Source organism: Chanodichthys erythropterus, chromosome 14, assembly GCF_024489055.1.
Source record: "Chanodichthys erythropterus isolate Z2021 chromosome 14, ASM2448905v1, whole genome shotgun sequence".
NCBI lineage: Eukaryota > Metazoa > Chordata > Actinopteri > Cypriniformes > Xenocyprididae > Chanodichthys > Chanodichthys erythropterus.
The window spans coordinates 45567269-45831408 of NC_090234.1; the positions used below are offsets into that span (position 1 = coordinate 45567269).

At 37.3% G+C, this 264140-nt stretch overlaps 3 protein-coding genes across 7 annotated transcripts; 1 reads left to right on the plus strand and 2 right to left on the minus strand.

Annotated features, from left to right (window-relative positions):
* The first annotated feature begins 3804 nt into the window (after window positions 1-3804).
* On the plus strand, window positions 3805-114185 carry fmnl2a (formin-like 2a). Of its 4 annotated transcripts, none has more exons than XM_067410733.1 (27): window positions 3805-4184; window positions 46617-46700; window positions 49206-49286; window positions 54504-54580; window positions 62566-62649; window positions 63514-63669; window positions 76443-76551; window positions 77063-77139; window positions 78701-78794; window positions 79460-79534; window positions 81277-81387; window positions 81501-81650; window positions 83111-83212; window positions 84222-84555; window positions 86233-86403; window positions 94834-94958; window positions 95862-96070; window positions 96234-96468; window positions 98748-98816; window positions 98895-98975; window positions 99214-99343; window positions 99471-99634; window positions 99863-99964; window positions 100083-100181; window positions 101104-101227; window positions 104286-104387; window positions 109689-109826. In XM_067410733.1, the coding sequence occupies exons 1-26, from the start codon at window positions 4071-4073 to the stop codon at window positions 104360-104362; spliced, it is 3234 nt and encodes a 1077-aa protein (XP_067266834.1). In that variant the 5' UTR covers window positions 3805-4070; the 3' UTR covers window positions 104363-104387; window positions 109689-109826. The 4 variants fall into 4 exon arrangements, with proteins under 4 accessions (XP_067266834.1, XP_067266833.1, XP_067266832.1 ...); XM_067410732.1 differs by lacking the exon at window positions 104286-104387 and adding an exon at window positions 107155-107248; XM_067410731.1 differs by lacking the exon at window positions 104286-104387 and having other exon boundaries at window positions 109689-114185.
* Window positions 114186-115289: 1104 nt separating this feature from the next.
* prpf40a (PRP40 pre-mRNA processing factor 40 homolog A) lies at window positions 115290-142892 on the minus strand. 2 transcript variants are annotated; one of them, XM_067409652.1, is made up of 26 exons: window positions 142804-142892; window positions 141656-141796; window positions 135791-135874; window positions 133269-133296; window positions 133166-133188; window positions 132968-133009; window positions 131897-132007; window positions 131213-131333; window positions 131074-131098; window positions 129127-129342; window positions 128149-128254; window positions 127461-127525; window positions 127187-127351; window positions 126380-126488; window positions 125455-125605; window positions 125195-125328; window positions 123537-123651; window positions 123067-123158; window positions 122865-122981; window positions 121385-121522; window positions 121149-121244; window positions 120382-120468; window positions 118620-118713; window positions 118439-118500; window positions 115957-116094; window positions 115290-115868 (listed from the first exon to the last, which is right to left on the minus strand). In XM_067409652.1, the coding sequence occupies exons 1-26, from the start codon at window positions 142804-142806 to the stop codon at window positions 115779-115781; spliced, it is 2553 nt and encodes an 850-aa protein (XP_067265753.1). In that variant the 5' UTR covers window positions 142807-142892; the 3' UTR covers window positions 115290-115778. The 2 variants fall into 2 exon arrangements, with proteins under 2 accessions (XP_067265753.1, XP_067265754.1); XM_067409653.1 differs by lacking the exon at window positions 142804-142892 and adding an exon at window positions 141908-141994.
* A 93116-nt stretch (window positions 142893-236008) lies between these two features.
* rprma (reprimo, TP53 dependent G2 arrest mediator candidate a) lies at window positions 236009-236794 on the minus strand. Its single transcript, XM_067410482.1, has one exon. It carries the CDS (start codon window positions 236591-236593, stop codon window positions 236282-236284), a length of 312 nt encoding a protein of 103 aa, XP_067266583.1. The 5' UTR covers window positions 236594-236794; the 3' UTR covers window positions 236009-236281.
* Between the last annotated feature and the right edge of the window lie 27346 nt (window positions 236795-264140).

Genomic DNA, 264140 nt, shown 5'->3' on the forward strand with positions numbered 1-264140 from the left:
AAAATATTTGACACGTAATTTGACTGTTTAGTTTGTCTAAAGTCCGGCGAGGTTTATGACCATACTGCATCCTGCCACCTGGGGGTGATCGAGACGCTTTGGCTTCACTTTTCAGGACTCGTGAGGCACGCACGCTTGATTATTTCCCGGAGGTTCAAGATTTAGCGTGCTCCATGTCAACCTTTCTCGCTCGTTGTGTGCGATACGCTCGTAAAAATAGCCAGAGAAACTATTCTCTATTTACAGATATGAGGAGACAGACATGTATAGGCGAGTGACGTACGCAGTTTCTCTCAAAAGTCATCCCCACAGGTCTAAAATATAAATACGTACAATAGGCTAAGCATAGTGAATCAGAGTAATACATTTTGCAAGAAGGATACTAGTTTTGTTCACTTTTCACAAAATATGCTACACAAGGAAAATATAAAATGTACAATAAGTAAAATGAAATAAAGTAAAAAAATCAACTGGTCTTTTTGGTTACATAAGAAATAGACCCTGACATGTAAAATAAGATTTATTTGTTTAGGAGAATTTCATATTACTTAATAGGATTGGAAACATCCTGAATTGTAGTTAGTGGCATTAAGTTGTTTAATCTCTGTCTCAAATCTCGTTTCTCGTTGTCTAGTGGAAAACAAGTAAAAACTGGCAACTGAATACTCTCTTCACTAGATGGCGCTGTGGTGTCACAACAATAAATTCAAGGTCTTTTACACTTTCCCCATTTGTCATCTCAAGATAATCTGTTTTGACATACAACAATTCTGCATTACATAAAACATTACATTTGCACTTTTTATAAGACTAAATGAGAATTTGTTAAAACATTTATCACATGTCTTGGATTAAAGATCTAATTATGGCCTTGATCAACCAAAGTGGATTTGGTAGGCTATAATGTGTACTTGCTAATAACATTGTAAGTGTTTGAAAAAACAAGTTGGACTTTTAACCCAACAAGTTAGCTATAACTTTCTTCTGTAAAAATTCCAGTATGATGGTGACACCAGTATTGGGAACAACAAAAATAAATGAATTAATTAATGTTTTTTTTTTACTAAAAGTTTACTAATTGACAAACCATGTATAAACCCATTATCGAGTGGACCTGTAACTAACACAACATATGAGCACAAATGAGTTCAACTTTGTCTGGGTCATAGTAAAATCATGATTTAAAACGTGTGGCATCACTCTGCCGCTCAGCACAATGTCGTCTCTGTGCCCTGTCCCTGTATGATACGGAGTTTAAGAACATTGCTTCCTTCATCTGGCTCACAGACAAATTTAGCTACATCTGTCCCGCAACAGAGATTTTATTCTTCCTCCTTTATTTTTGGCATTTTATAAGTCCTTGTAGTGCACTTGGGCTTCTGAGGGTCTCTCTCAGCGTCTTAGGTTTCAGCAGCTGTGGACTGCCTATGTCTCTTTTCTCTTTTGTATGAAGTCTAGTCTATCCTGCCGCAGTTGGAGTTCACAAGTATTCATTAACACTCATGTGTCTTAAAGTGCATAAAGTATTTAACCCTTATAAGGTCTTTGGGGTCTTTTTTCAGACCCCAAACGACGTTTGCTAAAATAATAATAATAATTTTAAAAAATGTTCTCTTTGTCCAAATGACAAGACACTTTGTGCAGTTTTTAACACTTTCTAGATCTACAAATAAAAAAAAGAAATTGAACTGATATCTTGTTTTTATGTTACTGTTGAAAAAAAAAAAAAAAAAAAAAGTCACACTCAGGGTCTTTGGGGTCTCCAGAGACCCCAGGCAACAAAATGTAATTTTGTAACAAAATAATTGTAAATAATAATCATATCTTTTAAATCTATATAAATAAATAATTTTGTTGAGTGGGTTTTTATACAAAAACAGCTTTTATGTAAAATTCACTTTATAAAAGACCCACATTTCTAACTTTCATTCATGGGGATAACATAGATAATTTGACATGGTTTAGTGTAAGATTTGTGTCCGTCTTTTGGAAAATGCAGTTAAAAAAAAAAAAAAAAAAAAAACTTTTACCAGTAGATGGCTGCAGAGCTCCACTATTTGCTATGTGCTATTTGACTGACTAAAAGACATCTTTTCACAAGGTTTTTTTTTTTTTTTTTTTTTTTTTTTTTTGTTGGATTTATATTTAAATATTATGAAATCACAATTATGACAATAAAACTACTTTTTGACAAAGCTAAGCATTTTTTTTTCTTTTTTTTGTAATGAAAAACAAAATGTTTTTCAAAAATATTGATTTTGAGGATGAATTCTGTCCATTTTTTAAGTGGGGTCTCATCATTATGTAACAATATTGAAAAACTGATTTTTTTTTTTTTTTCATTACAAAAAATACTAAACTTCAACAAAAAGTAGCTTTAATTGTTATAATTGTGATTTCATAATATTTAGATATGAATTCAATTAAAAAAAAAAAAAAAAAACTTGTGAAAAGATGTCTTTTAGTCAGTCAAATAGCACATAGCAAATAGTGGAGCTCTGCAGCCATCTACTGGTAAAAGTTTTTTTTTTTTTTTTTTTTTTTAACTGCATTTTCCAAAAGACGGACACAAATCTTACACTAAACCATGTCAAATTATCCATGCTATCCCCATGAATAAAATTTAGAAATGTGGGTCTTTTATAAAGTGAAGTTTACATAAGCTGTTTGTATAAAAACCTATTTTTTAAACCTAAAAAAAAATATATATTTTTTTAATTTATTTATATAAATTTAAAAAAAAACCTGATAAATCTTCCAAAAACTGCACATATGAGGAGTAAAAACATTAATAAACAGACTAAAATTACATTGGGTTAATGTATAAATGTGGCTGATGATGGAGATTTCCCAGCATTTAACCTTACAGTACCAGTATGACACACAGTGCCATCATTGTTGAGATGGAGATGACTGTAATGATGAAAGGATTGTAAAGACTGTTGTAAAGTAGTGGCAAATGATGTATCTGTCTATGAGTGCTAGTGTTGACAGATGTGTGCTTAAATGTACAGACTTTCTCTTCTGAGACAGATCAACATCCAGTATTTAGCATTACTGTACAAAATAAAGGAGCAATTTACAAGATATGAAAACATAACTATGAAAAATATAGTCACAGTTGCCTTTGTTTTGTTTACACAACAAATATGTTTGGGGGGGTCAAGATCTCTGACATAGCAGTAACTACTCTCAACAAAAAAATATTTCCAATACACTGTAAACAAATAATTGTTGGGTTAGCTTAAAAAAGTAAGTTACATGGTTGCCTTAAAATTTTGAGTTCATTGAAATAAAAAAAAATTGACAATGAAGGTGATTGGTTTAATCTGATTTTACAATATAACAAAATGTGATGAATCATGAAAATATTTTTTTTTTTTTTACAGTGTGGCTCAAAACGTAAAAACAGAGAATCAAAGTTAAAAGTGACAAAGAATATGCCGTTATAAAATAAAATAAGATGTGTGAGTTTTAATTATTTATGTAACTTTTCAATAATCCCCCCTGAGACTTTCTTTTCAGTCTTGTTTGTTATTGTTCGCTGAGAAAAAAAAAAAAAAGTAAAGCGAGCAAAATGTTTTTATTGAATTGTATTCATTTAATCTGTGTATGTTTTAAAGGGAAAATAAACTGTTAATCTAAAGGACTGTTGACAATGTTTTTGGGACTATCAGCGTATCTGGCTTTCAGTCAACCAGCCACGCCTACCAAAGGACGTCATGTTTTATTCATGAGCACAGCCTTCGTCTTAGTAGGGTTCGCGTGCGGGGAGGAGTTGAAGCGACTGCGCCTGTAGTTGTCCTGTAGTTGTTGCGTTTCAGAGACTGAATCATGAAGAACACAAGATCTCACTGGGAGTGGTGCGGACATTGTGCAATATGCGAATAGGACACGTTATTTGCGTTTTTGTTGCCTGTGTGAAGTTATAATGCAGCTGCTCACAGACCCTGCTGCTGACCTCCATGAAGTGTTCAAGCTCAGATAAAGTCGGACAGACAGTGAAAACGGATACTGGACACATACAGGACAAACCCGCAGAATAAGAGTGTGATTGTACTGGAGGAGAGATGGGGAACGCAGGGAGTATGAACCAACACACTGACCCCAGAGGACACCACATGCCCCTCAAACTGCCCATGCCCGAGCCGGTGGAGCTGGAGGAGAGATTTGCGCTCGTTCTGGTCTGTAATAATTATTTTAATGATTATCAGCCGAACAACCAGAAAAAATAAATGTGCACTTTAAGTTTTTAATTTCCTTATTTCTATTCTATTCTATTCTATTCTATTCTATTCTATTCTATTCTATTCTATTCTATTCTATTCTAAACTTGGTAGTAGTTATTCTTTATGTACTTTCAAATGTATATGGATCCGTTTTAAGAGATGAATACGTTGCCGTTTTACTTTTGCTGCGATTCTGTTCTGTTCTATTCTATTCAACTCGGTAGTAATTGTTCTTTTATTTATCTACTTTCAAGTGTATATGAATCTATTTTGTAGACATATAAGCGATGCTTTGCTGTTTTACTGTTGCTGCGATTCTATTCTATAGACTTGGGATGCTTTGTCGTTTTACTTCTGCTGCTATTCTATTCTATTCTATTAACTTGATAGCAGTTGTTTTTATTTATTTACAAATCAAAAGTATATGGATTCGTTTTGTAGACATATAGAGATGTTTTCTTTGCCATTGTACTGTTTGCTGTTATTCTATTCTATTCTATTCTATTCTATTCTATTCTATTCTATTCTATTCTAAACTTGGTAGTAGTTTTATTATTTATTTACTTTAAAAATGTATCTGTTTTGTAGACAAGGATTGCTTACTTTGCTGTTTTAGCTTTGCTTCTATTCTATTCTATTCTAATCTATTCTATTAACTTGGGAGTAGTTGTTTATTTATTTACAATCAAAAGTATATGGATCTGTTTTGTGGACACATAGACATGTTTACTTTGTGATGTTTGCTGTTATTCTATTCTATTCCAAAGTTAGTAGTAGTTGTTCTTTATCTACTTTAAATGTATATGGATCTATTTTGTAGACATATAAGAGATGCTTTGCCGTTTTACTGTTGTTGCGATTCTATTCTATTCTATAGACATGAAATGCTTACTTTGTCATTATACTTGTGCTGCAATTCTATTCTATTCTATACTAAACTTTGTAGTAGTTGTTCTTTTATTTATTTATTTTCAAAAGTCTGTTTTGTAGACATAAGAGGTGTGTACTTTGCCATTTTACTTTCGATTCTATTCTGTTCTATTCTATTCTATTAGATTCTATTATATTATATTCTATTAACTTGGTTGTAGTTGCTTATTTATTTATAATCAAAAAATATATGGATCTGTTTTGTAGACATATAGAGATGTTTAATTTGTACTGTTTGCTGTTATTCTATTTTATTCTAACTTTATAGTAGTTTTTTTTTTTTTTTTTTTTTTTTTTTTTTTGTTGTTGAAGTTTATTATTTATACAGTGACTGGGCATGGACAGTTCCATGGTAGAGTGATGGTATCAGATAGTACAATAGTACTTGAATTTAATGATCATATTTACATGTCAAAGTATTATTTTCTGGCACTTCAAATTCCATGCCACTACAATCATACAATTTCCAAAAAGCTGTGGTACTTTTTGTTTGTGTGGGGATGTTTGAGATTCATGTGTGTCTGTCTGGGTTACTTTGAAAGATGTTCAGCAACCTATTGTAAATAACTTCATCTGGGATGATAGAGCAAAAGCTACTGTGTTTATTATTATTTCAGTTTAATGTCATTTCCTTTATAAATGTGTTAAAATGGCCGTGTCATTGGGGCTGAAAGTGCTGCTGAGGGACTCATTGAGTAAAATCTTTTTTTAAAGATATTTTGCCCTGAGAGGTCGTTGTCTCTCTTCTGTCTTGGGAAAGTTTGTGTATCACACACTTCATCCACTGCTTTTCAGAGAATCAGACACCCATATGTCTAATGCAAATTAGCTTGTTATTTAATATTAAGTATTAAATGGCTATTGTCAAGACAGATTACACCTTCATGTGATCATTTGTGTAAACTCTCTTTGTCCAGAACTGCTGTTTCCAAACATACTCACCTATTTCTGTTTAGCTTAATGCTGACTTAAACATGGCATAGGAAATGATGTCATGAAGTTGGAATCTACAGTCCTTTGACTGAAGAATGCAAGGAATGTATTAGATTAGTATTCAGCTACCTGAAGTGTGCTGTGCAGAGTTCTGGCCGTCTGCTAGGCCCGGTTTTATGGGGACATATAAATGTAGGTCAGAGCTAATGCTTCACTAAACACTAGACAAACCCTTTCAATTAACGCACTCTCACACTCACTATTCAGAGAGCTGCAGGTTTCTTCAAGGAAAGCAGCTAGTGGCAGAATGGGGGAGCTCGGTCAGTTTCTAAGAAAACTGAGTTGGTTTGGTCTTTTTCTTTCACAGAGCCTCAGGCTGTGGTTATTTTACCAATTGAGGAAGCCAAACGAGTATTTTCCATTCAGTATCCTTAAGGAGAAAACTCTCTCTTGGTCTCTATTCGACCACCTTCTCTCTTCGAGTCGGTAACTTGCTGTCTTTTTTTGTGTGGTCGTTTAATAGTAGTCACAGTGTTCTTGTTGTGGTAATTGCTTCAAGTCACAGGCAGATGAATCCTGGTCTGTCGTGGCTGACGTCACTGTCTGGTTAGAGCAGATTGGAAACTCTTATTCCTAATCTTTGGGTTTTAAGATCACCTGCCTCTCATGGTCTTGATACATATCACACAGAGCAAATGCCACTGTTTTGACTAGCTATCAGGATCTGTCTCTTATGCACTGTAAAAAAAAAATCCCAGTAAAATATACGGTAAAAAAAAACGGCAGCTGTGGTTGCCAGAACTTTACCATAAAAAATACAGTAGCAACGTAAAAATAAAATCTGTTAAATTTACGGTAAAATAACGTATTTCTTTAACTGATATAATGTTAATTTACCAACCTAATGTACTAATGTACTAATATCTGTTTTGTACCTTTATAATACACTAACAGTCACCAAACACAGTGGTGATAAGAGTCACATGATGAATCAAAGTTCATCACAAGCAGATTTTCCACAAGCTGAGAAGAACAACACTAACATACAGAAGGTGCACACAGTGTCATTCACACACACACTAAACACCATCATGGTAACATGCATGAAATTTTAAAAATGCAATAAACATTAATTCAACAACATTAGATGTAATATAAAACCCTAATGTACATAACTGATTAGAAAAAAAAAAAGAGAAAAACTAAGAAGAAACAGAGTTATTTTAACGAAAAATTATAAAATGTGAAGTGTCACGCAGGGAATTGTGGGAATGTCAATTTACGGTTTTTCACAGTAAATTTTACAATGAATTGTTATTTTTCACTTCCAAAACCTGTGAATTTAACGGTATTTTACCATAAAATTACATTAAATGTACTGTTAGATCTATTACAGTTATTAGTACGGAATATAGTATATAGTACGGAAACTTTCTGTAAACCAATTGACAGTTTTTCACCGCAGCATTTTTACAGTCTTTTACTGTTAAAATCACGGTCATTTTTTACAGTGTGAATAATAACCATGGTTTTTTTGTGTGTGGATCTACAGTGGTAACAGAACAATACAAAGTTATAGTACTACACTGTTAAAAATAAATTTCATTTTATAGGTAATGGTCTGTATTTTTTTTTTTTTTTTTTACAGAATATTCCCGTTTTGACATTATCTGTTGTTTTACAGATATTTGCTGTAATTTAAGTGCCCTATAATACACCAGGCGCAATGCAATGCAAGGTGCAGCGCAAGTGTGTTTGCAAGTTTGCGTCCGGCGCCGTTCGCGTTTTCCCGTTCAGCGCCACGTCCTTAAATTTGTAAATGCATTTGCGTCAGTTAGTGCATCAGTTCAGGCGCATTGCCACCGCATTGCTATTTTAAGGAGCTGAAAATAGACTGCACCATAGACCAACTCAAACCTGGTCTAAAGTCTAAAGTCAATGGCGCAATATTTTTTTGTTAGAGCGCGTTGGTAGAAACTGCACCTCTGGGCGCGTCCACAGTGCGCGTTGACTTTGCTTATTACACAGAGGGATGCGCATCACACAAACATGCCAAATATTAAAAACAAAAGGATTACAGTGTAAAAGAATATTATTGTGTAGGCTACATAAATATAAAAATGTAATGATGAATAGTCATTGTGTGTATTAGAATTAGGCTACCTATTTTCAATTTTGTCATGATCACTAGTGAGAGTGCCCTAGTCAGCCACTAGAGGGCACTCCATTCCGGACTCTTGTTTTCACCCCTTGGACTACATTACCCATACTCACTCCTGGACTCATTATCCCACTCATTGCACTCAGCTGTTTTGTGTTTCATCATTAGTGTTTGTCTATTTATACCTGGTTTGTTTCTGCTCTGGTCATGGTGTCTTCATTCATGTTTCCTGAGTCTCTGTTTTGGTTTGCTTTATGTTTTGTTCCTGTTATTATTTTGTTTGGACTGCCTCCCTGGATTTTGGGCTATTGACTGGTTTTTGGATTATGTTTCTGGATTTCCCTAATAAATACCTGCAATTGGACCTACCCTGTTTGTCTTTGTGTGTGCCGTGACAAATTTAGCCTATTACTACTTATAATGATGAACGAAATTGAACAATCGTGCCAATACACATACATATATATTAACTGACTCATCGCGCGGAGCTATTTGAAAGCCTGCTTTTGCAAGCCCGCTTTAACTTCGCGCATGAGCAGATCGGTTTCTTCGCTTGAAAAGCATTCAGCTTTTCCGCCAACAAATTCCGCCATGTAAATAGCAATCCGCCATGGTGCGAGCGCATCGGAATGGTAGATGACACTCTGATTGGTTTATTGAACGTTACGCCCATTACTCATTAAGAGAATAGGGACAACCCATTTCAAAAATGCGCCCCGGCTTTGGACACGCCCTGAGTGCGCCGTACGCTTTACACTTTGCGTTAAGATCGTTAAAATAGGGCCCTAAATTTCCACTATTCAATTTACAGAAGTTGGATACAAGCATATTCATCTTTTCCCACATACTTTACACTCACGTAGGGTTTTAACTGTTCCTAAAAGTTCCTAAAAGTTAATTTCTTTCTCCAACATAGCTATTTACTTATAGATCTTTTTGTCAGTAGTAAAATTACACAGAATTTTTGCGCTATTGGTTTATGGGCACTTTTTTATAAGAATGTAGGTAAAATGTATGCAGGAATACAACAAATATTTAACCTGTACATTGTCTAGTTGCCACTTTGAATAAACCTGCAGAGTTCATTTGAAGTTATGAAGAATTAAAAGGGCATGTCATGTTTTTTATGCTTGACTGATTGTAAAACAGCCTTTTGAAAAACCCTCATGTACAGTCAAACTATCAGCAATAGAGCACACGGCTCTCTGTGAAAAGTGTCCTGTCAGAGACTGCGGCGGGCGCACATAGGGATGATGTCTTTTTTTCTTGGCTGAGGCATTAGGAACACTTTAGCACTGTAATCGCAGCTTTGAGTGGTATTTACTGCTATTAAAGCCCTAGTGCGTGGCAACCCACAGACCCTTCCAGTACTTGCCTTACTGACTGAGAAAGATCCTTTTAACGATCAACTTCTGCTTGAGTTCATCCACAGGTCATTCTGAGAGGAAAATATGATGATTAATATATAGAAGAAGAAGGTCTGATTTTTTAATTCTGGGGGCTACAAGCCAGGTATTGTTATCTCCACTGGGTTCAAGTTGATCAATTACAACAAATACAACTCTGAATTATAAATATTTGTGCAGTAACTGCATATTGGTAGAGTATAACTTAGTGCACACAGACTAACACCTAGAATACAATTGGATATTTATATGATCTAGCTCTGCAGTAAACCAAGAGGGAAAATATGTATACATTAACCTACTGTTTAGCAAGCTGAACTGTGTAATTTCTGTGGTCTGTAATGAGATATGAAGTGCATGTAAGTGCATGCTAGTTTGGGCAGTACAGGTGATATTTCTTAAACTGCTTTTATGATGCTTCTTACAAGCTCTCAGATTTCATAAGTAGCTGTTTGCTCTGTTCTTAGCTTGCTTTATGGTGATGGAAAGATGTTTCGGGTCCAACTGGGTCAGAATGATTTTCAGCTCATAATGTTTTGTGGTGTTGGCACTTTTTTATTCCAGTAGTTAGTTCCTGACAGGGATTCGGTGTAAGGTTCTTTTAGGTCAAACTTTGATCTTGGCTGAAAAATGTTAACTGTCCAATTCATGAGGTTTGCACTTTTTAAAACTTGTCTAATTCTGTATAAATCACAGATTTCAACCCAAAATCGTGTGCTAGAAATAGACATTAAATAAACACCAGAATTGAATATACAAAATGTTAAAATTAAAATTAAGCCAAACATCAGAATGATTGAAATGGTACAAAGTTATGCAGTTGCAGATTTAGCCTTATTATTAAAAAAAAAAAATAGGGTCTATTTTTATAGTTGTCTATTTTATAATTGTTGTTTATTAAAGGTCCCGTTTTTCATGTTTTTTTTGAAGCTTTGATTGTGTTTATAGTGTGCAATATAACATGTGTTCATGTTTCGCGTGTAAAAAAACAGTATTTTTCACATAATTTACTTATCTGTATACCGCTGTTTCCACTGTCAAACGGGCTGATGACTTCCTTGTTCTATGAAGTCCCTCCTTCAGAAATACGTAACGAGATCTGATTGTGCCAGCGGTTCCTGTGTTGTGATTCGACAGCATCTTAGCGCTCCTTGCCCGGAAAAGTCACGCCTCTTACCATAACGTGGAGATGCACACGCTCAGTGTTATTGTAAACATGTCTTTAATTTTACCCTATCAATTTGAGCCGGAATCAGACCTGGTGATTGGACTGCGGGATGAAAATAACAGCGTTTCGACGACATGGCGACAAACACACTCTACAAACGCAACTCTTGTGTATTCCTGTGGGCGGAGGTTAGTCAAAAAACTGTTTTAGTGACGTCATTAAAGAAGGAAGTAGAGGGATGTAGTCCAAACTGGCCGTTCGATGTAGGCGACTTCTGTTAAATAAAATATCTCGCTTGGCATTGAACTTTGAGCTTTAAAATTTTACAGATTTTATTTATACTCTAACAACAAGATTACACACTAACTAAAGTTTGAAACATGGGATCACGAAGAACGGGACCGTTAAAAGAAAATGTGTTACGGTACACCAAGTGAGCCACTTTCATGGAAAGTGCCACAATACTTGTAATATTACTCATCTACTACACACTCTCAGAAAAACAAAAAAACAAAAAGTACAGAAGCTGTCACTGGGACAGTAGCTTTTCAAATGTTCTAATATGTACTTTTGGTACCAATATATACATTTGATGTTCTAATATGCGCTCTTTAGGCACTTTTTGAAAGGGTACCGCCCCACTGACAGCTTTTGACAGCAGAGATCTTTATCCTTGTTTTCGGAAACCCAAGCTGTGTCCGAAATCGCCCCCTATACCCTCATTCACAATTTCCTACATTAGTCCACTAATATATTTCACTTGAGGGAGTAAATGAAAGCGAGTGAGCAAATTTGGACACTGAGTGCGTCGGAAGGACTGTCGCTTTTGCATAGTTTGTTCCTGCTGTTTAATAATTATTTGAAATGGCAGCTCCAGTAGTAATGAATAGACTTATCTTGAACTCTGTCATGGAAACTATGTATAAGGGCTTAGGGGGTGATTTTGGACACAGTGAAAGTGACATATGAAGGCCAAGTATGGTAACCAATACTCGTAATTTGTCCTTTGCATATAACCCATCCAATTAGTGCATACACATTAGGAGTAGTGAGTAGTGAACTGTAGACACACGCACCCGGAGCAGTGGGCAGCCTTTTTCTTTTTTCTTTTTTTTACTGTGGCACCCGGGGAGCAATTGGGGGTTAAGTGCCTTGCTCAAGGGCACATCAGTATTGAGACTCGAACCCACAACCTTTGGGTTACCAGTCTGACTCTAACCATTAGGCCATGATTTCAACAAGGTTATATTAACTTTTTGATTTTCAAGTGATCATGAAGACATTGATTTGCTGGTTCAGGTGTGTTTGAGTTAAACTCTGCAGGACATTGGGTCTCCAGTAGCAGGGTTAAAGACTTTTGTATTACAGTGAAGGCAGGGTCTAACTAATGTCCACTAAGAAAACCTCCTTATTCTTGTTCATGATGCAATACTGTTCTGAAATCATATATCACGAGAACTCTATATGTGACCTTGGCCATGAAATTGAGACTGTTTGGCTTTTGTTTTGTTCTGAAGGTTGTGTTTTATGTGTGTGTGATGTTTTTGATGTTGAAATATTTTCTCAATGCCAGTTTATCATGTGCAGAAACAACTATAAGTAAATCATTCACAGGTCTAGTGGAGAAAAATGACACTCTTCACATTTAAAGGGCCCAGTGTTATTGATTGGGATATTCCCTTACTAAACTCACAACATTAGGTCAGTCAAACTTGCTGTGCACATTACACTGGGATATGAAAAATATGAAACATTGTAAAATTCACTTTTTAACCACTCAAATAATCTAATTTCCAGTCACAGTGATTTATTAAAGGTGCCCTAGATTCAAAGATTGAATTTACCTCGGCATAGTTGAATAACAAGAGTTCAGTACATGGAAATGACATACAGTGAGTCTCAAAATCTCAACATAACACAGACTGTTACGTAACAGTTGGGATCATTAATATGTACGCCCCCAATATTTGCATATGCCAGCCCATTTTCAAGGCATTACACAAGGGCAGCCAGTATTAACGTCTGGATGTGCACAGCTGAATCATCAGACTAGATAAGCAAGCAAGAACAATAGCGAAAAATGGCAGATGGAGCAATAATAAATGACATGATCCATGATATCATGATATTTTTAGTGATATTTGTAAATTGTCTTTCTAAATGTTTCGTTAGCATGTTGCTAATGTACTGTTAAATGTGGTTAAAGTTACCATCGTTTCTTTCTGTATTCATGTTATTATACGTTATACGTTATTTTCATTTTTTAAACACTTGCAGTCTGTATAATTCATAAACACAACTTCATTCTTTATAAATCTCTCCAACAGTGTGTAATGTTAGCTTTAGCCACGGAGCACTAGCAAACTAATTCAGAATCAAATGTAAACATCCAAATAAATACCATACCTACACAATTAGACATGCTGCATGACGAACACTTTGTAAAGATCCATTTTGAGGGTTATATTAGCTGTGTGAACTTTGTCTATGGTGTTTAAGGCAAGCGCGAGCTCTTGGGGCGTGGAGCACGAGATTTAAAGGGGCCGCGTACCCTGAATCAGCACATTTATAATGATAGGCAGTTAAAAAAAATAATTAAAAAAAATTATGGGGTATTTTGAGCTGAAGTTTCCCAGACACATTCAGGGGACACTTAAGACTTATATTACATCTTTTGAAAACATGTTCTTCGGCACCTTTAACAGATATTCAGTTGCTTGTTGAATCCTTGGTATCAGTTTCAAACTTTATCCCAAGGTCTTTTTTCTTTGAGAATAGTTTGGGAATAATTAAGCTTGCTTCTGGCTGGGATCCAGCTGGTATGTCTCTATTTGAATGTTAAACCTAGTCACAGCCATGTTTGCGATTAAGTAACAGCTCCCAGACTAAAATGCACAGCCGGGCATTAGTTTGGTTTCCATAGCAGTCACACACGGCTGTTCACCATTTCTGCATGGTAAAGAACGATGATGGGGTTCACTATGGCTTTAAAGAGGAATGTGTCTCACAAGACAAATTTATTGCTTGTAAAAATACAGCTAGGTTTGCCATGAGTAATTAATCTGTGAAAAAACAGGATTGTTCCAAAACACAAAACTGACCTTGATGGAACTAAGTCATTTTTCTTTAAAGGAGGCAAAATTCAAGATTAAAAAGAGAAGATAAAAATAATTTGACAATCACTTTCACCCATTAAAAATGACCTCATGAGCTTAACTAAACCCATGCACAGATGGCTCTGTTTATAAGTGAATTGTGGTGTTTGTCCACCTCATCTTACACACACTTTGTGCAATGTGTCCCTAAATACACCATTGCAAATTCAGACATTAGATTTTCTATCAGCTGGAAAAATCTAGACCACCAAGCCCCCTAATATGAGTCACGTGTTGGCTTACTGTGTAACGTTTCTCATTGGGCTGTGGAAGGTGACTTATATCTGTAAAAATGCAGTAGTTTTTCCACGAATCCCTCAATGGAAATGCTGTGTTAACAAACTCTCTCTCTGAAAGGATTCTGGTTGAGCGAATGGGATTTTATGACTAATTTTCACAGATCACAATGTCAAAAAGCCATGTTTTAATCAGTGGGTTAATATTTGTTCTTCTTTATTATGCCTTGAGTTAGGGCTGGACGATTAATCGAAAAGTAACCGAAATTCAGAAACTCTAACCGACGCAATTTTGCCATGTTGCTTATTTTGTTTTTTTTTAATCCTGTTAAAGGAACACTACACTTTTTTTGAAAATAGGCTAATTTTCCAATTCCCCTATAGTTAAACAGTTGAGTTTTACTGTTTTCGAATCCATTCAGCCGATCTCTGGGTCTGGCGGTATCACTTTTAGCATAGCTTAGCATAGTTCATTGAATATGATTAGACCGTTAGCATCTCGCTCAAAAATGACCAAAGAGTTTAGAAAATTTCCGTAATCGAGGTAAAATGTTCAATTAATCGAGGTTTTGATTTTAGGCCATAATCGTCCAGCCCTACCTTGAGTGTTATTTGAGCCTGTTTTTTGTGTTGTGTGTGAATATTACGGGGTTAAACCTTCAAATCAAATGATTGCTTAACAATACTATTAGCCAGACCAGGGTCTGCAAACCCCTGGGGGTTCATGAGGGAACTACAGGGGGTTTATGAGTTAATGAAATCAAATGAACACAAATGTAACATTAAAATAAATAAATGGGGCTGCACAAATAATCTGATTAAGATTTAGTTAAATTAAGTATATAGTTCATCGTGCTGCGTGTTTTGGAGTGACGCACGGCACTGCTTTCATGGTAATAGGTGTTTTCAGCATCTCAGAGTGGCTTGATTAACACTTCATCTCTGCATGTGCTGTGAGTTTAACATGCATTTGGGAACACAATGTGCACTAGGTTCACTTTATTTATACATTTGCATAATTTCCAACATTTTTGTGGACAGAAGTTTACAAGTGAAAGTGAAGAATTTTAGTCAAAATATTAGTCCTATAGTATTTACTATTATTATAGGGCTGCAACAACTAATCGATAAAATTGATAATGAAAATCGTTGAGAACGAATGTTATTATTGATTAGTTGCGTCTGCCCACCGTGCACGGAAAATGTCCTCCAGTCGCGTCAAATTACACCACTGAATAATGCATTTCTATGGACAAAATGCATTTAAAAATAGAGGAGGAAACAGAGTGAGCTGCTGTGGGAAAGGTACGTGATCCAAACTGCCCAAAACATGAGAATTCTTTATTTTAAGCTTCAAGCTAATGCATTAGCATAATGTTTGACATGGCCTGCCCTGTCAGGCTCTTAATTTGACAGATACGTGTGCTGTTTAATGTGTGATATGTTTCCTCAGCGCAAAAGTTTCATTTTACGGTTATATCCTTATCTGTAAGTGTTATAAATTCTATTTCCATTTTGCACGAAGGCTCGTCCTGACAGTCTGCTTTAACTTTACTGAATGAGTGCCGGCGCGCACATGCGCGTCAAACAAACGGGACGCATTAGAGAGGGAGACAATTAATATTCAGCAAACAAATATTCATTTTGATGAAATATCTGTTGATTGACGTTTAATTTAGTTTTAAAAGTCAACATGTAATTCGAGTATTTTATGAGAGTGGTAGCTGTAAAGGGATATTAGACATTTCTTACATTTACAGGATAAAGAAATGATAGTAACAGCTTACTGTGTCTGTGAATATGTTTGTTCCTGCAGAACATACTCTTATCAGTTAATACTGAGTTTGTGTTTTTCTTTAATGTAATATAATCTTTATTATTATCTTCATTTTTAATGTAGGGATTTAAACTGTCCTTTTGCATTATAGCTTTTTTGCATTTTTCATTTGGCATGTTTGTTTGAAGGACAGCTTTGGGCAGGATGAAGAATAGTGTGTTTCATCAATAAAATAAAATAAAAAGAAAATTGGTCCTTTTATCCAATTACAGTAATCAAAGAAGTAATCGGCCAACTAATCGATTATCAAAATAATCTTATATAATCTTATAAACCGATATATTTATGTCATTAATTTTATATAATTAGAGTCAAATCAATAATAATAATAACACCAGTTAAAAAACATTTATTAAAAAAGATTAAACATTGTATCTGATTACTTGCATATTATGTGTCCATTAAGAGAACTGTCAGAGAACTGTGAATGTGTCGCTAAATTATTGAAATATTAACTTAAAGTCGGGATGAAATCAATATTGACCCTATTTACTTTGTTAGTGCACATCTTGTGACGAACAATTCATCCGTGCAAGTTGATTTACAAAAAAAAAAAAAAAAATGCCCTCTATTTTTCTCATTCAATATTGCGTTTCTCTTGGAAAATGAGGCCCAATACTGAAGTAAAGTAGGTTGCAACTTCCAGTTCACTGAGAATTTAAAGTTTCCATGGGTACTTTAAGTAAATATTTTACGTCTAAGGGATTAGAAAATAAATAAATAAATAAATTAGTAACCCATGAGCCAGAGTTAAAAAGACTAGTTTTACAGTGTTTAATTCACCAAGAGAATAATTTTTTTTCCCAGAAAAAAAAGACTTAGTAGATTTCTCATTTATATTTCATAATAAGTATACTTTGTCTTAGCTGTTGCTCTAAGGACAAATAAAAATAGACACAAATGAGACACTTGTAGTTGATATACACTGTGTGCAGAATTATTTGGCAAGTTGATTTTCTGATCATATTTTTTTTTCCAAGCACATTTTACCAATTCCAATCCACATCAATCTTAATAACTACTATTAATATTGTTTTTAATCATTTATAAGTGATATATAATTGTTCATGAAGGCTGGAAATGAAAAATGCCTTATATTCAGGTGTGCAGAATTATTAGGCAGGTTTTCTTTTACAGATAATATGAGCCAAAAAAGAGATTTTACTCAGACTGAAAAGTCAAAAATTATTAAATACTCATGAGAAGGACGCAATACTAATGTAATACTAGAAATTGCAAAGTTAAAGCATGACCATTGGACAGTGAAATGCTCATTGGGTCAGCGGGGTCATACAAAAACAGCTGGAGAAGAAAAGACACGTTAACTGCAAAATAATTAAGAATTAAGGTGAAGAATTAAGTGTGAAACCATCAGGAACCCTTTAGTCTCCAGCGCCACCATTTCCCAGTACTGAAACCTACCTGGAGTCTTCAGAAGTGTGAGGTGTCAGGATCTCAGAGACTTAGGTTAGGTGAAGAATCCTAAAAAGCGACCTGCTCTTAATAAGAATCACAAGCTGAAGTGTTATAAAATACATGAAGACTGGGTTTTTATAGGCCTTATAGACAGACAGCTTGAGAGTGACTCCTGAAGGACCAGCACCACATCCTCTTGTACCACTGCTTGAAGAATTTATCTTCCAGAATCTGGCAGTAAGGTGTGGGAGTTCACTTTTAGTCCATCTCTTATCCTGAAATGTCCATCTTGCAGAGATGGACTAAATGGACTAAATCCTTCAAGCAGTGGTACAAGAGGATGTGGTGCTGGTCCTTCAGGAGTCACTCTCAAGCTGTCTGTCTATAAGGCCTATAAAAACCCAGTCTTCATGTATTTTATAACACTTCAGCTTGTGATTCTTATTAAGAGCAGGTCGCTTTTTAGGATTCTTCACCTAACCTAAGTCTCTGAGATCCTGACACCTCACACTTCTGAAGACTCCAGGTAGGTTTCAGTACTGGGAAATGGTGGCGCTGGAGACTAAAGGGTTCCTGATGGTTTCACACTTAATTCTTCACCTTAATTCTTAATTATTTTGCAGTTAACGTGTCTTTTCTTCTCCAGCTGTTTTTGTATGACCCCGCTGACCCAATGAGCATTTCACTGTCCAATGGTCATGCTTTAACTTTGCAATTTCTAGTATTACATTAGTATTGCGTCCTTCTCATGAGTATTTAATAATTTTTGACTTTTCAGTCTGAGTTAAATCTCTTTTTTGGCTCATTTTATCTGTAAAAGAAAACCTGCCTAATAATTCTGCACACCTGAATATAGGGCATTTTTCATTTCCAGCTTTCATGAACAATTATATATCACTTATAAATGATTAAAAACAATATTAATAGTAGTTATTAAGATTGATGTGGATTGGAATTGGTAAAATGTGCTTGGAAAAAAAATATGATCAGAAAATCAACTTGCCTAATAATTCTGCACACAGTGTACAGTAAAGCTATTTTTACACCTGGTTAAATTGCATATACTTTTAGGTTACTTTCAGAACTGTGGAATGTTTGCATCATCAACATAAGTACCACTGTGAGTACCAGTTGTGGGATCATTACATTAAATGCACAGAATGACTGGATGTTTTGTAAGAGATGCAAAGAATGCTTTCCTGAAGGCAATTTATTTTCTGTGTTGTTGTAGTTGAAGTTGTGGTGTGACTCTGCTTTTCTAATTAAATTAGAATGGGTTTTTAAATTTGTTTGATTATTTTGATTAAAGATAGATTAGTGGTATAGATTATTTGGGTTATAGATGATTAAAAATGTAATTATGGTTATATTTATCATCCTTAGTGTGAACGGGCCTGTACTTCCACACATTAGGACTCATACTTCATACCAAGTGGACTCACAGCAGTTCACTGGTGCTCTCCTGGGTTCAGAAAATTACTTTCACATTTTTTATTTATTTATTTAATTTTAATTAAACAATGAGAAATGGGCTCTTTTCTACACCAGATACGCCCTAAGAGATTAGAGCTTCAGAATTCATGTAGATAGCTAACAAAATTTGCTCTTGAAACTATTAGATGAGAAATGTTTGTGCTCATATTATGATAGTTTGCTCTTTTTTTCTGACTACAGACTTCAGCAAATCTGAGCACAGATTTGAAAGCTCTTGAGAAACTCATGTGAGGTCTTTTTCTCCATTTGCACTCAAATGAATCTCATTCACTAGGAGAAACAATTGAGGCATTAAAAGAGATCTAGTTTGCGATTGTCTTCTTTTCCAGAGTACATGTTGTAGTGATTTTCGTATCATGGTTACCACAGTTGCCTCATTCAACTGTGATTGTGATTGATGCAAAAAGGAGCCTCATTTGATCTCTCAGTTTGATTGTCTTGATGTTTAATCATCTGAAGAGAAGGGAAGGCCGTTCTTTCGAGCGGTGTGCGGGCCACACAGAGTGAGCCGAGTCTTGAGCCCGGTATTAAAGGATCAGTCAGCGTTCTTTTGTTAGCCAGATGCTGTGAATTAAACACTGAGGCTGTTTTTTCCTGTAAAGAGGGGCGATTTCCCCCCATACAGGCTTTACAGAGTCCCCTCAGAGAATTTAGCTCTGGTTAAAAATAGAGAATGATCCTAATGAACACAGAAACTTCACAGTTTAAGCTGTGTTCACTGAGAAAGTAAGATATATCTCTATGTTTGCATGAGTAACAAATAAGGATGTACATATAAGCACATACAGTAGCTTAAAGTCTTGACTTTAAAAAAAGCAATATTGAACATTGCCACTTTGCCATTTTCCGCTACATATCAGTTTAATAATGCAATACATGCTATTGCTATTTAGTAGTTTTTGCACTTGTAGCAGTAATGAAGATAACATACAAAAATATCAAACTGTTGTTTTGACAAACAGAAATTTTAATGAATCAGTTATAACTAATAAAACACACTGACCTGACCATTGTTTAACCTTGTCCTGAAGACACACTTTGACATTTCAGTTAAAATCTACCTTCAGTACTGTACATAATTGTATTGTTCTCTTGCTATCCAACAGCTTCCCAATTTTCCAGCTTTCTTATTATATTGTCATTTTAGTTTGGAGGACAAAATTCATAAACATTCTTAATCATATAGTTTTTGTGACAACTAACATTCTGTAATTCTTTAATGTGTCTACTGTATTTTTTTTAAATGTCAATTGTTCATTGGAAGAGTAAGGCCATTATTTGTTAAACATGCTGGTGAGCAACAATGGAGACAGGGAACTTATGTACGTAAAACGTCAGGAGTGACCGCTGGTGCCAGACAATATGTAGAAAACAGTAGATGTAATCAGCAACATTAGCGTTACATCACAGTGAGCTCATAACTATGTCATAATAGTGTGATATCTGTTTTAACGGGGCCTGTTGTGCTTCTGACAACAACATTTACAGTGTTTGCAAAGCAGAGCTGTATTGATATTCTGGTTTGTTAAAGTTTGCTGCAAGTCCAACTTAAGTCCAATCAATTCAGTCTACTTTTGGAATATTATTTCAATCTTAGATTTGTTGCATGTAACTTATGGTTAAAGTTTGAAAATCTTCCACTTACTGAACAGAGTGATGACATTACTGTATAGTGAGTATAAATTGCATTTGATCTTGTCTTCTTTTTGTGTATTTAACCATTCATATTTATACAGTCAACAGAAAACAAGATGCATACTGGGAGTCAAACATGATGCAGCATTTCACAAAGCAAAGAGCAAAACTGTGTAGTTCTTAACAGCTTAATTAACAATCTTATAATGATTCAGTCATTGAAATTTTGAATAGAACCAGTTAATTTAGATGCTTCCACATGAAACTCATTTTAGGATACTTGATAAAATACACTACTGTTTATTTATTTATTTATTTTTTAATAATATTTTTTATTCAGCAGTGACAAATTAAATTGATCATAAGACTTTCACAAGCTTACAAAATATTTCTCTTTCAAATAAATTCCATTCTTTTGAACTTTCTGTTCATCAAAGAATTCTGAAAAAATGGTCTCCACAATGAAAAATGGTTTCCACAAAACTATTAAGCAGAGAATATATGAGTAAGAATAATTGTCTGAGCATCAAATCAGCATATTAGAATGATTTCTGAAGGATCATGTGACATTGAAGACTGGAGAAATGATGCTGAAAATTCAGATTAATAAATTACATTGTAAAATATATTAAAATAGAAAACTAAACTGTAATATTTTTAAATTTATTAATATATTTCGTTGTATCAAATAAATGCAGCCTTGGTAAGCACTAGGGACTTCTTTAAAAAAAAAAAAAAAAATCATAAAAAATCTTTCCGACCCAAAACGTATGAATGGTAGTGCATTTTTAGTATAATCTTACCTACACATGAACACTTTTATATTAAAAAATATTTTTCTCTCTCTGCAGGTCTGAAAGATGTAAAATCAATATGTTTCTAGTGTTATCTGCTGTATAAGCAAAGTCATGTTTGTCTTCGTTGTGCGTGTGATCAGTATCGTGGTCCATCTGACTCCTAATGAATCTAAATGAACAATAGCTGCTCACCCTACAGCAGACGCTTGAAAACAGCTGTGATTCTGTGCAGCAGCCAGACAAACACGCACACACACTCTTTATTCACTCTCAGAGCAGAGCCTGGCACGAGCCTACAGTACCTTCCACTCCTCTCTTCTGTCTGTCCATCCATCCATCCATCCATGGTCCCACAGGGTCGTTTAGGGTCTTTGAGGTCTTTGTGGCAGGCTGTTGTCTGAGCTAATTAGCCGTAGCAGTGAAGAATATAAACTCTAGCTGGAGGGGAGAGAGGAAGGCCAGCGATCTGTGTGGAGTCTGACACTAGTGCTACAAGGCTGTTTAGGGGGTGCTGATTTTGCATGCTGGAAAAACGTGCCTGTGGCAACATTTCTGCAAAATGATATTACGCTGCTTCTTGCATGTTTCATGACACTTTCAAAGTGAAATGTCCATTAAGTGGCATTAGGTTTTATCCGAAACAGATGAATGTGAATCTGGCAAAGTTTTATTAAGTTGGTTGTTGTACGTATCACAGAAGTTTGAAAATGAAATGTTTGTTGAGTGGTGCTAAAATGTTATCGCATTTGAAAATAACCTACCACTCTACACTAAATTCTACACTAAACATAACCAGTAGTGTTTTACATGAGCAAATGTGAGATAAACACACATTTTTTAAAGAAAACATTCCATTTTAGTTTGCTTGTACAAGTCTTTGTGCTCTTTTATTGTGACTTGTGTTTAGGTTCTGCTAGTGTCACAGAAACGACATACTATACCTTTAAACGTATCAGTTTAGGACACAGATCTAAATCAGACACCATTGCGTCAATTTAAATGTATGTCAGAAGTATTTTTTTGAACTAATAATAAAAAAATAAGTACAACATAATAAGTAATAGCAGCCTATTATAAATAAAAAATAAAATTTAATTATAATAAATATAAGTAGACTATAATAAATAAAAATATCAGTATTCTTTAAAAAATAAGTTGAAATTGTGCAAACTGATGACTTTTAACAAATGCACAGACTATCAATTAACATCCTTTTAACCCTTAAATGCATACCTCGGGTCTTTAGTGACCCAGGACGTCATTCACTACCCTCCTCCTCGTTCATTTTTTAAAGTTAGACATCAACCTTCTTGGTATTCCACAATTAATTCATTATAAAGAATATAACAAGAAAAAAAATCTTAAAATTATAAAAGAATGCCTATTTTTGTATACATTTTTTGCAAAAATTGTATAGGGTCACGAACGACCCGAGGTGTGTATAAGTGTATGTATATTTTATCTGCACAACAATAATTGAATCTTAGATGACGGAATAAGTGCAATTCACCTTTATTCCACGAGGTGGCAATGTCTGATACACAATGTTGAAGTACCGACTCATTTAGACAGAAAACGAAATAATAAGAAAAAACATGAAATGGCTCAGCGATTTACTGCAGAGCAAGTACTGAACACAATCAAATATGACTGTAACTGTTGCAGGATGAATCTAGTGAAGCTGTTAGCGATCGAATTATTGATTTTGAAGATGTTGAAAATTATATAGTTTTGAGAATATGCGAATGGGCTCATATTCGTGACCTCAAACATAAAACTAGCCCATTATTTGCTGAATTTACTGGCAAATGAGCTCTGACGAGGACAGTGGTGATGGCATAAAACATCTGCTCAAACTGAGCCCTTTCAAGCTCCAAAAGGTAACAAAATATGCTTTATTTTATTCTTCTGTAATTCTTACTCTAATATAAGAGGAGTTATATACTATTGCGACAGGTAGAGATCCTTCCATGTTAGATATATATCCGGGTCGATAAAGACCCAAATATGTAAGAATGATTGGCGAAAAAGTCAAGCATTTAAGGGTTAAAGTAGGACTGTCTTAATGTCACGATCCCTGCGTTTTGTAGGACTTTTATGTTGAAGTGTAATCTTGGTTTTCTTTGTTTCAATCTTCACTTCCTGTGTTTTAGTTTCTGTTTTGCCTTGTACCTTGTGTGTCGTTATAGTTACCCTCATTAGTTACCATGACATCATATCATCAACACCTGTCCCTTATCAGGCCATTGTTAATATGTCTATTTAAACCTTTACACTTCAGTTGTTGGTCGTTGCTCTTGTGTGTGTGTTCTTGTCGTTGCTCTCGCCTGCTGTCTGTGGATTACTCCTGTTTATGGATTACCTTTTTTGTTATTAAATGTTGGTGCTTGCATTTGGATTCTCACTCTGTCTCATGCCTGCGCATTCGTAACACTTAAAGTGTCTTAAGTTTTTATAAAACAATTCTCTATGGAGAAAATGAAATGCTATGAAAATAGTTTTAGTTATGTTTTTTCCCCCCATTTTGTTAAGTCTAGTTAGTTTTGTATCAAATACAATGTGATTTTCGGTGATCGAGATTCGCTCACAGCTTATCCTGCCATGAAAACTCCCATAGGCCAGCAAACCAATGAGAATGCGCGACAATTATGATGTTACATAACAAAAGCGCGAAGGCGCAAAAGCTGCAGTAGATTAGCTTACCCATAAGTCTGCGTAACTGGCAGATTTAAAGAAAATTACCGTGGTTTGGCAAATAAATAAATTATGGACAGTTACATACGCATTTCCAATCATGTAGGCTTTATGGTACACCTCAAACAAGGGATTTAATAGTAATTTAAATTGTTAATATTAGTTGCTGAGTCTACAAATGGCTTGGGTATGCAGAGCATTCACAGCTTATATGGACTGCACGCCACTGATATATATATATATATATATATATATATATATATATATATATATATATATACATATATATGTGCGTTACCAGATTATATATGTGCGTTACCAGAGACATTAAAAAAAAAAATAAAAAAAACTAAATTAACCTTGAGATTTGAAGGACTACAATGACACGAACAATTCTCAATTTCTGATAGAAATGCAAAATGGTCCCATTTATTTTTGATCACAGTGCATACACATACAAACTTTTATACTAAAGTGCGCACATTTGTAGAAATACATGTTTACCTTAGATATCATTAGACAGAATATAAGCAGGGAAGCAGTAATTTCATAATTACTGAGGTCAGAAAAAGTAGTTTGCTAGGGGGGTACTGGGGCAGCTCCCCCGAAAAAAATTTAGATTTCTTTGGTGTACATTATGTGCATTTTAAGACGTTTTAAGGCCAACAAATTGGATAACAATAGCTTTAACCATGTCAGCAAATACACGTAGGCCTATGCACAGTTTTGAGGCAGCTTTAATCGCATGTGTGGTAATTTCATGACTTAACTTACAACAGAACAACGACGGTCATTGCTCGTAGTTTCTATTGCACTTTATTTAAGCTATAATAAAGAAATTATGCAGCTCGCGCCGGCGCATTTGCGCATGCAATTCTTGAGTGCACGCCACGAGCACAGTGTAACGGCTGATTGGACAGTCGTGTAAATTTAAAGTTTTGCTTGGCGATGTTTTTAAAAAAGATTTTTATTTTTGGTATTTTATATGCTCTGTTGGTGGTTTGTGGAGTAGCATCACCCGGGGGGGGGGGGGGGGGTTATTTTTTTATTATTTATAAAAATAATTCAGCAGAAACAGGGATACATAGACCACACCCTGATTATAATAATAATAATAAGAATTGATATTATAATTAATAGGATTTGAATATATTGCTCTGGGTTCTAGTGTGAATGGATTTGGAAAGTGGGCACAGATTCAATGGCAGCTAACCAAAATAAGATCTGAGTTCAATTTCCAACATCAGCATAAATTAAAGTTCTTTTGCAGTCGGGTCACTCTTTAGTCGTAAGAGCTCAAATGTGAACTTATGATTTGGTTGCCGCTTTGATTAAAGTGACAAGACAAGTAAATTAATTTAGTAGACTTTTGCCCTAAAGGTAGACATCAACATTTATCTCTTGTCCATTAAGTTCCATTAAGTGAACTATTACTGCCCTGACATGGTATATGCTTGAGAAAACAAACAAACAAACAAACATTTGTACACCTGCCACATTGAAAAAATGGTGACCTACAAATGTCAACATCAAGTCAAACATATTTAACAACATCTACAGAGCAATGTTCTGTTTCTGCTGCCCACTGCAGACAGTTTCTTGTTTTGGTGGATCAGTTAAAGTGTGTCCTGTGATTTCTAATAGTAATAATAGTAGCACTGCTTCAGCAGGAGCGTTGATTCCAGTCAACTTCTGATAAAAACACACTCTCTGATATCAAGCAGGAAACTCAAAAGACCCTCATAAAAGCTAAGGGTCCAATTCACTTTGTTTTACAGCCGTTTTATAGCCTCGAAAGACCTGCGCGATCAGTAGATGTGACGAGTATCTGTGTACTGATTAACTCAGAGTGCCACACATTGTTGATTGGCTCTTTTGTCTCATGCATTGTGTCACAGACTCCACAGCATCAGTCTGTGTGGCTGTATTGAGCATGAAGAGATGATGTCAGAGGCCGGTCTGGCGTCTTCATCAGCGAACAGTGACTGCTGAGACTGGATGCTGGGCTCTTTGCCCTCATCATTGTCATGCAGTGCATTATGGGAGCTCTCAGGATCACGGCCGCAGCCAAGGGGACAGCTGCGAGAAACTCCAGCGTGGCCTGAGCTCTGTGCACAGATGGTGTGGAAGTGTGTGTGGGTGTTTTTTTTGGCCAAGCGATGTGTTTATGAATCCAGATGTTATTCTGACTGTACAAAAGCATCAGAGTACTTAATTACTCAAAGAGAGAGATGAAGAAAAGAGAAAGTACTAGGAGTGGGAGAAAAAAAAAACGCTACAGCATAGTATCGCAATACATTGCTTGGGGATATTGTATCGATACATGAGTATTGATCTTTTCAGGACCTGCATTTTGGGTAGGGATTGTGAGTATTGTGCATTATTTTGCAGGAAATCATAATAATAATTTGAAACCTTTCTATCAGACTTCACAATCAGCGCTACTACATCTCTCTTTCTCTCTTGGATGTGCGCAGTGAGCTGCAAACAATACTCAGCATATCACAAAATGTTTAAAATTGCAATAATATTGTACCCTGGCTTAATAATATAATGGCTCAAATATAAATTAGCCCAAGCTTTACTCACCCTCAAGCCATCCTAGGTGTATATTACTTTCTTCTTTCTGATGAACACAATCGGAGTTATAAATATCCTGACGCATCCGAGCTTTATAATGGCAGTGGGATGTGTACTCCACATGGCTCCAGGGGGTTAATAAAGGCCTTCTGAAGTGAAACGATGCGTTTGTGTGAAAAAATATCAATATTTAACAACTTATGAAGTAAAATATCTTGCTTTCAGCAGACCGCCGAACTATGGAAGGCGTAGGACGTAGCGTAAGCTTTTTGAACTGCAAGAGGCATTGAGCTCTCTCCCTAAATTGAATAAAGAAGTCGGTCTGGCGGAAGCTAGATATTTTACTTCATAATATGGATATTTTTTTTACACAAAATGCATCGCTTCGCTTCAGAAGGACTTTATTAACCCCTTGGAGCCATGTGGAGTACGTTTATGATGGATATATGTGGATGGAAGCAGTTTCTTCAGCTTCATACTCGTTGATCCCTCTCACTGCCACTTATTTATTAATATATCTCTGATTGTGTTCATCAGAAAGAAGAAAGTCATGTACACATAGGATGGCTTGAGGGTGAGTAAAGCTTGGGGTGGTTTTCATTTGAAAGTGAACTAATCCTTTAAGAATCGTGGTAATATCATTTCATGGGGCCTCTGGTGATTGCCATCCCTTGAGAAATGACTGTTGAATAACTGGATTGTATAGACACGGCCTGACAAATGCAAGTTCCTGTCATTTGATCTTAGGGAGGGTTTTGTTTTGTTTCAGTAGTCAGACTTTTGGTGTCCTTGTGCTAACAAGTCAAGATTCAACAGAAAGAAACGAGGTTTATTTAAGTTCAACTCTCTGTTCTCTTTTTCTATTTGCATATAGCCAACATTGCAGGTAATTCTGGGCAAAAACCACACAGGAGGAGACTGACTGACATTTAAAGCAACACACAGTAGTTGCTTTTATAGCCTACATGACATTTAGGAGTGATTAAATCTTAAATTATTAAATATAACTTATTTGAACATATTTTGTTTTAAAACAAAGTGAAATATACTTGTATACACTTTAAAGGATGCTAATGAATACTACATATTTAAAGATCTGCTTAAGTCCCAGTGACGGGTATGTTTTTAGGGGTGGACTTTCATGCTTACTTTTTTCTAATAATCGTACGTTTGGTATGATTGAAATCATATGAATTAATACAAAATCACCTTGTAATATAGTTAAGTTTCCCCATGAAATCACTGACTCACTTTGAGACACGCAGCACATTTATGTATTTAATTAAATTGTATGATTTGCAAAATGATAATTGCAATTAATTGCGATTTCATTTCCATTTTGCTTTATCATGCAGCCCTATTACAAATGTTTACAAGAATTTTGGGGCCTGAAAAATGGGCTGTGGACCTCATTTAAGCCAGCTCTTGTCATTTCTGTCCACAATATTGATGAGGCTGTACATGAACAGTCCATGCTCATGAGGCTGAGACTAGTAAGAAGATGCTGGAATAAGATTTTACTCTCTCTCTCTCTCTCTCTCTCTTTTGTTTTTTTGTTCTTCGTCTGCTTTAAAGGTTTGGCTTCCTAGACTCTTAAGATGTAATGACCCATATCTGCAGAGAGTCATTTCACTTTTTTATTATTGTGGTCTGCTCACATCTGTCGTCTTGCTTAAGTGAGTTTAGCCCATGGCCGTTTCCACCCCATGTTGTGACCCAGCAGGGGATTTCAGCCGTTTCGGTGATGGACTCACTGTAATGCATGTAGGTGAACTTGCTGTCGTGACTGTTTGTACTTAATCTTCATTGATGCTCAGACACTTAGCTTTTTGGACCCAACCCAAAAGACTTGTTTTCCCTAGTCCAAGTGTTTCTCCAACGTTAGTTAATTCTGTAGGTATCATGAACAACAATTAATAATACAGCATTTATAAATCTACACTAACATTGAAAAGTTTATTTAATTTTATTTTTAAAGATATTAATGCTTTTATTCAGCATTTTATTCTTCTGAACTTTCTATTCATCAAAGAATGACAGGAAAAAAAAAGTATTAAAAAAAAATATATTATATATATTATATATATTAGGGCTGTCAAATGATTAAAATTTTTAATCAAATTAATCAGAATTTTCAGTGGATTAATCAGGATTAATCACTATTTGCAATTACACCTGAATCCTAACCATTTTTTTTTTTTTCTGAAATTCATACCAAAAGATAAATAACAGGACACAGATACTTAATTTTCATATTATGTCCGTTTATTAACACAGCCAAATAATGGTGGTTTAAATCAAGCTGAAACATACTACACACCATAATATTTGTCTTTGTAATGTCCCATCGCTTCCTTGGCATTCCTCTTAACCAGGATGGTCCTCTTAACCAGAAAGCTTTTTTTGTTAGTTTCTTGATAACAGACCGCTGCTAACGTCGCCATGAAAAACAGAGCGTTGCCATGAACACACAGGATTCTAACCGTAGAGACAGAGCGCACTATTTTCTTTAGCGGAAGCAATACAATCGTTTTTAAATCAAACTCCTTTTAAAATCATAAATTTGTGTCAAATTATTGATTGGTTTGGTATAATGTAATATATAATAATATATATAATAATATATATATATAATAATATATATATATATATATATATATATATATATATAATAATATATATATATATATATATAATAATATATATATATATATATATATATATATATATATATATATATATATATAATATATATATAATTATTATATATTACATTATATTATTATTATTATTATTAAGCAGCACAACTTGAGTAGTTTCCTGAGTAGCAAATCAGCATATTCAAATGATTTCTGAAGGATGTCATCACCGGAATTAATTACGTTTTAAAATATATTAAAATAGGTGTGTGAGGATGACTTCCACCGAAATTACCTGGAACAATTTGGTCCCAGGCACTTTTTTCCTCCAGACCTGTTGCTGTCTGCATTTCCATCGTGGTCTAAAGTACCGTGAAGATTAGGCAAATTAGTGACATAGAACTGCACGTGGTTTTCCAGTTACCGCTACATTTTGTCCTCTGCATATAAGATTAATAAAGCCTGAAAGTCGTCCATCTGTCATATTTTTATTTTTTTTTATTTGAATAGAAACAACTCTTACTGCACATACCGCAACAGACTTTTAAAAATGGTGGTTGAAATAAAATGCTGAGTGGAGTCAGCCAATCAAAATGCTGCGTGAACTCAACCAATCAGAGGTGTGATTCCCAAACAACAATGTTACTTGCTGCTGAACTACCATAGTACGATGCATCGTTGAACAAATCAACTAGCTAGTCAAGACTGTTTCCCGAAACCGTACTGTCACAAACTTATCATTCAACCACGTTGGTGAATGATGTCATGCAGGTGGTGGAGTAATAACTTCTTTAAATGAATCTGTTTGAGATCGAATTAATGCTAGAATTTCTGCTTTAAATAATGGACATGGCATTAGAGGACTAATTTTCATTTTCCTCAGTTATTTTGATTTATTTCCAGATTAAATCATATGCTTGTTCTGACGTACTAGAGCACATACGCACATGCGCACTCTTCAAAAACGGTGGTTTAAATCTCTTGACAAACTAAAATATATAAATGACATTTTTATATATTCGAAATAAAAGATATTTATTGTACTTAATGTCAGCTTGCCTATTTTGCTCAAGATAACGATTTATCAAGTTCACATGTCATAAAAACAGGAAACTATGCTTCTAACCACAGCTCCAGAGCTGTCGTTCCAACAACACAAGTTTGCGATGCAGTTTGCGAATGTTCGTTTGAACTATGGTTTCGGGAAACACCAAATCGTTGAACTATGTAAGTAACGACAGAACTTGCGATGTTAGTTGGCTAACGATTCTTTTGGGAAACGCACCCCAGCATGTTCAGCGCCCAAGTCCCACCCCCGAAAGTTAATGACCTTTGAAATAGTACCACCTCGTGAGCAGGGACTTTCTGACATTTTTGAAAAACATAAAACTTAAGTGTTTCTTAATACTTAAATTAAAATTAAATTATCATTGGTTAATATTTAAAAAAAAAAATAATATTAAATAAAATAAATAAATAAATTAACAGTGAAAAATAGCATACTTTTACATTTTACTAAAGTTAACAAAGTAAACCCTGTATAGTAAATTGTAATTATATGATATATCAGCTATGATACATTGCTTGCTGTTATTTTGGCTGTTCCAGGATCTCTCCTCATGTGCGTCTAAGATCATCTTATAAAGCTTCCTACATGTGTAATAGTTCAGTTGGTTATGACGTGTCATGTGACCGGGTTCTGAACGTGTAATAGCAGTGTGACTCAGCCCTGTGTGTGACGGTCAGATCTCAACTCTATTGGCCGGTTTCAGAGCACTGACATATGGACAGCATGTGACAGCATTGAAAACATCACAGCTGGTGGAAAGCCTTAGTGTGTTTATAAGAATAAAGGTGGAGGATCTTTGTAATACCATCTTCAATACACACAAACCTCAGGGCCAGTTGACTGTCTTGACTGATATTTGTTTCAGCAAACACAAAGACGTGTTTAATGTTTGAGGTTGGCCAGCTGAATGTGATGTGATGTGACAGACTCACCAACTGCTTATTATGTTGACTTGAGGAAGCCGACATGCTGAACTGTTGTGATCTGGCAGAGTTCTGGCAATTTTGAGCTCTGAAATTTCGTGGTTACATTTCTATAGTTTTGTTGTGCTCTTACAATCAGAAACAACCCAAACATTGTCACAATTAGCTCAACGGTGACAAAAATCTATACTTGTTTATAGCCTAACCAAAAGACAGTTGATGTCGCACATTCTGCCATAGGCATTACTCAAGATTGAGGTCATATGGTTCAATATGACAAACAATCGTAAAGGAAAGCACAAATACAGCCGACTCGGGCCAGAAGCACTAGTCATTAAAGGAATAGTTCACCCCAAAATAAAAATACTGTCATCACTTGGTCACCCTCAAGTTGTTCTAAACCTGTATGAATGTCTTTCTTCTGTTGAACACAAAAAAATATATTTTAAAGAATGGTGCTAATCAAACAGTTGAGGGTACACTCTAAAAAATGCTGGGTTGTTTCAACCCAAATTTGGGTCAGATATGGACAAACCCAACCGTTGGGTTAAAAAATGCATTTAAAAATTTAACCCAATGGTTGGGTTTGTCCATTTTTGATCCAAACTTGGGTTGAAACAACCTAGCATTTTTTAGAGTGTAGCCACTGACATCCATAGTAGGAAAAACATACTATGGAAGTCAGTGGCTACCGTCAACTGTCTGGTTACTGACATTCTTTAAAATATCTTTTTTTGTGTGTTCAGAAAAAATATGCGTGTTCAGCAAAAATATGTGTGTTCAGCAGAAGAGAGAAATACATACAGGTATAGAACAACTAACTCATGACATAATTTTCATTTTGGGGTGGGTTTTATAAGACTTAAATCAGTTTATGTTTTGCACAGCTGTGTTGTTATTGAAGAGTTTGTTGATTTGTAGTGTTTATATGTGTGGTTGCTGTTAGTAATTGTGATGCTTTATCTTTTCATATTAGTGTGGTGAGACTGAAGGGACACACACCCTTTTACAACTCACTGCGCCCACATTATATACTTTATTTCTTTTTTTCTTTCTTTCTTTCTTTCTTTCTTTCTTTCTTTCTTTCTTTCTTTCTTTCTTTCTTTCTTTCTTTCTTTCTTTCTTTCTTTCTTTCTGTTTCGAGAAATGTGTCTGGAGCAAATATTTGACGTGCTTGTGTGAGAGAAAGATGTTTCTTGATCTTTTTTTCTCCCTCTCTCTCTGATGAACCACTCGTTTCCATCCAGGATAAACCTGGCCTAGACATTCACAACCATAAAAACCACATTATGCGATCTTATAACTCTTTATACTAGAAATGCAGCACAGTGAATTTGTGCTGAAACAGACTTTTTAAATGAGGCACAGAAACATAAATGCATTTAGGAATCACAATTACAAGACACTGTCTGCAATTTAGCAATTGAAATGCTGATTCTATAGCCAACAGTGGTTGTTTGCAAAATTTGTGGTGGTTCTGATTCCAATCATGTTCCATGTCCTTTTTTTTGTGTGGGCACATGGCATAAGTTGTTGATTCCCTTGTCATGTGGATTTGTCAGTTTGGTGTGTTGTGTTTTTATTTTTTGCACATTGCTTTGAGAGCACATGGATCCTGTTATGTTTGCTTGTGCCATGTGCTCGCCTGTCTTTTCCCCACCCCTTTGTTGCCTTTTCCCATGTAAAGACAACAACCAATAAAACACAGACCTGCAGCACACTCATTATACAGACCAATGAATAGACAAACAACAGAGATGGGGGCACCTAGATGTATTTTAAAAGCATACTCCTATGACAGCTAACGCACAAAAATCTTATCATTAGAGACTACTAAGAACTATCATGAACAAATCAATTTCGTTTTGATAAATTATTTTTTAGAAATCTCAACAAATCAACATTATATCTTTGCAGAGCTATTGGTCTATATGAAAAATGAAAAGTAACATGTAAAAGGTCTAATTACATTTATGATCACTACAATCGCTGAACAAATCGCACATCAGTTTAACACAGAAAAAAAAAAAAAGGTGTACATCACTGTTTTCGATCTGTGTATCAAGTCAAGTAAAGTCACCTTTATTTATATAGCGCTTTCTACAATGCAGATTGTGTCAAAGCAGCTTTGCAGTGATAACAGGAAAATAATTTTGGCTGCACAGCAGCTTTTAAAGAAATTGGTGTCATTGTCCAGCTTAAGTTCAGTATTGATTCATTCCATTGTAAAAAAAAAAAAAAAAAACAAAAAACATTAGTTATTCATTTAGTTCATTTATCTATACAGCAGCTCTAGATAAAACAGTGATGTCATCATCCAGTTCAGTTCAGTTTGCATACAATGGTGTCAATGCAGGCAGATCAAAAAAATTGTTGAATGAATAAGAATAATTCCTTATCCTTGTCATCGCGTTCATGATCATGCGTTACATTGTGTCAGTGTCCTTATTTGCACAAATATCTTTTATTTGAAGAAGACATGATGAAATGTGTGAGGATAAACAGTGCTGGTTCATGTTTATAACATTAGAGTATATGAAATATGTCCATAAAAACTTGAAACATGCTTGCTCCAGTCCAGATAGGAACTGTGAGTTGCATTGTTAAACACATTGTGGCGTTCCATGCAGAATCCGAGAGTTATATGACTCGTCCATAGGCGGCAATATAATTAACACATTCAAGGTCCAGAAATGTACTAAAGGCAGTGGTTCAACCTTAATTTTATGAAGCGACGAGAATACGTTTTGTGCGCAAAAACAAAAGGAAAATAATGACTTTATTCAACAATCTCTTCTCTTCCCTGTCATTCTCCTTATGCAGTAAGCACAGTAAAGGTTTCCGTGTTTTAAATCCGAATGCCGTGAAGGAATAGCGCTGAAACGGTCTTTTGTGACATTTGAATTCAGTGTAATGCGATCTCATGCATAATGCAGATCAGTGATTGGATTAAAAGAGAATTGATTCTTATGAATAAAGCAGAGAAAATCTCAGAAACTGTTGACGTAGACGCATACTCTCCAGCCACGGCAGCCAATCACCACTCCGAAATTAATACATACACTCCGAAAACTGAAAAAAAAAGAAGAAAAATAATAACCACTTTTCCCTTAATGATAAACACGAGTGCTATCATTATTTTCATTGATGTACAAGGGTTAACATATGTGTTAACATCTCAAAAATGTGTTTTAGGGTTTCATGACAGTTTATTAAAGATTTTTTTTTTCAAAAACTTGATTGCTGTTCTGCACCTGGGTTCTGTCACTAAAATAAATTTTCCAGTTATTAATCATAACTACTTGCCATATAAATAAATGGAAATTAAATATTGATTTGAAGGCCATTTTTATGTGAACTATAGTGATACGAGTGATATAAAAGACATTAAATTAGCACAGGTTTGAAAGAAAAAAGTTAATTATAGAGTTTGACTGCAGAATGAGCAATCAGAATCAAATATTTCAGAGAGACGTGTGATAATTTATAATCTGGAAAGAGAATAAGAGAGAGAGAAACAAATAGGCTGCTCACTACCACAGTCATGTTTAGTTTTGGGGGAAAAAGAGAATAAATCAGCTTAACTGTACAGTATTTAAAGGATTACACTCTGATAACCCATCACAGATCGGCCACTGTTTTAACATGAATCTTGTGTAATCTTCTTAGGGTAGTAGACACTGAGCACAAGATTCTCAAAATGGATAATAATAAGGACCGACAGGTTTTATCTGATTTTGTTCATTATTTGTACAGTAATCAGTCAAGGTTTTGGCTTTGTCACTTTTTAATTTGCAGTAGCATATTACTGAATTACTCCCACTATTTCTTTTCTGACTCATTATTGAGGGATAGTTCAACCTAAAATAAATATTGTCATCATTTATTCTCTATCATCATGTCGTTCCTAAACCTTATGACTTTATTTCTTCTGTGGAACAAAAAAGAATTTATTTTGAGAATTTATTTTGGTTACTTTTTTTTATTTTACAGTGCCGTAGTTCCATTGTAATTACTCAAATAAGTACTGAGTACTATTGCGCTATATACTATATACACTATATACTTTTGCGCTTATTTTTGTTGGCAAATGAGAATGATTTGCGTGCATCATCATGGTTTCACCGCGGGGTTTGCAGATGATGTTCACGTCGCGTAATTACATTACTTAATAAGGTTCCTATGGCAATAGGGGGAAAAATAATGGCGCTTTACTTGTGTGAAGTAAACGCAACATTTTTCAACTTGCTGCTAAGATATACAGTACAGTCCAAAAGTTTGGAACCACTAAGATTTTTAATGTTTTTAAAAGAAGTTTCGTCTGCTCACCAAGGCTACATTTATTTAATTAAAAATACAGTAAAAAACAGTAATATTGTGAAATATTATTACAATTTAAAATAACTGTTTTCTATTTGAATATATTTCACAAAGTAATTTATTCCTGTGATGCAAAGCTGAATTTTCAGCATCATTACTCCAGTCTTCAGTGTCACATGATCCTTCAGAAATCATTCTAATATGCTGATCTGCTGCTCAAGAAACATTTAATGCGTACAATTGTACAAAATATTTGTGTACAATATTTTTTTTCAGGATTATTTGATGAATAGAAAGTTCAAAAGAACAGTGTTTATCTGAAATCTAATCTTTTGTAACATTATAAATGTCTTTACTGCCACTTTTGATTGATTTAATGCATCCTTGCTGAACAAAAGTATTCATTTCTTTAATTTCTTTAAAAAAAAATAAAAATAAAAATTCTTACTGACCCCAAACTTTTGAACGGTAGTGTATAATGCTACAGAAGCTTTGTATTTCAGATAAATGCTGTTCTTTTGAACTTTCTATTCATCAAGGAATCCTGAAAAAAAAGTACACAACTGTTTTCAACATTGAAAATAATCATAAATGTTTCTTGAGCAGCTGATCAGCATATTAGAATGATTTCTGAAGCATCATGTGACACTGAAGACTGGAGTAATGATGCTGAACATTCAGCTTTGATCACAGGAATAAATTACTTTGTCAAATATATTTAAATAGTACACAGTTATTTTAAATTGTAATAATATTTCACAATATTACTGTTTTTTACTGTATTTTTAATTAAATAAATGTAGCCTTGGTGAGCAGACGAAACTTCTTTTAAAAACATTAAAAATCTTAGTGGTTCCAAACTTTTGGACTGTACTGTATGTGACTTTTTTGCAACGAAAATGCAGGGATTATGAAATCATGCTAGCCCCGCATATTTTGCTTGCTGAAATCGGCAATTTATGCGGCGGAAGTGAGGTTCACAATGGTTTGTTTTTCAAAGTGTATTCTTTTGTGTTCCGCAGAAGAAAAAAAGTCATTCAGGTTTGGAAGGACATGAGGGTGTAAATAATGATGGAATTTTAAAAACTGTTCATTTGTAAGTATCAAGCCTGTTAAGAATGATATATAAACCTTAAACCTGTAAAGAATGATATATGAAAAATAGAAGAATTTTTTTTTTGGTTGCACTGTCGCCTCACAGCAAGGTTGTCTCCGGTTTGTTGTCAGTTGTTTCTGTGTGGAGTTTGCATGCTTTCCCTGTGTCTGCGTGGGTTTCCACAATCCAAAAACATGGTGAATTGGGGATTGGGGATGCTAAATTGTCCGTAGGTGTGAATGCGTGTGTGCGTCCCAAGCCATAATGGGGAGGGTTGGGGAAAGACCTGGCAACTTACTCCGAAAAAGTCATTGCCAAAAAAAATCATGGACATTCTGGACAAAAAAATTCATGGACATTCTCTCGCATATGGCAAGAGATGGCCATAGAATCACCAAGACTCGGATACGACTGAAATAGTAATAGATAGATCATATTTGATACATCAGGCTTTTATGGTATAGTATGGTCATATAGTAGATCATTTATCATATAGTATGATATAGTGATGGTATGGAGCTCATACCCGAGGAGGAAAAAATACCTTGATTTTATTGTCAAAGTAAGCAATTAACTTTAAGTTTTGATCATGTTGATTCCTTAGTCTTTTGTGCATCAAACACAGTATGATTCAGCTTTATAGTGCTAAAAATGCAAAATTTCCATTTTCAAGATGGTAACTACACCCCTCACATACAATGTGATCACGAGGTCATGTTATGAGTATGTTTGCAAATAATAATTGCATAAGATAGTGTGCAGTATTCAGTAGTAAGCTAGATGTCCATTGTCTGTGTTTGGGGTGCAGTGGACATTGGGGGTCTGAGATTACACTACTAATCCGCTAGCAGACGGAGGACACCTGCATAGACCCGCAGAATCATCCGGATTACGGAAACATGTTGCGCTAATTAGGGGATGACACTCACCACCTGGTTAAATCTGTGAGGAGCCATTTGGTGGGGGACAGACAGAAAGACAAAGAGGGAGAAGACAGACAAAGAGAGAATTTCCTGAGTGATGTATCGGCTGTTTGCAATCGCTGACTTCCCTGCTGACAGATTCTGAGTTCGCTCTTCCTACAGATGTTACTGATACATACAGTAACAATTGTTGACTAGTTTGTGTCTTTGCAGTAGACTCAAACATTCAAAATCTTGATGAGAAACAATCAAGTGTTTATGCAGGAATGAGCAGCTCTTTGCTGTGAGCCATTAATCTGTATGGAGGGATATCATTTATTTAAGCCTGTAAAGAGCTGAAGCTGTTTCGTACCAGACGGCAACTTTCTGTGACACATTCTTGATGCACCGACCAATTTCTTCCAAAAAATAAGGACAAAACAGTTTAAAAATGAGCATTTTTTTATAATATCACAATATAATATCAATGACTTTTAATTGTCCCATTTAGTCATTAATTGTTAATTCATTTTAGTTTAGATTTGCCACTAATTGCCTTAAAACTAAAAGTTTTTTAAAGTTTTGATGTCAAAAACCTTGCATATTTACAAAACATTCCCAACTAGTTTGTCCTCTGAAGCTTGCATTGCATGTAGTCTTATATATGTGGTGATATTTCTTACTGTCAGAAACATTGTTTCTGTCACTTTTAATCTGCAGCCCAGACTCGTGGGGTATTTGGTCCAATGGAAGAGACAGTCTGGACGCCACTAGACACAGGAAAAAATGAGAAGGAGTGATCACATGCCTTACTGAGAGGAAACAGCAGAGATATTTGAGTCTGTGTGAGAGAACTGCTCTCTTCCCCTTTACAATGCTGTGATGAGAATCTCTTCAAACCCAGTTGATGGTTGACAAATCCACTGTGAATCTAATACAAGAAAGGAAATTTTAAACTACTGTTTAGATGTAATGACACACACACACACACACACACACACACACACACACACACACACACACACACACACACACACACACACACACACACACTTTAGTACTCTGAAATGAAAATTCTGTTATTTATTACTCACCCTCATGTCGTTCTACACCCGTAAGACCTTCGTTCATCTTCAGAACACAAACTAAGACATTTTTGATGAAATCCGACTACAATGGTTCAACCTTAATGTTATGAAGCAACAAGAATACTTTTTTGTGCGCAAAAACAAAACAAAAATAATGACTTTATTCAACAATTTTTCCTCTTCCATGTCAGTCTGTTACACAGCTGGCGCAGTGAACGCAGTTCAGCACTATGTCAGAACGCCGGCTCAGTATTGGCCGACACTGAACACATGAGCACCACGACGTATGCGTGTGATGCTGACGCAGGAGCCGGCCAATAATGAGTCAGCGTTCTGACATATAACACGGAAGCTCTGCATTGCGTTCACTGCCCTCATCCTATGTAAGGTCTGGTGATTGTGACACTTTGTTTCTGGATGAGTAAAATCATGATTTGTTAGTGTACTATACATAGACCAGAGATCAGGTGTAAACTGGGACTAAGAATAGCAGTAATTCTTAGTTAGAAAACTTCATGTTCAGGCTTATTTATCCTTTTTGTCTCTCCTATTATGACTCATATAATGACATGCTAGAGAGTCAGTCCCCTTTCTTCAGGAAAATCACACATGGTTTATTCTAGCAAGTCAAATCCTAGAATATGACAGGTACTTCATCTCATTTAATTTTCTTCCCTTTTTATTTGTAACCTGATAGGTACAAACCAAAATATATAATCATTCATGACAAATCAAGACATATGACAGCTAAAAAAACCGGTAAAAAACACATATCAGCTGGATTTTGTTGTGGTGTAGATCAGCAACCATAAACAACGAAACTAAACACCCCTGAATAACATGTTCTTCCTTAGCTTGCTCGGGAAAAAAATTCTACCTACTTCAAAACATAAGTTCTGTTGCTGTTTTAAATGATTAAGTATAATATAATTGGCTGTAAAAGTCATTTCAACGTTTTCCAGTTAAATTATATTAAATTGACTTAAAGAAGTTGAGTCGCATATAACTTAAACCATGAAGTTGAAATCGGTTAAATTATTTTGATATGAGTTTGGAAAAACAGATGTGGCCATGACTTTTTTTTTTTTTACAGTGTATTTGGGACTTTTTGCATTTCTTTATGCCAGTCATGCCCACTGATAACCGCACAGATATCTATCATAGTATAAACTGCATAGCAAAGTGACACATTGTCTACTGCTGAATGGTGCATTACTTCAATTGAACATTTTTCGTTCTGCTCATGTCTTTTAGAGCAACTCTTACACACCATCAAGAGAACCATGAAGCGATGATGATGATATCACCCTCTTTTATTCATGCTCATGCTCTGGTAGTTTTGAGAGAGCTGTGTTTAGTGGTGTTTGGGTCAGGGCGGGGTGGATGTGTAGGTGCTTATTTGGATTTTCAAGCGGTCAGGATGTTTAAGATCAACCCAGAGAAGCCATTCAAACACAGGTGATCAAAGTACTGCCTGAACCCCACTGCAGGGTCAAACTGACCATTACTGGGTGAAGACGTCAGTGTCCTAACCAAGCAGTCGTTCCTGGAAATTTCTTTCTCAAATGAGTGAATTTTCCATCTTAGAGACATATTCTTTGGTGGCAAAGCATTATAAAGTCTGGTCCACATTGCAACATATTCTGTTCAAGGCTGTCATGTAATATAACCAACTGTATTTATCTTGTTTAGGGGCAGATAATTTCAAAATCATCGATACTCAGATGATAGACTATTCAGCAAAATTTGTAGTTCTAGTTCTACTAGTAATGGTGCACCAGTAAATCCTGACGATCGTACAGACAAAAGTTTAAAAAAAAAAAAAACCTTCTAAAAGGAACTTCTAAAAGGAATTGGTGGTTTGAGCCCAGCTCTTGTTTTAGTGTGTAATATGCATCAGACGGTCAGTGAGCGGTCTGTGGGCGGTCTGTCTGAGACTACCTCTGCCTGGCTTTACTTGTCTAATTATCCATCTGCAGACCTTAGAGGCTTCTACATTTGGAAATATAATTAACCATATCACATATAACAAGAAATCTAGCCTGTCTGGATATGTTGTTTCACCAAGAATCTTACACTGTGTGTCTCTAAAACATTAAAGATAGATCAAGGTGTTACTCTTGTTTGGGTTGGGTTGGGTTGGGTTGGTTGTTTTGTATCTAAAACTTGAACTTGGCATGAACTGGCATGACTGATCAGCTCTGAGCACACATGCATTTATTCAGCATATGGCTTTGCCTATCAAATATTGGTCTGTAGATCCTTATTTCATTTGTCAGACATCTGGCCTTGCAGATTAGATTTAGGTTTCTCTGTTGTCATGGCAATATCACATTACACAGCCTTCATCATCATGTCTGTCCACAAGCACAGAACCAGAAACTTTGTTTTGCTGTTCAGATAGAGATAAGTGGAAGATCTCTTCCATTTAAATGCAGAATAACAGCACTTGTTTCTGAACCGAGTAAAAATACAAATGTAAAAAATTATTTAGTTAAGTACATTGCATATATCCCCTTGTGAGAAATAAGTGTGCTTTATTGTATTGAATGTGCACTTAGTGTACTGTAAATCTTAAAATGTATGTTTTTAAAATACCAAATCTTCCTTAGCAACTGTTTCCATCCACTGTATTATCAGAAAAGCTTTTGCTCTAAAAAATAAATAAATAAATAAATAAAAAAGCTCAATATTTGTATGTGGCATGTATGACGCTGTTAGCTTTCCAATATACTAATGCCAAACTCGATTGCAATCAATCGTGAGTTAAATTGTTCACTGTAAAGTGCAGTTTATTTAAAAGTGTTTGGAAATACGATTGCCTTATTTTTAGCAAAGCAAACTTGTAGCCTAGGAAAGAAAATGGGTTAGGGTTAAGTAAGTAATCACCTAAGAGTAAAAAAATCAAACTCTTCCTGAGTAAATTAAGTAACAAATATCAAGTTTAATATATCAATTTCAGTTAATATACTCTAGATTTTTTACTAATGTTACGTAATGAATATGGTAGTCTTACTATGAAATAAGTAAGATAACCAAATTAATTAATTTTAATTAGCATGGTTGTATTCTTACTGCAAACATACTATTATTCTTAATATGGGATTCATTTTCCATTTTAAGCCATGGAGACTTGTGCAATCAGTTTACAGTTTTTTTTTTTTTTTTGTTTTTTTTTTAAGTAAACTGAACTTGTTTTAGTACAACTAGTACAGAAGGTAGTCAACATAAGTGTGAAACTGCTGCACAAGAGTATTTCAAATCAGTCACTTTTATTTTGTTTCAGTTAGGATGCTGCCAAGCAGTTCAATTTACATTTTAGAAAAGATAATATATTAACTTCATATTAACTTCATATTAACTCTTTCATCACCAGTGTTTTTATAAAAAAAAAAGTTCCCAGCCACTGCCAACATTTGATGGCCCCAGCATGATCATTTTCACAAAATGTTCATGTTGTATGAATATCTGAACATGCAATATATTGAAAGAAAGAACAGAAAAAAATGATTCTAGCTTCATGCATTCATTTTTATCAACACTTGAATGTGATGAAGCTTCATAGAAAAGCAACATTTTGAACAAAAACCTGAGAAAATTTCATGAACAGATGCAGTAGATCGAGTCCATCAACACCCCCAAAGCTTTACAGTCCTATACCTCATCCTAGGTTGACATTTCATTCAGTAACATTAGGCAATTTTGATTTATGTGCTGTTTAATTTTTGATGATCACGTTATTTTACACGTGCATAAGCAATGCTTCTATCGCTTGTTTTTGCTTCTTTTTCGCCTGTTTTGATCCAGAGATTCTGTGCTCTTTTGTGGCTGAACCATTGGAGAAAGTGTAATGGCTACCTTGGATCACGTGTGCCTTGGTAACCAATCACATTACAGCCTTGACCTCACTGAATTTTGAGTTGTGCAACAGATGATCACATACCATAGAAATTAATTAGAAGTGCCATAAACTGAATCATACCTGTTGCTCAATTGTCCATAACTTCTCTTATACAACGTTTTGTTTTTGTTTTTTAGTGTAAACTCTAAAAATAGATCAATCCAAAATTAAAGTTTAACAGCAAACATGTTAGCCGATGGGCTTACAATTCATTAAACGATAAGCTATTTCCTCACAAAAGCAGTTAATTCAGTGTAGTGAAGCCTCTCCTCCATTGACATCCATTAAAAAAATGGCCTCTTGTCTCCTTCCCTGCGTACTGCAGCGATAGCAGACGTTACGCTTTTTTTGGCTAAGGTTGAATGCTTGCCTTCAAGTAACTTTGTTCAAAAGAGGCGTAATAGTGCCCCTACCATATAACAGTGAAAACTTGGATTTCCGGAAAATTCCGTCAATGGCGGGGAAGCGATGTGTCATAAATGATGGAAAATTTCATCAATGGCGGGAAAAGAGTTAAAGAAGTACTGTTGAGAAAAATGTTCAAAATCATTATGACGGATTGCCTTTGTGTCTATAGATCACATTTTAAGTGTTGGGTTTCCCTCTGGCCAACAGCTGCTGTGATGAGGCTAGAAAACACAACATAGCCGTCTGCTTTAAAGAGGCTCCCTGTGTGCGCAGAACTGCTCTGGAAATCTACAGAGAAAAACAACTAGAGCAGCCCAGGGCTATACTCACAGATAAATAGTATGGCTCCTGTACCATAGGTTTTTCCAAATTAAGATGCAATTTAACTCTCTGGATTTGTTTTCCCATCAGCACACAGTTGGAGAGGGAATCATCTGTTTGTGTTTGGGCGGGTGGTGTACAGTTCGCTCTGAAGGGTGGGGTATGGATGGGGCTCTGGTGACTGCAGTGTTTTGGGGGAGTTCCATGCAGCAGATGTGTGAAAGTAGGGCAGATGTAAAGGACAGCTCTTGTGTAAGAGGTGGAGGTCTGATCTCAGCACATGCTTGCAGTTTGAGCACACACATGTGCAGATGGGCTGTATGTTTGAGAATAAACATCTCCACACAGACACGGACAACATGGAAACGCAGTCCAGCACAAAGTTATACGCTATTGAAAAAAACAAAGCTAACAGCTCCTTGGTAAAATTATTTTGGATGATCTTAGATATGATTATGGGCAACACCCACTTTTTAAAAGGCCTTGGTTCTGGAACTATATACCCCTTTCATTTTCATAGAGAGAAAATAACCCTTCATAAAACAGTAATAAACCATCTACTAAACCAAACTTATTATTTTTGAGGCAGATGAACTTAAAGGGATAGTTCACCCAAAAATAAAAATTTGACGTTTATCTGCTTACCCCCAGGGCATCCAAGATGTAGGTGACATTTTTTCTTCAGTCGATCACAAATGATGATTTTTAACTGCAACCGCTGCCTTCTGTCATTCAAATAATGGCGGTTGATGGGAACTTCATCTATAAGAGTGAATAAACCTTGCTTAGACAAATCCAAATGAAACCCTGCCGCTCGTGACGACACATTAATGTCCTAAGACACGAAACAATCGGTTTGTGAGAGAAACCGAACAGTATTTATATCATTTTTTACCTCTAATACACCACTATGTCCAACTCCGTTCATGACTCCTTTAGTGATGTCTGATCGCACTCTGACAACGGCAGTGATGTCTGACACTCATTGAAGTATATGCGCGAGACATGCTTTACTTTTCGGTTTCTCACACAAACCGATTGTTTCGTGTCTTAGGACATTAATGTGTCGTCACGAGCCGCAAGGTTTCATTTGGATTTGTCTAAGCAAGGTTTATTCACTCTTATAGATGAAGTTCCCATCAACCACCATTATTTGAAGGACAGAGGGCAGCGGTTGCAGTTAAAAATCATAATTTGTGATCGACTGAAGAAAAAATGTCACCTACATCTTGGATGCACTGGGGGTAAGCAGATAAACATCAAATTTTCATTTTTGGGTGAACTATCCCTTTAAGCTTGTGGAGGCGAGTTTAAGCAGACTAAATGATTGAAAAAGTCCTGCATACTATATGTTGTTCACATTAAGATCAATAACATGCATTTAGAAAATAGATGTGAAAAATAGGGTGAACTTTCATTTCATGCCAACTTTAACATTGAGTGAACTTCTCGTCTCATTGACGTGGCTGAATCAGGAATTCTAGTATAACATTTAATACATTTTATATACAATTGTCTCTATGTGTTTAAGCAGTATATGAAGTTTGTTGAAAATCATTCAAACATATACAAATATATAAGCAGTTATTGGATTGGGTGGTCACTGTTGAGCTCTGTTAACTTGATCCTCATTTATTTTTTGGTAACTCTCTGATTGTTTTATATCTGTTCAGGATTATGGGTAGTGTAGTTCTTCACCAGGAATTTGGTAATTAAACATGAAATGATATTAACAAAACAATATCGAATCACTGTGACTTGTGGCTTCGGAAGCATATATCATTGATTAACAAGTCTGTCTTGAAAATTTTATACATTATCTCTAAAATCTTAATCATTCTAATTTCCAAATACTAAACCACAGCCAGATCCATGATCCAAGTTTTTGGACATTTAAAATTTACACTCAGTTACAATCAGATTTTTGTGTGTTTGTGGTTCTTAACTGCTATTTTCTTCTTATTTTTAAACTTGCTGTTGCACATATACTATACACTGTGAATTCTGAAACGTTTTTTTGCTGTAATTTTTTTAATGTGTGCTCTGGTTTACACAAATGTATGAATTATATGGACTCATTTGGTTATTTGGTGTCCTTTTGGAGTCTGCAAGTGTACATTTTTGGAAAGTTTGCTGCCTAAATTTAACTTGAAAAAAGCTTAAAAATACAGTTTTGTGAGAATCACAATTCAATCTGATGGTTTGCTTTGTTGGAAATAGGCAATGATAGCAAAATGGACATGTTAAACAAGAAAAATGGTGTATGCTTAATTTCATGATAAGTGTGTGATTAATCACGATTAAAATTTTTTTTTTTGACAGCTCTAATATATATATATATATATATATCATTTAAAAAAAATTAAATGCCAAAACGTGCAACGTATAATACATATAATACCACAGTATTGTACTCATATAATCTAGCCGCAGCTGAAACAGCCTCTGCCATCCATTCCACTTCCATATGTGCACATCTCTTACTTTCCTTCATGACATATTATAATTATCAAGCCTCCCAAGGAGAACTTTCTTCGTTGCAATAATTTTCTCATTGAGAACCTCCAGCCCTTGTCCAGTGAAGCTTCTTCATTTATTTTCTTTTCCTCCATGTCACATTAACCAAATGTATTCCAGTTTCCAATGTTATTAAACTAACTCATCTCACAGCCTTTACGTTTGAATGAGGGGAGGCTTGATACTTGTCACTTACTGTCAGTACTGAATTTGTTGTAGTACAGTTTTTTTTTTTACTTTATCATTCACTACATTTTATTCTATGAATATTCTTAACTTTTTTCTTAAAAAGACTTAAAAACCAGCCACTGATCACTTTTTCTTTCTGCACTACTGGCACTATTTCTTCAGTTGAGTAGCTCTCGCTGTCTGTTGAGGAAGAAGATGCTGGCGCAGACATATAGCCCCATGTGACTCCTCTTCTGCTGAACCAGCGCATATTACACGTTCATTTTTTTTTTTTTTTCTAATACAGACACACAGCTGTGGAAGTGAGTTTGTTATGAATGGGGTGAATTTATTTCTAAGGGGTCAGATAAACACATATTCTTCAACCCATTTTTAAAACTACTGCGTGAAAAGAACTCTTGTGTTGTGTCTGTGAGATGTGCATTGCTATAAAACATGTCTTAATCATTATTATTTTTTTTTTATCTTTTTTTTTTTTCTAGTAAAAATATATAAACACTCTTGTTTGTCTGATAGCAGTGGAAGTTACATGACTTCAACTAACTTTACTCATTCTGTGTGTCTTTATGCAGAACTCAATGAACTTGCCTCCAGACAAAGCAAGATTACTACGGCAGTACGACAACGAGAAGAAATGGGAACTCATTTGTGACCAGGTAATACAGCACATGCTTTCTTACTCTTACCTCCTCCATTCTCCCAGTCAATCTAATGAAAGTCATTAGGGTCCAAAACAACAGACAATTATTTCAAAATATCTTCTTTTGTGCACATAGAAGAAAAAAAAGGTTATACATATTTGGAACAACATGAGTAAATGATGACAGAATTTTAATTGATGGACTTTAACATGGTGCCAGACTCTGGTGATGTTGTTTACCATGGAATTCCACTGGTCCCAGTCATGTATTTTAGATTTTACCATGCATTTAAGTGAGACAAGTGTGGGCAATCTGTGCTACAGTGAGTCATTGTTTGTTCATCAGGTGACCTTGTGTCACTGCAGACATAACATATGGTATTTATCTTGTCCTCATGAAGACAACACAATTTGTCTGGTTGTTGTTGTTGTGCTTTTTTCATACTCATTGTTAATACTCATCCCATCCAACAATTGACAATAATAGTGAACTCTACAGGCCATCATGTGAACCCACTGACAATCTTTTATATCAGAGGACACTGCCTTGTTGAGATCAAATGAGCTGTCATGTTAACCAATTTACAGCTACTACAAACAGTAGCAATACATTTCACATTTAAAAAACCCCAAAAAACTTCATTCTGTATGATTAAAATCTGTTTTCCTAATGCGGACCAAAACAATTCCCAACAAGGACAAGGATTTCAGATGTTGCCATCTTTGTGGGGACATTCTGTCCCCATAATAACACAGGGTATACCTGAACCACACACATATTGGCCACATGTTAAATGTCAATTGCTGAATTTAGAACCGCGTACTAGTATACTACTCATACTACTTTTACCATGTCTTTCTATGGCAGAAATAGAAAGAGTAGGATGCTAGTAAGTGGTTCCGAACTCAGCAAATGTGATATCTGTGGCTGATGTGTTGTGTGTGTGCGGGAGCCTTGTGTTGTTTTGAGCAGAACTAGATCTCTTCCTCTTTCCTGTTATGCGCTGCTGTTGATTGGCTGTTGCCAAGGACAACATCCAAATGAGTGAGAGAACCGTATACACATTTGATTTAGAGTATAATAAAATTATTAGTATGACTAAGTTTTATACATTGATGATTAAGGTTATGCTTTATTTCGATTTTAACTATTAGTTACTTTGCAACTGCATGTCAACTAACTCTCATTGATTCTTATTGAAAATCTCTCCCACAAATTGTTTTTAACTGAATACTTTGTTTAGCCAGCTTGTTCATTGCAAAATTAGCAATTAGATTAAACCACTCAAGTCAGATGGATTACTTTTATGATGGACTTTTTGAATTGAGGGAGACTAAATGATGACAAATATTTCATTTTTGGGTGAACTATCCCTTTAACAAACCATCAACATTATCAACATAAAATTGTTCAGTCAACTTTGTTAAAGGGACAGAAACTATGTATACATGTGAATTACTTTCGATCTTCACATCCCCAAAATGTTGTCCCAAATAGCTTAAAGGTTCACCCAACAAATGAAAATGATCCCAATATTTACTCACCCTCAAGCCATCCTGGGTGTATTTGACAATCAGAGTTATATTAAAAAATATCCTGGCTCTTCCGAGCTTTATAATGGTAATGAAAGGCACTCCTGGTTTTGAAGTCCCAAAAAATAGTGCACCCATCCATCATAAAAGTAATCCAGTAAAGGCCTTCTGAAGTGAAGCGATGGGTTTTTGTAAGAAAAATATCCATATTTTATATGTGTATATCCATATCTAGCTTCCAGCAGACGGCCTACGCAAATCAACTTATGCCAAAAGCGAAATCTTTGACCTGACGCATGACACACAGATGAACACGGAAGCGCAGAGGATAGAGCGAAACAAAACACAGATCATGAATTAGAAGTCTAAAATGAGAATTTTTAAAGACAAATATCGGAGGATTTCGATATAAGATAAGAGCCCTATTTGTCTGAACTGCGAGAGGCATCTAAGCTTAAGCTACTCCTATATCCTACGTCATACATGACGTCAGAAGTTACTCTTTTGACACAAGTCGACTTGTGACTAGATATTTTAGTTTATAAAGATTTAAATATAGATATTTTTCTTGCAAAAATCCATCGCTTCATTTTAGAAGGTTTTTATTAACTCCCTGGAGTTGTATGGATGACTTTTATGATGGACGGATACTCTTTTTTGGACTTTAAAATCAGTAGTGCCATTCACTACAATTATAAAGCTTGGAAGAGCAAGTATGTTTTTTTTAATATAACTCCGATTGTGTTCATCTGAAAGAAGATAGTCATATATACCCAGTATGGCTTGAGGGTGAGTAAATCATGGGATTATTTTTGGGTGAACTAACCCTTTAAGCTAATTGGGACAACAGTTTGGTGAAGATTGAAAGTAATTCACATGTATTAGTTTCTGTGACTTAAAAAGGATAAACCCACTCCATATTCCTCATACAACTACAGTACTAAAATCAGTAAAACCATGAACACATCTCTTTATCTCTCTTTTCCAGGAACGATTCCAGGTGAAGAATCCTCCTCACACATACATCCACAAGTTACAGAGTTATCTCGACCCGGCCGTGACCAGAAAGGTGAGTTCTGGTCTTATTCCCACAGTGTGATGACCTCAGACACAACAAAGCTCCTGATAACTCAGTTATCTTAGCTACAGTGCTGCCCTTATAGATACTCTACAATAGTAACAGCAGGCATTCTACTTCCTGCTGGGGTAAAACTTACTTCTTGCTTGGACAAACTTGATTCCTGTGATAGGATCAAATGTTACACCTTGCTTTACAGCGGATTTCTGGTGCAGGGAAAGTGTCTAGCCTTAAAAGGGTCATAACATGAGAAATCAGAACTTCCTCTTTTTTTGAAAGTAAGTTGTTCTGAACTTTTTAAAACTTTCTGATGTCAGACAGATGTATGAACACATGATGGCCCAAATTGCATGTCAACAACACTTATCTATCATTTAAAAATGTGGCCAAGTGACAGTAAGGTAGTAAGGAGCAAACAGGATACGCCTAAACATCAGACCAACTAAAGATTAGAGTGGTGCACAACCTAGACCTCTCATAACCAGCCTTCTGACTTGTGCAATAAAGACTGGTCAAGATTGCAGTTTATTCTAGCCAAGAACTGCCCACTTAGTCAAGAAGTCTGTCTCACCAACATGTACTGTAAAGTGACCAACCACAATGTGTTTGTTTATTCGTATACCAAATAGAACATTCTGATGTATTCAAATAATGGTTACTTCAAATACAGATTTGAACTTGAATCTCATATCTCATATAAAATCCAATGATTATTTCTTGATCAGAAATGCTCATAATATAAACCTGGTTCTTTTAGAGCATGACTTTCGACTTACCAGTCTTGAATGAAATATGCATCAGATGGTAACCTTGCCATCAGAATCTGAGATCAGCCATATCTTGCACATTGATTGGCTGTGTGTAGCACCTTCTGCTCTGCATATCCTTCTGAAGAATCGTAGCATAAGAAATGAGCGCAAAAGAGCTTTCAGTCTGAGCCATTTAAATCAAGTGGACAAAAAAAAATCTATGAGTCAATGGAGATTTTTAAGAGAGTTGCAACAAACATTGACATTGGCATTGACATTAACAGTCACCCTTAGGCTACCTAAGTGTTTATTCAAAGCATTTTGCAGTATTTTCTGGCAAAACACAGCAATCAAGAAGCGGATGCTATAGTCCCCTTTTTAGTTAATAAACACTGTGACATTTTTTGTAGGCGGAGCTTAGGTGGAGGCAGACCGTTTTCTTATGTAACAATTATTTCTTATGTAATGATCAGTGCTTGACATTAATACCCGCCAACCCGCCAAATGCGGGTAGATTTCAGCTGTGGCGGGTAAGACAGCCACTCCCACTAGCCACTTTAGTGGGTTGAATATAATTTCAGCCTACAGCCTAATCAAAGGTAGCCAAGCTCGTCGTACCACAAAATTACAATCCAATCATAATGTGTTATTGATTAACTTGCAGTTAGTGCAGAATCGCGCTGAATGACACACAACACAATGGAACACAGTCTTTCTCTCTCTGTTGCACACGCGATCAGTTCTCCTTGTGCCTAAATAGTCAATTTCACGGACACAGGTGTCAAAATGTCCATCGTGTGGAGTATCTCACATGAATACAGTTGGCTATGGCTTAAGTGGACTTAAACAGGTGGGTAATAGCTGGATATGTATCAGTATATTACGTCCATGCATTCAGCTGCCCAAATAAATACCTGTCTGTCATTAATGTTAATTACTAAGTGAAGTGAAGTGAAGTGACATGTGGCCAAGTATGGTGACCCATACTTGGAATTTGTGCTCTACATTTAACCCATCCAAGTGCACACACACAGCAGTGAACACACACACCGGGAGCAGTGGGCAGCCATTGCTGCGGCGCCCGGGGAGCAGTTGGGGGTACGTTGCCTTGCTCAAGGGTCTCACCTCAGTCGTGGTATTGAGGGTGGAGGGAGCGCTGGATATTCACTCCCCTCACCGACAATCCCTGCCTGACCTGAGACTCAAACCCATGACCTTTGGGTTACAAGTCCGACTCTCCATCCATTAGGCCACGACTGCCCCTTAATCAAACAACAAAAGATGTGTAATGTAGGCCTATACATGTTAAATAAACATGTAAAACATGTAAAAAAAAAAATAATAATAAAAAAAAAGATTATTTTTTATTTATTTATTTTTTGTAATTTGCTAATTTGCTTCTTTGTTCTTTTATATAGCCCAACAAAAATAATTTTCTCATATTAAAATGTCTCATATTAGTTTATGCTCAAATTGCCCACCCCTTGCCCACCTGTACATACCAGCTGATATACAATGTTATCTTGATTTGGGTGGTCACTCTCCATTTGAAAGTTTGAAAGGGTTTTCAATCTTATAAGTCAAGTAAAATGACTCAAAGTCAAGTAATTTAAACATGCCAAAGTCAACTTTAATCATATAAAATGTAATTTCCCAACAGCAAAATTGTGGCCAGTGAAAATGCTGATGGCTAGTAACTTTGAAAAACCACTAGTCACAGTGGTTCATGAGCAAAAAAAGTTAATGTCAAGCCCTGGTAATGATGATCCTTTGAAACCCTTGAAACCAAAATGATATCATGATATTATATTAATGATATTACCCCTCATAAAAAGTTTATAAAAACTATGCTATACTAAAAAAAAAAAAAAGAAGCAATGAGACAAGAGGAGATGAGAGTGACCAGGAGGGATAATAGACCGGAAATGAATTGAAGACAGATGTGATTAAATATTAAAGGTCAGATATTATTGTGTATGTCTTTCTTGTGGTGTGGACTCTGAAGGTGTTCTTGTGCTGATCTCATGGGCGTTTCACACCGACGGCTGACATCATGTCCCTGAGCTCAGAGAAAGTACAAAAAAAAAAAATTGGGATGGGATGGGGGATCATTTGAACATGTGTTGAAAGAGAAAAGGAGGACGAAAGGCTTGAGACACACATAAAAAGTAATAGACAGAGGGAAATGGATAGAAAGTCCCAGTGAACGTAGATGATTAATACAATGAAAGCGAAAAAGAGAGATGGAGAGTTATGGTTGTACGTTCTGGGTATGGTTCTTTTCTGCAGACTTGAACAATTGTTACTTTGTGTGCGCCGAGAGCTTTACATACGGTGCATTCCACACGCGGCTCTCAGCCAATCGGATCTCAGCAGGAAGAGGGTCATTCCAGAGGGTCCTGAAGAATGTCTGTGCCATTGATTCCAATCCAGGATGACCTCTCTGGAGAACTGCTTTCTTTTTCCCGTTCTCTCTCTCTCTATCTCTCTCTCTCACTCTTGCCGCAGCTGGGAATGCTTAAAGTCGAGGTGGGAGCGTGAGCTCTGCACACACACTGAAAACACACTGCACTCCACATGTGCCAAACACACCCACGCTGGGAACAACAGAGCACACACTCCCCTCTTTTTCTCTATACTCACTATTTCTGTTGTTTTTATGCGTCTGTCTCTTTGACTTTGTCAATCTCTGTCCTAATTTGCAGAATATCCATTCAAAATATTATTAAAGATTAGGATTAATGTGTACCAAATCATAGTATAGTACTGTAGTAAGCCAAAAGTGGCTAAGTTTTCTCATTTTTCAAGTGGATTTTTGAAGTGTGATAGTTTGTGGTGGTTGACTGTGAAATGGCATTTGCTTCCCATTTTATTTCTGACATATACCCACATAAAAAAGGATATCTGGTGAGAAATAAATGTTGGACAGGACTTCATTTTATCCACAAGGAATTGATTGGATGATGAAAATGTGTCTCTATCACAGTTTAAATGGAAAGGTTAAGAAAATAAGAGAGATTGGAAATATAAGTGACAACATGTCATTTCAAGTTAGTCTTGCATTGCTTCAGAGATGTCAATAATATGAAACATTTCATCAAATTCTCCTAAAACCAATTATTTAAGCTATAACCTCATTCATTTTATAGCCCTAAACTCTTTCAACAATTGCTTTATTAGCATCTATTTTTATTTTTTTTTTTATTTAAAATTGTATTTTATTATTATTATTTAAATCTACTTTATATATATATTTGGGTATATGTAACACAGATACAGACATATTCTTTGTAACATCCACCCAACTCTTGGCACCATAAAAAAAAATAAAATAAAGAAAGAAATTAAGGATTGAAAGCACAGTAAATCCCAAATTATTTCAAGGTAATGGGTTTATTTGGTTGTTTTCTCCACTTAGTCTCATAATAGGGTTGAGTCCAAACCGTGGGCCCACTTTTGTTCTCTGTAGCCATGGTTACAGTGGCTTTGTGGCCAACCCAATCACGTGTCAGGTGAAATGCATGTGAAAATGCCATCCAATGAGAGAGACACACTGCTTTTACCAGCTGAATGAGATAAGCTGCCAAATCTTAACTCAAAACTGCTGCTGCAGTTCTGAAATGCTAATTAGACGGCAGCCACGCTGATCAGTGGCAGGCCAGGCATTAATAATCAATCTGGTTCATTGATGTCAGACACTGAAATGATTGCATCAAAGGGTGTTAGAGAGGGAATGACAGTGAAAAAGAGGAAAGGATGGAGACAGCAACAGATAGAAGGAGAGAGACATGTAATAAGACACCTAATTTGCATTCTTATACTATATAGAAGTAGGCTATGTATTTAGCAGCTGACATCGTTGATCTCTCTATCTTTTTTTTTTTTTTTTAACCTCTCTTTTCCAGACAAATTCCAGACATCACAATAAACATTCAGGTCTTTCAAAGTAGACTAAATTACACATTGACCAACAAAAGGTGTTTAGTTTTATCTTAAGTGAAATTTATGCTGTCATATTATAGCTAATTTAACTTTTATTTATAGAGAAATTAAGTTCTAAAATGCCAAACATTATTATATTGATTAAGTAATATTTTGGCTTATGTCTAAAGAAAACATATTGATTAAGAATATCGATTAAGGTCTTTATAATATATTCTTACTTTGTGTGAATGTTTTTGTCTTTCGGAAAATTATTATTATTAAATCAAAATATAAGATTTGAACCAAACCATTAATACCATTTGAAAAGAAAATAATGATTTTAAGTTTTTCCAGTGTATCATTTTTTTAAGTGTAGAGGAGGCATGTGTGACTTGTTCTTCATTTGCTATTTATTTAATCCCATTGTTGTCTAGAAGAAACAAGTGCGAAATTTACGAGATTCTTTCTTGTTGTTATTAAGCCTAATAGATGAAGGCTGCAATAAACACTGTTTTTGTTGTTCTGTCTTCTGCAGAAGTTCAGGAGGAGAGTGCAGGAGTCGACGCAGGTCCTGCGGGAGCTGGAAATCTCATTACGGACCAATCACATCGGGTGAGTTCATCTGTGTGCATGTGTGTTCATTAAATACTGCTCACGCTGGAGCTGTGATCACTGTTCTGAGTAACACAGACACACTCCTGAAGGAAAACTGTAGCAAAGCCCTCATGTAAGATGAATCGAAACTGAAATAAAGGTCTTTTGTCTGAAGCAGCACATGCACCAGCCAAATATTCCTGACTGAACTTGTCATATTTCTGTCCAGGGGAATTTTGCGAGATTGCCAACCGATAAGTTTTGTGGAAATCTCTACACAACCTAATCAGGACTATTCTTACAAGTACTCTGAAAATGTTTAGAATGTAATACTTGAGTAATACTTACTGAATACTACACTGCGTACAGCATACCCTCACTGGCCACTTTATTACGTACATATGTTCAACTGCTTGTTGACGTAAATATTTAATCAGCCAATCACAGCGCAGCAACTTAATGCATTTAGGCATGTAGACATGAAGTGTGTTCAACTTGAAGCAGCACTGTGCCGACCGATAGGTGTATGACGTCAAAGAAACGTGAGAGTGATTCAAAAGCATAAGGAGCCATCTGCTCCCTAATCTCTCTAGTGGTACTTTGGTGTCATACACTGATCAGCCTGCACAGTGCAGGTTCATGTAAGACACATCTGATGTCAAGAAGATATGTTAAGTTCAAACTGGGCATCAGAATGAAGAATAAATGTGATTTAAGTGACTTTGAACATGGTTGTTGGTGCCAGACGGGCTTGTCTGAGTATTTCAGGTTTGCTGTTAATGCCAGAGGTCAGATGAGATCTTTTAGAAAAGAAAGCAGGACATTGGGACTCCTTTTTTAAATAACACAGAGCTCATGTGTAACACTGTGGAAAAAAACAGCAAGACATGGTGCAATGGTTAAAGATGCTATAGGTTCATAAATCCTAGATAATAATAAGCTGCAAAACTATTTGTGCTACCAACCAGTCTGATTATTATAATAAATTTTTTAAAAATGTGATAAATATTACTGTCCTGTAGAGTTTAGCTCCAACCCTAATTAAACACACCTGAACCAGCTAATCAAACTCTTCAGAATCATTAAAAAAAAAAAAAAAAAAAAATTCACAGGCCAGGTGAGCTAAAGAAGGCTGGAGATGAACTTTGCAGAACAGTGGGTCCCCAGGAGCAGGGTTGAAGTCCTAGATAGTAGATCAATGCTTCTCAAAGACATCCTGGAGGAATGTTGTCACTACACATTTTGGATGTCTCCCTCATATCATATGACAAACATGGGAATCCTCTATCCGAAAACCTAGGCAGCTGACTTGTTGCCTCGCTGCCTTATCAGGCAATGACTTGTAAGGCAGCATTTGTGCATGAAGGTACGTCACAAAACTGATTTCTAGCTCAACTGTCACACAATAGAAAGCACAGGATTGTGGAATATCAAAGGCAGTGAAGGATACATCTATGCTGCCTTTAAAAATCGATCAGATGAAGGTATCTCAGGAAACAGGATGTGAAGCTAACATTGGATTTGGACGTGCCTTGATGCCTTCCTACCTTGAAATGTGTCCTATTAAGGCAGCATTTTCCAGTTTTCAGATGCAGTCCTGAAATAGATCATCAGCTCTTTAGTAGAGGCTGTGAATGAATGATGAGAGAGACATAATAGTTTTGAGAACCACTGTAGTAGATCATCCAGGTATTCTATGCATAACAAAAATCAGCATACTGCAGAAATACAACGTGAATGCTGTTTGACTAGGAACATAACCAAATTAATTTAAGCTCAAGAAGAGAAACTTGATACAATAAAATAGGCCTGCAAGATCAATCAAAATAAAACTAGAATCACTATATGGCACTATAGTACGATTATCAAATTGCAAAGACTGCGATTTAAAGGCAGGAACGTTCCATGACATGAGGGTGAGTAATCATTCGTTAATCTTCGGGATGCAAATTAAGATATTTTTGTTGAAATCTGATAGCTCAGTGAGGCCTGCATAGCCAGCAATGACATTTCCTCTCTCAAGATCCATTAATGTACTAAAAACATATTTAAATCAGTTCATGTGAGTACAGTGGTTCAATATTAATATTATAAAGCAACAAGAATATTTTTGGTGCGCCAAAAAAACAAAATAACGACTTATATAGTGATGGCTGATTTCAAAACACTGCGTCATGAAGCTTCTGACCGTTATGAATCTTTTGTGTCTAATCATGATTCGGATCGCGTGTCAAACCACCAAACTGCTGAAATCACGCAACTTTGGCGCTCCGAAGCGCTGATTCGACACAAAAGATTCATAACGCTCCGAAGCTTCATGTGTAATGAATCTGGACACAACATGGGATCCAAGTGCAAGCTTTATTAAGCAATGTTCGTGGTCAAACAGGCAAGGGTCAAACAGTGGCAAACAGAATTGTGGTCGTGGAACAGGCAGTAGATCAGGGCAGGCAGATATCAAACACAAGTCCAAGACAGAGCAAATAATCCAAAGGGCAGGCAGCAGAGAACCGTACACGGGAAACAGACAGGATCAGTAACAGGCAGACAAACAGAATGATCAACGCTCAGAAATGCAAACTGTAGTAATACAAGACCTCGCAAAGTGTGTGAGGATGTGAGTGGCTTAAATAATCCAGATAATGCACTGCACTTACTACTAAGTGGTGGAGTGAGTGCAGGTGATTGGCAGGGAGGATTATGGGAAATGGAGTCCGGGAATGACTGGAACTGTAACATCATGAAGCAGTGTTTTGAAATCGGCCATCACCATATAAGTCGTTATTTTGTTTTTTTGGCACACCAAAAATTGAACCATGATTTCAACAAAAATGTCTTAATTTGTGTTCTGAAGATGAACTAGGGTCTTACGGGTGTGGAACGACATGAGGGTGAGTAATTAATAACATTATTTTCATTTTTGGGTGAACTAACCCTTTAATTAAATAAATGTATTTGCTCCATGTTACATGCGACCACCTCATGATCTGTCAGAGTTTTCAGCGTCTGAGAGCGGCTCGGTTCACAGTAAATGCAAGTTTAGGTCGCTGTAACATGCATTTGTGGGCATAGCATGCGCCAACCATCTTCCCCTAATTTCAAAGAGAAGTGCTTATCAACAAAAAGAGAAGCTTAATGGCTCTCTGCTGTATTTCGTCAAAAAAGTTTTATGGTTCAGCATTTGAAAATGTAGAAATTAACCCCTAAACAGACAAGGGTGGAAAATGATCAGCAAAAAAATCATTTAATGTCACTTTTTATATCATCTGGACTTACGTAAAACATAAAGGAATTTTTGATATATTTGATATATTGGATTTTATGAGTTGTCTTTCCCAGGATACGTTGCCCTATTAAGGTTTAAACCTATATTCCTATAATATGCAAAATATACTGCATGTATGACATGTCTAAGTATCCTAAAATTGACATTTTTGACTAGACTTTGGTTAGATTTGTCAGGAATGTATGTCAGGGGATACAGACTATTCAAAATGTGGTAAATAACAGCATGAACAACATATAACTTTTTTGCATATAACATATAACATATAACAAATAACATATAACATATAACATATATGCAGCATATTAAGACAATGTTCACAATTAATATTAGCATTTGTATTGTTTTTTTACTGAAGAAAAGTTTGATTGATATGTTACTACTTTCTGCACAGAGATTCTGAGATTTTGTGAGACCTGAAAATCACACACCCTGTTGCATGCTGGGAACTAGGATTTACAGGAAGTGGAAAGGCTGACGGAACTCAGGGAGGTCAGGAAAATGTCACAACAGGAAAATGGGAAGATGTGATATTCCAGTATCAAAGAACACACACTCTTCCCTTGTCATCCCCCTGTTATTATAGTTTCATTATTTCAAGGGCAGTCCAGACCAGACAAACATACTGCCAGAAAGCCAGAGCAGATAAACATACTGTATAGAGATTTAGCTACCATATGGTACTGAACTAGATTACATAAATGATCTAGCTAATCTAGATGAGATAAGGCAGTATTGTCTGCTCACAGAGGGTTCGACAAACACAAAACAGTACAGTACCACAACTCTTGTCGCTAGAGTTTCAGATCTTTTCCTTTTTTTACAATGTTTCCACCATTTGTACTGTACATTATGGTAAAGCTATATTTTAAGGGATAATGTACAGTCAGCTCTATTGAAAAAAAGAACAGAGTGCAATATTTGACTTGCAATGCCATACAAAAATCCAGCATTGCTTTTTACTAGCATAAGGTATGTTTTACACGCTGGGACCAGCATGGGATACTGTTTGCTGGTTTGCTAGTCCCACGTATGGAATGCTGGTTTGCTGGGAAGCAGGTGTGCTTGGTTGACCAGCAGATGTTGTCATTTGAGTGCTGGTATCATCCCAGCAAGACCACAACAACAACAACAACAACAAAAAAACATACGTGTTACATATTATATTTCTTAATGTGTGCTCATGGTTAGATAAATGCCAGGACAAATTTCAAATTACTTTAGTAAAGTATTTATTAAAGAAAAACACTTGTTGCAGGTTACATGTTTACTTGTACACAGCAATCTATAGAGAGTAAAAGTAACACTGAAGCAAATGAAATGAAGTAGATTCACTCTACAATTAATGATTGACCATTAGTGACAAACACCTGCAGTTATCAAGCAGAAACACTGAAGAAAAGAGGAACAACAAGAACTGAAAATAAGGAAGAGGCAAGCAGGAACACAACAACTACAACTGACTTAGAGCCACACAGCCTTTGATGACATCAACTTCAAATAAAATCAGTCATATCTCATCAGAGGATGCTTAACTTCAAAAACAGCATTACCAATGATAACTAATTACAAACCAGTTTGTCTTTATTTCTTTCAAATGCTACATGTACAAAAGTTGTTGAAGTCTGTGTGATGTCGCCATTATGGTGATCAGTGTTCCCTTTAGTTGGGCACTTGGCCCTTGACATTGGTTAAATTAATTCTTTCAGCAATTGTTGAAAGTGCATGCTCTCACTATTGTCTACAATGTTTCATACTTTTGACTAAAATTACTTTTACTATGTGCACTTTTTGGAATCATTGAATGACAGCTGGATTTTGACTTATGCGAGTTCCTAAATTAGCATGAAAATCTTTAAAAACAGCAATATTCAACAACAATTTTGAACTTCCATTATTAAGTTGTTTCACTTATTTCATTATTAAAGGTGCTCTAAGTGATGTCACGCGATTTTAGGCCAAAACATTTTTTGTCACGTACAGCAAACATCTCCTCACTATCTGCTAGCTGCCTGTCCCCTGAACACACTGTAAAAAAACGCGGTCTCTGTAGTCGCCACAAACTCCGAAAACAGCAATAAAAACAAACTGGTGCAGTCTGGACCACAAAACATAATAAACATGCTCCAGCCAATAACCAACAAGAATGATTTTAAATGCGCGTTCATGACTGTTTCAGGAAGCACGGAGGGGAGGGGGAGGAATTGGAGGAGGAGGAGGAGGGAGGGTCTAGCTAGCCTCTGTTTTGTTTGACAACACTTCAATGTCAACAGGAAGTTACTCCGCCCAGGATCACTTAGAGCACCTTTAAGTGTACCATTGAAAGAGCTCTTCTCATAACCCCTGTCATTGAACAAACTGCTTAAAATGATGTTGTCATTGTTTTTTTTGTTTTTTTTGGAATGTACACAAACTTTTTCAAACTGATTTTAACTGATTTGTGTACAGATCTTTTGAAATAGGAGACAAATCCTTTATATCTTTTGAAAAGTTTTACCAGTTTGATTTTTTTCTTTATTGAAAACTGCAGATGACAATGATTAATAATATAATCATAGTTAAAACAATTCAATTCAAGTATTCAATTCTACTTTCAAAAGAGGGAGCAAAATAAATTACAAAGTTATCATTATATATTACAATAAATCATGTTTTAATTTTTTAATTGTTTTTCTTTAGACAATTAATGTGTTAAATATAGAAATGTGCAAGCAAAAACAATGCTTGTCCCCAAATTATGTTTTATTAACTTAGTTCAGGAGGAACAAGTCAAATAAGATACCCAATCATTATGTCATCTCAACCAGCTGTCAACAATCTGCAATCAACGTATCTACCCAATCGGCATGAGTTCAGGCCTGTATATAATCACAGTCAAAACTCACCCAAGGATCCTCGACAGTTTCCAGAATCCCTCCACCACCCCGTCTCCTCACACTCTCTGGGTTACTTCATATAATCTTAAAAAGGGGGGGGGTGTATTCTGTGTTCAGGCCGACAGCACGCCAAATACGTTTACCAATTTATTTACCTGACTTATTTGTAAGTGTGAACTCGTGAAAACACTGATTGCATACAACTGGCCTACTCACACTCAGCAAGACCATGCTGGTGAATCAGATTCGCTTGAGAACAGCATGACTGTGCTGGTTCGCCAGCTAGACACTATCCAGCAGTATACAAGCACTAACCAGCACTGTAACTAGCATGGAATTCATTCATACGGGTTTATGTTGGATTTTTCAGCAGGGCAGGGTTGAAAACCACTACTGTATGGTTCAAGCCTCCATTGTAGAGAGTTGTATCGCATGTTGCATGACCTGTTTAATCTTTGAAGGTCTAAATGCAGTGAATTTTGCAGTTCTGTAACTGAAGCTGCATGTCTTTTTCCATGTATCGCGTCAGCCATGGTCCCACATCAGCTAAATATCCTCTGGCTCCATCTGCTTCAGTAGCCAGTAAACTATAGGTTGAGCTGGAAAAAGTCTGACAGATCACTTACAGATGACATTTAAACTGCCCTTATTATGCTATGCCTATTACCATATCAGAATTTCAGCTCCAGAGTCTTCCTCAGCACTTGTACACAGAGTGATATGAACAGTAACAATGTCGTCGGTTTTACCGTATCAATTTCAGCGCGAGTCCTCACTCTTTGGAAGTGCGTGCAATCTGGATTTGCTCTTGCAGTGAAGTAAACAGCATCTTCTCAGCATGTCGACATCACAAACCAAACTCTTCCAGTCTCAGCTACAAAGTTTGAAGGCGGGTCAAAGTAGACTTTATTTGTGGCCAGCCAGTGAAACCATAGTCTGGCATTATGCAAATGTGTTATAAACCTATGTAGGTTCATCCAGCAAGTATAAGACTGGAATTACTGATGAGTGAAGACTCATTTCATGCAGTTCAGAATTAGTTCTTTCTTTTGGGAAAAAACAAACAAACAAACAACCAGTTAACAATAACTCCATTTATTGTGGACTTTGATCTTTGAAACTTTGCAGACCTTTTACACTCACAAACTGCTATATAACACACTTCATGAAAGGTAACATCCAGATAAGCACAATAGGGGCACTTTAACAATATGATCTTATGGGCTAGTTTCAAATTCTAAGTTGCCTCACACTGATCCTATAACTACATTAACAAATACGGTATGAGTCAAACTGCTTAATAGAAAATGAAAAGAAATAGAGACATAACTCATTTTTCTTTCAGAATTCTATAATCACAACTGTGAGGTTTTCAGGTTCTGGCCTATTTTTCACTGCTAAGAAAAGGTGAAAACCAGCTTTTGATCATTTCTAGGATCCTTGCGGTCTTTGTCAGTGTGTATGTGTGCGGCATTCAGGGATGTCTCTGCAATGTCTTTGAAGTATCTCTCATTGCTGTTGCTCTGAGGGAGAAATCCTTCTACATGAAACCTTTGCTTTCAATCTCTGAACTGAGTTGAAGCTGCTTTTTTAAGCTACTGAGACGCCGTTCCATGATACATATTTCATGATGTCTGTCTCTGTATGAAAGTGCAGTTTCTGAACACTGGAACACACTGCTCTATAGAGTTTCTTGGATTGTCCACTGCATGATTAAATATATTATAGTATAACAAATAGTGCTGTATGATAACGAATAGTGATATAAAGATATCGTCACATTAACATAGTACTGCAACAGTATTTTTTGTAATGCTCTCTCTCTCTCTTTCTCTGTTTAGGTGGGTGCGGGAGTTTCTGAATGAGGAGAATAAGGGTTTGGATGTGTTGGTGGAGTATCTTTCGTTTGCACAGTATGCTGTCACGTAAGTCACCCGTGATTGTACCGAACATGAACACAATGAGCACAATGGCTCCTTTCACTCAGACCGCTGCTGTGTCTGTGTGTGGCTCTGACTGCATGCCTTACTGCTGCTCTGAGTGGACCTGTGTGTGTGTGTGTGTGTGTGTGTCTGTGTGTCTGTGTGTTAGAGAGTGTATGCAGCCTGTTCACTGAGATCAGATCAAGTCACAAGATCCCATTTACAACAAATAGCACTCTACAACCTGATAAGAAATTATGTTTTAGTGTGTGTTTTTGGGGGAGAAAAAAACCCCTAAACTTTTATAACATCCTGACACCCCAATACAACACACTAGATACATTAGCTTTCAAAAGTTCGGTAAGATTTTTTTATGTTTTTTTTTTTTTTTTTTTTTAAGAAGTCTCTTATGTTTACCAAAGAAGTCTCATCATTTAAAATAACTGTTTCTATTTGAATATATTTTAAAATGCAATATATTCCTGTGAATTTTCAACATCATTACTCCAGTCTTCAGTGTCACATGATCATTCAGAAATCATTCTATGCTGATTTATAGATTTAAGATTTTTTTGTAACAATGTAAAAATATTTATTTGATCAATTTAATGCATCCTTAATGAATTAAGATAATAATTTCTTCATAATAATAATAATAATAATAATAATCACTGACCCTAAACTTTTGAATGGTAGTTTAACTTATTATTATTATTATTTTATATATATATATTTAAAAAAAGGATTAAAAAAGAATGCACATATAAGCAAAAGCCCCAAGGCCACAAATAAATATATATGGTGAATATATACTCTATTTATTTGAATAATATGATGTAATATTTTCTCTTTTTGTGTGTTTTATAGGTATGATGGTGACAGTTTTGAGAACAACACTGATAACTCGGTGGATAAATCTAAACCCTGGAGTCGATCGATTGAAGATCTCCATGGAGGAAATAGCCTCTCATCAGCTGTCACAGGCAACAATTTCTCTAGAACCAGCAGACATTCAACGTTAAGGTGTGAACATGCATGAACACAAACATTGTTTGTTGTTATTACAGCATAATCATAGCAAATGAATCATACAAGACCCTGATAGTATTGCATCTAATATTTCTGAACTGATATGGTGTATCCAACTGCAGAGTGTGTACAGACTTCATGTGATTTCTGAAAGGCTCTTTTGTATAGTCATGAGGACTGTAAGACTTTAAATGGCTTAGGAAACTGTGCACCATGACAGAACCAAGAGTAGAACACAACTGACATGTGTCTGTCTGTCTGGCCTCTGACTCACAGCACTGGTTTAGATATTTTTATTCTGATGAGGAACGGGATAACTGACACATCAGCATCATATGAGAAATATAGGAACTTCCCTGTCTGTTATTTACCAGCCTGATGACGGGACCGAAGTATTTACACTGAGCCTGAGGGGATCTGTTTGAATGGGTTCAATATGCTAAGCTCCCTGTCATTTGAATTGGATTAAGGTCTAACCCTTATGCAGTAGCTAGAGAATTCCCGATTCTAATTCTGGAATTCTGCTCAGTTGTTGTTGTTTTCTTTTCCTGGGTCACATGTTAAAAGCTTGCAACCTTTCAGTGGAGTTTCTGCTTACATATGTAGATGCATGTGTATTCAACAATGAATAAGACAAAGCAAAAGTTGACCCTGACACCAAAGTCTCACCCTCGATGAGCAACTTTTAATTAGGGAAATAAGGGTACTGAATGAAATAAAAGAATTTTATTAAGTAGCAAGAAAGTTTTATGTTTTATTTTTAAAGAGGTCATGAATTGAGAAATTATTTTTTTTCTTTTGACATAAAAGAGGCTTTTCTACTATAAAAAAAAATATCCTATAAATTTCAGAACTCAATACGTCCGGTTTTTATTGAAACCAAGCTCCCAAAATGACTCATTTCGGATTTTGTCTCAGTATGACATCATAGTGCAACGAAAGGCTGCATTTGCAGAAACATATTTTTATAAATAAAGATGATTAATTACCATGCTGTTGCAGACTGGAGTATCCTTGGTAGGACTGGACGATTATTCAAAAAGTAATCGGAACCGAAATTCAGAACTTCTAACCGACGTAATTTTGCCATGTCGGTTATTTCGGTTTTTAATCCTATTAATACTTCCCCTTTAAATACATGCTATTGCGTGCGTAGCCACATGACTCTGCCCCGTCCAGTCGGTGGCATAAAAGCAACACAGAGGTGAACGCCGGTTCAACACATAGTGATGGCGCGCAAGCGGTGAGCCTTGCTTCTGCACTAAATTTGTCAGTTGTATTTGTTTTAAGGTTTGCCAGTTTGGACATTCAAGCAATTTTAGAAGATTGGATGTATACTATTTCGAGCTACCATGCTTGCGCAGCCGCACTCTGGCACGAACACTCATACAAACAGTAGCTGTGCAAAAAGTGAAGATCGCGCGCACAGAGAGGAATGCAGAAACTAGTTGTCAGCGCTGTCCTGTGTAGCTTAGAAACTCAAAACTTGTTATAGCATAAATGTTTCTACTTTTGAAGGAACTATGTACAACCCACAGATTCACAGTTAATAGAGAGATTGACACGCGCAATCACTCGTACTGGTACTGTACTAATTTATCTTTATATGATTTACAACGAGCAGAAATCTGTAAGAAATGTTACGAACCATAGATAAAATAACTGCTGATAGTGAGCTGTTATGTCAGATCACTCTTTCAATAGGAAAAAAATATCCCACCTTTAATAGTCAGTCATATTTACATTAGGGGAGAGCGGGGTAAGTTGTCACTCTTTTCACACTGTCTAACATTTCCTGAGCACCATATATCACAACGGTATAAATGTCATACCAAATGAAAGAAGGAAGTCTTGGGCACATATGTTGTATTCATTACATTTTCATATCTTATGTAATTACGGAGTTGTAGATTGTTGAATAGAGAATGTGCACTTGTGACAATTTGCCCCGTTGGCAGGTAAGTTGTCACACTAGATTATCTAAAAATAAGAACACAACTACTTAATTGTTATTATTCCAGAACTGGGAATATAAACAATCATGCCTAGAGAATTTGGAAAAACAATTATTTCAATCCAAACAATACACATTTCAATCAAAACACATTAAGGGTCCTATTTTAACGATCTAAATGCAAATTGTAAAGCGCAGGGCGCAGGTGCACTCAGGGCGTGTCCAAATCCATTCTATTCTCTTAATGAGTAATGGGCGTAACGTTCAATCAGAGTGTCATCTCCCATTCCCTTTAAGAGTGAGATGCGCGAGCGCCATGGCGGATTGCTATTTACATGGCGGAATTTATTGGCGGAAAAGCTGAACGCTTTTCAAGCGAAGAAACGGATCTGCTCGTGCGCGAAGTTAAAGTGGGCTTGTAAATGCAGGCTTTCAAATAGCTCCGCGCGATGAGTCAGTTAATATATATGTGTGTGTATTGGCACGATTGTTCAATTAATTAGCCAATTTCGTCATTATAAGTAGTAATAGGCTGAATTGAAAATAGGTAGCCTAATTCTAATACACGCAATGACTATTCATCATTACATTTTTATATTTATGTAGCCTACACAATAATATTCTTTTACACTGTAATCCTTTTGTTTTTAATATTTGGCATGTTTGTGTGATGCGTATCCCTGTGTGTAATAAGCAAAGTCAACGCGCACTGTGGACGCGCCCAGAGGTGCAGTTTCTACCAACGCGCTCTAACAAAAAAATATTGCGCCATTGACTTTAGACTTTAGACCAGGTTTGAGTTGGTCTATGGCGCAGTCTATTTTCAGCTCCTTAAAATAGCAATGCGCCGGCAATGCGCCTGAACACACCTCTTTTTTAGACCAGAACGCCCAGGGGCGCACTAACTGGCGCAAATGCATTTACTCATTTAAGGACGTGGCGCTAAATGGGAAAACGCGAATGGCGCTGGACACAAACTTGCAAACACACTTGTGCTGCACCTTGCGTCACATTACACCGGGTGTATTATAGGGCCCTAAGTGGCAAGACCACTTTACTTTGAACTTTAAACTCAAACATAGATCCATGATAACCGAATGGAATACTGCAGATAACTCGCTTAACATGTTTAATCTCTGAACATAACTGACTTAACATGCTGAACCTCTTTTTTGAGCATATTCTATGTGTTTATTTGTACTGGGGCAAGTTGTTACATGTGACGACTTGCCCCAAAGTCACTGAGACAACTTGCCCCAAACTCACATGTGTGCTAATGTTGGCCAAATCTCAAGGTTCGCTCAACATAGCATGTCAGCTAAAGTATCAAAAGACATGTTATTGTCTCCTCTATGTTGTGCAAAATAATATTTTTTATTAAGTTGTATTGCATAAAATTAAGAGTGCAAATTTTTTTACTTTTTAAGTCAAAAAATAAGAAAATTGTGCTAACCTCAGATTAATCAACTTCCTGGTCACATGTGGTCAAGATCGCTCTATGGAAGAAGTAGTCACACAAAGTGGCTATTTGATTTTTTAAGATAGAGCCTCTAGTTTTGGAGTTATGAAGAGTCTGACAACTTACCCATGTGACAACTTACCCTGCTCTCCCCTACAAACCTTGTCAGTGAACTATGAGGGCAAAAAAAAAAAAGAAACACAATTAATTCATTAATTCAAAAAATAGTTCATTAATCGGAATCGAGGTAAAATGTTCAGTTAATCGAGGTTTGATTTTTGGCCATAATCGTCCAGCCCTAATCCTTGGTATTTAAGGTAGAGACCTGCGCGGACAGATTTTTCAGTCCCGCTCCCACTATCGCCCGCAACATTCGCAAATTTCAGCACTGCATAAAAACTCTGCCATTTTGAGCGGTGAGAGGATTCTAACATAAACACCTCTGACTGGCCATTGCATCTCAGAAATCAACAGATATCTCTGTGATTGGTTACATTGCTCACCACTGCAAACATGTGTTATAAATAGAATCTCACATATGCTTGCGACTATAAATTATCTTACAGCCTGCACGTGCCCATCAAATGTTGTCCCGCGCCGCACTCTGTTGCGTTGGGTCCCATGGGAGTGCAGGTCTTAAATATGAGGTGTAGGTTTGTTGTCTTCTGATTTGGGATGAGGCTTTGGCTCAAACATATATGGCTGTATTTCAATAGTTGCCATTTTTCAGCATTGGAAGTTTTGAAAAAAAAAAAAAAAAAAAAAAAAAATTACTATGCAAAACTGTTTATAACTGTTAAAAATCTTGCTTACATTATAAATTAACCTCACAGAAAATTATATTAGAAATGCAGTTCATGACCCCTTTAAATCTAACTATAATAATTCTGATAATAAGAACAATATAGAGGAATGACTTGTTGAAAATCACTTTCAGAATTATTATTATTATTTTTTTTTTTTTTTCAGCTGATGAATGATAAAAACATAGAAAGCCAATCAGAATCCACCTGACTTTAAAGAGCGGCAGACAATATAGCTGTATATACAGTGGTGGTCAGAATTATTGGCACCCTTGGTAAATATGATCAAAGATGACTAAAAAAAATCTGCATTATTTATCCTTTTAATCTTTAATTCATAAAATTAGCAAAAATCTAACCTTTCATTGCAGAAAAAGAAAAAAAAAAAAAGTGGGGGGAAAAATCACATTATGAAATAAATGTTTTTCTCCAAAACACGTTGGCCACAATTATTGGCACCCCTAGAATTTTTATGAGTAAAATATCTCTAAAGTACATTCATTCATTTACATTTTTTAGCACACCAGGGTGATAATGTACATGAAATTGTCCAGCCATGACTTATATACATGAGTATAAACATGAGGAAACACAAAGACCAAATTCCCTTAATCATTCATGATTGTTGAGCTTCACAAAATAGAAAGTGTCTGCAAGAAAATAGCTAAAGCATTGAAAATCCCCATTTCCACCATCAGGGCAATAATTAAGAAGTCAAAAGACTAGCCAAAGACTCTCCAAGGATCACAGCTGGAGAATTGCAGAGATTAGTTGAGTCTTGAGTCTTGATCAAACAACACCTACATCCCCACAAGATGTTTGGGAGGGTTTCAAGAAAAATCCTCTGCTCTCACCCAGAAACAGTCTCCAGCATACTCAGTTGTCAGACAAGACTGGAACTTCACATGGGACCGGCTTCTATGGTCAGATGAAACTAAAAAAAGAGCTTTTTGGCAGCAAACCCACCAGATGGGTTTGGTGCACACATGGATAACAAGTGCCCCATGCCCAGAGTTAAATATACTGCTGGATCTTGATTGTTGTGGGCCTATTTTTCTGCTGGAGGTCCTGGACATCTTGTTCAGATACATGGTATCATGGATTCTATCAAATACCTACAGATAAAAAATCAAAACCAGACCACTTCTGCTAGAAATCCAATAGTGGGCCGTGGTTGGATCTTCCATCAGGACAATGATCAAAAAACAAACATCAAAACCAGCACAAAAATGTGTCACCGAGCACAAAATGAAGCTTCTGCCATGACCATCCCAGTCCCCTGACCTGAACCCTATAGAAAATGAGTGGAGTGAACTGAAGAGAAGAAGCACCAACATGGAGCTGGAATCTGAAGGATCTGGAGAGATTCTGTATGAAGGAATGGTCTCTGATCTCTTGACAGGTGTTCTCCAAACTCATCAGGCATTATAGGTGAAGACTCAGAGCTGTTATCTTGGCAAAAGGAGGTTGCAAAAAGTATTGAATAAAAGGGTGCCAATAATTGTGATTTGGAGAAAAACATTTATTTCATAATGTGACACCCCCCCCCACCCCACTTTCAATTATTATCCTTCAATGAAAGATTAGATTTTTGCTAATTTTATGAATTAAAGATCAAAAGGATAAACAATGCAGATTTATTTTTATAGTCATTGTCGATCATATTTATTAAGGGTGTCGACCACCACTGTAGCTTATAATAAACAGAACATTATTGCCCTTTCATGTAGACACCAATATAGTTATACTTTATGAACAGAATATTTTATTCTTTATAAAGGCCCATTCACACAAAGAAAGATGACTACAACAATAACTATAAAAAATATATGTTATTAATTTCTTTAGGTGTATATACATCCTGTGTTCTTCTTGCTGGAATGATGAACTGTGTCACAGGTTTTGTGAAATGAATCTGTGTAATTAATACAGTTGTCACTCTGTCTGCAGTTTGCTGATGTGCGCTCCCATCTGCAACACAAGGCACGTTCTTTTCGTCCTTCAGACAGAGTCTCCTTTCCTCTCCCCTTCACTTTTTCTCATGTGCTGTATTATGGAAGTTACCGTAGATTAGCAGAATGAGTTCAGTTGCTAAGTAACTAGCGGTGTACCTGCGGCCTCAGATGTAACTTGCCCTCATATCTTCTGTAAGGCATAATCTCTGATTTCATCTGTTATTTTAAGATGTTTATTCAGATCAGGCTGCTCTGCAATGGATATATGGATTCACTTTGTTGTTTCTCACCACTGTAAACTCTGCAGCCAGTGGTGTGAATTTGTGTTCCATAGTTCAGAGGTTCTGCCCACATGTAGTAGTTTTGTTCCAGTGCTTTCCTTCTGCTTCTAGTATTTTGTAGGGTTAAATTGTTTTCTCAAATAATTCTCAAATTTCCATGCCCTCCTGAAGAACACAGACTCATCTGCAATGCCCAAAGTGCTCACAGAAACAAGGGTACGTCTACTGCATTTACTGTTTAGGTTTAGCTCAAAGTTCTAGATTTTTATAGAATTCTGTAGACATGAAAAAATAGTATAGCACTAGATTATTGAGTGTGATACCTACTGTTTATAATATTACTTCAGCGTAAAACTTTCTATGAAGCCTGTATTTGAATCCATTGCCAGGCATAATGCCATAAAAATAATACAGTATGTTGTATCCTATCATGGATAATTGTAACAACAGTAATAGTACATAACACTATTTGTGGTTATAAATTTTAAGATTTATAGCACAATGAACACCATGTAACAGAATATATACTTAAATTATAATGGATTATATTTCAATAGTTATAGTGTATTATAAGTCTCAATATACAATCAAACCAAAATGTATTCAGACACCTTGAACTTTTCATTCATTAATTCAGTTTATTCACTATAGTGACAAGTTCTCAGAGTTAAACTGTGTCAGAAAAAAATAATCGTAATTATGTCAGATAACACTTAAGCAAAACATGTTCAGGTCAAAGTGTCTGAATATTTTTTGTTTCCAAGTTTTTAGCAATTTTACTGGTGGTCTACTGTATGAAGAATTTTTGGGTATAATATGTCACAGTTTACTTTATTTTGCTATCCTCACTTACATAAATTAACTATAGTGTCCTGCACCCACTAGTAAAAATATACCAAAAATGTCTGAATAATGTTTGGTTTGACTGTATAAATAAAATATATTTAAAATCTTTTTACATCATGTGAGTGTTTGGGAGTGGTTGTTCATATTTGAGTGTGGCTAATGTTAATTTCCAGTGTGAGCAGGTTTAAGCTCACTGGTAACCACTGAAACATTGCAATATGATTTTGTTGATATTACATATACAGCATATGTGTCATATAACCCATTCACAATATCTTATGGCTGTTTAAAAGTAGACTTTATGTAGAGCTGACAAAGACTACTTATAAATACAGTATAACACTTTTAAAGCCTTTTGGAAGTTTAAAGAAGACTGTCTTCAGTCCACTGTTAAGATGTAGTTGGATATTAATGTCAAGATATGAGACATATAATGCAACTATGGGAACCTTAATCCATTGTAATTTAATTGGATATAACATGGTGTTCATTATCATTATACTCTTAAACATTATAACCACAAATAGGTAAGTTGTATAATGTATTATAACAGTTATTATGATTATCATGAGATAAGGATATATTTTATAAGGCATTATGCATACATTATAATGCTTTATAAATACAGTATTGATAGAAAAGGTTACCCAAGTGAAGGTTTTTTCAACAATATCTGTGGCATAACGTCAAGTAAAACATTATAAAGCTTTTGAATGTTTTCAAGAAGAAGACCACTCTTAAGGTATGGTAGGATATTATGTACAGTAGATGTTAATGTCAAGATATGAGACATATAACTAAAAAATATTCAGTCCTTGAATGATCAGTCCTTTAATACAAGCACTGTTCTCTTGTAAAACACGTAGCTTGGAGGACCAACTTTTGCAACTTCACAAAAAGCGTGTTTAAGCATGTGTGCTTGTGAAATCAACTGACAGATACGAGTCTCATCGCTCAATTTATAATAATAAAGGAAAACTCTTTTGTAGTGATGCACTTCCAATGAAAGTCTTTGTGGCAAAGATAGTCAACCGGGAAATGCATTAAAGGATTAGTTCGTTCTAAAATGAAAATCACCCCAAGCTTTACTCACTCTCAAGCCACCCTAGGTGTATATGACTTTCTTCTTTCTGATAAACACAATCGGAGTTACATATTCTGGCACGTCCAAGCTTTATAATGGCAGTGAACAGGACCAGCGAGTATGAAGCTGAAGAAAGCGCGCACATCCATCATAAACGTACTCCACACGGCTCCGGGGGTTAATAAAGGCCTTCTGAAGTGAAGCATTGTGTTTGTGTAAGAAAAATGTCCATGTTTAACACGTTATAAAGTAAAATATCTAGCTTCCGCCAGAACACCTTCCGAATTCAAAGTACAAAAAACAACTTTTCCGTAAGTTGAATACAGAAGGTGTTTTGAACTGCAAGAGTTTTACACTTTCTTCGTATGGAAGGATAGATATTTTACTTATAACTTTTAAAATATCGATATTTTGCTTACACAAATGCATCGCTTCGCTTCAGAAGGTCTTTAGTAATCCCCCGGAGCCCTGTGGAGTACTTTTATGATGGATGGATGCATTTTCTTCAGTTTCATACTCGTTGGTCCCGTTCACTGCCATATATATGCATGAGGATATTTATTAATATAACTCTGATTGTGTTCATCGGATCAGTCCTTTAATAGAAGTGCTGTTCTTTTGTAATAAAACACATAGCTTGAAGCATCAACTTTTGCAATTTTACAAAGAACGTGTTTAAGCGTGTGTGCTTGTGAAATCACCTGACAGATATGAATCAGGAATATTGTGTTCCAGATGAGCACAGTCATACATCCGGATATATGACAAAGACATTACACACATGTGCTTTTCAGTACTCTCTGCGAGAGCTTCTAGGTCCTTGTGATGTTCTGGAGGAAAGAGCTCAGAAGAAAGTAGTCTCACACTCTCACTCAAGTCACAGTTGAAGACAGACCACATCACAGTGAATCACAGTGTTCTCCTGTGATTCAGTGCAGACTAGGGGTGTGTAATATCAATAATAATGTATTCTCTGGGATTATGTTGACAATAATAACTGCGTAATTTTTGATTCTAAGTGTGTTCTTATGTTGTACCTTGACTGGTTTAGGCCTGTTGTGGACAGCTGACTCCTAAAGCTTTTCATATTCTTCATATGCTGTGCAGTGGTTAGTTCACAGCAGTGACAGAAATTAACCTTTTCCTTAAGGGGTGACATTTTCAACCTAAAAATTATTTGCTGGGGCAAAAGGGCAATTTTAACTAACCTTATTTAATAACTAACCTTATTTAATGTATCTTTTATGTCAAATACTCACATTTAATCAGTAAATTTAATTAGAATAATAACACATTATACACTGGGTTAAATAAGGACAAACCCAAGGATTGGGTTGTTTTCACCCAGCCATTTTTTTCAGCCAATTTCAGATTTATTTTTTAGCCAGCAATATAGTAATATAGTAAAAGGCATGTTTTTGCTCACCCCCAAATAGGGGCAAATTTGTGGGGTATTTTAAGCTGAAACTTGACCAGACCAGAGACTTATATTACATCTTGTGAAAGAGGGCATAATAGGTGTCCTTTAACCCAACCTGCTGGGTTTGTCCATATTTAACCCAACTTGGGTTGTTTTTAACCCAGCATTTTTTTTTTGAGTGTAAGCTTCTACCAATCAACAAAAACCTTTCTTTTTTTTTTTTTTTTTTTTTGTACTGCAGAAGTGACACAGAAGCTGCATCCAAACATTTTTGTTTTTTAATTAAATGATACTTTAAATATGAAACTTAAACCACCAGGAGGTGGTGGGAAGTCACTCGCTGTGTCCAAAATCGAATACTTCCCTACTATATAGTACGTGAAAAACAGTACGGCAAAAGAGTAGTATGTCCAAATACATAGTATTCAAAAAACAGTAGGAGAAAAGTCCCCAAAAGTGCGCATTTGATGGACACTTTACTATCCCATGAGGCCAGAGGATTTAAGAATACCCAACCCTTACCCTAACTGAAACAAAACGCCACCGCAGCACACCAGTTCTGTTACTATTTTCGTTGGAGAAATAGAGCAAAACAGACAATATTGTTTCTAATATCTAACTTACAATATTAACTTCTTGTTTATTAAACTGCTGTATAAAATCACATTTGCAATCGTGCTGATATTCATGAAAAATGAGCATGCTTGCTCATGTGATATTCCATAACTATATCATATAGGAATTAGTTTTGCGTAGCCAGACCTTTAGACTGACTGCAGAAGGTCTGGACCTAGGACCGCCCGAGAGGACATTTACACTGGCATACACATATTACATACACTGGCATGTAACGCAACAAAGTTCACAAGTTCAACCAAGTCACACTTCATTTTGTTCCGTGTCATGTTTAGGGGCGTGAAAATGTAAAGTCGATGTCCCTGCAGTATCAGACGTGGATCTTTACATTATTAATTCAAGAACATTGTGCAAGTTTACTGCAACAATGGAGCTGTGAAATTCACATACTTTTCAAAATCCAGCATTTAGTTGATCCTGATAAGCGCTTGTAAACACGCCACAGCATTTGTTTCCAGGCGGACCCTTAAAGAATGCGACACGCGTCTCCCGGACATCCTGTAGAATTCAACCAACCAGATAACGACTTAGAAACTCCTGAAGTGTTTCCAGCTAAGTGTTCCTTATGCATCAGACGTCTGAGGCTAAGACTATATAGAAATATACTGTAAAAGTGTGCACTGTCAAGGCGTGTTTTTGTTTGTTTGGGGTTTTTTTGTGCAAATTTAATGACATTCAATACGTTTTTCATTATAAAAACAGCAGTTATGATATTATCGTAGACAATACATATCGCACACCGCTAGGCCAGGCATGAGTGTGTTCATGTTCCAGTGTGTGATACTGAATGAGTTCTCAGCATTGAACACAAACCATTGCCCCAGGCACTGCTGCTGACATATTGCATTATGCGTTTGCTGTGTGTGTGTGTTTTCAGAAAATCACGCCCAGCTCGTCTTGTGACAGTCCTCAAAAAGAACTGTGTGCCCATTGTGTTAGTTTGTGTCTGTAAACCTCCTCTAGTCTATTTGTGTGCCTATTTAGATTGCTATGTTTGCATGATTTTGTCCAAGTATATTTGAATGTCCTTATTTATCAGTAATTGTTAGTAAAATGTATATGTGTATATTTTATACCTGTTTGTGTGTGTGTTCTTTGTGTGCATCTGTTGCTTTGCATCTCTGTTCTCACACATAAAAGCCTTTGGCTTGGGCCTGATGGCTGGCATGCATGTCAATGACACTGCCGTTGTGTTGTGGAGGTGATATGTGTGCACAGAGCGCTTTAACTGCTCTAAAACAATGTAACTCCTCACACATCACACACAGCAGTCTTCAATCACACAGATGCTGCTGACAGACCTAAACACAGCACTATTATCATTTAAAGATGCTCCCACAAACTGCAAGTGTTTTCTTGACCGTTTCAGTATGAGAATACTTGCTCTGGTCCTGCTGTTTAGTATTGATTTGATTCAGTCATGTGACTGTAGATCAGGATATGATGCTAGATTATCTGATCAAATGTAGTTATTCCTCTTAATGAAGAGTTATAATAGCTACACTACATTTTTTTTTTTTAATGAATACTTTTATTTAGAAAGGTTGCAATAATTTGATCAAAAGTGACAGACATTTGAAGAGTTAGTTCACCCAAAAATGAAAATTCTGTCAACTCACCCTCATGTCGTTCCACACCCATAAGACCTTTATTCATCTTCAGAACACAAATTAAGATATTTTTGATAAAATCAGATGGCTCAGTGAGGTCTCCATTGCCAGCAAGATCATTTCCTTTTTCACTGCCCAGAAAGGTACTAAAGACATATTTAAAACAGTTCATGTGACTACAGTGGTTCAACCTTAATGTTATGAAGTGGCGAGAATACTTTCTGTGTGCCAAAAAAACAAAATAACAATTTTATTCAACAATATTTAGTGATGGGTGATTTCAAAACACTCATGAAGCTTTACAAATCTTTTGTTTCGAATCAGTGGTTCAGAGCGTGTAGCAAACTGCCAAAGTCACGTGAACTATTGAAATTTTGAAACACTTATGACATAAGGAAGCCACCGAACCACTGATTCGAAACAAAAGATTCGTAAAGCTTCGAAGCTTCATGAAGCAGATTTTGATTGTTACAAAACTGTACCTGAACTTTATTTCTTCTGTAGAAAACAAAAGAAGATGTTTCATAGAATGTCCAAGCTGCTCTTTTCAGTGTAATAAAAGTGAATGTGGACAGCTCTTTCTGTGTTTCACAGAAGAATGAGAGTCCAAATGGGTTTGGAACAACATGAGGGTGACAAAATGATGACAGAGTTTTCATATGTTGGATAAACTATTGATTTCATTGGATACTAAACTTCACTTGTTGTTTTGCTCCCAGGTCTAATACGTTATCCAGCCGGAAGACTTTGAAGAATTCCAGATTAGTTTGTAAGAAAGACGATGTTCACGTGTGCATCATGTGCCTACGAGCCATCATGAACTACCAGGTAAAACACACAAACATTTGAATCTATATTAGTGAGGACCTCTCATAGACCTTTTTTAGTTTTTATGTGATTCCACGATGCAAAATCAACCAAATGTTAATTTTTTTTGTGATCCAATTAGCTGTGTGTGATAAATGTTGTATAAAAAATGCAAATTTTCCACAAAATTCTGGAAATTGCTGCCACAAAATCAGTCATTTTGATAGCAAAAAACTCACAAAAAATGTCATAAAATCCTGGTGGGATTGATTTTCATACTAAGTAAATGTTATATCCGTAACACTCACACAAACCTGTTGACATTATTATATTTAAAGAAAAACAAGATCACAAACAGTGAGGTTTCACTTTAGTAGTGAAGACATTTTGGGCCTCACATATACAGATAACCCGTACACACACATTAATTCATGAAAAGCTGTTTGGTGTTTATCATGTTTTATGTTCAGATAATAAATCTTGAAGTTCCTGCTATGTTTACTAATTAGTCCTCTTTCTGTCTCTCTCTCAGTATGGCTTCAACATGGTCATGTCTCACCCTCATGCTGTGAATGAAATTGCACTAAGTCTGAACAATAAGAATCCCAGGTAACCCATTGAGATGGAGTAAATGTGTGTGTGTGTGTGTGTGTGTGTGTGTGTGTGTGTGTGTGTGTGTGTGTGTGTGTGTGTGTGTGTGTGTGTGTGTGTCTGTGAAAGAACTTTTCACACTTTCCCAGAATCCACCGCTTTAATTCATGTGGGTTGTGACTCCTCTTTCAGAGTCATAAATACTGGCAGCTATAACAACAGACTCTTTAATCTGTGTGTGTGTGTGTGTGTGTGTGTGTGTGTGTGTGTGTGCGTGTGTGTGTGTGTGTGTGTGTGTGTGTGTGCGTGTGTGTGTGTGTGGAGGGGTTCTTTACTCCATCGGTGTACATTACATAAATAGGAGAAATTATTCTTTTGTTGAATTTTTTTTTACACTATACTGTTCAAAAATTATTATTATTTTTTTTTTTTACATTTTTTGAAAGAAGGCTGCATTTATTAGATCAAAAATAAAGTAAAACGGTAATATTTTGGAATATTATTACAAGGTAATATTACTGTTTTCTATGTGAATATATTTAAAATTATAGTTTATTCCTGTGATGCAAAGCTGAATTTTCAGCAGCATTACTCCAGTCTTCAGTGTCACATGATCTTTCAGAAATTATTCTAATATGCTGATTTGCTGTTTAAAGAAACATTTATTATTATAAATTTTGAAAACAGTTGTGCTGCTTAATATTTTTGTTAAAACCATGATACTTTTTTTTTAGGAAAAACATTTCAAAAACATTTTCTTTCAAAAAAACATACAAACTTTTGAATGGTAGTGCAGATCGTCTACATCATCTTTCACATTGTCATTCCAAATCCGAATATTTGTGTAACCGATTGGAATCTGATCTAAAATTATTGACTATCCACATTGTGCATCGCAACTGTTCAGATCCGATTTGTGTGTCCATGCCGCTCTTTCATTTTCAGGACTATTTGTATTGGTTTCTATGGCAATGGCATTGCATTGGTAAGCATACGCCAAAAACAACCGCAACATGGAGGGTTTTGCAATACAGATGTCTTATTTAAAACATGACAATGTGTAGCCACGTGCTGGACTACTGCGTCTTATGCAGCAGCAGAAATGTAGGAGGCTGGTATGAGCGGCTTCATTTCGCGCTGTCGTCTCTGCATGTTTCAAAACATTTCTCAGTTATATTGTCATTTTCTGCTCATCCGGCACTTTGCAGCAACACAACCTTGTTTCAACAGCAACTTTCAGCTTGTTTCCTATAACAACAGCTGACGTTTATGTTTTATGTGGCGTGAGAAGTCACATAAACCACGCAAAATCCAATCAGAGCAGTCAGACTGAAACAGATTTCCAGAAATGTGATTTGAATAGGATTTCAAACCACATACTGTATGAATGTAGCTCGAAACGGATTTGCAAAAATAGCATTTTATGTAATTTTTGGCGTTCAAACTTACTAAGTATGATTCCAATCGGATATGCACAAAAATCAGATTTGGACTGACAGTCTGAACAAGGCTTAAGAGATACACTGCAGTAATGACAGAAATGTTTGAATACGTGTGATATTGCTCTCTGCTGGTGCAGGACTAAAGCTCTGGTGCTGGAGCTGTTGGCTGCCGTGTGTCTGGTTCGAGGAGGTCATGAGATCATTCTCTCTGCCTTTGATCACTTTAAAGAGGTACATAAACACAAAAACATGACTCAACACTGCTTCAGATAATAGAGTTGAATAGAAACACAGATTAAAAGGTAATTTGGGTTCCAGAAGTCACCCAGTCAAGTCACCTTTATTTACATAGCGCTTTATTTAATACAGATTGTTTCAAAGGAGCTTTACAGTGATAACAGAACAATTATTCAATGATTCAAACAGAGTTCATTTCGGCTGTACAGCAGCTCTAAAAGAAAATAGTGTCATTGTTCAGCTGAAGTCAGTTCAGTGTTGATTCATTTCAGTTGTAAAGATAACAAATTATTAAATTAGTTCAGTATGTCTATAAAAAGCAAACAGTGACGTCATCGTTCAGTTCTCATCCAATGCAATCAAATCAATAATATTGTTGAATATTAAGTATTATTTTAGTTGATATGAGACACATGATTGTATCTAGTTGAGTTTTAGTGCTGTTTTAGGCTGACAGTCCTGTACAGTAAATAGGTTTACGCAGACACTCACTAAACACATTGTTATTGATTAGTTAATTTAGATCAAGCTAATATTATTTCCTAAGGGAATGATTTGGGAAATAAATTAAACTACTGGATCAAGGTGTTTTTGAAACTCATTTTCAGTTTCTCTGGACATTATTTTACTGCCTGAGCTCTTTCTTTATTTCTTTGCAGGTGTGTTCAGAAGATCAACGGTTTGAGAAACTCATGGAGCATTTCAAGAATGAAGATAATAACATTGACTTCATGGTATGTGTTAGAACAACATCCAAATATACACATATTCATGGTTATTAATCCTATAAAATACCCTTTACCACTGATAGACAGTATTCAACTGTGGGATATAGTTTTAAAAACAGATAGATTATTGCAGATATATGCTTATATCCTATATAGAGCTTCATTAATCTGCATTAAAGAACATGGCATCATAATAGTACAGTCATTTTAGCTGCACATGTGAATAGGAAAAAAACAACTTTATGTTGGAAGCCTTGAAAGTGAAAGGCTTGATTTAGGGGTAAATTTGATTAATTACATTTTTAACATGGGAAATGTGTTGAATGGTGATGGGAGCACTACTACTACTCAAATAGGCCAACATATAAGATTTTAAGGGATAATGATAATTTAAGTATGCCTGACTGGACATTTTCACACATATTACAGCTACTTATTAAATAAATGCACATTTTGTATTGATTTGAGTTTAAAGGAACAATCCACTTTTTTTTTTGAAAATAGGATCATTTTCCAACTCCCCTAGAGTTAAACAGTTGAGTTTTACCGTTTTTGAATCCATGCAGCCGATCTCCGGTTCTGGCGGTACCACTTTTAGCATAGCTTAGCATAGTTCATTGAATCTGATTAGACCGTTAGCATCGCGCAGCAGTGCAATGATATTACGCAGCGTCTCTCACAAACGTCTCCATGGTTGCAAGGCACGTTCCCTGTGCAAGCAGGGGCTCACGGGCGCTGCGTAATATCATTGCACTGCTGCAGCCATGGAACGGCAGCAAAGTTCCTTGATTATTACGCCTGAATGAGAGTATAGTTCCTAGCCATATCAGCCTAGAAAATCGCAACTTTTCATTTAGTACACGATTTAACTACAGAAGAGTCAAGTTTTAAATAGGAAAAATATCAAAACTCTTTGGTCATTTTTAAGCGCGATGCTAACGGTCTAATCAGATTCAATGAACTATGCTAAGCTATGCTAAAAGTGGTACCGCCAGAACCGGAGATCGGCTGAATGGATTTGAAAACGGTAAAACTCAACTGTTTAACTCTAGGGGAGTTGGAAAATGAGCCTATTTTCAAAAAAAGTGGAGTGTTCCTTTAAATGAGTTTAGTATGTAGAGCTTAGAGTGCTGAGTGATATATATGAGAGACATGAAATACAGCTAAGTCTGTTTTTAGCACTCATTATATAAAAACATTTGAATTCAGCGATTGACAAGTCAGAATTATATATTTCAGAGAACTGTGTAGTCAAGTCAAATTTATTTATATAGCACTTTTCACAATTCACACACATATTTTCAAAGTTACTGTTATAATATCTAAATATCTTCATGGCTTATAGTCGCATTTAGCAGATTAGAGATGGGCGATAATATAGTTTACATTTTGTGATGATACAAGCAATCAAAATGTTGAGATTTTCTATTGTATATACAGTATAGCTTTGCATGAATGTACTGTATTTATGCAAATAAAGTAGGATAAACTTCTATATTCAACTTTATATAAAGAGTACATTTTGCAACGATAAAAAACAATCAAGCAGTTAAGATTTTATATGTGTAATAAGCATGTAATAAGCCAACATACTAAATAAACAAACGTGAAGGTTATATAGAGCTTTGTGAACGATGGATGTTAAAATAAAATTTTATTTGGTTAAAGCCCAGTTTTCCCAGTAATTCACTTTCAGTTTTTTCAATTTTAGTGGGTTTAAAGTATGTATGGTGTTTATTGTCTTGCAGGTTGCCTGTATGCAGTTCATTAACATTGTGGTTCATTCTGTGGAAGACATGAATTTTAGAGTGCACTTACAGTACGACTTCACAAAGCTGGGCTTGGATGAATATCTGGACGTAAGCAAACCTGCTGAAATGATTCTTTTGATGTTAATGTTCAGTATCAGTAACTGTTGAGTGAGCTGCAAGAGGATCCCTCACTCCCTCTCTCTCTTTGTCTCTCTGAGTAGAAACTGAAGCACACAGAGAGCGATAAACTGCATGTGCAGATTCAAGCGTACCTGGATAATGTGTTTGATGTTGGGGCTCTGTTGGAGGATGCAGAGACCAAGAACGCAGCGCTGGAGAGAGTGGAGGAACTAGAGGAGAACATGTCTCATGTTAGTAATGTTTTTACATCACAACACAATATGATCTTTATCTTTTTTGTCATTTATTGCCAATATTTGCGCACTAGCCTCAGTTAATATTATGAAATCTGCAGCATGAATGACAGCAAGCGTTATATGTGGATAACAACATCTCTGACACAATGAATTAGCAGTTTAATATGATTAAGCATTTTCGCAAGTGTGCGGTGGATCATTTTTTTGGGGGGGTTATAAGCAGTATTAGAGTTCAACAGAAAGTCTTTAATGATAATGAAACATGATAGGACCCCATCATACATGTGGCTTGACCTTTGACCATTTTTGACATTTGGCCCATCTGGTCAAAGGATTACTTCCTGACCTGAGGTTATTTCCTCATTAGTGTGGCATTGATTTTTATAGTGTGCTGCATAAGTGAATATATTCTTAAAAGAGTAGACAAGCATTCATGAATACTTTATTCTTATACTTTACTAAATAAATGACAAAGGTAGAATAACAGCAAAAATACAAAAAAAAACGAGTGCTGTCAAAAGATTAATCACGATTAATCGCATCCAAATTAAAAGTTTGTTTACATAATATATGTGTACACTGTGTATATTTATATTATGTATAAGTACTCAGACATATATGTATATATTTAAGAATATATATATATATATATAGTAATTATATAGTAAATAATTTATATTATATATAAATATTATATATATATTATATATATATATATATATATATATATATATATATATATATATATATATATATATATATATATATATATATATATATGTATGTATGTATTTGTTAAAGATAATATGCATGCATGTGTTTGTATTTATATACATAATAAATATACACCACAGTACACACATATATTATGTAAACACAAACTTTTAATTTGGATGCGATTAATTGTGATTAATCGTTTGACAGCAAAAAAACAAAACAACAACAACAACAACAACAACAACAACAACAACAAAAACTTAAGTACAGTAAATAATACTTCAGGGAATATTAAAAGAAATAAACCATGGCAGCAAACTATCAATTAGATTGACAAAACTTCAATTTAAATTATTTTAAAGCTTTGGCCATATTACTCCAACAGGTAACAGTATGTATTCTAGCTTCATTAATCCTTGCAGTTCTACATTCTAAACAAACTACAGTATATTATGAAATGAAAGAATCTTTTAGGGTCCATGTCAGGTGTATGAATACTAAAGTGATAATTAATGTGAATCTGAAGTTAAATATTTATGCAACACTGCCTGAGCTCATGAAGTTTTTAGTGTTCTGTTTAAAGCACAATGTCTCAGCAATTTGGAAAACTCAAATACTCAAATATCTTGTAAGCTTTCTGTCATGGCTTATTTATGTCTTCAGTTGTCTTAGTAACTTTATGTTCTGTAGCTGGAGTCTTATTTCTTGTTGATTCTTGTTTGTGTTTTTTTTTTTAGCTGACAGAGAAGTTACAGGACACAGAGAATGAGGCGATGGCGAAAATCGTTGAGCTGGAGAAACAACTCATGCTAAGAAATAAAGAGCTGGAGTCTATTCGGGTAAAAGATGAAGCCTTGCATCACTTCCTCTTCAGTTTCTCTTACAATTTGCGTAACAATAATTAAGTAAATGTAATAAAGGTTATGATAATAATAGTAAATACCAATAGATTTGAAAAAGAATCATTGGTAGCACTTTATTCTACAGTAAATTTCCACATGTACATACTATGTATAATTAAAGTGCAATAACTGGGTAATAACTAACTTTATTAAATTAGCCTAACTAACCTTATCAATGTTCATGAAAAAAAAATGTTCATGTTGACTTGAAAAATAAATTAAATCCTCTGTTTTCATTATTTTAGTATTAAGAAAAAAAATCAGTTGCATATGCTTTAGACTTCTTATATTTACTTCAAGTACCCCTGAGATTGGTTAGTTAATGTAATATTTCAAAAAAATTAACGACACATTCACAGTTTTTTTTTTTTTTTTTTTTTTTTATGTCGCATGATATGCAAGAAAACAGATAAAATATTTATTTATTTATTTTATTTTCTGTTTTATTTTAATTATTTTTATTTAATTTTATTTATTTTTTATCAGGCTGATCAGACTGCGAGACTGTCAAAAAATTAAATTGCGATTATTTTGTCAAATTACGTTTTAACTCTAATTATACAAAATGGATGACAGAAGTGCTGTTTCAATTGTACTGTAAATTACAATCGTACTATAAAATAAGAAATCAATATGTGATATTGTAATAAAAAACAAGTTATAAAAACACTAGATTACACCACGCTTTACTCTGAAACACAGCGCAACAAACTTTACACATAATTAAATCACAGCATTTGATAATCGCACTAAGCTATATTAGGATTTCAATTTTATTCTGATTAATTGTACAGCTCCATTTATTTATTTTAAGGTTACACTTTATTTATTTAATTAGCTTTTCATCAACTCACAAAAACCCTGCTTGGGAATCCCTGCTTTATAGTATAAAAATGCTTTTTACATTATGTTTGTGCTAATTTTGATCCCTGATTTGTGGTCATAGGAGGTGTATAAAGACGCCAGCTCTCAGGTGCACACCCTACGACGGATGGTGAAGGAGAAGGACGAGGCCATTCAGAGGCAGTGCAACCTGGAGAAGAAGATCCACGAGCTGGAGAAACAGGGAACCATCAAGATCCAGAAAAAAGGGGATGGGGACATAGCCATCCTGACGTCTCCTCCACAGGGGAACGGGCATCTACCAGGGTCAGAGGGCGTAGTTGGGCTGTCCGGAGAGGGAGTGGTCAGTCAAAGAGGTGTGGCTAATGGGGCAGCACATGGTATGCCCATGCCTGAACCTCCGCCGCCACCCCCACCTCCTCCTATGCCGGCGTCATGTGAGTTGCCACCCTCGATTTTAAATAATGGTCATGTGTTTGAAAATGTATGCTTTTTGGAAGGCAGATCTACTTCTGAGCTACTACTTGTATCACTATGTTAGGAGCTCTAGATTTGACATTTGTAGCCAGCAGGTACAGCCAGGTTGTTGCAAAAATAAAATAGCAGGATCTAACTGCAGACGTCTATTTATTTATTTAAACTCAAAAATATAAAGATATTCTCAAATACCCAAAACACACGGACAGAACAACCAGCTAAATGCAACTATTACAGAACAAATACTAACAGAAAACAGGCTCAATATCCACTAACACAAACCAATGAACTAAACAAGAAACAGGTGCAGTGCATTAATGAAACAATGAAATAACCATGGAAAGTAAGGAATGTACTAAAACATGATAATGTTGTGCCAAAAACTGTAAAGTTTTTCCTTTGCCTTTTTTGGTATACAAATGACAACGTTGTCTAAATGATCAGTTCACATGAATCCGCGAAAACGATAAAAAATGCTGTATTCTGCTGTCAGGCCAGTAGATGGCGATTTCACTTTAAAAAGAAAAACTATGCGACTATAGACTGAACACGTAAATGCACATCACCGTTTTCACAAATTTGTGTATTTGTTGTTTACATGGAGACAATAATGGTATAGATTTGCACTTTGAAACCTGTTTTCAAAAGTTTGCTTTTTCAGGCCCCCGTAAATGAACGGCCAAAAACGCATAAAAAGTATTCTGTTTTTAGTTGAAAACGGTATTGTGTAAACAGCCCCTAATACTAACAGAAAAAATAGAACAGGAAACAGTGAAAAACCAACTAAGAATACTCAAACACAGACCAAACGTGTCATCTTTAGCTGCAAGAAGTTTGAAATCGGATATTACTCTGAAAGCAAAGCGCAATATACATGTGCGCTCAAGAATATTTTGTTTAATTGTGTGAATCACACAGATTGCTGGTTTCTGGTTTGCTGGCCACCAGCATGGGAAGTGGCAGTGCTGGTGGACCAGCTACACAAGCCCAGTTTTGCTTGTCCTAGTGTTGTCAAAAGTACCGACTTCGATACCAAGTCAGTAATGAAATTTGAAAAATGTGACGCTTTGAGTGCTGTTGAGCGGATTTGTAAACACCTCTGATTGGCCATTGTGTTCACGCACTCAACATATATGTCTGTGATTGGCTACAAAAATCAAAGCACGGGAGCATTTGAAAGCACACGGAAGTGTTTGAATTTGAAAGTGTTTTGAAAGCGGGAGCGTTAGAAAGCGGGCGTCTATCAGTGGGCCTGCTTTCAAATGCTCCTGTGTGTAAAGTGCTCGGTGAAGAGAGTCATTGATGTCTATTTACAACATGTTTTTGAAGCTTTGATCATTGTAGCCAATCACAGACACATCTGTTGAGTGTGTGAACACAAATGGCCAATCAGAGGTGTTTACGAATCCACTTAACAGCACTCAAAGCAACACATTTTTAAAATTTCAGTACCGACTTGGTACCGAAGTCAACACTAGCTGGTCCACTGGCTAGACTAACACTATACCAGCTCTAACCAGCATAAACAAGCTTGGACCAACAAGTAATTCATGCTGGTTTATGCTGGATTTTTCTGCAGGGATTTTGCATTAGAAAAATGGAACATAATTTCTCTCTCTTCCTCTTATCTTTTCAAGTACCGAACGGTCCATCTGCTGCTTTGGCACCAGCTCCCCCACCTCCTCCTCCTCCTCCTCCTCCTCTTCCTGTGGATATATCTGCCCCTATGCCTCCTCCACCACCCCCCATGGCCCCTCCACTTCCAGGCTGTGGATCACCCACCGTCATCATGAACTCAGGACTGGCAGGTAACCAAACCTGCTCAACACTAAAGACAAACCATAACAATCATATACAGCCAGTATTACACACATGCTCAATGTATGACACACTAAAGCAGAGATGTCACATGAACAAACAAACTTAGTGATTTAGACCCAGATATGCCCAAAACCACTTAAGAATGCTGAAGTATGCATTAGTTTTGTGTTTAAAGTTCATGCATCAGTTCGAATGGCTGCGGGTCTGTGGAGCCGCTGTCACACTGGCTCCTCTCTGAGATGAATGATAACAATCATCACAGCTCAAACTGTTTCTTTAGTTTCCTGTAACAGGTTTAATGTCTGAACATGCTCAAGTGAATCACTTCTATTCAGCTGAAGTCTTGAGTCATAATATCAGCTCTTTGATTATACATCAGATCACTGTCTTTCAATTTTAGTACATTGACTTGAAATGGTAGTATTTTTCACCAAGGCTTGACATTAACACCTGCCAACCCACCAAATGTGTGTGGATTTTAACAGCGTGTAATGCAGTCACTCCTACTAGCCACTATAGCGGGTTGAATTGTATATCTAAATATATACATTTTTCAATTGTAGTCTTTTAAAAAGTTTTCTGAAATAATAAACTAAGTGCAATGTATATATATATCGATACTGAAATATCTGAAACGCTTCTAGGTACTAATTTTCCACAGAACAGATACACGATAACAGCTGCGCTTTCTCTCTCTGACAGCGAGTTGGCACACAAACCCGCCTCCCCTCACTCACTCTTTTCATATTGGAATGAATATTGTTGATGTTACAGAGCTTGAATTTCAGGGTGGGATTTTGTGTATTACGCATAATTTTACTCATTTCCACAGATTTTGTGCTCTCAGTACTAAATTGAGTTCTTTTTATTGCGCTTAAACAGTCAAATACACACAAAATAATAGGCTAGTTTTTAACTGCACACTTTCAAACGCTCATGAAGAAGACAGATGGACAGCGCTTGTGCGTTCGGCTGAGTCATGCAAGTGGTTGAATATACTTGCACCTCAGCTCAGAATGCTTTTATGATGCGAGATTTGTAATTCGCTTCAACCTTTTCGAACTTTATGAATGATTATTTTAGGTTTAAGTGGTGTATGTAAAGGAACCGGAAGCAAGCAGAGTACGATTGTTTCTAAAGCACGTATAGTAGTGCCATCTGCTGTTAAAAACTAAGCTCAGAATCGTATTGCCAATCGAGATTTGATGTATTGTCCCAGCCAAGTTTTAAGTGAATGCAAACAGCTGAGAAAGATGTGTAATAGGGATGTGCATCTCCATAACTGAGGCTGATGCGATACGCATCTTGATGCATAGCCAACAATATGATACATTAAAGATACATGTGAAGCAGCTGTCGATGCAATACAATTCACCCCTATTACGAGGCGATTTCGATTCAACACAATGCGATGCAATGGAAAGTGTGGCCAGTGAAAATGCTGAGTGGCTAGTAACTTTGGAAAACCACTAGCAAAAGTGGCTGGTGAGCGAAAATGTTCATTTCAAGTCCTGTTTTTCACCATGTTAATTATTATTAATATGAGTATACAACAGTTGACATACTGTCATAAAAGACTTTTGGATAATATGATTCCACAATGTTTAAAACTAAATGCAAATTCTCAAGTCTGTTTTATTTGATCAAAAACTACAGTAAAATCATTAACATTGTAAAACGTTATTTTAATTTAAAATAACTCTTTTCTATTTGAACATGTTTTAAAACGTGATTTGTTCCTGTGATGGCAAGGCTGAATTTTCATCATCAGTACTTCAGTCTTCAGTGACACAAAACTCACAATATTTTACATTGTGGAAACTATAGCATTTCCAGCCATTTTTAGTAAATCCTCCTCATCGACAATGGATAAATCCTTTATTTCCTTTCTTCATTTAGTCTTCACTTGTTTTGTTTTTTTGTTATTTTTTTTACTAAAAAAGTCTCCCAGGTTTGCAGGTTTAATCTGTTTGTTGGTGTGTAACCTCTCTCTTGATCTTTATCATTCCTTATTAAACAATGCAGGTCTTTGTGAATTTCTGTGGAAATGCACTCAATATGAAATTGCCAGTCAAATCTGTGGAATCAGAAGTTGTGTTTTGTCTGCTCTTAACCACCTCTTTCTCTTTGCTTATTTCTGCTCTACCTGTTGTGCCGCCATAGAGGGACCCATCAAACTGTACTGTAGGTTTGCTGTGTTGTGTTGTGTGTGCTTAGACTTTTGTGTTTGTGGTCATGGTATTTTAGTCTGTAAGATAACACACTCAGTTCCTCTGTAATCTTGATCTGACAACGACTCTGAAGCTGCATTGCTGGTTGTTCCTCTTCAAACTGGGCATGAAATTGAACACTGTGTTGCAGAACTTTTCCTTACAGTTTAAAAACCAGAGAGGAACATTCTTTAGACCTCATTTTCAGAGTTCAGCAAATAACAGGACTCTAATGCCAGCCTATGAGACCACATGTTCCATGAGATATAAGCTCTTATTTCTACACTCCACAGCGGACAAAATCCCTGTTTCCAGAGCTCAAGCCATGAACCGCAACCTCATGGAAACAAAAGTACAATTCACATCAACTCCAGATCAACAGATCTATTAGTCATTAAAAACTGTAGAACTGTTGTAAACACAGACACTTCTAGCAGTCGAAGCGTAATTTCACCTAGAACACAACTCATTCTCAGCATTGCCTCCACAGTGTTCTTCTACAGTCTTGTCGGTACTCTGTAGAGTTGCACGATATATATCAAAATAAAGTCAAAATCAAAAACAAATGCTGTGATATGAAGTATACGCACTGCGTGTTTCAGAGTGAAGCGCACTAGAGGTTGTCTATACGGTCCGGCAGTTTTAGATCGGTTCACAGTAAATGCTGCACCACACAAACTCAATCTCTGAATCTGCTTTAAGTTTAGGTCACTTATAACATGCATTTGAAAACGCAATGTGTGTCAGTGCCGCACATTTTACCAGATTTGTAACGTTCCAGCAAAGAAAAAGCTTTAATGGCTGCCTACAATTTTCCACCAAAATAAAAGTTTCATTTTTTTATGTTTGAAAATGAATGAATATTATTATTATATATTCATATTCTGAATTTATAGTTGTACTATAAATGTGTTAATAGTTTTTATTAAATATTATTATCTTTTATTTGACAGTACAATGGAATTATTAAATTTTTTCGTATTTGGTTTAATATTTTATTATTTTGGTCATATTGAATGGTTCAAAAACATAGGAAAGTTTTTTTTAACTGTTCACAATCTGGTTACTGAAAGAGTTTTGAGTTGGTTCTTGTAACGAATATAGCCACATTCTTTTACTTAAATTATTTTTATTTTCTATATAGATGCATTCTGGAATCTACAATGATTCATTATTTTTAAGGAATCTGGTCAAAAACAAAATATCTCAATGTCACTTTTTCTATTATTTTCTAATATTTTTATGGCAGAACAACATTCTGAAGAGAATATAGTAACAGTAGTTAGTTAAATTGTCATTTATAGTTAGTTTATAATTAATAAAACTTCCTGTGTAGAGGAACAAACTTTTAAATGTGATTCTATCACCCCCTTGAGGACTGAATCTTGTTAACACAAATACCAAGTATGGACAGCATTCACATTTGTTTTTACACATTACTGTAGTATATATTTCTGACTTTAAGTCATACTTAATGTGCATGGCAAGCAATTGACATTTGAAAAAAAAAAAAAAAGGCTGCACAAGCTTTTTTTTTTTTTTTTTTTTTACGAACTTCACTATTCTTAGTCTTTGCAATGACTTTAAAACAACTGGTGTCAAATTACCACATTTTATTGTTCCTTTTTATGAGAATTAAATGAATGTATGTACATCATAAGGCAGTAAGACTAAAAATACCATGTCCACCGTGTGAGTATGTGTTTGATTGTGTTGTGTTTGCATGTTGAAACAGTGTGCCATGCCGTTACAGGTGACTGATCGTCAGATAAGGCAATAGTTGCGTAAATTCAGGAATGTTTTACACACACTGTGACTTTATCTCCTTTCTCTGGCCACACTTTCTAAACATCCTAAAATCGCACCATCACATTACCCATAACCCTCACCTGGACTGGACACTCCATTCACTCCCTCTTTGTCACCTTGGATCAGAGATTTGATTCAGCCATAATCCTGCATGTTGTGATCTGCATTTCAGATTCAGTCATTAATTGGATCATTTGGGAAGTTTTTATGAAGTACGATCCTGTATAAATGAAGGAAACCCAACACTTGACTCATTCTCATACTAAGATGCTGTTTGAGTCACATCCTTTTAGTGTAAACCAAAAACAGCCAAGAGCATCTGTCTATGTCTCATTTCCTAAACACACAGGGCAATGTTATTGCTCAGAGATGCAGTTTTCAGTCCCATTTCATTTAAGTATTAATTTTGTCTCACATGTTTCTCTTAGAATGTATTAAATGAAATCTAAATAGACACAAATAAAATGACACGGGTATATATCTATGCAATGAATAGCTCAGATCATTCTCTTAGAGGGATTTGATATCTTGACAAATCTGAGCATAGTTTGAGACATTGTTGAGATCTCTTTTGAAACTCTAGAGGAGAAACATGAGATAACTGCATGGTGTATTTTTCTCAGGAGAAACATCGGAGAAGCTGGTGAACATTTGGGATCTCATTTGTGATTTATCTTTCCTGTCGTAGTCTGTGATTCTCTCAGTATCATAAAATGGGCTCATCTCTGATTTAGGATCAGCATATACTTCCAACATGATGATATTCATAAGGGTACAGTGGGTATAAAAAGTCTACACACACTTAATAAAATTCCTTCTTTGATATACATTATTTGAGATGTTAGATGTATGATTGAAACATTTGACAAAAAGGAATTGAGTTGGATGATGACACTGTAGATCAGTGGTTCCCAACCACATTCCTGGAGTACCCCCAACACTGCACATTTTCCATGTCTCCTTTGTCTGACACACCCATTTCTGGTCTTGGAGTCTCTGCTAATGAATTGATGACTTGATTCAGGTGTGCTTGATCAAGGAGACATGCAAAATGTGCAGTGTTGGGGGTACTCCAGGAATGTGTTTTTGGTAGAGCTGCTTTATAGTGGAACTTTGTTTCATAATGAACATGAATTTTGTAACATCGACACTGTTACTGAACTGAATTGAATCAGCACTGAACTGGCTTAAGCTGAATAATGACACTATAATATTTTTAGAGCTGTTTTACAACAGAATTTGAATTTGTCTCATGTTTGAAGAAGTTCATTGATACTGTTATTTAACTTTTACTGTGAAGCTGCTTTGTAACAATCTTACTACATAAATATAGGTGACTTGACTTGACTTGTAAAAAGGAGTCCAAGTAAAATCATGTCAGATGTTTCCCCCATTTAATGTAATATTGAAACCAACAAAATTCATGCAACAAATGAATAGAAACATTTAAAGGGATAGCTCACCTAAAAATGGAAATGCTGTCATCATTTACTCACCCTCAAGTCAGAATTTTCATTTTTGGGTGAACTATCCCTTTATGGTAAAAAAAAACCTTAGCACATCTTGGTTTGTAATTTCCCCCCACTCTTCCTTGCAAAAGATTGATCATAATTGCAGGGGATCTCCTGTCTGCAGCCCTCTACAAGTCATTCCTCAGGTTTATTCTGTTGGATTGGGCCATTTCAAAACCTTCTTCTTCTGATGCCTTTCCTTTGTTGACTTAGATTTGTGTGTGATGTTATTATCATGCTTAAAGATGAAAGTCCTCTTCATCTTTAGATTTTCAATGGTGGTCTGCAGGTTTTGTGCCAAAATGGACTGGTGTTTGGCACTACCCATGGTTCCTTCTATCTTGACTACTGCCCCAGTCCCAGCTGAAGAGAAGCACCCCTATATAATGATGCTTCACCATGGGTATGGTGTTGTTTGGCTCATGGTCAGTTTTACTTTTGTGCCAAAATGACCTTTTAGAATTATGGCCTAAAATATAATTTGTTTTGATCATTTGACCATAAAACATTTTGCCATGTAGTTTTGGCAAAAGGTATGCAAACGTCTTTTGTTGTTGTTGTGAGTAATGGCTTCTGTCTGGCCACTATGGAATACAGGATATTGTTGTCACATGCAGCAAGTGACCAATACTTCATGCAGCTCCTTCAGTGTTACTGTAAGTCTCTCGGCAGCATCCTCGATACGTTTTCATCATTTTTTTCATTGTGGTGCCACATTATCTCCACTTGTTAATAATGGCCTTCACACAGTATTCCATGGCACATCTAATGTTTTGGAAATACCTTTATATCCTTCTCCTGATTAGTAGGGTTGAATGGGGGAAAATGCCCCCTTAAGTAAAAATATCCCCCTACTGTTTTTCCAAAAATAACCACTAGATAAATTCAAGATAAATTTTTGTTGTAACTATGGTCTACATTGACAAAAGTGATGTAGAAGTATTTACAGTAAAGCTTACACTGGTGATGTACCTGAAAGAAAAAGATTTCACTGTAAATTATCACATTTTTTGCAGTAAGAAGTTTTTTGTTTTGTAGAACATCACAGTTATATATGATATTGACAACAGTATCTATATATAGTACTGTAGATAGGGAGTACGTGTTATTTAAGAAAAAATATAATTATATTTTCAGAATGACATTTTTTTCTTCAAACATAGTCTTTGGGGTAAAACGCCCCCTCCACACTATCATAATTACTATAGTTACTCTGTTCTGAACATCAAATCCTTTGTTTGTTTGTTTTTTTTAATCAAATGTAATCCAACTAGGTGGTTGAATAAAATTATTTTGATTTTATATTTAAAAATTACCTCAATTTAGCATCAGGTAACTTGTTAGCTAGCCAGTAAGCAACAGCTAACAATATTTTTCAAATAAGATATTATAATTTTGTAAATCATGATTATTGATTATATTCTTTTTAATTTTAAACTCTGCTTTTGCTGTAAATGTATAAAGCAACTTGCTTTGTCATACTGGGGGCATTTTACTCCACCGACCTGTGGACCAAAACGCCCCCTTGGTACAAATTTATTTTTTGTTAAAAATCTAATAACATGAAAACTCTGGACATTTTGATTTATAATTTATATCATTGGCACTAAAACTATGATAGCTATTCTGGACACATTTAACTTTTGTTTCACAGAAAAAAATGACAATCCTTAAAATGGCGTTTTCCCCCACCCTACCCTACCTCTTCACAATAAGATCCCAATACACCATTTTTAAGCCCTTTGCAGGCCATGGCTTCAAAAATAAGATGCAACCAAGAAGATGCTAAGAAAACCCTACAGAGTTTTATTCAGGGTTTATCAGCACCACTTAAATACGGAAGAAGATTAGGGCCAAGCAATAATAAAAAAAAATAAAAAAAAAAACATCTCGAGATTAAAGTTGTTAAATTTCAAGAAAAAACTCGTTAAATTTTGAGAAAAAAGTCTAAATAAAATGTTGAGAATAAACTCATTAAATTACGAGAAAAAAGTTGTTAAATTACGAGGAAAAAAAATTGTTAAATTATCAGAAAAATTTCATTAAATTTCGAGAAAAAAATTTAGATAAAACGTTGGGAATAAACTCGTTAAATTTCGAGAAAAAAGTCGAGATAAAATGTTGAGAATAAAGTCATTAAATTACAAGAAAAAAGTTGTTAAATTACGAGAAAAAAAAAATGTTAAATTATGAGAAAAATGTCGTTAAATTTTGATAAAAAAAATGGAGATAAAATGTTGAGAATAAATGTTGAGAATTTTTATCTCAAATTTTTTTCTCAAAATTTAACAACTTTAATCTCGAGATGGTTTTATTTTTTTATTATTGCCTGGCCCTAATCCTCTTCCATACTTAAATGATGACCGGATGATTATAATTACTTTTCAGGATGAGTTTGAATGTGATTGGTTAATTCAAAACACAGTGTCGTGCTCCATTATAAAAGGATGTACACTTTTATGCAACCAGGTAATTTATTAATTTATTTGTTCATTCTTTCTTTCATTCATTTAATTTTCTTTAAAAGTTTCTTTGTTGTGTGGATTTTGTTGGTTTCAATATAACATTATTATATTACAAGGTGGAAAATTATCTGACAATATTTTTTACATCACAAAAAGCTGCATTTTAAATAGGGGTGTGTAGACTTTTTATGTCAACTGTATGAGAGACTAGAGCTTTTTTAGCCTGAGAGTGTAGATGCATACAACACCAAAGGTCTCATGTTCACATTTCCTCTCACAAACACTCATGTATGTGCACTGGACACGTCCTATCTGTGCCTGCTATTCACAAACCAGCTCCACATCACTCAGTATCAGACTGCATGTTTTGTGTTTGTGTAATTCGAATGATGCTGACGTGTTCTTTCTGTCATGTTGTGTAGCTGTGAAGATTAAGAAACCCATCAAGACTAAGTTCCGTATGCCGGTGTTTAATTGGGTGGCGCTGAAACCCAATCAGATCAACGGCACTGTGTTCAACGAGATCGATGACGAAAAAATACTTGAGGTGAGACAGACACAGTTATGAAAACTTTGAGATTTGAAACTTTGTTTTGTTACAGTACTTTTATATACTTTTTTATAATAATTAATATAACAGCATAATCTGGTGTAATACTTTCAGGAATGTACATATATTATGAATGATGAAGGCATTATAGTGCATTAATTTCATAATTCATTCATAATTCATACTTATAGTATAATGCATTATCATGATCACCTCCCAGTTTTGTGTTATATGTTGTAATGTAAAATGTTCTTTAGAGGAGTAACTATCAATTGGTTATTCTTAAAATGTATTGCAGCTGAGGTTACAATTATATAAATGCATTACCATGTGTATTATGATGCATAAAAGATATCTTTATAATGCATTTATATACTTTACCATTCAAAAGTTTGGGTTCATTAAGGTATATGATTTCTGATGGATCATGTGACTGACATGTGAGTAATGATGCTGAAAATTAAGCTTTGCATCACAGGAATAAATTACATTTTAACATATATTCAAATAAAAATAGTTGTTTTCAAGTTATAAAAATGTTTTCACAATATTCCTGTTTTTACTGAATTTTTAATCCAATAAATGCAGCCGTCATGACCATAAGAGACTTCTTTCAAAAACATTAAAAATCTTACACATCCCAATCTTTTGAACAATAGTTTATACAATAAAGGCTTCAAGTACAAAAAATATAGTACAGATGTTTATAAGTACACACATTATGTCTGTTTTTTATGATGTGAGGAGAAATAATGATTGTTTTTCTCTATATACTGAATTGTTGACTTATTCTTAAGTTGTATGTTGATTGCTTTAGGATTCCAGACTGGCTGTTATCACTGTATAGTATCAGATCAGTGGATTTATTGGTCAATGGTGACTGTGTTTTTTTCTGTTCAGGATCTGAATTCCACTTTGGATGAGTTTGAGGAGATGTTTAAGACGAAAGCACAGGGTCCAGCTATAGACATCACCTCCAGCAAACAGAAGACCTCTCAGAAAGGACCAAATAAAATCTTGCTGCTGGACTCCAACAGGGCTAAAAACCTGGCCATCACCCTCAGAAAAGTGGGCAAGACATCAGAGGAGATCTGCAGAGCCATTCAAATGTAATTCACAGCCGACATACACTAGAAATGATCATCTCTTGATTAATTTGTTATCATGGTTAACCATAAAATTGTATGGTGGACTCCAAACAGGACCGACACCTGCAGTTTCTGGAGGTAATCAGATTGATGAGGATAATGCTTTGATATATTTGTGTGTAAGGTTTGACCTGCGGACGTTGCCGGTGGATTTCGTGGAGTGTTTGATGAGGTTCATTCCAACGGAATCGGAGCTGAAAGTTCTGCGGCAGTACGAGAAGGAACGCAAGCCTCTGGAGAATCTGACAGATGAGGATCGCTTCATGATCCAGTTCAGTAAGATCGAGCGTCTCATGCAGAAGATGACCATCATGGCATTCCTGGGGAATTTCACAGAGAGCGTTCAGATGCTCACACCGGTAAATAACGCAAACCCCGAGCTGCTTCACCACACTGACAGCACACTTGGGCAAGAATTAAGCAGGATTTTCCAGTATTCATTGTAAATCAAAGTTAGATAACTAATCTAGACATGTCTGTGGATCTCCTCCAGATTCTCACATACCCTTTTCTTTTCCTCTCACGGTTTCCAGTTCTTTCATGTGCCTTCTTTGCATGATGCTTTCCATGAACAGTGCAAAATAGGGCTTAAAACTCTAGCTTATTTTAAAGAAAGAACCTAAGGACAAACTAGAATATTATGTGAGCTGTTTTATTTTATAGATACTTTATATGTGATTGACCATTTTTGCAACCCTGTTACCAGTATTTGCAGTGTCTAAATACAGTTGTTTTTACAGTCTTAATGGTAAAATAAAATCCCCCCAAAATTGTGACATACTGTTGTATTGGTGCATATATCACATTACTAGAAAATTGGACTAGAAAATTGCAACTTTTCATTTTCCGTCGGTCTTAGTACACGATGTTACTACAGAAGAGTCAAGTTTTAAATAGGAAAAATGTCGAAACTCTTTGGTCATTTTTAAGCGCGATGCTAATGGTCTAATCAGATTCAATGAACTATGCTAAGCTATGCTAAAAGTGGTACCGCCAAACCCGGAGATCGGCTGAATGGATTTGAAAACGGTAAAACTCAACTGTTTAACTCTAGGAGAGTTGGAAAATGAGCCTATTTTTAAAAAAAGTGGAGTGCTCCTTTAAAAAATAATAAATGTACAACTTTAATAAAAAATTCAACTGTTCATTTTTGGTTCATGCTAGCTCACTCAGGCCCATTAAATTGTATTAACACGTACAACTTTTGATTTTATTAATTTATTAATGCTAGTTAATGTAACCAGTGTCAAGGAAAGTTACTTTTAAAAAGTAATGTGTTACAATATTGCATTACTCCCTAAAAAGTAACTAATTGTGTTACTTAGTTACTTTTTATGTAATCTGTTATGTTACTTTTGCATTACTTTTGTGAAAGTTCTCTTTCACACCAAAATAAATAAGAATCAGGCTAAAAGAAATGCAAATTTACGCCTGTTCAGTAGAAGGTGCAGCTCAAACAAACCTTTCAGCTGTGCTTCCATTCTAGTTCACAGAAGAATATGATGCTGGAGAAGAAAGTTCAAAAGTCTTACTGCAATAAAACTAAAAATTTAAACAAATGTGATGTTCATCTAAAGTTATTTTTGATTATTAGTATGGTATTGAATTATTATTATGGCGTATTTACCAGGCGCACGCCAGGAGCGGTTCACAGCCGAGGAGACTGATGTTCTTGTAAGAGCAGTGAAAGACAGAGAAGTTGTGTTGTATGGGGATGGGAGAAACCCACCCAAAATAGCGTCGGTTAAACAGGTTTTTTCACATCTTCGTGGCACACCACAATGATTTCTGTCATCTCATGTGTTAATATTTTTTTAGTGTAACATATGATTTGCAAAAATAACTGTTGCATCTGTGTAGATTACATGAGCAAAGTGTATGCGCGTTGTGCACGCTATACATTATGGTCAAGCATGCGCCCTTAAAATAGCATAATGAACAACGCGCAACGCGCCACTGACTTAAGACTAGGTTTTTTCTGGTCAGTGGCGCAATTGTTTAATGGAACAGCAAAATAGCACCAGGGATTGTTTGCGCCGGAACACGCCTCCTTTTTTGCGCTGAACCGCCCAGGGAGCGCAAGTTCATTCACTAGTTTAGCGACGTGCTTCTGTGGAGGGAAAAGCGCGCTTTGCGCGGCTGCAAAATAGGAATGACACATGCGTCGGTGTACAAAGTCAATTGCGCTGGGTGCAAGATAGGGCCCTTAGTCTAGAACTACAATAACTATCATGTTTGTGTAACGGACGTAGGCCGGTAAGAGCTGTGCGTGTAAACCTCACTCCCCTGATCAAATGCCCGACTCCCATGCCGGCAGACCAGGGTTCGAGTCCCGCTTAGAGCAGTCGGTTCCAACAGGGCTACATTTACACACATCTCTGCACTACTCTTGATTTCTCTCAACATAGGGACAGGAGAGCTACCAGCTAATAAATGAGAAAACATAGTAACTTACCTTACTTATTTGAAAAAGAAACTCAGATATTTTGTTGTAAACTTAAAAGAATTGTGTTACTGGTTACTTGAAAAAAGTAATCTTATTATGAAGCTCACATTACTTGTAATGCATTACAAGTAATAGTTTTAATGACTAAAAATATAATTCTGGACCCTTTTTGTCTTTCTTTTGTCTTAACAGCAACTTCATGCCGTTATTGCAGCATCTGTCTCTATCAAGTCCTCACAAAAACTCAAGAAGATTCTGGAAGTAAGAGTTTCACTTCTGTTTTGATTCATTTTTCTCCAGACTGTGCGTGTCTTTACTGAAAGCGTATTTCTCTCTCAGATCATCTTGGCTCTGGGGAACTACATGAACAGCAGTAAAAGAGGAGCGGTATACGGCTTCAAACTGCAGAGCTTAGACCTGGTACATTTTACATGCTCAGTTTTTTTCATTAAATCCTTATGATTTATGAATGGACATCCAGTCACCAGTAATTTAAGCATGCAGGTTGTGAAATGACATTCAAACAATTATGATAGATTTTGACCTTTATCTTTAATTCTGTTAGACTGGGGTTTTTTATGATAAAAAAATAGGTATAGAAAAACAAAATATTGTCTTTATCTGCGATTTAAATCATACACTTGTTTTCTTTTTCCAGTTATTAGATACTAAATCAACAGACCGCAAGGTCACTCTTCTGCACTATATTGCAAATGTAGTGAAGGAAAAATACCAGCAGGTGTCGCTCTTCTACAATGAGCTGAACTATGTGGAGAAAGCTGCAGCAGGTATGACATTTGTAAATTTGCTTATGTTCACAATAAACAGGGCAGATCGTATTTGCTCACACATCAAGTTTTGACAAAGCATGTCTAAATGAGCTCAATAAATAAATTCTCTCTCTGTAATCCTCAGTCTCTCTAGACAATGTCTTATTAGACGTGAAGGAGCTGCAGAGAGGGATGGATTTGACCAGGAGAGAGTACAGCATGCACGGACACAACACAATGCTCAAAGACTTCATACAGCAAAATGAGAATAAACTCAAAAAACTTCAGGATGATGCCAAGATCGCTCAGGTGCACATTAAACCTGTCAGACAGGCCATATCATGAATAAACAGATTGTATTATGAAGAAATCATACTATAACTTTCAGAATTCCATACTGTCTCTCCAGTCCAAATAGAGCATTTACTGAAACTAAGCTGCAAAATGGCTAAAACATGTAACATTTGATGATTCTGATTAACAGGTTGGTTGTTGTTTATTTCTCTTGTGTCTTATGTTCGTATCTCAATCTCTCAGGATGCCTTTGATGAAGTGGTGAAATTCTTTGGAGAAAATTCCAAAACAACACCACCGTCTGTGTTTTTCCCAGTGTTTGTGCGCTTTGTGAAAGCATACAGGGTAAACTGACTAATCGCAAATCACCTTCATCCAGTCACTTCCTCCAGTTGTATAAACCATACCTGCATTCATCACTCATGTTGCATAACTTGCCTGATGGGTATTTTCTCTTTGTCAGCAAGCAGAGGAGGATAATGAACAGAGGAAAAGACATGAGCAGATGATGATGGAGAAGCTGATTGAGCAAGAAGCTATGATGGAGCAAGAGGATCAGAAGGTACAAATAAAATAAAGGGATAGAGAGTGTGTGTATGCATGTGTCGGAGAAGTAGAACTATTATTTGGGGGCAAAACTGGCCTCAGAAGTTAGCTAAATATGAACCCTAAATCCAAATCCAGTCCAATCATTTGGAATAATGTTTAGTGAATCTTTTACGAGTCATGAATATTTTATTTTATTTGAAGTTGTTAGTTTTTTTTTTTTTTTTTTAGTAAGGTTTAACTTGGTTAATTTTTAGTGTATATAATTATAAATAAAACACTTGGCCAGTAACTTTATTAGCATCCTAAATGCAACATAATTCATGATGATCTGCCCTTTCGTAATCTGAATGATTTGATAAAAATAAGACATTTTCATGGCCATTAAGAAATTTTAGTCCAGTACATTTTCTTGTTCACCCATCATCGACAAAAAGCACATTTTGGACACCTAACTTTTTTCTTGTACCTATATTTTGAGGACAAATTTATACCAAGAAGTGAGCTAAATTTGACAAAACCTATTTTTTGGGGACATTCTAAAGTCTATGGAATGTCCTCATTTAGTGTGTGTGTGTGTGTGTGTGTGTGTGTGGATCAGGTATTCCCTACGATACAGGGACAAAATGCTCTGTAATCTTTGTCCATGTGGGGACATTTTTTGGTCACCATGAGGAAAACAGCTTATAAATCATGCTAAATTATGTTTTTTGAAAATGTAAAAATGTAGAAAGTTTTCTGTGATAGGTAGGTTTAGGGTTAGGGGAGAGAATATACAGTTCATAGTCTTCGTACAGTATAAAAATCATTATGTCAATGAAAATTCCCCATAAAACATGCAAACCCAGCAAGTGGAAATGTTTGTAGATTAATGACAGTCATTCAGGATTGATTGTGTGTGTGTGTGTGTGTGTGTGTGTGTGTGTGTGTGTGTTCAGTCTCCCTCTCATAAGAATAAGCGGCAGCAGCAGGATTTGATTGCGGAGCTGAGGAAGAAGCAGGTGAAGGACAGCAGACATGTGTATGAGGGTAAAGATGGAGCCATTGAGGACATCATCACAGGTAAACACACAGTGTTCTGCTTTTTTACATCCCGTAATTGTTCTGCATGCAGTGGGCTTTTAAACATTAGAACTTTTGTAACGTGTTAGTTTGAGCCACTAACCAGCTCTAGTCTGTGATTGGTGGAAAGCTTTACTGATCAATAACAATTTACTGACCAGTGTCATTACAGGCTGAATGTGTGCTGTTACTGCTTACAGCTCTGAGCTGGAGTGCATCTACTAAACAGTGTGTGTTTAGTGTAGACTTAAAGGGATAGTTCACCCAAAAATTCTGTTATTGATTATTCACCCTCTTGTTGTTCCAAACCTGTAAAACTTCCATTCATCAAACCTGAGTGATTTCAAGCCCTCCATTGACAGTCTATGCAACTACCACTATGATGCTTCAAGAAGTTCATAAAGAGTGGTTTAGTCCAAATTTTCTGAAGACGCATTGTATGATGAACAGATTTAATTTAGGCTTTTGTTCACATTTATTCACAACATTCAGACGTGACACCGCGACAAGCGATAAATGGTATCATTTCCATGTTAATCAGAGTTTTTGTCCTAACCAGCCGCAATGGCGACTCGCGAATATTCTATTTTAGAAACGTTTTCTATTTTTCCGCGTTGTCGCGGCTGGAACAACACAAAGTATGGAAATGATAATATCAGGTACTGTTTATGTGCTTTGTTTAATGTTAAAGTGTCTAACGCGAGTTTGAATATCGTTCTGTGTTCCCAGTTTAAAAATAAATAAATGGGCACAAGAACATTCAAACTGTCAACTCAATGTGAAAAAAAAAAAAAAAGTGTATTCTATGACTGATTGGTTCAGTCACTCCGTATGTACTTCAAATAATGTTTCAACTGGGTAATATTTATTAATTTTACTAAGTACTTGCCCATTTCATTGTGTCCGCTGTGATCTTGCCGAGAGGCTGTGGTTTTTGATTGATTTTATCACTTCTCATTTTCGCGTCTCGTCTAGTGTGGACAGTCAAATTGCTCGTCGCTGGAATCTTATCGCATCACGTCTGGTTAGGACACGGTGTTACGCAGCACGTTTGAGCTTTCGCAAGAGATTTGTTCTTGCGCATCAAGCAGTTTTGGTTAAGCTTCCGTTTATGTTTAGCTGATGAATGTTTCTATGTGAATAAAAGCCTAACTTCAATCTGTTCTTCATATACTCGATCGTGTCTCTTCAGAAAAAAAAACTAAACCGCTCAATTCATATGGATTAGTTTTAAGATCTCTTTATGCACTTTTTGAAGCTTCAAAGTTTCAGTTGCGGAGCTGTCTATGGAGGGACGGAAAGCTGTCAGATTTCATCAAAAATATCTTAATTTGTCTTCCAAAGATGAAAGAAAGTCTTATTGGTTTGGAATAACATGAGGGTGAATAATTAATGACAGAATTTTCATTTTTGGGTGAACTATCTCATTAAAGGGGTCATATTATACTTTTTTTTTTATAATTTCTTTTTTTTCCCTTAGGTCCACTTGCCAAGTCAAATTTGCATAGCATTTTCCCAATACACAAACCTGCTTTACATAAAAATATTATGTTTTTGTTTATAATATCTTAACTTTATGCCTTATAGTCACATTTAGCTCATTAGAGCTGGGTGATAATATAAATTAGTTTACATATTGTGACAATACAAGCAATCAAGCAGCTGAGATGTTACTGTAGTACAGTAGATATTGCTTTATGTGAGAATATGTATGTATGTGGATAAAGTTGCATCAAGTTTTATTAAAATTCCATCTGACTAGTGTTGAATTAGCCATTTAAACTTACACTACCAGTCAAAAGTTTGGAAACATTACTATTTTTAATGTTTTTGAATGAAGTCTCTTATGCTCATTAAGGCTGCATTTATATCATAATAAATACAACAACAACAAAAAAACAATAATATTGTGAATTATTATTACAATTTAAAATTATGGTTTTCTATTATAATATACTTTAAAATATAATTTATTTATGTGATGCAAAGCTGAATTTTCAGCATCTTTGCTCCAGTCTTCAGTGTCACATGATCCTTCAGAAATCATAATATGATGATTTGATACTCAGTTATTATCAATGTTGAAAACAGTTGTGTTGCATAATATTTTTTGGAATCTGTGATACTTTTTTCAGCATTCATTGATGAATAAAATGCTAAAAAGAACAGCATTTATTCAAAATATAAATCTTGTCTAACAATATAAATCTTTACTATCACTTTTTTTTTATCAATTTAACACATCCGTGCTGAATAAAAGTATTAATTTCTTTCAAAAAAGAAGAAAAAAAATTACTGACCCCAAACTTTTGAACGGTACTAGTGTATATTGTTACAAAAGATTTCTATTTTAAATAAATGCTGATATTTTTTAACTTTTTATTCATCAAAGAATCCTGAAAAAGTATCACATGTTATACAATTTTGTTAAGCAGGACACCTGTTTCCAATATTGATAATAAATCAGCAATGATTTCTGAAGGATCATGTGACACTGAAGACTGGAATAACGATGCTGACTATTCAGCTTTGCATCACAGAAATAAATTATACTTTAAAGTATATTAAAATAGAAACCCATAATTTGAAATTGTAATAATACTTCACAATATTATTGTTTTTTTTTTATATATATATCTTTGAACCTAGAATAAACATCATTGAGATTTAAGTCGTAAAAATTTTCAGAGGTTTGAACCACATTATTTCTAAAGGAAAATTAAATTTGAATTTAATGACATGAATTTTTTCATTTAAATTTTAACCATGAAAAATACAGAATCTCTATAATAAAACAAATAGTTAAGAAGATAATTATATTATGTAGTATAAAAGTATTTTTTTTAACATGTTCAGTCCACTTGAAAGCTGCATTAGTATTTTAGGCATGTATGTAATCCATATTGAAATAGTTTCAGCTTTATGTGATAGCTGTTAATACCATGTGATTATACTAGAATGTGCTGTTGTGTGTAGAAAGTGCTAACATTGTGCTTGTTGCTCTGGCAGTTAAACCCTGTTGTTTGTGTTGTTATGTGTGTGTTTCGTCTGGACGCAGTGCTGAAGACTGCCCCCTTTACCGCGCGCACAGCCAAACGCAGCTCGCGTTACTTCAACGAGGAGCTCCACTTCTAAAGCTTAGACTCTCTCTCTCTTAAAGGTCGCTGGATAAAGCTGCTCTCTTTCATTCTCTCTCTGTGTGTGTGTGTGTGTGTGTGTGCACCCCTTCACACTTCACATTCCTGGTTTTATTTCCCTCTGGGTCGGTGTATGGTTCTGATGTAATGGGCGTGTTCATTTTTTATTTCTTTTTCAACTAAACTGCTGCATGAAGGGGGTTTGGGGAGGGAAGCATATGATGTCATCGCATATTTCTTTTGCACCGAGTGTCATAAATTCATCATTGTAACATAAATGTAACAAGAGGAAATATGATATCACAAACATCCAAATACACCAGCGTTTAGAATGAACTGTTTCTCTGCACATTTCAATTGTATGTGTGGCCTGTGCTGGTTAAACTTCTGTGTCAGTTCCTCGCTGAGAAAAGCAAATTCTATTGGTTGAATCAGAGTGCTGTGGGCACCCTCTGCAGTTTAAATAGCAGAAAATAAACTGCTATATAAATTCCATATGGGTCAGTGACAAACTTTTTGAGTTTTTATAGTACATCACTCTTCCATAATGGGCTAAAGTTAAGTTTTCCATTACAGAAAACAAATTATTACAAATTAATTAATTAATTAATTAATTACTTAAAATAAACAGTAACTGAAAAAAATACTTAAATTTATTTTATTTCACCTAGTTGTCAAAGCAACATTTCTCATTTTTACTTGATAGTCTAAAATAACTAAAAGTGAAATAAAAAATAAAAACTGTATAGACAAAAAACAACAACAATAAAACTAAATTAGTATTTAAAATGACAAAAAAACAACAAAATGAATCAAAAATGTAAATTAAAATGTAAAATACAACAACAAAAACCAATTCAAAATAATAATGAACATGCCAGGTGATTGATGATTAATATTTTTATTTTTATAGAACATAATGCAAAATTATGGAAGAGGATTAGGGCCAAGCAATAATAAAAAATAAAACCATCTCGAGATTAAAGTTGTTAAATCGCAAGAAAAAAGTCGAGATAAAATGTTGAGAATAAACTCGTTAAATTACGAGAATTTTTTTTTTTACATTTTGAGAAAAAAGTCGAGATAAAATGTTGAGAATTAAGTCATTAAATTACGAGAAAAAGTTGTTAAATTACGAGAACAAATTAGTTAAATTATGAGAAAAATGTTAAATTTCGAGAAAAAAGTCGAGATAAAATGTTGAGAATAAAGTCATTAAATTATGAGGAAAAAGTCGTTAAATTACGAATTTGTTCTCATAATTTAACGACTTTTTCTCATAATTTAATGACTTTACGAATTTGTTCTCATAATTTAATGACTTTATTCTCATAATTTAATGACTTTATTCTCAACATTTTATTTCAACTTTTTTCTCGAAATTTAACAACATTTTTCTCATAATTTAACAAATTTGTTCTCATAATTTAACAACTTTTTTCTTGTAATTTAATGACTTTATTCTCAACATTTTATCTTGACTTTTTTCTTGAAATTTAACGACTTTTTTCTCGTAATTTAATGAGTTTATTCGCAACATTTTATTTCAACTTTTTTCTCGAAATTTAACAACTTTAATCTCGAGATGGTTTTATTTTTTTATTATTGCTTGGCCCTAATCCTCTTCCGTACAAAATATATTTGTAATAACCATAATATTTGTAAGCTCTGTAAATCTATAGCACTGTATCTGCCCATTTAATGCCAATTAAATCAAGTTGTCATGTTTGTAACACTGGCGTTTTGGACATGGTTTGTGACATTACGATTTGCTCGTGTTCATTTGTCCATGTCATTGTGAGTGTATATAATATATAAAATGTCATTGATTTCTGGGGAGCGTTTGCATTATGCTGGTTTTCTACATTGTCTCACTCTTTCTCCATCTTATTCTGTTCTGATGGGATGTTTTGATATCACATGACTTCCTGTGTTTCATGTGTGTTTAACTTGCTGCATGTTGAGATGGTTCTCTCTTCTAAGCATGTTTGGTTCATTTGCTTCACTGACTGTATGCATCTGCATGGGGTGAATTACATTTCTCATTCAGATTTATTGCTTTTAGCCAAATATAATGTTGAATCTCACCAAAAAGAAAAATGTCCCGCCCGGTCATATTTCACCTCAAAATCAAAAGAAACACAAAAAACATAAGAAGAATCGTGTTTTAGCACAATTACGTTTTTGGATTGTATTTTCATGAAGATGTAGAATGTTTACTTCATTTTCATTACTGTAAAATGCTTCACATACTGTATTAGAAAATAATAATAAAAAAAGAAGACAAATATGGATTTTGTGGACTTGTCTTGAAAAGGTTAACTGCTTACTGGTATAATCCTTTTTATGCAAAATACAAATTTTTCTTATCATTATTATTATTATTATGAAATATGACTGGGAAGACGTTTTCTTGAGATTCACAATAGCTTTGTGTTTAGTTTCCACCATGCACCATGCCCGCTTGAGCTCAACTCACTGCACATCCTGGCTTATAACAATGCACTTCTGGGAGGCTTGACACATTGTCATTGGTTTCTCTGTTTTAATATGACGTGACCACGCAGAGGTCAGTTTTTTGCTTTGTTGTATCTGGACGCTGGAGCCATTGTGCAGAGCAGCTTGAGTCATAGAGTTCATTACCGCAGTATCAGCAGCGCTTCAGTAACACCCTACAGCGCCTGCCTTTGACCTTTGACCTTTCCTCTTTGAGCCCTGGGCAGCTTTACTCGCTGTGTCCGGTCCACTCTGCTCCAGTCTAACCTCCATTTTTGTTTCCTCTCCACTCAGCCTTAAAGAAGAATAATATTACTAAATTTCCCAATGTGCACTGGAGGGTAAGGAACTCTTCCAGTAGTACCCCACTGGATGCTACTCAGACCTGGCAAGCATCTCTCTCTTTATTATTATTTATCTTTCACTCTTCTCCCTCCACTGTAGACCTTTTGACTCTGAATACAAAAGCCATCTTTTTGTGTTCTCTTTCTATCTGTCGTTCTATTTAACATACATCAGGCCTAAAGTCTGACCCTCAAGGGCCGAGTCTCCAGGTACTCATGTACACCTTGTTGAACTGATTTGGTTCGTAAATTAGTTTGATTAGGTGATGCTGTGACCTGAGACACATAGACTCTGCCTGCATAGCCTCATGTTGAACTGACCCACACTTAGAGATAGTTGAGTCTTCATTAGTGCTATTAAAACCTTGAGTTGAGCTTCTGTAGTAGGTGCACTGACTCCAAATTAACACTTTAAAAATGTCAGAATGTCACTGCATTAAATGTCAATAAATATACTGAAAGAAAGATTTTCACAAAACAAAAACGAGTTGAAATGGAGACAATAGTTCATACAAACTCTCTGAATAGTTGTAACATGTTAATGGACGAAGTACACAAATCAACCCAGGTGAAAAAATACTGTAGTAATTTATAGCAAAAACTATAGAATAACACAAGACGCGTCACTCTTATTGTTTTGAATGGGAGAAAGTGCAACGCGCAATATGGCGGAATAAGCCCCGTCTTCTGAACAAGAGCCAGTCGCGTCACTGCAGCGGCCTTAGCATTAGCTTGATCCAGCCTAAAGAATTCAGTTTTTAGTCATGATTTGAGCGTTTAGAAACAAAATTTAAGAGACATGGAGTATTTGGAGTACTTGATGTTTCCCCATTCAAAGAAATAGGAGCTGCACTTCAATGCCCGAGAGGTGTTTCAATGATGGCCGCCGAGTAGGGCTGGACGATTATGGCCTAAAATCGAAACCTCGATTAATTGAACATTTTACCTCGATTACGATTAATGAACAATTATTTAGTTTTTTTTATTATGCAGCGCTTCTCACAAATGTCTCCATGGTTGCAAGGCACGCTCCCTGTGCAAGCAGGGGGTCACAGCTGCTGCGTAATATCATTGCACTGCTGCACTCATGGTACGGCAGCAAAGTTCCTAGCCATACTGGCCTTTTTTTTTTTTGGTCATTTTTTTGAGCGATATGCATTCGTTCTCATCAGATTCAATGAACTATGCTAAGCTATTCTAAAAGTGATACCGTCAGACCCAGAGATCGGCTGAATGGATTCAAAGACGGTAAAACTCAACTGTTTAACTCTAGGGGAGTTGGAAAATGAGCCTGTTTTCAAAAAAAAGTGGAGTGTTCCTTTAACAGGATTAAAAAAAGTTAGAGTTTCTGAATTTCGGTTTCGATTACGTTTCGATTAATCTTCCAGCCCTACCGCCGAGTGAAATGACTTGTCTTAAAGGGATTTTGTTTATAGTAAATTGTGTTTTTGAACCATATTATAGTAAAGTACTTGACTTCATTTGTTGTGGTAATTCTAGAGTTGCTGTGGTAACATAACAACTATAGTAATATAAACAATTTTTTTTTACCAAATTCTAGAAGATCCGAAGATCTCCCATCATTGGCCTATTTTAAGTCAGACTTAAATTAAATTGAATTAAATTAATTGTTAACTGTAGACTCAGTCCGGATCATTTGAATTTCAGTAAGTTGCTAACTCGAGAACAAATGCAGTCGGATCTAAGTAACTTTCAATATTGTGACTAAAATGCATTTAGCCAAAATATACTTCTTGTTTATTGAACTGTTGTGTACATTGCAGTCATGCTGATGGTCTGAATTTCAGTACAGTATATTAATTTACATTATATGGGACGTTTTACAAGTTTTTACAAGAGATTTACATTGCTGCACGCTTGTAATTCGTTAGCCACGCATTTTCATCTGTATCCGTTGATAGTTAATATGATCACACTCTGCTAAGATGACTGTGTGAACCTGAGGAGAACTGACTTACATTTACTTTTATGCATTTGGCCGATGCTTTTATCCAAAGCGACATTGGATTTAAGGAACACATTTGATCAATTCTTGACTTTCCTGGGAATAGAACCCATGACCTACAGGAATACTGTACATCCACTAAAAACCACCTAAACACTGGTTTCATACAAAAAAGCTCATCAACAAAAATGATGAAAGAAGAAATAAAGCAAAGCGTCTGCAGCATTTGAGCACAAGATGACACGCACATGTGTTTATATTTTGTTATATAATGCAGTGACATTTTATGTGACTTGAGAGTTCAAATACATTTTGAGGCCACGGTCAGTTTTTTCTCAACAACCTTGTCAAAAACAAGCTCGCGTCAGTGTTTCCATTCCATAAATTCAGAAGCTGAAATAAAATTCTTAGTACTTAATCCAGTAAAAACTCAAGCTGCTTTGCCCAGTTGACCACCAGCATGTCCAGAAGATCTGAACTCAGCGACTGACTCTTTTATTCTGTTCCTCCTGCATCAGATCTGAGAAACCAGCCTTACAGGCGCGCTGACGCCGTCAGGAGGAGCGTTCGAAGACGATTTGATGATCAGAATTTGCGGCCAATCAACAGTGCAGAGATGGTCATGTGACGAGGGCAGAGGGGATGTGATTGGATGGGCTGGAGGAGTGGAGGAGGAGCTAACTGCTCCTGAACAAAATAATGAAGGACTAATGAAGATGACAGCAGGTCTGAAAGTCAAGTGCCTATATTTAACATCTGTCACTTCAGGTGTTGAATCATACATGTGTTTTAGTCAGTCTTCTGTCTGTGATTTTTTATATGACAAACAGTGTCTTGATCTGTCTTTTATCTTATGGCGCTTAAATTGTAGATGGCGAGATCAGTGTTTTTCTCGAGAAAGTGTCCGAATGTAAAACTGTTCCAACACTTTATGTATCATGAACCTGTACAAAGGCCTCTTACATTCCAGTGCTTTCGCCACAGATCAAAATCGACCAATCATGTGTTTTCTAAATGACTAATCTATTAGTCTGTCTTAAAGAAGGCCTGAATAAGGGTCCTGTTTTTATTGGGCTGTTCACATGGTGCACATTCTTGTGTTAAAAAGAGCCCAATAAATTGGAATGCAGCTTGAGAAGCATTTAACTATGTTAAATGTTGTGCAAATGCAATGTTGACGGCTTGAGATGCTGCAGGGTGAGACACAAGAAGGTGATTTGAAGTCCAGTTGTAAAGTATTTAAATGTGTTGTTGGTGCTTTAAAGGATGAATTTGGAGACATAGCTTCTCAAAGAGGGTTTTACTGTGCTGACAGTACTAGTAGACTGTTAGCGTGCTAAAATCCTGTCAGAGAGGTTGCATCTATTAATAGCCTTGCAGGGATGACATATTTTTGTTGGCCAAAACCAAAAAAAAATGAGTTAGCATTTATTTTAGTGCTTCTGGTTCTGTCATCCTTATGGAACTGCAAGATATTTTTACATTTTATTCTAGGTAAAAGAATAAGATATTCACTATGGCTAAATGGGACTAATAAGGTTGTCAACTGTGAACCGGTAAACTCGTCTAGTAACTAGTCCGCTTTCGCAGCCTCATTGTGTTTATACTCATGCTCTCGCAAACTGTTCTAACTCAAAAGTTCAGCAAAAGAGTTGGTCGTGACATTAAAGTCATGCAATCATAGTTTTGTTCATTTACGTTTAGCTTTTTATTGCTGGCGATCATATTTAGGCTTCAAAATTCAAAGTTGTGAAGATTCTCATGATGAAAAAATGTGTAAGAATCATAAACTTTTGTTGGTCACAGAGCTTATTTTCTGCATTATTCCAATAGCCAGTGGAAAATTCCTGTTGGCTTTCTGTCGAGGGAACCAGGGTGATGCAAACTTGTGGGTTGGCCAACAAAAATACATCAATGCAGCACTGTTTCATCCACTTTAAAGCAACACCGCAAAATATATGATGGGCCTGTCCCAATACCCACACTTGTGGTCTTGGCCACAATGGGAACTAAGAGCACAAGACTCCCAGGTCTGAAAAATGTCAAAGCTCAGTGTCCTTAGGGTTCAGTTTTATGGTTTTCATCATGTTCAGGAACTCACCAAACTTGAGAGTTGTCAAGAAAGAAACTTTCCTTTGTAAGTTAAATTAATTAGATCTTACATATAATTTGGTAGTAAATGTCTTTTAATGCACCTCAATTAAAATCTGTTACACTAGCAGACCAGACATTTAGTAGTTTATTTTTAAAGTACAAAGCATTGAAAATACAGCTTTGTTAAAAGTTCAACACAAACTTCATGCTCACTTGAGTATTTGGGCCAAATGCAGGAAATACATCATGCAAGTAAACAAGTGGTCAAGCGTAAAGACCGCACATATGGGTATTGGAACAGGCCCTTTAAAAATCTATATAAATGAATCGACTAGTCAGTCAGCTGTTTGCACTAATCGACCATCCTGATCCAAGCCTAATAAGAAGTGTCGATCCCAGTCATGGTGGGGTTACTGCAGGAGGCCATGAGCTGAGGTCACAGTCTTGGTGCGCAGATGGAGAGAGAGTTCAGTTAAGTAGGAGAAGGTGTAAGGAAAGACTTTTTTAGAAAGGACTGATGTGACAATATAAGCCGGAGGCTGCAGAACTCCAGCACCTCACATTTCTGAAAGATTGTTGACAAGTCTGAATTAAAAAGCTACTCAAACAATACTGCTTTTAGGCTTTGGTCCTCAAACTGTGGGTTGATTATATAAACATAAACCAAATTGCAGAAGTGAAATTCAAGAACTTCAGCAGCCTTTAAGAAAGTTCTGGAATCAGACTTCAGCATTTTCAGCAAGTTCATTTCATTGAATAATTCATGTTCCATGTTCATTTCAGGTGAAGCTCTGCAAAGAGAAACTAAATCCAACTTGTCTCTCAGTTCGTAAAAACAAGCAAAACTCTTTTTCAATAATGCATTTAAAAGGGCAGTTTATGGGCCAAGACAGGAATAAATGTAAAAATACAGTTGAAAGCAAAACCTCATAATTAACATTACATGTTAACTTGAATATTGTGATAGAATCAGTTACTATCCAATATTCTCTTAGCAATACAACACATCTGTCAAGACTGTAACTGGTACATTAATAACCAGCAGTTCACCTACAACAAATACCTACAACAGTCTCAGCCTCCAATTTAGACCAGGGGTGCAAATCCAACCCTGCTCCAACCTGTACTTTTCAATCTTGATTAGCTGTATCAGATGCGTTTAATTAGGGTTAATTCTAAACTGCATGGCTGTTCAGCAGAGTTTTGCACCCCTGATTTAGACTAAAAAATAAAAATGCTTTAATAAAAATATGAGCTTTACAGTACGTCTGCTTTTTAAACCCTAGCACACTTGCCCCATACGTCGATTGGAAGTGCATTACTGTAAATGGAATCTTGTTTGATACACAGAGGGTTGAATATATTGTCTGTGGTAATCGACAGCTTTTATATATTGTCTATCCACATTGTTTTGAACACAGAATATTCCTTAATATATTTTAAGCACTCGCCACTACTTACTGCATTAACTGTGCGCGTGACGTACGGCCGCTGACCACTACAGCAAACCTCCTTCCCTGTGGCACTTCAATACAGAAGATCAGGTTCATTCAGTTGCTGTAACTGGACTTGTTTCTTGTTCTTGGTCAGCTCATGGGAAATAATGCTGCGTTTACGCCATGTCGTAATAACCGTAGTCTTGAGAAGACAACATGTGACTTTCTATTCAGAGCTGTTCATGTCCTCGGACTGGGAATTATGCGTTTGTATCAAGGCCTAAATGAATTTACAGCAGTCATGTGGTACATGTAGGAGCTCTTACAAGCTGTAATTACGAGCTCTATGAGGACGTGAACGCTTTTTACAAGTTGACATCGGTAATCACAACATGGCGTGAACGCACCGTAAGGCCTGTTATATAAACTGAATTTCGTGCGGTTCTATAATGACCTGCACAAATGAAAATTCAAGTTTCTTGTGATGTGTAATTCTATTTAAAAGCAAAAATATAAATAAATAATAAAAAAAAACATTTGTTAAATGTACAGATATTTTGTTACAAAATTGAATCTTTTTAACTTTTTAATCTTCTAATATTGTACATATTGTTTAAAAAAACAAACAAAAAAATTATTCTGTACTACAACATTTGAATATTTTAACTTATAGTTTTCTCTCTTTTTTTCCTGCATTTTGTATATTTAAAAAAACTGAAAACCTGAATCTTTAGACATGTGGCAACAGCACACCCTTATGCTAAGAAACTAGAATGTCACTTCTACACTAAAACATCAGAAATCAGATGCAGTAGTAGTATTATAGCCACTATAGATTTCTGTCTCATCTCTCAGCATTCCATTCATAAAAACTGGATTAAACAGTTGGCAAGTGTTTGTTTTTTATCTTTTTCAAAAATCACTGTATCTTAGGCATTGTATGCTTACTGCAAAAAAAGATCTGTTCTCAGATTTAAAATTAGATGATTTCTCAATGTCCAATTAAACTATTTACACAATGCTGGTCTTTTGTGTTGTTTTTGACACGGTGAATATAAGTTGGACGATGCCCCCAAAAAAGCTCGATAATGAAATTGAGGGGCAAGATTCAGGCTGCTCTGCAAAGATGGAAGATTGTGTCATTGTGTCTTCATAAAGACATATTAGACTTGAGGCCTGTTGCACGAAGCCCATAAATTTGAGTTTAATGTGAGGAAACAGTTTTTCAGCCTCAAGAAGGTGGATTGGTTTTTACTTCTCATCACCATGGTAACTTCCACTACACAGCAAACCTGTTCTTTAATACTGCACTGTGAACACTAATTGGTTTGAACTTAAATTAGTTCAGTCAAAATAACAGTATTTAGCACTTTCTTTTTCTTTAAAGTTCACAGAACTGATATATTTTAAATAAACTGAACTGTTTCATTGTTGTGAGTTTTATGATCTTATTTCTTTTAATTTAGACAAGTTTAAGTGAAACTGGGCTCGGATTTCTATTTCCTAGCATGCTTTGTCCATGACACTTGAAATGGAAAGTAAATGCTTTTTTTTTTTTTTTGCGCAAGATTAATGTTAAGTGGGATAATGTTTTGTTATGCTAATTTAGAAGAGTTTCTGTTAATGTGGGTTTTTGGAGAGTTACCATCATGGTGACAACTGGTGTATGTTGCTTGGTTTGAGAACGAGTTTGTTAAATGTTATATTGCTGTACTCATTCAGCAAGTTCTAGACCATGCTTGTTATAGCCAAGTTTATACTAATAAAAATGTTCACATTGAGGTTACATGGACATTTTAAGTTAAATGTATGAATTAATGTACTCAAACATTTCAAGTTAAGAACAATTCAAATATACAAGCACAAAATAAAAATCTGCAAGTTCTGTTTACTTTACCTCAAATTTGAGTTAAGATATTCAGTTTGCCAGTTGCCTCAAAGTTTTTGAGTTTTGCCAATTTATTCGGGATTACAGTATGGATCACAAACTGAAAGCAGACCAATCAGCTGTGAGTAAAGCAAATGAAAGTAGTTCACAATGAAATAATTTTTGAAAAATCATCTAGTCTTTTAAAATCACTATGCTAACTGTTATTTTGTGCTTGTGAACCTATAAAAATTATCATTTCAGTTGATTCACTAGTCAGATATTTCTATGAAGCTGCCTTCTAAAACCTCTGTGGCAGTTTTTTTTTTTTTTTTTTTTTTCTTTGTTCCTCTATGTGTTTTTTATGTTACACGACAACGGCATTTTGGAGGTCTGAAAATGCAAACTTTTTAAAACGGGTTTCAAAGTGCAAGTTTTTGAAAATGACAGTTATTGTTGTCCCTGTGTAAACTACAAGGCCTGGCAGCATAATACAGCAATAATACTTTTACAAGCAGCGGATTAAACTTTCTCCATGTTTCATGATTGGTTGTTCACTGCAGAGTTGACATTTGTAGCAAATGTTGAGAAACCAGATTGGATTTGTCAACTTTAAACTCAAGAGTTTGTTCAACTAGCTTCATGCAAAGGACATCTGAAGTTACTGAAGGGATGCTGAAATTGAGTAAATATAAGAACAAGTCAACAACAACAACAAAAAATCATTTTTAAAGTTTATTTGTCAAAATTCAAGTTGAAAACAATGCTGCAGACCATATTTTTTATACTGATAACATTGTTTTCCCAAAATGGCTTTCAAAGACAATCTTACAGATTAATCTGAAGTTGAATAATAGGTGTTTTTATGCAGGCTTGGTCATTTTTTCCATTTTATCAGTGATGTTTAAAACTATTGGCATTAACAAATATACAACTACCTAAAAAAGGTTCTGCAGTTAAAGGCAACTTAACACTTGCAACCTCTGAAAATAATGTTACAAAAGACATGCCGCCCAGATCAAGAAGAGTGCTGATGTTCAGACAATACTGCCTCTCAAAGAGACTACATGACAGTCAATGAATTCACAGCCAAATATCCAACACTCAGATGCTCATCAATATTCTGTCAGCACATTCCAAAAGGATGCAAAACACATTACAGGAATGCAAGTGAGAGAGAGACAGAGACGGACAGACTGACAGTGAGTGATTTATGGTGCGTCGAGCTGCTCCAGGAGAGTGCGTCTCCTCTTTTCCAGCTCTCCTTCACTCAGTTCGCTACCAGACGTATCCCATCCACCCTGAGAGAGACAGACACAGAGATTCACATCACATCTGGGTGCGAGTAAATGAGACTCAACAGAAGCTGTCTCAGATATGGTCGCTCACCTCTTCTTTTGCACTCTTTCTTTTGGGGGATTTCTGTTTGGACTCTCCACGTGATTTCCCTCTAGATTTGTCGTTCTCTTTGTCCTTCTCTTTCTCTCTTCCTTTCCGCTCTTTCTCTCCTTCAGACTCAGGGGAGGCCTGCGAGACAATGTGTGTGATATTCCTCATTATCCTATAATAGCTGTTAGAAGGTATACACTTTATAAAACTTGTGTTCAATGAATGTGAGAGTAAATGTGTTGCACCATGGAATTGAACACTATTTAAAGGTGTCTTTTGCAAGAATGTCAGCTAGTGGTTGAAATGGGTACTGCAGTCCAAATTCAAAATATTGTTTGCCCCGCCCCCTCAGACTTGACACTCCCGCGGGTTGTCAGTTTGAAGACGCGCAACAGGAGAGAGCTAGTGGTTTGCAATGTGTAACATCTGCAATAACACGGTAATTGTTTTGTTTGGTGTGCGATCTGACATCAGTATATCACTCACTTTGCAAAAATCATTAACTCCATGACGTAACCTAGTAGAATACAGATATTTTTGAAAGAATCATTTGAATGACTGATTAATTTCAATGACTGGTTCAATTCAACTGATTCTAAGCCCTCATTAGGATATGGGCTTGCTGTCACCTACTGGCAGTTTATATTAAATAATTAATTTATTAAAATAATTTTTAAATATTCAAAATTGTATTTTTTAAAGGTGCCCTATAATCAAAAATTAAATTTACCTTGGCATAGTTGAATAAGAAGTTCAGTACATGGAAATGACATACAGTGAGTCTCAAACTCCATTGTTTCCTCCTTCTTATATAAATCTCATTTGTTTAAAAGACCTCCGAAGAACAGGCGAATCTCAACATAACACTGACTGTTACGTAACAGTCGGGATCATTAATATGTACGCCCCCAATATTTGCATATGCCAGCTCATGTTCAAGGCATTAGACAAGGGCAAGGACGTCTGGATCTGTGCACAGCTGAATCATCAGACTAGGTAAGCAAGCAAGAACAATAGCGAAAAATGGCAGATGGAGCGATAATAACTGACATGATCCATGATAACATGATATTTTTTAGTGATATTTGTAAATTGTCTTTCTAAATGTTTCGGTAGCATGTTGCTAATGTACTGTTAAATGTGGTTAAAGTTACCATCGTTTATTACTATATTCACGCAGACAAGACTGTCGTTATTTTCATTATTAAACACTTGCAGTCTGTATAATTCATAAACACAACTTCATTCTTTATAAATCTCTCCAACAGTGTGTAATGTTAGCTTTAGCCACGGAGCACTATCAAACTTATTCAGAATCAAATGTAAACATCCAAATAAATACTATACTCACATGATCCGACGCATGCATGCAGTATGCATGACAAACATCTTGTAAAGATCCATTTGAGGGTTATATTAGCTGCGTGAACTTTGTAAAAGCACTGTATTATAGTTGAGAGCTCGGGGGGGCAGGGAGCGCACGATTTAAAGGGGCCGCAGCCTGAAACGGTGCATAGTTAATGAAGCACCAAAATAGGCAGTTCAATAAAAAAAAAAAAAAAAAAAAAATCTATGGGAGATTTTGAGCTGAAACTTTACAGACTTTACATCTTATAAAACTGGTTCTAGGGCACATTTAAAACAATCTCATAGTATTACTTTGCAATTGTAATTACAGAGTAAATGCATTCATGCATCATTGAAACCAGCATCAACAAAAGCCGTCTTTGCACTGCCGAGGTGTAAGAGTTGCAGTTTAAAATGTAAGAATTTTACAAAAGAAAAAATCTAATAAAGTTAGAAAAGATTGCCCTTATAAAAGTAAAAATGTCTACCGCACAGAATACAAAAAAGCTTCAGGATTCAGCGGTCCATGACAGTCAAAGTAGCAGCACAAAAACATGCTCAGCAAAATATCGCACAAACCTAAATACAATGTAACAGTAACCATTCTGAGTGCTCAGTTATTGTAGTTCTGAGATGAAGTCATTACTTTTTACTTCAAAATGAACTGATTCATCACATCATATTACCTTGGACATTAAATATAAAAACTTTAAGTAAAGGCCCATTCACACCAAGAACTATATTAGTGTCCACAGCAATGCACAATATTGTTCTGTTTATTCTAAGTGTGCGCTGATTTTTGTGGCCTGCTGCTTTAAATGCTCGAGCTCTTTAAAGCAGAATGGATTCTGATTGGCTGTCAAGCTGTTCATCGGCCGGAAAAAAAGTAGTTTTGAAAGGGATTCCAACAATGTAATTTCTCTGTGCCGTTATCGCTATACTTGTGGGGTGGACTCTTTTATATTTAGCATGATTTTTAGACTATATCTTTACTGTTATCGTTATAACCAAACACTGATGTGCTTTGTCTATGGGCATGTCATTTAGTAATGTAGTCATGCTCATCCTCAATTGAATCGAGTCAGTGGCTACTCGAGGAAAAAGTATAAAAGAGGTTCAGGTCTTCTCTACTCACTGATTTGTGTCGTCTTTTCTTTCCCTTCTTCTTGTGTTTCTTAGATTTCTTGTAACTTCTCTCTGTGAAGATCAATATCACATGATTATCATTGAGTCTCTGACTGCTGTTAAACGGTCATGATGTATTCAGTATTGATGTGCTGTGCAGGACACTGATATCGATCCGAAACAACACTGACCAGATTCCCCAGAGGAAGAGTGCTCAGACGGAGATTTAGATGTTGAGCGTTTCTTCTTCTTCGAGTGATACTCATCATCTTCTGACTCCGAGCCCTTACGTGAACAAACACACAGGACACAAGTTAGGAGGATGTGTGAGAAAGTGTCTTGAGTAAATGCATACCAGCAAACTCTGAACCAGATCTTAATGCAAATAATACTCATTAATAAGCCTACTCTTTAAAGGGTTTATTAATTCCATAAATTATTAGACTCAGCAGTTGAAGTTGTTTCAGAAAATTCTGATATTAGAATAAAACTATCACTTAGTAGTAGCGTTGTTTTGAATCAACACTGATACCTATGGTAACACCCTAAACTCTTTTTACAAAGGCTCTGAAGGGGATGTTGAAGCATTTGCTTTATATATGAACTGTGTAAGACCTACTATCAAATTTACACATCAAATGGATATCAATAATGTCAATTTTTTGGATAGTTGTATAGCATCTGTTGATGAACAAATGGTCTCTTCTCTTTATAGAAAAGACATCCGAAAAGAATAGTGTTTATGCTATGAGTGCTCATCCAACATCCTTAAAACATGGGTTACCTTATAGCCAGTTTTTAAGATTCCATCATAACTATTCTAAGAAAGAGGATTTTGAGGTCAAAGTCCAGACCCTGTACACAGATTTCAAGTTATGGGTATATCCCAAAAAGTGACTTGATACTACACTTGCGAAAGTCCGTAATTTAGATGAACAAGAGGTTCAGAGAGCTCGATTTTCTCATGTGTCTTTAAATCCACTTATAGTTGGCACATTATTCAAATTGATCCTCAGTTATTGAATGTATTTAATGATCAACCACTTTGTGTTTTCACTAGAAGCTCTAGTTTGAGCACTTGTTCATGTGGATACTTGCATCTCCTCTCCGACTACTTTTGTTGATGCCCAGGGTAACTTTCCATGTTACAATTGTACTTCTTGTACTAAATATGTTACATTTAAATCATTTACACATCCTCATACATTGGAAACATACAAGGTTAGACAATTGATCACTTGCAAGAGTACATATGTGATTGATATTTTTAGTTGTTCATGTTCTTTGTTACATATAGGCAAAACCACATGTGCATTATGCATTATTATGCACAAGAATCATTGAACAAGTGCCATCAGGAGACAGCATGATACATCTCCAATTTAATGTGATTTTAAGCTAGCCAGACATTCTTTGTCTGACATTAAGTTCCCGGGCATTTAGAGGATTTTACCTCATAAGAGGCAGAGATAGAGACAAGAAATTGTTACAAAGGGAGGCCTTTTGGATTTATGAACTTGAGTCTTTATTTATCTGCAGTTAGCAATTTTCTTTTTCTTGTTTACAACACCCTAAACTGAAAAATCAACTTTACAATTCAAATAATAAAGTTTTGATAAAATCAAAATCATAAATTACGTACTTTATATTCAATTGGTCAGAACAAAAACGGCAGATGGGCTGAATGAAAATGCAAATTCATTCTGACAGCAGATGGTGCACACAGAACAGCAGAAATAGAGTGGTTACCCCTGTACATAAAGCAGCACTATGCTTAAACACCACTGCATTTGCCATGGAGGTAAGACGAAAATAATATGCTATCATTTTTTTCTGAAGAGTTCCCTTCAAGGGATGCATTCATATAAAGACACAAGAATGGCCTATTTCAATGTCAGAATGACGTATTTCCCACAAAAGGTATGATATGAGATGGCTAGAGGCAATACTCACTGATCGAGATCGGGAACGTTTTCTGTGGTGTTTCTTGGATTTCTTGGAGTGTTTTTTAGTCTTTGAGTGATGATGCTGACATTCGTGCTGTACAGAAAAGAAATCACAGACATAACCAATGAATTACTGAATTCTTGATTCAAATTAGTTTTTGGGGGGTCTACCAGAATAGGTTTTCATGCTTGAATGTTCAAACATTTTCCCCTGTTGCAACACTTCCCTTTGCAGTCTGTCAGCAATGCTCTGTCTAGTTCCCAAAAGTGCAATGTGCATTGATTGGTCATCTGGACCAGTGTGTTGTGATTGGTCAACCGCCTTGAGCATGTTTTTGAAATGTCACGCCTCTTACCATAACCGTGAGTTTCAACACACTACTAACACAACTCAACCAGGCCTCGCACCTTGATTTTGTGTATGCCTTGGGCAGGAATTATTTAAATATTGTGACGTCTTAGTTCCCTTGAAGAAAACTTCAGGGAGTTCAGAAACAGTGCTTACTGATAAAGAGAATAACTCCCTTTGGACACTAACTAACTTTAGTGTGTAATGTTGCGGTTGAACAAAGCACAAAGAAAGCTGACGTTGTAAAAAATAATAGGGCCCCTTTTTTTAAATAGAAAAAAAACTTGAATGTCACAAAATAAACTGTACATTGGGTGACTGTGGTATAAAAGGAAAAATGAACACCCATTCTTCAAGGCAATTCTTGAACACATGAATAGGCCTTCTTCAAAAAGTCCTGTAAAAACTTTAGAATTTTTTTATACCTCTAGTACATGCATGAAGTCTTTGAATATCCTCTTCCTCTCAGACTCCAGAGTGATGTCCTCAAATGCAGGCTCTTTTAGGAACCTCTCTCGTACCTGATTTAGCAGGAACACACATCATTCGCACCAGATTAGTAGAAGACGACTAATAACATCATAAGGATCCAGTTCAGATAGATTCTACTTCTAATAGATAAACTATATTTTTTTATATTTATTGTAATAGAGTGACATACTCCCTCCCATGTGGCCTCAGGCTCTAGAGGGGGCGTGGCCTGTTTCAGCATGCTCTTAAATGCCGCCTCCTTCCTCTTCATCTTCCTGGCCTCCTCTTTCTCTCTCTCCCTCTCACGTGCTTCAGCCTTCTCGAGCAACTAAGAGCAGAACCAGGACAAAGAAACCAAACACAAGTCAATGAATGTGAACGATCACTTAAATAATCAGTAATAATGAATTAACACAACACACTGATTCTCTGCTCCAAACTCTAGTGAGCTAGCATTCCTTCAGAATCCACACTGAAATAAAACCTCATAAGAGACGGACCTGAATGGTTCTACAGAAGCAGCAACTCGGAAAAAGTGCAATCAGCACACAAACTACATTAGAAAATATAGCTTGAACATATAGCTAAGCTAAAAAGCCATACTCTAAAGTAAAAAATAAAATCTGCTTAAAAGGACATAGCCTAAAATTCATTAAGCAAACACTGTTGACACATAGGCCTTTAAAAACACATTTAGTGTTGCTTTTACACACCATGAACAGTTTTAAGTAGTCTTATTGTACTTGCGTAGACATTTATTTATCGCTCCTCTAATTTTATGCAATCTATTCATTTTCAGTTTTAAAATTTGAGGCAGGTTTTACATGACATTTAAAAAGTTTGATATATGAACACACATAGCCATCCAAAAATGTCTAAGCTATCATTTTAAGCTTATTTTCCTTTCCAAATGTTCTTAACACACCGTAGTCTTTCACATTCATAATATACACAAATGGTCAGATGTTTGGAAAAATTATTTTTAAACTATATTTTGATCAAAAGTACAGTAGAACATTAATAGTGAAAAGTTACAATTTAAAATAACTGTTTTGTATTTTATTGTATTTTAAAATGTAGTATATTCCTGTGATGACAAAGCTGAACTTTCTTCATTATTCAGCATCACGTGATCCTTCAGAAATTATTCTAATATTCTGATTTGGTGCTCAATTGTTATCAATGTTGAAAAAAGTTTTTGCTGCTCAATATTTATGTAGATTTTTTGTTGATGCATAATAAGTTCAAAAGAACAGCAATCATTTGAGAGAGAAATCTTTATTGTAAACCATTATATGGGTTAAAATTCTTAACTTTTAATTATTAAACCATTTTCTTTTTCTAACATCAGCAATTTTTTTTCTTTCAGCCATTGTAAATTCTAAGTAGTCCCCAAAAATGCTACCTGTGTCCATTTTAATATGGCATGAATCTGACATGAAAACCCTTAACCTTAGCAACACTGACTGAAATTTGGGACTGCCTTTCTTTGGGAGATTATTTCTTCTTCATACATCTTCGAAGTATACAGCTTTAAATTTTGGGCCTCGCTACCTGCCTTCATGTTGGATGAAAAGCATCATTTGTTGCCTTAAAATTTATTTTAGCCATCTCACAACGTGTTGGAACAAGGCTAATTTGAATAAAGTACAGCAAGGCAGTCTGCTTACACTGTTGAAGGCCAGTTTGATGTTTCCTGCATCCAGCGTGGTGGCACGTTTATCAGAGCTGATCACTGAGCCAAACTCCTCAAAGCCTGTGTTGATCTCCACCAGGAAGCCCTTATCCTGCACAAACACACGCACACTCACTCACTTCGTCATGGGCTTCACCACAGATCTGATAATCACTGACCGTCAGTCTCTCTCTCACCTTCAGGATGTCTTTTATGATTCTCTTCTCGTCATGGTAACGAGCTTTCAGATCCTCCACGTAAAACTTGAATAAGTCCAGAGGGGTGGAGCCTAAAAAATGCACACAGCACAACACTGTTGAGAGGCGTATCACTTTTACAATAAAAGACACCAATATCCAATAGCAATACATTAAATAATTTTATTTATTTTTTTATTCGTCATTCAATTATTTTGTTTTAGAGGGCCCAAAATAAGAAATTGCCCATTTTATAAGTGCTGATGTATCAGAGTCATGTGGAGTTCACAGACTGTACTGGTGAAATGGAGACACAGTCAGAAATGAGGACAGGACCCTTTTACATGTATTATTCATCAGCATCAAAGCCTGCCACGCTCGGTGTGTGTGTGTGTGTGTGTGTGTGTGTGTGTGTGTGTGTGTGTGTGTGTGTGTGTGTGTGTGTGTGTGAGAAAGAGAGAGAGAGAGACCTGGCTGGCCCAGCATGTTGTTGAAGCGGATATCAGCGCTGACGGTTGGATACATCTCCATCCAGGCAGACATGGAGTGCAGCTGCCCATGATCGTGAAGCTCATCCAGGAATTTCTGAAAACACACACACACACACAGCACTTTACAATCATGCCAATGATGTTGTCCTTCACAAAGGATTAATACTGATAATTTTATTTTTCCAACCTTAAAAATTGACATTTTAGGAATCCACTGGCTATGTTTATGCACATATATATTTTTGGTATTAACTTAAGTGTTTCAAAATTGCGCATTTTCAAGGTTTCAAAATACATAAACTTAGACTTAGAAGCCTTTCCAGTAAGATTGAATGTGAGTGTGTCATCACTAAACTAAGAAAATAATAATAATAATATAGAATAATATAAGAATATAGAATATAGAAAGTTAAATTCGATCCAAACCAGTAAATAACTGTCAGTAAAGTGACATGTTGTCTTTCAGGGTTCCTACACATTTAGAAAAAAAAATTCATACTTCTCCAGATTTAAATTTTCAAACTATTTTTCAGACCATATTTAACATCTGATGAATGGTTTTAAAATTCAACTGGTAACATGTATATTATGCTATGTTGCTAAATAACTGCCATAACCCAAACAAGTTCAATGCACTGCATTTTATTAAAACTGCAATGCTAAAGTACAGGATTACACTGAACACCTTCACTGACTGCATACATTTTAAATCCATATAAGTTTTAAAATAATATTGTCACTGGTCACATTTCTATTTTAAAAATAATGGCAGTATATTATATACAGTATAATAATGTTTTCTATACTATAAATATACTAATGAAATAATTTATTATTTCATTATCACTAGGCATAATCATTAGGCATTATCACCCAAGTCCATTAGGCAAGTCCTCACCCATAAAGTATTTCACCCGCATAGCATTATTTTACATTATCAAAATTATATTCAGTATACAGTACAGTTCAAAAGAGGATTGCTTATAGTAAAGACAAGCAGTTTTGCATAATGAAAATATGCATCTTGACTGAATGCATCTTCATTCAGTCACGTTAAATGATCACTAAATGATACATTTATTTTTAGGATTCTCAATTTAATATTTTAGAAAATAAAATAGAAGCAATAGTTGGAAACATATATGTCTCCATACTTAACCAGACCTAGAAAATACTAAAATCAAATTCCATACTCTTCCATACTGTGTGTGAACCCTGGTCTTTGTGACATGGGAGATTTAAAATGTAAATATTTTTGTTCCGAATGTATTGCTGACACATTTCAGAGCGCAAGCTGTTGTTGTATGCAGTTTGAACCCATATTAAGTGCAAAATAGTAATCAATTAATAACTTTAAACAATATTTATACTCCAGTGGGTATCCAAGTGTTAATAAAGCCGAGTGATGCTTTAGCATTCTGTCTCCCTCACGGCACAATGACCTGCAGTAACTTAAACTCGGTCAAACAGATCATCTGTCATCACAGACTTTATTGATATTCCAGCATCAAGTTCCAATTAATCAAGGTGAGGGCTTTTCATATTAGCAGGCCTGGACAGGTGACGCAGCGGAAAAACCAGGACATTCACGTGTGTGTGTGTGTGTGTGTGTGTGCGTGTGCACGCGCATGTGTCACCTGGAAGGCCTCTCTGTTCTTGCGCTGTCGGCGTCTCTCTCGCAGCAGAGTTTTCTGTTTCTCGTCTTCCTCTTCTTTCTCAAGAGCACGGATGTGTTCCTCAAAACAGATCAACGCATCTTCCTTGTCCATGTCTAAAACACACACACACAGAGGAAGATAAAAGCTTTGTCTATATCAAACACACTCACTCACATTATGCGGGTTAAAAGCATCATCATGTGGAGGTGGCTGTACAGTGTGTGTGTGTGTGTTCATACTCTGTAGCTCCTCGTCTTCAGCAAATGTGGGGTTGTCCAGCAGGTACTGTTGTGCCTCAGACCACGTAGTTCTGTATGTCACATTGGCCATATTGTCCAAAATGTTCTTCAGCGCCTCCCAGTTCCTCTTCCTCAGCTGCTTGGCTTGTTCCTGAAAAAAAACATTGAGTCATGATCAAGTAATATTAGGCTGTAGACAGGACAAGATCTTATATGCATCGGGAAAGCAAATTTATTAGCCAAAATATCTTTACTTCAAATTTTATTTAATAAATATTTAATCATCATTTAAGAAGAAAAAGTGTACAGATACACAATAGATACGACTCTAAATTCTGATTACAAGATAAATAAGTATATATAGTATATATATATACTATAGTATATATAGTAATAAATAAAGTATTATTTGCATTTATAAAAACCAAACTGATTTAAGAAACATTAAGAGTTTTTGCACTATTTATAGGAGGCATTATTTTCATGACATTTAAGCATATTTTTCCCAGAATTTTCATGATTCAAAAAAAAAAAAAAAAAAGAAAAAAAAAAAGTCTCAAATATAAAGGCATTGGTTGTACAAAGAAATACTCACACATACCAGTGATCACAAATCAAGTAAATTTTAAAACTAAAATGTATCAAAAACATTTACTAAAATTATTTTTATTATTTTATTATAAACATAATAAACTACCATGTGTTCACATCACATCACACCAAACAACATCCCTCAATCACTGTAATTAACAGCAATATCTGGTTTTATTGCTTTATAATTGAAGTTTGCAAGTTGAAAAGCATCCAACTGAACAGGATATCAACATTTAAATTGTTAGAGAAAAATGATAATTAGCAGATTATTAGATTATTAGTGTAACATGTACATGAGAGAGCAGTGATAACCAGAATCTGTCCATCAAACCTTCTCTTTCTTTGCCAGATAGAAGAGCACATCTTCATAGATCTCCAGCCTGTCTCTCTCTGGAACACATGACCACACCTCCTGATCGCCAAACATCTGCTCCGCTTTTCTGTACAAGACACACATTTACTCACTAACAACATCTGCTTAAAGCACAATAACTTAAAAAAAAAAAAAAACACTTCATAAAGCACAATTTCATCTGTCTGAGTCTCTATGGTCTGAGTACATACATTGCTGCAGTTCAAAAGTTGGTCAATAGGGGGCAGTAATATCACAGCATTTTAACATGACTACTAATTAATAACGGAGAGTATCTATGAGACCTTATGACACAGTGCAGACAGGAACGCACGAAAAACAACACTGCTATTTAAAGCCTGATTGCAAGTGAGATTTACAATAATAACATAATTTTACTTAGTGACATCACCAAAACCTCCCAACATGTCACCATGACAACACTGATGTGATTTTAATCAACTAAGTAAGTGGGGGAGTAAAGTTCAACTGCTCTGAATCAATGACAGATAAAGAGACCAAACAAAGAGCTGAAAAATCAGTAACCTTGTTTATAGTAATCCTAGATTACAAAAAAAAGTAGTAGCGCTTGTGCATGCAAAACTGCAAAACACTATGATGCCAGGGGGATATGGGTGGTTGCCAGGGCATTGAGTGAGTGCTTAAGAGTGTTGATAATATGCAGTTGCTGGGGTATTTCATCAAAACTCCTTAACTTTAAGTATGAGGTATACATTTTTATTTTTATGTGGGAATTGCATCATCAAAACAGCTGTAAACACTCACTTGTATCGTGTGGTTGAAGTCATCTTCTCGTGGTTCTCCAGAAAGCGCTGGAAAGTCTCTTTAGACTCCTTGTATTTGATTCTGGCTTCTTCCTTTTCCTCTTTCTCTGTCTGGACTTTATAAGCATTGAACGCCTGTTTCTTTTCACTCAGCTTGGGCAGAGCACTGCATGCGAACACACACACACACACACGGAAAGAGATGCGAGTTTCAGTGCAGTGCGCAGGATGTAAACGCTATCAAATGACAATAATGCTGTGCAGTATTTGGATACCTGTAACGAGGGTCGTTAATTATCAGCTTCATTGCCTGCTCCCATGATGCATTGGAGGAAACACCCTAGTCATTTGGAGGGATAAAAATGGAAAGTTACAGTCTACAGCACCAGACTTAAAATTATATAATGTTACTCGATGCATGATGTGTTTGGGGAAAATACTGGGGTTGGAAAAACTCCAAATAAAAAGGTGCAATTCATTTAGATTTGCTAAATAACATTTAATAATAGAGACATTTTTCATCAAGTAGAATTTGCGAGATTTTATTTGACCTGAATAGATAATTAGATTGATATCTGTTGTGATTGTTGAGAGGCTTAAATGGACATCCACAGAGAGGGGCATAAAAGTAGCAGAATGGAGAGAAAAAAAGATAGAGTAATATAAAGGTTTGGAGAAGTAGATCTCCATGTTGACTTCACAAAAGAGAAAGTTCTTCATTCATTATGAGCGTGTCTCTCTGAAAGGCTGTTGGGGGTCTGTGAAGCGTGCGATTCCACCGTCTTCTGTTTCACTCACTCCAGTCTAATCACACTCACAGCAATTAAACAGCCACGGCTCTCACAGGAGCACTTTGTGTGCCAAATTAAAACACACTAAATTTAGAAACACCCAGCTGGAATATGAACACCTCCCTCCTCACTACAGGGGGGAGAGAGAGCAAAAAAAAAAAAAAAAAATTACCTTTTCTTTCAGCAATTCTTTAAAGGCCTGCTTGGCCTCCTCTTTTGTGTTCCACTTGTAAACTTTCTTCACCAGCTCAGGTCTCTCCTCCTTAGAAACATCATTACTGAAAAAAATAAAATAAAAATAAATTATAAAACAAATTTACTTGAAGGAAATGGAGCATTGTATCCATATGGCACAAAACAATTCCCAACACTAAATTTCATAATTTGACATTTTCAAGTGAATTTTCAGCAGGAAATAATGTAGAGCAAGACTTTATTTCACTCATCAGGATACAATTGGATCGAGAAAAGTGAATCATGTTAGACTATGTAATTAATATGTGAATAAAAGCCTAAATTAAATCATATAAACTGATTGTGTCTTTCCAGAAAATTTGGACTAAACTGTTCATAAACTATTCATAAACATAAACAATTCATATGAATTCATTTTACAATCTCTTTTTGAGCTTTTTGAAGCATCAAAGTGGTAGTTTATTTGCTGTCAATAAAGGGACAGAGATATCGGTTTTCATCAAAAAGATCTTAATTTGTGTTCCATAGATGAACGAAAGTCTTACGAGTTTGGAATGAGATGAGGGTGAGTAAATGATGGCAGAATTTTCATTTATTCATCCTTTCATCCTTGTTGAATAAAAGTATTAAAGTATTCATTTAAAAAGAAATAATATATATATTACTGACCCCAAACTTTTGAATGGTAGTGTTAATCAGGGAAAAAAAAAATATGCCAGAGATAATAAGAAAGTAAAAGTAAGCGCAATTATGATTTAATATTATGATTAATATTGTGAAATGTAAATGTAATCTGTTCTTCACAGTGTATAACCATACTATGTTTTGGGCAGTGAGTCATGTGAGATCTAGTTTGTTTGATTCAGACAGACACATGTTTAGAATGTTCTGGGGGTTGTTTGCAGGTTACGCTGTTTTCTGTACCAAATGTGCTGAGCGTATACGAGTTCATTACCTTGGTTGTGTCTCTACGCTGGGCGTTTCCTCAGTGGAGTTAACAGTGACATCACTGCTGATCTCAGCAACCTGCGCAGGCACGTGAGCTGGCTGTTCCTCTGAGGTGCCTGTCGCCATGGTAGCCTCTGTCTCAGCAACTGCCGCCACAGTAACAGAAGACTCGCTCTGAGACGTAAGAGCAGGGGTGGTGCCAGGAGCCACAACATCAGCCGTCCTTTAACAGACAGATTGAAAATGAATATAATCGGGTGATCTTTGAATTTTAAAAAAAATTTCAAATTAGTGACACTACCCTTCCAAAAATTATATATTTGCTATCTTGCCATTAATTTGCAGGGTTTTTCCTTCATTGAAAATATTTTGGCAGCCAACAAAATGATTCTTTGTCACCTGCCATTCTGTAGTACCAGTACATGCTCCCATGATAGATTTGATAGATTTAAAATGCTCCCATGAAAGTTTGTGTAAGCACTCTGAAGAGCGTCAAAGGTTTCTATTTTCAACATGTTTTTGCAGCATTGAGGTTTGTAGCCAATCACAGACCCATCTGTTGAGCTCATAAACACCTCTTATTGTCCATTGCGCTCAAGTTAGTCAGAATCCACTCAACACCGCCGAGTTTGTTCAGTGCGAGTTCTGCACGCTCTCGAATTCTGTCATTATAAACAACAAAGTATAAACACGATGTCAAAAAGAGATCCATTGCACAAGAGTGCAGCTTTGTCTACCTTGCATTATAATTGACAGCTTCATTGATTATAATGGCAGCAATCTTTGCTCGATTACTGTATATATTTTTCATGATGCCAACTAAACACTGCAAAGTTTCTGGATTGAAACCAGGATTGAATTACGTGACTGAATCCGAATGACAGTGAAAACCATAGCAATAGATGTCAAATGATCTGTGCAAAAAACAGACCTGCCACTTTTTCTAGATTTTTGTGCAATGTGTTACTTTGTTGTTCATTTTATTTCTAACTTTCTAACTTAAAATCAGTTACTCAGTGACTTTGCACATACAAACATACAGATTTTTAAATAGGACTATAAAAGAGTTCTAAGCACTGATCTGATCTGTCCTGACAGTGATTTTTAGCTTTTTGCTATTTCATGATTAAATAGGATAAGTTAATATTACACTGTTTCTTTGTATTTATTTTGGATTTAATGTCAGTATTGGGCTCGCAGTTGACTTGGGTAGGGAGCTTTGTACTGTGTATTGATGTTCAACTGAAACCACTGAAGACCATTTTTGACTCATGAAAAACCCTGATTTGTGGGAAATGAAAGTTTTCACCAACAGTGGTGAACCTGCACCACCCTTTGAATGAATATTCTCATATCATTTACTAACCCAAAGTCATTCCAAACCTGTAAAACTTTCGTTCATCTTCAGAACACAAATTAAGATTTTTTTCTTTCAGAATTGTCATCCATTCATTGAAAGTCAACTCAACTTTTTTAAGCTCCAAAACATACACAAAAAACACAGTAAAAGTAATTCATAAGATGATGGTTCATGATTATGAACCAATGAGCTTTATTCTCACACATCAATCAAATATATCTTCCATTTACCACATTTGATGAGCTCTATTTTTGTGCACTGATCACTGACTGTTTAAATGGGAATAAAAACCTTAATTCAATCTGTTCATCATGTAAGTGATCATGTCTCTTCAGAAGAATTATATTAAACCACTCAATTCATTAATTTTACTATGTCAATATGAACTTTATAATTCCACCAAATTTTGGTGGAATTAACTTTCAATGGATGGATAAAAATGATGGGTAAATATATTAAAAATATCTTTATTGTGTTTTGAAAATTAACAAATACCTACAGGTTTGGAACAACATGAGGCTGAGAAAATCACAGAATTTACATGTTTGGGTAACCTATCCCTTTTGGTTCTTAGTAAATAAAGCTGATGCTCACCCATTTTCCTCCGCCTTTATCATCGCTGAAGAAAAGAGAGAGAAAAAAAAAAAAAGTTAAACCATTTTCTTATGTAAGATTTTTAGATTTGTGTTTGTGTAACAATGCTGAATGTGTTTTATTCATTTTGTGTACTGACCCTCCAGGTCCTCCAGCTCTTTGGGTTTAGTCCAGCGAGACTCTTTGGTCTGTGAGTTATAGTAATAGGGCTTTCCGGTATCTGACTTGTATTCTTTCCATGGGCACTTGGACAACATTTGCTGCAAAACACAAATCTCTGAGTTTGTTTCAATCTACACAAGTATTTACAACAAATGAGGATATTCCTGCAAATAAACTTTTGAATAGAAACAAAGGGTACCTCATATTTTGAATATAGTACTAAACTTTGTATTCCACCTAGTTTAATGTGTGTGTATATATTTTTATAAATTTATTTTAAATTAAATTAAAAACAGATGAGTTGGGTTCAGCAATTTGTTTGGACTACACAAAAAATGTGTGAAAATGTGTAATTATATATATATATTAGATATCTCCCATCAGAAAGTCTTTTCAGCACTTGGCGTAATGGAATAATGGATTTGTTTCACATTATGTGTGAACAAGCATCAATTCAAAACTCTGTCAAGCACAGACTAACTAAACTATGCCATTTAATTATTGTTAATAGTAATAGTAATAGTAGTAGTAGTAGTAGTATGCAGATTATGGGGCATTAGAATCTCAAAGCAGAATATACCTCAAGAGCATGATCTCCTGAATGAGCAGTAATTGGCAGATGAAATATGACTGCGAGAAGGGTGTGTTGACCTGTTTTTACCTCTGCAGGTGATTTGAGTTCATCGGGTTTCTCCCATGTGGATTGTTTGGTCTCTGTGTTGTAGTAATATGTTTTTCCATCCAGTGATTTGTGCTCGGTCCATACTGACTTCTGCAGGAGACATGATGAATACTTCGCTGATTACATTATTAATCTCTAGTCATCACTAGACATTTCATCAGCTAGATCTTGTGTTCGCTAATTTAATTGTACAAAACCATGTATGACTATTGCTCTTTTCCATGCAATAACAATAAATGAACCATATAATGGCTTTGTGTGACAGCACTGATCCCGCTCTCTAGGGACCATTTACGAGAGAAGCAGAGATGTCCAAATTGTGAATGAATCAATCAGAACTACTTGATGAATTGAATTGACAGATCCAGTTCTCAAAAATAGACCGATCTGAATGATACAGTCATGAATCAAACTGCTGTGCTTCACGAGTTACTCAATCCAGTTACAGTAGTTAACCGCTCACTGGAGGGAAGTTATTACCACTGCAATGAATAGGCTAATGATCAGTAATAATGACTTAAATTTCAGTCTCTCCTTCACACAAAGGAATGTCATGGCTTCAGAATACTTGAAACATAGCACTCAACTCACAAGTCACTGTTGCGCCTTTAAAAGTATAAAAACGTATTTAAAAGTATACTTTAAAATGCATGGAAAAAGAGCAACCAGGACAATCCTTTTGTGTTCAATGGAAGAAATAAGGGATTTGATCCCTTTCAATAGGGATTTGAAACTTCAAGGTGGTGAATAAATGAGTACAGAATTTTCATTGTCGAGTATTCATTTAAGTATTAAGTATTCCTTTAACAACACTGTGTTACAAATGTGAGAGTCCACTTCATATCTACAAGTCTCCCATGCTTTAAAACATTATTTAAAAACTAAAAATTAAGAATGGTTCAGATGCAAATGTGTAGATGTGTCTTAATTCTAGACAAACAGCTTTATACTTTCAAATATTATATATATATATATATATTTTTAAACAACTTTAATTTCAAGCACGTTGTATTCATTTATGATTAATAAAAAGTGTTTGTTGTGTCTTGCCTTTTTCGGCTGTTCATCAGGTGAAGACTCGGTTGATGTGCTCTGAGAGAAAAAATAATATTTCCATGTTAAAAGTTTTTTTTGTCTTCAATAATAGCATTGTATATAGCTTGTAATTTATAGAGCCAGGAACGTTATTTAAATCACAATCCTAACTGTACAATATTAACAATATTGTGTTTGGTTATTTGTTCTTACTGTTGTTCCGGGAGCAGCCGGCGCTGAAATAAAACAAAAACACATTACATTTAGAAATAATAATCAACTATATGATGATTATGCAAAACCAGTTATCTCTCACCTGCAGACTCAACTGGACTCACGCCAGGCTGAGATGGACAAAGAAAAGAGGGTTTCATTACAAAATAAAATAAACAACAGAATAAACATGCTGATTTGTGTGTGACATCTTTTAAATGACTTGAAACTTCATATAATCTATGAAAGCTCTGTCAATAATTGCTGGAATTAAATTAGTCCATGAGCAGATCTAAAGACATCAGAGCTAACTTCATTAGCAGTGTCCTTACCCCAAATTACAGGAAAGGGAAATGCCATCTGACTGACAGGGCAGTTTGACTGACAGCTCCTGGAGCATCAGCTGGATTCTGCATCTGATCAGACATCTTCATCTACAGCTCAAAGCCTGGTGCTAATTATTACTGATGCTATCAATATTTAATATGGTTAACTAACGACAGTCTGTTTGATGCTTAATATAGATGATTACATGAAAGCAGATCTTAATCACCACTGACTGAGGAGGTGTGTTCAAAAAAAGAACTGCACATGCATGGTTAGTTTGTTCTTACAAATACTGAACTGAAACTGCCATGTTGTCCTTTCATCCATATTCATTAGTGATGTAATGCTTTGAAACGCAAATGAATTAAGCCACTCTAAATGAACTGGGCTGTTTCATGTTATTGGTCAGATATGAATCAGCTTTTCAAGCATTTCTCTCCATATCATTTAAATAATGTGTAGGTACTTTTAAGGAAATGTATTTTTACATTTCATTTTGAAAAGTTAGTAACTCTGATAATGTTTGGTCTTTTTTGTCTGAAAACTGTCAGATTTTAGTATGGCTCTACAGTTTTTACCTGCCTCACATCCATCAGAAGCAGTCTCCTTGCAAAGCTGGATTATTGATGAATGAAATTAAATTAAATGTGACGTTCAAACTGCTCAAATGCCAAGATTATTTAGAAAGATCATCTGAGCTAGACAAATTTTACCACAGGGTACTTATGTTTAAAGGGTTAGTTCACCCAAAAATGAAAATTCTGTCATTTATTACTCACCCTCTTGCCGTTCCACACCCGTAAAACTTTCGTTAATCTTCAGAACACAAATTGTTTACACAATATTTTAGTTGAAATCTGATGGCTCCGTGAGGCCTGCATAGGCAGCAATGACATTTCCTCTCTCAAGGAATATCTAAATATTATATCTAAATCAGTTCATGCGAGTACAGTGGTTCAATATAAATATTATAAAGCGATAAGAATACTTTATCTATATGGGCCAATTTCAAAACACTGCTTCATGAAGCTTCTGAGCTTTATGAATCTTTTGTTTCAAAATAGTGATTCGGATCTCCTATCAAACGGCTAAACTGCTGAAATCACGTGACGTTGGTGATCCGATTCACTGATTTTTTTTTTGTAAAGCTCTAAAGCAGTGTTTTGAACTCGGACCATATAGATATTGTTGAAAAGTCGTTATTTTGTTTTTTAGGCATACAGAAAGTATTCTTGTCGCTTTATAATATTAAGATAGAACCAGTGAACTCACATGAACTGTTTCAAATATGTTTTTAGTAACCGTTACCTTTACAGATCTTGAGAGGTGCACTAACATTGCTGGCAATGGAGGTCTCACTGAGCCATCAGATTTCACCAACATATCTAAATTTGTGTTCCGAAGATGAACGACGGTTTTACGGGTGTTGAACGACATGAGGGTGAGTAATAAATTACATTATTTTCATTTTTTGGGTGAACTAATCCTTTAAATATTAGAATACTAGTGAATAATAGAGTTCGCTTTCAAGTCTTCTTGCATTTCAACAGACAAATTCAAACAAAAATGTCAACACGCCCATCTTGGTGAGTATCCTAGCAAACATGTCTAAAGTGCATGTAAACAATCAAGAAAGACAACACATGTGTAACAGTATATTGGATCTGTGTTGTTATGTCTTAATTTGACAGCAGTGATGCCGTCTGTGTTTTTAAAGTTAACCAAACAACAAAAGACAAAGAAATTACTGCTTAACTTTAGTAATTTTAATAAGGATTAATCTTTAATTTATACAGTGAAGATTGTATGTAGAGTTATTTTATATGATTACTTTATTCAATTTCTGTACCTGAAATCTACAGTTAGACCTACCTGAAAAGCACTGTTTTTTATTTGTATGTTTTCTCCATTGTATTTATTTGTGCTGTTCCTTGAAGTTTGATAATTTCACAGTAATCCGTTTTTATCCTGAATATAGCACATACCGAATTGTACTAAAACCGTGATACTAACCAAACAATGAGTAATTTGAACCATTATACCCCTAATAGACACAAAGTGTGCTGTAGAGAAGGAGACGTATCATACACCGAAATAAATTAGATCAAGCTGATCTTTTCTGCTACTATCACTCATAACATGTGGATAAGTGCTATAAAAAATGGTGTTGATTCTAAATTGGTACATTTTGCCACTTCTCAGTGTGTTCATTAGGGTTATTCTGACACTGCTGAAAGCATGTGAGGGTCTATTTTTAACCAGCACTGATGGAATAGTGTGATATGCAAGCTAGTTTACCGGTCCTGTAGGCTGGATTGATGCAGCTGGCAAACGGGGAGGCATCATCATTCCTGGCATCATTGGTGGCATCATGGCTGGCATCTAAGAAAAGAGTTTCATGAAAAATTCATGTAAACTGCTAATTTCCCTCCTACGCTGCACACAGGGAGACGAAGGTGTGAGTTGAGGGAAGTAAAAGCACATCTTGTGCTCTGTAGTCTCTAGTCCCTCATTACAGTCTGATCCTCACAGCCAAAAACATCCACTGACACACCATCCATCTCGCTCTCTCTTTCTCTCTCACACACACACACACACGGAGCATCAGGTATAATAGTACAACATTACTGCAATCATATCAATGATTTTACATGTCCTATATTCATGTTCAAGGCTATGCACTTCTCTCATCTCCATATTAGGTTGAATCCCATGAAAACTTCAAGAGTTTTGAATAAATAAAACGAAGCCTAATTTAAGAGCCATTAGAGCCCTTTTTTAATATGATATTTGCATCACAACTGTGTACACCACCTCCCTCAATACTGTATCACAGACAGCAATGACAATCTGTCAGGGAACAATGACTTTATGGAAAAGTTTCACTTTGAGGTGAAATACAGTGTGACAAGAACATTTGTTTGTAGTTTCAAGCAATAACTATAAATACGTGAGAGGATGGAGTCATAAGAATAACTATATATTAGCATCCACACTAACAGATGATAACATTCTGTTTATTATAAACGCACACTGCAGTTTTATAGTCTGACACTTTAAATGTTCAAACTGATTCTGATTGGCTGTCAATGTTTTTATTAGCTCATCAGCTGAAAAAAAAAATGTTCTGAAAGTGATTCCAACAATATCGTTCTGAGTCATTATCGTTATAGCTGCAGTGTGGACTATTTTCACAGAATTAGAATGATTATTAAAACTTTAGTCATCACTGGTGTAATGCCCATTATGTTGCTGCTACAGAATGTGCATTAAAGTGTGATTTTCTGTAGTAAAACATGCATTTTAACACTAGCAGTAAAAGGTCGGAATTTTATGTTCTGGAAGAGTACATTATTCTTTGTCATTGTTCTTTCTGAGAAATGGAAACGCAATTATTGCCGAGTATGAAATGTGCTACACAAATAAACTGGTCATGCCTTGTTTTGTCTATCAAACACAAACTGTTGAAATTGAATGTGAGAAGAAATAAAGACTAGTCCCTGCGATGTGACCACTAATTTCTGATTTGTGAATAAAATACTCCAAGTGGTTGCGTTCACTGAATTTTTTTTATTTTATTTTTTTTAATTGATGGTTAATTCAACATGTTTTCTGTCATTTTGACAGAAAAAAAGTATGTAGTCTATTGCATTTCTTCACTTTAAGTAAAGTACACAAACAGGGATTTCAAGTGCAGAAAAGCAAGAAACTAAGAGTTCATGTACATAATTACAGCCGGTGTAAAAATAAGCTGGAAGATCATCTCTTCCGCTTTATAACCATTTACAGCATGAAATAAACATAAATGAACATCAGAAAATATGTTAAAATATATAGTCCAACTGACCGAAACCTTTATGTCTCATGTAATTGCTCAATCAGTCAGTGTTTCAACCACGAAAGATGTCAAAACAGTTTGTAAACATTGCATCATGTAATGTTACTTTTAACTCAAAGAAGCCATTCAGTGACCATAAACTCATTAGTCAGGAAAAAATTAACTCTAGAGAGGAACATTTTGCTAAATTTATATTAATAAATAAATAAATATATAATATAATATTTAATAAATATATAAATATATATTCACCAAATTACATATTCATTACATTTTTAACTGTTCTTCATCATTTAAGTTATGACAGCCACCATTTAAATGTTTATATTTCAAAAAACTATAAATTTATAAATTAGAGTAAACATAATTATAAAGTTAGAATTATAACTATTATAAAAAGTTCATTTAAATAAAATGTAAGTGTCTGTATACAAATTAGTTAATATTAACCTTCAATATTATAGTGATGTAGTACCAACTGCCTACCAGTATATTTTACAGCATTAGTTGAGATATTTGTTTCCTTGAGAAATTTTGCCTGATATACATCCAAAATAATTAATGAATCAAATACCCAGCCTTATGAGGTAGTGGAATTTGTGGGAAACTGAGCAACCAGATTGCAAAACAAAATGCATCTGTTGTTGTTTTGATTTTGTGTGTGTGTTTTGTTTCTCACTTCACATTGCAAAAGAATAAAAAAACAAGTAAAATTAAAAAAGTGCTCATGACAGAAGTTCTTATATAGAGCTTATGCCACATAAAATTTTCCAGTAGTTACACTATTTTAAGTTTGTTATGGATGAGAGGACTTAAACAGATTTTTTTTTTCAATCATTACTGAATACACAAATAAAAATCAGTTTCTCCATACTACATACCAATTTAGGTTCTTTAAATATTAAAATGTACATTTTACATGCAATCTACAGACAAGTTGTTCATGTGACATTCATTGTGTCCTCATTTGCGTACTATAAAAGCATGTACAGCATTTGATGAAGAATTTACTTCATGATCATTAAAGGATTAGTTCACTTTAAAAATGAAAATTACCCCATGATTTACTCACCCTCATGCCATCCTAGGTGTATATGAACTACTTCTTTCAGACAAATACAATCGGAGTTAGGGCTGCACGATTAATCGCATGAGATTGTCATGCGTGTCTCGTCAGTAAAGCCGGTTCCCTGATTACCGCTAAATCGTCATCACCTGCTTTTAAACGGAGCGCCTTTTAATAGACGGAGCCATAGTTCACGGACAAGCCACGCAATATCGCGTTCATTATCGCAGGCGATTCATCTGCGATATGAACGCGATATTGCGTGGCTTTTCAGTGATCTACGGCTCTGTCTATTAAATGCCGCTTCATTTGAAAGCAGGTGATGGTGATTTAGCGGTAATCAGGGAACCGGCTTTACTGACGAAATGCGCGTGAGAATAGCATGCGATTAATCGTGCAGCCCTAATCGGAGTTATATTAATAGTCACACTGATGATCCCAGGATTTATAATGCCAGTGTACGGGAACCACCTGTTTGAAGCTAAAAAAAAAAAAAAACCATCCATCCACCATAAAGTACTCCACACGGTTCCGGGGGTTAAAGGGTTAGTTCACTCAAAACTGAAAATTCTGTCATTTATTACCTACCCTCATGCCGTTCCACACCTATAAAGACCTTTGTTCATCTTCGGAATGCAAATTACGATATTTTTGTTGAAATCTCAGTGAGGCCTGCATAGCCAGCAATGACACTTCTTCTCTCAAGATCCATAAAGGTACTAAAAACATATTTAAATCAGTTCATGTGAGTACAGTGGTTCAATATTAATATTATAAAGTGACTAGGGTTGTGCCGATGGACGATATCATCATCCATTGTGATGGCTGTCCGCTGCGAGTCTTGCGAGTTGATACACTCTTCTATATACTATAGTTAACCTAAAATCTTTGCAGGAACTGCTCTGTAAATTAAATTGAGAATATAACTAATGCATATATGCTATTTTAAATACTGTAGTTTATGCCACAGACGTGACGTGTGTTAGTCTGTGAAAATACTGTCTCAGGCATACCTATTGGAAAGCCCGGATGAGTCATTAGTTGAGAAATAAAATAACCCTTTAGCACGTAAGTTTAAAATATTCTTTAAAATATACGCGTCATTGCTTGTCATGTAGCAAACCGCAGCGATGTATGGCTGATCTGCTTTTATTTCAGTTTTCCTTTTTTATTCAAAATATTCACAAATTTGATAACTATATGAAATATCTGATATTCCGATTGTTAGATATGAGCACCTTTTATAATGATCGCGTTAGTTGAGCAATACATGTTATGAGCCGCAGGTTCTGTTGGATTTACAACATGTGAATTCGTTCAATTCTCCCGAAGTAAGTAAGCGGTGAACTGGGAAAGAATAGAGTAAACTTTAAAGTTACTTACACAATGTGTATTTGATATGAATAAAACATGTCCTCTAATTATAATGGAAAGAATTGTTACTGCTGCTTCTATATAGGCTACATCAGTGTGTATTTTACAAACTCTAAAATGTATTGTTTTGTGTGGCGAGGGGGGCGTGGTTTAGCGGGTTCTGCGGTTTAGCGGGTTCTGCAACAGGAGGGAGCGTCTGGGGAAGCGCGGTGATTGAACGGGTTGAATGCAAATCACGAACACCTGTTTCTCGTTCCAGTAATTGCCGTGGAGACAGGATAAAACGCCAAGAGAAGCAGGAGCGGAGGAGAGAGAGAGAGTCTGCTGACAGTCAGTGTGTGAGCCCTGCTCGTTGCCTGGAGTGAAGCCCGTCCTCGGATGTGGAGTTATTGAGTGTGCGTTGCACCGTCCTTTTGTTTGTTTTGTTTGATATTTTCTCTGGTGAGAATAAAAAGACTGTCAGCAGCCAAAGCCGATCCCTGTCCTCTTCCTTCCCTCTACACAAGAACCTTACCACATTTTGTTTGTACTTATATGTATTTAAATTAAAGATAATTAAAATTATCCCCTCCCCACCCAACGATATCATCGTCCATCGCGATGTTTTACTGTAAACATCGTCCACTGCCAATTTAGGGTACATCACCCAACCCTAAAAGTGACAAGAATATTTTTGGTGTGCCAAAAAAACTAAATAACGACTTATATAGTGATGGCCGATTTCAAAACACTGCTTCATGAAGCTTTGGTGCGTTATGAATCTTTTGTGTCGAATCATGATTCAGATCGCGTGTCAATGCTGGCTATGCAGGCCTCACTGAGCCATCAGATTTCAACAAAAATATCTTAATTTGCATTCCGAAGATTAACGAAGGTCTTACGGGTGTGGAATGGCATGAGGGTGAGTAATAAGTGGGTGAACTCACCCTTTAATAAAGGCCCTCTGAAGTGAAGAGATGTGTATGTTATTGTTGTCAAAAGTACTGACTTCGGTACCTATCGGTACTGAAATTTTAAAAACGTGACGCTTTGAGCGCTGTTGAGCAGATTCATAAACATCTCTGATTGGCCATTGTGTTGACGCGCTCATCGAATATGCCTGTGATTGGCTACAATGATCAACGCGTGGGAGCATTTGAAAGCACACGGAAGTGTTTGAATTTGAAAGCGTTTTGAAAGCGATTGAAAGCAGGCGTCTATCAGTGGACCAATCCGCGATAGACGCCTGCTTTCAAATGCTCCCGTGTCTATCTGTGTAAGCGCTTAGTAAAGAGATTAATTGATGACTATTTACAACGTTTTTACAGCATTGATCATTGAAGCCTATCACAGACATATCCGATGAGCCGTGAAAACAATGGCCAATCAGAGATGTTTACGAATCCACTCAACAGCGCTCAAAGCGTCACGCTTTTAAAATTTCAGTACCATCTAGGTACCGAAGAAAAATATCTATATTTAACATGTTATACAGTAAAATAACTAGCTTCCGGTCAAACAGATCCTACTTACATCTAAAGCGTAACGTATATGCGACATATAACGTAGTACGTCATTGTGTAGTGTAATACCAGTAGTACATCCCAAGCATTGCCATTATAAAGCGTCAGGGGGATTATTAATACACAGATTGTATTTGTCTGAAAGAAGAAAGTCATGGCTTGAGGGTGAGTAAAGCTTAGGGTAATTTTCAATATAAAGTGAACTAATCCGTTAATATGAAGAGCATTCTGACAGAGAAGCCATGTTGAAACTGTCATGTGACATACATTATTGTTGTATAATTTTATTGCCTTCCACTTATGAAATGTGACAACCCAGAAAAAAAGCATCCTTTCAAAATGAAATCTGATTGCCATAAGCAGTGTTTGCTATTAGTTCTTACCTGTCCCATGGGTGGAGCTCCCATTGGGGGCATCATGGGCGGCATTATTCCTGGGGGCATGGGGGCCATGCTAGGCGGCCTCTGACCCATGGGTGGCATTCCCATTGGAGGGAAGTGAGGCGGGATTCCTGGTGGCCCCATCTTTGGAAAACACAAAAATAGATTTGAGGCATGAATGAGTGCAAATACAACCAAGCAGCCTCAAAGAGAGAGAGATGGCATTACAGTAAAGGCTTTCCAACACCAACTTACAAAGGGCGGGGGGATTCCTGAAGGTGGTACACCAGGAAAAGGTGGTGCTTGACTGGGGCCACTATTAGCATCAGTCGAAGACTGTTATGAACAAGAGAGTCCATTACAGTAACCACTACAGCTCTGATAAAGATGCTGCACATCACTGATCTAAAGTCTGGTGATGTTTTTCCAAGTCTAGTGACAGAGCCAACCAACACATCCAAGCTTATGTGAACCTTCAGTATCAGATGTTACTTAAAACAGATGTTTCACTCTAACCATCTAGCATAAATATCTACTTTTAGCCCTGAAATTATCTAAATAGACAACAAATTAATAAATATAATTTTAAATGTATAACAATCCAGTGATCTCAAACCATCTTACTACCCTTAACAAGCCAGGCACATAAGAACACAATCAACTATCACTCAAACCTCACTAGTTTAACAGTTTTATGAGAGTTTATCAGGGATATATCGACTATCAGTTGCAGATTATCAATGAAAACTCGAATCACTTTATCACAGTGATTAAGTTTACATTATCTAGTCTTATTCAGTTTTACAAACACCAGTGAAGTCGGCTTAAGGAAACGGACCCATTAACAAACTGCTTACAAACATAAATGTTTAACACAATCAGATATGTAACAAGTCTAAGACATGTGTTTTAAAAAACACAATAATACATTCTCATTCAAACACACGTTAGCTTTAGCTTTAGCATCAGTCACTTACATTAGCTTATATGCTAACCAACCTTTATTTGGTCTATAATAGACCCTTTACTTCAATGAAACTGTCTTTAATTCAAGCGAAACGCCGTTCATTGTTTACATGTGTCATTTGTAGCTGCAAGAACACGACAGTATTGTGTTTATGTGAATAAACTGTGTATTTTCTTGGACTCACCATGATGAGTGAACATGCAGCGGCCCTGCGCGAGACAAAAACCTACACTCTGATTGGCTGCTGCGAGCCGGGTTCAAACTACAGCAGGCGCGTTCCAGTGCAACCACACTGAGTTAATACGTGCGCATATACGAGTTCAAAGTACCGGAAAAACACTGGAGTGCTGCGCAAGAAATACGCAGATCTGAAGCCTGAGTGCAAGTCAGATGGACTGTCATGTTACAGTTTTTTTTACTTTCACTAGGACCAGTCTCTTGCATGCTTACAGTTTTTTTTCAACTGCTTACACCCATTTTCAAAACGTTGCCTCTTTTTTTTTTTTTAACTTTACACATAAATTCAACAATTGCACACACAAAATGCAAAATGCCTCACATCTTTTGCAAAATGAAGCACTGCATTCAAAATATCACAAACACATCTCAAAAGCAAACATTTCTCTTACATTGCAAAGACCTTTGCCATAACATTGTATTTTTGGATATATATATACATTCAAAACCATGAGCTCCTATGTACTTTTCTTTACAAGATTGAAAGTAATTAGCAAAGAGATGTAGAAAAATTCACGAAAGCAAGATTGAAACCAAACTATTTATTTTTTTCCTGTAGGCATTTGTGGTTGTGAATACAGTATTACACAGTACGAAAGAAAAGAAATACATCAACCATGTGTAGTTGGACAGAAACAATGTGTTTGAAAAAGGCAATCAAGATACTTCCAGTTAGATTTTTGTGTTACATAGAGAATTGTGTGTTGTGTTTTGCAAAAAGTGTTTTATGAAATTGAAAACTGAGTCGAAGGCCGAGAATTAGTGTATGGTTTTGCAGATTTGGTGTGTGATTCTGGTGTTTGAGTGTCAGGTTTCAGAATGTTGTGTGACAAGTAAGGATTTTGTGTGTAAGCAGTTGAACAAAAATGTAAATGTCACTTTTTCCAATCTCTTCACACCATGATAAGCAGACTATGTGGGCTAAACTGTGGATCATTTATCTTTGCTTTGCCACAAAATACATGTATTGACTACTTATTTCAAATTCTTTTCTCACACAAACACCATCAAAACTCTATGAACCAGTTGGCCAATTTGCACATCTACATACTCTTTTCAAATCTGTTAAACTTAAGTTAAAACCTAAAATACAAAATTGAATTGAAAAACTGACAGAAATTTGCTACACTTCTACAGTAATACCATATTGAAAATTTATTCAGAATCTAAAAAAAAAAAAAGAAAAGAAAGAAATACTATCAAAACAGTTAGTTGTAGCTGAACACGCAGGTGTTAGTCTTTCAATTATTTCATTACCATTTTTTACAAAAGGGGAAACTTAGGAATAATTTTGTACTGTAATGAAAAACTTGGACCATGTAACATATACTGCAGTGAATTCTGAACAGTAGATAGTGTCATTCAGAATCAGAATTAGATTTATGTATTGCCAAGTATGCTTACACACACGGAATTTGTCTTGGTGACAGAAGCCAGTGCACAGACAGAATGATAACAGATAAATTCACAATAGACAAAATAGACAATATATACACAATCATGCAAAGGAATGTGAATAAGAGGTATGGTATGCTAAATACAATAAAGTATAAATAATAAGTACAGTGGTGGGTATTGCACCTGTTTTTATTGCACAGTAAGGAGACCTTGGGGACATTCTTGTTTTGTTAAATAAGGTGTCTGTTTTATGGGTGAGAATGTTTTTTGTTTGTTGGGTGAAAACCTTTGCTATAGTGTTATGGAAGAATGAATTGATTTGAGACATGAATGAAGTATTTTGGTAGTTTTAGTGCATTTTGAATGTGAAATTTATTTTCGTGGCAAGCTTAAAGTTGGATAGAACTGTGCGAAGAGTTTTGAAAAGTGTCCTAACGTTAATTAAAAACTGTAGCACCAACACATGTTAGTCTTTCAATTTCATTACCATTTACACAAAAGGGGAACTTTTTTTTTGTACTGAAATGTAAACATTGACCATGTAGTGAATTCTGAGCAGTAGAGAGCTGTCATTCTTGTCTTGTAAAGAAACAATTACTATATAAATGTGTAATGCTACCAGTTGTTAGTATTTTTTGAGTGATGGTTTAGTTTTAATGCATTTTGAATGTGAAATTAACTACTGTGCGTTGAAAGTTGGTTAGGGGAACTGTGTGAAGAGTTTTGAAAAAAGTGACCTAAGTATTGAGAAATGGGTCCTAGTGATTGTAAAAAAAAAATTGAAATGAATGATACAGTAAAAAATTATTTTTTAACATAATATATTATTTAATGAAATACTATTATACATTTTTTTTTCTATTTCAATACCCAATGCAGTGAATTTATATTCTGTTATAATAAGGCAAGATAAAAGAAAAAAAGAAATAGAAATGTAATTTTGATTTTACAGCATCTCTGGCCTGTAGTTAACTGTTGTTTCCATTTTTCTGACTACTGTTGGCTTTATTTGGAACTGAAATAGATTTGACTGATGAGACTCAACCACTAAAGTCTGTTTCTTCAGTACATCCTTCATTATGAATTATAGATAACAGGCTGACGTTCTATTCAAACAAATTTAATCTGTCATAATCTAAAAATATTTATTCTCTGGGTGACAGTAATTGCCAAAAGCATGTAACCATGTAAGGTTACTGAAGATGTATCTGACCTTTTATTAACTAATAGCTTGTACAGCAAGCCTAACGTTTCAGAACATTTCATTGTGCGTTGGTGAATAAATTAAATAATAATAATTGGTTAATTAAGGATTGCATTAGGCAGAAACCTTTAATAAATCAAAGCCAATACACAAACATCACTAATCAACAATAGAGCTTAAAACAGAGAGCCCCTGACATTTAGCTCAGTCATTAACAGATACTTATATTTGAGATGCATTCAATCAACAGAGTGAGTCAGAGGAATATTTCTCAGGTAAAACTTTTACAGGATAAGAGGCTGAAATCAATGCAGCCGCCCACCGTGCTCAGGAAACAATAGTCTCTCTGACACATGCTCTATTTCTAAACTCTCTGCAGGTAGTCAGGGAACTCGGCCTGTCGTCTCAGCACCACGGTCATCCGTCATGCTGCTTTAATTGGCCGCTTGTTCCCATTTACCGTAACATTTATTTTCTTGAGCCCGGGGGAGGGAGATGCAATTTTGAGACTGAAACATGTTAGACCCTGATAAAGGCCCAGCTGACTCAGAGTTTATGAAATAATTCACCTGTGTCTGAGCCGTGAATATTTGATCTATGAGGTTTTAAATGCATGTCTGTCATACCGGATGCTGAGACAGTATGTTTATTTTTCCCAATGTTCACATCAAATAATACTGAGATTTAATCTGTTGAACATAGAGATATAGAATGATTATTAGAATGACTTCTGAGGGACACTGAATACTAGAGTAATGGCTACTGAAAATCCAGCTTTTTCCTAATGCGTCTACTGCATTTTAGATGATGGGAGGTACTTTCAGTTTGGGGAAGTAAAAAAAAAAAAAAAAACCCTAAAACAAATAATTTCAAATCATAAGGTTGCACTCTACAAACAATCCTCATCCATCATTTTCACTGAATGAGCTGTAAAATTTCCTTCATGTTCTATTTTGGATATCTTATCAGGAGAATAATGCTTGGTATTTTTTATGTGACATGGTATAGCTGTCACACAAATAAACTTTGTTTCATTTTCATGGACTTTCAGATTGTTTTCATCAGTCACATGTGTTCCTTAAAGGGTTAGTTCACCCAAAAATTAAAATAATTTGGAACACAAATTAAGATATTTTAGTTGAAATCCGATGGCTCAGTGAGGCCTGCATTGCCAGCAATGACATTTCCTCTCTCAAGATCCATTAATGTACTAAAAACATATTTAAATCAGTTCATGTGAGTACAGTGGTGCAATATTAATATTATAAAGCAACGAGAATATTTTTGGTGTGCCAAAAAAACAAAATAATGACTTCTATTGTGATGGCCGATTTCAAAACACTGTTTCAGGAAGCTTCGGAGAATTATGAATCAGCATGTCGAATCAGTGGTTTGGAGCACCAAAGTCACGTGATTTCAGCAGTTTGACACGTGAGCCGAATCATGATTCACCATGCAGATTCATAATGCTCCGAAGCTTCCTTAAGCCATCGGATTTAAAAAAAAAATATCTTAATTTGCATTCCGAAGATGAACGAATGTCTTACGGGTGTTGAACGGCATGAGGGTGAGTAATAAATTACATTATTTTCATTTTTGGGTGAACTAACCCTTTAAATTTGTTTGAGTTTCCTGCCACTGTTGTTTACGGAATGATTTTGTCATCTTGCCATCACCAGCCCCTACGATGACAAGACCCTGAAGTCACTGTTCATCCTGTTTACCTCCCAGACACCACCAGTCTGAACTGGCAGGAAGCCATTATCCGGTTTCTGGAGAGCATCCTTCCCCAATCCAGGACACAGCCAGAACGAATCACCACCGTCGACCGTGGAGTATTCGTGTGTGCCACCTGCAGACAGAGAGCTACCACCCGCCCGACACGTCAGCAAGAACCAGAGAAGAAGACAGAGCTGACCCTTTCCCCGGAAGTAGAGCTCCATCGTGAGCCTGACCAGGGTGTGAAATTGGCTGAGGACTGGCTGATAGACTTCAATGAGGAAATATCGACTCCCACCCGGTACCTTTATCATCGCTGTTTCTGAACAGCACTAATGACTGTATGAACTATGAGTTCCTTATTTCATCGATCTACATGGACTGTGCTATTCTTACCATTTTTCTGTCATATTGTGTTGCACTGCAAAGCTCAGCCAGTCCTCCAGCCCCACCGCTGCTGGATGTCTACAGCCCTGCGCCATCTCCGGCGAGTCCCTGTGACATCATGCTACAGGTCGTGCATCCACCTGCAGCGCCCGTGTGAGAGAATCTTGCGGCTCCACCTCCGGCCTCTGTTCTTTTTGCTCCATCTCGGCCTGTTAACCTGTTGGCTCCGTCTTGGATCCTCCCACATTCGGCTCCACCGGAGACCCTCAGACTTACGGCTCCACCAAGCTCCTCATTGGTCAGTCATCACACCACTTCCGCCACTGACTTGTGGGCCGTCCAATGCACTCCGTCCCTCCACCCCTTTAGCTGCAGCAGGTTCCTCCTTCCCGTCAGTCTCACCTCTGTCCACCGTCACACCGGATTCACCTCAGCCCTCGGGTACTCTGGCTCCACCTTCGACAGTCGTTGCCACGTCATCCCCTTGGTCTCCACTACCAACGATGTCATTCATTTCCATCAGCTGTCTGTCTGCGCCTATGGATACATTGCCCTCGTCTCCTGCAGTTGTCCCCCAGCTGTCGTCAGCCTCTACACCACCTTGGCTCCTCCCTCCCTCGACTCTGCCATGGGCTGTCATCACTGTGCTCTGGGTCTGTGCCTGCGAACATCATCAATCTACGCTGCCGGGGTTTCGTCGTCCTTCTGTCACCATCCCTTCGTCCACCTCCTAAGCTTCCTTCTCCACTCCATGCCACGAGGTCGCGCCTTCCAGGAGGTTGCGTTTGTTTTCATCAGTCAGATGTGTTCCTCTGAGTTTCCCACCACGCATCTGTTTCCATGGACACTAACCATTCATCTCAGTTGCTCATCATTTAGTTTGTCACCACTATGTATTTAAGTTCTTCCCCGTTCATTCTCGTTGTTGGCTGTTGTTTGTGTACTGTTACACCTTATCACCTGATTGTGGAATTAAACCTTGTTACTATTTTTTAATCTTCCTTTGTCTGTCTTCTTCTTCCGTAGTGCTAACAATAACCTTTTTACATCTCACAAGAAATAAAAAACAATTTTATTATGGTTAATTTTCTTAAATGAGACAGACACGATAACGTATGCAGACTTCAAGTGCGACTTCTGGAGGACACAGCCCCTGAATTGGGAAACAGCTCAAACAGACCGGAACGCATGCAAGCTATAGCGAAAGTGGAGGCCTATATAGATGACAGATTGTACAACTCTAGCATGAAATAATACAAATATATGTACATGGGTTGTAACTCGTGGTGAGAGATTGCTCAAAACTGCACATGCGTTGAACGGCTGTGTACGCGCACAAATCAAGTTAAGTATACTTTGCAAGGTTGTGCGTTTGACTGTGTATATGTGTAAAAAAACAAAGTATACCCAGGGCTTAAAGGGGCACTCAGTGATATATCAAATCCACTGTTTGGAAATTAGTTCAGCTGAGTTCAACAACAAATGTCTAACCAATCAGCATCAGGGGGCGTATGACAGTCGAGGAGGAGAGAACGAGCAAGAGGGAGATTTGAAAATAAGAAAAAAAAAAGAAACAAACAAACTGCAGAACGAGAAATGGGACACAATGCAAAACAGCTCAAAAGAATATCACTGGAATGAATGTTTATGACTAGGCAAGCGCTTTAGGACCAGGTTTATATTAGGAAAGCTTTCCAGCGCTGGAGAGAGCTAAGAGGGAAGGCCTGAAAACTGCTTTGATCCCGCTTCTCATGCGAGTACACTGGGTTTTGATTGTCTGGAGCTGCTGTGCTGTTTGCGACTAACAACGAACACTTTGGTTACTCTTGTGTACTGTATGTTCATTTGTTGTGCTTCCTTGTCATTCATTCATCAACTGCGCTTTATTTTTCGTGAAGCATTTTGTTGCATGTCAGCTGTGATAAACAGACATCCACTCGCATCGCGTGTGTAACAGTGGTCAGACAGTGAGAGTTGTGCAGTTAAATCACTGCGCACTGTTGGCCGCTAGAGAATGAGGTGCTTAGCATCATTGATAGCGCATTTGCCTCACATATCAGCAGCAAGTGGGCCAAGGTTCGAGACTGACTTGGAGCAGGGAGATCAGAATTGGAGTGTGAGTTTTGGAGGCGGAGCAATGAAGAGAGGGGTGCGTTTGTTTGGGTTGATTTCAAATATCAATCAAAAACAATTCAAATACCACTTACTGCACCTTTAATACAGACACATAGGATATTATAGAGGCCTATTCATTATTCATTGTCTGTTATAATTTGTTAATGCTTTTACACAAAAGAATTCTGTCACTGACTGTTTACAAGTTACTCCTATAATTCACGCAAAGCATCATGGAGCATAGGAAAAAGATAGATACATTATATTGATATTTGTCAGGGAACATTAGACTCAGACACACAAAAGCTAGTTTTAAACCACAGGAGTGTTTTTATTAACAGAGGTGCAGAAAAGACAATCAGCCGAGTATGGCAATATTGCAGGTCCTGTGTGGTTGATAGCATGTTAATGAGTCTTTGTTGTGTTACCAGGGTGAAGAGGAGATCTTGAAGATGGATCAGATGATAAATGGAGCACACACCTCATTGCTGGCAGAGTGTGAGTATTCAGGTAAGTGGATCACTGGCAAACTTGACTTACAGGAAAGTGAGGAGATCACCCCTTACGAAAAAAGAAGTTTATTCAAGTGTGTTATTAGTATACATCTGTTGAACTAAAAATAAGAACGTATACTTTCAGTCTACTTTTCATATACTTCTCAGAAATATACTTTATGTAATTCTGAGAAAAATACTTAAAATTGCACTTAAGTATTCTTGACTTATACTGACAGAAAAGTCTATTTGGTCAGGTATATTTGTAGTGAAACTTACCCACATTTAAGTGTTGACAAAAAAGGATTCATGAAGCTAGAATAAAATGTTTTTAAAATGGAAAGAGTTAAAGTACAGTTAAAAAGGTATTTCAAGTATAAAAATATTACCTAAATAGTAATATAAACTATATGTGTGATGTTAAGTTCACTTAAAAGAAAACTTAATATATACTTACACTAAACTAGTAGTTTACTGAGAGTATATTTCAAAGTGTACTTTCATATACTAAAAAATGTACTAGTATAAAATAGTAAACTACTAGTATACTAATATCACAGATGCAGTACAGATGAGAAACGTAATTGTGAACTAGTTGTGTAGGCCCTACTTAAAGTTTACTACTTTACACTTAGCTATAGTACACTTAAACGTATACTTCAGTTGGGCCAATTTAGTCCCAAGTGGTATTAAAATAGTACATTTACAAGTTTACTTTGATACTAGTATACTAGTACATTGTACATTGATACTAGTATACTTACTACATAAAGTAAGGAGTTACGTATGTTACTACATACTTGAACGGTACTTAAGTATACTTGATAAAATGAACTTGAAGTACTTTTTCGTAAGGGACAAGAGTGTTCAAGCTGCGTTTGGCTTTCTTTTCAGAGCTGTTCACATCCTTGGACTGGGAATTATGCATTTCTATGGCAACACTATCAATGCCTGAAGAAAAGCCAGGAATTCATCGTGCCTTAAAAATTGTCCAATGCACGCTCTAACAATGAAGAGGATAAACCAATTGCAAGATAAAACCACTGCTTTCATGAAAAAGTGGCAAACGTTTCAGTGACTATATAACGCCTAAATGAATCTGCAGCAGTCAGGTGGTACAGTGGTCACATGCGACAGTTAAGAGATCTCTGAAAATTTTCGTCTTACGAGCTCTACGAGAATGTGAATGCATTTTACAAGTTGAAATCTCGTAATTACAGCAATTACAACACACCTTAGGAGTGGATTCAGAAGGAGTATGCTTAAGAATCTTAGGGTCCGTTGAGACCGGGTCCGTTGAGACCAGACCAGATGAGACCAGACAATGACTGAGTCGAGGTGTGTGCTTTTATATAGCGCAGAATGGAGTGCTGATTGACATGCTGATGGGGAACAGGTGCAGGTGATCAGTATTCAGGTCAGAGTAAGCGTTGGGTGTGTGAGAATATGGAGCCTGGTGAAACCGTGACAGGACCGTCATCCAGGATCATTGGCAGAGACATGGAAGTTGGGGTGAATTTTATAGTGTGAGGGTAACTGTTACTATAACTGATAGGTAACTCATAAGTGATTGGATTGACTTGAAGCATAACAGGGAATGGACTAATGTATCTGGCACTAAGATGTCCCATGTGGAGATACACACCTTCTGCCCAGGCTGGTAAGTGGAAGTATTGGACCACCAGGCATCGGCATGAACCCTCTGAAAGCACGCTTCCCTCTAAGGATGATGGTAAGCTGCGTCCCTGACCCTCTCGCTCACCCGGAACCAATGGGTGACTGATGGTACCTCCGGGAACCACAGTAGCAGGGGAGCTGGAAGCCAGAGTCCAGTTGCAGGCTGATGAATGGAGTTTTGGCTGTACTCAGCCCAGGTGAGGAAAAGGTTCTAGGTGTTCTGGTGGCCTTGGCAGAAGGTGGTCAGACATTATGTCTTCTGGGAGGCTAAAATGTGTGAAACACATTATTGAACATCAGTGCGGCTGTTTCCATGGCAGTGGGGAGTCTCTTGAGGGGGATTATACGGCAGGCTTTGGAGAATCTGTCTACTATGACAAGAATACAGGTGAATTCATCTGAGAGGAGCAGATTCGTTATGAAGTTCACAGAGGGGGGCAATTTACAAGTCACAAAGGCAGTCCCCCACTCGTCCCCCTCACGTATCTGGATGAGGTTATAAGCGCTTTGGAGGTCCAGCTTAGTGAAAACAATTGCTCCTCTTAGCTATTCCAAGGCTGCTGGAATGAGGGGAAGTAGACAATGGAATTTAACTGTGATCTTTTTTAATGCCTGGTAATCAATGCAAGGCCTCAAGCTTCTATCCTTCTTTGTCACTAAGAAAAAATTGGAAGTAGCAGGGGAAGTGGAAGGTTGGCTATTGCCTTGCTGAAAAGTCTCTTCTACATACTCCTGCATGGCTTTCTGGGATGGAGAGTGGGTACATTTTGCCAGTCCCATGGTCAGTGAGGCAGTAGTTCTGAGGCTCATTTGGTGCAGAAAACATCACTGAAGGGGGCATAACGGGTTGATATATCCACAGATTGGTGTTCCACTGTACTCTCGATAGACGTGGAGTTTAGGGATAGAACTCTATGTCAGAGAGGAGATAGCTTAGGAAGGACAGGGAAACAGCCAGGAAAGCATTTATCACCCCACTTCAGAACTTCTCCAGTGAACCAGTACAGGATGGGATTATGGGTCACAAGCCATGGGTACCTAAAAATAATGCCAGCAGAGGATATCTCCAGAACCAGGAAATGGATGGATTCAACATGCAGCTAGCCTACTCGTAGTTGTAGAGGTCCTACACAAAAACGAACATGGTTTTTTGAGCAGTTTTGCAGTTACCAACTGGACTTGATAGGTGGTTTCAATAGACCTCTTCTTGAGGTTGAGATGGCAACAGAGATCTCCTGATATTGAGTTGCCGTCTGACCCAGAATCGATGAGGGCAGTAACTAGAATGACATGTCCTCCAGCCAGGGAAAGTCAGGCATGATCAATTTGGATGGGCTTGTGAGCTGGCTCTGGTGTGCTGGCAAACTCTGGGTGGAGATGGTATAAGGAGGACTGCTGGCACTGTCGGTCTTCCATACAATTTCTAACTCACTTGGCAAATTGGATGGACGGTTGAATGAAACGCTCAAGCCCAATGGAGTCATTGTAAACTAAGAGATGCAGCCGCAGAGCTGGCTCCAAACTTTGACGGTAGGTGGTGAGAAGCGAGCGCTTGTTCCATCCACTGGCTGGCGCTAGGGTACGAAATTTCAAAGCATAGTCATTGAATGAAATGTTGCCTTGACATAAATGGTATAATTGCTTACCAACTGAAGAGTCCCCATGGATCGACTGAAGATCTCTCTGAAACAGCCAATGAAGTTGCGGGCTGGGTTGTAGGACTCTGCTACTAGATAGTTTCAGCCCATTGTAGCACTTGCCATGTCAACAAGGAGAGAATGAAGGTAATCTTTGCTCTCTCTGTGTAAGAATCCATTGCAGTCCTCTGCCAAGCCAGAGTAGGGCACTGGGTTGACCATGGGACTGGCAACATAGACAGGGGAGGAAGAAATGCTTGGTGCAGCTATGGGTTAAGTGGTGGATTCTGGAGTGGAAAGAAATTGAATTTTTTATTAATTTGGTGCTACTATGTGTAGCAGTGTAAACGACACTTGGGTTTACTGTATGTGTGTCACATGTAGACTGTTTCCCGCTGCTTGCAAGCAGACTATTTTGAGGAGACAGCTGATTGCCCTTCATTTGCCGCTCTGATTGCATGCACTCGCAAAGCGCAAATATACTGCAGACTCACTCCTGCTCGAATCTAAGGTAAATCATCAACACTGTCATCTCTTACATGTGTTTTATTTAAGTAAATACATTATAATCTGCTAAAACACATACACGGGTTACTTTACTTCCTGAACAATTACGCACCCGAGTCCATGTTGCTTTTATATTCACACGAACCGTGGCACAGTTTGAGTGCAACCGAACTCAGACCACTGCCTTCAGGTAGTCTTGGGTTTGGTACCCCGGTGCATATGGGTTTGCATGACAGCTTTCACCTTTTTCAGATTTTTCATGTGTACCGTGCCCCGTTTCGCGCACTTGTTGAGGAAGTAAAGTAACCTGCGCATGCGTTGTTGCTGATTATAATGTATTTACCTTGGATTCAAGCAGGAGTGAGCCTGCAGTGTATTCGCACTTTGTGAGTGCAATCAGAGTGGCGAATGAATGGCAATCAGCTGTCTCCTTAAAATAGGCTGTCTGCAAGCAGCAGAAACCAAACAAGTAATGTTTCACAATATTACCATTTTTACTGTATTTTGATCAAATAAATTCAGCCTTGGTGAGCAAAAGAGATTTCTTTCAAAAACATTTAAAAATACTAATTATTCCAAACTTTTAGAAAATCATATTTTGCAGTGCTGCCCTGCCCAACCCTCATTCTAGATGTTTTTATTATTGCATTTTCCCCCCTATTTTATATTCAAATGACATTCACATCAAGGTATATTTATTTGCTGTTTGATCAGCAGAACCATTAACATATCAAACTACTAGCATATCAAACAGCAAGTCACAGAAGTTTTCTTGAAAATGTTTCATTTGGTGTTCGCAAACATCATTATGAGACAGGGACACCGAGATCATTTAGGGAACAGGGAGCCATTTTCATGTAATTGGGTGTCATCAGTGGATTCTGGAGGTAAAGCCGACTTCAAAGCCGTTGGAAAATCAGCTGGGTGGGTGTAGAGAGGCTCACGACTGCTGCGGTCCTGGACATCTGCAACACACACACAGTCTGCCACTCATTAGAACACGGTCTTACACACACAACACATGCTCATTAACATGTGCACAGCTACAGACATAAGCATTTGACTCAATCTATGGCATTCTCAAAAGTGAACGTGACATTAAAGGGATAGTTCACCCAAAAATGAAAATTTGATGTTTATCTGCTTACCCCCAGTGCATCCAAGATGTAGGTGACTTTTTTTCTTCAGTCGAACGCAAATTATGATTTTTAACTGCAACCGCTGCCGTCTGTCAGTCAAATAATAGCAGTAGATGGGAACTTCAACTATAACAGTAAATAAAACTTGCTTAGACAAATCAAAATTAAAACCTGCGGCTCGTGACGACACATTAATGTCCTAAGACACGAAACGATCGGTTTTTGCGAGAAACCGAACAGTATTTATATAATTTTTTACCTCTAATACACCACTATGTCCAACTTCGTTCAGCTTCCTGTTAGTGAGGTCAAAAAACACGTTGTGATGACGGAAGTGATGTCTCGCCCATATACTTCAATGAGCGCGAGCAGCACTTCCGTTGTCAGAGCGCGATCAGACCTCACTAACCGGAAGTTGAACGAAGTTGGACATAGTGGTGTATTAGAGGTAAAAAAATATATAAATACTGTTCGGTTTCTCACACAAACCGATCGTTTCGTGTCTTAGGACATCAATGTGCCGTAACGAGCCGCAGGGTTTAATTTGGATTTGTCTATGGAAGTTTTTTCGACTCTTATTGTTCAAGTTCCCAATCACTGCTATTATTTGACTGACAGACAGCAGCGGTTGCAGTTAAAAATCACAATTTGCGTTCGAATGAAGAAAAAAAGTCCTCTACATCTTGGATGCCCTGGGGGTAAGCAGATAAACATCAAATTTTCATTTTTGGGTGAACTATCCCTTTAACACTGCCACATTACTCCTCTATGGTGAGCAACAGGATGATTGTCTGTGTGCTGAGAAAAATGTTTTTGGTTTTATGAGTAGACGTTGTGTAAGAATGGGTGTTCAAACACTTATGTCAGTCCTGTATGCTTGAGAGGCAATTCTCACTCTCAAACACATACTGGTGCATGCCAAAATGAACAAACTTACATTAACACATACACGTCTCTCACCTGAGCCCCTGATGGTATAAGGAGGAGTTTTCATGGTCTGTCGTGGAAGACTATCTATCTATCTATCTATCTATCTATCTATCTATCTATCTATCTATCTATCTATCTATCTATCTATCTATCTATCTATCTATCTATCTATCTATCTATCTATCTATCTATCTATCTATCTATCTATCTATCTATCTATCTATCTATCTATCTATCTATCTATCTATCTATCTATCTATCTGTCTGTCTGTCTGTCTGTCTGTCTATCTATCTATCTATCTATCTATCTATCTATCTATCTATCTATCTTACCCCAAAGGATTGTTAGCGCTATACACACAGAAAAATAAATTGGAATGATATCTGGTTGTATGTTAGTGCGAAAAAAAAAAAAAAAAAAGTCCCGCTCAGGATGTCCGGGGTCTCACATTGAAATGAAAATTTGATAAAAAGTTTTTTAAAAAAAATCTATACTTTTTTTTAAAAATATATATTTAAAGCCAATTTTTACAGCAATTTTCAAGTCGATTGGATGACTGAATGGTGAAGTATTTATAGTTGTTTTCATGTTTTTTTTCCCTGTTATAGTGCCACTAAGTGGCCAGTTGCCACATCCTTATTCATGCGACCACAGAATGAGCTCTTACATAGGTGTGCTGAGTTGAAAAAATATCTCATTCTGTTCACGAGTTATAGCCATTTTAGCAAAAGTGGCTCTACCCAATTCAAACGTTTTAGGGAGCCCTTAGGGAGCGTGAATCGAAATTTTAACTTTTTTTGATAACTAGTATAGACAATCAGACACCAGAGAATCTCGCTGCACTGGTTTGGTTCCAATCGAGTCAAAAACGTAGGACTAGTTCGCAAAAGTATGTTTTTCAAAAAAATCCAAAATATCCGAAAATTTCGATTTTTGCCGACAAGCAAATCCAATTCCAACAACACCTGAGCCTAGGCCTAACGGTTCAGGAGTTATGAGCCATTTCATACTTTTGACTGCTGTAGCGCCCCCGTCAGGCCAATCGGGGCGAGCCTTGGTGAAGTTGTAGGGGGTGTGGATACTACCAGCTCTCAAAGTTTCAAGTCTCTAGGACTTATGGTTTGGTCTGCCCGATCACTTTTATGGGAGAATGCTGATCCAATTGGAAAATTTAACAATAACAACCCCTAAAAAACTAAATCAGCCTCAACACAGGCTGATTTAGCCTGTGTTGAGGAACAGAAGTGAAGTGGCAACCCTATAGCGCATCCATAATGTGGAACACTGGTGCTCACACACACATCCACCCGCTCCACCCCCACAAACTGCCCCTCCACCCAAAATTCACCCATCAATGGAAGACTGTAAAAAAAAGTATTTTTGTTACATAATTTGTCAAAAAAAATAAAAAATAATCAAGTACAATGTAGAAACCACAAAAATAAAGGCTCGATACCACAACACATCCCTGATGGAGAAAACAAACACAAAATAAATAAATACATAAATATAAAATACCTTAAATCCCCAACACTGCAAAAATGTAGGGTCAATTGGACCATGCTACAACAATTTTAGTTTATTGTTTAAAGCAAAATTATTTAATGTATTTTTAATCATTTTAAAATGCATAGGGCACGTCATTTTTTATGAAAAGGGGTCTCTATATGACAGGTGGTTGAAGCAGAGGTGCTGTTGATGTTAGCAGAAAGGTAAAGTGCAAATTTTTCTAAACATTTGTTGTGCACATATGAATTTTTCACAAAAAAAAAGAAAAAGAAAAAGAAAAAAAAGCACAACACCCAATTAACACAAATTTTGTATGTGTAATATAACAATCTTCCACGAGTTCTACTAGGAAAACAGTGTTCAGATGATCATTTCATTACCAATGTTACAGGTGTGAAAATATGATTGTTCACTTCCTCATTCTAATATCACTCTCATCTCATCTCAGTCTGTTCTCTGTACAGGGAAAGCACAACCGTGGTTGGACGCGTCTAAATATGTCTTTCTGATTGTGTCTCTGTATGCTGTGATTTCAGCTCATTCAACCCCAACACAAAGAAACTGATTACTAGGGAGACAGACAGACAGACTCCCTACCTCAACCTCTCTAAAGATGCCTGATTTCATGAATGTAAATCAGTGTGTGTACTTTGCCTATGTCTCACATTCTGTCTCTCTGTGATAGAATCAAGATTATTTTCATTGGTGTTTGCTAAGTCTATTATTGCTCATCTGTAGCCCTTAACCCTAAATTCTAAACTTCAGAAAGGAAATTGTTTTTATTCAGACATGAATGAAACCATAAATCATGTAGCTTGGATAGGAGGGGTGTGCTAGGGGTGTGTCCAAGCAACTTCAACAACACTGAATGCATCACTCATGCAACTGCAGCAACACCCCCAAAATCATTCCAGCATGATGGTATGACGGAAATTTTCTGGGTAAGCTGATCTCTGTTGTAATGTATCGTCATCATTGTCCCGCATTCTCGTTGGTTTGCTGGCCTATGGAGGATTCCATGGGCAGAAAAAGCTGTGAGTTTCCTCACCCGAGAGGAAAAATGAGCTGCTGCTGGAAGATCTCGATCCCTAAAAATCACACTGTATTTGAGGCAAAACTAACTAGACTAAATCAAGTGAGAAAAAACAAAAAGAAGTCATGAATGAAACTATTTTCATAGAAATTAATTTTCACCACAGTGAAATGTTTTTATAGTGATATATATCAAAACTCAACTGCTTGATTTTTTTATATTATAGTAAATTGTAATAAAATTATTGCCCACCTCTTTATATAAACATGGATATATAAGAATGTCCAGCTTTATCCGCCTATATGTAAATCGATTTATACTATATATCAAATGGCAAATGCTTGATTGTTCATTGCCAAATAAAGCAATAAACCCCAAGAAACCATGGTTTACATAACAGCTAAGGAGGTTTTATAACAGCTAAAGGGGTAACAACAGCCCTTAGTTGTTATAAATTCACTGTAAACCACAGCTTCACAGGGGCTTATTGCTTTTATAAAATGGTTACAATACAAATATTAACGCCAAAATCAATATCAATGCAACTTTCCTGAAAGGATTAGTCCACTTTCAAATTAACTTTTCCTGATAATTTACTCACCCCCATGTCATCCAAGATGTTCATGTCTTTCTTTATTCAGTCAAAAAGAAATGAAGGTTTTTGATGAAAACATTCCAGGATTATTCTCCTTATAGTAGACTTAAATGGCCTCCAGACGGTCGAAGGTCAAAATTACAGCTTCAGTGCAGCTTCAAAGGGCTTTAAACGATACCAGACGAGGAATAAGGGTCTTATCTAGAGAAACAATTGGTCATTTTTGGAAAAAATACAACTGTACATGCTTTATAAACACAAATGATCGCCTTGTACATGCTTCCGCTTTCCGTATTCTTCAAAAAGCTTACCCCGTATGCCCTACACCTTCCCTATTCTACTTACGGAAAAAAAACGAAACTGACACCGCGTTCATTCCATAAGTTGAATATATTGAACTAGTTGTGAACACGGAACAAGACGCAAGTGTTTTGACTAGCGCTGTCAGTGTCAGCAGGACACGGGGAAACCCATTAACTGTTAAAAGGACAAGATCGCAGCGGACATTCAAACGGATTTTTATTATGAACATAGGAAAATGACCTGAAGGAAAATGCTAAATTTGAATGTTTTATAATGTAAACTATATTATTGCCCAGCTGTAATCTGCTAAATACAACTATAAGACATGAAATATAAACATTAAAATCATGATTTTCTGTAATGCAGCTTTGAAACAATGTGTATTGTGAATAGCGTGATACAAATACATTTGACTTGACTTCTGCCTTTATCAGTCTCTCTGTCTGTCTCTCAGATTTAATTCAATTCAAAGAGCTTTATTATCGACATGAGTGTAATGAATATTATTTTCCCAAATCTTTTTTAACACTTCAAAGTGGTTATTAAACAGAGTGTGCTGGAAGAACTGATTGAACTGAGTGAAGACCAAATAAAACAGGCTTTTCTCTGTCTGGTTATCAGGGCTGTGCAGTCCAGTCAGTAAGACTGATCTCTCTCTGAGTGACTGAATTTTCGCTCTCTCTCTCTTTCTTTCGAAACTGGGACACCCTAAAACACTGTCTGGGGCCTCCAGAGGAAAAAACAAATGGCCTCCATCATTTGGTTTGGCAGAAAGCATCCATAATTGATTAATGAGGATGACAGTATGTGGATGTTTCGCTGTGTGAGCTGAAGGAGATGAGCAGGAATCTAAATTGATCTGAAAGCGTAATGGCGGCATTAAAATCTGTAATTGTGTAACACTGTAACTGTGTTTAGTATGAGAATATAAAGTGCAATTCATTTCCACATATTCATTTATTTATTTATGTTCATTTTGTTAATAGATGGACTTTATGGATCAATGTTTAGGATTCTGAGGCTGAAGTCTCATTTCAGCAAGTGTCCTGAGAGCTGCAATCACTCTATGTCCAGCTGGGGGCAGTAACTGGCCTGTGTGGATGTTTTACCGGCTGAAACTGGGTAAGAACATGCAGTGAAAACCTAGATTAAATAATAATAATAATAAAATGTTAGCAGATATTAAGCAGACAGTCTACTAATACTCTAATGAGAGTTAGTTGACGTGTAGTTGCAAAGCTACTTACTGCCTAAAGTGGCCCATTGAAATAAAGTGTTAACTTTATTGATGTTAAATATATAAAGCTAGTTACTGTGCATTTGAAACACATTCAGTTTATTAGTACTAATAAGAAATCCTACCTGTTTATTACCTGTTTTATTTATGTATGACTGACAAATAAGTATCACATTAAGTTTATTAGTTTATGCTAAAACTGTGTAATCCAAATGGATGGACATTTTATATGAAATTCAAATACATACCCCTAATCTAAAATTAGGGCCTAAATATCTAGTTGAGTGACATTAAATATGTTGAAAAGAGAAGCATGAACATTCTCCAAAAAATGTAATATGGTTCACAACATCATAAGGGCCAGTAAATAAAAAAAAAGACTAACATTTTTGGGGAGCCCTATACAAAAAAAAAAAAAAAAAACCTTTGTGTACTTAGAATTATAGTATATTTGGCCTATACTTGTAGTCAATCTTTTGATTGAGATATAGGGCTGGTTGCATAAACACTTTAGACTAGTCTTAAAAGTTAAGACACTAATGTTTTTTCTTGAAGAGTGGTCATAAATTTTAAAGTCTGTTACATAAAAATGTAAAAAACATTGATTACCCTTTGGTTAACTGCAAGTTGGTCAAACTAGTTCTTAAGACACAGTCTTAATATAGTGACTAAGTTTATGCAACTGGCCCATACTTACAAGTTCAATTAAGTATTGTAAGTATTTCCCACATAATTTTACATACTGTCTTAACTCACTTTGTTTGAAAATATTTATTTATAAAGAAATCTGATATGTTCCAAATTCTGAATATGTGAAAAATATGATTTTTTTTTTTTTTTGGTGGCGGGGCACATCCGTCCCTCAGATGAGACTTTAAACCGAGGCCCTGAATCTTTGTGGTTCATTTGATATATTGCAGGTATTCATACAACAAAATATTCTGGGGGCTATGAAATTTTTATGAAAATGATCAAAAATGCTGCCACTGGCTGGCAACTTGGATCAAATAAATGTATCCTTGTTGAGCATTAGAGACTTCTTTTAAAAACATTAAAAAATCTTACAGATCCCAAACTTTTGATTTATATGTTAAGTTTACTTAAAGAAAACGTACAAGTATACTTGCAGTATAAAAGTACTAAACTAGTAGTTCAAAGTGTACTTTCACAACCTTCTATACCTTTAAGGAGAAAGTGCACACAAGAGCTTTGAAAAACTCAGCATGATATGCTTTGTTCAAACATTTCCTGACATCGCTTCCCTAAGAAGAATTAGTCTTTTGCTGTCTTTCCTGTCTGCTCTTTATAAAAATAAACAGTCATATTTCCAGCACAGAGTTGGCTTGTCGCTAAATGTTTCAGGCAGCGTTATGTAAAACTTTTAATGGGATTTGAGCTGACTAGCTTCTCCTGTGATTTGCCGTAGCCATGGAAATGATTAATGGCGTACAGTGGGTGCTCTGAAAGAGAGCCGGTCTCTCTGCCGTCGATAGCGGCCACGCTAACCTGCTCTCTGACTGACATTGCATTATAATATTCACTCATGAAAGTGCACCTGCTCCCGGCTTTAATGAGCCTGTAGAGCTGGCCTACCATGAACCCAGAGCTGAAACACCTGATGAACGGCTCTCCTTTTTGGCAGGGTAGAGTATAATAGCACACCAAAAACAAACCCAGAGAGAAAGCAGCCATAGTCTCATATTGAATTATATTTTTTTCATTAGTCTGCTCGAGATCTCCACGGCTCAGATTAATCAAGACTTCTGCTCTTTAAAGCTATCAAAGCATCTCTTTGAGTCTTTTGTTGAGATTTTATTACACAGTTCTCTGGTGCACTGTAAAAAATAAGTCTGTAAAAAAGCTTTACAGTAAAAACCTGTCCACTGATTAATGGTAAGTACCCTTACTATACAGGAAAAACTCAAATAGATCTCCTGCATTTTGTGTAATAATTACAGAAACAAAATTATGTTGAATGTATAGTTTTGTTTTTGTTTTTTGTAAAATTAAAACAGAGCAAGACATCTTATAATAATAATAATAATAATAATAATAATAATAATAATAATAATAATAATAATAATAATAAAAAACTGACATTCCCAGAATTCCCTGTGACATTTGATGGCATTTCATTTAAATAACTGTTTCTTAATAGTTTTGTTATCAGTTTTTATATTACATGTAATAGTGTAATACATTTTTATTACATTATTTTAGTGCTGCCTATGTTAACAATTGTGTTTTGCATTTGTGTACTGTATATGACACTGTACACTTTCTATATATTCGTTTGTTTGTTTGTTTTTTCCAGCTTGTGGAAAGGCTACTTGTGATGATATGGTTCTCTTTACCATATGTGTTATCAGGAAAATATTATGCAGTAAATGTTAAAAAACACAACTGCCAGTTTGTTTGGTAACACTTTATTTCTCTGGTCCACTTTAAACTTTCTTCTACTTATTATTCTATTAATGTAAGGTCTAATGAAATGGGATTCACCCACACCATGTATGATAGACAATCCATATTGTGAACATCACACATCATCCTCTTCAGAGCAATTCTCATTGTCAGCCACATGAATACAGTCTTTGTATTGTTACAATGCAGTTTCTAGATAAACTTCTGTAGTATCTGATTGACATTGAATAGCTACCCCACCACATCCCAGACTAACACTGTAAACACTCCACATCCTGTTTGTTTAGAAACTTTTTTGTTGTTGTTGAGAGACCAGATTCTTAATTAGATAGTGATGATGTGCACATCTTTCTCTGTCTTATTAAATTAGAGGCACCTGAAGCGCTCAGTTCTCCCGCTTATCTCTGGGAAACAGTTGGGCTGCTGCCAGTGTGAGGCTGTCTGCTTGCCAGTGTGTGTGCTGCCACGTGTGTGTGTGTATCATTGACTTCATACGTGCAGTGAGCGAGCTTTGTGTCTCTTTATAGCCCCGCAGACACAGCACGTCTGTCCAGCACGACAGGGAAATGTTTTTTTTTCATTAACACAGCTCTCCTCGCTCTGTTGTGCTGCTGTTAAACCATGCATTGATCTTGAGCAGAAGCTACTATTATAGCTTTCTCTTTTTATAGAGTAGGCTATATCTACAAACTAATCTCTTGAGAAGATGTAACTATTTTACAATCTGGTGATTGACAGTATAATTTGTAATAAAGCTTATATGATAAAAAAAAGCACAAGCATAAATGTCCACACCTAACCCCTCCCCTAAACCTCAAAGTACACTTAGTGTAGATCCAGCGTTAGCGTCAGTTCTGGCAGATCACATCAGTCAAGCTCGCATCAGCTGACTGCCAGGTGACTCACATCTACCTATAGGAATATGAGGCCTATCAAAACATCCATATATAAGCTCCTCAGTATTATCAGTAGCTATCGTGTTTCTCAGGAGCTAACTACTCTCCTCCATCCCCAGCTCCTCCTCTTGTCAGTCAGGATTAGGCCTTATGATTCCCCTGAATCAAACTAATTCTTGAAAAATGTGTACATGTTAATTTATAGACATTAATTATATCTGCATATGTTGGTTGCATATGGGGCCAGAGGATTAGAGGCCAGGGTGGAGCTATAATCCCTAGGACCCCAGTGGCGCTGAAGGAGTGGAAGAGTCAGACAGACAAGCGACCCCAGTGAAGCTGGAGGGTTCACAGGTCATTGTGGAGCTGAGGGAGTGAAGAGCCACAGTGGTGTAATGAATAGATGGGATCAAAATGCTTTAGGCATCATAAAATCCCCCTTATCTCTTTTTGTGTTCAAACTAAGTCATTGGCTCCAAAGAGTCGCAAAACCAGTTCTCTTCAAATGTTCGTTATCATTTCGGCTCACATGAAAGACCTTAGTAGAGACGTGTCTGGAGCTCTCTGCAAGCTTCAAAGACAAGAGGTGATCCCCTCTCCACATCCCCCATCAACCAGCCATTTGATCCACAGACAACAGATAAACTTCCAGTACACTTTGGAAAAAGGACATTGACTCCATTTTTACCTACAATAAAACTGCCCTAACTGTATATAGTATTTTCCCTGTTTCGATGTATGTCCTTATGTTATATTGACCTAACTATGATTCTTTAGTAATGTCAGGGTAACTTCAAATGCCTGTATCCAGGTGTATGTATTACTGCTTGAATGTCATTGAACCCCCATTTTTCTTAGTATCAAAAGAATCCTCTTTCCATTTCATAATTTAATGTTGTATAGTATGCTATGATAAAATGCATTAGAATATTGTTACCATGCTTTTGTGTAAAACTGCATCATTCCTCCAGACCAACATAAACATGCAAATAGGGTGACAAGATGGAACAAAATTTTTTTTCTTGGTCAGTTTTGATTGGTCACCTCATCGGAATGGGTGTGAAATTATAGGGCTTTAAGAGTCCTCAGATCAGGTACACCTTTGCTCAATCTCTTTTGAGACCATCGAGACCATCTCTTTCCGGCAACTCTATCTTCAAGTTAACTTCTTTGGATTCAACGTGGACCTCACAGAAGAACCCAAGCGAACGCTTCATCGCACTGTTGACAAAATAATCAAGAATCTCCAGAATCTACTGCATCTGGATTTATTCAGCAACCAAAGTCAATGCAAGTACCAGTTTGCAGCCTTTAGACACGTTTCCAAATTTGTGCCCCTTTTAAGGTGACCCGGATTCTTTGATGTTTCTCACAGGTTGTGGTTAACTGTTGTAATCTTGCCATTCTCTCTCTCTCTCTCTCTCACTCTCTTTCCCTCTTTCTTTAATTTCCTTCACTTTCTTTATTCCATATATAATCATTGCTTAGTTTAGTAGTGTATGTAGCCTAACGTAGTATCGTTGATTAAGTCAAGTCAAGTCACGTTCATTTATATAGCGCTTTTTACAATGCAGATTGTGTCAAAGCAGCTTTACATTGATAACTGGTATATAATTTTTCCTTTTAAAGAATAGTGTCAATGCAGGCAGATCAAAATCACTGTTGAATAAATGTCAAGGATACTGTTGAATATCAAATGTCAAGTCAAATTAAATTAAATTAGGGCTGTACGATTAATCGCATTTTATCATGATAACGATATCTGCTTCTCTCGATTGATTTTAAATAATTGTCACGATATTGGCCCGCTCTATGAAAAATGATTGAAGATGAACATAATTTGGAAATATTGGAAGTAATATTTGGAATTTTGCTGTTTTATCTTTTGAAGTTCCTAAAGATTTTACCAGTTTTCATAATGTTGATCAGCTAGAAATGATTTTTCTTTGCTTTACGAATTTGCCGGGCAATTTGAATCTGGTTTGTCTTATTGCAAACGAATTGTGTTGCTTTAAAATCTAATGTGAATACATATTACAAAGCGCTCACCAAAACCATGTTTTGTATTGATTTACCATCTAACGAAGTTATCATAGTTGGTTAAATTTAAGTCTTTGTGCCACCTACAGGCCTTTTGGGTGAAGTGTAGGTTGGTAAAGGACTTGCAAAATAGCCATAGTTACACTACTCTTTTGATAGAATAAACATGATTAATAGAATAAACATGATTAATAATCGTGATTATAATTTTGAGGAAACTGTGGCACTGGCTGTCGTGTTGATGATGTCTTCACAATGGATGATCTAGTCGACTCGATCTCTGCTGATACTTCAGGGCTGCGTTGTGGTCGTGTCAAGGCACCGGTCCTCGGTCTCATCTGGAAACAGCCCCGAATCCGGTTGACTACGGTAAACCTCGGGATAAACAGAAAGACTAATATTAGCGTAGATGCCATTCTTTTTCTGTTTATTAAAACATTTTATCCACGCTTATTGTCTCTTTGTTGATGCTCACAAATCAAAGTCTCTTAAACATCCTTATCTAGCTACATGCTATTACCCTGCTAGTACTTGATATTGTTGGAAAAGGTTATTCTTTCTTGGCCAGGAAGATAATTTGTTTCCTAGAATTGATTACAGATTATGCTGTCTGTTCGCTCGGACGAACTGATTAAATAATCATAAAATTAATTCTGCTACAGTATGAAAATGTAAATATTTATAATTAATTATAATTTGTTATGGTTAATTATTCATATTTATTTTGAGCTGATTTACTCCAGTGGAGTTAATGGGTTGAAGGGCCAAGTCGGAGTTATGGGCTCGGAGGGCCGAGTGTGAGCCAGAGGATCTCTAATGTTACCACTCTGAAAACTACGGTGGATCTAGGTGATGATGAGACTGTGGTCATGGTGGTGGAGCTGGAGGGCCAAGGAGATCCAGCAGATCAGGAGGATGTGGTGGAGCCAAGGAACTGGATGGAACCTATGGAGGAGGTGGAGCTAGGAAACTGGGCGGAACCACAGATGGAGTCAGAGAATTGGACAGAACCAGAGGCTAAACCAAGGAACTGGATAGAACCAGAGGTGGAGCAAGGGAACTGGAAGGAACCAGCAGGGGATGGAGAACCAGGGAACTGGACGAAACCAGAGGCAGAGCAAGGGAACTGGACAGAACCAGAAGGGGAGGCAGAGCCAGGGAACTGGACTGAACCAGGGGAGGAGAAAGGGCCATGGAACAGAGAATGGGTGGGAATCCACTTCAAAGTTCAAAGACAATTAACCATGACAGGTTGTTCCATCTGCTCACATTTTTTTGACTGTAAAACAATGGGCCAGGCGAGGGTTGCTACCTTATGGACAGCAAACTAATTAGTGCAAAAAAAAAAAAAAAAATTTCAAGGCACAATGTGCAGTGCACATGGTCCGAAAAAATTGGCTGTGCGCTTACAGTACAAGGGTTTCTGTGCTGATGATGATATTTACGTCCTGTGCATTGTACTCATACCCTAACACATGTGTAAAACCGTAAGTATACTTTGGTCTTAACCGTCAGGGGGACGTAAGGAGATTGTACAAAAAATGTACAATCCGAATGTACAAATTCAGGTAAATTAGCCACCAAAAAACATAAAAAAATTTATGAATTACAAAATTTTTTTTTTTGTAATTTTGTAATTTGTTCTCTCCTGATCAGTCTAACTTTTGTCTTTATGCATGTTAATGTTATGGTGACTACTTCTAATGCATCATGTCTATATATGTGTCACAGACACGTCAGGCTCCATCTTCCTGCAATACCCACGCACTCAATCACTGGAATTCTAATCACCGCCACCTACACGTCATCATCCCCATAATCACCAGCACTATATAGCCCACACTCTCACACACAGTAATTGTCTGGTCTCGTTCGTTATACAGACTCATGTATACTTACCTCAAGGACTCCAACTTGCTACTTACCTGCTACCAGCGATCCCAGTCTCTCCAGCTTCTCCATTCTTCCTCCTGTGTTCCTCCCTCTGTGTGTGTGAGTGTTCCTCATCAGCCATTCTCCATCTCTCCTACCATGACTTCCATCTACAAGCAACAAGGACAGTATCAATTCCCTATCATCACATTTGAACTCTCTATCCACCATTTACTCACCTGCTCATTGCTGTATATCAATAAACAACCTTACTTGCTTTTACTTCTGCCTCTGTGCCATCTGTACCGTAACAATATGTGTCCTGTTTAGTTAGTGATAAGTGTGTTGTCATTGCCTGCGGTGATGCCTCCATTTCTTCTCTCAATACACATTAATATAAGAAAATGTATTCAACAGATGGTTAAACAAAAGAATAGGAGAGTGATACCTAGAGAGAAGTTATTATGAAATGTTCAGGGCATTTAGCCTATTTAATTATTTATTTCTCTTGCTGTTTTTTGTGCAAGCTCAGTGAATTGGTCGTTCTCTCTCTCTCTCTAAAGAATGTCAGCTCCTCTGATCATAGACAGGTGTTCTAATTGTAGTTGACAACCTGTCATGATGTATTTGTGTCTCAGTATGAAGCAGCAAATATTAAAACACAGAATGAATATGTGTTTGCAGCCGTAACACACTGCTTGTCATCGTGCTTTGACGGAACACTCTGATGAACAGCCTGAAAGCTCGCAATGATTTTGTCACCTGCAGTAAAACATTTCATACTCTTTTTCTCTGTGTGGAAGAGTACAGCCTGCCTTGTGTCCTCAAAGGTGCCCTAGAATTAAAAATTGAATTTATATTGGCATAGTTAAATAACAAGAGTTCAGTACATGGAAATGACGTACGCTGAGTTTCAAACTCCATTGTTTCCTCCTCCTTATATAAATCACATTTGTTTAAAAGACCTCCGGAAAACAGGCGAATCTCAACATAACACCGACTGTTACGTAACAGTTGGGGTGTACGCCCCAATATTTGCATATGCCAGCCCATGATCGAGGCATTATACAAGGGCAGTTAGTATTACACAAGGGCAGAATGTCTGGATGTGCACTGCTGAATAATCAGACTAGGTAAGCAAGGAAAACAGCGAAAAATGGCAGATGGAGCAATAATAACTGACATGATCCATGATAACATGATTTATTTATATTTTTAGTGATATTTGTAAACTGTCTTTCTAAATGTTTCGTTAGCATGTTGCTAATGTACTGTTAAATGTGGTTAAAGTTACCATCGTTTACTGTATTCACTGAGACAAGAGCCGTCGTTATTTTCATTATTATACACTTGCAGTCTGTATAATGCATAAACACAACTTCATTCTTTATAAATCTCTCCAACAGTGTAGCAATAGCCGTTAGCCACGGAGCACTATCAAACTCATTCAATATCAAATGTAAACACCCAAATAAATACAATACTCACATAATCCGACGCATGCATTCAGTATGCATGACGGACACTTTGTAAAGATCCATTTTGAGGGTTATATTAGCTGTGTAAACTTTGTTTATGCACTGTTTAAGGCATGCGCAAGCTCTGGGGGTGGAGAGCGCGCGATTTAAAGGGGCCATAACATGAAATCGACTTGTTTCTAATTATGCCCCAAAATAGGCAGTTAAAAAAATTCATTTAAAAAAATCTATGGGGTAATTTGAGCTGAAACTTCACAGACACATTTAGGGCAAACCTAGACTTATATTACATCTTTTTAAAAAAAGTTCTAGGGCACCTTTAAATGCATTTTAGGAAAAAAGATGACAAGAAAAAGTTCCTTTCAAATCTGTATATGGGAAAGAAAAATCTCAACTGAGTTCTCTTTAATATTTCATTTTTTCTCCTAGACAGCAATGAGATTAAATTGGTAGCCTATGGAGAATTTTGTGAACATTTGCAACAACAACAAACAAACAAAAAGTAATAGGCATCTCCTTTAGAGTTTCAGAAGAGATCTCAGCAATGTCTCAAATTGTGCTCAGATTTTTAAATAAACTTTTTTTTTAATTAACATTTTTGTTAATCCTGATTTCTTACAACTTGTGTGCTTTTTCTGGGTGAGATGGAGTGAAAGTGTTGGTTACTGTTGTAACCCTTGTTCCCTGAGGGAATGGAGACATTATGTTGACTGACAAATGGGGTCTCACTTGGAAGCCCCCATCACCATTGAGTTTTAAAAAAATGGCCAATGGAATTGGTGTGTGGAATTTGCCTGCCAAACCACTCCCCCGTACATACAGGTGTATAAGATGGCAGCACGCATCCATTCATTAGGTTTATGCTGAGGAGCCAAGACGGTGTTCTGGCTATTCAGCAGGGTAGTCCAGGGTTGTGGCAGGAGGGACATAACATCTCCGTTGGGGTCCCTATGGAAAGTGCAAAAAGCTACATAAACTGTGTTACGAGTGTTGGATATACAGATGCTGGCAAGCTGCAATATGCCGTTTTGACAACTGCTCTTGCTAAGTTGTAACCTACCCAGCGCCCCATGAAAGCCCAAAATCTTAATCCTCCATGCCCCTTGAAAGGATGGGGCTTACTATGGATATAGTCATTAGCTGCTGTTCCTTTTGTATGTTTACCTCTTGGGAGGAGTGCTTCGGTTGTCTTTCATTTTTTCAGCCATGACCAGTGTTGATTATACTGGGGCATACCTACTCCAAGTGAAAAGGGATGCTATAGAGGCCACATCCTACCTGTAGGGAGGAACATGTGGAATTACACATTTGGACTGACCTGTGGGGCAGTGCTACATATGGAAAAATCACTGCGGTAGGTCCTGCCTAGAAATGGATTGAACTACTACAGACACAGAGATGGGGCAGAGCAGAATCTGCCCAAGGAAAGACACGTATTTACCGACAGGGAAAATCTACCATGGAAGAATACACATATGGGATTACCAAAGGGAACCATAATATATGGGGCATCTAGTCCAATACAGGGGCTGACCAGGCATGCATCTCAGGTACTGGGCCTGGTGTCAGATGCCTCTGGCACATCTGACTGCCACAAAATGCCTGGATGATACTCAATCCAGGGCCCACCAACTGGGGAGTTCTCATGGCAGGTAATGGTTCTGCAAGCGAGACACTGAGCCAGCCTTCCCACCATTTACCAGTTTTGTACATGAGGAGAAACTGTCTCAACCCATAGATTATAGAAACTTGTGAAGATATTAGGTGTGGCCCAGTCCGCAGCTCTGCAAATGTCTGCCACGCATCAACACCCGGGAGGAGGCAACACTCCTATTGGAGTGAGCCCTCACTCCGAACCTTTAGCCTGCTGGCGCTTCTCAGGAACCTGATGATCAAGTTGTGCTTTCCCAGTGACATACCATCCACTGCATCATGATGTGCCTTGACTTTCAAGGTGGAAGGGCAGCCTCTGCTCCAGCCTCTCTTTCAGAAAGGAAAGCACAGAGCTGATTGGGCAACTCAGAGAACAGACTCCATTTCAAAGCATAAGCTAACCTATTAGAGGGAGCACTGGCTTGAGTGATAGTGTCTACCACTGCTGGTGGCAGGACACTTAAGTCCTCCTTGTCCTGTCCAGAAGCCACACATGGAGGTTCCAGAAATCTGGACACGTGCCATATGGTGTGCCACTGAGAAAGAAGGTCCTTCCTTGTGAATGTGAATGGTGAACCTGAGACACTGCTGACTTCAGAGGAGGATATGGCATTGGAGTTGTGACATGCGATGTGAATGTACACCGCCTTGGATGTTGATGTATGCCACCATTGCAGTGTTGTCCATCCGGACCAACACATGCTTGCCCTGAAGCAACAGCCGAAACCAGTGCAGAGTGAGCAGCACTGCCAGCAAATCTAGGCAATTGATATGTTACTGCAGTCGAGGTCCTGCCCAGTATAACACAGATACTGAGGAAACTGCTCTTTTATTCTTTCTTTGAATAAAAACACAAGATTCTCTGCCTGGCCCTCTTCCAGGAGAAGGAGTGGTTCAGAGTGGGGGCCAGATGTGCTTGATGGCTTCCATCTGCTTCTGGTCTGCCGTGAACTGCTGGTCAAAGTCTTCAACAGTGTTGCCAAAGAGGCCATCTTGCGAGATGGGGAAGTTGAGAAAGCACACTTTGTCAGCATCCTGCATCTCAGCAAGGTCTAGCCAGAGATGGCATTCCTGGACTAAGGTGGACATCATCTGGCTGAGAGCCCGCACCATGACTTTGGTCACCCGGAGAGCAAAGTTGGCTGCCATGTGCAGTTCCTGCATCAACCTGGCTCAGAACTACCCTTGTGCAGTTCTTTAAGTGCTTTGGCCTGTTGGACTTGCAGGATTCCATTGCATCAGCCTGGGAAAGCATGGCCATCAAATCTGAATCAGACTTAGCATTAGCGGCCACCCTAGAGGGGGAAAACACAGCTTTGTCTTCATCTCCAGAGGATAATAGCCCACTCTATGATGCAGCTATCAACGTCTGATCCTTGCCTGGAGCACCGAATGACAATCTGGGTCCCCACTTAGAGGAACCTGCGCCGTCATCCGGTAGCTCAGCGGCACACAATATGCTGGAGATGTGGGAGGTCCATGGGGACTGGCCCAGCGGAACCGGGCTGGGTAACACTACTCACAAGTAAGGAAAGTCACATATGCAATGTTGACATGGTCATGTTCTTGCAATGAGGGCATTAACCATCTACAAATGCCGTCTCAGCATGCTCGCAGCCCAGACATGGGAGACAGCGATAATGGTCTTCATAGGAGGCCAGGAAATGACTGTATCCAGAATCACATAGACGGAAAGACATCTTTAAAAAAACACTCGCTGCCCATGTTTGCTGTTTCAGGGAAATCTGCTCTTTTGCGCCAAAGCACCCAGGGGGGAATCGCTACACTTAACTGTGCACTTCTCTTTTTTGAATGGTGAAAGAGCTGAATGTGCCTTTTCACCAGCAAGAGAGATCTCCTCTGTTGCAAGCTCTTTTTGTGAAAGCTCTTTATCAGGTGACTGGAAACAGTGATCACTGTACTCAACCACTCGGCTGCAAAGCAAAAATCGAATGAGTGGATGTGTGCCACCATCTTATATACCCGTATGTTTGAGTGCATGGAGTGGATTGGCATGCAAATTCCACTCGCCAATTCCACTGGCCGTTTTTCTAAAACTCATAGGTGATTGGGGCTCCCAAGTGAGACCCAGTTTGTCAGCCGACATAATGCCATAATGACTGATGAATAGGGAACTGCAGGACTAAGAGTTTTATGAACGTGCACATCACATAGTTGTTCACAGAAGCCCAATGGTTAAGGTCAGGATTTTCATTAAATAATACATTAAATTTTGGTTGGTTTTTCACCAAACCCTATCGCATACCACCAGAACACTCTGAATACATGTCACATGTCACATGAGATTATTCTGTGATACTTTTCTTTTTCTTTTATTTTTAAAAAGCTTGATGCTGGCCTCTATTCACTGCCATTATATGGATGAGCACAAACACTGGCACAAACACAGGGCATTAGAACAACACCAGGGTGAGTGAATGATGACTTATTTTTCATTTTAGGATGAACTCTTTCTTCTGACTCTCATAAAAATATCCATATTCATTTTATAGCTCTGTACTCTTGCTGTAGACAAAAACTGATCTATTTTTGAATGTCTCCTAAAAAATCATGAGAGACATTAAACAAAGTTGTTTCCAAAATAAAACAATGAGTAACTTATCATCAAAAAAAAAAAAAAAATAAATAAATAAATAAATAAATTCACCACAATTAGCCATAATCAGCATTCAAACAGAAGGACTGGAAATCCATTTTTAATAAGAGTGGATCAAACAACAAATACAGCTGATGAGGGTTTATACAATCGATTTTTTGTTTTGTTTTATGATTTCTGAAATAGAAGTTTATTCTCTAAATGAAATATCTTATCTGTAAACTACACAATCTCTTGAATGGTAGCCTACATTTACACATACACATGCACTTTCAGAACTGATCTAGAACCAAAACAAACTGGTGAAGGAAATTGGAGGTAAAATGATATCCATTGAGCTCAAAGTTCATTTAGAGTAGTGAGAAACATTATAAGTGAAATAATTAATAGAAAAGATAGTCACTTCTATCCAAAGTGACTTCCAGGAAGGATGGTAACATCTTATGTCTCACTCTTTACAGGGCTACCAGTAGCCTTTAATGGATGGATGGTTGGATGGACAGAATTTTTTATCAAATTTCCAACAGACTGCAGATGCTTTGATTGAAAACCACAAGAAAATGAAAAAGGTAAATGTTTCTCATTCTCGAAGAGAGATCACTTTTTGAAGTTATTTTATTCACTGAGTCTTCAACTTTTTTAAACTTCTCTCTCTCTCCCGTTACCAATATTTGGGTGACATCTGCTCGCTCTGTGTGCAGTAGACAGAAGGACACATCAGGGATCATATTAATATTTAATATCTGATTTGAGGTCAGTGCGGCTCTCTCTGTGGATGAAAGTAGAGAGCGCTTCTGCTGTCATACATCTGTCAAAAGTCTGTGCTGTTAGGGTGGCTGTCAGTCTCCAGTAGAGAGCCAGGCAGAGTATGAACTGCTGTGACCACCTGGACTCTATCCCCAACCAACATCCATCACCAGACATATTACACAAAATAAATACAATTTAATGCATTAAAATTGGCATGAAATAAAAATTCACTATTTATTTTGTAAACAATAATATTGTGAACGTTAATCTTTTTCACTCAGATGTTCTTCACATATGGAAGAAAAGATCTGGCGCTACTTCTCATACATTGCAACTTTAAGGAAAAAACAATTTAGTAACAATTTAGTAGCACTTATACATTGTAAGAAACTGACTGAAAAGAAAATAAACTGAAATTTTAATAAATAAATAAAATAAGTGATGCATATTGCATGATTTGAATATGAATATCCATTTATCGACAGTAACAGTTAAACAGCTCATCATTATAACAAGCTTCATTATCCATTCTTCACTTATTGCATTAAAGTCTCTGTGACCTTATGGTGTTTTTTGAAATTTTTTTGAAGTTTTTATTAAAGAATGGTAGCACTTTATTTTAGGATCTTTTAACTAGTTGCTTATTAGCATGCATATTACTAGAATATTGGCAATTTATTAGTACTTATTAAGCACATATTTATGCCTTATTCTACATTCTTAATCCTATCAAATACCTACACATTAAATTACTGTAGATTTAACTTTTTGTTTGTTTCTGTTTTTTTTTTTTTTGTTTTACAGGGAATCATTACATAATACATAACATACCAGTACATTTACAACACTTATGATCTTAATCAAAGGTTCATGATTCAATGCTTGAAACAAGTTTTGCAGTAAAACAACATATGATACATATAAATCTCTTGAAAAATAGTATATTATATATATATATTATATATATATATATATATATATATATATATATATTTCCTCTGAAATCCTCCACATCCCCAGCTCCACCTGTCCAGATCTCAGCAGCAGCATATTATGCAATGCTAAACAGACCATTCACATTCAAATAATAGTAAATGTCATTACATTTTGAAATTATATTTAATAAATATATATATATATATATATATATATATATATATATATATATATATATATATATATATATATATATATATATATATATATATATATATTGTATTTAAATGTATTTTCATTTTACTTATGATCTGTTAAACATTTTAGAACGTAATAATGATTATTAATGACTTGATAATGAAAGTTATGACAAAAAATGCAAAATCAGAAGCAACAATGAAAAATATGTGGCATGTAAAAACAATAAAACTGAAGAATGTGGAGTAAATAAATACCACAATGGAAACATCATTATACATTAAAGAGCTATTATCCACAAAAGTCTTCTTCCACTTCACATCACTTTTTTTATTGCTCTCTTTTATTTACTCTCTTGTGAACTCATTACAGTCTGTTAAAGGAAGTTTTTCTGACAGCTGTGTCCTCTGGACCCTCTGTGTCCCTTGTTGCTGTCCCAGAGCCAGACAGAACAGATAATTTGAGAGAACTTCTGGATTCGCACGCATGAAAGGACAGACCCAGTTCAAGCAAAGATAATCAATCCCCACCTCCAGTAAATCAGCCTTTATATCCTAGTGAGCTGCCTACACAGCATCAATGGCATATTGTACTCAATGAACACAATGAAGGTTGTCTCAAATTTTAAGTAGCAAATTATTACTCACTGCTTTTGCATGTGAGTTAGGGTACATTTCCACAACAATCTACTAAAAACAGAAACGTTTTTCCTTTGCTTTTTTTTATTTTTATAACATTGTCAAAAAAATCGACATTCACACGGATCCGCGAAAAGGATTAATAACGTTGTATTGTGAATGCCAGGCCAGTAGCTCCCGATTTCAGATTCAGATCGGGAGCTGACATTGTAAGCTATGAATCTGGCAGGATATTTTAATAGTTCAAAGACCCACAATAGAGGATGATTTTAGACACATCAAACTGCAGGTTTTGAGATGTTTTTGACCGGTGGCTTTATGAGGACCTTGAGGCAGTGGGACAAATCCTGGCAGGTTTTCTAACACTGCTGTGTGTGTCTGGATCAGGCGCTGAATACTGACACTGACCTTGTGATGGGAAGTTCATGGAGAGACCACTTATATAGCTAAGCTTGTCATGCAGAATGCCCACATGACGCAAACATGACAACCTGTGCGGATTGAGCCCACCCCCAACATTGAATGAGAAATACTAAAGAAGTGTCACTTAATCACAATATGGTAAAAGAGGATGTATTTGATATGAATCCCTGTGCCATTTTAAAGGCCCTGAGGAATACACGTTTCCCCAAAGCAGTCTGAAGTTGCCATGGTTACACTCACTGTTCAACAGAGCCGGTGTCTACCTGATATGAAGAAATAATGAAACAACATCTTTATTGGTCGTTTAATTGATGTTCACGTGACCCTGATCATTTCACTGTGTAATGAGTACACTGGCATCCTGTTATGGTTCAGTGAGTTCAGATAAAAGCTCTGGCTTGTGTGCATTCCAGTGTCACTGTCTTTCAGCCTTTAGCAACCCTAGTGTTGTTTGCTAAGGCAAGCATCACTATTATTATTGCTCTCAGTGAAGGGATTTGAAAGGCTCAACCTTACTGAACTTTACTAGTACTGAACTTTAGCATTTGATTCTTGCCACACTTTTTAGAGACAAATGTTAGGCTATTAGATCATGTAATTAGGTTAGAGCCTGGAATACACTACACAACATTTAAAATCTGAACAGATTTTAATATTATAGGCATCATACACTTGCTGACTTTGTAAATGGTTACAGACGAATAGTAGGATAAGTCATTACCCCAATGTTTGCAACCACATCATTCTCTATAGGGCACAGTTTTTTTTGTTTTTGTTTTTTTACCACTGTATCAGTAGACAATGTTCTTGCTGCCAACATTCAAATGCTTGCCTATCATTTGCTGTAGCAGTTTGTTGCACACTTCCAGTTTCCCTTTGAATTGCAACATCCCAGATAGCACAGGTAAGTCTCTAAGATGTCTGTTAAAACATGCTTAGTCCAGAAAACATCTGGTGTGTACAAACATCTGATGAATGTCTTCGAAAAAGCAATTTTACATACATTCTAAATCATAAACATCTTAAATATATTTTCTAAATGTTTTACAGTCTTGTAATCGATGCAGGAGTAAATTAATTAGCAAATAGTAGCAGCAACGTATTTGCTGTGAGCACGTTTACTCACATTCTTCTTCTGTGGATTTATTGGCGGGTCTGGACTGGAGTGTGAAGTGATTTCAGTCTAGGTGTACATGATGAGATCTATATTCTATTCTTAAACTGCCTTTATAATGTTAGCGGATCCTTGTTTTGTGTTTAATATGTTTTAATATTTTGCATCCTGTGTTCTGTAGTTCTCTTTGTAGATCATTCTTTTCCCGTTCATACCTAGGACAGAATAACAAGACATCAACTGTTTACTTCACTTGGCATGTAGTTCCCATAATTCTTTAATGTGTTTTTCTATTATATGAAGTATAGAATTAAGTTTTATGTGATGACCCACTCTTAGCCTTGTCAAAATGATCTTGGGCTGTATTCACAAAACATTTTATCTTACCACTAAGAGTTCTCCCAAATTTCAGTAAAAGTTCCTAGCAAAGAGTTTTCTCTTAAAACATATTCACAAAGCTGCTAAAACCAACTTTTACTAAGGAATAGAGAGAAGTCTTAAGCTAAGATAAAGGGTGGGGTTGACCTCGTTGCTATGGATGATGTCAACATGCTTACTAATTATGCCTGCAGTGATTGGCTGATAGGGGAGGGGTCTCTGTTAGTGATTTAATAATAGAAATATTGTAGAACGAGGTATCATGTTGCCATTTTATTTTAGAATTTAAAATAAAAATGTTGTCATATTCAAATAATGATTTTAAAATGTAGGCTAAGCCTCACTAATTAAACAAGTATATATTCAGCCTCTGCCATGTCTGCATCTTGAAAGATTGCAGAATTTAAGTGACAAACAATGTTTTATAAACAAAGTTCAGGAGGAGCACGTTCAAATGGTCTATCTAATCAGCTTGAGAGGAGGCATATATATACGGTCACCGTGATTTCACCAAGTAAGACATCTTTGTTGATCCTGAAACAACATTCCAATCAACCAGATCAGATTTGAGGGACAAGTTTACCATTTATATCAAGTTTAGGCTCAGAACCAGGGTTAGGTGCTTCAACATCAATGTTATTCACCTATCATTTCCCTCTGATTTTAGGGATAAGTTATGGGTAGGGTTAGGTTTAGGGGTATAAATAGGGTTAAGACTAAATTTTTAGACTGGAATGTTGTTCCAGGATCAACAAAATGTGTTGATCCAGGAACATGTCTTACTTGGCAAAATCATGGCTGACTTACCGGGTTACCTTGACAGTTTTCTGCATCCCTCCACCAACCCGACTCCTCACTCTTGGCTGGTTCAAGACACGGGGTGGTGGATGGGGGTACTCTGGTTTTGGGCTAAATTCCAAGCTCGGACCCCTCAATCCCCTCGGACAGCACGCTTCTTGGACAATATGCTTATTTTACTTTTTTACTCTATTCAGTCATTTGAAAGTGTGAACTCGTGAAAACAACTGCCACAGGTAATTGGACATTGGACATGTTTATTTATTTTCAATGGTTTATTTTTGGCATTTTTGCCTTTTTATTATGATAGGACAGTGAGTATACAGGAAGCGAAGTGGGAGAGAGGGGGGACAAGATTCGAAAAGGTCCACAAGCCAGAATTTGATCTCTGCCCTAAAGGCTTTCAATGCCCATGATAGGATATTGTTTTTAACTTAACCGCAATGTTTTATTCTCCATCATTCAATGCATTTTGCCTGTACATAAACTTTTATATTATGTCATCACAGATTAAAATCCAAATGAATCCAAATAAAATGCAAATGAATCCAAATATTTATTGTATTTATGAAAAAAAGGCTCAAGGATCACCTCTTGCCTCAGTGCATACAGTGTCTTTGGGCAGTTGCTGAGGCGAATTGCCGGCAACAACCATTTTTGGATTATTTGTGATTTATTGTCAGTACAGCATGTCTTGCTTGCTCATAGCAGTTTTGCTCATAGTACTGTTTGTATTGTCAGTGGCAAGTTCCATACTTGCTTTGCAGCAGCAATAATAATCAACAACAGCAGCAGCAGCAGCAGCAGCAGTGTAGCAGATCTATTCAGTCAAGACCAAACACATTAACATTGTCATTTTGATTCATGTATGCTTATACTGCAGCAGCATGGCTTGTTTGCTGAAGTCTGAAGCTAAAAAATCAGTCTGTGCCCATCATACATTACACAATTTTCTGTGAAATCTGTCAATTCAAATCTGCAGACTGTCTCTGACTTTTGGCAACTATCGTTGACTTGTCTAGACTGTAAATTAATGCAAAAAAGTTGGTTAAAATTTGTGTAGTGTATTCCAACCTTTAGTGAAACTTGGTTTGAAAGAAAAAAAAAAATCAAGGTCCACATAATATACCTTAAGGTCGTCATTAAGTATTTACCTTTATTTGCTTAAGTGCTCTATTCAGTTCTGTTATGCATAAGTCCTCAGTAACCATTTCACCTTAAAAAAAATAGTTTAAATCATTTATTGAGCTCAAACGCAATGGCTGATTTTGTGCCATGGAGCATAATTTCAAACCTATGGGTAAAAAGTGCTAATCCCACTTCTAAATTACAAGTGTGAAACATTTCTCTACCTGCAGTTAAAAGCTGGGTTTAGAAGTCAGTAACCCTGGGTTAAATGTTGTGTAAAAAGCCCTTCTATGTCGTCCACAAGAAGCTTCCGTTGTGTAACCCCTTTTATTAATTTCCATAACTCACGTAAAGACCTTCTGGTTTACAGTGCATTTTCTCCCTTAAAATCAAGCTGCAGATGCATACGTAAGGCATAAACTTACTGCATGAGACATTTCACACATCTGAAAATGTAGAGATAATTTGTCATTGTTGCATAAAAACGTCTGACCCTGTGAGCACTCCCCTAAATGTCAGCGGTAATTGCTCTCCCTAAAACTCCCCTGTGACACAAGCAGAGCGCTGAGGTGATTTCAGGCTCCAGACAGCCTCTCCACACTCAGAGAAACACAGCGGACGAGAAAGCACACTCAAGTCAGAGTTTATTTCAGAGTACATTTCCTAGAAATGTTGTAGCTGATGGCATGTAGATGACAAAGAAGATGAAGATGACACCATAAGATACACACTGAAAGAATTGAGCTTCAAAACTGTTCAAATGCAAGGGCTGTATTACACTGGATTAAAAATGACATTTCTGAACATTCAGTATAGAATAGTTTTGGTAAGTTTAATGCTGTACAGATAAAAAAAAAAAAAAAAAAAGTGTGAGGCTCCCTTTCAAGTGGAACTCAATCAAGCACCATGGCGTTGATGCCACGTGAGCCATTGGGCTCTATCATACACCCGGCTCAATGCGATGCCAGGCGAGACGCAAAAGTTTTTTGCTAGTTTTAGCCTGATGCAGTTATCATTTTCACGCCCAGCGCCCACATTGTTTAAATAGCAAATGCACTTGCGCTCATCTGCACCATTGACCAACAAAAACCTGTTTTAAAGTCAATGGCACAGTATTTTTTATTTTTTTGTTATTTAAAGGGCGCATTAGTAATATGCGCCTATTGGCGGTTGCACAATGTGTGTACACTCTGCTTGTTACACACACAGGGACACGCAGCAGCACACAAACATGCCAAATATTAAAAATAAAAGGATAAGGATGTATTAGGATGTATTAGGATGTATCAGAATTACCTATTTGCAGTAATGACGAAGGAAATTGGCTAATTGACCAAATGTGGCAATACACACATGTACTTGTAAACTGACTCATCAGGTTGAGGGTGTCTGTTTTCCACCATGTAAATAGCAATCCGCCATGGTGTAAGCGCACCTGACTTTTAAAGGGTTAGTTCAGCCAAAAATTTAATTTCTGTCATTAAGTACTCACCCTCATGCCGTTCCACACCCATAAGACCTACACTCATTTTTGGAACACAAATGAAGATATTTTTGAAGAAATCCGAGGGTATTTGATCCACACAAAGGCAGCAACATCATTGCACCTTTTGACGCCCAGAAAGGTAGTTCAAAACATGGTTAAAATAGTCAACGTGACTACAGTGGTTCAACCTTAATGAAGTGACGAGAATACTTTTTGTGCGCAAAAACAAAACAAAAATTACTTTATTTAACAATTTGAACCATTGTCATACATAGTGAACTCACTGCAAGCTTCGTTGTTTATGTCCGAATGGGAGATGACACTGTAATTGGTTTATTGCATGTTACACCCAAAACACACCCATGACTCATTAAGAGAGTACGTACAACTAGGTATGACCATTTTTTTCATCATTAAACTGGCAAAAGTGGATTTAGACACGCCCAAGTGCAACTGCACCATGCGCTTCAGACCATGCGCTTAGATCGTTAAAATAGGGCACAGTGTATGAAGCATGTGTCTACACATGCCAGTTCTGATTCCAATTCCTAGTTCATAAATACAAAAGATTCCAGAAATGCGTGATGACAGCTTCTTTGTCTTCAGAAGTTGTATGTTTGTTGAGCGTGTGTCTGTAGTCCTCCACTGTGTGTCTGTGAAATCAGTCAGAAGTTAGTCTTTGCAATGGCAGGGTTGACACCATGCCCACACTTCATCATGGTGGATGATTCACACCAGTTCTGTGTCATATGCATGAGAGAGGAGCATACAAGTTCAGCTCCCGAGAGGGCTGACTGTGAGTATTATGATCACTTTAGCCGCAAACTCCTATTTTGCTTGGCCCTTTTCTTGAGGGAAGAGGGTCAAGCCCATGTCCCCCATGCATTGGGTCCCACTGCTGTTGAGACAGCGCAGTGACTCAGTGGCAAGTTTTATCACAATTGACTATATTATGTTTTATTAACAAAATTCCGGAGGAGCAACGTTCAAATAATCTGACTAATCATCACGTCATTTCAGCCAGCTGTTAGCAATCAGTAATCAACATATCTAACCAATCAGCATGAGTGAAAGCATATATATATATATATATAGACTCAGTCGACTCACCCATATTTCTCTACAGTTTTACAGCATCCCTACACCACCCCATCTCTTCACACTTGCCTGGCTACCTTCCTAACCAGAATACGGGGGGAGTACTTCTGGTTCGGGCCAAAATACCGAGCTCGGAGCCCTCTCCTGGGACAGCACGGCAAATATGCATACTACTACGCATACTATTTACTATCTGATTATTTGTAAGTGTGAACTCGTGAAGTATTATTAAATCTAGCTTAGTGGGAAAGTGTATACAACAGCAGCAAGCAATTGGCCTGCGCTATTGGACGTTCCATGGTTGCTGTGGAGCGGCATCTGTGGCTTAATTTGACAGGCATCAAGAAAAAGGACAAGGCCTTTCTCCTTGACACTCTGATTTCACCTTTCGGTCTGTTTGGCGACGCAGTTAACACCATCAGATACTAGGAGGCCAAACAACTGTGGTGATCAAGGAGCTGATCCCTCACAGTGCTCAAGAGACCACTGCCTCTACCAGCCATGCTCATCTGGGGCCCAGCTCTCACAGAGAGGAGGTCAGTGTACTCCACGATATCGTGTGCCCGACTTTCCTCTGGGCTCTCAGTGGGCACTTATACTTATCCTGCCACCAACGGTGATGCAGGAGGTAGGGGCATCAGACGGGCTATTCGTTCATTTACTCACGAGTGATTCCTTTCTTTGGTCAGTCCAGGTGTTCCCTGCCAGTATTCTATTCAGGGCACCGAACAGACCGACTCTATAAAAAAAACTCGGACTTTGTGGCAGCGTGTCAACTTCTGCCCAATGTCTCTCAGTGGGTTTTGATTTAATTTTCAATTTCAAATACTTTATTTATCCCTGAAGGGCAATTCACAAGGTCATGCAGAGTAACAAGCAATATACGTCAAAAAAAACAACACAGTAAATAAATAACACAATATACACAACATATGTGTATATATGATATGACATATAAACATCTAAGAAGCAAATCCAGACCCTATAAAAATATAATAAAAATGTTTAAAAATATGTAATCACAATATGGTAAGCCTGGGGGTCAGAAATGAATGAGAATTTAGAAGCTGAACCACTTTAGGAATGAAGGTTGCCTTCCTCCTTTGTGTCCTACAACCTGGACAACGAACTCGTCGCCCTGAAGGGAGCCACTCAAATTCAGAAAACAAGTTGTGTGATGGGTCATGTAAAATCCTACCAGCCAACTTCAGCATTTGCTGTTCACTTATAGCGGAAAGAGTGAAGCATGAAAGCATGAAACCAGCAGACATAGAATGTAATGACACTATCAATACAAGAGTAATAGAACAAAGAGAGAATATTCTTATAGACCCCAAAAGAATTGAGCTTCCTTAAAAGATACTGCTGCTGCTGACATTTCCAAAGTATCTCCTCTGTGTTGGAAGTAAATTTCAAAAGGTTATCAAATATTGTACCTGTACCTGTACTCCTCAACAATCTATATAGGATTTTTGTGAATAACAGAAGTAACTGCCATAGCCATCTGCCTCTGCTTATTGGAAAAAGTCACTACCATCTCTTTAGTCTTATTCAGGTTTAGTTCCAGACAGGAGTTATCACACCGTTCAACAAATTCATGGAGAGCTGGACCATGCTGCTGTGAGAAGCCTGAAAGTAGAGACAGTAAGATGGTGTCGTCAGCAAACTTAATTAGATGACAATTGGGATGAGTAGACCTACAATCATCAGTATAAAGAATAAAGAGCAGAGGTGAAAGGACACATCCCTGCGGGGAACCCGTAGATGTATATAGAAGATCAGAAAGGGTATTATTGACTAGCACTCTCTGAGACGTATTGGTCATGAAGTCAATTATCCAACAAATCAACTGATCCTCCAAATGAAAGCGACTGGTGAGTTTCTCAGCAAGAATGTGTGGCTGTGTACATTGTAGAGTTGTTAAATGTTGCATAGCCCTTTACGGTTGGTGCTATGCGTGAGTGGGCGGGGAGTTTGAGTGTTAGGTGCAGCGATACAGACATAGGTAGAGAGAAGTGCACGGAGTGAAGAATAAACCACATGTTCTGGTTTTGCAACTACATCCTGCATTTAACAATCTACATGGTGTCAGAAGAGTCTAAATATGGCTCAGGGTCTCCGCCGCATTGATCCGCTAATTTTCATCGAGCATATAGCTGATAACTGGGGCAAATTCGAAAAAGAATGGCGCATATACTGCAACGCTGGCCTATCAGACAAGTCGAAGAAGGTGCAGGCATATACTCTGCTAAATTTAGCAGGTCCCGACGCGGTGGAAAAATCCGAGGCTTTCACGTTCGCTGAGGGAGAGGACATTTTAGGAATTTTAAATGACAAGCTCATTTGCGACCGCATCGTTTGTGGGATTGAAAGTGATAATGTGCAGAAACAACTGCTCCGTGAGAAAAAGCTCACGCTGGACTCAGCGGTCAATATATTTTTATAACATGAGCAATCCGAAAAGAGCACAAAAGAACTGAAACACAAGGCTGAAGTATGTACTATACAAGCCCACTGCGTCAATTGCAACTGATGCTACACCCCTGATAAACTTAAGTGCTTTGCTTTCAACAAACAGGGCAATAGCTGTGGAAAATGAACCACTTTGCAAAGTGCTGCAGATCGGCTCCATCAGTCCCAAAGTCGTGATTACCCTCCTAGGTGAACTACAGCACAATTTAGAAGCTCAAAATGCTAATGCTCCTGATGGACACTTTCTATTGTGAGACAGTGGATGGTGTTTATCAAAGAGGTGAAATATTCACAACACTACACCTGAAGTCAGTTAAAACTGAAATTGGACACAGGTGCCAAATGCAAAGTTATATCTGCCCAACAGCTACACCTCATTGTACCCTCAGCTCACATAAACACTAATGAAAAAGTGAACCTCATTGCATATGGTGGACGAATTATCAAGACTGAAGGCACCACAGTATTAGACTGTGAGCAAGGCCAGCTCAAATTCCACGCAGTGTAGGTCGCAGTATGAGACCACTGCTCGGATTGCAAGACAGCGTATCAATGGGCCTGATACAGTTAGGACCACATGTGCATGCAGTGCAGCACCAAGAACCAAAGGTACAGGAATTTAGCGACTTGTTTGACACCACAGTGCTTGGTAAACTGCCTGTTGTTTATCACATGCGTTTAGATGAGTCCATAGCGCCCACTGTATGTGCACCCAAGAAAGTGCCCGTTGCAATGAAGCAGAAAGTCATGGCAGAACTCTAGAGAATGACTAAATTGGGCGTCATCACCCCTGAAACTGATGCTATGGAATGGGTGTCTGCAATGGTCGCTGCCAAAAAGAAAGATGGCTCTGTAAGGATATGTATACATCCAGTATACCTCAACAAAGCACTCCTGAGGCCACATCATCCATTAAAAACTATTGAACAGGTTATTGCTGACATGCCAGGGGCCAAGGTTTTCAGCATTCTTGATGCAAAATCTGGATTTTGGCAAATCCCTTTAGATGAGGCATCATCTAAGCTGACCACATTCATGACGCCTTTTGGCAGGTACAAATTCTTATGCATGCCATATTGGATCTCCACCAGCAGTGAAGTATTCCATCGAACCATGGAACATCTCTTCGACGGACAGCCATGTCAATTTGTGGTAGATGACATCCTTGTCTGGGGGTGCACACTACAAGAACATGATGAGCGACTGAAACGGGTACTTCACAAAATCCATGCATGCAACATGAAATTAAACCCTGATAAGTGCAAATTTCGTGTCACCTCAGTGTCTTATGTAGGCCACCTCCTGACTGCTGACTGCATCAAACCTGACCCTGACAAGACTACAGCTGTCCGCCAAATGCCAAAACCTGAGGGCAAACAGGCTTTGCAACGGTTTCTTGGCATGACAAACTATTTATCAAAGTTCATTCCACACTATAGTGACATCACAGGCCCACTTCATGAACTATTAAAGCAAGACGCGGAATGGTCATGGCTTGAGGTGCAGGATTCTGCCTTCCAAAAGTTGAAAGATGCTGTATACAGTCCTCTCAGCTGATGCATACCAACATGGACTAGGCGCTGTGTGTCTTCAGGAGGGTGCCCCTGTTGCCTTTGCCTCACGCACCTTAACACCCACTGAATCTCGGTATGCCGAAATCGAGAAAGAGCATTAGCATTAGTATTTGCGACACAGAACTTTCATGAGTTTATCTACGGCCAACCCGTCACTATGGAAATGGATCACCAACCTCTCATTACAATCCTCAATCGCTGCACACTGCCTCGGCACGTCTTCAAAGCATGATGCTCAAGCTCCAATGTTACAGTCTCAATGTGTTTTACAAACGGGGCAAGGAACTCTTCGTCGCTGATGCTCTATCACATGCTCATCTATCCTCCTCCTCTCTCAGATGACTTGCTAGAGGTAATGACACTTCAAGTCCTCTCGTCACAACGGACAGAAGAACTCCGATCTGTAATTAAATCTGATCCTACATGCCAAAGACTTGTTGACATGATAATGCATGGCTGGCTAAGCTCTTTCAAAGAGCTATCACATGATCTCTGCCCATTCTTTGCAATGAGAGAGGAATTTGTGGTTGAGAACGGACTAATTTTTCGAGGACAGAGACTTCTGATACCATCATCGTTACAAAGTTACTATGTGGCTCAGCTACATTAAGGCCATCCACGTTTGGAAGCCACAAAACGCAGGGCAAACGAAACAATGTACTGGCCGACAATGTATGGTGATATAGAGAGAGCACTCTCTCGTTGTGCTCCTTGCAATGCCCTCAAGCCCCATCACTCAAGAGAGCCCATGCAGCTGCGCAATGTTCCTGACATTCCTTGGATGTCCACTGCTGCTGACATATTTGAATAGCATGGCAAAATGCACCTGCTTCTAGTAGACTCATTTTCTGGTTGGTTTGAGCTTGACCATCTACCTGACATGAGAAGTGTCACAGTAATTGCGAAACTCAGGAGACACTTTGCAGTCCATGGCGGTCCCCAGAGGCTCATGACAGACAATGCATGGCAGTTTGTCTGCAGCAACTTTTCTGATTTTGCACACGTGTAGGATTTTGAGCACATTCGGGCAGCCCTCATTACCCGCATTACAATGGCCTTGCAGAACGCGCAGTATGATCTGCCAAACATCTGCTTGAGAAATGTTACAGAGAGCACAGTGACATACAGGCTGCCTTACTCCATCTGCATAATCTTTCACGTGCTGAACTACCATCTCCTGCCCAGCTCCTCTTCTCCAGGCATACAAGGACTTTTCTTCCGGAGCTGAAAGACAGACTGAAGCCCTCTGTATACCATGATATCAAGGCTGTGTTAACCAGGAGGAGAAAGAAGAGCAAAGCATACTATGATTGCAAAGCCCACACCATTTCATCCTTACAACACCGACAGACAGGATGCAGACAGCTCAGGGTTTCGACAAACTGGCGGTTGTACAAGGCCCTGCTTCTCAGCCTAACAGCCCCCTTTCACCAGCTTCACCTCCTACAACTCCCCAGTCATCTGCAGTGTTGCCATCTCAGAGTGAAGCATCCAGCACTGGCGCTGCTGCCCAGACTGCCCAGCCTATAGTGACTCATTCAGGGAGAGTCAATCGGCCCAACCCACGTTATCAGGACTATGTAACTGGATAAAGACACCTACTCTTTTGTTATTTTTTATTTTTTTTATTTATTTTTTGTATGCTCAGTTAGTGAGTGTTAGCTTAAGGGAAGGGATGTAGAGTTAAATGTTGCATAGCCCTTTAACCCTCTGGGGTCTGAGGATTTTTGGGCCCTGGAGAAGTTTTGACATGCCCTGACATTTGTGCTTTTTTCAGTTGTTCATAAACATATTAATTACAAAAGTGTCATTTCACTGTATTCAGCACAAACTAGGCTACAATAATATGTGAGGAACATGTATGTACATGTTTGCGTTTTTGAAGGAATAAGGTTTATACGTGGTTATTGAAAAAACAAAAAACTTAAGTCACTGAAATAAGACCAAAAAAAAGTATATTAAATCTGTGTTCACAAGACTTCTGGGTACTGGAGGTTGTAGACTAGAGTTTTTGCTTCAAAATGATGTAAAAATTATCCTGCCTATTCGTTCATATATAACAATATATTGATTTAGTTTTTATAAGACACTTTTTGTCAAGAAACACAGTATGCGTGGAGGCATGAATCATCATGAATAATGGGTCATTTATGCCTGAGAAGACAAAAGAATCGCATAAAAGACATCGAATGACCCGCATAATAATGAGGTCTTTCAGACAGATAGGCTGTGAAAAATGTGATCATGTCTCAAGCTCATCATGGTGTATATCAAACATACAGAAAAAAAACAGCAATACTGTGAAATATTATTACAATTTAAAATAATGGTATTCTATTATATACTTTAAAATAAAATGTATTTCTGTGATGCAAAGTGTCTGAACAATTATGTTACCTCTATGGCATTTCATGTAGCCTTTTAGCTTAAAAGCATGCACATTTGGAGAAAAATCGATGGATTCTCATATGTTTATGTCAAGTTTCTATACAGAGGAGTAATATTTATTCAATATTTATTGTCATCACTTTGAATGCTGGATACTGTGTTTTCATACTGGATACTGTGTTTTCAATTCATACTTGCAGTCGGAGGGTGCTCTGTACACCTTTAGTCCACAAATTAATCTAAAGAAGAACAGGACATTCCAGGAACTACCGGCATGTCTTCCAGAGGTCGCTAACCATCGCTTTAATCAACATACAGATAAACACTTTTCAAGACAATAAATACACGATTGAGATGATGTATACATCAACTTAATTGTATACACAACTTAATTGTATGTGCAACATTGACAGAGTATTTTGAGTCTCTTTCACACTGGTAAGATAAAAACCGAGGTGGTATTGCCGGAGATACCTCAGACTCCAGAGCTATGGTGCTATGCGTGAGTGGGTGGGGAGTTTGAGTGTTAGGTGCAGCGATACAGACATAGGTAGAAAGAAGTGCATGGAGTGAAGAATAAACCACATGTTCTGGTTTTGCAACTACATCCTGCGTTGTATCAGTTCTTGACACAATCTACATACATAATTGTCTTGACGACTGGTTGATATTAGCCCAATCGGAAGAGCTAGCGGCACGACATCGAGATGTGCATAGTTCTGAATGGCGGTCCATCCACTGGCCTTTAGGAGGACCCTCATACTTCATGGCACATAAACTGCCTCAAGATGAAGGCAGTAATATTGTCAAAAATATCATTATTTCGATATGTATTGATACTCAAATATCTGAAATGATTCTAATACTCCTTTTCTGCAGTATCGATACACCAGTACCAGCTGCATATTCTCACTTTCTCTTCTCTCTAACGGCGAATCGATAGCTTGACACACTCACCACTTCTCACTGACTCATCTCATTCGTGCTCTGGTTAAATAGTGTTGGTGTTACAGGTCTTGAATTTCAGTGCAGGGTTTAGGGCAGTGGTCGGCAAAAAAAACAAAACTGGCCCGCTAGCAATTATATCTGGCCCACGGCCGCAGCCATGTTATTTTGATAGCGGCTGGTTCTGAAATAGATCTTCGTCTCGTGGTGCCGTCTATTATTATAACCGTGTCTAGACCGGACGCAACTTTTTCGTGTCGCTTTGTGCCGCGCCGCAACAGCTAAAAGCTGCCTACACTGTTACGCGACAAACTGGCCATTGCAAAGCACATGGACTACAACAGAAATAGAACGGGGAATCCGTTAATTGTCTGGAATGTGTTATGTCACATGACTCGCATCGTGCCACATCCAGTGTAGTCAATATCACTGATTATAATGGGTTCTATTATCTTTTGACGCGTCGCATTGCGCTGCTCACATCCGGTGTAGACATGGTGTTTTATTCTTTGAAAACAGCGACAATTTCGTTGCAGATAAGACACACCGGCTTTGCATTTACAAAACTACGTAAGAATGCATAGTTGTCTTTCTATTGTATGCCCTATTTTCACTGTCAACTTTCCTCTTTAGATTCTTTGATAGTGCCATTTTCTCTCACCAGCTAGCTTCAATGTTAACATCTCACTCTGCACACGACGTAATAGCTTACCTCCAGCAGACAAACAATAAAAAAAATGCAGTTTAGTACGTGAGGATGCCAAAACATAATTCTGAGTATAAAAGTAGGCTACGTCAAATAATTATTACAGTAAGTTCGGCTCCACTGTGTAACAAGCAAATTAAAATGATACACATTTATTATTCACAATATGGAAAGAGGAAATAAAAACATAGTTTGTTAAGACTCAAACATGCCATTAATGGGCTTATTCAAGTCCTCTATTATTTTTTGTGTTATTTTTATCCTGTCCTCATCTCCCACATATGTGTGTTTTAGTAAGGCAGTCTGTGTTGCAAGTTGGTGAATGAAGATACTTCATTCCAGGTCACTACTCCACTTTATTAATTAATCCAGTGTAAAACCCGGACACCACCACACAAATGTGGCTTTTTGTTAATGACCATCCTACTACAGGATTTAACACAGAGTAGCAGCTCACTACCAGTTACAAAATACACTAGAACAGTCTGTCACAGCGAATTCTATGCATTTTTCATTAATTCATTTAAATTATCCTTTGACTATGTTCTGGCCCGCCATCCAGCGGCAACATTTTTTTTTTTTGGCCCGATGCCAAACTTAATTGCTGACCCCTGGTTTAGGGTATTGCACATTTTACTCATTCCTGCAGGTTTCACACTCATGCCAAAAGTATGTGCACCACTGATTTATAAGCACAGAAAGCCACATTTCAAACAGCTCATGAGTATCAAATGTAGTTCTTCATGGCATATTGCACTTAAATGGTCAAATACACACAAAATTATGTCAAAATACCTGTCTTGGCAAGTATTCAGGTAAACAGTCAGTTTTGGAATGTGAACATCTGAGAAAGAAATGTCATGTTATGTAACAGTATATTGGATCTGTGCATAAGCTAGTGACACCAGCCTACTATCTGCTGCTCTCTGTGATGTCAGTTAGAGAACAAAAGTCAAAGAAAAAAAAATCTTTGCTCTTGACTGAATAATTGTTGTAACTTTAATTGTGAGCTTCAATCTGTATTTATTTTTTACAATGAAGACTATCTAGGTGTTATTATACATTTGATTTATTTCTGTAGTATTCCTTACCGAATACTATACTGTTAGATTCACCTGAAAAACTTAAAGCTGTGTTTATTTAATTTGAATTTTTATTCTATTGTATTTATTTGTGCTATTGTTTGCAATTTGTTTATTTGTTCTTATTTTATTGCTGACTGTTTACTTGTCTTTTTTTGTAAATTTAGTTCAAAATTTCAAATATAGCCTCCTGAGCTGTGTGCAAGCTATTGTAACAGCAGTTTTCCCAGTGGTATAAAAAATGGTGTTGATATTGATATTATTCAAGGTATCAAAGTAAAAAATTATTATGGACCTAGTGTCTCTCCTGGACAGCCACTTCTGGAAGATTCCAGTCTAGAGTGATCTTCTATTTCAACTACACGGGATATTTCTGTCTACATCTGTTATGCCTGGTCTTTGAGGATCTACAGTGGGTACGGAAAGTATTCAGACCCCCTTTAATTTTTCACTCTTTGTTATATTGCAGCCATTTGCTAAAATCATTTAAGTTCATTTTTCCTCCTTAATATACACACAGCACCCCATATTGACAGAAAAACACAGAATTGTTGACATTTTTGCAGATTATTAAAAAAGAAAAACTGAAATATCACATGATCCTAAGTATTCAGACCCTTTGCTCAGTATTTAGTAGAAGCACCCTTTTGATCTAATACAGCCATGAGTCTTTTTGGGAAAGATTTGGGGATCCTCTGCCATTCCTCCTTGCAGATCCTATCCAGTTCTGTCAGGTTGGATGGAAACGTTGGTGGATAGCCATTTTTAGGTCTCTCCAGACATGCTCAATTGGGTTTGAGTCAGGTCTCTGGCTGGGCCATTCAAGAACAGTCACAAAGTTTACATTTACATTTATGCATTTGGCAGACGCTTTTATCCAAAGCGACTTACATTGCATTATACTATTCATTTGTATCCGAGTATGTGCAATCCCTGGGATCGAACCCATGACCTTGGCATTGCTAGTGCCATGCTCTAACCACTGAGCTACAGGAAAGCTGACAAAGTTGTTGTGAAGCCACTCCTTCGTTATTTTAGCTGTGTGCATAAGGTCATTGTCTTGTTGGAAGGTAAACCTTCAGCCCAGTCTGAGGTCCCGAGCACTCTGGAGAAGGTTTTCGTCCAGGATATCCCTGTACTTGGCCGCATTCATCTTTCCCTCGATTGCAAACAGTCGTCCAGTCCCTGCAGCTGAAAAAAAAACCCACAGCATGATACCGCCACCACCATGCTTCACTGTTAGGACTGTATTGGACAGGTGATGAGCAGAGCCTGGTTTTCTCCACACATACTGCTTAGAATCAAGGCCAAAAAGTTCTATCTTGGTCTCATCAGAACAGAGAATCATTTTTCTTACCATCTTGGAGTCCTTCAGGTGTTTTTTAGCAAACTCCATGCAGGCTTTCATGTGTCTTGCACTGAGGAGAGGCTTCCGTTGGGCCACTCTGCCATAATGCCCTGACTAGTGGAGGGCTGCAGTGATGGTTGACTTTCTACAACTTTCTCCCATCTCACGACTGCATCTCTGGAGCTAAGCCACAGTGATCTTTGGGTTCTTCTTTACCTCTCTCACCAAAGCTCTTCTCCCCCAATAGCTCAGTTTGGCCGGACAGCCAGCTCTAGGAAGGATTCTGGTCGTCCCAAATGTCTTACATTTAAGGATTATAGAGGCCACTGTGCTCTTAAGTGCAGCAGAACATTTTTTGTAACCTTGGCCAGATCTGTGCCTTGCCACAATTCTGTCTCTGAGCTCTACAGGCAGTTCCTTTGACCTCATGATTCTCATTTGCACTGACATGCACTGTGAGCTGTAAGGTCTTATATAGACAGGTGTGTGGCTTTCCTAATCAAGTCCAATCAGTATAATCAAACACAGCTGGACTCAAATGAAGGAGTAGAACCATCTCAAGGATGATCAGAAGAAATGGACAGCACCTGAGTTAAATATATGAGTGTCACAGCAAAGGGTCTGAATACTTAGGACCATGTGATATTTCTGTTTTTTTTTTTTTTTTAAATAAATCTGCAAAAACGTCATCAATTCTTTTTTTTTTTTCTGTCAATATGGGGTGCTGTGTGTACATTAATGAGGAAAAAAAAATAGCAAATTTTTTTAGCAAATGGCTGCAATATAACAAAGAGTGAAAAATACCCACTGTATGTCCACTGCTTAGGCCAGTGGCATAAATCCTTTCAGCATCTGTTCTGTTTTGGTGGTCACAATAGAGGAAAGGAGTATGGCCTCTTCCAAGGCTCTTGCTAAAGGTGCAGCTCTTCACAATGTATGTGCTGTGACAGGTTGGTCCACTCGGCACACATTCATCAGGTTTTACAGTCCAAGTCGGCTCTCAACAATGGCCTCTCAATGGCCTCCCCTCTCAGGGAACCGGGTTACATACGTAACCTGAGATGATTTGCTTCATTAGGAACTAGCATAATTTCTTGAGACAAAACAGCCTACAAAGTGGCAACCTGCAATTTTTATTTTAAAAAGCTACTGGAAACACTTTACAATAAGGTTTTATTAGTTAACAAGAACTAAGAATGAACAATACATCTACAGCATTTATTGATCTTAGTTAATGTTAATTTCGACATTTACTAATACATTATGAAAATCAAATGTTGTATTTGTTAACATTTGTTATTTGTTACATATTGTAACAAATGTATCCCTCATTGTGTTACGTTCACCGTCTCGTCCAGGTTGTTGTATGTTTCGTGTTTCTATGTGTATCCTGACTACTTTATGTAATTAAACTACGTTATTGTTCCTACTCCTGTCTTCCTCGTCTTCTCTGGGGATACCACCGTAACAGAATACCGGACCCAAAAAACGAAAGATGGATTTCTGCGGTAAATTCACGCTAGTGGCACGGAATAACCACGATTTTTGTTTATTCACCAAGGAATTCATCAGTGTTGCACTCTCCTGCCCCTTCGACGACGAAACCCTGAAGTCGTTGTTCTGGATCGGGGCCAACTACCATCATCCCCGGGACCTCCCAGACACCTCTGGACTCAGCTGGATGGAAGCCATCATCAGGTGTCTGGAGAGCGTTCGTCCCCGATCCAGTACTCGTGCGAGCCCCCCGCAGACGGAGAGTTACCACCGGCAGCTACAGGTCAGCCAGATCCCGAGACCCCGAGGACAGAGGCGACCAGCGCCCAGGAAGTGGAACTCCACCAGACGTCTGACCAGGGGTGTGAGCCCACGACATCTGCTGACGAGGGAGATTCGACTACGGAGAGGGAGGACTGGCTGATTGACTTCAGCGATGAGTCTACGCCCACCCAAACCCACCCGTCATGTTTACCTTCGTCATCTAACAGAGACATTACTATGGACTGTGTTTTATTTACAGATTCACTATCGACGCTGTCAACACCTCGCTCAGCCAGTCCTCCTACTACATCGCTGCTGGATGTCATCTGCCCTGCGCCGTCTCCGGGGAACCCCTGTGACGTAGAGCCGCAGGTCACACTCCCACCAGCAGCACGTAGGCCAGAGGTTCCGGTGGCTTCGCCTCCAGCTGCCGTCCTCGTCGCTCCATCTTGGCCCGTCGACCTGCCGGCTCCGTCCAGGCTCCTCCCAGCTACGGTTCCGCCGGAGACCCTCCGACTGACGGCTCCTCCGGCCTCCCTCGTCCGGCCGGCTCCCCCTTGGTCAGTCGTCCCTCCTCTTCCGCCACGGACTTCCGAGCCGTCGAGTACTCTCCGTCCCTCCACCCCTCCGGCTACAGAGGGCTCCTCCTTCCCCTCGGAGTCGCCTCTGTCCTCGGTCGAGCCAACGTCACCGCAGCCCTCGGGATCTCCAGCTACACCTCCGCTGATCGTCGCCTGTACATCGCCGCAGTCTCCTAGGCCAGCGACGTCGTGGGAGTTCGCCAGCTCTCCGTCTGCGCACCAGAATCCACCTGCCGAGTCTCCGTCGGTCATCCCCCAGATGCCTTCAGTCCGCCCTTCAGCATCTGGACTCCGCCCTCCATCTACCCGGCCGTGGACTGTCGGATCTGGGGAGCTCTGGGTCTGTGCCAGCAATCATCCACCTACGCCACCAGGGGATCGTCGTCTCCCCTTCATCACTCCATCACCTTCACTCCGCCCACCTCCAGAGCCCCCTCCGGCCACCCCTGTGATGTTCCTCCACGGCGCGAGGACGCGCCTTGCCGGAGGGGGGAGCTACTGTTACGTTCACCGTCTCGTCCAGGTTGTTGTATGTTACGTGTTTCTATGTGTATCCTGACTACTTTATGTAATTAAACTACGTTATTGTTCCTACTCCTGTCTTCCTCGTCTTCTCTGGGGATACCACCGTAACACATTGTTAGTTCATGATAGTTAATACATTAACTAATGTTAATTAATGAGATCTTATTGATCTCATCTTATTTATTCAAAGTGTTACCGAGTTATTTATGCTTTATTTAATCCATAAAAATGAATTTTGTTCATGCTGTTTTTAGGTTAATATGTTGAATAATAATAATAATAAAAAAAATGTTCTTGAATAAAACCAATTAGACGTTGTTTTTTTTTTCAGTTTTCAGTGTACCGAACTGCAAAAATTAGTCATATATTGTCATATTGTTCTGCAATTCTGCATATTGTTCTGAAATGTGGTCTGATTTTAATTTAAGTCACAAATATAGATTTTTTTTTTTTTTAAATAATTTCTTTTCTTTTTCTTTCCTTTCTTTTTTACATAGATATTCTCGAATGATAAGAATAGGGTTATTATAGTTAACTAAAACTAAACCCACTTGAAATAAAGTAAAAATTAACTGAAACCACTGATCTACAGCCAAACCAAAATCCAGTTTATGTTTCATGTCTCTCTGTTTCTGTCTCTGTGTGTGTTCACTGTATTTATGAAATCCCCACAGCACAAGTATCATACAGCTGCCAGAGATTGTTAGCCCTGATAGAGTACATTCATGTAAACAGGGCAGATGCTACAGTGTGTGTCTTTGCAAATGAATACTCTGTGTTATATAATGAGGTCTGCTGAAGCACAGCAGGGTCGACAACTTGTTTTAAAATTTAACAGGATCATAAAATTATGAGAGATTTTGGTTAACCTAATATATTTGCCTCACATCAGCATATTCAATACTTTAGTACCCATTATATATTTAGAACTATAAAGTAAAAGAAAAAAAATCCATCGAGAAATTCCATCCATCCATTATCCAAACCACTTTATCCTTATTAGGGTCGTGGAGGAATGGAGTGGGAAACACTCTGAATGGATGGCCAGTCCATCACAGGACTCATGCACAGACACATTCACACTCACATTCACACCTATAGAAAATTTAGTGTCACCAATTGATCTATGTTGCATATCTTTGGATTGAGGGGAAACCGGAACTCTGGAGGAAACCCATGCAGACACAGGGAGAACATGCAAACTCCACTCAAAAAAGTCTCCTAGCTGAACCAGGGACCTTCTTGCAGTGAGGCAACAGTGCTACCCACTAAGCCACCATGCTGATATTTCATAGAGAAATTGATTCTTCTAATTTCAAATTCATTAAAAAAAATTAATTATTACAAATTACTTAAAATGAAGTACTACACATTGCATAACCTTAAAGAAAGCTCCACCAATGAAGTCATTGTTGTAAATGACATAAATAAGATATCTTGTATATTTTTTATTTTTCCATAAACCTCTAATATACTGTATTTTCTATAATCCTGCATCAATGACAAGCAGTTTTATTTTGTATATTATATGCAAAATCAATTAGAAAAAAAAAATAAAAAATACTTAAGGAAAATACCTGCTGAGTTTCACTGTGGAATAAGGAAGCATGTGAAATAACCAAACCAAGGAAAATGTTCACCAACCCTTTGCCTAAGGAAATTAGTATAAATTATTTATTAGGTTCTGTTTTCTTTGTATTGTAGACTAATGTGCTTGTCCCTGTAGAGTTCAGAACTGTTAGATCGAGCTGCCTGAACGACCAGTCAACCATGTCTGTGTTATGTGAGAAGAGGATGGAGTGATGAATTCAGGGAAGGATTATGTGACGGAGGTATAGTTTTCCCCCCTTCACTTCAATGGGGGCAATCTTCAAGATTGGGTCGGTGTCTTGTCTTGGTCAGATGTCTTGGGTTTTCAACATATTTGTCCAGTGTAACTCCAAATGGTGTTTGCTTTCTCACACATGCAAGATGTTCACTGCAAACATATTAAAACTGTATTTACCCTTAGCATGAGAGGGTACATTGCAATGTGATTTTATTTAGTGCTGATTACAAAAGGGTAATCTCATAATTTTTTATTTTTCATTTCATTTTTTATCATTTCATTTTTACTCTGATATACTGTATATTCATGATGTCAGTTGTGAAAAAGTACACTTTAAGTACCCTAAAAGAAAAGTGTGAACTGAATGTAATGTTTTTGCATACTTATTGCTTATTGTTACTTACAATTAAATGCAAATGTATTATAGTTTAAATTTATAATAAATGTAATTAGCTGAACTTTTAAGTAATTAATTAAGGATTTAAGTAATCTTTATGTAATTTCATAATTACTTCTATTGACTTGTGGTTAAATGTACTGACAATCATTTATGGTAAACTCAAATATTCTTCAATATCATTTCTACTGAAAATATCATTTCTCATGTCATGTATTTAAATATATTTAAGATTACACATTAGTAATTGAATTTGCAATTTTGTACTTTTAAATTATATTAACTTTAAATGTAATATCAAATATACTATACAGTTAAAATTATAATCAAGTAGGCCTTTACATTTCACGGTTATCTTCTGTTTGGTTACTGTTTTGTGAGTTCTTGTTTCTAGTTTGTTGCATAGTTTCTAATTGAGTTGCACACCTGGTTCTTGTTCAGTTAATCATATGTATTTAAGCCCTCAGTTCGTTCTGTTCATTGTTCGCTGTCGTCTTTAGTTTGTGCGGTATGTTTACTCATATTCCTGAGAACTCTGGATTTCATATATTGGATTTCATTCTGCATCACACGTTTTGAATATCTGCATTACACGTGTGACAACATGTGCTTCAGTATGTTAGATCAAAACAGATCAAAACAAGTGTACTTCTTTAAAGCACAACAAAAGAATATTGGTAACACTTTACATTAAGGTTCCCTTTGTAAAGGGTTTATAAAGGTGTTTGTTAATGAGTAATAAGTCATTTACAAATGCATTATAAATCATTAATAATGCAGTTATAACTGCATGAATAAAAAGGCGACTTTAATGCAATACCTGCCAAATAGTGAGCCGTTTTTAACTCACATGTTATAAATGCTTAATAAATGTATTTATTAACATATTTAACTCAAAACCAGATTTCTGGTTTATTTTATGATGCAGCAAAAATTGACTATCATAATTAGACTGAAGGTTGTTGTATTTGTGCTTTCTTATTAATATCTCATGACTGCCACTTGTCTTACTATGTTGCTTACCAGAAGTTTTTGTCTTACCCATGATACTCTCCAAAAAGGTCATGATGCCTCTCCACAGCAGTGTATAAAAACAAAATTATTGTTTTTTTAAAGACAAAATTCCAACTTTATTTTGAAAATAAAACAAAAGATAATAACCATAACTTGATTAGATATTAAAGTCTGCGTGAACCGGAAGTTGCAAACGACTCTTCTCCAGTGTTGTGACGTATTTCCAAGTGAAACAGAATATTGAATAGAGGGCAGAGTTTTACTTTAGTGCTCCTCCTTTCCATCTCTCGCACTCCTCCTCTCCATATCTCACTCATAGCAGACGAACGGTTGCAGAAGAGTGCTTTACACGTTTTCAACCCAAGCCGTCAAACTGACGTTATCAGAGAAGGAATGCCATTCCAGACCAGAAGTAACTTTTTCAGATTTTGATTAAAGATTACTGTGACAAACAAGTTTTTTCTGTGTTTTAACTTGCACGGATTAATTGTTCACCACAAGACCCGTAATATGACCAGTAATAATATTAATGTAAAGTGAAAACCTGTGAACCATTTATTAATGAGTTATGAACATTAACAACCTATGAAAGGGAACATTAATGTAAAGTGGAAACCCGTGAACCATTTATTAATGAGTTATGAACATTAACAACCTATGAAAAGGAATCTTAATGTAAAGTGGAAACCTGTTAACCATTTATTAATGAGTTATGAACATTAACAACCTATGAAAAGGAACCTTAATGTAAAGTGAAAACCTGTTAACCATTTATTAATGAGTTATGAACATTAACAAACTATGAAAAGGAACCTTAATGTAAAGTGAAAACCTGTTAACCATTTATTAATGAGTTATGAACATTAACAACCTATGAAAAGGAACCTTAATGTAAAGTGGAAACCTGTTAACCATTTATTAATGAGTTATGAACATTAACAACCTATGAAAAGGAACCTTAATGTAAAGTGAAAACCTGTTAACCATTTATTAATGAGTTATGAACATTAACAACCTATGAAAAGGAACCTTAATGTAAAGTGAAAACCTGTTAACCATTTATTAATGAGTTATGAACATTAACAACCTATGAAAAGGAACCTTAATGTAAAGTGGAAACCTGTTAACCATTTATTAATGAGTTATGAACATTAACAACCTATGAAAAGGAACCTTAATGTAAAGTGAAAACCTGTTAACCATTTATTAATGAGTTATGAACATTAACAACCTATGAAAAGGAACCTTAATGTAAAGTGAAAACCTGTTTACCATTTATTAATGAGTTATGAACATTAACAACCTATGAAAAGGAACCTTAATGTAAAGTGGAAACCTGTTAACCATTTATTAATGAGTTATGAACATTAACAACCTATGAAAAGGAACCTTAATGTAAAGTGAAAACCTGTTAACCATTTATTAATGAGTTATGAACATTAACAACCTATGAAAAGGAACCTTAATGTAAAGTGAAAACCTGTTAACCATTTATTAATGAGTTATGAACATTAACAACCTATGAAAAGGAACCTTAATGTAAAGTGAAAACCTGTTAACCATTTATTAATGAGTTATGAACATTAACAACCTATGAAAAGGAACCTTAATGTAAAGTGAAAACCTGTGAACCATTTATTAATGAGTTACGAATATTAATAACCTGTGTGAACCTTAATGTAGTGTGCATCGTGTTTATTAAAGCAGACGCAGATCTCTTTTGTTTTTTTCCTGGTGACATATTTTATTGTTAAAATATTAATAAGCAATTAATAATTATTCTTGATATCATGATAAAGGATACTGTAATTTTTTGGGAGTGCCAGAGCGGTTATTTATTTAATATAAAAAGCTAACACCGCGAATAAACATATAATATACAAACTAACACAGCGATTATAATATAAACACTTGAAAAACATAGTCTGCAATGTCACTTTAGTTAGCTTACCCATCAAATCAGTAACTTTAAACACAAATTTTACTTTAGAGCATGCCCTGGTAACTGCATGACTTCTTCTCATGATAGTGGCAAGGCTTTATTGGATGCTCACTAGCGCCAACTCCTGTCACACGCCAGAACACGCATATAAGTATATAAGTATATAAAGAGTATATATAAAGAGTATATATTAGTATAGCCTAATATATTATTGTCATGTCTAGTTTTCTATAACTTTCTTCATAATAAAAAAAAATGCTTCATCTGAATCCTGCTCCCTGACTGCTCTTTACACCAAATGTGACAATAATGTATAATGAGCAATGCATTCTTCTTCTATTTATAATTATTATTATTATTATTATTATACGCAGTAGTAGTAGGCTGTATACTTTATTATTCTCTTTCGGGTTCTCATCACTATGCGTGTTGATTCTGGCGTGTGACAGGAGTTGGCGCTAGTGAGCATTCAATAAAGCCTTGCCACTTTTGAGAAGAAGTTACACAGTACTGTTCCAACATGCGTTGAAGGGAATTTGTGTTTACTGATTTGATGGGTAAGCTAACTGAGGTGAAATCGCAGACTTTGTTTTTCTAGTGTTTATATTATATTAGTAATCGCTGTGTTAGTTTGTAGTTATCTTAAACAAATAACCGCTCCGGCGCACCCGCGCATGTACTGTACGGATGACCAAAGCCAAATAACGTACTCAAGTTACAGTGGCCTTTATCATATCAGAAATATCTATTAAATGCATATTAATATGCTGCTAATGTTCTGTAATGGTGCATTAGGTCATTGATTTAATGGTTTACACAACTGTTAATTAAAAAAAATACATATTTAGGTGCCTTTATTCAGCTTGTATCAAATATGTTTGGCTTATAGGTGTGATGTTTATTATCTTTTCTGAATACTTGATTGTTTCTCTGAATGTTTTAATTTAAGTTTACCTGCATAAGCCACTTTTCATGAGAAGTCATGCTCTGTAACTTTGTGCTGTAAAAGATTTTTTATTTTTTTCAAGTTTAAAGTTGTGTTTACTGAGACATTCATCAAAAATAAAATATTTCATCTGAAAAAGATATTATCTTCTGTGTACATTAATAATTAATAAATACATGATTAACGTGTGTTCACACTACATTAAGGTTCACTTTAATAGGTAATTAATGTTTATAACTCATTAAATGAGTTCCACTTTACATTAAGGTTCCTTTTCATAGGTTGTTAATGTTCATAACTGATTAATAAATGGTTCACAGGTTTCCACTTTACATTAAGGTTCCTTTTCATAGGTTGTTAATGTTCATAACTCATTAATAAATGGTTCACGGGTTTTCACTTTACATTAAGGTTCCTTTTCATAGGTTGTTAATGTTCATAACTCATTAATAAATGGTTCACAGGATTTCACTTTACATTAAGGTTCCTTTTCATAGGTTGTTAATGTTCATAACTGATTAATAAATGGTTAACAGGTTTCCACTTTACATTAAGGTTCCTTTTCATAGGTTGTTAATGTTCATAACTGATTAATAAATGGTTAACAGGTTTCCACTTTACATTAAGGTTCCTTTTCATAGGTTGTTAATGTTCATAACTGATTAATAAATGGTTCACGGGTTTTCACTTTACATTAAGGTTCCTTTTCATAGGTTGTTAATGTTCATAACTGATTAATAAATGGTTAACAGGTTTCCACTTTACATTAAGGTTCCTTTTCATAGGTTGTTAATGTTCATAACTGATTAATAAATGGTTAACAGGTTTCCACTTTACATTAAGGTTCCTTTTCATAGGTTGTTAATGTTCATAACTGATTAATAAATGGTTCACGGGTTTCCACTTTACATTAAGGTTCCTTTTCATAGGTTGTTAATGTTCATAACTCATTAATAAATGGTTCACAGGATTTCACTTTACATTAAGGTTCCTTTTCATAGGTTGTTAATGTTCATAACTGATTAATAAATGGTTCACGGGTTTCCACTTTACATTAAGGTTCCTTTTCATAGGTTGTTAATGTTCATAACTCATTAATAAATGGTTCACGGGTTTTCACTTTACATTAAGGTTCCTTTTCATAGGTTGTTAATGTTCATAACTCATTAATAAATGGTTCACGGGTTTCCACTTTACATTAAGGTTCCTTTTCATAGGTTGTTAATGTTCATAACTCATTAATAAATGGTTCACAGGATTTCACTTTACATTAAGGTTCCTTTTCATAGGTTGTTAATGTTCATAACTCATTAATAAATGGTTAACAGGTTTCCACTTTACATTAAGGTTCCTTTTCATAGGTTGTTAATGTTCATAACTCATTAATAAATGGTTCACGGGTTTCCACTTTACATTAAGGTTCCTTTTCATAGGTTGTTAATGTTCATAACTCATTAATAAATGGTTCACAGGATTTCACTTTACATTAAGGTTCCTTTTCATAGGTTGTTAATGTTCATAACTCATTAATAAATGGTTAACAGGTTTCCACTTTACATTAAGGTTCCTTTTCATAGGTTGTTAATGTTCATAACTCATTAATAAATGGTTCGCAGGTTTTCACTTTACATTAATGTTCCCTTTCATAGGTTGTTAATGTTCATAACTCATTAATAAATGGTTCACAGGTTTTCACTTTACATTAATATTATTACTGGTCATATTACGGGTCTTGTGGTGAACAATTAATCCGTGCAAGTTAAAACACAGAAAAAACTTGTTTGTCACAGTAATCTTTAATCAAAATCTGAAAAAGTTACTTCTGGTCTGGAATGGCATTCCTTCTCTGATAACGTCAGTTTGACGGCTTGGGTTGAAAACGTGTAAAGCACTCTTCTGCAACCGTTCGTCTGCTATGAGTGAGATATGGAGAGGAGGAGTGCGAGAGATGGAAAGGAGGAGCACTAAAGTAAAACTCTGCCCTCTATTCAATATTCTGTTTCACTTGGAAATACGTCACAACACTGGAGAAGAGTCGTTTGCAACTTCCGGTTCACGCAGACTTTAATATCTAATCAAGTTATGGTTATTATCTTTTGTTTTATTTTCAAAATAAAGTTGGAATTTTGTCTTTAAAAAACAATAATTTTGTTTTTATACACTGCTGTGGAGAGGCATCATGACCTTTTTGGAGAGTATCATGGGTAAGACAAAAACTTCTGGTAAGCAACATAGTAAGACAAGTGGCAGTCATGAGATATTAATAAGAAAGCACAAATACAACAACCTTCAGTCTAATTATGATAGTCAATTTTTGCTGCATCATAAAATAAACCAGAAATCTGGTTTTGAGTTAAATATGTTAATAAATACATTTATTAAGCATTTATAACATGTGAGTTAAAAACGGCTCACTATTTGGCAGGTATTGCATTAAAGTCGCCTTTTTATTCATGCAGTTATAACTGCATTATTAATGATTTATAATGCATTTGTAAATGACTTATTACTCATTAACAAACACCTTTATAAACCCTTTACAAAGGGAACCTTAATGTAAAGTGTTACCAGAATATTTAAATGTGATGATTTAAAATGTACTTTAAAGTAAAACATAATTTGACACTATTTCAAAGTGCACCTTTTAAAAGTGATCTTAAGTGTGTTAAGACATTTCTTTAAGTACATTTGAATTTGATTAGCCTTTTTTTTAATTAATATTATGAGTAATATGTAATATATGTGCAGTTAAAAAAAATAAAAATAATATATATATATATAATATATATATACTTTTAAGAAGTGAAGTACACTACAAGGGCACATTCTATAAAATTAAGCATACTTTTTTTTTTTTTTTTTTTTTTTTACAAAGGGTGTCAAAGTTTTGTATCAACTAATCATAGTTTAGTTTAAAAAATTTTTTATGGCATCCATTTTAATTTTGCCTTTACACTGGAAATAAATATTGATGCTATACTCACAAAAAAAGTGGTTTTGCTGTCATGTCCAACATAGCTTTTAACTTCTTCATCCTTCAATAATAGTCTCCTTGCAAAGATGCATTCAAACGAATGAGGGACCTTTTTAAAAATAAACTTCAGGCACTCATTTCAAACACTGATTTTTCAATTCAGGATTTTTCAATTCAGTCATTCGCACGACTGAACGTCTGGTGTAGTCCAATTGACATATGTCCAATTGACATATAAACAGTCTGAACAAATTTGACAAAACAAGCTATTTTCAGCTCAAAGCTCTTTTTATACATGTCTGTATTTTTGTGTGTGTTGTGGTAGTAAAGCTGAGATCCAATAGTGTTAGCAGGGTAGTGTGAGTATCAGTGTACCAGCACTGGTGTGATCAGTCAGACATGTGAGTGGACATGAGCAGTACAATGGAAAACATAATGGATTTATACACACTGTATTGATCTTCAGTCTTACCATATTTCAATGGGGAATCATATAGCCAATGGCACACGTGTAACGATCGCTGGAACAGTACAAACATATAGCCTGAGCACCAGGCCAGAACAGACCTGTATCTGCTCCTCTTATCCAAACCTCTGCAAAGCATCTGCATTATGAACAATTAAAACTGAAAATTGACAGATTTTGTTTGCCACGGTTTTATGATTAAAATTTCACAAATATAACTTCAAATTTGACTCCTATTTATATATTATAAATGCATGCCATTACTGCCCACAGACAGCAATTTTTTTATCCAAATACATCTGCAATAAAATCTTGTCAAGATTACAGATAACATGTCAAATCTGCACTAAAGTGACAACCTGACAATACAATAACAGTATTATAAATTTTTTCTTTTGCTTAAAGCTGCTGTCCGTAAGATTTACCTCTTAGTCACCATTTCTGTTTGAAACCTGCAATTGCTGTTATATGCAGAATTGTTATCTTTATGTGCATTGTGCCTCGGCACGGCTCCTCAGAGTGGATGAATCTAATGTTTGCTGTCAGTCACCATACCAGTGTGGATAGTGTACTTCGGAATCACAGACTGTAGTCTTGAAGTATGACCAAAGTTGGAATTTTCACTGGAAAATGTCATCTGAACAAGTAAGTAACAACTGATCAACTGAGGGAAAAAGCATTAGGCCTACAATAAATCACGCTGCCAGTGGTGATTAAATCTAACGATCGCTTAGCTCATATCGCATCAAACCATGCAAATTAATATTGTTGTTATACTTTGTTCTCAAATTGTTAATGTTAACAACATAAGCATTGCGTGACTATGTATTTAGTGTGTATTAGTGTTACCTGTAGATTTCAATTTCTGTAGCCACTCCACAATCCAAAGTCTTTTGCTTTTTGACCACGACAGAATCTCCAGTTGTCACTGATGATTGTCATTTGGACTTTTTTGGATTACAATCCAACATCAAAATGATAAGTGTAGCGTCTGGACCAATCAGCCACACAATTATTCATGGTATTCAATGAATTACCCATAAACTCACTCTCACTATCAAAGTTCTCTGAACTCATCCCCCTAAAACTGTAACCAGCATCCCAATGTTGCTAGCACACAGGCCAACCTAGGTGTCCTGTTACAGTTTTATGGTACTTTTATGATCCAGAAGAATTCTGGAGAGACTAGTGACTCATTCTTCCTGAGAAGGACAAATAAACTCTCTTAATCCTATGTATTCTCTATATAACCACTTGGGAAATGTATAAACATGTATCCAAGTTTCCCATCTCATGACTTTCCTTTTATAGGCTTTATTCTATGTATTAATTCTCTCTTTTGAACTATTTTGGTATTAATGTTCCATAGTTGCAAATGTATAGTTAACTGAGATCACATTGGCAGCATGCTTGGTATCTACGGACTCCAACTTTCATTTCCTATTTGGTAATTTATGTCACATGTTACTAACTCTGTGACACATTAGTATTATAAGAATCTAGAAGGTTATTCTCTCATTCATCCAATCCAGTGTCTTATGCTAATATCTTGCTACAGAACAAAGACTCGTAAAACTTCCCTCTGAAAGGGGAACTCCTTATTGGCTCAGACACCTCAAGAGGGTGTGACATCTTCACCCCTTATATTCACTGATCACAAGGAACCCCCTCTCTTCCTGCTCTTCCTCCTCTTCTTCTCTTTTACTGATGAATGCTGACGTCAAGATGATGCTTTAAGAAGCTAGAAGCTTCTAAGGAACCCCAAGCTTGTGCCAGGCCTCGGCCTAGACCTTCCATTCACCAAAGATCCTCTGAATCCAGCCGGTTCTCTTTCGTCAAGAAAATATCAGCAAAGATTCAACAGGAGCCTCCACAAATTGCATCAGGACAGTTTTAATTCAACTTGGAGAGACATGCAAGTATCAAACTTAGTCTCATTATCGGATACATTGAGTATCCTTACCCCTTTTAAAGAAGGGCCTGTTAAAACTAAACTGATGGTTTGCTCAAGGCTGTTGATCTGCTGAATGTCCAACAATGCTGTAACTTCTTGCTTCCTGTACTCTGCTTTCTCTCTCTCTCTTGGTAAACTGTATGCATGTATGTGTGTGAATGTTAGAGTAGTTTAAGTGTTTAGTCTAGTTAATAAAGTCTTGTTCATGTCACACGTAAGGTTGTCCGTGTTTTGCGCTCATGTACGGGAGTCCCTATTCATGTCGGTCCTGACTACAGGCTTTTAGTAGAATAAGATTGTTATTTCCTATAACCTGGAAATGAACATTTCTTAGTTAATAAACAATTAACACTGTGTGTTCATTGAACAACAGGTTAATTGATTGTAATATTAATTTTATTACATTAAGTTAATTTTATTGACTGATTAAAATATTAATAATTAATTATAACTAGTTATGATTAATTATTCATATTTATTTTGAGCTAATTTGCTACATAAGTTTGATTATTGCAGCTGCTGTGAGAAAAGACTATAAATGATCCGCTACAAGCAGCATCCTATATGCATAGTCAACTAGCAGGGACTTCTTTCTTTCTGTTTACAGATGTGATGTAATGACACAAAGATGAACAGCTGCATGCACCAGTATCGATTTATTATAAAACAGTATTACATTATTATTATTACAACACAAATTGCTGTTGTGAATTGGGCTAAGGTAAGGAGATAGTTTTGAACACTGGCTGGTTATGCACTTGCTCAAAAATTGATTTTGGATAATTTTTAACCAAAAAAAGTTATGGACTGCAGCTTTAAAATACATTTAAAAAAAATGTTTCAGGTTTGTCCAATTAATGTGCATGTACATTGTGAAGGCACTATACAATGACTCTAATATTATTCATTTTATTTTGTTTTATTATTGTTATATGGGATATGGTGATGGAATAAAATATTGTAATGTTTGTGCTTTTGCTCGCAAAACTTTTGCACTTCCCAGGGAAAGGTTTGCATTTGCTCACAAATCTTTATGCCTTCCCCCAAGAAACATTGCATTTGCTCACAAAACGTCTTGGGTTACGTCTGTAACACTGGTTCCCTGAGTAAGGGAACGAGACTCTACGTCGACGCTTCTGTGTCTTGAAGCACTCATGCAATCGAACCAATAGTGTGACGGGACGTCAGAGCGGGTGACGTCACGGGATGTCACGGGACGCCCGAGATCAAAGCTTTTGAGGCAGCCATACCCCTAGTCGAGTGTGCCTCATGACTCATAGGCAAGAGAGATGGCCTCGACCACCCACTTGCTCATTCTCTGCTTAGACGCTGGGCCTCCTTTCTTAGGAGACCCGCAACAAACAAATAACTGATCAGTTTTTCGCCACAGGGCAGCTCTGTGGACGTAAGTGTCTAAAGCCCTCACTGGGCAAAGCAGATTTAGTTTTTCCTGGTTTATAAAAGGTGGAGGACAGAAGGCCTGCAGTACGATGGGCCCTGGGACATTGGTGGGGACCTTGGGTATATACCCAGGACTATGATGCAGGAAAGCCTTGACCATTCCTGGTGCAAAATCCAGACATGAAGGAGCAACAGAAAGTGCTTGAAGATCTCCGATTCTCTTGAGAGATGATATAGCTAGCAGAAATATAGTTTTTAGAGTGAGAACCTTCTCAGGTACTTCCTCTAGAGGATCAAAGGGAGCCGCAGCCAACCCTTCCAGTATAATAGCCAAGTCCCAGGACGGAGTTCCTGTATGCACAGCAGGCCTCAGCCTCTGGGTACCACAGAGAAAACATATAACTAAGGGGTTTCTTCCCACAGAGATACCCTCCAAAGGAGCTGCATATAGCTGCGATATAGACCTTAAATGTAGAAGGAGTTAGACCATCCGAGAATTTTTTTCTTGGAGAAATTGCAGTACATGACTGATAGAGGAGTGGACCGGATCCACTTGAGACTGGCTACACCAAGTAGCAAACAGCTTCCACGTATATGTGTACAGTTTTCTCGTGGACGGAGCTCTGGAGTGGAGTATGGTCTCCACAACCTCGGTTGGGACACCAGATTCTATGAGCTCAGCCCTCTTGGAGGCCAAGCCCACAGTTTCCATATCTCCGGGCGGGGGTGAGTTATCATGCCGCCCGCTTAAGACAGAAGGTCCTGCCTGATTGGGATCTCAATGGGGGAGCCGTCTAGGAGAGACACTAGGTCTGTAAACCACACTCGGGTTGGCCAGAACGGGGCTACCAATATGAGACAGACCCCGTCCAGCCAAACCCTCTCCAGAACTCCGGGGAGCAGAGCAATCGGGAGAAATGCATACAGACGCAGCCTCGGCCACGTCTGTACCATGGCATCCAACCCCAGAGGGGCTGGATGAGTTAGAGAATACCACAGTGGGCAGTGAGACGTCTCTTTCGTGGCAAATAAGTTGACTTCTGCGCGACCGAAATTCTTCCATATGAGCTCCACCACCACCTTGGGGTGGAGTCTCCATTTCCCGGGCCTCGGCCCCTGCCTCAACAGGATGTCTACCCCCACATTTTGATGCCCCGGAATATAAGCTGCTCTCAGGGAGAGGATGATGGGCTAATTTGCACAGCTGGCGAGACCTCAGACCCCCCTGATGGTAATGTAAGAGACCACTGACATGTTGTCTGTGCGAAATAACACGTGGTGGCCCTCAGGTCTGGGAGGAAGTATTTGAGTGCTCGAAATACCGCCATCATTTCCAGCCAATTTATGTGCCAGGAACGATGATGGTCCATTGAGCGACCACTCCATTGATGATGAGCGACCACTCATGATCGCCCCCCAGCCTGTGAGAGACGCATCCATCGTTAGCATTATGCGACGAAAAGGAGCTCCCAACACAGGACACTGGGACTACCCCTAGATAGTTGGTAGTCTGAGCTGGTAGAAGCACACTCTTCTTGGCATTGAATCTCAACCCTAACCTTCTCATATGTGACAGAACTACATCTCGATGTTGAACTGCTTGATGCTCTGATTGAGCTAGAATCAATCAATCGTCAATATAATTTAGCACGCGGATGCCCTGGAGTCTCAGAGGAGCCAGTGCTGCATCTATGCACTTCGTCAAGGTGCGGGGTGAAAGGGATAGGCTGAACAGAAGAACCTTGTATTGGTAAGCTTGGCCCCCGAAAGCAAACCTGAGGAACTTCCAATGTGAAGGATGGATTGATACATGAAAGTAAGCGTCTTTCAGATCTATTGTCACAAACCAGTCCTCGGACCTGATCTGTGTGGTGATCTGTTTGAGTGTAAGCATCTTGAACTTGAGTTTTTGCACTGAGTGATTTAACATGTGTAAATCTAGTATGGGACGCAACCCTCCATCCTTCTTTGGAACGATGAAGTAACGGCTGTAGAACCCTGACTGTTTGCTGGGAGGAGGAACCCTTTCTATAGCTCCATTATGCAAAAGTGTCATAGCTTCTTGTTCCATAACCAGAGACTGCTGGGGGCCCACCACCGTAGGGAGGACCCCGTTGAACTGGGGTGGGTGAAACCCAAACCTTTTTTATTATTTGCAGCGCCCATTGAGAAATATTGGGAAGACGTTTCCATTCTGTCAGAAATTCTACTAAGGGAACCAGTCTCTCGAGACTGGCCTCTGGTGTTTTTTGGGCATTTGACTTGGTGCCCTGAAGCAACACACTAGCAGGGAACAGCCGAATCAAATGCTGGCTGGCCCTCCTCAGAGGGTCGGTGGGGACCGCTGCGCCCTGGAGCACACAAGGTGGCATGGTTGGCAGAACGACCCCCTGAGGGCACCAGAGAGGAGTTAGCTTGATAGATTAATACAGGACCCTCTCCAGAGGGGGCTGCCCTCAGAAGTCCTGCACTTCCTCGCGATAATGACAGTCCGCAGATCTGCTTTACCCTTGGAAGGCTACTATTATGTCGCCCGTCCCGGTCCCCACAATCTTTGCGGGGGAGCACGGGCAGTGACACTTTGTTTTTGCTGCGCTCTATGCACAGATGAGGAGCTAGCAGACAACCGAGGCTGCTCCCACTCAGCAGCCTCGGCGGAGAGAGAGCGGCGAGGGAGGAACTTCTGAAAAGCTGCCGATTGTTTTTGGCTTCCTGGGACCTCTCGACGACCGAAGTAACTGAGTCACTGAAGAAGCCCAGGAGAGACAATGGCGAGTCTAAAAGCACACTCTTATTTCTTTCTCTGATATCAGAAAGATTTAACCATGAATGCCTCTCCATGGCCACCAGGGCTGCCATAGAATGGCCGATTGATTTTGTCGTCTCCTTGGTGGCACAGAGAGATAAGTCGGCAGCTTAACATAGCTCTTGGATCATTTCAAAGCTCGCCTCACCGCTCTCATCAATTTTCCCCAGCAAGTCGGCTTGATAGGCTTGGAGAATCGACATAGAGTGTAAACATGCTGAGCCTGACCTGCTGAGGCGTATGCTTTGCCCACCAGCTGATGTTGTTCGTAATGATCTGGTGGGCAGCATCAGGGATTTAAGGGACGACACTGACTCGGGTGAGAGATAGCTCGCAAGCCTTTCTTTGACTCGAGGCATCGTCCCATAACCATGCTGTTTTATATTGGAATATATAGATGTTTGTGGGTTATATAATCTGAATTGAGCCAGCTTCTGCCACGATCTCGACACCTCGGTGTGGAGATCAGGAAAGAACGGCAATCCACGACGCTGAGGCTGTGACCGGGTGGGGAGAAAGCGCTCATCAAGTTTGCTTTTAAGCCGCGCTTTAGATCTTTCAGCTGGTCAGTCGATATTTAACTTTGCCACCGCCCTAGTTACAACCTCTAAAAGCTCCTCATATGCTGGAGATGAGGATGGTGAGTCCTCTTCTCCAGCCTCGACGCTCATTACATCCACCTCCTCAGAGCTGGATAAATGAAGCGCCGGTGTCTCGCTCCTGGGGGAAGAAACCGCAGCGCGTGCTTCCACAACCAAGGGAGAGACACTTGGGCTGGCAGGTGAGGGCCGAGATAGGGCTGGACCCGTCTCTAACAAGCAACCCCACCCGTGATGAAGGGAGGGCAGGGAGGAACACACTTGACAAACTGCTGCTTGCTTGTCGCCATAATACGTGTCTTTTTGCTAATATATATATATATATATATATATATATATATATATATATATATATATATATATATATATATATATATATATGAGCTTGGTGAAACCCTAACCCTTGCTCTCAGACGAAGAGATGTTTTGTTTTGCTGTATATGTAGCGGACAGACAACACCAATTGGTTCGATTGCACGAGTGCTTCAAGACACAGAAGCGTCGACGCAGCATCGATGTTCCCATGAAAGGGAACCTTTATGTTCTCTGATGGAAATATGAGATAAGAAAAATTGTAAAGTTTCTTGCAGGAATGCAAACGTTTTGCAACCTTCTGCCGCTGTGGAATTTTTGAGCCTTGGATGCTCTGAATATTTTAACTTGTTCAACTAGACCAGGGGTAGCAAATGTTGGTCCTGGAGAGCCACAGTCCTGCAGAGTTTTGCTTTAAACTAAAACAAATACACCTGAACATGCTAATCAAGGTCTGAAGGGTTAGGAAACTACAGGCAGGTGAGTTTTTATTAGGGTTGGAGCTGAAATCTGCAGGACTGTGGCACTTCAGGACCAAAGGATGTATGTGACTGTCCATCCAGAAAGTGATTGCATTCCATGAGAAAGTGAAAAATATCAATGATTTCATCTATCCTATATGGGTCACTGCTCATTCATTATTCATTAACGCTTGCTGTTGTTTACCTATACGGAAGATGCAAACAGAAAGCAGCTTCATAATGTCTACAACACTTTGAATCCTTCACTGGAAATCAAAATAACTCACTCCCACTAAATTTTTAATCTTTGTTTAAATGTTTATGCTAAATGATTACAATTATTGCACCTGGGTTGACATTATGACTAAAAGTTTGCTAAGAAGTATTTCCTGCTCAAGCACCAAGGCAGTTTTTGACTCTGGTCAAGCCTATCCAATAGGAGCAGACTGGGATTGAATGCAGTGCATTATGAATGTTGAAGTTTTCTGACCTTTTTGGCAAAAAGGAAGACAACAGCCATTCCCCTCTGTTTTCTATAGTTGGGTAGCACCAATTTAAAAAAAGTTTAATTGAAAGCCCATTTTGCCAGAGGTGAATTACCCCTTTAAATTTCATTATGACGAAGTTGCTATTGGGATAAATTAACTCCTATCTGAAGGTCACAGACAGCAAAAATAGTTCTATATTGACTCTGTTACAACCTTATGGCATCAGTGAGGCCCTTCAAATCAAGACACTGCAGATTTTAAAGTGAAAGTGAAGAAAATTTTCCCCATTGCTTTTTTTTGGTCAGACCTTGAAAGTATGAGGTGAGAGTTGACCCCCTCTCATACACACAGCATGTGTTACTAATTGCTTTGAACAGGTGTTGTGGGAAGCTGTGCTGTCACCATGATGACAGGTCATGACAGCGTCCAGGTGGCAATATCCAGGAAAATCACACATTCACAAATCATAGCTTATGATGATAATCATATCAAATTTATAATAATTTAATAATGAAATATCATATCAAATATTATAAATAAATGTAATAAAACACAAAGTTTAAAAAAATGTATCTACAGACAAACTGTACTTTTTAACAATAACATTATAATCTATTGAAGGCAGACATACACTACATTGCCAGAATATGTGAAGTCTGGTTTCACGTTATTGTCACGTGAACCGCCACAACACACACAGTCTGCTCCAGTCCAGAGAGAGGATAGCACAGAGCGGATCATATGCGCAAGTTGGCACATACTAGAAAACGTATTGGCTATTTTAAAAACGGGGAGGAGTTGTTCGATATGTTCCACTCTGTCTTCCTGTTTTAGTGGAAAATACATCAAAAAAATGATTATTGCTGTTTTTAAGGCCAAGGTATACTTTATTTTCCGCGCACAGTTGATTGCTCAAGTGTTTCAAAGTCCTTTGGTTGCGGAAAGACACGATCGGCAGGTGCGCACTAGTGGACTTTGTTTTCAAGCACTACTATAGTAATTTATAGTAAATACTATAGTGTTTTTGAACCATGCAATAGTAAATTGTAGTATACTATATTATGCAATTTACAACACTTTAGTTTTTACTACTGTAAACTGTAGTATAAACTGTAAACTGTAGTTTTATTACTGTAAACTGTAGTATTTTTAGTTTGTTACAGGTTAACATGTGCAGCTGAAAGCACACTTCACGCTCCCTGACAGACACTTTTAATAACCCTCTCTATTGTATTTAAAATAAAAGCCTCCTCAGTCACCACCAATTGTGTTTTTGTGTTTATTTTATTGAGCTTGTTGTAAATGAATTTGTACTATACATTTGTTCATAAAATGTAGGCTCCCCAAAAACATGGTAAATGCAATGGTTAGAATTGCACATGGAAAAGTCTATTCATCGATTCATCTTTTGTCTGTTTGCACTTTGGTAGTGCATTGATAATGATATTCTATTGTGCTTTCAGCTGCACATGTTAACCTGTAACAAACTAAATTATTTATTTCATCAGTCCATAGTGATACATATTTAACCACTAAATATATTTAATGCATTGAAATTTTATGAAGGCCTTTGGCTGTCAGAAGTCTAAAACAAAAACAAAACAAAAAGTATATATAATTCAGTTCAAAGAATATAATTTCTACGCAGAAAATGCAGGTTTCTACATTAAAATTTAGAGTAATCTAAATTCAACCTTGGATTGTTTTGGTTATTTTCTATGAGTTTGCAGAGATGCTCAGCCCTGGTGGCTTTTATAGACTTTTTATAGCGGGACATACTGTCTTTCAACACGATTTTAAAGATCTCTAAATCAGTTAGTTGTGCTCTAGGTTACTAGAGCTACAAGTTTCTTCCTTGAGAGTGCAAGTAATACTGTTGTTCCATGGTTCAGTACTTTTCTCTCTAACCTTTTGTAATCTGATAAGTGCAACAATTTCTGATGTACTAGAGAAGATAGTGCCCATACTGCTAGTGATTTCATGAAGTTCAACAGATCAGGTAGGTTATTTGTGAATCTGTCTTTAGTGGTTGGGATAATTGTTCTACCTTGTCGATAACATGGAGCAATATGGATATCAGCAGTACGCAGTATGCCCGTTACAAGGCAGTGATCAGTGACATCATCACTTTGTGGTAGAACATCTATATCAGTAAAATCTCCGACAATCAGTGCTTTATCGACACTGACCAATAGGTCTGAGAGAAAATCCACAAACTCGTGTGTATGACGTGGGGGGTTGGGGGGATTGGTGATGGAACGGCAGTTTATTTTCTTCTTAATCCCCCTTTCTTGGTCTAAAACCCTTTGTTCGTAGTCATCCAGTTATAAATTGAAAACAAACAAGTAGGATTTTCAAATTTTCCATAGCAGTGTTCTATACATATTTACGTTTCTTTGCAACCTTTAGCTGCTACCTAAGCTAAAGGTTGGTTGGGGGGTGTTGGTGCACCCAAGGTCCATGGTGTATCGGCACCAGAATTAAGGAGACCTGGGATGATCGCATCCTGGGCGCACAGGCCCTGTGCAGAGAAGCACATGCTGTAGAGGTGGTGGAAGTATTGCTACACAAACTTACCACGGACTTGTGAGCATCAGCCCAGGATGTTTCCAGCATTGTTCTCCGCTCTTGCATCTAGGCCTGCTTCTCTAGTAGGTCACAGATATTCTCCGTGGCCTCCAGCTCCAACTGTACCATGTGCAGCTCGAATGTGTCCTCGCCTACATCTGATACCTTTGCTATTAGAACGCATAAAGTGTACTTTTCTGTAAAAAAAAAACTGTAAAGTGAGAAGAGTGTAAACAAGACAAGCAGTAGCTGGTAATACATTAGTGATAGTAACGGGGTACAGCTAGTAGCTGTTGTTCGGGAAATCGGATAAAACTAGCAATATCAAAGTGTTCAGATTGTTTTTGATATAGAATATCAGGGATATGTTCACCCAGAAAGAGAGAATGATATAGGGAATAAAATTGATTTTAAGATAAAGGATTAAGAATCAACTTGATGGAGCTCCAAATTCAAACCATTTTAATAGTAAATATAACAGTCATTGATGCTATAAAATCTCTATAAAAACTTTATAAATTATAGTTGTATATATAAGTTCTGTTAAAGTTAAAATATAATCAGTGGTTATTAAAAAAAAAACAACAACAACATTTTGACTGACAACAAATCAAAACATGGGGAGGGCAGTGTCTGTGCTGGTTACGGTCTTGTATAAAAGTCAATCGGACCATCGTCATCAACTGGTAAGAGAAAACTCATTACCAAACACTCCAGTTCTGAAAGTACAGCACGTCCCAATTAAAACAGTAACCAGAGGCAAAAATAGCACCAGCAAATTTGGAGGGCTTGCTCTCTGTTTTGACCTGAATTTAACTGACCACTGAAAACATTTACTTCAAAGTCAGTTGAAAGAGATGTTTCGAAGACATTATTTCTGCCTCAGAAGAATATCTGCATGCCACATTATATTATACTTCAAAGAACTGTATTGATAAATGTAAATGTAGAGACAAACAGAGTGTGTGCGATGTATGGACTTTAAAAGACACTGAAGACTACTTAAAATAAATCTTGTTCTAAAATGTTCTGGATCAGAGTTTTTTGGGGGATCTTGAGGGCACCACAATGATTACTCAAAGATATTTCTCATTGAAATATCATGCCATGTTAACATTCTCTCTCAAAGAGATGAAGAAAGACCAATAATTCATGTGCTGTGGGATTTGTCACCATTTGGGGAATGTGGTCTCTCTCATAGTGTGGGGGTGAACGTGTGCCAACAAATGCATAAATTAGTAGACACAAATTAAAAATTCATCTATCACTATATACACCACCAACCACAGCACCAAAAACTTGGGATTCTACTTTTACAATAGAGTTCTTCTGGGCGGGAAGAAATAGATTGAGTTGCTCAAGTTCCATTGTGTCAATTAAATTAAAATTAACAACTGTCAAAAGCCTTAACTAGTACATTGCGATCCAAAACAGCAAAAAACTGACCCTGCAAAAGAAACATGTATCACAGAAATTATTCAAGCACATTACACAAGTGGGAAAGGACAGTATCTCATGTAATCTGAAATATAGATGGAGCAGTCACGATGAAGCAGAGAAGAGAGATGCTAAAAGTCTACTGAGAGACTCTCAATTTTTTAAATAAAAAACACATACAGATGCTACTGACATTCAGTGACATTACAGAGAGAGATACTTAAAACATCACCAGAGCGGAATATGACTGAACTTTAACTGAGAGAAAATATTTCTTTAATTTAGTCAAAAATGAAAATGACTTGGATAATGTTATCTGTCTTGCCAACACCCTCCCTACATAGCCTGGGGACACAAGATAAAACCTTCTTTCAAACTATAAAATATTAAAATTCTACCAATATATTACATTCTGTCCTTTTTGCCACATTGGGACAGTTAAGCCAGATGTGTAAACATCATGTTGAGATGACTTGGGTGCTGTAGCAGACAAACCGTTCGTATATGTGGCCAGTTCAACTCCACACCTTTGCAACTCTGTTATCTGCACTCTTGAAGTTTCATTATCAGGAATTTAGAGCAAAATCATTGATCCATGGAAAAAGCTACAAAATAGCTTGGCTTGGTGTAAAGTGGTGTACATATACTGTAGGTGACTTCAGTCTGAATCTGCCTTGTGGCAATTCCCAACCCCATCCCACCCCATTTTTCCCACAATTTAATGTCCTCTTTGTACTATTCTATCAAAAAAAAGAAAAAAAAAAAGAACTTGAAATTTCCTTTTTGATTTAGACCTTAGTCAGAAAATAATATAACAATACATTGTTATATAGCAATAATAATATCCCATATATAATGTATAACAATTCAAATTCCCATATCAAGGGAGACTGTTTTGGCTCTTTTGAGAGCTCTTTTGACTCGGGCCAGTAAAAACCACCCAGAAATTTAAATGGCCTGCCAGACAGTGCTAAAGAACAAATGTTTCCAGTCATGCAGGACTATTTCAGTTTTTGCAGGATTATACAGTCTTGTCACAGACACCTGCATCCTTGCTGTTTCCCGTGTGAACCACCTGTGGTACAGCTGTCAGGTTACCATGGCAATGTAGTCGAGTATTTCCTGGACACACACACTTTTCCGTATGTTTGTCATAGCTCAGACTCTCAGGAGAGCAACCTTAATCTTCAAAGTCATCAACTGTTCTCTTCCCTCATGGCTCAAGTATGACACCTCCACCGCCGAGCTGTTTCGCTGAAGACATGCCGCACGACAAACACCCTGAAATATGAATGAGCTAAAACATAAACAGCACAAAGACAAGGGATGTGTTGACTGAGACAAGAAGATTATATATTATTAATAATGTAAAGTGCTATTAAACACCTCGGTAGATGATAAGGCAGCTGCTCAAATTCATCATATATTATTAAGGAGGTGATGGGAAAGCTAACACTGAGATGGGAGATTTGTGGGTTTTTATTATTGATTCAGCATTTATGAGAACCTTTTGGCATGCAAGTAAAGTCATAAATGTATTATAGTAACTAGATTTACTGAAATAAATATAAGTGGTGTTTGGTCAGGGCATTGATTTTTGGTTGAGACTATAGCCTACCTTTGTTAAAAAGCATTACACTTCAGCAGATTTTTAAAAGTATGGAAATAATATTCTTTAAAAGAACATGCTTAAGTGTGAACTGAATGTAATGTTTTGAACACTTGACATATTTATGTGCAATTATCATGCCGTTAAATTATTAAGTGCAATTAGCTGAAATTACAGTGCTTTTTGACCCACTTTATAGTATGACTTAATGACTTATGTTGTAATGGTTAAAGTGTACTGCTGAATGTACTAACAAGCACTAATGGTAAACTAAAATATACTTAAGGATTTAGGCTGCATAAATTAGGTCAGACAGAACCGGGAACACTTCCTATAACACCAGACGAACTCGTTACATCAGAAGAAGAATGGCATCTACGCTAATATTAGTCTTTCTGTTTATCCCGAGGTTTACCGTAGTCAACCGGATCAGGGCCATATCCAGGTGAGACCAAGGACCTGCGCCTTGACACGACCACAACACAGCCCTGAAGTATCAGCAGAGATTGAGTCAACTGGATCATCCATTGTGAAGGCCTCATCGACATGACAGCCAGTAGCAGATCCTCAACTGGATGGAACTGAAATAAATACTTTGAATGTTGCGATCCTATCGGACTTATGATAGCAACCTGAATCGTAACAAAGCACTGTTCGTCAGGGGAGAACTGGCCCCTCGACTAAGCCTGGTTTCTCCCAAGGTTTTTTCCCCCATTTTAACACCTATTTGCCACCTGTCGCCTTTGCCTTGCTTAGTTGGGGACACTTGACATTTGACTTGACATTTGATATTCAATAGTGTTTTAATCTGCCTGCATTGACACTATTCTTTAAGAGCTGCTGTGCAGCCAAAATAATGTACCAGTTATCAATGTAAAGTTGCTTTGACACAATCTACATTGTAAAAAGAAATATATAAATAAAGGTGACTTGACTTGAATTGACTTCACCCAAATTATTATTTTTTTTTTCATCGCTTACTTACACTCAAGTTGTTCCAAACCTGTATGAATTTCATTATTCTGCTGAACACACACACACAAAAGAGATATTTTGAAGAATATGGGTAACCAAACAGTTAATAGTCCCCATTGACTTCCATAGTGTGGGGAAAAAAATACCATGGAAGTCAGTGGGGTCCATCAACTGTTTGATTACCGACAATCTTTAAAATCTTCTTTTGTGTTCAGCAGAAGAAAGAAACTCATACAGGTTTGGAACAATCTGAGGGTTAGTAAATGATTACAGAATTTTCATTTTTGGGTAAACTCTCCCTTTAACATCATTTCTATTGATATATATTACTAATTACACATTTGCAATAAGGTTGCAATTTAGCACATTTAAAACATACTTGTAGTTGTATACTTGTAATGTTGTATTGGAAAATATATTGAATTCCACACTACTGGTAAAATTATAATTAAGTACTTTACATGTGCCTTAGTGTTAGTGTCAAAAAAATATGAATACATAATGATTTAAAATGGCCTTTAAATTAAAACTTTAATTTGACATTATTACAAAGTGCAAATTTTAAGTGTGCTTAAGTGTGTTAGTCATTAAAGTGTACTCTCTTTAAGTACACTTAAGTTTTTTAATATTCTGTAAGATGTACACTACTAGTGCAAGGGGTTTGTTCAAATCACTAACCATGAGCAATAGTAACAATGAAGTTTGCCTTAGCAAATACTTCTGATGTGCTTACTGCAACACTGTGGTTGTAATGAGTGCACAACGATGATGAGATGGAGAATCCAACAAAAACAAACATGGAGATTGCAGTAGTAATCACAGTAAAATACAACTAAGGGCTTAAATACACACAGAGCTGACAGGATTAAGAACAGATGTGGAACTATTGGGTAACTATGGAAACTAATAATGACTGGGAACACAGACAAAACAAGAACAGGGAAAATTAAATCAAACTCAACTAAACAGAACTAAACATAACCCTGACACCTACCTTATTGCCTGGATTTTATTCCATTTTCAGTTTGTTCAAATTCAAAATCTTTTTACTCAGAAATTTGGTAGATGGTAAATCATTTTGTTGCTGTTTGTTTGGTTATCATTTTGCATGTGGTGGTAGTTTTTTGCCAATAATGAATTTTTTATATCTATGTAATTCAGTTTTCATCAACAGTCATTTTGAGGGTGTACAAGCACATATTTGACCCTTCTGTGTTCTGTTCTGACTTTCTGACAATTAGTGGCTTGGTATTTATTTGTTCTAGTAGCTCTATCCACATTGAAATCCTACATCACATAGCTGTATATTAAATCTCACATTAGCTGCAATTGTGTTGCTGAGTACAGCAGTTTTGTGTAGGGACAAACAAATTGTCCCTGTAATACTGCAATCCCAAAAGTAAACAATAAAGGAGAAGTGATAAACACGATATCAACATTAGTGAGTACACAGACTAAACATTTGAAATATGTTTACATGTTTAACTATTAAACAATTTCCCCAGTTTGTCCCTTTTAACTCAAAAGGCATTCCAAAAATCTGCTAAAAACTATAGAGAAGCCTTTAGCCTTTGGCCCAATTTAAAATCCCAGCGAGTTTAGATGCAGTGCACTGTAAGAACAATAGGTCTGAGCTTGATTCTCTGTGCAAATAGATTTTATGATCAATATAACCCTGCCAGTCGTTTCAGATCAAGTGAAATCATTCTGTGAAATGGGCGAACATCAAACATCATTGGTGAATTCAGACAAATTGTTCTTAGCATCAATGTAAGTTTTGTTGCAGCTGGAGGACAACAGAGTTGTTCTACGGTTGTTCTACTAAAGAAAAAATAAATAAATAAATAAACATTGAAATACCAAGCAGATTTAAGGGGGAAAATGCCAAAAGAAAAATTGAATTGAATGCTATTAATTTGTCATACAAGTTACAGTAGGTGGATGCCAAGAAAGATACTGAAAGTTGAAAGTTGAGAAAAACTATGTAAAATACAGTTAAATACAGTTCCCTTTTGTGGGAACTATCGACGCTACGTCAATGACGTGATGGGAACCCTCTGCATTTTGTGTTCGTGAAGCACCTCTGTATACAACCAATGAGAAGATGTGACGTCAGAGGCGGGTGACGTCACGGACCAGGAAACTATAAAGCATACCCAGAAACAGAGAACGCCAGCTTCTGTTGTCTTCAGCAAGCGCTATCTGTATCTTGTCTGTCTTATTTACTGTTGTTTGTCCCTGCACATTGCATACACTCATCTCTTCGTCTGAGGACAAGAGTTTCACAGTCACAAAATAAGACAAATATATATATATATAAATGGCGGAAAAGCAGCAAAACTTTACTAAGTGTGTTCCTCCCTGTCCGCGCTTCATTACGGACGGGGATACACACGATATGTGTGTAAAATGCCTGGGAGTTGAGCACGCACAGGCAGCTCTCGAGGGAGCTGTCTGTGTGCACTGCGAGCGGCTCACTCTCAGAGTGCTGCGTTCACGCCGGGAGCTCTTTGAGGAGGGCGCCGCGGCGAGTGTTCCCCGCGGGTCCGGGGAACACTCTGCTGAGGCACAGCGAAGGCTGCACTCGTGGGGTTCACAAATGGATTTAGCAGAGGGGGGAGAGACGGGTCCTGGAAGAAACACCGAGGTGTCGAGGTCGTGGAAGAAACCAGTTCAATACCGTGTTTACAGCCCCCAAACATCATTATACAGTAACATCATGGGGCTGAAACACCACGGCTATGGGGCGATGCCTCGGGTGGAAGAGACGCTCGCGAGCTATCTCTCTCCCGAGTCTGCATCGTCCCTTAAGACCCCGACGTTGCCCACTAAGCCATTAAAAACAACCTCCAGCTTAGTGGGCAAGGCTTATTCGGCGGCAGGTCAAGCGGCGGCATGCCTGCATACTATGTCTATCTTGCAGGCATACCAAGCCGACCTGCTGGGGGAAATAGATGAGAGTGGGGAAGCATCATTTGAAGCCATTCAGGAACTTAGAAAGGCAACAGATCTAGCTCTCCGGGCCACCAAGGAGACGGCCAAATCAATCGGCCGCTCTATGGCAGCCCTGGTGGCCACGGAGAGGCATCTATGGCTTAATTTATCCGACATCAAAGAAAAGGATAAAAACGTCCTGATGGACGCGCCGCTGTCTCCTGCTGGCCTGTTCGGCGACGCAGTGACATCTGTCGTCGACAGGTTTCAGGAGACACGCAAACAGTCAGCGGCGTTCCAAAAGCTTCTCCCCCGTCGCTCTCATCCCCCCGAGACTGCTGGGCGGGAGCAGTCTCGGCCGATAGCCAGCTCCTCGGCGCACAGGGCGCAGCAGAAAGCCAGTGTGGCCACCCGGGCTCCCCCGCAGAAAGCTTGGGGACCGGGGCGGTCAGCACAGGCGAAGCCTTCCGGGGGTAGGACGGATCTGAGGACCGTCATTATCTCCCGGAAGGCTTCCAAGAAAAGGTCCTGACGCCAATCATTTGGGACCTTTGAGGGCAGTCCCCTCCGGGGTAATTCAATTATCATCTCGGGCGCCCATTCTACCCCGGTGCCCTCAGGGGGCCGTCCTGCCAACCCTGCCACCCAGCGTGCGTCAGGGCGCAGCGGTCTCCACCGATCCTCCAGGGGGATCGGACCGCGCTCGAGTCGTTTGTCTGCCGGTGCGCCGCGCCAGATGAACGAGCCAAGTGCTCAAAAAACACCAGAGACCAGTCTCGAGAGACTGGTTCCCTTAGTAGAATATATGGAAAAATGGAAACGTCTCCCGAACATTTCGAAATGGGTGCTGCTCATGATACAACAGGGTTACAGAATTCCAGTTCGGTTCTCGACCGCCCAAGTTCAATGGGGTTCTCCACACAGTGGTAGCCCCAGAGCAGTCTCTGGTGATGGAACAAGAAGTTACGACGCTTTTGCAAAAAGGAGCTATAGAGAGGGTTCCTCTTCCCAGCAAAATGTCAGGCTTTTACAGCCGCTACTTCATTGTTCCAAAGAAGGATGGAGGGTTGCGTCCGATCATAGATTTACGTGTGTTAAATCGATCTGTAAAAAAGTTGAAGTTCAAAATGCTCACACTCAAACAGATTATCCCACACAGATCAGGTCCGAGGACTGGTTTGTGGCAATAGATCTGAAAGACGCCTATTTCCATGTATCCATCCATCCTTCTTACAGGAAGTTCCTCAGGTTCGCTTTCAGGGGCGAAGCTTACCAATACAGGGTCCTTCCTTTCGGCCTATCTCTATCACCCCGCACGTTCACGAAGTGCGTGGATGCAGCGCTGGCTCCGCTGAGACTCCAGGGCATCCGCGTACTGAACTATATCGACGATTGGTTGATACTAGCTCAAACAGAGCGACTAGCAGTTCAACATCGAGATGTTGTTCTGTCACACATAAAGAAGCTTGGGTTGAGACTCAATGCCAAAAAGAGTGTGCTGGTCCCGAGTCAGGTTGCGAATTATCTAGGTGTAATCTGGGATTCCACCACGATGCAGGCGCAATTGACTCCTGCTCGTGTGAATGCCATTCTCGGGGCCGTGAATGGGGTGAAGTTAGGCCAGTCACTCACTGTAAAACAGTTTCAGAGACTGCTGGGTCTGATGGCAGCTGCGTCCAACGTTATTACTATTGGCCTTCTGCACATGAGACCCTTACAGTGGTGGCTCAGGACCAAGGGGTTTTCCCCGAGGGGAAATCCTTTTCGCATGATCAAAGTCACGCGGCGATGCCTTCGTGCTCTGGTCATGTGGAAAAAGCCTTGGTTCCTGTCCCAAGGACCCGTGATGGGAACTCCTCGTCGTCGCGTAATGCTAACGACAGATGCTTCCCTCACGGGCTGGGGGCGATCATGAGTGGTCGCTCAGCTCAGGGTCTCTGGGAGGACCACCAGCTCTCCTGGCACATAAATCGGCTGGAGATGATGGCGGTGTTTCTAGCTCTAAAACACTTCCTCCCAGACCTGAGGGGAAACCATGTGTTGGTCCGCACGGACAACACTACGGTGGTCTCATATATCAACCACCAGGGGGCTTGCGGTCTTGCCTGCTATGCAATTTGGTCAGCCGCATCCTCCTGTGGGCCCAGGGAAAACTCCTTTCACTGAAAGCGGCATATATTCCCGGGCGGTTGAATGTGGGAGCAGACGCCCTGTCGAGGCAGGGCGCGAGGCCGGGGAATGGAAACTCCACACCGAGGTGGTGGAGTTGATATGGAAAGTCTACGGACGAGCTCAAGTCGATCTATTTGCCACAGAGGAGTCAACTCAGTGCCCTCTGTGGTACTCTCTGGAGCACCCAGCACCCCTAGGGCTGGATGCTATGCTACAGACGTGGCCGAGGCTACGTCTGTACGCATTCCCAGTCTCGTTGCTCCCGGGAGTTCTGGACAAGGTTCGCCAGGAAAGGGCCGACATAATACTGGTGGCTCCTTACTGGCCGACAAGAATATGGTTTGCGGACCTAATATCTCTCCTTCACGGCTCTCCAATGGAGCTTCCTCTCAGACAGGACCTCCTGTCTCAAGCAGGCGGCACGATTCTCCATCCCCGCCCAGAAATGTGGAAGCTATGGGCCTGGCCTCTGAGGGGGCAAGGCTCATAGAATCTGGTCTCCCAACCGAGGTTGTGGAGACCATCCTTCAATCCAGAGCTCCCTCCACGAGGAAGCTGTATATGTACAAGTGGAAACTGTTCGCCACATGGTGTGGCCAGCGTAATATGGACCCCGTCCACTCTCCTATTAGCTGTGTGCTACAATTCCTTCAGGAAAAATTTTCAGAAGGCTTAACCCCTTCAACATTGAAGGTATATATTGCAGCCATCTCGGCTTATCATAACCCTGTAGGGGGCTCCTCGGTGGGTCGAGACCCCCTAGTCATACGCTTCCTCCGTGGTGCACTGAGGTTGAGGCCTGCGGTGCGCACAAAAACTCTGACCTGGGACTTATCTATTGTGCTCCAAGGGTTAGCTGAGGCTCCCTTCGAACCAATAGAAGAAGTGTCAGATAAATTTCTAACACTAAAAACAGTCTTTCTGTTGGCAATTCCTTCCTTGAAAAGGATTGGTGATTTGCAAGCACTGTCAGTTGCTCCATCATGCTTAGAATTTACGCCTGGTATGATCAAGGCTTTCTTACATACTAGACCGGGCTACGTGCCAAAGGTCCCCACTAGAGTCCCAGGTCCCATTGTACTGGAGGCTTTCTGTCCTCCACCATTTGAAAATCAGGATCAGGAAAAACGTAATCTGCTTTGCCCTGTGAGGGCGCTGGATGCCTACACCCACAGAGCTGCCCTGTGGAGAAAAACAGATCAATTATTTGTATGTTACGGGTCCCCTAGAAGAGGGGGCCCAGCATCCAAGCAGAGGATGAGCAAGTGGGTGGTCGAGGCCATCTCACTTGCATATAAAGCAGTGGGACAGCCATGTCCCTTAGCCGTTAGAGCTCATTCTACAAGAGGTATGGCCGCTTCTAAAGCTCTTCTGTCAGGAGTGTCTCTGGACGACATATGCGGTGCAGCTGGATGGTCATCCCAGCACACTTTCATCAGATTTTATAATCTTAATATAAGTTCTACTCCAGGTTCCTTGGTCTTGCAAGATAGCAGCCAGGCACTTGAAGATACGGCGTAGTTGGGACAGCGTTCCCATCACGTCATTGACGTAGCGTCGATAGTTACCACGAAGGAACGTCTCGGGTTACGAGTGTAACCCCTGTTCCCTGAGTAAGGGAACGAGACGCTACGTCGCGTTGCCGTACCTCCTTCATACCTGGAGCGCTTTGCTTCAGACATATTCCAGAAGCTGGCGTTCTCTGTTTCTGGGTATGCTTTATAGTTTCCTGGTCCGTGACGTCACCCGCCTCTGACGTCACATCTTCTCATTGGTTGGATACAGAGGTGCTTCACGAACACAAAATGCAGAGGGTTCCCATCACGTCATTGACGTAGCGTCTCGTTCCCTTACTCAGGGAACAGGGGTTACACTCGTAACCCGAGACGTTTTGCTTGTAAGGATCAACAGGTGTCTGGTTGCTGACAACATAGATCATGATGAACATCAGGTATCATGAAACCAGGAGATATTTAGAAACCAATAATAAACCAAATACATTTAAATGTTTAAGGTCACAGTTTATTTTAATGTGTCCTTGTTACAGTGTAATTACACAAACAAGTACTGAATAATATTAACAAAATACTATAGATTTAGGGTTTGGTTTATTGTTGTCACTTGTAATTATGCCTAATTTACTGATATAATTTATGTCACGTGTAACAAGCAGACAAAATAAAATATTATTTTTAAATTCAAAATTCAAAAAGACATGTTTATTAAAGGGTTAGTTCACCCAAAAATTTAAATTCTGTCATTGCTCACCCTCATGTTGTTCCACACCCAAAAGACCTTTGTTTATCTTTGGAACACAAATTAAGATATTTTTCATAAAATCCTATGGCTCAGTGAGGCCTGCATCAAGATAACTACTTTATTTAACAATATCTAGTGATGGGCGATTTCAAAACACTGCTTCATGAAGCTTTACGAATCTTTTGTTTCGAATCAATGGTTCGAGCACATATCAAACTGTCATCAAAAGTCTTGTGAACCATTGAAATTTCTAAACACTTATGACGTAACAAAGCCTTGTTTACTGAAATCACGTGACTTTTGCCGCTCCGAACCACTGATTTGGAACAAAATATTCGTAAAGCTTCAAGAAGTAGTGTTTTGAAATCACCCATCACTAGATATTGTTGAATAAAGTCATTTTTTTTTTTTTCATTTTAATGCATTGTTCCCTTTTATCTGCGTCATATTTCGGGTTTCACGTAGCTCAATTGGCAGCATATTGCAATCATGTGATCAGGAACATATGCACTATAAATCACTAAGGGTAGGTTTATGGGTGGGGTGGGTATAGTCTTTAATAAAAAAATTAGTTTTGCTAAATGGAAATAGTAGAATTGGTGTAAAAAGTCCACACATTGGATTTAAATGAACACGCATTTTGATTGGTAACGACAGTTATATGTCATTTCATGACAACAGACGTAACACGACACTGTCATTATTTTTACGCCAGCTAGAGGGCGTATGACTTTAAAACGTAAATATAGGTTGTAATAGAGTACCTCAATGTTGAAGTGTTTTTGTAGGCAAACCCAGAAGTTAGCAGCTCACAGGTTCCCTCAATCAAAAGCCTATGCATTTTTCCCATAGACTTTTGGAAAATCACAGAAAATAAGCTGTGTGTTTAACAAACAGTTTTTAAGACATAATAAAGGTTTAAAAAATCTCACAAGCAGGTTATAACTGGTGTGTTTTATGTCATAGATAAAAACGTGGAAATATTTAGAGGCTTTGTTTCACAGACTTTATTTCAGACGATTTAGTAAAAACCCATTCAAAAAACCCATAGACTTTATGGCGTTGGAACCGGAAGTCCTAAAATGCTAACTCGCTTCCGGGTTTTGCCTATAAAGTACGTCATCCCTGAGGTACTCTATAAGGTTCTTGAAAAATGACCTATAGTGTTTTTTTTTTTTTTGGAGGACAGCATCTTAAATTAACTTGCTTTCAATGAAGGCTTCACTGAGCCGTTGTATTTCATCAAAAATATCTTAAAGGTGCCCTAGAACCAGTTTTAACAAGATGTAATATAAGTCTAAGGTGTACCTTGAATGTGTCTGTGAAGTTTCAACTCAAAATACCCCATAGATTTTTTTTTTTATTATTTTTTTTAACTGCCTATTTTGAGCCATAATTATATATGCACCAATTCAGTGCGTGGCCCCTTTAAATCTCACGCTCCTCCACCCTGAGCTCTCAACTGCCTTAGCCAGCATAAATAAAGTTCACAAATCTAATATAACCCTCAAAATGGATCTTTGCAAAGTGTTCGTCATTCATGCTGCATGCATGCATCGATTCCTGAGTATAGTATTTATTTGGATGTTTACATTTGATTCTGAATGAGTTTGAGGCTGTGCTCCATGGCTAATGGCTAAAGTTATCGTTACACACTGTTGGAGAGATTTATAAAGAATGAAGTTGTGTTTATGAATTATACAGTCTGCAAGTGTTTAATAATGGAAATAGCGACGGTTCTCTTGTCTCCGTGAATACAGTAAGAAACGATGGTAACTTTAACCACATTTAACAGTACACTAGCAACATGCTAACGAAACATTTAGAAAGACAATTAAAAAATATCACTAAAAATATCATGATATCATGGATCATGTCAGTTATTATCGCTCCATCTGCCATTTTTCGCTATTGTCCTTGCTTGCTTACCTAGTCTGATGATTCAGCTGTGTACAGATCCAGACGTTCTGCCCTTGTGTAATGCTTTGAACATGGGTTGGAATATGCAAATATTGCAGATGTATATTAATGATCCTGAGTCTGTGTTATGTTGAGATTCGCCTGTTCTTCTGAGGTCTTTTAAACAAATTAGATTTATATAAGAAGGAGGAAACAATGGAGTTTGAGACTCACTGTATGTCATTTCCATGTACTGAACTCTTGTTATTCATCTATGCCGAGGTAAATTCTATTTTTTATTCAATGGCACCTTTAATTTGTGTTCTGAAGATGAATGAAGGACAGGTCTGGAACGACATGAGGGTGAGTAATTAATGACAAAGTTGTCATTTTTGGGTGAACTAACTCTTTAACAATTTTGGTATTGAACTGAAACCATTTGAGACCCACTGCACTATGGGAGACACTGATCAGAATTATTTTTATGTTGTCCAGTCAAAACGTTCAATAAATCCTTAATTAAAACCTACAAAGTACATCTCAAACACTTGGTAACAATCCAACATTACTTGTGGCAAACACAGGACCAGAAATGATGGCTCTGTCACAGTGCCGTCTAGAGCTGTCAATCAACATCACGATCATTGATGAGCCCTGCTGAGCTTCTGAGCGTTTCTGCCAATCAGCTGATAGATGAGCTGAAGCTCAGGGCGCCGTCATGTAATCATCACTCACCTCTGGAAATAAAGGAGACTTACTGTGCACCCTTGTGACTGGATTAGACAGCAGTCTCTGAGATCTACATGTTCCAGTCTATTCCTGCTCCTTATGACAGTGACAGATAAATTCAACACAATCCACAATGGTTCATTGTATATTTATGAAGATGTGGTTGCAAACAGTGTTAAGATGTAGTCATGCAGAATAATCATATACTGTAACAATCACCTCCTCTCGTGGCAGTGCCACCCCGTCCCCCGTCGATTGCCACCCTGTAGTCAGGCTCATGACTGGAGCGGACATGACATGAGGAAGACAATATCTTCTCTATTTTAAGGCCAATTCACTCACCCAGAAACCTGTTTCTTTCATAACAAGCATTCAAACTCTGACAGAAAAACTTCTTTTCAAGAGAAAATACTCTGGAGATTTTTAGCATTCCAAAGTTTAGTACACTTTAGGATACTTTCAAGTGTAGTGTACTTTTAAGGAGTACTTATTATGGGAAAAATATACTTTAATAGAATATACTTACTTGGACACTTAATTGCATGTTATAAGCAATTAAACGAAATTGTATTACAATTGAATTTTATATTACATGCAATTAGGTAAAACTTAAGAGGGCCTTTTTGACCCACTTAAGCAGGATTTAAGTAGAAAACATTTTTATATAAAATTTCATAATTGTCTTTTAAATATGGTTAAAGTTTACTGCTGAATGTACTGACAAGCATTTATCTAAAATATGATTTAAAGGGTTAGTTCACCCAAAAATGAAAAATATGTCATTTCACCTTCATGTCATTACACCTGTAAGACCTTTGTTCATCTTCGGAACAGAAATTAAGATATTTTTGATGAAATCCAATGACTCATTGAGGCCTCTATTGCCAGCAAGTTAATTTACACTTTCAGTGCCCAGAACGTTACTAAAAACATATTTAAAACAGTTCATGTGAGTACAGTGGTTACAGTGGATATTATAAAGTGATAAGAATACTATTTGTGTGCCAAAAAATGACTGATTTCAAAACACTACTTCGAAGCTTTTGTTTCGAATCAGTGGTTCAGAGTGCCAAAGTCATGTGATTTCAGCAGTTTGTCAGTTTGACACGCGATTGATGACAGTCACACAAACCTGATTCCAAAAAAGTTGGGACACTGTACAAACTGTGAATAAAAAAGGAATGCAATAATGGTTGCACTTTATTTTACAGTATGTGCACTTACATGTACTTACAGTGTATTTACCGAAGAAAATACTGGGTAATATAAGGTAACTACATGGGTTAGGGGTAGGTTCAGTACACAGTATGTACATGGGGAACAGGATTGTAAAATAAAGTGCTACCGCAATAATTTACAAATCTCATAAACTTATATTTTATTCACAATAGAATATAGATAACATATCAAATGTTGAAAGTGAGACATTTTGAAATGTCATGGCAAATATTGGCTCATTTTGGATTTCATGAGAGCTACACATTCCAAAAAAGTTGGGACAGGTAGCAATAAGAGGACAGAAAAGTTAAATGTACATATAAGGAACAGCTGGAGGACCAATTTGCAACTTATTAGGTCAACTGGCAACATAATTGGGTATAAAAAGAGCCTCTCAGAGTGGCAGTGTCTCTCAGAAGTCAAGATGGGCAGAGGATCACCAATTCCCCCAATGCTGTGGTGAAAAATAGTGGAGCAATATCAGAAAGGAGTATACAGGAATGCTACTGTAATGGAAATCACAACATGGGCTCAGGAATACTTCCAGAAAACATTCCACTGTGCCATTCGCCGTTGTCTGCTAAAATTCTATGGGTCAAAAAAGAAGCCATATCTAAACATGATCCAGAAGCGCAGGCATTTTCTCTGGGCCAAGGCTCATTCAAAATGGACTGTAGTAAAGTGTAAAACTGTTCTGTGGTCAGACGAATCAAAATTTGAAGTTCTTTTTGGAAAACTGGGATGCCATGTCATCCAGACTAAAGAGGACAATCACAACCCAAGTTCTTATCAGCACTCAGTTCAGAAGCCTGCATCTCTGATGGTATGGGGTTGCATGAGTGCATGTGGCATGGGCAGCTTACACATCTGGAAAGGCACCATCAATGCTGAAAGGTATATCCAAGTTCTAGAACAACATATGCTCCCATCCAGACGTCGTCTCTTTCAGGGAAGAATGACAATGCCAGACCACAAACTTGCATCCTCAGTCCCCAGACGTTTGCAGACTGTTATAGAAAGAAGAGGGGATGCCACACAGTGGTAAACATGGCCTTGTCCCAACTTTTTTGAGATGTGTTGATGCCATGAAATTTAAAATCAACTTATTTTTCCCTTAAAATGATACATTTTCTCAGTTTAAACATTTGATATGTCATCTATGTTGTATTCTGAATAAAATATTGAAATTTGAAACTTCCACATCATTGCATTCTGTTTTTATTCACAATTTGTACAGTGTCCCAACTTTTTTGAAATCGGGTTTGTAGAACCACTGCAACAACAAGAACTGTTTTAAACATGTCTTTAGTACCTTTCTGATCATTGAAAGTGTAAATTAACTTGCTGGCACAGAGGCCTCACCAAGCCATCGGATTTCATCAAAAATATCTTAATTTGTGTTCCAAAGATGAACAAAGGTCTTACGGGTGTAGAACAACATGAGGGTGAGTAATAAATGACATTATTTTCATTTTTGGGTGAACTAACCCTTTAATGCCAATCTTGTGCAATGTATTTAAATATATTTGCAATTACACATTTGTAATGATGACGTCACAATTTACTACTGAATTATACACTACAATTCTTATCAAGTACTTTACACGTGCTTTACTATGTTAGTCAACACATTAAAACAAGTGTACGTCTTTAAAGCATGACAAAATATTATTGATTGAGTACTTTATTTCCAGCCATAGAAATAAAAGTATTGTACACAAAAAAAAAATAATATATTGTACAATATTATACATTATACCCACATTGGGTAAAAAAAAAAAAAACAAAAGAAATAATCGGAATATATTATTGAAATTATTATTAAAACATAATGATTTATGAATTATTAAAAGATAATGATTTCAAACGTAAAAACTTTTAATTTGACATTATTAAAGTGCACTTTTTAAAAATGTAATTAAGTGTGTAGGGAAACACTTTATCTTAGTGTCCTTGTTACACGTTACATGTAGACACTATGGTAATTAATATAACTTGTGGATAATTACATGCAACCAACTCTAACCCTATTGTAAGCACATGTAGTTAATTCTTATTACTCATTACTTGAATGTATAATTACACTGTAACACGGACACCTTAAAATAAATGAAAGTGCACTCTCTTTAAGTACACTTAAGTGGCCTTTTATTTCATTATATTATCTAGAAGTATAGTGGGATTTGTAATACACTGTGAAAAGTATTACAAGCAATAATATTAATTAAAGTCAACAATAGAATTGAGTTAGAATTAATCAAATGAATTCCTTAAATGTCAACCAATTAAAATTTGTAAAATTTAAGTAAAATTTAAAAAATATAAAAAGAAATATCTGAATAACAGACAGACATCAAAGTTTAATTAAGAACTCTTTCTTTTTTATTGCCAACATTGAAGACACCTGATGATAACAAGTAGAATCACTGAAGGAAAGTGAAACACAGGAATTAACAGAGGTTTAGATGTTAATGTTGATTTTATTGAAAATGTTTGGTCATCGTTATGGTGATCCGTGTTTCGTTTAGTTTGTCAGTTTTACTCTTTGCTTTTTATGTCAGTTTGTGGGTTTTGTATTGGTGTTTGCTAATTTTATACATTTTAAATGATTTCATTTTAAGAAATTAATTTTATTAATTCTAACTCAATTCTTACATGTTGAATTTAATTAATAAAATTGCATGTAATCTGTTGCCTTAATTTTATTGATTAGATAGAGCGTATTATTTTTTACAGTATACACTATAAGTGTACATTCTGTTATACAAATTAAAACCAGATGACAATAAACTCAAAATAAAGTAAATGCTATCGAACAAAAAGCATGTTCTAATAATATTTGACTGGGCCCTTTCTCTCTCTGTTTCTTTTTATCTCACTAACTTGTCTTATGTAAAATAAACAACATTAACATGAGGTCAGACTCATTAAGTGTACTGGAAGCACTTAAATCACACAGGTCTAAAACATGATCTCTGAAAATGTTAAACTAAAGATAAAACAAATGCTATTTTGAACCATGAATGAGTCAGTTGATGCTAATCACAGCTTTTTTGACTGAAATAATCAGGAATTAAAGCCGCTCTAAATATTTGCCTATATCTCTAGTAGAAAAGCATCATTGTACAAACAGACTGGTTCTCTAAGTCACTGCATAGTGTCTGGCTCAGTACTGATGCGACTGCTGCAAAATTATTCATCGTGAAGTTAACAAGCTCTCAGCTTTCGCAGACACTCTTATAAATAGATGTGTCTTAAAAGTGGCAGGCCTCCTTCATCAACAGCCCTCTTCCTGCCCTGGTAAACACATTTAGAAGAGATTTACCCATTCATGCAGGCTAATTTAGTCTAATTTTTGTGATATCAACATCATAAAAAATTACAGGTCTATGCTTAAACATTAAAATGAAAACATCATGATTATTGATAGCCATGCTGAAACAGGATGGGCTTTGTTTCTTTCTGATTAGGTAACAGCCTGCTGAATTTAATTAGTTTACCTTTGAACTCAAACCACTGATTAATTCCATTTAATTATCCAGATCTAAGCAACAGAAAGCCCATTTTATTTGCTTTTAAAATGCACTATTCCATTGCTTAATTGCACATTTAAACAAACAATCCACAAACTTTAACTAAATGATCACCTAATGAATTTATAAGTTGTGGATAATAAGAGACGGGAAAGGATTACCATCTCGTTTGTAAAACCTTTAGAACTTAGAATTATCTGGTCTGAAAATTGTCTGCAATAGTGTGTTTGTGTGTACGATTGTCTTATTTATAAATGTCACCAAATATCTTACTGCGCTTGCATGCAAGACAGGAAGACTGAATATAGGCATAAACAGATGTTTAAGGAAAATATCTACTTGCCATGCTCATTAAAAAAGTCCTGTATATCAGTCACCATATAGATAGTGACAATAATTCTGATTTTGAATTCATGGGTGCAGGTTTTAAAAAACCATGAACAGAAAATGGGGCAATTTTATATGCAGGCTAAATGGAAAGTTTCCCTTGCTGAAGCAGTGCTGTATTTGTGAGACTCTAAATTGATCTGAAAATGCTTCAGTCTGGATGTTAGAATAAAATCAAAGACTAAAACGTAACGCATTAGCAAACTATTTTTAATGACACTTTACATTAATATGAATATGTGTAGTTATGACCAAGAAACACTTATACCTGTTCTGACCGTTAAAATAACATTCATTGCCTGGTTTTTGAGTTGTTTCGGTCATTTAAATAATATGTTTGGCTTGGACAAATATTTGTTACCTCATTAAGCATTACAGTGCTTACAGTGTAACAATACATCTTTACAATACAATACAAATCAGTTCCTATGAAAAAAAAAAAAAAAAGTATATATATATATAAGAGAGAGAGAGAGAGAGAGAGAGAGATAAGACAGTTTTATTCGAAATACGAATTTATTGTATTAAACATGATGCTTTAATTTTGCTAAACAATAAATAATTAGTGCGTGCAGTTCTTACAAGGTGTTTTACAGAGAGGAGGTCCAAAACCATTACAAAACAATCAATATGTGCCACAACTCCTCTGCGTTTGCACATATAGGCCTACATATTTTCAATGACAAATGTAAGATTCCATGCCTGTATCTGATTTGAGATCTGGGTGGTTCACCTCCTAAATGAAGCGCTTGAATGTAACAGTGGAAAGGCGTGTGCGCAAAATGGAGACAGTGCGTTCAGTTGATCTCAAAATAATAGTTTTTAGCCAGTCAAATAACACTGTGTCCTGGTTTGTAAAGAGGCCATAGAAACAGATGTCCCTCAGGTGGTCCACAAACTTAATTTCATGGTAATCCTCATCATGTCTAGTACGCACCCACGATGACCGCCTCTACCTCTTTGGAGGGTCTCCGGTCCGTTACCAAAAAGTTTATCATCCCTTCCGACTTGATGAGCAAGTTACAGCCCAGGAAAAATATCCCGAAGACTACGGTGAGGGAGAGGACACACATCACCGCTATCTGAACTATTCTCATGATGAAGAGGCTTCTTTCATCCGGAGCGGCCGCCGTGAAGCCGTTATCCGTCACCACCGACGAGAAGTTACAACATAGGAGGATTTCCTCAGTCCGGTTGGAGAAGATTCCACTGTCCGTTTGGTTAAATGTAGTATTCATGTCTACTGTTAAAAAGATCGTCCAAAAAGAACACTTTGAAGAGTCCAAGAATTCAGGCAGTTCCGATCTGGTTAGTCTGAACACATGAGGAACTGCGTAAAAAGTGTCTGTAAAGTCAGACGCACATATCCAACGTCGCTTCTTTGGCGCACTGGCGTCCCATGACGCGCTCCTGCTCTGATTCACAGTAACTACACTGAGCTCTTCTGCTCAACATCACACCTGCTCGGTTAAAAGCACCGAAAGAGCCGATGGGATGGGAGGTGACTCCCCACTCACAAGTTCATGCCTTGTGACGCCACCTTCAGCAAAACGTGTAGTATTACAGTCCTCCGATTAACATGCCAAATCTAAAACAATAGACAGTTTTGGAAAAGGAACGGGCCAGATGAGGATCAGTGACAATGTTTGAGGTGATGGTAAAAAAATCACCCTTCATAGGCAAGTATAATGTAAGTTAATGTGATGTGTCTTGGTTTTCTAAATGTTTTTTTAAATCATACAATGTAAAATTAACATTTTTGAAATAAATATGTTATCAAATTATTAAAAATAGCACTATGGTTGAACCATATTCATTTTTTAAAGAACGTTGTGAACGTGTAGTGCACTACACTGTATTATACTGACACCTAGCGTGTGAACTGATCTAGAACGGGACCCCCACGCTCGATGTGACACTCCCTTGTGGCAACGACGGTGTGTTAACATGTACAAGTAAAGAAAGAAAAAAAAGTGCGTTAGTGATATTTTCCAGTAAGCAGTATGAGGTATGAGGGTTACCAACATTATCTTTTATTCAACAGAAAGAACTGGATGCAAAATTTTAAATAATGTCAGTTCACAAAGTCTGACTTCTGATGAAGCTGTAAATCACAAATCATGCTGTGTTTGTTCATTTAGGCCAGAGGAGAAATGGTCCCCAACTAGTTTCTCCTGAGCTTTTTTTCTCCACTATTGATGGAGTTTGGCTTTCTTGCTACTGTCACCTTTGGCCTGCTCTTTGTGGTTTAAAAGACAGTATTATCGATATGATTGCTCTGACATCAAATAAGAACAGAATTGAGTTGAACGATGACATTGTCTTCTTTAGCACTGCTTTACAACTGAAATCGACTTAATTTCATAATTGATGAATTTTACAACTATAGGCCTACTGTTATTTTTTATTTTCTTGTTTATGAAGCTGCTTTGAAATAATCTGTATTGTATAAAGCACTATATAAATAAACTTGACTTCACATGTCCTTGTTAATGGTTTGTTTGTGTGTGTTTGTGATGAAGAGCTGGGATTGGTGGATAGAGAGGATGTTGAGAATGTCTGTTGCTGATGTCATCACACGTCAGACTGTGCTTAGCTTAATGCCATAAACAAGCATTTACCATGTACAAAATTAAATTAATGGAAAAGCTTCTCCAAATTCACCGGTAGTCATATATTTTAAGACAACATTTGCAATATATATTAGTAATAATAATACTAAAGTTTTATTTATAATGTGCCTTTCTCAAGCTCAAGGTCACTGTACAGAGAAATAATGATGTAAAGACATGGCACAAGATAAAAACATACATACAAATATACAGTGTTGCGGAAAGTTACTTTTTTAAAAAGTAATTCAGTACAATATGTAATGCAACAGTAATGCAAATCAAAAAAGTTCTATTTTTGGCAAATGTTAAGGCACTTTCACACCAAAAGTGAAATGAATAAGCCTCAGACTGAAGGAAATGCATTTTTACACCTGTACAGTAGAGGGCGCAGCTCAAACAAACCTTTCAGCTGTGCTGCCATTCTGGATTAAAGAAGAATAGGATACAGGAGAAGGAAGTTCAACACTCTTATTTCTAAAACTTCGGAGGACACATTTCAAGGTAGGAAGGCATCAAGGTACATGTTTCCTGAGACACCTTCATCTGATCGATTTGTCAAGGCAGCACAGATGTATCTTTTGCTGCCTTTAATATCCCACAATCCTGTGCTTTCCATTCTGTGACAGTTGAGCTAGAAAAACAAAGATGGCAACCGAAAGTTGTGATTGCTGGCCAGTTTGTGAGTAAATGTACATTTTTGACCAACATTTTCCACTTTTGATTTCATTTCTAGCGAGAAATTACTACTGTAGTAATTAAATATTTGTTTAGTTCTCACCAAAGCTCACACTATATTGCGGTAGATCATTAAACTGTTACGCTGCCTCAGAAGTCTGTCCGAAATCCGTTTCATGAGGTGCCTTCATGCACAAACGCTGCCTTACAAGTCATTGCTTGATAAGGCAGCGAGGCAGCAAGTCAGCTACCTAGGTTTTCGGACACAGCCCTAATTTAAAGTCGTTTTTGCTTATTGGTATGGTTGAATTAGATCAGCAGGTCTCATGATGAAGGTCAGCAGGTCAGCAGTAAAGACATTGGTTAATAAAGTGAGATTAAATACATAAATTATATTTGTGTAGTTTAATATAGTTAATTATTACAGGTTTGTGTAAAATTCTGAGATTGCATTTCACTGTTTTTATTCGTTTTGAGGAATACTAAATGTTTTCATACAAGTGAGATGAGTAAATGCATGTTCACATTTAGTCTAGAACTACAATAACCATCATGTTTACACAGCACACACAACACCTGTGCACTTTATTTCTTTCAACATGGAGAGTTGTCAGTCAATAAATGTGAAAGAGTAACTTGCATTACTTCATTATATTCTAGCATTATATACAGTACACTGCCTAGCCAAAAAAAAAAAAAAAAAAATTGCTGTTTGGATTTAAATAGGCAAATGCAGTAATTTTTATGTTTCCAGCATATTATATGTTTGGCAACAGTTCTTCTAACACTAATTGATGGAGTGTGTAGCCTTTCATTTTTTAAACAACCATGTAGGAAGACACATCATGGCCATATTCCAGGATGACAATGTCAAGATTCATCAGGCTCAAATTGTGAAAGATTGGTTTCAGAATGGTGCAGCTTCTCCTCTGTGGCTATCCACTGGCTCTTCAAGAGCAAATTTTCCTTCTTAAAGGAGCAAATCTGAGCGACATTTGTTGCAAAATGTAGTGTCACAAACATGGCTAAAGCATGGCTCCCCCCTAGTGAAATTTTTTTATATATAAGCACATCTTATTTGTATGTACTTTAGTATAACTAAATGTATTTGTGGCATGCTATAAATTGGTATACTTAAAGTTTGCTAAATTGGAACAACTAATTTTGTACTAAAGTTATCACAGTTTAGGTAACTTTGGATTTCCTTAAAGGTGCCCTAGATTCAAAAATTGAATTTACCTCGGCATAGTTAAATAACAAGAGTTCAGTACATTGAAAAGACATCTCGTTTGTTTAAAAGACCTCCGAAGAACAGGCGAATCTCAACATAACACCGACTGTTACATAACAGTCGGGGTGTACGCACCCAATATTTGCATATGCCAGCCCATGATTGAGGCATTACACAAGGGCAACCAGTATTAACGTCTGGATGAAAGGCATTAGACAAGGGCAGAACGTCTGGATGTGCACAGCTGAATCAACAGACTAGGTAAGCAAGCAAGGAAAATAGCAAAAAATGGCAGATGGAGCAATAATAACTGACATGATTCATGATAACATGATATTTTTAGTGATATTTGTAAACTGTCTTTCTAAATGTTTCGTTAGCATGTTGCTAATGTACTGTTAAATGTGGTTAAAGTTACCATCGTTTCTTACTGTATTCACGGAGACAAGAGTCGCCGCTATTTTCATTTTTAAACACTTGCAGTCTTTATAATGCATAAACACAACTTCATTCTTTATAAATCTTTCCAACAGTGTAGCATTAGCCGTTAGTCACGGAGCATAGCCTCAAACTCATTCAGAATCAATGTAAACATCCAAATAAACACTGTACTTACGAGATTAGACACGCTGCATGACGAACACTTTGTAAAGATCCATTTTGAGGGTTATATTAGCTGTTTGAACTTTTTTATGTTGTTTAAGGCAAGCGCGAGCTCTTGGGGCGTGGTGCACAGGATTTAAAGGGCCACACACCCTGAATTGGCTCATTTCTAATTATGCCCCAAAATAGGCAGTTAAAAAAATGAATTAAAAAAAAATCTATGGTGTATTTTGAGCTGAAACTTCACAGACACATTCAGGGGACACCTTAGACTTATATTACATCTTTTTTTTTAAAAAGTTCTAGGGCACTTTTAAGATTTTCCAAGTTAAGTACATGATGGTGATAAAACTTGTCAGAGGCAATACTGAAATGAATCAAAAAAGTTCATCAAAGTTGTCCTTAGAAGAAGGTTTTAGGACAACTTTGATGAAGGGTTTTGATCCGTGTCAAATGTTGACTATTTACTGACATAAATATTTTAATCAAACTTTAAACTTTAAAAACTAATTAAGCCTAAAATGCGAGCCGCCTCCTTCAGTGAGACCGGTGCACATGCTCGGCTCGATGAACACCGGAGCAGATATGTCGTCCCGGAATGGACCGTCCCCAGGTTAGTGGAGACTCCACCCCCAGACGATTTGCATGATCTAGAGTATTTTCAGGCAAGCAGAGGTGGACCTCTTTGCATCAAAAGAAAATTCCCACTGTCCAATGTTCTTCTCAAAGGAAAAAGATGCATCAGCCTACAAGAGGCACCTTCTACTAGCACCTATACTCTCATAAATGGTCCAGCTGGTGTTTTATCCGGGATATAGACCCCCTTTTACTTACAGGAGCTGCTCGACGGCAGATGCACCCTGTCCACGCTCAAGGTATATGTGGCAGCTATTGCAGCCTACCATGCTCTAATAGCTGGCCAATCGATTGGGAGAAATGACTTGTCATCATGTTTCTCAGGGGGGTCAAGAGGCTAAATCCACCTCGCCCCCACATAGGTTTTCAAAAATAAATTTTTTCGCCTTTGGCAGGTTTCATTGAAAGCCCATTTTGCCAGTGGTGAAGTATGCCTATAACAGTGTTGTTTCTGTGTTATAGATCGAAAACCAGACTGAAAGGAATCAAGAAGATTGTAGAGGAAAATTTTTCAAGCAGTTTAGAAAGAAAGGAAAGATCTGAATTTAATTATAACAGAAGAATGTAGCCCTAAAAACAGCAGCAGATTTTTCAGGTGAGCAATAAAGATAAGCACCATTTACGAAGTAGGGTAGGTGCTGGATCTAACTGACAAGTAGATGAGCTAGTCTGTATAATTAGGACGTAAATAGAAGATGTGCTGGTGACAGTAAAGCTAGACAGGACATGGTTTATGGAATGTGGCAGGGACCAGTCAGAAGGAACTTCATAAGAAATGGATGAAAACTTTTCATAAATAGATTTTATTTCATACTGGAAAAAGTGAAGAAACAAGTTTCAAAGGTTGTTTGAGCCAGCAATATGATGTGCTGGATGGTTAATAAGTTTGGAGAATAATGTGTTAGGTCTGCTAGCAGTGCTAATTATGGAGGAGCGAAGAGATGTGTGTGTCATTGAGAGCAGTCTTGTATTTCTGCTGATGATTACAGATATCCTGGTAATGCACCTCAAAGCCACTTTTCCTAAACCATCACTCCAGATGTCTGCCAATTTGTTTAAGTGATCGGAGCTCAGGATTCATGAGCTGAGGGTACCAGCCGAGTTACGATAGGTGTGATTTGTCCAAGGCTTCAGAGCATCATGATATACCAGACTGCCTTTGATACTATTGACCACATTCTTTTGAATAGACTACAAAATTATGTTGACATTTGTGGAATTGCATTGTAGATAGAATAGAATAGATTCTTTATTGTCATTGCTTAAAACTAGACACAAAACAACAGGACATAAATATCAATAAAGATAACCACAGTGAGGTGATATATATACAATATATTGCAATACATCTCTTCCCAGAAGGCAGGGGGAGAACATGTGATATCCAGGGTGAGTGGGTTCTATTACAGCTGGCTTTCTTTTGGAGTCGGCCAGTGTAAATGTCTTTGAGGGAGGTGATGCAGTACCAATGACACACTCTGCCACCCTCACCACCCACTGCAAGTCCTTCCTATTCTCCTCTGTACAGCTGACGAACCACACCATGCAGCAATAGGTCAGGAGGCTCTCAAAAGCTGTATAATAGAAATTGGTCAACAGGTGACGAGGGAGATGATTGTGCTTTAACTTCCTGAGGAAGTTAAGCCTCTGTTGGTCCTTTCCCACCTGATGAGAGATACAGTCCAGGTGAGGTCAGCCGAGATGTGCACGCCAAGAATCTTAAAGCTCTTTACCCTCTGGTAGCTACCAGAGGGTAATGGATCAATCAAACCAAGGAAATGATAGTGGACTTTAGAAAATCTAAGTGCACTGAGCACTGAGGTAGTGGACAGAGGGCAGAGTGCTCAGTGCACTTAGATTTTCTAAAGTCCACTATCATTTCCTTGGTTTGATTGATCCTCTGTCAGATGGTTTGATTGATCCACTATCAGATACTGAACTTCCTCCCTGTATACTGTCTGTCAGATATCAGCCCTACTATGGTGGTATCAGCAAATTTGATACAAGAAAAAAATAGAGGAGCAGTTTTCAGTATGGTGAGAGTGGAAGATGTGTGATCTCCCATCCTGATGTTCTGGGGTCTGTTGCTCAGGAAGTCAAAACCCTTGTGCACAGTGAACTGCCTAATCACAGGCTGCTCATTGTTTTTTAACCAGTTTATGGGGGATAACTCTATTAAAAGAAGCTGAAATCCACAAACAGCATTCTTACATGGGTGTTTTCCTGGTCCAGGTTTGTAAGGGCTGTGTGGAAGAGGTATAATAACAACATTCACTGTTGATCTGTTTGCTCGATAATCAGGCCCAGATTAAGAATTTATTGGGCTCTGGGGCTATAGCAACACCAAGGCCCCCTTTCATATGATTGACATGCCACATTATCTTCTACCACAATTTATTTATTTATTTATTTTATTGTTATTCTTTTATTTTTACAAATCTCCATTTTAAACAAGACCGAATTTGGATACTAAATATTCCAGGCTATTTAACAAATTAAAACATAAATGCATTAACTCCAGGTATGAACTCCAAACAAACAGGTTGCCAAAATCATCAAAAACATACTTCAGTCATTTTTCCTCAATGAGTACTTTACCATGAATAATTTAAAGGGATAGTTCACCCAAAAAATGTCATTATTTACTCACCTTCAAGTTGTTTCAAACCTCACTTTGTTTCAAATGTTCTCACTTTCTCTCAGAATGACTTTTGTAGGCCTGTGAAATAGTAGGTGACATTCCTTTTTCTGCTGTTTCAAAACTGTTAAACCGGCCTCTCAATCCTGCAACAAAGTCCCTTAAAGATGCAACCAAATCCACAGCTTTGGAGAGATCAAGGTCAATGTCTTTAGGACTGTACTAGTTGCATCAAAACGCTGATGTATACAGTTCCAGAATTTGCAAAGAAGAGTTTCCAATTTGTCCATTTGCTTTGCTAGCACTCTAACGTTGGTACACGTGGATAAATTCTGATTGTCGGCACCCATTCTGCCAGAGGATTTACCTCTTAAATGCGTGACTGTACACCCCTATAAATCCTTGACATATAGCTTGCATTGTCGTAACACTGTCCTCGACAATTGTTTATGTCAATCCCCAGCTCATTCAGTACAGTCATCACCGAGTTAAAAAGTGATTCCCCTGTGTGGTTTGTAATAGGAATAAATTCAAGAAAGGGCTTCTCTATATTCCCTCAGGAGAAAGGTATCACCCTATGAAAGTGAGTTAATCGACATGGACAACATCACTTCAAGAAAATAAGTGATGGTATTATCCGGTATTATCCATTATCCCTTGGCTAATTTTATTTTGTTGACAATCTCTGATAAACTTTATCTCCCATCATTTCTTCACATATTGTACTAGACAGGTAGGATGGCTTTCCTCTACACGCATTTCCAAAGTGAGCTATGTGTTCCCGCAGAAATTGATCGAATTGAGCAATGAGTTTGAGTATTCCCATATAATTATCATTACTGGGGGAATTAAATGTCTCAGTATCGCCCCTGAATAATAGACCACGCTCAGACAAAAATGTTACTTTAACTACAACCCTTTTTAGCACATCCTCCCAGTACTGACACTCCAAATTGAACTGATTCCTCAGGCCCGCATCAATCCATCTCTTTTCAGATGTCCTTGACACCCAAGTTACCATTCACTCTCTGTGTTGTTCGGAGTTCTCATGATCAGGAATGCGACTGTGCATGCGTTTCCAGTCAGTATATCCAGATGGTCCAGAAAATGGTGAAATGCCTCCAAACAGTTTGCAAACAAAACACAGATCCTTTGATTGGAGAGTAAAGAAGTCAGTCACATGGAACAGATTCACTATTGGCGAGTTTCTGGCTGAAAAAGCTCTTTTAAAATGCCCATTTTTGGTGTTTATATTGTTTTTCAGAAGCAGATAAAATCACAGCTGCGATTGTGGTATGGCACTGGTCCTTTTCCAGTCCAATAATTTTGGTATGTCAATGACAGCAGGCCAACATCCCAGGTCTGTACTGTAGATTTCATTTTTCTCTGCAGTCTGATCTGATTCTTTGTCTGGTGGCGGCGCCAATATTTCATTGTGCCCTGTACTATTTCTATTGTTTTTATCTAAAGTGGAAAAGAAAGCATTCATAAAGCATTCATAAAAACCCTTGCTTTATATTTGGATGGTTCTTATGTGGACGTCAGTAAAAATAAATATGCATGGCACCTCAGTGATAAAACTCATGTATTCAGGTGGTGATCTATTCACGGTGGTATTTATTATTTAATTATTTAAATCTCCTGTTTAAAAATAGGAAGATAGACATGCTATATTAGAAATGAATTTCTGTCTTGCACTTTATCTCAAAATGATGGATGTCTTTTTAAAAATATGGAAATTAGGGGGAAACTGCAGCCTCTTATTTAAATGAGGTAAACATGAAGCTGATTGATTTATATTTTTAATGTGTATATACACATACACAACATAATATACAAATGAAATAAACAGTGCTTTATTTTTTTCAGCTATAGTAGGTGTATTTAACAGTAGCATTCAAGTAAGAAATTGAATGAACAATTCAAAAATAAAAATGATATACACTTCACTGTATAAATTATACAGTGATTCTTACAGTTACTGTATTAAAGTGTGAGTGATTTTCTCTTTGTTGTTTTATTAACATTAAAGGGATAGTTCATTCACTCTCCAGTTGTTTTAAACCTGAATAAGTTTCTTTCTTCTGTTGAACATAAAAGTTATTTTGAATGATGTGTGTAACCAAACAGTTGCTGGTCACCAGTGACTTTCATCGTATATATTGTTTTCCTACTATGGAAGTCAATGGGGACCAGCAACTGTTAGGTTACACATTCTTCAAAATATCTTCTTTTGTGATCAGCACAAGAAATAAACTCATAAAAGTTTGGAACAACATGAAAGTGAGTAAATAATGACAGAATTTTCATTTTTGGGTGAACTAAAGGGTTAAGGACAGGGGGCAGCATGTTTACTATTAGGCTGCTGTCACTTAAGACCAGCACACATCTGATTTTCTTGACTCACTTTAGACATAACCAACTGTGTTATTGTAAACCTTGTGACTATTTGCCAGTATTAGCATAATCCTTAGCGTAATCAGGCGCGGCTTGACAGGCTGTTAGTGTGTGCAAGTTATAGGCGCTCATACAGTAAAAAGTGCATGTCAGAACAGCACGCAAATTAAATGTTTAACCGGCAAGGCTTTAAAGCACAAGCAAAGAATGACCTTTTGTGATTGCGAAGTGCAGTGTCCCATGGATGTAATTCTATTGCTGCATTAACATGTGATGTGAATGTTCGTCGAGTTGTACAGTATTGGGACGGAGGTGCCAGAACTAATAGAATGTGCAGCACGATACTACAATATTTCTTCAAAAACACATTTGTGATCGTAAAATCGTGATGTCGCTCACCCCTAATTTAAAATGTGAATTCAGAGGTGTGTATTTGGGCGGCAATTAAATGACCACACAACCTTGGTGTTCATCAAAAAACAGTAGGTAATTCGGCCGGGGAGTTTTACGTGGGTGATGAGAGAAAAACACTGACATTCTGGATTCAAACAGCAATGAAATCTCCAACTATCTGTAAATGTTGAAGATACCTTACGACTCCATGATAAGCAATTACCGTCTGAATAGGGCTTAACTCATTATAAGAATAATAACTTACTAGTAATTAGTAGTTAGTTAGTTATGGAATTTTTGCTGTAAGATTAGCATCCCTTTTCTCCCCATCAAGTTTATTTCTCCTTTTTTGTGCACCACCATCACATTTTTTCATCATTTTGAACACCAGTGAGCGATATAGGCCTATTTCCCATTTTCTTCATGTGACTTTCATGGCACAAATTGTAAAGTGATTTTGATTGGATGGTAAATTATATCAGTCAGGCACATTTTCCAATCATTTCTTGTAATTTTATTAGACACAAATCAACCACCTGTGACTTGTTAATCTCATTTCCTCCAGCCAATCATGGGCCCCCTCTTCCCACGGGCCCTGGGATTTCAGCGCCACCTAGCCATAATGTTAATCATTATGTTAATATGCCCTGTTGATAAGTAAACTGGTTTTGGTCAAGGTCAGCAGTGATGGCAGATTTAATGTGCGAAAGGATGAGTCTCTCAAAACTTTTGGTGATAATGGACGTTAGAGCAACTGGGCTATACTTTTCTTTGGCACCAAAATAATTGTAGCTGATTTAAGGCAGGTGGGGAATGCAGATTTAAGTAGTGAGAATTTAAAGATGGTAGTAAATACCTTTGCTAACTGGTCTGCACAATCCTTAAGGATCCTTCCGGACTCCATCTGTCACGGAAGAGGGATGGTGGGCCAGATCCCGGGTACCTCACTGAGCACCAGGGCGGTGCTGGCAGAACTGACCAGGCGGGCACCGGCAGGCTAGGAGTCCTGGCTGGTTGCCAGGGTGGCGCGGGAGGAACTGACCAAGCTGGTTCCAGCGGTTCAGACGGCCCGGGCAGTGGTGGCAGAGCAGAAGGCTTGGATGACGGCGGCAGGACAGAAGATCTGGAAAGGCGCTTCGTTGGCGCTGGCAGGGAAAGGCTCTTCGTTGGCGCCGGCAGGGAAAGGCGCTTCGTTGGCGCCGGCAGGGAAAGGCGCTTCGTTGGTGCCGGCAGGGAAAGGCGCTTCGTTGGCGCCGGCAGGGAAAGGTGCTTCGTTGGCGCCGGCAGGGCAAGGCGCTTCGTTAAAGCCAGAGCAGTCTCTATGGTCAGAGGGTCTTGCAGATCGGAGGAAGCCCTCTTCCTCCTTCTCCTCCGCTTACGAGAGTGAGGCGGTGGCTCACCCAAACTGGACTCACTGGCTGGAGCGGGCTCTGGAGTGGGCTCACTGGCTGGATTGGGCTCTGGAGTGGACTCACTGGCCGGAGCGGGCTCTGGAGTGGACACACTGGCCGGAGCGGGCTCTGGACTGGACTCACTGACCGGAGCGGGCTCTGAGCTGAAACATGACAAACCAGGGCCCAGATCAAGACGCAGACAAACTGGCTAAACCGACCGTCTGCTAGCCGCCTCACGTCACAGAACTCAGATAATTCACAGCACATAGAAACACTTTCACCTAGAAAGGCAAAGGGGGAGGTGTTGCTGTAATTTATAGTAATATATTCAGAATCATTCAAAAGAATTTCAAATATAATTCCTTTGAAGTGATGGTGCTTTATGTAACATTATGTAAGTTGACATTTGTGCTGGCTACTGTATACAGGCCACCAGGGCACCATACTGACTTTATCAAAGAATTTGCTGAGTTTCTATCAGAGTTAGTACTGGCTGCGGATAAAGTCCTTGTTGTTGGTGATTTTAATATCCATGTAGATAATAATAAAGACGCATTTGGATTGGCATTTGCAGATATTTTAAACTCTATTGGAGTTAGACAACACGTGTCAGGACCCACTCATTGTCGTAATCATACCCTAGATCTAATACTGTCGCATGGAATAGATATTGATGCTGTTGAAATTCTACAGCAGAGCGATGATATATCAGATCATTATTTAGTCTCGTGTATAATACAATTAGCCAAGGCTACAAAACCACCACCCAGCCATAAATATTGTAGAACAATCACGTCTACCACTAAAGATTGCTTTATAAATAATGTCCCCGAGCAGTTTCATCGCCTTAGTATACCTGACAACTTAGAAGAACTCGATGCTGCAACAGAAACTATTGGCTCTCTCTTTTCCAGCACATTAGATGCAGTCGCTCCTTTACGTCTAAAGAAGATTAAGGAAACTAATCCAACGCCGTGGTATGATGAGCACACTCGGGCTCTAAAACGAGCTGTTAGAAAAGCTGAACGTAGTTGGAAGAAAACAAAACTAGAAGTTTTTCGCCTTTCGTGGAAAGAAAAAATGATTGAGTACAGAACAGCCATAAGAAATGCTAGATCTACTTATTTTTCAAATCTCTTAATAGAAAACAAACATAATCCTAGGTATTTATTTGACACAGTGGCTAAATTAACTAGAAACAGAGATTCAACTGCTGACGTTTCCATAGAGCACAGCAGTAATGACTTTATGAACTTCTTTACTTGCAAGATTGATAATATTAGAGAGAAAATTATAAACATGCAACCGTCTACAGTTTCGCTTCAGACAGTGCACTGTAGTGTCCCTGAGGTAAAACTAGAATCATTCGCCGCTATAGGAGAGGAAGAATTATCTAAACTTATTAAATCATCAAAATCAACGACATGTATGTTAGACCCAATGCCGACTAAACTACTGAAAGAAATGCTTCCAGAGGTCGTAGGTCCACTTCTTGATATAATTAATTCATCTTTAACACTAGGACACGCGCCAAAAACCTTTAAGCAGGCTATTATCAAACCTCTTATTAAAAAACCTCAACTAGATCCGAGAGATTTAGTAAATTACAGGCCAATCTCGAATCTACCTTTTCTGTCAAAGATACTAGAAAAGGCAGTTTCAACACAACTGTGTTCCTTTTTAGAAAGAAATGGAATCTGTGAGGATTTCCAGTCAGGATTTAGACCATACCATAGTACTGAGACTGCTCTCGTTAGAGTTACAAACGATCTACTCCTATCATCCGATCGTGGCTGTATTTCTCTATTAGTGTTATTAGATCTCAGTGCTGCTTTTGACACTATCGATCACAATATTCTTCTAAAAAGACTTGAAAACTATATTGGCATTAGTGGAATTGCTTTGGCATGGTTCAAATCATACTTATCTGACCGTTATCAGTCTGTGGTAGTTAATGAAGAGATGTCGTATCGATCACAGGTTAAATATGGGGTACCACAAGGCTCAGTATTAGGACCGTTGCTTTTCACTCTGTACATGCTGCCCTTAGGAGAGATAATTAGGAAGCATGGTGTTAGTTTTCACTGCTACGCTGACGATACTCAGCTCTATATTTCCTCGCGCCCTGACGAAACCTACAAATTCACAAAACTAACAGAATGCATAGCTGACATTAAAAACTGTATGACAAGAAATTTCTTATTATTAAATTCAGAAAAAACTGATATCATAATCTTTGGACCAAAAACTTCCTCACGAAAAAACCTTGAATACTCTCTAACACTTGACGGGTGCTCCATTAAACCTTCGTCCTCAGTTAGGAACCTGGGTGTGCTCTTTGATACCAATCTTTCATTTGAAAGTCATGTTTCTAGTATCTGTAAAACCGCCTTCTTCCATCTAAAAAATATATCTAAATTACGACATATGCTCTCAATGACAAATGCGGAACAGTTGGTTCATGCATTCATGACCTCAAGACTAGATTATTGTAACGCTCTACTGGGTGGTTGTTCTGCTCGGCTTTTAAACAAACTACAGTTGGTCCAAAATGCGGCAGCTAGAGTTCTTACTAGAACCAGAAAGTATGACCATATTAGCCCAGTTCTGTCAACATTACATTGGCTCCCTATTAAACATCGTATAGATTTTAAAATCTTGCTACTTACTTATAAAGCTCTAAATGGTTTAGCTCCCCAGTACCTAAGTGAGCTCTTAATGCATTATAGTCCTTCACGTTTATTGCGATCTCAGAATTTAGTCCAGTTGATAATACCCAGAATATCAAAATCAACTGAAGGCGGCAGATCCTTTTCCTATTTAGCACCTAAACTCTGGAACAATCTTCCTAGCATTGTTCGGGAAGCAGACACACTCTGTCAGTTTAAATCTAGACTAAAAACACATCTCTTTGCTCTTGCATACACATAACACATTATCAATACATTAACATTTTTCAAATCCGTTAAAGGATTGTTACGCTGCAATAATTAGGTCGGCCGGAACCGAGAACATTTCCTATAACACTAGATATACCTGTACATCAGAATAAGAATGGCATCTACACTAATATCTGTCTCTCTGCTTATCCTGAGGTTTGCCGGGTGCTGGATCCAGGCCGTATCCAGATCAGATGGAGAACCTGCGTGTGGACCTGACTACAACGTAGCCCAGGAGACAATGGGCCTAAAGATCCAATTCTGGCTGCATCTATAATTCAGATTTTTAATCCCTGTATCCGCTTACATATATTTATATATAATCTATTTTTAATCTCTATAATAAAAATGTACAATTCAGATTTTGATCTCCATATACATTTACATATATATATCTTCCAAGGGTTTTTTTCCCTCCTAGGACTTTTTTCCCAGTGCTAGCCCCAAAAGTCCAGGGTCTGGAGCCCCTCCATCTCACACCGATGCAAAGGGTCCTCAAGGCCAGCATTAAAAATGTCTTTAAGCACCTCGTCGTTGTATCGCAGTCCCTCTGCCATGGTCCAGAATAAACGCGCAAACTGCCCAACCTCTCTTTCCTCCTGGCGCAGCGCCATCACTGCCCGAACACGAACCATCCGCTCTCTGATGGAGGCTGGGGAGCGGATCCGACTCTCCATGCCGCTGGATCTAGGTCGGTGGTTCATTCTGTCACGGCACGAAGAAAGACAGAAGGTAGATCCAATAGCAGCAATAATTTAATAAGGGCAATTCCAAAAACGTAGTCCAAGATACAGGCAGGGGTCAGAATCCATAAACAACAGTCCAAACAGGAAACAGGAAACAGGAAACAGGAAACAGGAAACAGGAAACAGGAAACCCGGAGAACCAAACAGGGGGGTGACATTCAACAATGAACCACAAGAACAGACAGAAACAACTCAGACTAAATACACAGACACTAATGACCAAATACACAACAGCTGGGTGTAATGATGAGTGGTAATTAGTCCGGGAAGTGTGTATGGGGAATGTAGTCCATGAGACAGGTGGAAATGACAGTCTGGGACGGAGTGCCCTCTAATGGCTGAAGGGCACTCTCACAGGTGATCGTGACATTATCTGGACCATCTGTTTTCCTTGCGTTGATTCTGCGAAAGGTGAATCTAAGCTGATGTTGGTGAAGCTGAATAGGGTCATCCTTCTCTGGTAGTGCAGGATGAAAGCTGGCCTCTCTGTTACGGCTTATCTGACCATTATCAGTCTGTAGCAGTAAATAAAGATGTATCATATCATTCACAGGTTCAGTATGGAGTACAACAAGGCTAGCGTGGTGTTAGTTTTCACTGTTATGCTGATGATACTCAGCTCTATATTTCTTTGTGGCCTGAGGAAATATACCAATTCACAAAACAATCGGAATACAGATTTGATATAAACTTTGGATTCCATGTAAACTTCTGTGATTCCATGTGGCTTCTCATCACAGAATGAGGCAGAAAACATAGTATTTTATAGTATTCAGTACTGTGATAAAGGCAATGTCTTGATGTATGGGAGTATGGACTCTTTATTTAATCAAAAAACAAAATAAAACCAAACATGACAAAAACAAGAGCACATGGCCAGTGAACACAATCACAAGCCATGTGCTCAAACAAAACATGACACAAACACACAGCCAATGAGTACACTCACCGACTGCATGTCCACACAAATTATGACAACATGAAAGCAAGCGGCCAATGAAAATCACAAGTCGTGTGCAAAACAGCACAAGACAACAAGAAAGCACATGGTGGAAATAAACACAAACTGCATGCTTACACAGAACACAACAACACACAACGAAAGTCCGAACCCTAACACAGAACCGAAACCAAACTAGACCGAAGTGCCAGGACCTGAACACCATGCTCTACACACAATTCAACTCACCCCACAAATGATAGAGTGCACGGCCAGAGCGAACTTGAAACTGCACACTCACAATGACAAGACTGAAGGAGTTTCAGGGCTCTGTCACCAAACAAGAATAAACCAGACCGATGTGACAGAATCTTGAAAACGTTGATTAGCATTGCTTTATAAATATACCATATTTCTATGAAAATATCCAAGATGGTTTGAAGAAAACAGATTAACCATATATCGTTGCAGTCGTCTGTTATTGACATCATGTTTCATCAGTCAAAAGTCTCGATCTGCATGTTAGTAGGTGTATCTACAACGACCCACGCACACGTCGTATATGCGTCCACTTTTACCACAAAGGTTTTATCTGGATCAGGATGGACCAGGAGGGGAGCTGTGGTGAAGGCACGTTTCAGTTGTTGAAAGGTGTAGGTGGTGTCTTGTGACCAGGACAGAGATTTGGGCTTGGATTTCAATAGAGAGTTTAAGGTGCTGTGATGGAGCTGTAGTTCTTGATAGACTGGTGGTAGAAGTTGACAGGAAGTTTTGGGAGCTTATTAATGGTGGTTGGAATGGTCCAGGATTGCACTGCTTCCACATTTACCTCGGCCATTTTAATACCTTCAGCACTGATGTGATAGCCAAGGAACTAGGTGGAGGCTTAATGGAATGTGCACTTCTCTGCCTTTAGATACATATGGAATTCCCAAAGTTTTTTCCAGCACCAGCGCAACATGTTGGAGATGTTGAGCCAGGTTCCAGGAGTATACACGGATGTTGTCGATGTACTCCAGGACAAAACGATGGAGATACTCCCGGAACACATCATCCATGAAACCTTTGCATTAACCAGGCACATGGCGCAAAACAGTGCGAGTGGCAGGCAAATTAAGTCCAGTGATCTCAGCGCCCTCAAGTTCGATGGTCTCAGCGCTTCCAATTCTGGTGGTCTGAATGCATCAAAGTCGGTTGGTTCCAGATTTAATGCTGTGTCATCTGCTTTGTCTGTGATGGCACTTTTACAGCTCCTCTCGAGGCAGCGGCGTCTGCTTGTGAACTCTGTTTTACCTGTGCTCACTGATGTCTCTGTTATGGCCACTACCGGCCACTCCTGAACTTTCTGTCTGCCCTGTCATGGCCAAGGAGGCCAAATCTGAACCCTCTGCCTGCATTGTCATTTTTAAACCATTTATCTTCCAAGTCACGGCCACAGAAACTGATTCTGAAATCTCTGAGCTTCCTGTTATGGCTGTTAATAATCTCTCTGTGCCCTGTGTTTCAGCTTTACTGTGGTCTTCAGCACAACTGGCTCCGCCGTGGTCTTCAGATGTGTCTGCTCCATCATGGTGGTCTTCTACTCCGTCGTGGGGTTCACCTGCTCTTTCCGGCTCCACCCTGATCAATGCTGACTCCGCACTGGCTCCCTGAACTTTGAGCTTCACCTTGGCTCTAGGAACTGTTGGCAATGCCTTGTTCTCTAGTACCACTTCAGCCACACAGACCTGGCTCTCCACCCCTCCCCTGTTCCGCCTCTGCTCCACCACCCTCATGGACTTTTTTTGTCAGTTTTAGGAGCATCTGGAATCTGCTCCATAAGGGGGGGATCTGTCATGATTACCTTGTGTCTTTGTTTATGGACTCTTATTTTGATACTCTTTTTGTCTTGATGTGCCTGTTTTCAGTTTCTGTATATTTAGCATCTGTTTCCTTGTTTCCATTGCCATCTTTTTTGTTTCCATAGCCTTAATTAATCTCCATGACACCAAATCACCTTCACCTGACATTATCCATTTGTCATCCTGAGCATTTAATACCTCGGCTGCGTCCGAAAACCTAGGTAGCTGTCTTGCTGCCTCGCTGTCTTATAAGAGAATGACTTGTACGGCAGCGTTTGTACATAAAGGTACCTCACGAAACTGATTTCGGACAGACTTCTGAGGCAGCGTAACAGTTTAATTATCTACAGCAATATAGCGCGAGCTTTGGTGAGAACTAAACAAATATTTAATAACTACAGTAGTAATTTCTCAATAGAAGTGATATCAAAATTGAAATATGTTGGTCAAAATCGTACATTTATGCACAAACTGAGCAGCAAATGCAACTTTCGGACGCCATCATTATTTTTCGAGCTCAACAGTCACAGAATGGAAAGCACAGGATTGTGGGATATCAAAGGCAGCTAAGGATACATCTATGCTTCCTTCAAAAATCGATCAGATGAAGGTTTCTCAGGAAACAGGAAGTGAGGCTAACATTGGATTCGGACGTGGCTTGATGCTTTCCTACCTTGAAATGTGTCCTCAGAAGGCAGCATTACAGTTTTCGGACGCAGCCCTCAGGTGTCTTCTGTTCATTGTCTTATGTTACTGTTTCATGCTGGTGTTTGTCTCTGATGGTTCCTGTAGTTTATTAAATGTGAGTTCATCGTTCCTCTTTTTCAACCCTCTCTGTTTGGATTATCAGTTCAAGCCAGCATGTGACAGCCATACAAACATCCAGTTATCAAAGGTAATTCAAAGCTATTATCCAGTTTTTACAGCAGGACATCATAATCTTTTAACATAGACCCAACAAAGTTTAAAGTTTAATTCCACATAGTCAACTAAAGCCGCATTAAAATAATGCATGTTTCAGTTTCATCCATCAGTATTGAGCCTATAGCAAGGTCCTGCAGTGCAGAATACATTGTTATACCAAATTTTAAATCAGGTTTTTTAACCAAATTTTAACCAGGTACGGTAACAGAAGAACACAGCAAAGGAATAAACTAAAATGGCAGTTGACTTATTTATTTAAAGGGATAGTTCACCCAAAAATGAAAATTCTGTCATTAATTACTCACTCTCAACATGCTGCACAACACACAAGAATGAAACTCATTGGTTTTTGCGGAAGCTCAAGCATGCTGCGTAACACACGAGAATGAACCCTTATTGATTCTCGCACGTCAAGCAAACATGCTTGAGCTTCTGTTTACCACAACTAATGTGTGAGTTGATGAATGTTTATATGTGAATAAAAGTCAATCTGTTCATCATACACTGTAAAGCGATCATGTCTCTTCAGAAAATTTGGACAAAACTGCTCAATTCATTTGGATTAGATTTACAATCTCTTTATGAACTTTTTGAAGTGTCAGAGTTTCAGTTGCATAGCTGTCAATGGAGGGACAGAAAGCTCTCAGATTTAATCGAAAAGATCTTCATTTGTGTTCCGAAGATGAACAAAGTCTTAAGGGTTTGGAACGACATGAAGGGTGAGAAATTAATGACAGAATTTTCATTTTTGGGTGAACTAACCCTTTAAGTTGTTAACATATGTCTTACATATTATATAACTGTTGTAAATCAAAGCAGTCTAGCTGTAATAATCTGGGTGTTCTGAAACTTATTTGTAATGTGATCTTTGTAACATTTTTAAAATTTTAAACAAACATTTTAGCATTTTTTTTTTCCTGCTGAGACCTTTTCATCATTTCCGATCAGACATTTCACAACCAGAAAAGGAAAAGGTGTTTTTTTTTTTTTTTTTTTTTTGGAAAATGTTGCATAGGAAGAACAGGATAATTTGGACATTTTTAAAATAATATCCACTGCGTCAAGTTTCTACTCTATACAGGAGGTGTCGCTGCTGTGCCTCTACATTTTACTGTGAGCAGCAAATTTGAACTATGTATGGCAAATTGAAAATGAATGCAAATATCAAGTATGTCTTAACAATTACGTTAAAATTATATAAAATTATTGTAATCATTAGTAGGCTATGAAACATACGATATTGGATAAAAATGTGTCGTTAAAACATTTGATTCATGTCCTCAAGTAAAAGGTATGTGAAAACAGGTGATGAAATCAATATATCATAGTTATTATTTTTATTTTTGTGAATAATACACGGGAATGGGTTTTATGGATTTAGTAATGCAGGTTCTAATTAAATAAAACAAGAGCACACATATATTTTTGTAACGTTTACTCACGGTTATAAGGCATGAGTGTTGCAGTAGTAAAAGTGAATTATTATGACTCTGAATGATTGGTAATAATGACGTCATGCATCAGAAGTACAATCATTGTCTTTTTTTCCCCTCCCCAACGAAAGAACGGCCATTAGAAATAGCCTACATGTACCAGATGTCCTCGGCGCACTTGCGCATTGATGTGTTCAGATGGACACGCCTCTTGTCTCCAGTCATCCTAAATCCAATACCCCAACCGGAACGATTCCGACATCATATGAAAGCATTTCTGAGGGCAGGCAAATCTTTATTCAGATGAAGACATAACCTGAGACCTGGCACAGGACATATAGCCCCAGCGTCCTCATCTGATTCCAGGAATGACATTTGGCCAGTGATGCAGGGGGCAGAATGCATGCAGCATCATTTCTCACAGAGGCAGTGCTGTAAGGGACAGCTTAAATCCGGCCTGTAATTCGTTTAATTACTTATTCATTATTTTTAGTGGGGATATGTCGTTGCTCTGCGTTCATACTCGTACCAAGAGACACGCATGATATCGGGTTGGAATTATAAATAATAGGAAACAGACGCAACACGTTGCTGGCTGGTCATCAGGAGCTCAAGGTGTCATTCAGCCTTCATTCAGTAAGTAACATTGCCTTATATGTAAATCTCTACCTTAAAAAAATGAGCATAAGTCATTTACGATCCAAAACCAAAGACATCTAGGCTACATACAAAAAAAAAAAAAAAAAAAAAAATCTTTGGGTGTTCCAAACTTAAGCTTTTGGGCTTGAATAGCAGTCATAGGTTGACAAAGAATAGCATGTCAATTTGAGTGAGTTCAAATGTTTTGACACTGTTTCCGTGTTTTGCATAACTGACTGAGAAGTGACGGGTGATGTTTCAGAGCTGACAAAAGATAATGTTCTCAGTTAAATGAAAATTTGTACTTTATACTTGTTATAAACATTTCATAAAATGCATGCTTTACAATGTAACCATCTGCAAGCAATGTTTTTATTTATTTAAATATTTATACAACCTGAGCATTTTTTCTGTTATTAACTTTTAACCACAAAATATGTTAAAATTATCACACCATCAGCATTATGTCAGTTTTAAAGATCTTTTTTTTATATATGTATCCCAAATAAATATATGTTTTGTTTTATGATAACTTCCCCAGCTGTCATTTACTGGGAGAGAATAATTATTTTCAAATGTTGCCTTGGACATCTGATGACCTCATGTAATGCTGTGAGTCTAAACAGGTGTGTGTGTGTGTGTGTGTGTGTGTGTGTGTGTGTGTGTGTGTGTGTCATCTGATGCACAGATGTATGTGGATATGCAGACCAACATCCCTGCATGAAAAAAAAAAATGCCTCAATGAAAAATTGTGTTAATCTTTAATTTGATGTGAAAGTTGCTGACTCAGAAACTTCAAGCACATTTTCTGCCACTGAAACTGCCTGAAGTGATTTTAGTGTAATTTAAGTGTTTTGTAAAAGGAAATAAAAGCTTAAAAGGAACACTCCACTTTTTTTGAAAATAGGCTCATTTTCCAACTCCCCTAGAGTTAAACAGTTGAGTTTTACCGTTTTCAAATCTATTCAGCCTATCTCTGGGTCTGGCGGTACCACTTTTAGCTTAGCTTAGCATAGTTCATTTAATCTGATTAGACCATTAGCATCCCGCTCAAAAATGACCAAAGATTTTCGATATTTTAATTTCAACTTTTAATTTTCCGTCGGTCTTAGTACATGATGTAACAACAAGAGTGTAGACCGACGGAAAATGAAAAGTTGCGATTTTCTAGGCCGATATGGCAAGGAACTATACTCTGCCTTGTGCCTTGCAACCACAGAGACATTTGTGAGAGACGCTGCATTGCGCCTGCTGCACCCATGGTATGGCAGCAAAGTTCAGAAGAGTCAGAGAGAAGAGTCTACAGAAGAGTCAAATTTTAAATAGGAAAAATATCGAAACTCTTTGGTCATTTTTGAGCGAGATGCTAACGGTCTAATCAGATTCAATGAACTATGCTAAGCTATGCTAAAAGTGGTACCGCCAGACTCAGAGATCGGCTGAATGCATTCGAAAATGGTAAAACTCAACTGTTTAACTCTAGGGGAGTTGGAAAATAAGCATATTTACAAAAAAAGTGGAGTGTTCCTTTAAGGATCAGAGTATTAGTGAGTTATAAAATTTTCCTGAATTTACTCACCCTCATGTCATTCAAGATGTCCATGTCCAGGTTTTTGATGAAAACATTCCAGGATTATTCTCCTTATAGTGGACTTCAATGGACTCCAGATGGTAGAAGGTCAAAATTACAGTTTCAGTGCAGCTTCAAAGGGCTTTAAACGATACCAGATGAGGAATAAGGGTCTTATATAACGAAGCGATCGGTCATTTTCTAAAAAAATTCAAATGTATATGCTTAATAAACACAAATGATCGCCTTTGCAAGTGCTTACACTTTCTGTTTTCTTCAAAAAGCTTACGCTGTATGTCCTACGCCTTCCCTATTCAACTTACGGATTGAACGCGGCGTCAGTTCCTTTTTTTCCGTAAGCAGAATAGGGAAGGCGTAGGACATACAGCGTAAGCTTTTTGAAGAATACAGAAAGTGTAAGCACTTGCAAGGCGATCATTTGTGTTTATTAAGCATATACAGTTAAAAAATGACCATTCGTTTTGCTAGATAAGACCCTTATTTCTCGTCTGGTATCGTTTAAAGCCATTTGAAGCTGCACTAAAACTAAAACCATTTGAAGCTGCTCTAAAACTAATTTTCACCTTCAACCGCTTGGAGATCATTGAAGTCCACTATAAGGAGAATAATCCTGGAATGTTTTAATCAAAAGCCTTAATTTATTTTTGACTAAAGAAAGAAACACATGAACATCTTGGATGACAATTGGGTTGAGTAAATTATCAGGAAATTTTCATTCAGAAGTGAACTAATCCATTAACTAAGCTCTGAGACCTATGTAGATAATAGGGTAGACCTGTGTCATGCCTTTTTTCATCTTGTGGCAGTTTCAGTACTCTGTTATGTCAATTGACTTATATGTGCAAATGATCTCACTGTGCTCTGTTATGTATGTGTACTTTTATTCTGTTGCATAGTTCTGTGCTTCTTTGTCTTTATGCAGTGATAGTTGTTATTTTAATTACTAGTAAACTCTTAGCAAATGTGTCAATAATTGTGGCTGCAAATTAACAATGTCTCATTAGCTACAAAGCTGTGAATATCAGACTTTGCAAAGGCCCAAATGTGAAGTAAAAGCCTCTTAATTAAGACCCAATCAATGCTTTCTTTGGGTTTTGAGTTTCAGGAGACTAATGGTAATAGCTTTGAGGTAACTGTACACCACAGTCTGAAGGGCTGGGATTTTAGACTTCACCAGTCTGCTGGTTAATTGAATCTCTGTAAAAAAATCAAACAATGCAGATATTTAAAAGTAAAAAAAAAAAAAGTCTGGAATATACAGAGAGTTCAGTTTCATCTTTATTATTTTATTAATTTTAAATTTCCCAAAGAAAATGTGATTAGCAGGTCTACAACAGATGAGGGAAGTGCATTGCTTCAAAAGCAAACGGAACTCATTATTTATAATCAATGAAGCTGTCTATATTGAAGTCCCGACAGAAAAAGATGCCCCATTCTATTTCTGAGTACAACACACACTTCCGCTACTTCCGACAACAGGACAAAAGGATTTGGAATGTTCGCTTTGATGCAGCCACACAGCCTTAAGCCTTTGCGTTTCTTGAGTTTTTCAAAAGATACGCCCGGTACAGACTGCTTGGCAATATATAAAGTTGCTATATATTTGCTAATGTGTTCTGAGTTGTTTTTTAAAGGGCCTATGTGTAGAATTCAGAAACAGGTGTCGATAATAGCATGTTTATAACCGTTAAGTGAACTGCAAAGTTAAACCAAAGCAAACTCATCATATATGCTGTTTTCATTTTCTGAGGAATGTGATGTCACATTCCTCATGCCCTGCCCACTGACTGATAGTCCTTCATTACCATAGTTTCCGCCCTCAGCCATGTTGGATGCTATCTGACATTTTCTCTGTGCTCGAGCAGCCAGCTGTAGTGTTCGAGCAGCATTCAGGTAAGAAATGTGTTCTTAAAAAAGCTACTAAAGTCAATTAAATCAAGAGCAGTTAGTGACTTTTTTTTTCTTTTGTTGTTTGATTCATATTAACAACATATATACCAGTAGGTACTGTATATCAAGCTGCTTTCACTTTAATACAGAGATGTAATTGTGATTTCTTTACTTGCTGTATATGTTCACAGATATAACCGACTGTGTTTAAGTGATCTTTGTTAACTGAGTTTTTGAAATAGCTTTGTGTGTATTTTGTGTGTAGTTTAATTGCAGTAATACATGAAAGACAACTTAGTTTAGTACTCATGGGATGCCCTGTCAGACATCCTCATGCCTTGGTGTGTGTGCACTCAGGAAACCATAAATCAGAATTTTAGACTGATATGGCTTTAAAACGCATGCAGATGATAAACTTTCATGATGATGAAGAATTGCAATGTCACGAGAGCGTGTCCACGATAGAGATGGTCATCAAAACCAAACATATCATGTTTTAGTTTTTAGTAGAGAATACACAAGCTATTGTCTTCGCCCTTTGGGGTTGGGAGCAGCAGCTCATTTGCATTTAGAGAGAAACAAAAACAGCTTGTTTTTCTTTCACTCAAAAATTGCCATTTTCAACATGGTATAATAAATGATCTATGGGGTATTTTGAGCTGAAACTTCACAGACACACTCTGGGGACACCTTAGACTTATATTAAAGGGATAGTTCACCTAAAAATGAAAATTTGATGTTTATCTGCTTACCCCCAGGGCATCCAAGATGTAGGTGACTTTGTTTCTTCAGTAGAACACAAATGATGATTTTTAACTCCAACTGTTGCGGTCTGTCATTGGTATAATGCATGTCAATCTATAAGAGTAAAAAACAAAAAAACAAAAAAAAAACATGCACAGACAAATCAAAATTAAACCCTGTGGCTTGTGATGACACATTGATGTCCTAAGACATGAAACAATCGGTTTGTGCGAGAAAACTAACAGTATTTATTTATTTATTTATTTTATTTTTTTACCTCTAATACACCACTATGGCTAATTGCCTTGAGCATCCGGTGTGTGAGGTCTGAACGTGCTCTGACAATGTAAGTGATCTCTCGCACTCATTGACGTATAAGCGTTTTCAGACCTCACACACTGGATGCTCAAGGCAGTTGTATATAGTGGTGTATTAGAGGTAAAAAATTATATAAATATTGTTCGGTTTCTCGAACAAACTGATCGTTTCATCTCTTAGGACATCAATGTGTTGCCAGGGGCCACAGGGTTTAATTTGGATTTGTCTGTGCATATTTTTTTTACTTCCCATTGCCATGCATTATACGACCATAAGACCGCAACAGTCGGAGTTAAAAATCATCATTTGTGTTCTACTGAAGAAACAAAGTCACCTACATCTTGCATACCCTAGGGGTAAGCAGATAAACATCAAATTCTCATTTTTGGGTGAACTATCCCTTTAAATCTTGTAAAAAGGGGCATAATATGTGCCCTTTGAAAGTAAAAAGAAGTTGCAAATGGGTGAGGTAATTAAAATGACACTGTTATGATAGTTTGATTATAAAGTACATTTGAGACCATAGACTATATAAATCTCGTGGTTGCTAGGGCATTGCTAAATGGTTGCATAATGGCCCAATACCAAGCTGTTTAAAAAGTTGCAGTCGGTAAGATTTTTTTTTTTTTTTTTTATCAAGCAAAAACGCAATAAATTGATCAAAGGAAAGACTTTTACAAAAACATTTAAAAAAATAAATAAATGTAAAGATTTTTTGTATTTATTTGTAAATATAAATGTATTTATTTTTTACAGTAAGGAGTCAGACTCATGTTTTTTTTTTTTTTCCTTTTCTTTTTTTTGAGGCCTGTTAACTCAGCTATTCCTGAGGGAAGTTCATTCTGGTGCCACTGCAGCACTGGACAGCCAAGCAGATGGTCAAAAACATTTGTGATCAACTCTGAGATTTCAGCCAGTGTGCTTGTGCTGTGAGCATGAGTCTCTTGATTCAGTTATGTGAGTCAGATGATTCTTTTCAGAACTAGTTAGGACCTTTTTATAGTTGGTTTAGTGTCAGAGAATTTCTTATCCCTTTTAAATAAGACAAATTTTATTTTCTAATAAGTAAAACTTTACAGTAAGGTACTTTTTAGTAAACGTTAACTAACATCATTAACAATACTGTTCATTTGCTACTGTACCTATTAATGTTTGTCAGTGTTAGTTAATAACTATTCAGCTGTTCATCGTTGGTTCATGTTAGCTTAGGTCCATGAAGTCATTTTAACAGAGAACTTTAGTTCCCTTTCAGTCGGTCACGTTCGACGTACGTCAGTAGTGACCGACGAATTGGGATATCGCTTAGAGAGCCCTATCATCTTCGTGTAAACTAAAACAAGCCAATGGAATTGGCGTGCGATATTTGCATAATGCGCACCGCCCCCGTCAGGTGTATATAAATAGGAAGCAGATGCAATCGCACTCTGTCTTTCGCTTCGGAGCCATTCACTGGTGTCCTGTTTAGAAGACTCCTGTCTTCGTGTGTTTTTTATTCTAAAACACTGCCTCAGAAGAGGATCTGCAGCGAGCTTCGGTGCTGGTGAAGAGGGCACGTGCAGCGAGGTCGCGAGTATCCGAGGAGCTGAGCTATAAGCTCTAAACTGCTGTTTTCACAGCAACACAAAGAGTGTGTGTGAGGTAGCGATTTGGGCCGGTTCCTCGGTGTGTCAGGGAGTGGTGTACCTGACACATCGCGTCGCTCCCTGGGTGCTTCAGCACGAGTGAGTTGACTTCCCCTTCTAAAAGAGCTTTACAGACGAACCCTGACAGTATGTCATTTCGTCTGTGCGTTAATGGGTGCGGTCGTTCCCTGGTCCCTGCTGATGGGCACAATCGCTGCATCTCGTGTTTGGGCGTTCAGCACGCTGAAGCAGCTTTTGTGGATGGTTCATGTTCCCATTGCGGGAACATGACCATCGCAGTGCTGAGGTCGAGGCTCTCCTTCCTGAAGTCTCAGGAAGCGGGAGTCCCCTCTCCTATGCCGCGTTCGACCGTTTTTTCCGGCCCTGGGAACCGGAATGACGGTACGGCGCTGTATAGGAAGGGCGACCTGAGGATAACGGTCAGGGCTTCCCCGCCGAGCGGAAACGCTCCTCGGGCCCCTGCCGCCTCAGCAGCACCGCAACCCATCCTGCCGCCGTTGGTTTCCGCTGGGCCCTCTTCGGACTGTCCAGCCGTTACCTTTGGTGCGCCGGCAGCGG

What these genes read in the sequence shown, in the direction of transcription:
- fmnl2a (XM_067410729.1), top strand. Translation starts at nt 4,071, where the DNA reads ATGGGGAACGCAGGGAGTATGAACCAACACACTGACCCCAGAGGACAC. An exon ending in CCTTTGATCACTTTAAAGAG is followed by an intron (nt 78,795 to 79,459) that starts GTACATAAACAC and finishes ATTTCTTTGCAG; the next exon opens with GTGTGTTCAGAAGATCAACG. An exon ending in AAGAGCTGGAGTCTATTCGG is followed by an intron (nt 83,213 to 84,221) that starts GTAAAAGATGAA and finishes TTGTGGTCATAG; the next exon opens with GAGGTGTATAAAGACGCCAG.
- prpf40a (XM_067409652.1), bottom strand. An exon ending in GAGCTCCACCCATGGGACAG is followed by an intron (nt 135,875 to 141,655) that starts GTAAGAACTAAT and finishes CTCTTTTCTTAG; the next exon opens with ATGCCAGCCATGATGCCACC. An exon ending in ATAAAGGCGGAGGAAAATGG is followed by an intron (nt 129,343 to 131,073) that starts GTGAGCATCAGC and finishes TGTCTGTTAAAG; the next exon opens with GACGGCTGATGTTGTGGCTC.
- rprma (XM_067410482.1), bottom strand. Translation starts at nt 236,593, where the DNA reads ATGAATACTACATTTAACCAAACGGACAGTGGAATCTTCTCCAACCGG.